At 44.3% G+C, this 288358-nt stretch overlaps 3 protein-coding genes, 2 long non-coding RNA genes, 1 other non-coding gene and 1 pseudogene across 24 annotated transcripts in view; 3 read left to right on the top strand and 4 right to left on the bottom strand.

The window, feature by feature from the left end:
- The first annotated feature begins 33843 nt into the window (after positions 1–33843).
- Positions 33844–43482, top strand: LOC147995508 (uncharacterized). Its single transcript, XR_015684382.1, has 3 exons — positions 33844–34308; positions 36697–36904; positions 41095–43482. It is a non-coding gene; the product is annotated as an uncharacterized LOC147995508 (long non-coding RNA).
- On the top strand, positions 37460–39415 carry LOC134486107 (large ribosomal subunit protein eL8-like; annotated as a pseudogene). The gene has a single exon (XR_015684381.1). The product of XR_015684381.1 is annotated as a large ribosomal subunit protein eL8-like (transcript).
- On the bottom strand, positions 39712–50349 carry Cdca7 (cell division cycle associated 7). Its single transcript, NM_001025693.1, is given in 9 exon segments — positions 39712–40855; positions 41150–41286; positions 41617–41766; positions 42313–42450; positions 42786–42989; positions 43791–43874; positions 44390–44635; positions 47463–47585; positions 50244–50349. Coding segments are annotated over 9 exon segments (1134 nt in total). The 5' UTR covers positions 50265–50349; the 3' UTR covers positions 39712–40824.
- Positions 50350–61994: 11645 nt separating this feature from the next.
- On the bottom strand, positions 61995–62075 carry Trnat-agu (transfer RNA threonine (anticodon AGU)). Its single transcript has one exon. It is a non-coding gene; the product is annotated as a tRNA-Thr (tRNA).
- A 21046-nt stretch (positions 62076–83121) lies between these two features.
- Positions 83122–242486, bottom strand: Map3k20 (mitogen-activated protein kinase kinase kinase 20). 4 transcript variants are annotated; one of them, NM_001398993.1, is given in 20 exon segments: positions 83122–84497; positions 87273–87423; positions 90397–90471; positions 92756–92872; positions 112689–112781; positions 114116–114178; positions 119243–119382; positions 119476–119506; positions 121163–121207; positions 132744–132879; positions 141747–141853; positions 146945–147019; positions 152584–152670; positions 159183–159320; positions 159436–159464; positions 163474–163539; positions 167164–167265; positions 175388–175475; positions 230179–230371; positions 242362–242486. In NM_001398993.1, coding segments are annotated over 19 exon segments (2409 nt in total). In that variant the 5' UTR covers positions 230338–230371; positions 242362–242486; the 3' UTR covers positions 83122–83790.
- On the top strand, positions 154506–155083 carry LOC134486106 (uncharacterized). The gene is made up of 2 exons (XR_015684380.1): positions 154506–154595; positions 154765–155083. It is a non-coding gene; the product is annotated as an uncharacterized LOC134486106 (long non-coding RNA).
- A 28009-nt stretch (positions 242487–270495) lies between the features above and the next one.
- Positions 270496–288358, bottom strand: part of Rapgef4 (Rap guanine nucleotide exchange factor 4) — a 292481-nt gene continuing 274618 nt past the window's right edge. For 14 of the 15 annotated variants that reach the window (XM_087649242.1, XM_087649247.1, XM_087649219.1 and 11 more), the window contains 5 exons: positions 287278–287328; positions 286426–286513; positions 285947–286011; positions 274889–274943; positions 270496–271709 (listed from right to left, as the gene is read on the bottom strand). In XM_087649242.1, the coding sequence (XP_087505368.1) occupies positions 271582–271709; positions 274889–274943; positions 285947–286011; positions 286426–286513; positions 287278–287328 (387 nt within the window). In that variant the 3' untranslated portion in view covers positions 270496–271581. 15 annotated transcript variants of the gene reach the window in all.

Genomic DNA, 288358 nt, shown 5'->3' with positions numbered 1-288358 from the left:
GCGTCAGGGTGCACAACCACAGAGCTTGGACAGCTTAACTAGAGATGCAGGATGGAGCTGTTGCTGCTATTTTGTTTCTAGGATCTTGTGCCTAACAAATACCCCTCAGTGGGCAAGGCCTGCAGTTGGATCGAGAGAGGAAGAGGTCCTGGATTACATCCCCGGCATGTTAGGTGGGGGGGGGGAGAAGGAAGGAAGGAAGGAAGGAAGGTAGGAAGGAAGGAAGGAAGGGGAAGGGAGAGAGGAAGAAAGGGAGGGAGGGAGAGAGAGAGGAGAGAAGAAGTGAGAGAAAGAAGAAGGAAGGAGGGAGGAAGGGAGGGAAGAAGGGAAGGGAGGGAGGAAGGGGAGAGAGGGAGGAGGAAAGAAAAGGAAAGAAAAAGGAAAGAGGGAGGGAGAAAAGGAGGGAGGGAAGGAGGGAGGGAGGGAAGGGGAGAGAAAGAGAGAGAGAGAGGCCCCCCTATAGCTGTAGAGGAAAATTATTGCATTAATATGTAAAAAAAAGTGCCCCCCCCCAAAATCTGTTCTGGAAGAGAACACACATGGCATCCAAAGATCCAAAGAGGAAAGTCTCTTGAAGAAGTTAGTGCTGATTGAAGGCCACATTAATATCTTAGGCTAGGGTTTCACAATGTCTCTTCCCGCCTTAGGCCTCTGAAGCATCAGAACAAGTTTAGGGGCAAAGACCTAGATCCTGGCTATGAAACCAAACAACAACCTCATCGGGGAAAAAAAGAGTTTTAAGATCATGAAAGCAAGCAAAGGAAATTAACCGTTGGGAAGCATCTGCATTTTACACGCTTAACCCAGGTTCCGACCCTGTCGAGACACACTGCCAGTTGAGCATTTCCTCTCCCAAGTTCCTTTAATGTGCTTGGCATATATAGCCACTCCCGGATATAACTCAGTGAACTTGGTTTTTTTTTTTTAATGAAAAATAGTAATAGAATAAAGTAAAACATCTGAAGAGAGAGGGGGCAAAGGAAGGCCTGGGTAGCACACTGAGGCTAAAGCACGAGAAGTATACAGAAAAGAATGGGTTGATAATTGAATGCAGACATGGGCTGTGTGCCTATAATGGGAGACTAAGGCAGGAAGGTGGCAAGTTCGAGGCCAGCTTGGAAAACTTAGGAGGGGAGGGGAAGAGAAACAGTGCTCGGGAACATCCACTTTCTACTGTAGGTCCTGGGACACAATGCAAGACAAGGTCTGAGACTTAGACACATGCTCCTCAACATAAGTCGGTCAATCCTGCTAAACCTCCAGGAAACTGAAAATATCTTAAGACAAAATACAATAACGCACCCAATTTGCTGGCCATCTCAGCTTGGCAAAGGAGGCCTCTACAGAGCAGCAATGTTTCCCCGCCTGAATGCCTGGCTGACTGAGAACACTGGCTTACTGTTACTACCCAGTATCATGGGAGATTATTACACTATTTACCGTTTATTACCAGCCTGAGGCGGAATTGTTTCCATCGAGCGCATATGGTTTTGTTCCCATCGTGGAGTCTAAAAAATCTGTATGAAATCATAGTAAGTACGTAATAGGTTTGAAAATTTGTAGATGGGTGCTGTCCCCAGGGTGTGTTAAACAGGTTATTTGTTGGCTTCTTATAGCTTCTTATAGTTCTTATAACTATACGTTGGTGGAGCCCAAACCAGATGCTGTAGAATTTGGATCTAGGGCAGTAGTATGCTTTCCCTGCGGGCATGGTCCTGGGCAGTGGGAAGTGCTTCTGGTACAAACAGTATTGTCTTTAAGAGTCCCCTAGCAGTGGGTTCAGATCACAGCTCTGCTGGATTTGAATTGTACAAGCTTGAGTCTTGCTGTCTCGTCTGGGAAACAGAGATGTCAATTCCTCCTTTAAAAGATAATTGTAGAGCCAGGCGTTTGGTGGCACCTGCCTTTAATTTCAGCACTTAGAAGGCAGGGGGAGGCAGATCTCAGAGTTCAAGATCTCTGGTCTGCAGAGTGAGTTCCAGGACAGCCAGGGTTACTGTGTCTCAGGATAATTGTAACCATTAGAAGAAAAAAAAATACATGGAAAACGTTCATAATCATAGATATTAAGTCTAGTTTCCTTCCCTTTATTCCTTAATTTTTTGTACTCTGAAACAAATCTAATTTTACTAAACTGTTTTAGAAAAGTTACCCAAATCACCAATGTCTTTTCACTCCACCCTAAAGAACTGGAATGTGGCTTAGCAGCTGTCTGGTAGCATTGCTCACGCACAAGCCAAGTGTGAACACAGCCTTAGACAGCAGTGAGTCCTCACCAGTACCACTGCAGCATGTCACCCCACAGGAGGAGTGGAAAGTCCTGCCGGTTGTCTGTGTCTGATCAAACTCTACTCTTGAAGCAGCCTACAGCATAACTCACTAAAGAGATGGGCTGTGGATCCTTGACCAGCATACATAAAGCCCTGGGTCTCACCCCCAGCGCTCCAACACCCGGGTGTGGTGACTCTCATCTGTAACCACAGCACTTGGGAGGTGGAGGCAGGAAAATTAGAAGTTCCAGGTCACCCTCAGACACCTGACAAATTCAAGGCCAGTCTGAGATACATGAGACCTTTTCTCAAACAAGTAAGTCCAGAGTTGAACATTTTCCTCTTTCAGGACCCCACAGACATGGTATGTAACAGGAGCCTGACAAAGCCATTTTCCTTAAAATAAGCTTCACAAAGTGGTCTTGAGACCACAGCAGATCGACCTTAATAATAAGCCCTAGGAATTTCTCAGGAGGCATAGAGGACGTGTTGAAGCACAGGCTGCTGGTACACACTGTAGGCATGCATAGCAGCAGGTGAACTCCTCATAGCTTAAGCCAGCAAAGTGTGAGAAGTTAAGCAATACTGAACCTTCTCCACAGGGCTCTTCTCCCATCTCCCCCACAGGTCTTGAACCAAAAGACTTCCTGACCCACTTAGTAGTCCAAGAAGGATCCAAAATTTTGTTGACTTCTAGCTGTATTGTAGAAAGAGAAGAAAAACTATTTGTATTTTATCATATCTAAGCAGATACATTCCTTAGTGTTCATTACTTTGCCACAAATATATATATGTATATTTATATGTGTGTATGTACATATTTATGTCAAACTAATAAACATTTGAGTATGTGTGTGTATATGTGTGAGTGTGTGTGAATGTGTGAAAGTATGTGTGAATGTGTGTATGTGTATGTGAGTGTGTGAAAGTGTGTGTGAATGTGTGTATGTGCGTGTGAGTGTGTGAGGTGTGTATGTGTGAGTGTGTGAGTGTGTGTGAGTGTGTATGAGTGTGAGTGTGTGAGGTGTGTGGGTATGTGTATGTGTGAGTGTGTGTGTGAGTATGTGTGTGTATGTGTGTTAGTATGTGAGTGTGTGAATGTGTGTGTATGTGAGAAAGTGTGTGTGTGTGTGTGTGAGAGTGTGTGAGTGTGTGTGTGAGTGAGTGTGTGAGAAAGTGTGTATGTGTGTGAGTGTGTGTGTGTCCTGGAGTCCAAGCCAAAAGAAGCATGGGCTAGGAATTTAGGTCCGTGGTAAATTGCTCACCTAGAATGCAGAAGGCCCCAAGTTTGATCCCAAGCACCATGAGTAGAAAATGACCTTCAACACAAATCGTCACGGCAACCACACCAAAAGGACACTGGATTCTACCTCAAAGAAACACACAACTCTTGTTCCATCTGGGGTACACTGGAGGACTGAAATCTGGCTTCTCACCATAATATGTGTCTAGATCAAACAATATTAAATAATCATTAAATTTTGCCTTTTTCTTCGTGAAGAACAGCTCCCAGCCCCATGTTGAGCTGTGTGTGTTGATGGTGATATGAATGGCAACTATCTTGTGGGGGAGACAGTTTACTGAAGTATTATCCCGAACACATGCTATCTGATTTACTAACTTATTATCCATTAACAACTCCCTGGGTAAATAAATGTGTGACTAAAAGAATTGTTACTCTGCATAATCAGATGAATAGATGCGAACAGGGAAGATTGCTGTCATTATGCTGGAGATGGTGCTCAACAGATGCCCAGTGCGCTATATCAAACTGCTGCTTCCTTCTGCCTGGGCTTTGCTTTTTATCAATGCGATGTTTTGTATTTCGGATAAATCATTGTTCTTTCTGTGTCTTCTCTTTCTACCCTTCTGCCTACCAAAAGAACAAGAAATAGCTGGGGGAAAAAAATCTATGAAGGTTGATAAATGAGAGGGTCCGGTTTTTTTTTTTTAAGTTTTATTTATTATATATGAATACACTGCATCTGTCTTCAGACACACCAGAAGAGGGCATCAGATCTCATTACAGATGGTTGTGATCACACCATGTGGTTGCTGGGATTTGAACTCAGGACCTCTGGGAGAGCAGTCAGTGCTCTTAACCACTGAGCCATCTCTCCAGCCCCCGGTTTTTTAACCTAAGGAGCACATCAGAAACAACTTGAATCATGGTGACTGAGGAGTTTGCTAGCTGTGTGTCACATAACTGTCCCAACCTCCTATTGGCAGAGTGTGGCTTGGGATTCTCTAATGACAATGGTGCCAACCAGTCCACATTCACCCTGCACCAAGCACATATTTTTGTCCAGTTAATAAGGTTTCTAAGAGCAGGCAGTGGACACGAACATAGACAATAACTGACCAGTCCAACACTATCCACCCATTCACCCCATGCTACACCAGAAATAGATCCAGATATTCCTGGAAAGGCCTCTACGTGGTTTAGAGTCCGAGGATCAGACACTTGCCAGTAGCAGCAGCTATCATGTAGAGTAGTAGGCTAGGCTCGGGTGTCAGGGTGGAACACAGAAGAGAGACTAATGGTTAGCATCATGGAGTTGGGGGGGGGGGAAGGGATCATTGAATAGAAAGCCAGAGGGTATGAGAATGAATTCAGGGAGATTTGTTTAGAAACTGGCCCAGAAGCAAAGGCATTTAACAAGACAAACAAGAAAGACGGAGCTTCTGCTATGGCCGAAGCCCCAACTGTCCCTATGCTCCCCAACTGTACTGCACTTGCTCCTATAAAATTTGGGTTTCCTTAAAACAGCTTTGTTGAGATACAATTCACTGTGTATAACTGTACAACTCAACAACTTGTAATATGTCCACAGAGTTCTTAGTTGACTTTAAGACCTTTCCATCACTCCCCAAAGTCTACACTGCTTCCTTTTCACCCCAACCCCGATAGCTACCTTTAGCCCTGTGCAGCCACTCATATTTTCTCTGATATTTGCCTGTCCCAGGCATTTCATATGAATGAGATTATGTCACACAACCAGATGACTAGATGACTTTATTTAGCGTAGGACATTAGAGTCAGTGGAAGTTTCTTGAGAGAGGCAGTCCTAGGTCCTACCCTTAGCCATAACTGGCCAACAGGATCAGTTTGCTCTTAGCCAAAGGATTGTCTATCTAGATGCTGGTCAGCAACCAGTGTTGTGGTCTGGCCAGAAAGATGGGCCTGGCAACCAGATTCTCTACCATCTGAACTGTGAAAATGCTATAAGAATGGGGCAGCCTCACATGAAATCAGAGGGCAAGACAAGTTAGGTTGTACAGAAGCAGTAATAGTGAACAGGACAAGGGGGAATAAGCTGAGCTGGGAGCATCAAGGCTGGATGCCATGGACGGCCTGACTCAGCTGTCCTCTTAGATCTGTTCCCCCATGCATTAGCTGGACATGCTAATCCACCTTTGAGGATGTAAATCTTTTCCTTACTTCATGACTCCTGTTTATTGTTGGCAATAGTTCCTCTTCTTGCCTTTCTCTTTGTCTCTTCTTCTTCTTCTTCTTCTTCTTCTTCTTCTTCTTCTTCTTCTTCTTCTTCTTCTTCTTCTTCCTCCTCCTCCTCCTCCTCCTCCTCCTCCTCCTCCTCCTCTCCACTTCCTCCTCCTCTTTATTTAGATATGAGATATATATACACATATATATGATATATATATATATATCCTTGAAAGGAGTCCAACCTAGCTATCCCCTACTGCCAACCTTCCAAGAGGACCCACTCTTCCAGACCCATGTTTTCCCCTCTCTTGAGGCTTCTTCTGTCTAGTTTTATGTCAGTTTGACACAATCTAAAGCTATTAAAGTGGAGGGAAACTGAGAAAATGCTTCCATAAGACCAGGCTGTAAGAGGATTGATGGGGGAGCCGTTGTGAGTAGAGCCATTCCTGGGCCTATGGTTCTGGGTTCTATAAAATGCAGGGTGAGCAATCCTGTACTCCTCCATGGCCTCTGTATCAACTCCAGCCTCCATTTTCCTGCCTTGTTTGAGCTTCTGTCCTGACCTTCTTCAATGATGAACAGTGATGTGGAAGCATAAGTCAAATAAACCGTTTCCTCCCAACTTGCTTTGGTCATGATGTTTCAGAGCCACAATAGTAACGGCAATGAAAAACAAGGCTTGATTTGCTTGGGTTTTTTTTTTTCCAGCTCTAACTAGGTTAGACAAATAAGAGCATCATTACTTACTTCAAAAAAGAAAGAAAGAAAGAAAGAAAGAAGAAAAGGAAAGAAAAGAAAAGAAAAGGGACTGGAGAGATGGCTCAGAGGTTAAGAGCTCTGATTGCTCTTCCAGAGGTCCTGAGTTCAATTCCCAGCAACCACATGGTGGTTCACAACCTAATGAGATCTGGTGCCCTCTTCTAGCCTGCAGGCATACATGTAGGCAGAATGCTGTATACATAATAAAGAAATAATCTTTTTTAAAAAAAATCAGAAAAAAAATAAACTCAGTAGGATGAGAGGATAATGAATTCAGTCCAAGACAAGCTAGGTTTAAGATACAGGGACATAGAGAGACCTCCAGAGGCAAAGTCTGGTGAGCAGAGAAAGAGGCACCTACAGAGGAAAGAAAGAAGAAACGGCTAAAGCTGTGGTCAAATCCCAGGAGACATTGATCGGGAACCAAAGCTTCAACCTCTCCGTGCCAGTGGTAGCCTTGGCCACAGGGCTGCCTGGGGATTCATCATGTCCCCTTAACCACTTGGAGCAGGCAGATTGCTTCCCACTCAGCTCTGCTTTGCAGAAGTCGGTGAGAACTTGCTGAGGGCCAACCTATTCAAAGCAGGAGAAACTGCTGTCTGGGGAGGGCAGTGCTGGGTTCCCAGGCTCACAGGAGCACTTGCCACATTAGCTGGTGCCAAGTGACACTTAAGGGGCCTGTTGATTCTCTCAGCAGCCTGTACAGAGCAGGATGACGGTGGATATGGTGCAGACCAGACAGGGTTTCCAGCGGACCAGCATCAGGCAGTGGTGGGGAACTCTTCTTCTGCAAACTGCACGGGAGAACCAGAGAGTGCTACGGACTTCAGCTACCATGGTTACTGTGATGCTATAAGAGATGACAGCAACCTCATATACAGGGAGGGCCGTGCTACCAAGACCATGGTCACCAGCTTGCAAGAGGGAGACCTACCTCTAATCCCAGAGTTCTAGACTACTGCTCTGCTCCACAAAACTGGCCTATAAATCCTTATCCTTAAGAACCACACTTCAAGTCGAAGCAAAGAGAAAAAATCAGAGGAAGCCAGTGAGTTCCAGCCCCTGCCACATCTTCCACACTTGATATAAGTCCTGGATCCTTGCCTCTCAAATGTCTCCCCTTCCTGGGTGGTTTAGTACACACACCCTTGATGTCTTGTGAATGATTTGGAGATGAAAATGATGCAAGAGGTTACAGTTGGAGAGCGTGGGGAGAGAGCAGAGATTTAACCGTGTGTAGCAGACGTGGATATTCCTTTTCTTTTCCTGGATACACATGCTGGTGGCTGAGATCCCCAGGATGAGATTCCAGGATAAATGGAGGTCAAGCATCCAGAGGTGGGAGGAGGATGCCCACAGGAGAGCCATGAAAGTAGCCGAGACGAAGTCCACCACCGCTGCTTATTTTCCCATGGACTCCTCTTAAGGTCCCAGACACCACAACCCACAGATCTTCCCTGGGCCACCTGGGCTGCTGGTGCCGTCTGTGGCTGCAGCAATGGACCGGAGCCCTCATAATTATCCAAAGTGGTAAGACAGAAAGCTGGGGGAAAGACCACATCAGTGGAAGCCGAGATGAATTCAGACCACCCGGAAAGGGCACTTAATTCTGTCAAGTTCGGCTAATCTTCAGACGCAACATTATCAATAACCAAATAGATGTAAACCCCAAATCAGAGCCTCTAATTCTGAGGCAGTTAGGAAACAACCGAAATCAAGACTGGAGGCTTCTGAGAGAGCTGAAAGACGCATTCGGCACAGCACTAGTCACTCGAAAGCAGGATTATCTCAAAGTGCAGAGATCTGAGTCTGAAGGAGCCCCCAGACCCTGCAGTCCTTTGCTCTTATTGGGTGATTTTATTTATAGAAGCGAGAGTACAGGGGTGCAGCCCTTGCTCTCCTAAAGCCTGCATCCTAGCTATGCATTCAAAGGAACCCCAGCCACCAGGCAATGTATAAGGAGTGCTAATGTGTGTAACCCCAGCTAGAACAATGTGGAATCTGGCAGATCGTCAGCCACGGTTAGAAACAAAGGGGAAAAGCTCTTTAGGATCGCAGAACTTGAGCAAGAGTTTGAGACAATGGCTTCCCATTGGATAGGAGTGAGTGACTGGCACACAGATGTGTGGTCTAGTACTTACTGGACAAACATTAACAAGGATCTTCAGTGGACGTGAGCACTGTAGATGGGCAGCATCATACAGCAAACCCACCCTCCCACCCCCCCACCCCCAACCCCCCTACCCCCCGCCCCCCCCACCCCCCCCACCCCACCCCGTCTTCCTTCTGCCGCAGCTTAATCAACATCCCCAGGGAAAGGGATCTCCTCACGATGACACTCACTCATTGCCTAAGTGAAAACAGAAACCCGTGTGGCCTTGCATAGGAAAGGCCAAGAACCATACACCGTTCCGTACAGAAAAAAGAGTAAGGTTCAAAACTTGCCTCGGGACTTGTGTGCCCTGTGGTTTATAAGCTGAACACAAAGAAAGCATCTTGTCCCGTGATTTTGTCTCTGTGTGTGTCAAAGCCCACAATCTACCTTGAGCATGAGTGTGAGACCAGTCAGTGTCTGTCCATTCACAAGCCCGTTGTAGGAATCCTGAGTGTGTTCTGAGTACTACCAGGTCCTTCCTCCAGGAACCAGCAGGGTACCCAGAATGAAGGAAGACACTGCACAGAGGAGAAACCCGAAGCCCAGAGAGGCTGCTCTGCCGAAATTTCTCGAAGTGGGCTGCACAGAACGCCCACACCTTGAATATAAGTACTCTGTGGAAAACAGGGTCTGGTCAGATCACATACATTTCAGAAATTTTGGATTAGACAAAATCCAGTTGGGGGTCTTCATTAGTTTATTTAAACTACCGCGGTTCTAGCTGCAGCTAGCTTTCTTTCCACAAAAACTGGGGACAATGGGATCTATGGGTGGTGTGTTAAGCTTCCTTTCCCTTACCAGAGATTACAGAAGTTGCTGAGGGCTCCTGCAGACAGCAATGCTACACACAGTGCAGCTTTGAACTCTGCCCTGAGCGTGCTGCCTCTTAGGCACATGATGGGCTGAACGGTTTTGTTTTGTTTTGTTTTGTTTTTTTTACAGGACTTTCCGAACGTTTTGTTAGGCTTACTACAATTCCCTGCTTATCCCCCAGAGTGGATATCAGAAGACAGGACAAATGGAGTGAGTCCCTTAACCCCTTGTAGTTACAATATGAGGGTGTAGTTGTTTGTCGTTCTAGAACCCAAAGAGAGAGCAGCAGGAACCCAGTACTGGACGGAAGCCCGGTCCATTCACCCAGCTCCCACACTCCGGAAGTTTTTACTGCCTGGGATTGGCTCCCTGCTCAGCACCCCGGTACAGAGGAAACATCAGAACACATTCCCTGTGGAGAGCAGAGGTGTGTGGGGGAGGGGGTAACAAGAGGGGGAAGCGTATCCTTTATCTCCTCGGGGTTTTTTTCCCCCTTTGCTGCTGATCACCTGGTTCTGAAATGTCTGCTCTGCTGTGTTTCTATAAAGGTATTAACCACTTTTCTCATCCAAGGACGCGCAGACCGAGACCTCTGATTCTGGTTCAGCGACACCATCTACAGACCTTGTAACCAACCTCGGTGACCAGGAATGCTGAACTGAGAAGGGGCTAGACCGAGATAACTAGCGGTCAGAGACTAATGTCGGGTTCCCAGAGTTAGGGCTCCCCCTGCTGGAATCCAGAGCCAAGCCCGAGTGTTATTTTTCTTCCCCAGAAATCCTGATTGAGCCTGCCTTCAACCAGCTGCTTCACATTCAGTCAAGGCTTCTCCCACAGACTTGACTGGCATCCCTAACCAGCCATCTGCGAGTCTCCCTTCTCTTCGCCTGTGTTCTCCTTTCTAAAGGATGATCCAGCTCTCTGTGCCCAAGTCAAACAGGACTTCCTGATGCTGGGATTTAAGACTGGGGCATTTCCCAACTTTCCCCAAAAGCAGAGCTTTTTGTTAGGACACGTTCTCCCCAACAAGAATTACATTTTTCAAATATTTGAATATTGGACCCTTTGTATTGTACATCTGGGGTGGATGGACGATGAGAAATGCCTCCCGGGCGCTCCCTCTTCCGAGTAAGGTCGGCAGCACAAACCTGGAAAGTAACCTAGTTTTACTCTGCTCTGGTCGCTAAGCCCCTTCTTGCCATAAAACCTTGTCTCTGTGGAGTAGGAGAATAAACACCGTGCTATAAAAATCTTGCCGGTGCCTAGCTTCCTCTAGCTTCTGCGACCAGAGTCTCAGAATTCCTGAAGGCTGAGAAATTGCACGACCCTCCATTTAGTGAATCCTCCCTTCCCCCCTCCCTCTCCCTCCCTCCCACCCCCTCCCCCACCCCGCCCCTAAGGATGCCACCATTTGTAATTGAGAAGTCTGTGTCTCTTTTCATTTGTCAAAGAGGAGGGGAAAGGAGGAAGGCTGAGCCACCTTGAAATGGAAATCCGGCTTCATCATGCAGAGAGCAGCAAGGTTTCCGCCTGGCTCTCTGTTAGGTGGTGACCCATTAGGACGCACTGGCATGAGGGCTGGGGCTCCTTAAGACCCGGGTAGTCTGGGCCCCTTAGTAGTGGAATACGTACCCGCTTGGGGCTCGCTGAAAATAAGACACTGTGGGCTAGGAGTGCTAGGCGCGACATCTCAGTTGGTAGATTCAGCCCCGGATTTGATCTTTATGCGCGCTTCATAAACCAGGTGCTCTGGAGGCTCAGGCCTGTGGCTGCAGCACTTGGGTGGTGGAGGGAGGGAGGGAGGAGGAAAAGTTCAAGGTCATCCTCTGCGAGCAGGCCCGTAGAGGCTACCTGGGATACAGGAGACCTTTTCAGAAGAAGAAATGTAAAGACAGCATTTCAAAAATGTAAAAACCCTAAATGAAGGCGAACCTCTTTCAACCCCAGGAATAATTATTCACATTTACAGAGGTGAATGCTAAAAGGAGCCGAGCTTCATTTTACCGCAGGCTGCACTATGGGATCCCTTTACAAACCAAGTTCACCTGATGCATAAAACATATGATTAGATTTACGAAAACTTGATTTACACGTTTTTTTTTAAACATCTTTACAGGAAGATTAGGCGTGATTAGATGCAATAGGAGCCCTTCTGTAGAAGAGTTACTAGCCAAACTCTCTTCAGCTGGTGTCAGTTCCCTTCCTTCTTGAGTGAGGCCGAAGGACTGCTTACCCGGTGCTGCTATTGGAACAAGGGACGCTTCAACCTTCAGGGGCGTGTCAATGAAGCAGAGGGCCAAAGAGGGAAAGATGGTCTGCTCTGTTTCCTAGAGGACAAGGGGATCCAGAAAGACACAACTTCTATAGGTACTAGTCTGAGGCCATGAGGAAAAAGAAACAGGGGAAGCCCTAGGTGGCAAGAGAGCATTTGTCTGAAACTAAAGGAAGGAAGAGATCACACAGAATTAAGTACATCGCAAGGGACTCAAGGAGACTCTCGGAGTCTGCACTATGGTGCAGGTTGTTGAACTGGGCTTCTGGTTGCAATTCCGCTCTTTTTGGACTTTGCAGCTCTGCCGTGTACACAGCAAGCAACCATGTAGACAATGTATGTGGTGACTGAGGGTGCTCTCCTCGAATGGTCAAAATCAACTTTACTTTAAATTACAGTCGCAAGATAATTAGCCATCATAAACTTGAAAGAAGAGGAGGAGGAGGAGGAGGAGGAGGAAGAAAACAGTGTGTGTATATATATATATCATAATACATATAATACATCATATACATACACATACACATACACATACACATACACATACACATACACATACACATACACATATACATACACATACTCTTCTGATAAAGAAGTCCTACCCTGCACCATTACCAGGTATCTGGGAACGTCTGTCATCCTGTGCTCTACTTCCTGGTTTGCCTTGAGCCTTCTGAAGTGCAGGAGGGAAGAAGCTTCGAGAATCCACATCCTGGTTCCTTTCTCACACTTTATCCTTGACCCCTGCCCAACACACACCCTCAAAGCAGCATTTTGAAAGGTTGGAGAAGGAAGTGTCCAATTCCCTTTCCTCTCCCACAGCTCACAGATTCAAAGGTGCAACAACCTCTGAGAGGCCGCTCACCGCTGTCCAGCGCTCCCTGGAGCGTCCTTACTTGGCCTGTTTGTTTATGATCTTACACCCGTTCTGGTAATACAGCACACTCACAGCTCACGAAGAGCTGATACCACACAAATGGTTTGTCATTCTATCCCCTAAAAAAGACAATTCAGTTAAAAGGAAGCCATTTGAAAGAGATCTCATTATTGCGTACCATTGTTTTATTTTATTTTATTGTAACACTTTGATGATTGTATAGACAATACCCGACTTTCTGCCTCTGTCTTTTAATTCCTTTTCTTTTTTTGTCTAAAAAATTAAATCCTGCCTTTCACTTGCAAACCACGGTGCTCATTTTCATTTAAATAAGAAAAAGTATTTTCCCAACTTATTGAATTGTTTAATAACGGAACAAATAGAATAATAATATTTCCCCAGGAGAGTATACCTCAAAAATTAGAGAGAACATGTGCTCCTAAGAGGACATTTTTAATTCATGATTTAGCCAGGAGACTCTTCTGAGACAGCACCAGCCCTTTCAAATGTTTGTCAGTGGAGGACCTGGGCTCACATTTATGTAGCAGGTTCTGTGGTTCTGCGTGAAGATGTTGCGAACGTTGGATATTTTAAACGCAAAATGGAATAATTTCTTTGCATATTTGAGCAAGTACCAGCAGTGAGTGACGATTTAAAAAAAAATAACTAGAGTTTTGTCAGGACTGACCTAGGTGCACCGCTGAAAGATGGCCCCCCAAAGCCCACCCCTGTGTGCCTCCCATCCCGGAGACCATAAATTAAGGACACAATTTACAGTCTGCGATTTTGAGCAGCCTGAGAGCTCATCACCAAACAGTGGGACATCAGCCGTAGAGAGGGGACAAGACACCCTGAGGTGCTCAAAGGGAGAGGGGTCATTATATACAGAGGAAGAAAATTGTTCCTAAAAGTGGCAAGTGTGTATGTGCTCTTGGACAGTGACCAATTCATCTAACACCGTTATTTTTTTGTTTTGGTTTCTTAATTTTCTCTTCCTTTTAGTTTAACCAAGGCAAAGCAAGAAGGGGTTTTATGGTGTTTAAACAAAAAAGTTACTCAATAAAGTAAGTCGAGTTACTTAAACCACTCTGCAATTGTAGGGTCTTCACCCCTTATTTTCAGTCATTCCGAATGCTTTACCAGGCAAGGTGACTAGATACAGAGATGACTGGTTAAGCTGGACAATCAGATCTTGGGATGTCACCGTTCAATCTAAAAATCTCCTTAATACTTTCATTTCATTTTGCTCCCTATAATTTTTTGTTCTCCTTTCCAAGACCTAAGATAATATTTCTCATGCTCAGAATTTGCTGACTCGCGTGCTATTGTCGAATTGTTTTCTTAATTCGAAAGCTTCTTCGGGTGTATGATTTAGATTAGCCATGTTCAGACATAACTAGGGGAAACAGACTCCTGCACTTGACTTTACCGTGGAAAACACCAAAAAGTCCTTGGCTGTTGCTTACACATAATGATCCTATTGCCCGATTCCCCTTAGAAACTGGCAAAAAAATGTCTGGTGTGTATCTGCTATTAATCCTATAATAGTACATAGTTCCCTGTGGTTCTTGTTATGCTTTCAAGAATATGGAGCAAGGACGGTGCTGCTCAAATTACCCTGTCTCTTCGATAATCTATTTTAAGTAAACAGGTACTGTACTTTGCTGAAGCCATTTTATCCCCATGATTAAGTTTCTGTAGTGATTGAGGAACATCTGATTAATCATGTATAATGCCCCTACCATTACAGCGTGTATTTTAATATTAGTTGCCCATCATAAACAGATGATTCCTGGCAGCAACTAATTCAAAGGTATACTTTGTTTTTAAAGATTAGACACAAAGCTGGAGCTGTGGAGTTGGGTAAAATGAAGGACTATGTCTGTAGTCTCTGGTGTGTTTCTGTTTGGCTTGCGAGCAGGGCTGGTTGCTGGGTTGGTCCACTAGTGTTTCTTGCTTGAGAGCGTAGCGTTCTTAACTGAAGAATAAAGAAGTCAGAAAGCATGGTGTGGGTCAACTGTGACTCTGTCCTAAGATTGACTCAGAAAATGAAGCTTGGATGTGGGGGATTAAATGACTTAAGATGGTTTCATGAGTCACCTGGTTGGTGTCACCTTCAGATCACCCGCAAATGTGTCTTAGATGAGGCAGGACTGGGTTCTTGGCAGGACCTGTGTTCAGGATTTAAGTCCCTCTGACTTCTCACTGGATGCTGTCTTTCTTCTCTCCGACCTCCTCGCCTCAGGCCATACACAGTCGCTCCTTCTGACATTCCATGACGCTCATTCCTCCGCTTAGTTTGCCTCCCTTCTCCCTTCTTCTCCCTTCTTCTCCCTTCTTCTCCCTTCTCCCTTCTCCCTTCTCCCTTCTCCCTTCTCCCTTCTTCTCCCTTCTTCTCCCTTCTTCTCCCTTCTTCTCCCTTCTCCCTTCTCCCTTCTCCCTTCTCCCTTCTCCCTTCTTCTCCCTTCTCCCTTCTCCCTTCTTCTCCCTTCTCCCTTCTTCTCCCTTCTCCCTTCTTCTCCCTTCTTCTCCCTTCTCCCTTCTCCCTTCTCCCTTCTCCCTTCTCCCTTCTCCCTTCTCCCTTCTCCCTTCTCCCTTCTCCCTTCTCTGACTTTAGCTCTTTTTGCTGCTCCTCTCAACTATTTGTTTCTAAGGCTTTTTACACCCAAGCCTCCTTTAAAATTGAGTTTGGTCAGGCATAGTAGTGCACTCCTTTAGTTCCAGAGCTCTGGAGTCTGAAGCAAAAGGGTTGCTATGTGTTTGAGGACAACCTGGTCTACAGTGAGTCCTAGGCCAGCCAAGGCTACTAGTGAGACCCTGTCTCAAAAACATAAACAAGGGCTGGAGAGATGGCTCAGTGGTTAAGAGCACTGACTGCTCTTCCAAAGGTCCTGAGTTCAAATCCCAGCAACCAACATCTCATCTGTAATGAGATCTGATGCCCTCTTCTGGTGTGTCTGAAGACAGCTACAGTGTACTCATATATAATAAATAAATAAATCTTTTAAAAAAACATAAACAAACAAGCAAATGAACAAGCAAACGAACAGGCAAACATATTTGAGTCTGCCTCTACCTTCCTAAAATGAGGGCTCCAAGATCTGCAATGGGATCTTTCTTCTCCTCCTGTTCCTCCCCCTCCTCTTCCCCCTCCTCTTCCTCCCCTTCCTCCTCCTCCTCCTCTTCTCCCTCCTCTTCCTCTTCCTCCTCTTCCTCTTCCTCCTCTTCCTCTTCCTCCTCTTCCTCTTCCTCCCCCTCCTCCTCTTCCTCCTCCTCTTCCTCCTCCTCTTCCTCCTCCTCTTTCTTCTTCTTTTCCTCCTCCTTTCTTCCTCCTACTTCCTTTTTTCCCTTCTTTGTCTTCTTTTTTTCTGACCCTAGGGATGGAGCCAAGGTTTTGTGCATGCTGGGCAAGTTCTCGACCACCGCCACCATCCCAGCTCTCAGGCTTGTCTTATTTAAAGAACGTGGTTGCTCGTGCACATAAAAAAGGAAAAGGATCAAGAGAAGACTTTTGTCAGTGATCTTGGGTCCCTAGGAACTCAGGGCTAAGATGCCATCAAACGATAAACATTGGCCCCAAAGAGAACGTCAATTTCTCTTGTAGCATGCACCTAAATGAATGTGGCCTCCTCCCTGGACCAGGTAGGACTTCATGGTCTTTGAAGGACCCTATCTGCTTTAGTGGCTAGCGTCATTTGATTATCTCACTCCCATTGGCCAGAAAGGCTTGCCTTATTGTTCAGCGTGGTGATCCATCACCCATATAAATGACAGGGAAAGTCACTGCATTTTCCCAGCCAGCTCTCCTGATGTGAACTGCTTCCAAATAAAATGCAAAGCGCCATGAAGTTAAACCACACAAAGATTCAAACTGTTTTACTTATGTCCCAGTAGAAAGTAAAGCATTTCCAAACAATGCTGAAGTTGCCCATCCAAAGGATGTCACAGAAGAGCCGGTATCCACAGAGCAGGAAGGACCACTCAGGTGCTTTGTCGACCACATTTTCTACCAACAGTAGAAAGTGCAGACAGAACGTAAGATTCCCCACCTGCTTGCTGTTTTCAAAAACTTGATTAATTCTTATCCACTTCTGCTAGAAGCTGGTTTTCTCTGATGCGTAAGAATCTGTCTTCGTTCTTGTAGGTGGGAGGGCTCTTAGGGACTGAGCCAAGGTGGTCCTGGAGCTCAACAAATCTTGTCAGAGTGTTAGGGGTGAATTGACCCTTCTGGAAATTCTCAGAGTAGAGCCAAGCATTTGCTTTCAACAAATATATGTTCAACTTGGGCAATCCAGAAGACCTGAATAAAGGCTAGTTTCAACACCAACTTCTGGGGAGGGGGGGGGGGGCGCATGCCTTTAATCCTAGTACTCAGGAGGCAGATGCAGGCAGATCTCTGTGAGTTCAAGGCCAACCTGATCTACAGAACAAGTTCCAGAGAAACCCTGTCTTTGGGGGTTGGGGAGGAGACTAGCTCCTGTATATGTGTTGGAAAATTCATGGATGGTGGTTAATCTTAATTGTCAGCTTGATTTTGTTGAGAGAGGTGCCTGGAAGATTAGTAAAATGAACTTGTGGATGGATGACTTATGAAAGTTGTTTCCAGATAGGGTTAGCTAAGGGGAAGATTAAGATTAGGCCTGGTTGTGATGAGTGGAAACATCTGATAGGTACCTAGGTGGGACACAAAAAGAAGAAGGACGCCTACTCTCTCTGTCTCTGTGTCTCTCTCTGTGTCTCTCTGTCTGCCCCTCTCTCTCTCTCTCTCTCTCTCTCTCTCTCTCTCTCCCTGTCTGTCTCCACCTCTCTTTGTCTCCTGCCCCAACTTCTTGTTCTCTATGAAGCAAGTAACCTCTAACACACACACACACACACACACACACACACACACACACACACACACATTCTCATTACCATGACAGTGCCTCAGCATGGTGCCCCAAAATAGTAAACCTTCACCCCCAAGTCTTCAGAGTGAAACCTTTGGACCCTTGGAGTCAAAATAATCCCTCACCCCAAGTCATTTTTCTCAGGTATTTCTCACAGCAGTGCTATACCTGCTATACTTAAATGCATCCAAAGACATACTGGTACTCTCCAAGCCAGTCAGCCTAGGCCAGTGAGGGGAAATGGCTAAGATCCCTGCCTGGGCATGGAGAAAAGAGGCAGACTCTGTCCGAATCCTGTTCTGGAGATCATGGTTAAAGGAAAGCTGCCTCTGAAAGTTCAACACAGCTTGAACCAGTAAAGGGCGGTTAGCATTCAAACTGGGGGCCAATTCTAAGTCAAACCACAAAAATTCCTGAGACAGCATACCTGAAGACCTGGTGCTAGAGAGCCTTGAGGCCCGGCACAATTTCATTTTAGGTTGCAGGAGCTCCTCACCAGGCCAGACTCCTCAGTAGCTTCTAGGGGCCTAGGAATGATGCTGGTAAGGAGAGAAGGGGAGGCTCCCTCAGGATGTTCATGAACTTTAGTCATCTGTGACAGTCTAGGAAGCAGGTCTGCCAAGATGACCTGAGATCACTTGAAATTGCTGCCTTCTCTGCGATTACTGAGGGATGACAGTGGCTGCAGTCGTGAACAAAGCCTCTCTGGGGGACAGTTTACTATTTGGATACATTCAAGTTCATTCTGTTTCCTTCCAAATCTTACTTAACACCCTCAGTGACTATCACACACAAACTCTTACCGCACTCTGGATTGTGTGTAAAAGGAAAGAGATTTGCCTCCTGCTCATTTGCTCCTGGCTGGACTGTGTCTCTTGTTCAAACTGTCATGTCAAAGCAACGAGGCAGGACCAGGGGGGGGCAAATCCAGTATTTCAGATGTATCTTGAGAGCGTTAGCAGGCTCGCTTAAAAAGAAATACCTTGTCATTCCAGGATATCTGCAGGCACCGGTGTTGTTCAAACCAGCTCACCTTTCTAAAATAAACAGGCTTCATCAATAGTGCTGCCCGAGGTTTTCTTTGCATTCCACGATTCAGCTACCTTATGTGTTTTTACCAGCAACCCCACCCCCACCCCTACCCCACCGTTTATCAAGTCATCTTATCACAGTCTCTTTGGGAGACGCAAATAGCACACTAATGTTTCCTTTTGTTAGGGTGAGTTGTCAATCTCCTCGGAGTGGGAACAACTACAGACAGCTCTTTCTTCTGATAATCTTCCTGACACTTGCGGGAGACTGGTTTATCCATCACAGGAACCCCTCTCCCAGGAGAGGAAACAAGCCCGACAGTCAATCAGTGTGGATGTCCCTTTGTGTCCATCAAGAAAATATGTAATGTGAACTATCATGTATTTTGTTCTAGTAAAATAGCCTTCCTTTCTTCCTAAGCCTTGTCTGTGTTCCGAGGACTGGTGTACAAACGCTACACGCAGGACCGTGCCCTTTCAACTCGAAATTCTGAAAGCCGTCCTTTGTGCAGTCTTTGATGTGTTTGTGATGTGCTCCGTTGTTTTCCATGATAAAGGGGTGGGGGTTGGGGGCACAAACATGGAGGCTCAAAATGCTGCAAATTCAGATTCCCTGTTGGAATGAGGAATGCTGGGTTTGGGGTGAAACTGTTTCTCAGTCTCATCAGCCAGAACCTTCTAGCTGTCCGGGGGTCTTCCCATTGCCAATAGCCCTCACATTTCAGTTGTGAACGATCCAAAGAACCTGTAGAAAAGAACTAGAAATACAGAGCCAGAAAAATACGAGAAAGCCATTTAGGCTGACTTGGCTGACTTACTGAAGTCAGCCTAGCCCAGGTTTGGAAACCCCTCTCAGAAATATTCTGAACCTCAAAGGGAAGTAAACCATCATAGAGGAGGTTCATTTTGGAGGTGGGGGTAGGGTATGAGAAAGTGAAGAAGAGATTTTACTCAGTTTCTTTCTTTTTTAATTTTTATTTTATTTTATTTTATTTTATTTTTGAGACAATGTCATGGCTCTCCCAGAGCTTGCCGCGTAGCCCCAGCAGGCTTCAAACTCCTTCCTCATACTCCCACGGCTGGAATTTAGAGAGAAAATGATAATATGTATATTTGTACATTAGGTGGGCAGGCCAGTCTCCAGCTCTAACTGGCCCTATCCCTCCCTCTCTGGAAACAGTGATGGGGCCAGTAGCCACCCAACACCCATCGTGGCTATTCTGCAGGCTAAGGCTTGTGTAAGGACTAGAGATCCATGACACACTTACATCCTGTAACTGGGCTTTGAAAGAGGAAGATTTTGAGAAAGTCCAGTTACCCTGTGGTAGAAAGAATTGATAAATGACAGGGACTAGGACTATGGTACTGCCCGTGGCTACTCGAAAACAAGATAGATCTTTGCTTAGGAGAAGTGTCCACCACATGGAGATGACCAGTTTGCTGGGCTGTGACACATTTCACAACCCATCTTGTATGTCTAAAGGCTCAGAGGAACGCCAGCCGTTCACGACGGACTCTTAGGTGGTGGTATTCCGAGAGATGTGCTTGGGTTTTCAATTTCCTTCAAGTGTTCATTTGACATTTTAAAGACAAACAGGTATTTGCTGGCTACCTTTTAAAAAAGACAATAAAAGCCATCTACTTACTTTCACTCACACATGAGTTCCTGGTGAAAAAAAGATTTTCATATGCCTTCAATGCTTTAGGGAAAGAGGGCTATGGATATTGGGGGTGTGGGGGTGCAAGTTTCTATTTGGGGAGAGGGAGTGTTAAGATGGAGGAAGGGAAACTACCTTCCAAAAGTTACCAGGCCAACTTGGCTCCCTTTGGGCGTGAAAATGAAGATCTTGGTGTGCCCAGCCAATGCAAGAGAATTAAATTGAATTTTTTTTTTTTTAAACTGGAAGAGAAAATGGTGCCTCCACACCACCCACACAGGTCTAGGGATTCCAAGACAAAGCAATAGTAATCCCTCATGGCTTCCAGACTAAAAGAATTCCTTCAGGGTTGGGGATTTAGCTCAGTGGTAGAGCGCTTGCCTAGCAAGCACAAGGCCCTGGGTTCAGTCCCCAGCTCCAGGAAAAAAAAAAAAAAAAAAAAAGAATTCCTTCAGGTAAACAAGCATAGGTAAAACCCATCTACATGCATCTCTGAGACTTACTTTTTACTGGCCTTTTTGACTGCTATATTTTTAAAACCCTCTTTAAAAAAAAAAATAAATTAAATAACTGACCAGGAAAATAGGCCCTGAATGAAAATTCAGCAAACGTGCCAGCCGCAGCAGCGAGTGCTGGAGGAGAATCTCACTTCTAATAAGAAACATGGAGTGTTGCACAAAAAGCCTGGGGTTGGCCCAGTGAAACAAGGGCAGTGATATTCATGGATTAGAGCAGGAAGAAATGCAGCCCAAGTGGTCATGGAGAGCTTCCCAGTCAAGTGGAAGAGACCACATTACAGAAACTTCAATCAGCCACAGCCCTAGAGCCAGTCACATTTGCTTTTGGGTTTTTTTGTTTTGTTTTGTTTTTGTTTTGTTGTTGTTGTTGTTGTTTTTGTTGTTGGTGGGGGGGGGTTCCTCCTCCTTCTTCTTTCTGTCACTTCTGTGGCTTGCAAGAATTGAATAATCTATGAAGAAATTCTCCAGCAACTAGAAATAAAACCTGGTGAAATTTTTTGAATGATTTTTGAAATCATATGACATATGTATCTCCTTAAGCAGATCCACAGTATTTGAACTCAAATATGCCTTGTGTCGCCTCCTCCAGGTTTGGGCTAGACTGATACTACTATGAACACACACACACACACACACACACACACACACACACACACACACAGGCATGCATACAGTATCTTAGCATGCATTACAATATGGTCGCATGCTGAAAAGAAAAAGAAGAAAAATTCACAGTATAAAAATACAGTACTTAAGAATACTTATAATTGGAGATTGGGGGCTTAGCTGAATTGTTTGTAGACCATTTACCTAGTAGGCATGAGGCCACATGCTTAAACTCCAGTAAACACGAGCATGTACACACACACACACACACACACACATGCGCACACATGTACACGCACACCATGAATATTTATAATTAGCTTGCAGGGGATATATAATATAATATGTATATATATTATATTATATATCTATAATCTGAGCTGCTCAGAAAGCTGTCCCCTGAAGCAAAGAGTTCAAAGCCACCCACCAATTTGTAAGACTCCATTTCAGTTTAAAAAAAAAAAAAAGGCAGAAATAAAAAACCAGCCCCAAACCTCCTCCTAATTAGTAATAGTAAGATTAAGATATGGCTAAGAGATCTTGGAATGTATATCCTAAGGGCAATTTCTGAACACAATTATGAAAGAACAATGCTAAATGCCCATCATAGTCGCTTTCAAATTATGCTACACCCAACAGTGGGATACAGACAGCCATGACAAGTGATAGTTTGGGGATGAAGCTCAGAGGCGAAATACTTGCCTAGCACAGACACGCGCACACACAAACACACACACACACACACACACACACATACACCACACACTTACACACATACACATACACACACCACACACTAATTTAGTTTTACTCATAAAAAGGTGTTATATAAATCAATAATTATATACTTATAGTAATATAAAGGGATTTAGTGATATATAGATCTTACATAATTAAAACATTTATGGTTATAATAATTAAAATGTATATAAAATGTGCGATCAGACTACAATAGCATATGATAATGTGACCCATTATAAAAAAAGTGTGACATACATACGACAAAGTACAATTGATAAATCTTATATATGAGCTATTCTGGAGTTTCTGTATATCATCATAAGGTATAGTGGGTGTGAGATCAGAAAGTGTCGCCACTTGAAGAGGGACCTCTGCTAAGAGAGTAACAGAAAGAAGGCAGTTTGTTAGGGCTCCAGGGGCATTTGCTCTAGATAGTAATGCTATGGTTTGTATGATTTGCAAAGCTATTTTAAATGTTGAAATATTTCCTTGTGATTTATATAGATTTCTGTGAACATATTTCATTTTTTTAAAAAAGTGACTAAAATTTTTTGAGAAATATGGCTATTTTTAAATTTTTTATATTTTAAAATATATGATATATATGAGATTTTATATATATATAATCTTTTATAATCTGCAAAAGGCAATTATTTAGAAAAAAATCAAGTCACAAAGATCAGAACCATAATGATTTTCAAAATGGAGATAAAATCTTGCCTCTGGGATTCTATTCTGAATTCGTAGAAGATATTCAACACCCATGTGTGTTTTCTACACTTTCTAAAAATATCCCCCATTCCCAAATGAAATGAAGTTTTCCCTCCGTGGTTAAAGGTGTAAGGAACATGGAGACCTAATCCTCCTGCCTCATTAGGAAAATTCCCAGCCCAAAGAGGTCACACAACAGAGCACTGTCCGGCCCTGGAGGGAAGTGAATGGGACAAGGGATGAAGGAAAGTCTGTCTCAGACTCCTGCCGCTCTGGCCTAGAAGTTGAAGGGCTCCGTTGAGGTATGTTGCTGTGTACTTACCAGGCTCTGTTTATTTCATGTTCTGAATGATTCTTTTTTAACCTACCAAGTATTTATAGCCCATAGAAACTCAGAGATGAAAGTTTTCCCAACGTGCAAAAGCCACAAATGACAAAATCTTGTTAGAGTGGACGAAGCCAGGAGGGCTATCAAGCCCGCGTGTGTGTCCATCCGTCTGAAGCCCCGTTCATTACGACGGGGCTTTTCTGGGCTGGTCCTCAGAGGAGAATGGGTGACCCTAGGAAACCACAGCCACCACTGTGTTGTGAGCTGAAGGAGAGCCATTGAACACAAACAAAAAGGATGCTTCAAGGACGCATTGCAACACAATCAGAACCATGCCACGGGCTCTGATGGCTAGAGGGGACAGCAGGAGTGATACAATTAGGGACAGGAGTGGTTCAATTTAGGGGGAAAAAAAACTAACAGAAGTGTGCGGCCCGCCGGACAAAGAGGCCGAGTTCTAAAGCACCCCCGTAAGCAGCCTCCACAAAGCGCTGACCATGTGCACGGAGCAGGCACCGCAGATGGCTCTTTAAGCCCCACTCAGAGCTGGCACTCTAAAAAGAGTTTGGGGGCAGCAGGCTTGCAGGCAAGGGAGAGTGGAGCTGCGTGAGAATGTGCGTGTGCCCTCATGTACCACAGACAGTGTAGGCCAAACAAAGCCTCACCTGGCGGGACTGGTGAGCCTCCAGCCTGCTTCTGCTCTCTTCTTCCTCTTCCTGTTCTGGCCTGCCCAGCACTCCCTGGTTTATGCATTTTGAAGTGATAAGCCAGTTTAGAATTCCCACATCTCATTTGTTCAGCCATTCTGGTAACAAAGCTTACTCAGCCCATGTTTCTCCTGTCAGTGAAAGTTTTCAGAAAACAGGGGGTGTGGCCTGGAAGAACAGGTTGGGAAAGGCTGTGCCATACCTACCAGGACCCTGTAGCATACACTGTACCCCCGATGCGGACGACTAATATTAGGAATAACTAGAGAAAGAAGCTAGGGAACTGACTCAGTCCATAAAGTGCCCGGGTTTGATCACTGTGATATGTTTAAAGCTGCTGGGTATAGTGGCTCACATGTGTAATCCCTGGACTGTGCTGACACACATGAGGATCCCAGAGGTTGATTCATCAGCCAGCGTAGTCCAGTCAATGAGCTCCAGGGTGAGCTCCACTCCAATGAGAGATGGAGAGTGAGTGAAGAAGAGATTTGACATCAATGTGTAACACACACACACACATACACGCATACACTTACATATACACACACACTCACACACATACACACTTATACACATACACACATATACACATACACTCACATATATATACACACACTCACACACACACACTCACACACTCACACACACACACAATCAGGAAGCTATATTGATGGAAAATGGAGTGAGCATATGATTTAACCCAGTCATTCCCCTGAATGCCAGGCCCAGATCTATCATCCCTTCTCCAGATGTTCACCATGCCTTTCATTCCAGCGCTCAGGAGGCAGAAGCAGTTAGATCTCTCGGAGTTCAAAGCCAGCCTGGCCTGTAGAGTAAGTTCCTGGACAACCAAGGCTACACAGAGAATCCTGTCTCAAAAACATAAAAACAAAAACAGTAAGATGCTCACAGCAGACGAACCTGAACCAGCCTTCCATGATCTAGTCAGAATGAGAGAACTGGGGACTGGGAGCCTCACTTTATGCTATTGCAGAGTTTGGAGCGACAGAGCCCTGCTCGGCACACAGCCAAGTCTTCAGCAGCTAAGTACTAATGTTTAACTTCTCTTGCAGTTCATGGGGCACATCTTCAAATAGAAGTGCACTTGGCACTAGCATGGCTGAGTGGAATGTACTTGCATCTTCCCGAAAAGATAAACACTGAGAATTCTGCCCATTTAAGGAAGCGGACTTTCTGGAATCTTAAGGAAAGATTTCTGTCTTGGAAAAATAAAAATGTAGACTTTAAATGTAGCGCTTAAAACAATCAGCCATGCCTAAACAAGAGTGTTGCATTGGACGTGGGGTCTCTGTGCAGTTTATGTCCTGACAACGTCTGGGGGAAATTCTCAAGTAGGCTTCAGTGGGTAGGGAGAAGGCGGGTTGACTTCAGTGAAGTGTGAGGGCGCGTTCCCGGGGGCTGCCAGGGCATATGAAGGTGTGGAAGTCTGCCTGACTCCATGTCCTTCTGCCCACAACCACATGGTAACTCATGTGACACAGCTCATACATGCTGTGCCCCAAAACCTCTCTATTGCCTAACGAGGAAGTGAGGGACCTTGCATGGCCATGTAACAAGAAGCTTACCAGCCTACCCTCAATAATAAGTTTCCCATGTTTTAAATTTCTATTATAAATCAGGCTCTGACCAATAGTATTATCTAATCTCTTACCATTCACTAGGTAAACTGACCTAGTGACAAACTCAGCTGGGACGGAGCCCAAGGATCACCACTTCTGGCCAGGCCCTCTGACCTGCATTTGGTCCCCAGGAACTCTGATCTTTGGCTGTTTTGTTGCTCCATCTAAACTGGTTCGTGTTGGGGGTGTGGGGGTGTGAGTGTCTGTGTGTGGTGTGAGTGTGTCTGTGTGTCTGTTTTGTGTACCGTCTCAGGTGTCATTAATCAAACGCCACTCATTTTTCTTTCTTTTTTCTCCTGAGTTTTAGAGACAGGGTTTCTTTGTTTAATTCCGATTGCCTCAAACTCACAGAGATCTGTCTGTTTCTGCCTCTGCCTATCTTTCTTTTCTTTTTTTATTTATTTATTTATTTATTTATTTATTTATTTATTTCTCCCTTTCCTTATTTTTTTTTTCTTAAGACAGAACCTCTTGCTAGCCTGGAACTCACCACATAGGTTTGGTTAGTTGGACGTGAGCACCCAGAATCTCTTCCTGCCCAGTGCTGGGATCGTACACACCAGCACCGCTGTCTTTCTCATAGCATGTGCTCTAGAGCTCAGACTTAGGTCCTCAGGCTTGCAAGACAAGCATTTTTCATGACTGAGCTGTCTTCCCAGCCTGGCACCTCCTCCTTTGAGTTCACGGCTTTTTAACATTTCTTCCCACATGAGGCTAGACCTCCCTTGCTCTGTTCCTCTTCTTGCTATGGCTCTGTGCCTTGTGTTAGGCATGTGCTAGTTCAGCATCCACACGAAAGAACCGTGAGGCTTACAAAGGCAGAGCTGTGGCTGTCTCATGGACCTCTCGTTACCTACTGCCTAGCATGGAGTTGAGCTTACATGTGACCCATTGAATGATGGATCTAATGAATGAATGAACTAATGATGAGGGCCGGAACAAGGTAACTATGGCTTGCATTGTGGTGTTATGAAATTGCTTCTTACCTTGAACGAACCCTTAGGAGTCCAAGTACAAAGCAAACTCACAGTCGTCATTTGTGCCCTCTTCAGAATGGTGGTCTGTGTGTCTGTTAGGGTTCCGATGCATCGGTCACCCCCTCTGAGGAGCCTCCAGCCTCCTTTCAGCATTGCCCACCCTGGGGGGGTAGGAGTGGGGGATCACTCAGAGTGAGTCACCTCTTCCTCTTCTGCAAAGAGATCCACTTCCTTTACTGAGGGGTGGGATTTGGGCCTCTCATCCCTACAAGGTAGACATCTTGCCAAGATCCTCTGAGTAGAGCTCAGGGTTGTTCACTGCTTTTCATGTTCCTGTGACTCGGTCCCACCACTAAGTACAATATTACTCATTAGTTTCATGTACAATGATCATATTATAGTGATATAATACCCCGTGACAATCTTGATACTTTCGTCTGACAAGCCAACAAACCTGACAATCTCATTTTAAGGCATCTGCAATTTAAAGGAAAAAAAATGTACACTCTAATGTCATTGCGCCCTCCCCAAAAGAGGAGGGGTTGGGCCCACTTGGAGTACGGCATGCTGAAATGCTGTCAGAATTCTTAAAATTAAACAAAAACCCTCCTGGTGTTACAAGTGGGAAAGACAATAGCAGCCATTGCCTGAATAGATAGCTGTCACTCCAGAAGACAGCCTGACGGCAACTCAGAGAACTTGCTTTTGAGGGATGCTAAAGCGGGAGCTAAAGAAGGTGTTTTCCCTGGGTACCACAGTCCCCGTGGGAGAGCATCACCTGGCCTGTGTGCTGGGTAGGTGGGTGGGGGCTGGGGGACTACTCATCTCATGCCACCATTCTGTCTCTGGAAAACAAAGGCCGCAGGGAATGAACTGATAGAGGCAGGTCATGTGGTAAGGGCGCATTAATCCAGAAAACTGCACATCAAAGCTGTGTACACTCACTCCTCCCCAAGATTTCACGGTTCCATTGAATTCGCCTGCCCTCGGGTTTTTCAGTGGTCTTTGCCCTTGCCCCGTTTTTTTTTTTTTTTAAACAAACATGTAGACTCTCAATCAAAATCGTTTACTTGCATTCTTAAGAAACTTAGCTCTTGCTGTAAACGAAAGAGAAAAATTCTAGCCAGTATTGATCCTCCAGAAGAGGAAAAGCCCCAAGGAGCTTAATGGGGGAAAAAGGAGGAGAAAAAAAAATCCTCCACTGCGCTTGCGTTTGTGCCGGCGGCGCCATGCTCCACCGCTAGCTTTTGAAAGAGCAGAGCAGAACTCAGATCTCAGCGGTCCGAGTCAAGGCCTTACACTTGTGGGGCTGCGTGTGTCTGGAATCGTGTCCCAGGCTTAATCAGAAGCTCCGTCCTTCCAAGGCAGCAGATGAGTGCCCCTCTGTGACCCCAGCACACGCGGCAACGCGGGGATGCTGCGGGGATGCTCACCTTTGCGCAAAAGAAGGCTCTAATCTTGATCCTGTTCCCACCGCTGCAAGAATGGCCCTGGTTGTGTGGCCCCAGTCTTTTTTCTTGCCTGGCTACTCTGATCCTTTCTTGCCCCGGTGAAAGAACGAGTGGCGAGGCCGCGGGGCTCCCTCCCTCCATCCTCATCTGGTAGCAGGCTTTTTCAACCCCCAGTCCTTCCTCACAGGTAGGAAGCACATCACAACTCATTAGTAATTTACTGCTACAGTAATTTTTATAATTACTGCCAGGAGGCCTCATTAAATTTGATCTAATGAATAAATATTGTATTTTTCAACGTGATTACCAGAACAGCTTAAGCTGAGTGCCATAAACAATTATTTTCCTCAGTACTCAGGGTGCTGGTGACTATTGATTTTTATTTCATAAAGAATTTACTGTAGTAATATACCAATATAAATGATTTCAGAAATAGGCACCATCAATTCACGAGCAACTCCGAGCCCCGAAAGCAGTGATGCGAAGGGGCTGCCAGGTAGAGGCAAGAAAAATGCAGCGAGAAGAGAGCTCAGTGTCTGTGGGCCAGGTCAGGGTGTGTATGGGCAGCCTGGTGCCACCAATATCAGTCCCAGCTGATGATGGGTTCTTGTCCCTCGAGGAGTGCTGAGCGCTTGAGCTGAACATCGAGAGAAGCTGATTCTTCACATTTAAAAAAATTGAGTCAATAAATTCCGCTCGCTTGAAAATTTCCAAAGTAAAAACCTAACCTCAGAGTACAATGGGAGGCTCACGTCAAACCTGCAGGATTTATACGATTTTTTTCTTCCAGTGACTATGTTGGGTCTTTTGTTTGTTTGGTTTCCCCGTGTAGCCCTGGCTGTTCCGGATCTCCATTTGTAGACCAGGCTGGCCTTAAACTCAGAGGTCCGCCTGCCTCTGCCTCCAGTGTGCTGGGATTAACTGCTCCACCACACCTGGCTGTTTTGTGCTTTCTGCTCTTCTATTTCTCTCTTAATTCCTTTCTTTCTTTCCCTTTTTTAACCTTATCTTAGAAATCTTCCACGTTTTAATACCAGAATCCCCATTTTCCTACTTCTTTTAATGTCTATTCCCCTGAACACCATCCTTCTGGGAATTCTCTGGGTTTTCAGTCTCATCTCTAACCAAGACAGAGTTGCTGCCTGCAACTGCTGACCATCGCTCTCTGGCCTTTAAGGCACAATTAAGGTAAAATGAGGTCATATGGGTAGACTCCAGTCAATGGGACTGATGCTCGTAGAGGAAATGTGGACACAATACGGAGAAAAGTCACCTGAGAACAGCAGAGACATCTATTAACAAGCCAAGGACAGGTCCCCGGAGTAACCAACCCTATTCACCTCAGTCTAGAACTTCCAGCCTTCAGCATGGTGATAAAAAAATAATAATCTGTTTAAGCCGTCAGAATGTTTTGCATCCATTTGCATATTTTTAACTGATATATAATTGTACATTGATACATGTGTGTTTTATATGGAGTGGTGAAATCAGGCTCTTCACAGATATCCCAGGAAACTTGTACAACAGTCACAGACTGGCCAGACGAGCCCGACAGCTAAGAGCCGAGAGTCAGGGAGAAGACAACAGCTGTATAATCAGATCATCTCAGAACATAACAGCACCAGGCAACTCTTCTCTCATTCAGGGATGCTGCAGGCCAGGGGCTGGGTCAGGGACTAGATAATCATCTTTATTCTACAATACCTGAGACCTCATCGAGAAGCAGGAAGGCTGGAGGGCCGGGGTGGGGTGTGTGTGCAGCCGCTAAGGTCCAGTATCGTCAGAAGGCCTGTCCTCTCCCATTCGTAGCTGTGTGGCACCATGCCTGGCTGGCTGGGGGATTGATTATCTGGACGGTCTTAACTGATGTGACAAGACCCATCATGAAAGCCAGCAATGCCACTGCCTGCTTTGGGGGCCTGAGGTTGTAGGAGAAAAAGCTAGCTGTGTGCTAATGTGCATGCGTTCATCTTCCCTGCTAACTTATGGGACTAGGTCCCACGGTGTTCAGATCTTCCCACCCTAACTTTCCTGCTAAAATGGACTGTAGCCAGAACCGGGAGCTAACACACACCCTTCCTCCCTAAGATGTTTTTTGTTATGATATGGCATTATAGCAACGGAAATGGAAGTAGAACAGGGGGAGCACAAGTTGGGGTGAATCAAAACTGAATGAATGGCAAAGGGGAATGAATGACACTGGGAAAAGTAGGTGGACCCAGGAATATGATGTTAGGGTAATTTCTTGGAAAAACACCATTTGCCTCTCTTAGACAAAATTTCAATCCTGTTTCCTTGTTCTTAAAATGGAATATGCAAACAACCTTTTTGGTTGTCGAAAGGGTTAAAGAAACAGTTCCAGAGCAGGTGCCTTGTACCCAGCAAGGACTCTGGAACCCCGTTACTCTTATTTGGGACCAAGCTCTTTATTCCAGATCTGCTTAGCAGGATGAGCAAAGTGTGAGGCTGATCCCACCTACCTAGAACCAGGACCATTCCCCTCATCCTTGTCCCTCTCCATTCACAGGCAGTGAGCCTCCTTGCTCAAAACCCAGCCTCCTCCATCAACCAAACTGTCTTCACAGCAGTCATTCAGGAATAGATTTGGGACCCTACAGTGGCCATTAATTAATTCAGTTCTCTCCTGTTTGGGCCTTTTCAGGGGCACTTGCTTATGCATAAGAGAAAACTGATCGTGTCTGAGAAAAAATTGATCATGATTAGGCAAAAGCCTAATTTGAAAAGGTGCATTGCAAAACAGTATCCTTGTTATCTTGTTAAGCAAATAGACAGACAGACAGACAGACAGACAGACAGAATGCATATATACCTAGATACAGAGAGTTTTAAATGTTGAATCTTTAGAGTGTTTACCTCAGGGTGATGAGATCAGAATTCTCCTTTGTGCTTTAGCACCCAACATTCCTTGCAATAAACACAGATTAACTTTGTAGTCAGAACACCAACAAAAGCCCACATTGATGTAAGTATTTGATTTTGTAAGGAAGGATGCTCATTTCCGCAGAGTGATAGACAGCAGGACTGATGCTGTGATGTGGTGCGGAGAGACCTTGGAGGTCACCGGTTCTCCTCTTCGAGCGACTCCCTAAAGCTCACTGACATCTGATCACATTACTTCGCCGGTGTTTGAAAAATAAAAAATGCTTTAAAGAGCCCTCTCTTTCAACATGGGTGACCACTTATACTCATTCTCATGCTGGAGCACGGCGTGTCCTGTGCATATATTTGTGGCTGCATCACTAGCAGGGCACACTGCTGGAGAACTGAATTTTAAGCAGATTAGGGAAAGGGAATCATTCTGACGATGACTCTGTTGGGACCCAGCAAGACAGGGCAAAGCCAGTGTGATGTGGGAGAATGCCCCCTACCTGTGTGTACAACTCGACTCGGCCTGGACGTCTCCCACAGACACTTGGAGAGGCTGTTTGGTTCTCCTCCCTCACCGCTGGGGAACAGAAATCAACTGTCCATGGAGAACTAAATGAATTCACATGTGTTCTGGGACCACCTGGTAAAGCTAGAACTGCGAGGCTGGGCCTCTTAAAGACAGGCTTGGTTCCCAGCCTTTAGCTGAGGTCAAGTCTGCCCCACAACAAGCCAGGTGAGCTCACCAGGGTCAGCCTTCTGGTGGCCCCATTCCCAAAGACACGCTGACTCTGAGGAACCAGCAACCGCAGAGAGAAAACTTGTAGCTCACAACAGAATAAGAATGAGCTGAATTGAAGGAACCGAAGTAAGGAAATTTAAAAAGATTCTATAAAAAATGAATAAGTAAGGACAGGACAAAAATGGACTCTTGAAAGTTAAAAATGTGGCTAACCACGGTGTTAACTGAATTATATGAAACTACTGACATTTAACCATGTTGTACGTAAATAGCAATTCTTCATGATTGAACCTAGGTTAAGGATTTGCAGTGTTGCTAGATGTAGACAGACATAGACTTCATGAAAGAAAAGGATGAAAACACAGGATCCATGTAGAAGATCTGGGACATAGGAAGGAATTCAAGAATAACCCTACCACCACCACCACCACACACACACACACACACACTCTCTCTCTCTCACACACATACTCGAGCACACACACAAGTAACAAAATCGAGGGAAGTGTGTTATATTTAATAATAGAAACTTTTCCATAGAGAAATAGAATTTTGTTTTGGTTTTGATTTCGGTGTTTCAAGACAGGGTTTCTCTGTGCAGCACTGGCTGTCCTGGAATTCACTCCTCAAACTCACAGAGAGATCCACCTGCCTCTGCCTTCCCAGTGCTGGGATTAAAGGGTAGGCACCACTGTGCCTCACTGGAGCAGGGTAATTTTAATTCAAGAGTGTTGGTCCAGAATAAAGGGGAGGTGGGGGGGGGCACGGAGACAAGCAAAAGCCACCAAGAGGCATCATTGAAAAGTTTCAGTACCCAGAAAAAAAAAAATCAAACCTCAAAAGCTTCAAGAGAAAAACATAGGCTCCCATCAGAAACATCCTGGCCAGTGTTCGAAATCAGCTCCCTCACAGACATGCCCCGAGGCTGAACCTCTCCTCGGTGACTCTAGATCTTATCGGGTCAACAACAAAGACTAACCTTTGAGTCACAACTGTGCAGCACAAAACAGGTATGTCTCTGTTTTCTAGTGAATAGCATGTGAGGGGGAATGACCTAGAAGAGATAAACAGACGAGAGAACTGGACTGAACAGCATGGAGGGGTAATGTGTGAGTAGGGAGAGGTGACCTGAAAACCTGGGGGAAGAGCTGAAGTTTCTAAGACAGGAGAAACTTAAATTCACAAGTTACCGGTGTAGCTCAGTGAGCAAACACCTGCTTAGCTTGTGTGAACAGAGGGTTCGTTCCCAACTACCACACACATAAAATGTGATACAACCCCCCGAAAAAAATCCCTGAAGTGTACAAATGGAAAACGGAACCAGTGAGATGACTCAGTGGGTAAAGGCACTTGTCACAAAACCAGACAACCTGAGGACCCATGTGCAGGAAAGAACCAAGTCCCACAACCGTCCTCTGGTCTCTCTACCCATTGCTGTATACGTACATCTGTAGGGAGCAGGACTTTAAAAGGTAAAGCAGAAACAATATATTTACAGTTACACTTTAATGCATACATGCAAAACACTCAAGAATAGAGTCATATGAATAAGTCATTTTTTATTTTAAATAGAGATGGTGACACTCTCCTTCGAGGCTAAATGCTGTGATGACTAGCTGAAGGGAAGTCAATGTAATTATGTCACTTATAATAAACCTTATCTTCAGCCCAAGAAACCAAACTCTAACGGTAGCAATGGGTGAGTGGTAGGCTTATGGGTGATTTCATTTATGAAGTTCCATTTTCCATAATAAGGAATTAAAAGACATTCATAGCCTTCAAAATAAATGGAACAAAAATAAAAATTTTTTTTAAAAAATGTAACTTGCATATGAAGAGAGGCTTACAGCCCAGTTAGGTTTCTGCTGTGAACATACAGTGGACTTACATACATGTAGGCAGACACTCAAACATAAAATTTAAAAAGAAAAATCTTTGAAAAATTTTTTCTTCGTTTTTTTGTTTTGTTTTGTCTCTTGTCTTTTGAGACAGGGTTTCTCTGTGTAGCCCTGGCTGTCCTGGAACTTGCTCTGTAGACCAAACTGGACTCCAACTCAGAGATCTGCCTGCCTCCGGTTCAGAGTGCTGGGATTAAAGGCGTGCATCACACCAGGCCAAGACCATCATTTAAGCAGAAGTAGGAAATGTAAGACATTCTACAACACGGGTAAAGCTTGAGAAACAGGACACTAGGTGACAGAAACAAACACAACCCTCTTGAGCTAGACGCCTGGGTAGCAGGGACTTAACTGTGGAACTGCTTCTACCCCAGCACGGCTGGAGGGAATTTTCTAATTGGCTGGCGAGCATGTCCGCAGGGCATTTTTTCTGGTTAATGACCGATGTGGGAGGGCCCAACCCTCTGGAGGCAGTGACTACCCCCACAGCAGGTATTCCTGGATTGAAAGTGAGTTGAACAAGCCCCTGGGGCAAACCAGTAAGCACGTCTCTCCTCCATGGCTCCTGGCTTTACTTCCTTTAATGCCTGACTGTAATGGGGCAGGACATGTAAGCCAAATGAACCCTTTCCGCCCCAAGTTCCTTGTTAATAGTGATGCTTACCCCAGCAACAGAAACCCAAGTGGAACGCTACATATCGTGCGTTTCAGACATCCAAAGTAGGCAGCTCTAGAGAAAGAAAGCGGAGCTTGGAGAGGGAGGAAGGAGGTGGGCGTGGACCAAGGGAGGCGGCTTGGGTGTTAGTCTTTAGAGTGAGAGACTTGTGGGAGAGACTTGTGAATGGCCTGCAGTTACAGCCAGGGCGGTTACATACATGTACAGCACCCTGAACACACTGGAAGTCAACAAATTCTACATTTTGAAATGGTAAGTTTTATTTCAATTTTTTTTAAACTTAAAAAAGAGTAGCAAAAATGCTAAACATTAACCAGAGACCCAGTAACCTTGATGCTAGCTAGATTACTTCCGAAGCCTGGTTCTGTGGTTTAAGGGAACAAACAAACCATAAACTGCCACAGAAGCCCTGCTCTCCAGGGGTAGCTCTCCAACTGGTTCACCCCCTCGTTGCGCCTGCTGAAATCAATGAATAGAGTTCTTGGTGTCTGCCCCAATCATCACGCAAGCAAAGAAAATTTAGTTAATAACTTTTTCTCCCTCCCCAACACTGAAAAATAAGATAAATAGATCTATCTCTCTAATTTCACTTAGTCATTTCGTTCAGTAGCATCTGTTTATCGTGATTTACAAGAATTTGGCTGGGAATGAGATTTGCTGAAAGCATTTGCATAAAGGAATTCTATTTACATATTTTCCTCCTTAAGCACTCAAAATGGTCCTGTCCTGGGAGCCCAGAGAAGATCCAGAGACGGTCGGTTATTACTTCTTGAAAGCCATACTTTCATTAAGAAAAAAAAATTACAGCTACTCAATTTAAAAGATGAACTTGAGGCCTATTAAAATATGGGCAACCAAACAAAAACAAGAAAGCAGAAATACGAATTCCTGTCATTATAAGTTGTCTACAAAGCAAGCAAGGAAAGGGGGACTTGGTTTGTTTATCATAAACTCACACAAAAGTCTTCTAGGTGAGCAAGGGAAGCATTCGCCATATTGTATTTCTCTGGAACTTTCTAATCAATTACATGGTCATACACTGAAGGCACTACAGGGGTCTTTCTATAGTATTCTTTTCAATTAATTTTTTGTGGTGTGTGTGTGTGTGTGTGTGTGTGTGTGTGTGTGAGAGAGAGAGAGAGAGAGAGAGAGAGAGAGAGAGAGAGAGAGGAGAGAGAGAGAGAGAGAGAGAGAGAGTGAGAGAGACTGTATGCCATAGCACATGTATGGACAACTTGGAGGAGTCTTTCTACTATGTGGGTTCCAGGGCTCAAAGTCAGGTTGTGAGCTTTGTGGTAAGCACTCTTACCATCTGAGCCATCTTTCCAGGTTCCTATAATATTGAGAAATAGAACAGTCAGTGCTCTTAACCACTGAGCCCTCTCTCCAGTTCCAATAAATAAATAAATCTTTTTAAAAAAGAAATTACACGTATCTCACCCATATAGTTAAAGGAGGAAGGCACAATGAGAGAAAGATAGGGTGAGTACCACATGCTATTCTGTATCTGGTAGGCAAGAGGCTACAGAAACACACACAGATCTGAGCAGGCAGGGCAGTGAACAACTGTTACCCCAGGGAGGAGGAGAAGGATCAGGCGTTTAGGACCAACCTGGTTTTGAAAAGCAAAGCAAAGCAAAGCAAACAAACCAAATGCAGTAGCTGACTTACTACTTCTAGGGAACAACAGTTATTTTCTGTCACAATATTATTTAATAATCAGTATTCTGAAATATGTAGCAATATCAGTTATTATTAATATGTCTAAGTGCTGGTATAGACACATATGCATGAATGCTTACATATATGCATTGTCCTTATTACTTGCTATAATAAAATATCCTGACAAAGACCACTTAGAGGAGAAAGGGTTTATTTTAGCGCACAGTCCTAGGTTACAGTCCACTACTGAGGTGGCAGGTCCTTTAGAAGAACAACATGTGCTCTTAGCTGCTGAGCCCTCTCGCCAGCTCCTATGTCCTATAAAATAAAAAATTCTTTTTTTTTTTTTTTAAAGTTTCTTCAAGACAACGTTTTTCTGTGTAGCTCTGGCTGTCCTGGAACTCACTCTGTAGACCAGGCTGGCCTCAAACTTAGGGATTCACCTGTCTGCCTCCCAGAGTACTGGGATTAAAGGCATATGCCACCATGGCCTAGCAAAATTAAAATTTCTTACCTAAATGTATCTTTGAAAACAGACAATTAGCCACGTCCAGCAATGTGAATACTGTTTATCCTAAGGTCGAAGGACTCCTGGAGTGAGACTGGGAAGGTGGACACTGGAAACTCATGGACGGACAGCTCTCTGGGGAGTTCCAGCTTACCACCTCAACTCAAGGCAGTTTCTGCTGGAGGTTTCAAAGTCCTCAATTTGACACCCCAGCGCTGCAAAACCCAAACTTTCCAAGGAGACTGAATAAGAGTGTGACTTTTGCGGCCTTTGTTCCTTGTTCGTTCCTTCCAATGTCTTTCTGCGCCTTGGGAAAAAAAAAAAAAAAAAAAAAAAAAAAACCCTACCCCTAGAACCTGCCAATCCCTCTGTCCCTTATCCTTGACCCCCATCCCTGTCTGACCCAGGCAGTCCCTACTAGGTGCCTTTGTCTTCCTCTCCCTATTTCTTTTCTGGTCTTCTGTTTACAGGATTTCCACCCATGCAGCTAAGCTTCCAGTTTCCGACATTGATGCTGCCGCTCCAACACCCTGGGTTTCCATCACCCGGCGCCCTCATTCTCCTGAGCCTTTACATCCAATAAAGCCCCTGATCCTAATGAACCTCCCCTCTTCCCAGCATCCAGTCTTCTGTTCCAGACAGGATCTAATCACGCTCCTAGGTTTTCTTGTTCCTAAGGTGAGCTCATCAGCTTAAATAAAATTTAAAGCCCTCGCTCGGGAGGGGAAGCCCTTGGTCCTGTGAATGCCCCAGCATAGCGGAACTCTAGGGCAGGGGGAGCACCCTCACAGAAGCAGGTGGGAGGGGATGGGAGGTTTGTGGAGGGAAAACCAGCAAGAGGGGTAACATCTGAAGTGTAAATAGAATAACCAATAAAAAAATTTAAAAAAGAAAAATTGGTCCCAAGCCAAGGAATGCAAGCAGCTTCAAGGAGATGGAAAAACCAACGAAATGAATTCTTGAAACCTCCAAGAACCCTGCCCCCAACACCTTGATTTTAGATTGCTAACCTCCATAGTCATAAGAAATATGGTGATCTAAAAAAAAAAAAAAAAAAAATTAAAGCCCTCTTCCAGGGTTTAGGACCAACCTGGACAACACATCAAGTCCTTATCTCAAAAAGCAGGAGGGGAGCATCTATGACTGAAATTGTCTGGAAATACAATTTGTAGGTGGTTTTCAACAGTTCCTCTGCTAGACCACAGGGCTCCTTTAAGAATAAGGTATCACACTCTCTCCTCCAGCCGAGCAAGATGCCCAAAGGAAAGAAGGCCAAGGGGAAGAAGGTGGCCCCGGCCCCCGCCGTGGTCAAGAAACAAGAGGCCAAAAAGGTGGTCAATCCTTTGTTTGAGAAAAGGCCTAAGAACTTCGGCATTGGGCAGGACATCCAGCCCAAAAGAGATCTCACGCGCTTCGTCAAATGGCCCCGCTACATCAGGCTGCAGCGGCAAAGAGCCATCCTCTATAAGTGGCTCAAAGTATCTCCTGCCATCAACCAGTTCACCCAGGCCCTGGACAGGCAAACAGTGACTCAGCCGCTTAAGCTCGCCCACAAGTACAGGTCAGAGACAAAGCAGGAGAAGAAGCAGAGGCTGCTGGCCCGCGCTGAGAAGAAAGCTGCTGGCAAAGGGGACGTTCCAACAAAGAGACCACCTGTCCTCCGAGCAGGGGTCAATACAGTCACCACTTTGGTGGAGAACAAGAAGGCTCAGCTGGTGGTGATTGCCCATGATGTAGACCCCATTGAGCTGGTGGTTTTCCTGCCTGCCCTGTGTCGAAAGATGGGGGTGCCCTACTGCATCATCAAGGGAAAGGCCAGGCTGGGGCGCCTGGTCCACAGGAAGACGTGCACCACTGTTGCCTTCACACAGGTGAACTCGGAAGACAAGGGTGCTCTGGCTAAGCTGGTGGAAGCTATTAGGACCAATTATAATGACAAATATGACGAGATCCGCCACCACTGGGGAGGCAACGTCCTGGGTCCTAAGTCTGTGGCTCGCATTGCCAAGCTGGAAAAGGCAAAGGCTAAAGAACTCGCCACTAAGCTGGGTTAAATGTACACTTAAGTTTTCTGTACATAAATATAATTACAAAGTTATCTTCCAAAAAAAAAGAATAAGGTATCACAACGAACAGCTGCAGTTAATTATTTTAAAGGAAAACCGTATCACTTATATTGATGTCAAAAATTATGCAGATCACTTGGGGGTATAACTCAGAAGAGCATGTGGAAGACCCTGGGTTCAACCTGCCACACATTTCAAACAAACCAATTGATATGAACTCTAGCATTTAAGCTCAACTTAACAATACACAACTAGGTTGAGTTAGTTTGGTTTCAAGATCCTAAGACTTGATTTCTAACAACTTGACTTCTTTTGAGTCCATGTTACCAGGTAAACCTTTCAGCTTGGTCCTGTCTAGGTGTGAGCAGAGAATCATGGCTTCCCATCAAAGTCTGGTAGATAAAGGACACTGGCTTTTTCCCTATAAAGTGCCAGGCCAGACACAGCTTGGGCTTGTGGCTTATCGAGCCATGCTGCTCCACACTGGAGTGTTTATTGAGGTAAGCGCATGCCTGGTGCCCAGGGTCAGGAGCACCGTGGTATGTGGCTATGGATGGCTGTGAACCACCACACGGGTGATGAGGGCTCCAGAGTGCAGTGAGTTCTCTCAATCACTGAGCCGCCTCCCTGGCCTGTCACATGCTTTGAAATGGAAAACAAAACAAAGCAAAACTCCTTTACAAATGTAAAAAGGTATATGCAGTTGGATGTGACATTCAGACTCTAGTTAGCCAGTGCTGGTCAGAAATTTAGTTTTAAGAACTTTGTACAGGGGGCTGTATGGCTCAGCAGTTAGGAATGCTTGCTGACCTCCTAGGACTGGGTTCAGTTCCCAGCACCCACATCTGGTGGTTCACAACGGCTGTAACTTAACCTCTACAAGACCCAACACCCTCCTCTGGCCTCCTGAGGGCACCTGCACATACATGTGCATGAACACACCCATGCAAACATATACATGAAAATATTATCTTTAAAAAAAAAAAACAGCTTGTTTGAGGATTGCCTCAAGGTTGCAATCCTCCTGCTTCAGTGTGGTGGCTCTGTGATTCCATGTTACCACTACATCTGGCTCTAAAAAGTTTTTGCGTTTTGTGTCTTCTAGTTCTTAGTCTTGAAACCTCAAGGCATGACACACACTTAGTTAAATATTTGAAAAGTGGATAAAAGCTGCAAATGATAAAGGAAAAATAATGTGAAACTTCCCCAGGCCCATGTTATGAACCAGCCAACATAGCCATCTTGTCCACTTTCTGATTCCAGCTAAGACATCAGCAAATGAGACCCTGGATAAAAGAGCTGGCTGTGGGCCTCAGAAACTTAATCCAAAGAAAGTTTACCAGGAGGCAGAAATGCCTTTTCAAAGCACAAGGGGAAAAGTAACATTGAAACTTTTTAAAACAAAAATAAACACACAAGTTAGAACAAAATGTTTTATTATTAAAATAAAAACCTTTGTATAAAAGCATTACAGAGCAAAAGGCTGTATTTACACTGAAGGATTCAAGATACAATTGAGCATCACAGACAGAATTCAGAGAGGGCACAGCAACAGGCTACACAGGTGAGGGAATCAGCCACTTAGTCACCAGTCCGGAATGACCGCACTACAGGCAGAGGAGGGAGGATGACTCAAGGCACCTGCCCATAAACTAGACTGGCAGAGGTAACTCGTTAACAAAGTTCAAAGCTACCCATCTCTAAAAGGTCACTTGTTACCGTTCCAAAAGTATTTAAAACCTAAACAGAAACACTGGACACAACCCCCAGGGTTACCTCTTCAGGAAACTGCCAGGAACTAAAGTGACTAAAGTTAGGTTTCTGAAGCGGAACACCAAGATTTCACATCAGCCCTTGCAGAGCCATCATCTTAATTTCCCAGAATGCCTTTTCTACAGCAATTTAAGTAATTATTATACCACGTTACCACAAACCTTTGGGTGACTGTGTAAGCCAGATGGCACCAGCAACTGTGTCAACCGTGACAAAGTGTACACTGAGCACAGCACCCAGGAACTGTATTTCTCCGGAAAGCTGTTCAGCGTGGCCACAGTCCACTTTACAACTACCTGATTTTTCCACATGGTTTCCAGACCATTGTGCCTTGGCCTTTCCTTTTAAAACATCAGGCACTAAACCATGTGCATCGATTCTGGGTAAGCAAGTTAAAGGGCTGCTCTCGGCAAGTCATCACAACCGTTGCGTCACAATACTACTGTACCCCAAAGTGCTTGGGTATGTCCTGATCAAACAAATTCTCAAACTGCCTCTTAAAGATAGCTCAGAATCTAAGCGGTGGCCAAAGACCAGGGGGGCTACAAGGCGGGGCCAGGGCAAGCTCTGAGACACTACACATGGAAGAAATGCAATGAGCAGTGTGCCCTCCCTGATGCTTCAGAAACAAGTGTGAGCTACAAGGTCAACCCAACTGAGTTCTAAGAAAGACTGACAGCCAAGATTCTTACTCAGGCTTCCATCAACGACAATGTCGACAACAGGAGAACCTCCAGAGGCCGAGAGAGTCTTCAGGCTCTAGGCTTGCATTTCGAATTCCTGCTTCAGACTGTGAAAGACAAAGGGGAAGACAGTGAGATGGTTTTCCGCCATCAATTCTCTTTGGAAAGTCAAATTCTTTTTTTTTTTTTTAAATGTCTCTATGGAGCCCTAACACATATTGTCAATGCACATCTTAGACATACACACTGAATTTTAAATATATTCCCCACCCCGATAAAGATGCATTTCCACTGACATTTCCCTGCCCCAGGCCAGCCACTCACACTTCTGTTATCTTTTACCAAGGCACATAAATGAATGGAAGACTCAGATGTGACAGAGAAAGAAAAATGGCCCTTACCTTTTCAAGTAAGCATGAACGTTCCCGAAGCCATGATACTTTGCTAAATACACAAGGACTCCAGTGGCGCACCGTCCATCTCGCTGGCGGCAGAAGCTGCAGTTGCAAATTCCTCGACAAGGTGGGCAGTGCCAGTTCTGGAGAATTGTGGGAAAGCATCCTGAGGCTAGGCCTCATTCTCCCGCCACCCATTTGTTTAGATTTTTTTTAGTCTTTAAAGAACTTAATATCAATCCATTTAACCCATGACCTTTCTAAAAACTAACTAAATCATAAAATAGGAGCTTTTGGTCTAGCGAGAGAGCATTTGCCTAGCCCCATAAAGTGTGGTTCAAGAAGGTTATACAACCATCACCAAGGAAGAAGGAATCAACTTGTGTAGGCAGCAGCCCCAAGCTCTCTGGACAGTTATATTCACGACATCAAGAGCTCAAGCCCCTCCCTCCCCAAATATCCCAGGCACCTACCGGATCCAGCAGAGCATCCTTGACCTCTTCCCCATAACGGTTTCGAAGGCAGGGACCACAGAACTGGCCCCGGATGCCCCAGCAGTCTGGGTTTCGGCAGTTGGTTTTGGTGTCAGTGGTTTTCTGGCGACACTGATGACAGGTAGAGCCCTAAAAGGAGGACCAGATGAGAAAAACAGAGAACAGCCACACTGGTGTCGCCTTTGAAGGTCATTTGACACCTACTAGGAAAAGTATCTCAAGCAAGGCTTCCCATCCCATTGGTGGTGCAACAGTATCAACAAAACTATTTGGGGGTCAGAAGAACTCAGTGCTCAGTGCCAGAGTACGTGCTCAACCCATATGAGACCCTGAGTTTGATCTCCCCCCAAACTCACCGTTTCCCCCTCTTCCAAATCTATTTTCATCTTTGGCTCTCTGCTGCATTCTCAGGAGCTATCAATGCGTTCACTCTAACATTACCCAGTAAATCCCAGTTGAATGAATCAACTTCCAAATTAAAAAAAAATGTATATAGCCCTATTGTAGACCTATACATTTAATTCAATCCCACACATTCTGTAAAACTCTTTCTCTTGCATGAAAAGAAAATGTGCAGTTAAGAGTCCCACAATAACTCCACACGGCACCCTCAGGGCAGATGCTGTCTGTCCTCCGCAGGGCGTTTCTGCTCCGAGATGTCACCCAGGCACTCACCAGGGATCTGTTGTAAATCTTCTCTCGAGAGTTGCTGCAGATGTTCCTAATCTCTTCCTCTGTTACGTCTTCTACTGGTCGAATTATATGTGGAAGGGTCATGGATCCAGGGCGCCGACTTCTGGACACATCGTCATCCTGAATAAGAATCATGAACTGAGTTCCTTTCCCGCTCTTCATCCCTAAATCTCAAGATGCTTCGTTTGAAACGCTTCACAGAACATTCAATCTGGGAAATCTTTGTTGCGTATGGAGAAAGGGGGCAGGCCCTAAGTTTACTATAAGAATAACTAGCCAAAAGTATAAAAATAATTCCTACAATATTGAGAAGCTGAAAAATCTGAATCTCGTCTGCTAACAAAACTAAGTACGATTGTCTAGCATTAGTGACTTGGACTGGTCTGAGACTGTATTCATGATGCCAAGCTTCCTAGGGATGGACAACACAAGAAGACCTATCAGTGAGGACTCACATTCATATAGCCGTCCACAGACTTCCTCCTTCTCACTAGCATGTACTTATCCTCCTCTTCTTCTTCGTCCTCCTCCTCCTCTGTGGGCAGGGCACCTAAGGATCCCAGGATCCGGGACCTTGACCTGGTAAGAGGTCGAGCTCTCCGTTCTGGGTTCCTTCTGGAAGCCACACCTGGGAACGTGCGTCTTCTAGGGGACTTTGACTGGCGGATGAAACACACAAGATAGATCAGAACTCCGTAACAGAGAGAACCAGCACTCTGAGGAACCTGCAACTTCCCCTAGTAGTTTTAGTACAAGAGGCCTGTTTTTGTGTTTTCTTTGCCCTTTTCATTATGCATGGAAAACAAATTCCAACACCATCATATCCCCACTGCAACTAATTCTTCTATTTAATTCTTCTCCCATTTACTCTTCTACTCGCTATTGAATGTGTAACACCCATGCTCCTAGCCCAAAACTTTCCTGTAACATTTCTACACTCCTGGAACACATATGATGTCTTCATATAAGCAAAGACTGCCTGGTTTCTCCTCCCCATCCCTTGCTGGCTTCTAGCCTGCCTCCCTAGGGGGAAGTAGGGAAACGCAGGCTTTTCTTTTCTGCCATAGCCAACACAACAAATAACCCATCCTCAGTCACACACCACCTTAGTCCCTTGGGATACAACCAGGTATCATTAAGATATGGCTTGACAAAAAGTGTGTGTGCCTTCTTTTCCCTCAATCCGTTCTTAAAAATATCCACTTTGTATCTAGCATGCAGGGGTGGGTGTGGGGGAGGGATGTGTCACTTGTGGGGACAGAAATAAGTCATCTATCTTGTCTGCTGCTAATGGGAAGGAGAGAGATGATCAGAAGGAGCATGGTCGTAGGAGAGCAGTGCCAAAGTGTCCAAGACGCAAAGAGCATCAAGAGCTTCAAGGACCCATTTCTATCCTCCAGCATCTAAACTCCCAGCTCGGCCCTGGCCTTGTCCACAGCAGTACAGGATGAAGTACTTACATCTTTGGTTCTGTGGCCTGGGAGGGAATGTCTTCCAGAGAATATGCCGGGGAAGCTCTCCAGTTCTGACATGAGTTTTGCAAGCTAAGAGGGAAGAGAGTAAACAGAAATTAGAACTGGTGACAACGGGCAATTTGTAGAAACGACACTAGCCTATCCCCCAACTTTCTGTTCATTAGGTTGACAGAGTCCAGTCTCTCCTTCCCTGCTATGCTTATTCTAACTCCTAACAGAATTTAGAAACTATCTGGAGGGGCTGGAGAGCTGGCTCAGCAGTTAAAAGGCACTTGTTGCCCTCGCAGAGGACCCGGGTTCAGTTCCCAGCATCAACAAGGGATCTCACAACCATCCCGAACTCCAACTCCAGTTCCAGGGGATATAAAATGGCCTCTAATGGCCTCCAAGAGCAACTGCACACACTCTATCTCTCTTCCCCACATAAGTAAATGTAAAGCTTTGAAACAAACACATCATCAAATCTCACAACTTATAAACAGTTCTTAGGAGAGAGAGAGAGAGAGAGAGAGAGAGAGAGAGAGAGAAGAAAGGAGTTGCTTAGAGAAAAGTGGGGAAGGCTCTGGAAACATTCAGACACCCACCATTGCCTTGTTCTGCTTTATATTCAAGGCCCTCTTCTCCAGGAAGTTCATGCCATCTTCTTCTTCCTCAGAATCAGACTCAGAATGGGAGTCGTTTGCAGAGCTCTCAGAGGGCTTTGGGGGCGCTGCTTTTGTGTTGGCTGCCCTCCGGGTATTTCGTGCTGGGAACTTCATTGCTACCCTGAGAGGCCCGGAGGGACGGCACTGACTTCGGGTCCTGCAGCCTTCCCTGTTGAACTGCAGTCTCTAGTTAACCAGAGAAAGGGAGTTATTAAAACTTGCTCAGTGGCAGACGGGCGGCACCAGGGCCTACCTCAAAATCCTTTTGGGATAAAGGACTCGAGCAAAATCAGCCTCCACTAGTCAGCCAGGATCATGGGTAACAAAAGCAAATCTTGCAAATGACTACTTTGCTAATTGGAGTAAGACAATGTCTGGGTCACCCTCACCGGTGCTGCTAAGTAATTTTTTTTTTTTTTTGGTTCTTTTTTTCGGAGCTGGGGACCGAACCCAGGGCCTTGCGCTTCCTAGGTAAGCGCTCTACCACTGAGCTAAATCCCCAGCCCCCTGCTAAGTAATTTTTAAAACATAAACTCCTGCCCCCTTCTCATTGCCTTAAAGATAATTCTTATTTTCAGAAAATTCTCTAGGAATAACTAAGTCTGCCTGTAAGCGTGGTTTCAATGCCCACGATGGCATTAAATAATAACCTAATTTATCAACTTCCATTCAGTTTTAACTGTGATTAAAAATACACATAAAATCGCCAATGTCCCCCGCCCCAGTCCCTGGCAAACACCCTCTTCCTGTTTTGAAGCTCACTAGTGTAGGTACCACTCATATGGATGTTTTGGAAGCCAAGACCTAGTGAAAAATCACTTTATATCAACTAGTACAGCTAAACCTGTAAGCTTGTTCAAAAGCTGAACAGTCTCTATGTACCCCAGACACCTGCTCTTAGGTATAGACCCAAGAATCTATGTCCACATAAAAGCTTTGGACATGTATGCTCAGGACATATGCACATGTGTGAGTGTGCACATGGAGGCATGAGTTTAAGATCAGGAATCATCCTTAACATTAATTGAGATAAGGTCTCTCAATCAAACCCAGAGCTCACTGATGTATCTAATCTTGCTAGCCAGCCTGCTCTAGGGACCCTAGCTCTGCCTTCTGAGAAGCTGGAATTACAGATGACCACTCCCACTAGGCATTTATGTAGGTTTCTGGAGACCTAACTGGAGTCCTTGTACTTACAGGGCAAGCTGAGCACCTCCCTGGCACCTCCAAAAAACTGAATGGGCTGAAGACTTGGTTCAGTAGAAGAGTCTATGTTTAGCCCATCTAAGACCCTGGGTTTGATCCCCAGCGCCAACAAGTAAGGATCTTATGGATAGCTTTTGGTATTTCATAGGTGGAGATCTAAGTCAAAACTTATACAGATTCCTAGCTCTTTTAATCAAATGGCATTTTATTCAGCACAAGTAATACCTAAAGAACTAAGAGACCGCCTTGAATGGTCAAGCCACAAACAATGGGTCACACCCAGACCTGCAGACTGGCCCCAGCTAACGAATGCCAATCAACACCGATTTAAACCAAAGTCTTTTATTAGGGAGAAGTGCATAGGTGTAGATGGTGAAACATAGTTCTAGAGCCAAGTACTGTCACAGTAGTGTCATTTGAGCGGTGGCCTGTAGGGAATGTCGTCAGGCACGACAACGTAAAAAACACGTGGGTGGTTTGTGACGAGTGCACCACTTCTCTAGGAGAGAGTCTAAGCCTGCTATGCTCAGGAGGTAGGGCACAGGCGCAGCAGGAAACAGAGCTGAGGGGAGGGAAGCAGACACAGGAAAAGCAGACCAGAGAGGAAGCAGACACAGGACGTGAAGGGCCCTGCCAGTTCTGATCTACGTCCTAAGAGGTTCTTAAGATGCAGGTACAACCAGAACCACGGAACCCAGCTTCGGCTTCGTCAGCTCCACTCTAGCACTGGGCTGGGCACCTGCACGTGTAAATGCCAAGGTAGCTAATCTTTAGGACATGGGCTTCCTGGGATCAGGCCGGCTCTGTAGCTAATGGCAATCTGGAGGCTAGCCAACTTTACTTAACAACTTTCCAAAACCTAAAAAAAAGTGCAAGAGCTATAAGTAGGACATTAGTAAAAATGGCTTTGAGACATGAAGAAAATATTTTTAATCAGGTCAACAAAATCTTCTAGATGGATGGAGAGTTATCATTACGAGAGGAGAAGGTTCAAAAAGCCAGTGTCTCCTGCCTCTCAGCGTACCTCCCTGCTTGATGCTGATAAAATTCTCTCTCTCTCTCTCTCTCACACACACACACACACACACACACACACACACACACCCACCATCCCATCTTGTATCTCACTCTTTGAAAAACCGCAAAATGATTCATCATCAGAGTTGGCATGAAAAAATGCTGGCCGATTCGTTAGTGGCATCTGGCCTTGGTTTCTGTAAAAACCCACAATGGCTTAATACATCGTGCACCTCAGCCTCTGAAAGGCTGCGGGGAGATTCATTATCAGAGTCCTCATTAAAAAACATTAGCCGGGTCTTCACTGACATCTGACCTGAACTTAGGCTTCTGTAAAATAAATAAATAAAAATAAATAAATAATAAATGTGCGTGCGGATTTTTTTCTCTTTTTCAAGAACCAATTTTCCATAAACTGTGCAGAGAGCAAGTCACATTGACAAGTGCACTCACTACAAGAGAATGGCTTTTGTTACAAAGAAAAATGGTTCAGAGGTTTACAAATGATTTCCGAGTTGCTCTAGCAAGTCATCAGTCCCCTTAGGTTAGGCAACATTTTGAAAGGATACAACAAACAGCTAATCTGCCTCCAACAAGGACTACCTAGAACCACAGCAGAGAGCAAAGGACAGAGAGCAAAGGAGCAGAGAGGACAGAGCACGCCGCCTTTCCCTGACGGCTATACAGAAATGCAGGCAAAAGGCGAGCGGTGTTTTAATCCCGCACAAAGCGTTTTGGGGCCCTTGGAGCACTGCAGACGCAATCCTGTTTATTCTCAGGCAGCACTTACGGTGTTTGCAAAATTATCAGAAGCAAAGCTGTCACAACTGTCATCGGAGGATGACGATGTTTCCACGGAAATCAACTTCATATATCTGACATTCTTTAAGTTCTTTACTTTGAGAGCCTTTTGCTGCGAAGAGAAATGGCAACAACTGTTAAGTAGGGTGCTTCCTGCCGTACAGGACTACTGAAGACATCAGCTCCTCAGTTTGGTAGGTTTAAAGAGCAGAGTGGATAGACTGACACATTCTTTTTCAGACCTTACGGAGAAAAATGATTGGCAATTGCCACCAAAAAAATATCAAAAAAAAAAAAAAAAACTCAGGTCAAATTCTAAGAAGGGATCGCTTTTAGAGAATATTTCAATGGTACTTATCAATTTTTCCAAACATCTGCAGTTACTTCTCTTCCCACCTTAAAGTCCTAAGCATTTAGCATTATAGTTCTCCACAGAACTGAATGCCAGCTCCGAAAATCCAACCTCATTTTTTCTCATTGAACTGTACTTCTAAAAGGAGATTTCAAAAGTACAAAATGGCAGAGCAATTTTTCTCCCTCAGCCAAAAATCAAGCTAATGAGGTCTTTTTATGTAAGCCTTGGGCTCTGCACTGTGATGCTAATTTCCCAAACTACAAAAATTGGGCAGGTCCTGTGTTTTAAGATGGCAGTCATCCAAACAGGCACCGCTCCAAGGAGAGGGGTACAGAGGTTTTGCACAGTCTTTACAAATCGAGTGTTATCAGCCCGGAAAATACATAGTACAAGAAGCCAAGTCAGAGGTCAACTAACATTCCTAGTCCAGGCTGAATAGCGGATTCCATAGGAACTCTCTAGCCTTGGTCTCCATACAGCTCTCTCATGACCCCTGAAGACTTGAGAATTTTAAGACTGGGGGTAGAAGTCAGCAGTAAGCATTTCTAGCAAATAAAGGTCAAGTTTCTTGGAGATTTGAGAAAGCTCCATTCGTTTTCACTTATAGCCCTGTACTGTCCACTAGACAATGTAACCGAACAGCCTGTTTTGCCATTTCTTAGGACATAATGGGATTTCTGAAGGATTGTATCGGTTCTTATGTTCTTAAATGGAGTCAAGGAACTCCAAAGCAGTAAGTCTTTGCACTGAAAACCTAAAAGGGCAAGTTGTGCCTGCCCCACCAGAGTGCTCAGAGGTGTTAGGGGACAAGAGGATGCCTAGATGCAGGGAAAGACTTCCTTCCGAACCTAACACTTTACATTTCAGTCTCTCAGATATGATAAAATTATTTTCAAGATGATGGTGGCCCAGACTCTCCATCGTGTTCCTAAGTAGACACCAACCAAGTATCTTGGGATGTTTCTGATATCCTAAAGGTAGCAATGTGTGGTAATATGAAGGCTGCATTTACAATAAATGTTCAAGCCAGTGGGTGGAGAATGTTGTTAGGAGTTAAAAGGAATCTCAAAAGTTTGCCCAGGTTTCTAGTTGGGGAAATCCAAGATATCAAGGTGCAACACAATGCAAAGACCTAAGAGATTCCCGAAAACAGCACACAGCTCCTTAAATGACTTGAATTCTCTACACTTTGCTAATCAATTTAATTCCACATCAGCCTCAAGGGAGGCATTCTATCGAAAGCCATCAGGAAAAGAGACTAATCTTTAACAAGGACAGGCCAACAGTCATTCACCAAGCAAATATATCTTCGATGGGAAAGACACAAAAAAAGGAGAGCAAAAGGTCATGCCTAGGGCGAACTTTCTTGGCAGCCCGAACTCTTAATTCCACTTATGGCGAGTATTTCTAGGCGGCAGATTTGTTAGTGATGTCTGCTTAATTCTCTGCAGCACATTACTATCACTTAAATAAGAAAACCGAAGCTCGGAGAGGTGAAGTTGATTTCCTCCAGTCAGGTGCCCAAGTTTGCACTAAGGCAAGTCAAACTCCAAGCCCAAATCCCCACGCGCGAAGATCGGCTACGAAACCACGACCCCGCCTATCCACCCAGACCTCCCCACAAGGGCCCCGAACCCGACATTTATTTGAAGCACGTCACTGTTTTCCTTTCCGCCCATCCCCCCATTCTTCAACCCTCTCCAAGTCAGGACACAAGTTCTGGCTTCCGTTGGAGCAAAGAGTAACGTTCCAGCTCGCAGCTGCAAGTCGGGTAGAGAAAGGGTGGGTGAGGCGGGGAGTCGGGGGGGACTCAGGGAAGCTCACTAAACGGCCGTGGCACATGGCTTGCATCGCTGTACCCCTAAATTGCGCCTGACCACAGCCTGGGACTAAAACAATACCTCCCCCCACGTGCACAACCCAAGTTCTCAAGAAATGCTCACAAGGCCTTCTAAGCTAAACCCGCATATCCAGAGTGGTTAGAAGGGGCCGCAGATCAAAAGAGGACCCCAGGGACCCCAAGTGCACGCGTAGGTGACGACGCACCCGCCGCAAGCGAGTCGTAATGGGCGAGGTCCCAGGAGGTGGAAAAGGCTGGGACACGACCGCCGGACACCATGGCCAGCGGCCAGTCCCAGGCCTCCGGCGCGCACGTGGAGCACGAGCGCCGGTACCGCAGGTTTCCGGAGCGCTGGCAACTCCGTGTGCACCGGCAGGCGCATCACCTTGGCCCTGAGTTATCCTGGGTGCAAAGATTATAAGAAAATCTATCTGTGATTCCCTGCAACCTGGCGATGATCTGGAGCGCGTGGGACAAGTGAGCGGAGCTAACCCGCGGAGTCGGAGGGAAGTGGCTCCGACCCGCCCCGTCTAGCACCCACCAACCCCGCCCCGGTGCACCCGGCCGGGCCTCACCCGCGCGCGGCGAGCCTCCATGCTGGCGGCGGGTACCCAGGCACTCGGAACCGGACAGCTCGTCGGAGTACACCAGCACTCACAGCCGGAGCAACCGGAGCTCCGGGACAGAGGCGGGGCGCACACTCCGCCGTCGGAGGGGCGGGGCCACCGGCTTTCCCGCGCCGGGACGCAGGTCCTGCCAGCTAAGAAAACCTCTCTAGCAGTACCTGAAAAGTCCCAGCTCTGGAAAAAATAGAATCGGATCTCATGGTTATAGTAAATTTGAATGTCCTCGGAAACTGATGAATTTTCTATGATACAGTGGCTCTGTGGGAGCTTGGTGCCACTGGCTTTTTATGAAGCTGCGCGGTCCTGGAAAGTGGCGCGAAAGTAGCTGCCTTGGTCCGGGGACTGGCCGTCTGATTTGCATACAAAACGAGGGCTAGTGGGGCTGGTAGAGACTACTTGCAGAGCCTCCCCCTGCGTTCTCACTTTCACTGGTTTAATCTCTTAAAAATGGATAAAAGTTAAAGAACACAGCAGCGATACCACCCACAAATAGCTGAGAGCTAGCACCTCTTATCTGACAACCATACCACTACCTATCTGAAATCATTAAACCAGTTAAGTCCTGATGCTTCCTGAAAGACTGGGAAGTGTCTTGGGTTTTAAAATAGCCCTTCAGATGAGTAAAATTTACCTGAAGGGTAAAAGTCTTTAGAGATTTATCTTTCGGAGATAAAAATCTGCAGACGATTACACTGTGGATTTTCCATTTTCTGCAGGCAAAATTGGGATCTACCAGAATTAGTTAGCAGACCTGGTTTTCTGTATCCCTTCTCATCAAGATCACCACAGGGATGAAACAAGGCTCCCCCCGTTTTTAAAGAGTAAAAACACAGAAGAAAAACAACAACAACCGCAAAACCTGGGATACTTTTAAAAAAAAAAACTTTAATTATAATCATAGATTTAAAAAAATTTTTTTTGAAGTGCAAGCGTTCCCTCTCGTTTCCAAACTTTTCTCTTGGTATTAACGTTGCCACAGTCCTTGTCTGTTAGGAGAGCATACACAACACACACACACACACACACACACACACACACACACACACACACCCCTCTCTGGATATTGACCATAAAGACATAAATAACCCACAAAGACAATGGATTTATGGAAGGAGCTGCTCAGGGGTCACCCTCCCTCTGTGCCAGAGACCAAAAACTCCAGTCCCCAAAGTAGGCATCAAGAGGAGCAGCTATCGATTTGTTTGACAAAGTTCCTGGTAGCAGCCAGGAGTTCAATCAGCACTTGATGAGTGAATAAATAAGCAGGTGGCGACCTAAAATTGTCCTTGGCACAATGTTTTTGTGTTTTGTGCAAGTAAAACTGAACATGTGAGGTCACAGAACAAAGGGGACATCCGGGCCACTTTGGTCCTGTAAAGTTCTACGTTGAGCATTTTTAGTCTTCTTGGAACATGAGAAAATAATTTGGTTTGCATGGTTTTCTTTTTCAAGGATAAGATCTCTGGCCTTTTTTGTTTCTAAGACTGCTAATCTTTTTAGTGATCAGGAAAATACACATTAGACACAGACATAATCGGATTTTGCTACAAGAGGCAAAAACTTGCCAAGTCTGCAGAGAATGAGTACTAGGTGATAAGAATAGGACCAGTTCCTATAAAACGTAGCAGTGTAGAGATGTGTGTTAGAGAGCAACTCAAGAACAGAACTACTTCAGGACAGATGCACTAAGGCAGGAGTTTCTACAGCAGGTTCAAGCCTGTAGCTAGATTATGAAATCAATTCACTGGGCTTCGACTAACATGTTTCTTTCTGGTTTTTGTTGTTGTTGTTGTTGTTTTGTTGTTGTTGTTTGTTTTGGTTTTTTTGCCTCCCTCTCCCTCCCGCTCCCCTCCCCTCCCCCTTCCCCCCCCACCTCTCTGTTACTTTCCCAACATATAGTTGAGTATCTTAGCATGAAAGCAAAGAACTTGAGTCAAAGCTAAAGCCAAATCCTGGCAGCACACACTAATTCCTCCTTACAGTTATTGAACGAACGGCACATTTTTAATACCACACAGGAGCCATAGAGTAAACAAATCCAAAACCATTGAGGATCTTCTTAGTTTCTTAGCACACAGAAGATTTACAGAAACTTGGTGGCAACTGACCACCAAGTGCCACCTTCCTTCTGTCTCAGTGTGTGCACGAGCTAGTGGGTCCATTAACTCAGTAGTCAGACTACGATTGGAAAGACTAATAGAAGGCCCTACTAAGAATTTTGAAAGTATACTGTTAACTAAGGTAAGGTGTTGAACCACAATCTCTTAGAGTCTCTTCAACTTGTTTTCCTGGATGTTCACGGGGATTAGTGAGTCTTCATTTACTCCTCCCCTCAACCCCCACTCCCCACCAACTCCAGCAACTGCCTCATAGGTGGAATCGTGCCATGCTTGTCTCTCTGTGTCCCTGCATTTCTTTTTCAATGAAATCCAATGTGAGGCCAGGAAGTGTGTGTGTTGTTTCCTTAAAGTTTTCACATCTGTGCTTCTGTGTGTGCTGTAGACAATGTATATCCCTCTGGGCTTCACCATCAGGGGGTTTCAAGGTCCTGCCCCTAATTGTGTGCAAGGGCTGTAAGCAGGTGCTAGTCTGAGTACTGAGGAGATAAGGTCCAGAGAGTTTACATTCTGATGGAGGAACAGAAATACAAAAGAGAATTTCAGGTACGATATCTTTGTAAGAAGAAAAAATGTGCAGTGAAAAGCTGAAGGCTGGGGGTGGGGGGAAGGGTGCACACTTCTATGAAAGTTATACAAGCAGGTGATATATAGCCAGGAATCTGAGTGGTCAGGGAGGAAGCTACAGAAAGTACTGGTTTCAGGCAGACTGGCATCTGCTTCCAGAACAGTACCCAGCCAAGAGTCCCCATCTCTACTACTGAAAGTCACCAAAGAGGAAGAGAAAGTAGACATTCAGAGCTTCCTAGCTATGAGAAATCTCTGTGATTATTCCAGGCATATCAGAATGACACGGGAGGGTGCTATTAACAGGCTGCAGTGCCCCACTCTGTTCCCATGGGGAGAGCAGCCAGGAGAGGGTGGAAACTGGGGATGCTTACGATACTGATAGTCATTGCAGAGCATGGAGAAATGCTCAGATGTGAGACTTTATTTTGAAGTTGGAGCCAACTGGGCTAGAGGAGTGGTTGGCTCGTTCCTATTAGTATAGCCTATCAGGGCAAAGTCTTGCAAACCATCGAAGTGACACTTGTGCTTCTGCTCCATCACTGGCACAAAAGTCTGACACAAACATCGAGGTAAGGGAAAGGAAAGGGAGATTTATTTGGTTGAGGATTTCAGACAGTCTAGTCTGTCATGACAAGAAGGCGTAGGGAAGGCCAGACAGAAAGCAGTGTGCCTGTGCTACTGTGCCCTCCTCTTCCTTCTGTTAAAGCCCCTAGCATGTGGAGTGATGCTCTCCACGCTTGGAATGAATTCGTCCCCCCCTTAATTAATTTATTTATTCACTTTACAGACACTGGTCTCGCCTCCTCCCAGTCCCCCCTCCCCCCTGTTAATCCTCTCTGGAAACACCCTGAAGCCCTCACTCAGAGGCACACTGCAGTAATCCCCCAGGTTCTGTTCTCAGTGTCACCAAGTCGACAAGATTAGCCATCACCACGCCCTCCAAAAAACCGGATGTGACTGGTACAGGCATGTAAGAGGATTTAAACAACTGTTCAGAGCGGCTCTCTTGCATCAATGTAGCTGGCTACTCACACAAGGTTGAGTGAAAAAGCAAACTGCAAACGCTTCTGAGCGGGCTAACCCTTAACAAAATCGAAAAGCACAGAGCAGAACTGTGAAAGAACAAAAATGGGAACGAGTGGAATAAGAGAGATGTCAACCCTAAAGAGAGAAAGGGAGGAAGGAGTGGAGGAGGCGGGAAAGACTGGGACTTTGGGGTCACCAGTGCTTTCTATGAAGAAGGGGAAGGAGGAGGAGTTGGAGAAGGGGGAGGGGGAGGGAGAGGGAGAGGGGGAGGAGGCATGTTATCAGGCAGGGTAGGTAGCACTTGCTTGCTATCCCAGCAGTTGGGAAGGAGAGGCCAGAGGATCCACAGTTCAAGGTGAGCCGAGTTCTTGACTGTAAGGGAAGTGAACCAAATATGGCAGATTAGTCCATAAAGTGTAAAGGCATTTGAGTAGCTTTCTATGCTTAGTTTCTGTGCCTATTGAAAGGACAACATAAACCTTATTTGTCTCCATTTAAGGACCAGGCCTGATTTCAAAAAAGGCTGAAAGACACCAGTTTCAGGACTAGACCTAGTCTCAGAAACTAAGTCATAAGACACCAGCTCTAGGAACAGGCCATAAAATCCAGGACCCCTCCCAAAGAACAGCCTGGAGATAACCACAAAAATGGAGAAATACCGTATCTCAGGATGGGCCATCTGCTCTGAGCAGCCCTATTTCACCCTATGATTAAACATTCTTGACATAGAAATGCAAACTGCTGACCACCTTTGGGCCCCTAACACCCACCAATGAAATTTTAGATTACCTGATCCTAATCGAGAGCCCCCCCACCCCCTATAAGAAGGCCTATGTTCCTTTGTCTGGGGTCACCATTTCAGGAAGTGGTTGACCCCCACATGCTGGTTGTTTCTATAGAATAAATGTTCCTTGTTTTTATATAGCATCTAAGTCTAGGGTCTTCCTTCAACAATTTTCGGACCCTTACACTTTTTTTTTCTTTTTTTTTTTTTCTTTTTTCTTTTTTTCAGAGCTGGGGACCGAACCCAGGGCCTTGCGCTTGCTAAACAAGTGCTCTACTGCTGAGCTAAATCCCCAACCCCGGACCCTTACACTTTTAAAAAAATATTTTATAATATCTTATAATTTAATACATTAAATTATATATAATATAAAAGCATCTCATAATATTAAATTTTCAAGTTTTGAAAAACCCATGTACTATATGTCCACATAGATATGGACAGACTTATATTCATTTCCCGTATAGGATCTGATACGTCGGAACCCATTGCTAAGTCGCTGAGCTAATCATACAGTGGCATGTTTTCGCTTCTAATGGAAGACACGAAAGAACAAGTGTGGGAATACATCATGGAGAGAGAGATGAGGACTGGCTTCCACAGCAGTAGAGAGGAATGCCATCTCCTAGACCTGGTGAGGGTTGACCTTAGCAGAGGGTTCGAAAACAGCAGTCAGTTAATACTTATTGTTAGCATTCTAAGCTCCACCCCCACAGTTACCTGGCAACAGCCAGGCATGCCTAACACTATAAAAGGGGCTACTTGCTCCCTCCTCACTCTCTTGCTCTTACCCTCTTCCCCCTTTGTCCCTTCTCTCCCCACCCCCCTCTCCCCTTCTCATGGCCGACCAATACTCCTCTACTCTTCTATTTCTCTACTTCTCTCTTTCTGTCTATCCTCAACTCCCATCCCCATGCCCTGAACCAACTCTGTCCCTCAGAGCATGGACCCACTGAGGCACCCCCTTTCCCCAGACCTCCATGGAACATAATCCCCTCTCTCTATCTTTTATAAATACAACATTTGTGCCAAAACTCGGGACATACCCTCTTTCTTTTTAAAAAACATATCACTTATTTCAACCAAAAAACAATTAGAAGTAGACTTTTAAATCTGTGAAGCCTTCCAAACAAACGGCCAGCCTCCGGGACAGGGCTTTGAATTCCTTGGGTTATTATGATCTTTAGGGACTGCTGGGTGTGTCCTGTGGCTTGTAGTCACCTTGCACAAAGAATTCCCTTGACTCTTGATTGAAACTTGATACTGGGGTTCCAAGCATTCAGTTACTTTTATAATGAGGTGAACCGAAGTCAGACCTCAGCTTACAGTGGTTGGATTTTGAACAAAGACTACAACAAGGAGTAATATATATCATTTTCAGATGAGATTTCAAATAGTGCTGAAGTCTGAATGGAGACTGGGCCTCAGACAGGTAACACAAGCCCTTTGCTTCCAGCAGAGCAGACACACCTGGAGACAAAGGGCCCCACAGGCTTTATTGTGTTGGTGAGTACCGTAGGTCACAAATCTCTATTTTCAATAACCTTTTAATTATATATTGACCTCCCCCATGTCTGCTTCCAGGATGCATAAAGGGAAAATCCCCTAATAGACCTTCTGGCTACGGAAGGATAACTCAGGGCCCAGCCCCTTGCCACCCAGGAGCTCACACCACCACAAGTTGTCCGCTCCAACCTTACTGCAGCACTTGCTAGCCGTTCTTTGTCAATATTATCTTAGTAGGTCAGTTTGCTGACACTGGATACCTGGCTACAGACAATTGAGGAGATCAATGAAAAGACATGGATGTGCATGTGTGAACATTTTTACCAAGAAGGTAATATATCTTCTCGGGTGAGCATTTTCCACTGTGATCTGGAGGTGTTAAGAGAACCACACTTTTAAATAAAATTTTCCTTGTTTGTGTGTCTTTAAGTACTTTGAATCAAGCTAAGCTAATCTAAACAACTCCACCAAGTCACTTTCAACATTGTGGAACCCCAATTACATCTCAAACCCAATATCAGAGGAAGAGAATTTAAAAAATCCGTTTTGTCTTTTAAGACAGAATTTCATTGTGTAACCCTACCTACTATGTAGACCAGGCTGGCCTCAAACTCACAAAGGTCTTCTGCCTCCCAAGTTCTGGGACCAAAGATGTATGCTCCACATTCTAACCCACCTCTATTACTTTTTTTTTCCTTCCTTCCTCCTCCCTTCCTCCTTCCTTCCTTCCTTCCTCCCTTCCTTCCTTCTTTCCTTCCACTTAGCCATTTTTGTTGTGTTGTTGCTGTTTTGTTTTTCCTTCATGGACCACTCTTTCAGTGTTAGCAATGGCTTGCAACAACAGAACTTCAATCAATAAACTTGAGTGGAATGCTTCCTAAAACCAGCCTCAGAGAGAACAGTGGTTTGTTTGCTCCCAAACTGCCCCGCAGCTAACCTGCGGGCTTGATAGGGAGTGATAACGCCTTCCTGCTCCTCCTCTGTAGACCAGACAAACAACCTCCTTTCTGGGGTTTGGCACTGTTCTAACTCTACACAGTAGCTCAGTTCCTAAGCAAAGGCTTAGGCATCCTCTTTCTTCTTCCAGCACCAGTGATGCTGCTCAAGGTGAATTCCTAGTCTCTGCTCCAGGGGCCTTTTCTTTCAAGAGAAAAAGGCAAAGACTGCTTACCCTCCCAATCCATCAGGACCACAGGCAACCTAATGATAGCTTTGTCTGAAAAAAGGAACTTCTGCCTGTTTTTGGGTTGGGGTGTGTGTGTGTGTGTGTGTTTTGAGACGGGTTTCTCTGTGTAGCCCTTGCTGTCCTGGAACTCACTCTGTAGACCAGGCTGACCTCAAACTCAGAGATCCACCCGTCCTGCGTCCTGAGGGCTGAGGTTAAAGGCCGTCCTGAGGGCTGAGGTTAAAGGCGTACTCCATTCACTATTATCCTGCATCTTCACCAGCTTTTTGACACGCAAGAAAAACTCTTCAATTAACTACACATATATCTCAACCTGGATATATGTTGTATAACAATTTCTTCCCAGATTGAAACATTTCCTCCTGCCCTGAGCCTGTTAAGACAAAAAGTAAACAACTCAAAAATAGCTTCAGGAAGTCCCTGAAACTGAGCAGATTCTCTGGGGTCCCTCTCTCCCAAAAGTAAACAGTAAAAAGCTGCTGAGAGTCACCCTCAACTGTCAGGATACAAAGAAGCTTGAGACCAGACTAGCTGCCTTCAAGATGCAGAAGTTCACCTCGCTGTCTGGAAGAGGTGAATGCCGATTGAGCCACCTGGAACGCACACTATCCAACCTGTTGTGCTGCCCACAGGCTGTACAGCATGCTCCAGACTCCTTTCATGAGCTGTCACTATGCTGAGGTGGGCTTTGGTGATGCAGCTCTCCTCGTCATTTCTGTTCCTGTAAGTAATCCCTCACCCATAGTCCTGTAAGTACTCCCAGTAAAACTCAATGGTTCCCTAAGTTGGACTTTAGTGGTATTTTGTTCTGTCATGGGCTCCCATCTGGTTGAGTAAACTGGTGTGTGTGTGTGTGTGTGTGTGTGTGTGTGTGTGTGTGTGTGTGTGTTATGTGTAATGTGTCATGTCTCCCTGAGAAAAGTCTGTCTCACAACAATATATTAAAATTATGGCAAGTAAAACAGCCAGCTACAGCTATTTGTGGTAGAATACACCTAAAACCAAAGCCTAGGTGGGATGGACGGAGGAGGACATTGTGCCTAAGTCCAGCCTTAGCTCAGGAAGGAAGCCATCTTAAAAAAAATCAACCCCAACAGCTATATAGTCTATGATTCTGCATGTAACATTCTTGCAATAACAAAATAATGGAAACAAAAGAGAAGAGAGAGATCAATAGTTGCCAAATGTGGGGGCTGGAGAGATGGCTCAGCGGTTAAGAGCACCCGACTGCTCTTCCAGAGGTCATGAGTTCAATTCCCAGCAACCACATGGTGGCTCACAACCATCTGTAAAGAGATCTGATGCCCTCTTCTGGTGTATCTGAAGACAGCTACAGTGTACTTATATATAATAAATAAATAAAAAATCTTTAAAAAAAAATAGTTGCCAAATGTATTAGTCAGGGGTCTCTAGAGTCACAGAACTTAAGCAATGTCTCCTTATAGTAAGGGAATTTATTGTAATGACTTACAATCTGTAGTACAACTAACCCAACCATGGGCAGCTGTGAATGGGAAATCAGTCTAGTAGTCGCTCAGTCCCACGAGGCTAGTTGTTTCAGCTGCTCTTCCGTAGAAGCTGGAATCCTGAAAAAGTAGATTCCAACAGACGTGCTGGCAAGTAAGTGCAAGCAGGCAAAGAAGAGCGCATCTTCCTTCTTCCAGTGTCCTTATGTAGCTCTGCAAAAGAAGATGTGACTCCGATTAAAGGTGTGTGCCACCATACCTGGATCTGGAACTTGCTTTGTCCCAGCCTGACCTTGAACTCAGAGATCTGCTTGCCTCAGTCTCTTGGGATTAAAGGCATATATTACTTTGCCGGGGACTAAGCTTACAATAGCCACTATGCCTCAAGATCTCCACAACAAGATCTGGGTCAGAAGCCTGCATCTTCCAGCCTCAGGATCTGGAACAGAGGTGTACCCTCCATTTCTGGATTGTAGTTCATTCCAGATGTAGTCAAGTTGACACCGGGAATAGCCAGCACACCAAGGTTTAAGAAGCTGGTTCAGGCAGAAGGAAAGTAGATGCAAGTATAAAAACGAAGTTGAGGGACACTGTCAAGGCCAACATCATGCAGTGATATTGTACTATACTTTGGAATGTATTAAGATTGTAGGAAACTAGTACATAGAAGTGGGAACTCTATTGTTTCTTCGAACTGCATAGAGCAACTACAGCTATCTCAAAATGAAAACGTTTAATTTTTTTAAAATGAAGCAAGTTGGGAGATATATAGTTTGGTGGTAAAGTGTTTGCCTGCTACATCCATTCCCCGGCTATCTATCTAGTTAAATTATGCATATGTGTACATGTCTATGCATTGTGTGTGCATGTGAGTGAAGGAGTCAGAGACAAGAAGACGTCAGATCCCCTGGAGTTGGAGTTGTAGGCTGTTATAAACCACCAACATTGGTGCTGGGACCTGAACTCGGGTTCCCTACAAGACCAATGTGTGCTCTTAACTACTGGGGGTTACTTCTTCAGCCCCATTACTGTCTGTCTGTCTCTTTGTTTTTAATTAAGCTAATATACAATTCAAGGCTAAAGGAAAAGCCATCCCAGTGTCTGCCCAGATCTCTAGCTGATAATATAAACTACAACAGATCAGAGCAGTGCAGAATAAGCAGAGACTCCAGCTGTTACCAACAGCAGGGATGTTTGAGCCAGGCCAAGTTAACTTCCTGTTAAAGCAAACAGCTGAGACTTTTTAGAACAGAATACAATCCAGAGTCTCCGAAGTGTCTTAAGTGAAACCTCGAAATTCCTATAGAAAATTTAACTTAAAGCAGTCAATGCAAACTGACTTGAAGTCTCTCTAGATGTTGAAAGTAAGAACAAAGGACTTTTAAAAAGCCATTAAAACCATGCTTAAGAGAAAAAAGGAAAAGACCTTATAGTAAAAATGCAGACATGAGACATCAGCACAGAAACCAAAAGTTTAAAAAAGAAACACGTGGAAATTCTGTAACTAAAAACATAAAATAAGTAAAGGAAGAAAGAACATTTAGCAGAAAAGCTCATCGGACTCCCGGAGAGGTTGTAAAAGTAAAGGATTCGGAAAGCGAATGGTTAGGAGGACAGAAGGCAAGAATTTAGGATTACAGGAAAGAAAGCAGAACGTCACAGTGGCTTTGTGTCCCCTTCCACCATAGAAGCATAGGAGTAATTAGTGCCTCAAGAAGATAGGAAGGTGAATGGGACAAGGGACATATTTGAGGATACAGTAACACTTTCCCAAAGATACAGAAGGATGAGCCTTATTGAACCCCAAGCAGGATAAATATAGAGAAACCTGGTCAGTTGAGTTTCAGGGAAATTGATGGAAACCAAAGTTGAAGACTTAAAAGCAAATTCCATGAACAAATGCATTACATCACCAGAGGCTACAATACAAATGGCTACTAACTTCTCAAAATTTCTTGTCACTTAACTATTCTGAAGTCCATGTTCTAGCTATTACTCAACTTTAGCTGGCCGCCAGCCACAAGAGGCAGTTGTGTGCGTGTATGCATGATGGCAGGCCCTTAGCAGCGCTTTTCTTTTCCTCCACCATCCCATCCTCCGAAATAGATCAAAGAACCCGTTGCTCCATGGAGACTAACAAAAACCTAGTTGCTTAAGAAAATAAAGGTGTGCCTTTGTTGAATAAATATTAGCGGTAGGTTGTCATGTCAACCCTTGGAAAGTCAGGGTAGGGAAGACAGGTAATGGAGAGATCAGAAAAAAAAAATACAGCTGATTAAATTGGATTATCATCCTGAGAGCTCCTTCTTCAAATCTCCAGTCAATGCTGTCTCTCTAGGGGTTTATTTTCTTTATATTCTTCGGCTAACAGAAGTGTTCATTTTTCAGGAGATATTGACCTGATCCAGGACTAGAGTCAAATAGCTTAAAAGAAAATTTTACAACTCTTTCAGGCTCAAGATCAATGTAGGGGGAAAAAAAAAAGGAAAGGTAACAATGGATACTTCTAAAATTGAAGAAGTTTTCATCAGAGACATTCATACAAATGAACTTAGAGAGGTATTTGAAAGTTTTCCTCACAATGGTCAGAAATACAAAGCAAGAATCAAATAGAAAAACATAAATCAGAAGTGGAATTGAGCATTTTATACTGATTCTTACAAAAATGTAACAACCTGTAAGGATAAAAAATATCTCAGGGGACCAAAGATAGACCCTCTTAGAATGGCTACATTCTCAACAACCTTTACATTAAAGCAATAAGAACTGATTCTAACAATGATGCTGGACTGAAGGTCTTAAGCCTTTGAATTCTCAAGTCCACATTTCTTGTCCTGACTTCTCTTCCGATCTCTAGATTGCCATTCACCACTGTTGGCTGGGTCAGGGAAGAGTGGTATTGAACGTTGTTTTTATAGCTTTGCTCATTCACTCGTGCCTAGCTGCAACCATGAGACCTTAGACTATAGGCAGTTGACCTATAGTTTTACATATATAAATTCTTGAGGTTGGAACTAAAATTTTTTTTTCTTTTTTTTTTTTTTTTTCCGGAGCTGGGGACCGAACCCAGGGCCTTGCGCTTACTAGGCAAGCGCTCTACCACTGAGCTAAATCCCCAGCCCCGGAACTAAAATTTTAAAATGTGTCAAAGCCTCCAGTCGGTGTGGGCATCGGCAAAAATGTATCTAATTTTCCAGTAAATAAAATGGTAGATAAATGAATAAAATATGATTATGGGTTAATTAGATAGTGCTGTCTTCTAAAGTCCTGTTTTTGAAGCACAAAAAGTATCCAGTGATAAATAACATTAACATCAGATTGAGACTTAAAAAAAAAATACTTAGTTTCTCTGTAGAAGAGAAACTAAGGTGACTAGTTTTATGTCAACTTGACCCTAAATTGAAGCCACTTGATAGGAAGGAACCTCAATTGAGAAAATGTCTCTGATAGATTAGGCCACACGGCATTATTTTAAATTGGTGATTGACAGGGGAAGAGTACAGCCCACTGTGTTGGTGCCACCCCTAGGCTGGTAGTCTTGGGCTCTATAAGAAAGCAGGCTGAACAAGTCAGAAAGCAGCACCCCTCCATGGGCTCTGCATCGGCTCTTGCCTCCTGGATCCTGCCCTGCTTGAGGTCCTGTCCTGACTTCTTTGATGATGAACTGTGATGTGGAAGTGTGAGCCAAATAACACCCCTCGCCCCCCAACTTGCTTTTTTGTCATAGTGTTTCATCATAGCAAAAGAAACCCTAAGACAGAAATAGTACTTTAAAAGCAATATTTAAAAAAATGAGAAAATCCCAGATTTGTATACCTATATTTTTGGTTGTGAGCCTAGCTGAGCCATCTCTCCAGCCCAGATTTGTGTGCCTAAACACCAGCCAAATGTACCATTAAAGAAAATGGAAATATGCAAGATCTAGTAGTAGAAGGCAAGCCTGTCTCATGAATCACAATATCTTGACCTCTTGTTGCCTTTGAGGATGCTCTGGACAGAAAGTATATATTTTGCTATTGGCAATGGGAAGGAAGTCGCTATTGTTGAGACAGTGATGATATTAAATTAGGGAGAGAACAATCAAAAAGATTCCTATGTAGAAGATACTCTCTTGGGTAATTTTCATTTTGTAAATTTGGCCTATCAAATCTACCAAATCTAATGTTCATCTTACTTGAGCAAAGACTAGTTTAATGGTTCCTTTTACATCTGAGCAGGGCTCAGGACCCCGAGACTACCTTCTCAGCAAAAAGGGGATTTATTTGTCCTAGAGGGACAGAGGGCAGAGATTAAGATAGGAGGTAGAGGATGAGGGAGAAGAGCATAAGGGAGAGAGAGGAGGGGTCTTTGACCCAGAGGACAAAGGACTGCCATGAACAGAGGAAAGGAGGCAGACATAGCCCATAGGCAAATGGTGGTTTACTAAGGTAAAAGGTGAAACCCCATGTTAGGATAAGGTGTTTAACTTTAATTGGCCATGTTAATTAGGTGAGCCCAAAGGGTTTTAATTGCTGGACTTCAATACTTTGATGGCTGGACCTTGGCAGTGTGAAATAAAGGAATGGACCTAGCTTTAGAAATGCAATGTACTGGTTTTTAACAAGGCAGAGGGAATATCTTTAATCCGGGCTATACCTTCTGTTGTAGACCTACATAAGGACATTGGAAGAAGAAAAGAAGGCTCTTCTTTGCCTCCTTGAATTTACTTGCCAGCACATCTGTTGGAATCTACTTCTACAGAGGCCCAGCTGAAACAACTAGCCTTGTGGGACTGAGCAACTACTAGATTTTTGGACTTCCCATTCACAGCTGCCCGTTGTTGTAGAGTTGAACAACAGACTGTATGTCATCATAACAAATTCCCTTAATATATAAAGATATTCTTTAAGTTCTGTGACTCTAAAGAAATCCTGACTAAATAGAAGTTGGTACCAGGAGTGGGGTTGTAATGCTGCAGCTGTCTACTTCTGGGTGGTGCCTGCATAATGTGCAGGGCTATCAGTCTTCTCTTCTTCCGTCAGCCCATCACAGGGAACACTCCATGAGGCTATAGGTGCTTGCTTGGCAGCAGGTGGCATTGTAACAGGAGTAGAAAACATAGGCATTTGAGCAACCTCTTCATGTAACTTGCTTGTGCCTTCAGGATCTGCTCAGGCCTGATCACATATATACCACTTCCATTTGATAACAGACTGCTGCTGTGCACGTACGTCCTACTTTATGACTTGGAGAGTCTGATAACACCCAGATCATGATGGTTAGTTCAGGTTGCATGGTAACTTGGTGTCCTATTGTCAAACGTTCAGTTTCCACTAAGGTCCAAGCAGGCCAAGAGCTGTTTTCAAAGGAAGACTAGTTGTCTGCAGATGATGGTAGAACTTAGCTCCAAAATCACAAAGGTCTCTCCTGTGATTCACTTGCAGGGGCCTCCAGAGGCTCCAACCAGCATCTCTATCTGCCACCAACACCTCAAGTACCATCGGGTCGGCTGGATCACATGGTCCATGGGTAGAGCAGCCTGCACAGCAGCCTGGACCTGATGAAGAGCCTTCTCCTGTTCCAGGCCCCACACAAAGCTTGCCCCTTTCCGAGTCACTTGGTAAATGGGCCTGAGTAACACACCCAAGTGAGGAATGTGCTGTCTCCAGAATCCAAATAGACCAAATAAACACTGTGCTTCTTTCTTGGTGGTGGGAGGGGCCAGGTGTAATAGCTTATCTTTCACCTTAGAAGGATTATCTCTGCATGCCCCACACCCCTGGACTCCTAAGGATTTCACGGAGGTAGATGGTCCTTGAATTTTGGTTGGATTTATCTCCCATCCTCTGATACCTCTGTACCATGTGTTACAAATGAGTCCAAAGTGGTTGCTAGTTCCTGCTCAATTGGGCCAATGAGCATAATGTCATCAACATGGTGCACCAATGTGATATTTTGTGGAAGAGTCAAACGGTCAAGATCCCTTCTAACTAGGTTATGACATGGGGCAGGAGAGTTAATATATCCTTGAGGCAAAACTGTAAAGGTATACTGCTGGCCTTGCCAACTGAAAGCAAATTGTTTCTGGTGGTCCTTAGGAACACGTACTGAGAAGAAGGCATTTACTAGATCAATAGGTACCAGATGTGTTAATTTGGTCAAGTAATGAAGCTACATCTGGCACAGCAGCTGCAATTGGAGCTACTACCTGATTTAGTTTTCAGTAGTCAGTTGTCATTCTCCTAGATCCATCTGTCTTCTGCACTGGCCAGACAGGAGAGTTAAAGGGAGATGTGGTGGGAACCACCACCCCTGCATCTTTCAGGTCCTTGATAGTGGCAGTAATTTCTGCAATTCCTCCAGGAATATGATACTGTTTGACTCACTATTTTCTTTGGCAGAGGCAACTCTAAAGGCTTCCATTTAGCCTTTCCAACCATAAGAGCCCTCACTCCACAGGTCAGAGAACCAACGTGAGAATTCTGCCAATTTTTTAAGTATATCTATCTCAGTTATCCATTCTGGAACTGGGGAAATGACCAAAAGATGTGTTTAGGGACCTACTGAACCTACTGTGAGTTGGACATCAATCAAAACTCCATTAATCACTGGTCCTCCATAAGCCCCTACTTTAACTGGAGAGCTACAATGTTTCTTGGGATCTCCTGAGATCTGCATCAATTCAGAACCAGTATCAAATAGATCCTGGAAAGTCTGATAATTTCCTTTACCCTAGTGTACAGCTACCCTTGTAAACAGCCATGGGTCCCTCAGGGGAAGAACTGGAGAAAGGCTAACAGCAAAACTTTTAGGTGTCTTATCAAGATCCTTTCTCAAGGGAACCTGGACACCCCTTCATTCAAGGGGCTCTGGGTCTGCAAACTGGCTTGAGTCTAGAAATTGATTCGCTAGCCGAGATTACCTTTTGCCATGATCCAATGTAGCCTTTCTTTCATTTGTTTTGGGAATTTTTCTGCTTATACAGAACAAAAGATATGCAGTAGGCTTCCTATCTACTTTGTGCCTGGAAACACCATGACTGATTAGCCAGTACTGAAGGCCTGAACAAGTCATACCATTGTAAATTTCATCTCTTCTGTGCTGACTGTTATGGGCTAGGTCAGTATAAATGTTCTCTTGTCTGCGCCAACCATTATAATAACTATAATCACCTTGTCTCTGACAATTCAACACTGCCACCAGGCCCTTGTTACCTTGTGGCCCAATCAAAGCCATTGCATTTAATTCATCTAATTGAGCAGCAGCATCTCCAACCCTAAGGTCTGGCAGAAGGTAAACGGCAAGAACAAAACTCTTCAAATGCTGCTGCCCCTCTCACCAGTTTCTGTTTATAGGATTCGTGAAGGGCATAGCTTCTGGGCCTTGCCATGGTGGAGGAATAGGTTTTACACAACGTATCCACTCTAGCATTGCAATTTCCCTGAGCCTTAAAATCCCTTCACCAACACTAAGCCAAGGAACATCAGGCATCTCCAGGTCCTTTTCAGTAAGGCATCTTTTGGTAATTGGTTCAGCCAACCATTCAAACAAACTTCAACATCTGTTTTAACTGTGCGAGCTTCCATATTAAACCTGGAATCTCCACTCAGAGGGCCCATGTCAATCAACTCAGCCTGATCTAGTTTTATGTTCCTTCCACCCTTATCCCACACCTTAAATCCATCCCCACACACATTCCCCAGACTTCTGCTTGAATGAATTAGCAAACTCATTAAGCTCCTTAGTAATGTAGCACATCTCCTCATGGACTACACTTTCTACCTTCCCTCTAGGGGCCTGTTTTGCTTTGAGTCTGGTTCTAGGTCTAGAAGAAACTATTGGTGGGCCTTGAGGAACGCCAGTATTGCCTTGCCCAGAATTTGCTTCCGAGAAAGTCACTGTTGGGTTATCAGACTCTGAGGGATTCATTTCCCCTTGTGAAAGAGGCAGTATTTCAAGGGGTGGGGCTGAGGACGCTACTTCCTCAGGTGAGGTAAATCCTTGAGAATCTGAAGATTGAAAGTTCTCAGCTTCTTCAACAGGTCCTCCCTCACATCCCCATCCCAAGTTGTAGGATCGCATTCTTTGCCAATGAATGCCCTTAACTTTAACTGCTGACACCCTCTGATGCTGAGACTTGAATTTTCTCTGTAATTCAGCCAACCTTCTAACGAGGGCTTCAGTTTGATTTTCTGCAACAAGCTCTATGGCTGTTGGAAAGAAGATCCTATTCAAGGGCACATTTAGAAACCTTTAGAGTGTTTATTTGAATCTGGAGCCATTCGATTTTATCATACAGCTCATTCTTTTCCTTCACTAATTTTTCCAGAGATACTAAGAACACGCCAGCAAAATCATTTTCCAATTTCCCCCCCAAATTGTAGAAAATTTGGCTCACCTGGCCACCTAATTCATTATCAGTAATCATTGATGGATTAAGATAATCGAAGGCATTAGCTTCTTTAAGTTTGAGATATAGTTTCCACCACGGGCCTTCAATATTCTCCAAGTTCCCAGTAGAGAGAGAGAGAGAGCCTGGAGAAGTTTCAGTAGTTGAAGGTAAGGTGCTGGTGAATTATTAAACGGACTCCCAGAAGCTTAAAAGACTCATCTGTATACTTTGGGTTCTCTAGAACTACTCCTGGTACCAACTTTTGTATTAGTCAGGGTTCTCTAGAGTCACAGACATTATAGAATATCTCTATAAAGGGAATTTATTATGATCACTTACAGCCTGTACTCCAACTCCCCAACAATGGTCAGCTGTGAGTGGGAAGTCCAAAAATCTAGTAGTCACTCAGTCCCACAGGGCTAGTTGTTTCAGCTGCTCTTCTGTCGAAGTAGGTTCCAACAGAGGTGCTGGCAAGTAAGGGCAAGCAGGCGAAGAAGAGCCTTCTTTCCTTCTTCCAATGTCTAGGTCTCCAGCGGAAGGATTAAAGGTGTGTGCCACCACACCTGGATCTGGGACTTGCTTTGTTCCAGGCTGACCTTGAACTCAGAGATTTCCTAGCCTTAGTCTCCTGAGATTAAAGGTCTGTACTACCTTGCCTGGGCCTAAACTTTTCATAGCCACTATGCCTCAAGATCTCTATGTCAAGATCCAGGTCAGAAATTTGTGTCTCGCAGCCTCAAGATCTGGATCACAGGTGAGCCCTCCAATTCTGGACTGTAGTTCATTCCAGATATAGTCAGGTTGATAACCAGGGATAGCCATTACAACACTGGAAAAAAAATTTCAAAGCTAGGTATGGTGGTGCACACCTTTAATCTGAGTGCTTGGGAGGCAGAGGCAGGCAGAGTTCAGTGAGTTTGAAGCCAGCCTGGTCTACATATCCAGTTCTAGGCTAGCTAGGGCTATACAGTGAGACTCAATCTAGGAAAAATATATTTTTAAAGAATATGGGGGCTAGAGAGATGGCATTTCAAGATGTCCTGAGTTCTATTCCCAGCAACTACATGGTGGCTCACAACCTCACAACCATCTATAATGAGATCTGATGCCTTCTTCTGACATGCAGGTGTATATGCAGACAAAGCAAATATGTGTGTGTGTGTGTGTGTGTGTGTGTGTGTGTATGTATATATATACATATACATATACTTAATTTAAGAAAAGGAAAATATGAAATTGTATGTAAAGTCTGTTTAAAGTATTAACTGGGGGCTGGAGAGATGGCACAGTGGTTAGAGCCTCTCAGAGAGGCCAGGGGCTTTCTAGCACTCATATCAGGTGACTCACAACTCCCTCTTCAGCCTTCCTCCCACCCTGAGACACCCTGCATGCAATTGGTTCATAGATGTATGTACTCACACAGTTAAACAAAAGAATAGTTTAAAATGCCGATTTTAAGCCTGGTGGTCTTGAGGGACTCCTAACAGTAGGCACAGGGGCTGTCCCTGATTCTTTTGCCTACTGTGGGAACTTTTTCCTCCTACTGGGTTGCCTCATCCCACTTTGATATGATGGTGTGTTTCTGGTTTTATTGTAGTTTATTATGCCATGCTTGATTGATGTCCCTGAGAGGCCTGCTTTTTTTGGAGGGAAGGGAGAAGGTGGGTAGATCTGGGGGCAAGGGGAGGTCTGGAAAAGACTGACTGGAGGAGAGAAGGGAAAACTGGTCAGGGTGTAATATATGAGAGAAGAGCAAACAAATAAGCAGGAGGCAGGAGGCAGGAGGCAGGAGACAGAAGGCAGAGGCAGAGGCAGAGGCAGAGGCAGAGGCAGAGGCAGAGGCAGAGGCAGAGGCAGATGGACTCTGTGAGTTCAAAGCCAGCCTCGTCTACAGAGTTCCAGGGCAGCTAGGGCTATGCCAGAGAAACCCAGTAAAAAACAAACAAGATACTGGTTTCCATACTGAGTCGTGATAGTTTATTGCAGACATGAGAAAGGAGAGGCGCCTGGATCTAGTAGAGCCTCTTTTCAGCAGAGAAGCCGACAGAGTTCTGGCATGCTTAACTGCTTAAGGTCTTTCATCCTAGCCACAAGCCTGCAGTTTTCTAGGAACAGTTTTTGGGCTGGTGGAAAACAGATGAGCTTTAAGAAGCCATATTTTTTCAATAGTCATATATACTGGCACATGTGGACATCCTTGTTTGAGGTTGATTGTGCACAGGAAGGAGAGGAGCAAGAATAAAGTCTAGAAAAGTTTGCACAAGTCTCTAGTTAAGAGAGTAACTTTGCTGGAGAGATGGCTCAGCGGTTAAGAGCATTGGTTGTTCTTCCAGAGTTCCTATGTTTAATCCCAGCAACCGCACGGTGGCTCACAACCATCTGTAATGGGATCTGATACCTTCCTCTGTCATGTAGATAAATAGGAAGACAGACCACTCATATACATAAGTAAAGAAATTAAATTAAAAAGAGAGAGTAACTTTGCCATGTCTCTTTCCGGAGCTCAGGTTTCAACAAGTTGAGTTGTCAGGGTTTTTTGTTTAACAACGTCTGTATATGTGGGGGCATCTCCTGGGACAGGCTGGAATGAAGGCAGAAAAACCCTGGGTTGAAAAATAATGGAGCCTGCATTCCTGCACCTGATGGGACTTTCTGGCCTCAGAACTCAGGTGCTAGCACTCTAGTTTATTGGGAACCCATTCTTTTGTCCACAGGGAGGCCAACCTCCTGATAACCTGGTCAGCAACATCACCTGGTCAGCAGAACTTGCTTCAGAGTCGAAGACCAGTTCCTTTCTCTAAGACAATCTTGTGTGTATTTTACTGATTTTCTGACAGTGGTTTTCACGAAACAGGGTCATGCATGGAGGCAGTGAACAATTCTGATGGACAGAAAGGCTTGTGGATGCTGGAGTGGATCTCTCTTTTATAATATTGATCATATATCATAACAGCTACTTGTATGCAGGACTCTCACTGTTCTAAGCAATTTGGCTTATGACGTGAGGTAGGTACTATATCTTACTATGCTCTGGTGGAAGCTGAAACACAGTCCAGGTAAGTAATTGATCACCTTTCGAAAGTGGTGGGAAGGAACCTCAGCTCAGGCAATCTGGTTTGCCCTCTGACCTGTGACACCCCCTTCCCTCACACCCTCCCAACTTTCATCTTGAGAGTTTTCTTTCTTTGTGGTGATGGGGATCAAACTCAGAGCCCTTTGCATACAAAGCACACACTACCACTGAGCTACACTGCCAGCCCAAGAGTTTATCTTTCTGTATGTGTGTGCAGGACTCATACAGCACCTGCTGTCCACCTTGTTTGGTGCAGCCTTTCTCTTTGATGTTGATTGGTGCTGTATACTGTATCCTGGCTAGTTAGCCTGAATTTTTGGAGAGTGCTGTCTCAGCCCCACATCTTACTCTAGGAACACTGGGATTGCAGATGTGCTCCATCAGCCCTGCCTGGCTTAATATGGGTTCTGGGGATTCAAACTCAAGTCTTCACATTGCAAGGCAAGCAGTTGTCACCCCAGCCCTCCGGAACCTTAAACAGAGCCTTTAAATAAGAAACCAACCTAGAAACCATCTAAGGTCTTAAGGACTCTCAGTGAGTGATGCCCAGGGAGTCTTGTCGTTTTGTTTTAGGGGGCTGGAAATTGAGTTTAGGGTGGTGGTTCTTAATTTTCCTAATGCTGTGACCCTTTAATGCTGTCCCTCATTTTGTGAGGACCCCCAACCATAAAATTATTTTGTTGCTACTTTATAACTGTAATTTTCTACTGTTATCAATTGTAATATAAATATCTGATGCACAGGATATTTGTTTAGGCCCCCAGAGGTTATGGCCCATAGGTTAAGAGCCACTGATTTAGCTTTACGCATATGCTTGGTGAGAGTTCTCCCCAGGGAGCTACATTCTCAATCCCATATTTGCTTGTTTTTTAATTTTATTTATTCTCTTCCCTCCCTGCCCCCTCCCCTTTCCTCTTCCTTTCTTCTCCCCCTCCCCCCTCTCTGTGTATGGTGGCTTGCTTCCTGCCATGATGATAATGGACTGAACCTCTGAAAATGTAAGCTAGCCCCAATTAAATGTTGTCCTTTATAAGACTTGTCTTGGTCATGGTGTCTCTTCACCGCAGTGGGAACCCTAAGACACCAAGAAAAAATGAGAAAAATCATTTAGGCACATAAAACAAAAACAAACGGAAACAGTAAGTAGGTGCTCCTGTATTTAGCTGGGCGACACTGGTTTTCCATCTCAACCTCAGCTATTTCCATTTGAATCTTAGGACAGAATAGTAACAGCCATGGCGCTAACAGCTACGTTTTATTGTGCTCATGTGGAGCCCAAGTATGAACTGAGTTTTCACATATACGCCTTTGATCTTTTTTTAAATTGGTTGGGGGGGAGGGTCTAACTCAGGGCCCACATGTGTTAGGCAAGAGTTCCACTACTCAGCTAGACCATCAGCCCAGATGTTTCTCTTTTGAAGATGCCTATCTCCTCACTGTTCATCTGGGACCTCATCGTGGGGGGATATGGGCTGAGGACTCTGCTTTCCAGAGATCTTTAATTTGCCTGTTCTCAGCCTCTGCAAACCAGCCTAAAGGTCTTTAGAAAACCTGCTGACTATCACTGGCACTGACAGTTCTAAGTCAGACGTCAAAGGCCAAATCCTACAAGTTCAGAAAGTCTTTATGTGTCTTCCTCACTTCCCTTCCCAGGTAGTGGCAGTGTTCTGGCTTCCAAAGGCTGCAGTCAGGAAACTGTTATATAAGATAACAACAAAGAAATCTTTGAGACAAAAGGATGTCTTTATTGAGCAGTGACAGATGCCAACCAAAAGGGAAAAGAGGTGGGTTCTGGGATTAATTTACAGGGACTCCGGGACAGTAGGGAAATGTCCACCTGATTAAGAAGCCAGGGTATTTTATAAGGAGACTTTGGGGAGAAAGTATAAATTGCTTACATTGAACCTGCCCTGTCTATGGAGAAGCGGAGGGAGGGAGGGAACAGCAACTGGGTGAAGTCCTGGGACAAGGGGACAGTCCCTAGGAAGAAGTGCTCCTTCTTCTCAGGCTGGCTGCATCTGCAAGCAGAACACAGTTGCCCTTGTGGCTAATCTCTAGTGTTTCAGGAAGGAACTGGGGTACAGTTCCCCTTTCCTTCTCTGTTCCTTTAGTCCAAAGCTTTTGTAGCAATTAAACAAACTCATTTTATCTTTTCCTTTCTTTCGTCTTCTGGCTAACCTAACTTCACTTTGGGAGGACAGTCTCTGCGTTCTTATTAAAGCTTAGCATGAGAAAGCATGTGTCCTAGTGACTTTTCCAGTGGTTTTATGTTCTTAATCACCCGTTGGCGTGTGTGTGTGTGTGTGTGTGTGTGTGTGTGTGTGTGTGTGTGTGTAGCCATGAGCCTTCTCTTTTTAGCACTAGGAGTCAGCCACCATCTGACAAACTCCTTCCGGGTTGTATTTCCAAACCTAAGGCTGGACTCAGCCTTCCTTGTCTTGCAGCGACTGTGCAATGAACGAGAACACAGTGATTGAACAAAAGCCCGAAGTTAGGTCCCTCTGCACTCTAATGTGGATGGCTTTCTTGGTTTCTCTAATACCTGCAGGGAGTTCTTTTCACATCTGTAAAGCGTAGGTAAGGTGTTAACGCAGGCAGCTACTGGGAACCCCGGCAACTGTGGCTTACTTGTACAGTACAGTCTGGTGAAGGCCAGACAGCATTCCATCGGACAGTTTTCCCATTTATCCGAGAAACCTGTTTGTGTAAAAGTGAAGGATGAAGGCACAGGGGGCAGGATGTTTTCTTTTAGAGAACCCGGGTGAGGAAATTGTCCCTCAACGCCGAACACTGTAGAATACAGTCAGTGGTTTCACGAGCATGCAAACTAGCCTTTACTGAGAATCAAATCACCACAGTCATATATTGAGGAAGATGAACTGTCTCTCCTTAAGGACAACAAGCGCTCAAGATAATAACCATGACAAGTATCATTAATCCGTGATTCCTGTGAGAGGTACAATGGTCTGGTAAGGGGCCACCCCGCAGGGGCACTCGGCAGCTATTGAGTGCGAAAAGCTGCCCCGCTAGGGAAACTTCAGCCAGACAAAGACTCAGAAAAACAAAGTGGTCAACAACACAGAACTGAAAATAATGCAGGATTCGTGAGGTCAGATGACACACTTATAAAGCACTTGACACAGGGTGACCAGCTCTGAGTATTGCTGCTTCTGAGCTGGAAGAGATTAAAAGCAGAAACATCGGAAAGCGACTTTCAGCCAGGTGGTCACAGGTAGGCAAAGAGAAATAGTTCCTGAGGCCAGGTCTCTAAAACAATACAGGTCTAAACAACTTCACCTTGGTCTGTCACCTCACCATCTTCCTGTGACACTCAGTTCACAGGGACCCAAGTGCCCAGCAGGTAGGTAAACCCAATAGTTTGGGTCTTACATAACTCATCGATTCCTTTACATCTCAGGGTCCTGTCCCCATCTGAAAATTAGTAGGATTGAGCTAAATCACTATTTTCTAAAGTCAGGCAGCTTACGATGGTCTCATAAAAGGAAGGGTCTGGGCTGGCAAGATGGCTCAGCTGGTAAAGATGTTTGCAGCCAGATCCAATGACCTGAGTTCAATCCCTAGGATTGAATTTGCTGGAAGGAGAGATTTGCCATGGTATGGACAACCTGCCCCTACCTTCATATAAACAAATTAATAAATGTAATAAAAAGTTAAAGAGTATTTAGAGGGAAGGGACTATTACATCCTCCAAGTACTCTGATTATAATGCTACTTACATACTACCACAGGTAACACAATCAATCCATTATCCTTATGGTTTAGACAAGGTCTTACCCATACGTAGCCCAGGCTGTTCTTCAGCTCATCGTGTAGCCTGAGCTGACTTTGAACTTGAGATCCTTCTGTCTTAGTGTCAGTGCTGAGAGCACAGTCATGTGCCACTACACCTGGTAACTTAATATCTTAAAGGTGGCATGACCTTCGTATGTATCTGATTCCAATAGGAGGGTGATGACCTGATGATCCTTGATTCCTTCAGGCTGTGTTTTCAGAAAGTCTCTTTGATGGAACCTTACACAGTAGGTGTTGAAAAGATTTCAATGAATTATGCCCTGGTTTATACAATTTTGCAACCTATTACTTGTTTTTTTAAGAATTAAAAAAATTATATCTATCTGTCTGTCTGTCTGTCTGTCTACCTATCTTTTTTACACACATTCTCATGAAGCAATGGCTATCCTGGAATTTATTATGTAGGTCTGGCTGACTCTTCTCTCTCTCTCTCTCTCTCTGCGCATGTGTGTGTGTGTGTGTGTGTGTGTGCGAGCGTGTGTGCACATGCGTGCACATGCGTGCACATGCTTAAGGATTAAGTAAAAATCACTTTATTGCAATGAACTCACAAATAAAAACATCACACAGAGATTTTTATCTACACCACTTTTCTAGTCAGGTTCTTCTAAATTTTGTATAGAAATACAGTTATTAAACCATAACTTGGTTTAAATCTTCCCTTGTAACAAACTAAACAGCAGAGAATAATAATTTTCTAATTAATTCATTAATTAAATAATTAACTAATATCTCTCACAACCCCCTTGTCCTTTCTCTACTGGCCACAACTGACAACTTAATCACATTAAAAGAGGGACACCAAGGCAAGGGCCTGCAACCCAGCCACCTCAAATTCTGAGGCATCCTCTAGCACCAACCAGTCTTTGTGGGTTCTATTTCCTTTCTATTATTTTGGGCAAATGACCAACCACCTTGTGAAACATGGAGACAACAGTCGCATCTACCACACAGGGCTGGGTGGTGCTTAAACAAGGAAGGAATTTAGAACCGGGCCTGGCACGTACACACTGAATAAATGCTAACCAAAATCTGCTTCTGTGAGTTTGAACAGGCCAGAACGGTACCCGGTCTCTTTCACTGCCAACGATGTGGCTCAGGGCTGGGCTCATGGGAGGCAAATATTTTACTATTGAGTCACTCCAGTGTCAAAGGGGTTTTTAGGGTAAAACTTTGGACCCTAGGAGCACCAGTGAGCTAGGCTGGGACATCTGATACAAACCAATTAAAGAGACAAATATGGTGAGAAGAAGAAAAAAGTTTGTTCAGTGTGGCTGCATTTGAATGAGCAACAAATAAAGACCCCCCCCCCCCAGTCCATTTTTGGAGTGTGGTCTTGAAGTTTGGGTTTAAAAAGAGCACAAAGGCTGTTGAAATGGCTGAGGGGTAAATGTCCTCACTGCCAACCTTGACGAGCTGGGGACGAGCTATGTGAATACACATAGGGGAAGGAGGGAACCTGCTTCCCCACGTTGTTCTCTGACCTCCATGTGCATACTGTTGGGCACCGGTACACACTTAGAAAATAAAATAAGCAACTGTAAAAACAAATAAACAAACAGAGGGTAAGAGGTATACAGAGCTAAGCACTTCCAGTCAGAATGTGGTCCTGCTTGTCACCAGTGTCTTAGCTCTGGCCTGTTCCTTGAGGTGGTCTGACAAGAAATGGTATTGTGTAAGATCCTCTTCTTACAAGGATCTTTCTTCAGCTGGTTCAGGAGATCCATTTCTTTTCTTCTGGAGCGTGAGGTTCCTGGGGAGATTTTATTCTTTGTAGCCTATTGTCTCAATAATCTGGTAAGCAAAGGGCGGGGAGGCATAAGCCCCTTGTGGCCTTTCCTTTGATGCTTCTTACGGTGAAGACTCAGGCAGGATGGGGGTGGGCTGGGGGTATCGGTGGGGTGGGGGTGGGGGGCCATTTCTTTTGAATTGTCAAAAGATTGAGTGGCTATAAAGAAACATCCATTTTGTTAATCCCAGAGATGGGAGGAGAAAGGCCACTGACCCAAATCATCATGGCCAAATTAATTGAGGAAAACAGTTAATCAAAGCAAGCTTTTTTATTTGTGTTCATGGCTGCCTCCCCCTAAGGTGAGGTTTGAGGGGGTCAGTACTGGATGTGAAGACAAGGTTTTTCTAGCTCAGCAGTAAAAGGTTTCCAAATGGGGGATTTGGCAGGCAAAATAGGCAGGGTTATGGGAGCAGACCATAAGCATAGCAAGTTAGTCATAATGACCTCCAGAAACAAAGCCATGATAGGTGCAAGGTGGATGTAACCACAGGTGGTCCTTCCAACCATTCAAAACAAAGGTAGAGTTGCAAGGTGGTGATTAACTTTTTGGAAACAAAGACAGGATTGCTATTCCTGAACAGTCTGTACAGAACCACCATTGGTAGTTAAGGTTACAGCCCAATTCTTGAGAAATGGAGGTTTCATCACAAACAGGAATGAGCCTCATTTGTCTTTACTATAAGATGGCTTTCAAGCCTAAAATGGAGGCAGGCTGGTTCTTCAGTCTCTCACAGTTCTGGAGGCTGTGATGTCGAAGCTCAGGGTGCCAGCTCTTCCTGCTCTATGTTCAGCTAAACTAAGCTCACATCCAAACTCTAGACTGTAGGAGATCGTAAAACAAGCAGAAGAGGCAAAACCCAGAAAAGATTCTAAATTACAGAGGGGAGCAGAGAGACAGTGTGTGTCCATGGTGGCCATCTTGCAGGACGACCCTCCGAAGAGTTGCAAGGCCTGGCGCTTTCTTCTTTTCAGACTGAACAGGGTGGACCAGTGCAAGCCCTGAGGTGTTCCAGGAAAGACTGGGCAAGAGTTCTGAAGCCAAGCCAAAGGAGTGTGGCTTTCCTTATTCTCTTGGATAAGTCTGAGGAACCCAGCTACCCTGTCACAAGGGTTTTAGAACGTGTGGAAAGACACACATAGGGAGAAACTGGGGCATTTTGCTGACAATCAGTACCATGAGGTGGGGAATCTTGAAAGTGGGTCCTCCTACCTTCTAGAAAGCAGCCCATCCAACCCTCTGATTGGCACTTCATGAAAAACTCAGACCAGCCTGGCATCATGAGGCCCACACGGAAGGTCAGCACTCCAGAGGCAGAGGCAGTGGGGGTCACAAGTTCAAGGAAGCCCTGAACTTGTGTACGTTCCAGGAGTGTGAGGAACAACAAGATCCTGTCTGAAAAAATGGAGCCAGTCGTAAAGGCCACTCCTGAATTCTGACCCATAGATACCATCTGGAATCATAGATGGCTACTCTTTATTTTAAGCTGTTCTTTAATTCTTGGGGGCAATTTGTTAACAGCAAACCATAGCTATTTCGAGGTCTGTAACGAAGATGCAATTGTCCCTGAAGAACATTTATATAACACAGGGGAGTCTTAACCTTTCTTCTTTAATATATTCCCTCACCAGAGCATTATTGAGACGCTATTGTGTGCTAGCTGGAATAAGTGCAAGAAGTTCAGAAGCAAATAGAGTTGGCTATTTTCAAGAAGCTCAGGCTCTGGGGATCTGGGGTGGGGTGCTGCGGGGTGGCAAGCTGTAAGTGCCTGTCGCAGATGTCAGTTACACCCCCACTTTCATGTCACATTGCCATCTGTGTTGATGTTCTGAGAACATCAACTTTGGCTGGGCCCGCAGTGGCTGGAGAGCTTGCTCAGTCGCCCGGCTGTACAGTTGCTTGGTTTTAATAAGAGTGATCAATACCATCAGTTTCCCCTTTAAATGCTAATGATGGCTTTAGCGCAGCAGATGCAGACATACAGTGTAGTGCAGATTAAAATTAGGCTCAAAATTAAATTGCTTACACATAGCAAAGGAGCCAGTTTGGACATCTTGATAAACAACCACACCAGCTGACGAGTCTTGAATTGTCTTGCGCCCAGCCTCAGCCAGAATGGACATTGAGAGGCCATTAGTGAGAGGGCTTAGGACCTGGCAGACAGGGGACAGGGGTTGGGGGAGATGACTGCCAGGGCAGATTTTGCTTATAGCTCTGTGTACATAATATACACTGTATCTCTTCTTTGTTACTCTGTAACTGCAAGTTACTCCTGTAATGGAAAGTCTGCATTCAGAGTCCAGTGCTAAGTGCACAAACTCAAAATGGAAACTGAATCCAATTTCCTACAAGTCGAGGAGAAGCATCTTGGGAAAGTCAGACTGGCCAATCCCTAAAGGGTCTCAGGATACCCAGAATTGGTTTCAGAGCAAAATGGTGTCTTACTTTGGAGTTGTACTCAGGGACCGACTCACATTGCAAGCTCACAAGAGAGACAGAAAATCTCAGAAAGGTAACAGTTTTAACACTAGATCTATGTTTTGGTTTGGAGGCACCTGTTAATGACAGTGAGTGTGCAGTTAGAAGAAGATTTGGAAGGTTGGTAGCCTGATTAATTGACTGCTTCATTCACTTAATAAATAGACTGAGTACCATTTAAAAGCTATGATATTATATGATATAATATAATAAATATATATAATATGATATAATATATAACATATATAATATAATATATAACATAATGACCAAGTGTAATTCTTGCTCCATGCAGCCTAGCCATGCAAGCAAATGCAGACAAACTTGGGGATAATTTCAATAGAGTGGTTGATAAGCACGACTGAGTAGCCTGTAGTGTTTCTGTGTGGATGCACGGGGCAGGACAGTGGCAGCTGGAGATTGTGGAACATTCCTTACAGGGAACAGCATTTTAGCTATAGGCTGAAGGTTAACTGTGGAAGCAGGTTGGGGGTGTATAAAGTTTCGACGTTAACAGACAAAAAGACGACTAATTTGTAGGGCTGAACGGCCCGAGGAAGAGTGATACAGAAGAGGTTTGTGAACTTGGTCACGTGATCATCACCACCGCAGCTGTGTACTTTGTGGATACCTGTGTCCCTTTGGGAGGGCCCTGCTGGTTAATCCTGCCCTGCTTATGTGAGCTTGGGCAGAGGGTAGCCTGTGGGGAGGTTTTGCTCAATTTTTTTTCTCTTGTCCAGACTCCAAGGACAGCTGATGGTAGGGAAGGGACTTTTCTGGTAGAGTTAAGTAAGAGAAACACCAGTTATTAGCACCGAGTCTCCATTTTAACTGTGAATGAACTGTAAGTCAGGGAAGTCATGTTTTAACTGTGTTGTCTTGGACAGGCATGGCCACTGCTTAGGCCATGAGAGTGAGAGAGAAGCCACTGGTGTGAGTAACTAATGTTTGGAAACTCTCCACCATGGACTCTTCATCACTGCAATCACATTATAAGGCAGAAAAGGCAGGTGGATGGGAGGAGCTGGCCCCTTCCGGAGGACCCAGGCTTGGGGTTACGCTCTCATCTCCTCAGATCAGCCAGGCTTCAAATTCAACTCGGCAAGCGATTGTTCAAAGGCTCCTAAAATGTAGTCTCTGTAATCTCAGAATGAAGGAATGCTGAATCCTGGACAAGTTCACAAAACCAAACCATGGTGGCTCTGGACAACAGTTTCTGTAGCAACTTGTCAAGGAGGAAGGATACGTTATAGAGATGGGTCCTAGAAAGTTATAAGCTATCCCTGGACTCTGCATTGGAAGAGGCACAGTGAAATCAGAATGCCTTGAGCCATTCTAGGATGTGTTGACCTTGATATGACCTTGACTAATGGATATTTTGACCACTCTGTTCTGACCCCAGGATATTTTGATTCTGTATTTATAGTTAATTAACTATTGATAAATGTTTTTTGTCAATACAAATACAGAGTAAATTTTCTTTTAGCTATTTAAGTTTCTATGTAGCATAATAGTTACTGTTTTTATATTAATCGTGTATGTGTGTGTGTGTGTGTGTGTGTGTGTGTGTGTGTGTGTGTGTGTGGTATATGTGGTATATGCTGTGTGTCTATCTGTTTATGTGTATTTGAGTTGGGGGCAAAACACCCCTATGCATAAAATAAATAAATCTTAAAAAATTCACCAAGGCTCAGTGTGGTGGTGTGTACATGGCCTAGCAAGTGGCACTATCAGGAGGTGTGGCCTTGTTGGAAGAAGTGTGTCACTGTGGGGGTGGGGTTTGAGACCCTCCCCTTAGCTACCTGAGGGCTAGTCTTTTGTTTGACTTCAGAAGGAGGTGTAGAACTCTCAGCTCCTCCAATGCTATGCCTTCCTGGATGCTGCCATGCTTCCTGCCTTGATGCTGGACTGACTCTGAACTGTAAGCCAGCCCCAATTAAATGTTATCCTTTCTAAGACTTGCCTTGGTCATGGTTCACAGCAATGCAAACATTCAGGCGTTAGCCCTCACCTTCTACTTTATTCTGAAGCAGAGTCTCTCTTGTCTCTCCGCTTCCCTTCTGGGCTCGCCAGCTCTCCAGCGTCTGCACCACCCTCTGCTTTCCACCTCACCTAGGAACACCATGTTGATAGTGCTGTCACCTCTGGCTTTTGGTCTGGGTTCTAGGGATCTAAACGCTGCTTCTTGGGCTTGAGCAGAAAGTGCCTTATCCACTGAGCCTTTTCTGAGGCTCTTTTCTATTAAATTCTCCCAAAGTGGTTTCTCCTATGGGCTTAACATATCGTTTAACGTTTCTAAGGAATATCTTCTGTATCATAGAATTTTTTTTTTCTTTTTTTTGGAGCTGGGGACCGAACCCAGGGCTTTGCGCTTGCTAGGCAAGCACTCTACCACTGAGCTAAATCCCCAACCCCAGAATTTCTTTTAATTCATAGTTTGGCTTCTATTTTGCCCGACTACAACTTGTTACCTCTGTGAGGCTGCTTGAGGGAAGTTCCTTAACCTAGCTTCCCTGAGAAGCATCACACATCCGTGCTGCTTGCTGAGGTAGCATCGACTGCAGAGAAGGGTCTCAGGAAGCTTACGCACTGCTTTGGTACCACGGTGCTGGAGAAGGCCCACCGAAGACAGAGTTCCCAGGCGAATCCTATTGACCTCAGCTTCACTGTCAGTCATTTTAAGTGCGTTGTAGTTTAATTTTTCTATAAAGCCGTACTCGTGGTAAGTCAGATGAAAGCAATTGTTAACAATTCTGCTCACTTGTGGGTGCATTCGTGTACGCACATCCTGTGCCCCCCTAATGAGCCCCACCCTTAAGCTCTTACCTAAACATTTTCCTCTTTGTCTATTTTAATCTCAGCCTCTTTCAACTAAGATACTTCCTGACCCTTGGAGAATGACTGACTTTGTTTTCTGGTGTTGAGAATTGAAACCAAAGCTTTAAGAATGCTAAGCACATAACTAAGCCCGAGGCCGAGGCCGCTGTGTTTTTCTGTTTCAGTAATTGACTGCTTTGATGGAGCATGTCTTGTAAATTCTTGCTCTGCTCTAGATCTACATGCATCTTCTTCTAACCTTACAAATGTCTGATGACTAAGTATTGTTGAGAGAGAGAGAGAGAGAGAGAGAGAGAGAGAGAGAGAGAGAGAGAGAGAGAGAGAGAGAAGAAACAAGCCAGAAAAACACGGCCAACTCTTATTACTTCTTTACAACCCAAAACCAGACAGCAGCTGTTCTTGTTTTGACTTTGACTGGAAGCATCAATGCTGACAAGTACTTTTCCACTAGACTTTACAAAGTGGTCAGTTTGGTGGGCTGTGGCAGCAACTTTTTTTTTGTGACCAACCACTATACAAAAGAAGGCTGAGAACACACAGTCAGTCACGTGAATGCCAGTTTGGATTATCTAACTCAGGATCCACAAAAGCAAGACAGTGGCAAGGACCATGACACCTTCATTTGCATAGTACCTTTCTAACAGAGCGGTGTATTTGTTGTTCTAGTTCACACCGTACTTTGTATTCCCTTCAGAGTGACTGATTCAAGATTGTTACTTATCCAAATGTTCTCAAAGAAAGTACTGCCTATTTGGAAACAGCATAGTAAGACAGCAAACTTTACACAAGCCTTTCTGTTTGTTTGCTATTGTTTCAACACAAATAAAAGCCAGAGGGGAGAGGGAAGACCTGGGAACAGACTGTGTTTGACACAAAGGATTCCAGTGGAGAAGACAGACCTTGGAGCTATACAAGTCGGTCAGCCATGATGGAAATGGGTACCTCATACTCACGAACTACTCATCTTGATTTGCACTCCCATTGCCTTGCTTGTTAGTAAGTACAGATGGTAAATAAAATTAAGTTTTTGAGCCAACGTTTTAGGCCATGACAAGTCTTCCTTGTAACTGAAAGTCATTTCCTACCCTCTTGACTTTAAGGCTACAAAAATCCTTGATGATCCCAGCAGACCCCAGGTATTGCATTGGAGCATACAAACATATGCTGTAGCCTGTTTTATATAATATAAAAAGAGAAGTCAACCCCATGCAACACCCATGAATCATGTGAGTTCCTACAAGGCACCGAGAATCCTAGATAGATCCAAAGGCACACAGTATTTAGTTGTAGTGAGTGCTGAACAGAATCCCAGCGTAGTGAGAGTAACGTTTACCTATCTGGTGTATAACAGGCTTGTTGCCACCTGACTTTCTGACTTGCAAAATAGGAAGTGTTCCACAACGCTTCACATCCCATCTTCACATCCTTGTGTCAGGAGCTTCCTGCTCTAGACTACAGGCAGTCTCCTCTTATCCCCCAGCTGCTGCACACCGGCGAGCTGCAAAGCTGGTATTTACTGCCTTGCTCTAACAAGGCTAATGGTAATTTAATCTCTCCAGCTTTTAGCTTGAGATGGTGTTATCCTGCTCTATCTGTTTTCTTTTAGATTCGAGAGTTCTGACATCTCGAGGATGCTGAATGGACTGTCTTACCACACAACCTCTTTGCTCTTTCTATGGTGAAGGTGGACAGCATCACCCAACTAGAATCCTGGGAGCTCAGAAAAGGAACTGGCCACAAACCTCCAGGCTGTTTGAATCTTTTGTCTGATGAACCTTAATGAATGAGATAGCCGGCATACAATAAACATTAACTTCAATAATCTTCTTTTATTACCTAAAAATGACAAGCCAAATCAGTTCAACCCTGACCATGACAGAAACACAAATATCTCACTAAAATAAATACTAACTCGGTGGAGATGAGTGAGGCACTTGCCTTGGGCACAACATTTAGGGAGGCATTTAAAAAAAAAAATCCTTCGACAATCAAGATAAATGAAATTTTATCGCAGTAGATAAAAAATAAGATGCAAAAATTCACGATGAACAAAATACCTACATTTTAAAATAAAGGATTGTTCACAGTGCTTTGCTGAGCTATCTTGGATCCTTAGATGAAAGGGAAAATCAGACGAATCCTGCTTCATCTAGAAATTTGATTTTTCTGTGGTTCTCACTAGCTTTATCCCAGCCCCAAGATGTTCCCAGCATGGAATGAATGGCACAGCCTTTCCCGCTTCAATATTAATTCGGGGGATGAAACAAGGGCAGTTATTGTCAAGTTTAATCGCCACCTCTAGTCGACTAACAGCCATAATTATGGCCATGCTTTGGTTGTCTTTTCAGTAAAAAGGTATTTCCCAACCCCCAAACTAGTCTTTTTTGGTCCCTGGAATCTCAAGACATTTTACTACCAAAAATCCATTGCACAAACCACTATATAACCCGCTTGGAAAAGCGCATCTGACTGAATCTCTCAAAAGTTCCTCCGCCCACGGTAGTTGCCGCGGGTTCTGTCCTTGCTAGTCTTGGCCGAAAGTTGCCTATGCGTCTTCTTCCGATACTCCACTTTAGTCCAGCCCCCTTCACTCACTCTGCTCTCCTCTTCCCCTGCTTTGGGAGCAGTCTCGGGGTGCAGAGGCATCCCGGGGATGGTCTTGGGCGCACGACGGTCATGATCATTCGGGCTCCTCTTGAAGTCAGGGGACTGATGAGTGTTCAGCGCTGACTGGGGCAGCCTGTAGAACTTTCCAGGATACCTTTCTCTTGAAGGTGTGGAATGCTGACTTTTTCCACCGTATCTTCCTTTCGGAGAAGAGTTGAGGGATACACTACCGCGGTAGTACTTGTTTCTGCTTCGGTCTGAGTAGCGGCCCCTCTCGGAGGAGCTGTCATTGAGGCTGGAGAAGCCGCTGTCCCTGGAGTTGAGGTGCAGGGAGGAGAAGTTTTTGGTCAGCCCATACTGTGTTGGGGAGGAGCTCCGGGAAGGGTTGATGCTTGGTGTAATCTGCTGGTACTTCACGGGAGTCTGAGTCCGCCTCACTGCAGCGGCGTAGGAATCCTGGTTAACAAAATACTGGAAGAAAGGGGAACCCAGGATGGGGTTGCTTTGGGAACGCTGTAGAGAAGAGTGGGATGCAATCTGCCGCATGCGCAGAGTGTCTAACCATTGGCAGTCCGCACCTGCAGGGGAAAATGGAAATGAGCATCTTCCACGCCACAAGCTGCATGCCTAATTCATAAGCCCGGCTCAGGCAATCAATCTCAAGGCTGCTTGGGGGTGTGCCAAGCGTTACCATTCGTGGACGTTCCAGGCTATGTAGGTACATGGACCTTTTTCTTTATTACCACGAACCCTTAGCGGGAAAGGTCATTAAAGAACATTTTTTTTTCTTACTTTGCAGCCACAATCCGACTGCATTAGGACCTTCACATATATGGAACAGTGTAGTGTCCCAGCATCTTCTTCCTAAACTGCCAATTCTATATGGTTTACACGTCTACCAAGAGGCCTGAGTTTGAGGTTGCCTCTGCAGCCATGCGTGCCACGGGGAACATCCTGTGCTGGCCCATGACAGATAGACTGACGACAGCAAAGGACATATTTCTCTCCTGCCCAAAGCAGAATTGGTGTGGGGTAGATAGTCTGCTGGATTTCCCGGAGGTTTTTTTCCCTAAATGTGAGAAAAGGTTAAGACTGGCGCCTGGAGATTTCAGGGCATCACTGTGTTTACAGGGTAAGCCGGACACCACAGCAAATCCGTGGGCAGGGTGAGTATGGCAGCGAGGCCAAGAGGAGGTCATCCCTTAAGATACCATAGTCAAGAGTATGTGTCGTACTGCATCCACAGCCTACGTCACCTTTAGACCTTCAATGACGGAAGACAATACATTTTCTTAAAATGCTGACTGCTGGAGATGGGTCAGAGACTGTGCATCTCTGACAAGGCCACAGGGGACCCTGCAGAACCAAACTTTGAGATCCACTGAGGTGAGCCGGGTGGAATTGGGTTTTCTGCTACTGGCAGGTGAAAAGGGGTGTGCCTGATGTAACGGGCGAGTCTGAGTCTTCAGATCACATTGGAACAGTGAATAAAATGAAGTGGGGGAGGACAGAAGTGAGGTGCACAAGCTTGAAACCAGAGGAAGACCGGAGCTCTCCAGGGAGAAACTGTCTGGAGGAATTCCAGCAGGCGGTGGAATAATTTACTGCTTCCTAAGAGATGACTTGGGGTCTGGGCAGTGTCCTGGAGAAGGGAGCACCACGGTCAAATGTAGATGACCATAGGACCTACTTCCAAACCCACCTTGTTTTCTGCCATCCACCACCATCCATCACACCCTGATGATACAGTCCACTGACTATGGGAGAATGCATGGAGAAACCAGCCCCATGCATAAGTGTTACCAGAGGGAATCTGGAACTCAGCCTGATTTAATTAAAAACATGTTTATTTGGTGTCTCTCAACATGGTAGGATTTGAACTAGGTAAGGTGAAGGCATGATGTCAAACTAAAACTTAGAAGCCATTGGTAGTTGTTTTGTGTACTATCAATCTGGAAATGGGAACACTAGCTTCTCAGAAGAGAAAATACAGCAGAATCATAGAAAGAAGAATCCCACAGGCTTCATGGGGCGGGGGCTCCAGGGTCAAACAGGGTCATAGCTATGAAAGTCCTATAGAAGTAAAACATGCCCTGTAAAACACCAGGTATTAGAAAGAAGTCTTTTGCTGTTGTCTCTGAAACTCCTATGTAGCTTACATGGCCTTGAACTTGAATAGTTAGGTCAGCTGTGAGCTAGCCTACCCCTTACGGGATATGGCAGACATACTAGGCCAGGCACGCAGGCTTAACCAACATGAAGGAGCTTAGACATTGCCACAGGATAGGGGAGCATGTCTAGATCCAGACCTACCGTGTGGAATCACCTTGCAGGCCCTAAAAAGTGTCTGACAGTGTGCTTGTAGCTCGTCTTGGCAAAACCCTAAGCCCAGTCATGGTGGGCACGGTGTCCCCTGATGGTTATTTGCAAAAGAATATAAAGCAAACCAACTGTTGACCAAGGTGAAGGCATGATTTGCTGCTGGCTTTTGACTATTCTTCAGGATTCTGGCCACCCTGGCTGGTGGCCATTTAAAAATGTTTGTTCTGCTTGGCATGTCAGACCTTATAGTGGTCAATGTAGGGGCCAGGCTTTCATAACTCAGTGACAGTTGCCCTTGGGGGCAGTAAGATAGAGTCCTGCCTTTGTCTCCATGCCTGACAGAGACCTAACACATAAAAGCTTTTCTTGTGGGGAAAAAGAAGTGCTGTTGAGAAAGCCTGCATCCTGTGTGCCTGAGGGTGTGTCTCACGGTTAGGAGGGAACTGCCTGTGGCTTTGTTCACACCCACCTTAGCATATCTGTGAGCGAGCCTCAGTCCTACAGTCCTAGGGTTTCTCAGCCCACAAGTAGGGAATCAGGGTTTTGGCTTGAGTTCACCAGGTAAGGGCCAGTTTCATGGCCTGTCGGCTGGCCTTACATGCTTTTCTACAGTTTTAAAATTACTACCACATTATCTAGCACATGCATTAAGGTTTTCCTCTTTACGAGCTCTCTTAAATATGTGTGTATACAGGTGGTGCATGCGTGAGTGTGTGTGTGTGTGTGTGTGTGTGTGTGTGTGTGTGTGTGTATGTGTAAAACAGCTCATTCCACGAGGCTTGTGTGGTTAGAGGACAACGCTGAACCTCTCCATCCCGTCCCTCGTACTCCATTCTCATTTTGTTCATCCTTCCCCTCCCTTCCCCCACCCTTCCTCCCTCAGTGCCAGGCATCATCACCAGTTCTCAGGACTTAAGAAACACTTTGTTAGACACTCGAGACCCCGATATCTGGAACTCAGCCTGTAATGGGAATCTCCTAACCGACATTCTGGCCTCAGGCACACGTGCTGTGCTCGGACACTGACTTACTTGAGTCAGACCTGCTGCCAGGGTTGCCCTCTGAGCTGGAGAACAGAGTCTGAATGGCAAGCTGGACCGCCTTCACCTCATCCTGAGGCTTCGCTCTGTCCCACTGTATTGAGTGCACGTGCTTAGTGAATTTCGGTGTTCTGACATCACTCTGTTTAAAAATGAAAGAAAGAGAAACCTCATGATCATGCCTATATACATTTATAAAGTGAGAAGGGGAAATGCATGTTATTATGTCATTTGCCCAAATTAGTGAATTTGAATAAGAGGAACACTTTAATCTCCTTTCCCATAATGGACTCTAGTATCTCTTCTTCTCCCTTCTCCCTCTCTTTTCTCATTCTATGCCCTTTCCTACTTTGTAAATTATAATACTTAAAAATAGGGTTGTTGGGCTGGAGAGATGGCTCAGCAGTTAAGAGTGCTGGCTGCTCTTCCACAGGCCATGAGTTCAATTCCCAGTAACCACATGGTGGCTCACAACCATCTGTAATGGGATCTGATGCCCTCTTCTGGTGTGTCAGCAACAGTGTACTCACATACATAAAATCAATAAAGAAAGCTTTTAAAAAAAGATAGGGTTGTCTTCTCCCAGAATTTATAACATTCGATAGAGCTCAATTTACTTATATGATAAGAGATGTCTTTCATATTTGAAAAAAAAGATATCTTATTGAATAAACAGACATTGACCACTGTTTTCCTTAAGAGTACCTCTGGTCCAAAGTTCTAGGATGTACATAGGGAAGAGAACAAAATAAGGCTGTCACCGAGTGAGTGAAGGTGAGCGGGTGCACTGTGGGATGGGATGAGAGTGAAGAAAACCAGTATCGGGAGAGGATATCGGATCAAGATAACACGTCCTGAAACAGTCCTCATCACCAGATGCATCTATAGATTACAGTCTCTTTAGAGCGGTGGGTGTAGCTCAGTGAGACATTGGCTGGTCCCTTAAGCGGCCTTGGGTACACACAAAAAGGAATCTCTAGGATTCATACAGGGTGTGGTGGTACACGCCTTTTACCTCAGCGATCAGGAGGCTTGGGTAGGTGGGTCACTGCGAGTTCAAGGCCAGCTCTGGTCTCGTAGCAGGTTGGAGACCAGCCAGGGCTACATAGAAATATCTTGTCTCAAAAAAGACGAGAAAAGGAGGGAAGGAAGGAAGGAAGGAAGGAAGGAAGGAAGGAAGGAAGATAAAAAGGAAGGAAGGAAGAAAAAGAAAAAAAGATATCTTTAGAAGCTGGAAAGTGAACAATAGAGGAGTGGCATACCATCATGGAGTCGGAGGAAGAGGAGGAGGAAGGGAAGAAGAAAATGAGAGGGAGGAAAGGGGTTGAAGATAGGAGAGGGGAAGGGGAGGGAGGAAAGAGAGGACAGTAAGAAGAAGCAGTAAGAAGCAGGCATGGTGTGTTTGCAGAGTTGTCTGCAGGAATCAGTAAAAAGGTGGCTTCTCCTGGGTGGGTGGATGCAGGGAGAGGCCAGTTAACAGGATCGCTGACACACTTATTGCCTTGCAGGCTGTGGAGTGAGGTGGTCGAGGTTTGGGTCTCTGATTCTATAAAAGTAGACTGCGACAGCTCAGGAAATCTCAGTGGAGAAGCATGCAAAGCCCAGTCTGAGGGAGACTTCCTGCAGCTTGCTAGAGCCACTGTGAGGCTCACAGGTCGGGGCGAGGGCAGGAAAGAGTCACTATTCCCAGAGAGAAACACTGGCTGTGAGCACGTTAGCTCTGTCAGAGTACCCAGAGCCTCGGGGGTCCTTTCTTCTCTTCTGCCAAATAGAGAAAGCCATTACCCACCTCTCAGTATTTACCTGAGGTTTGTGGGACTGGGCAGGAGCACTTGCCTAACAGTTCTTGGCTCACGGTGAATCCTTACTAAAACTGTCATGAACGGATGAAGGGTGTGTGTGCCTACCAACGGAAGATACATACCGGTGTCTTCACGAGTCCCCAGGCTCTGTGCTATGACGACACCCCTCCAGCCTGGGCCACATGAGGTTCCTGCCTTTCTAGGGTCAAGTGCTCCAACAGCCAGGAAGACCTTGTTGACTTTTTACGATGTTATTAGCACTAGATACATTTTTTTTAATATAGAATTGAAGTATACTTTCAGAGAGATATTTTTATAACAGTAACTATGAGTTTTGTAAAAGACATGAAACTTTAAATTCCCCCTTTAAGCAAAGTTTTAAGTGTAAGGTATCCGTAACTTATGTATTGTATATTGTGAATTTTCACAACAGAATTGGCGCGTCTCTAAAGCTTAAAATGCTTCCACAGACCTCCTGCCATGCTTACAGTGGGTCCTTAGTGGGGTCCCCAGATCTGACTTCGCCCATCTGTCTGGCTTCATCAGTGTGCTCTAGGGACTTGCACTTGATGTTCACACAGCTGTTCTCTGATCTGACAACACAAGCTACCACCTCCAGCTGTTGTTTGTTTCTACCTGTTGCTGTCTGACAAGATAGTGACTGGTTACTCGTATCTGGGTTATTCTCGACCCAGTCAGCAGGTAGTAATGTATACTTTTGTGGAGATAGGTTTTCTCTGTGTAACAGAGCCCTGGTTGTCCTGGACTTTCTTTGTGGACCAGGCTGGCCTCAAACTCACAGAGAGCTGTCTGCCTCTGCCCGCTGTGGGCTGGGACTAAAGGCATGCACCACTATACCCGGTTAAGCACGTATGTTTTAATAGCATTGTTTTTTCAATATATATTTTTTGAAGTAGAAATGTATGGAGTCTTTTAATTTGGCTATAACAACAAACTCCTGAGGTGGCTGTAGGGTATGTGCTGGTATTTTGAACACTCATTGATCTCCTGTCCTAAACTCTTACTTCCAAGTGACTTCTACTCATTTTTTTTTTTTTACATCATTCGGTAGGGTATACACAGTATTCAATCGATATCTAACAACAGTATAGACTAGGAGTTACCCTCAATTCTACTCTCTTTCCTTCCTCGCACTTTGCTAGAGAAATTGTGTTCATCTTTGCATATGCAGGCTGGTATGTAATTTCTCTTCCCATAAGAGCACATACTAACCTGTAAGTATCCATAGAGATCTGACAAATGCCTGCTCACCAACAGGGGCTGAAACTCCCAACCTGTTTCCGGGAGCTTACCTCATAGGTGACGGTGCACTCCACTGTCTGATCCTTCACTATCCCTACGATCCACTTCTCCATTACAAACGGTGGCTGGAACACAAGCGTTAGGACAGCTTAGTATCAGAACGCAGTCCTGCGCCGCCGTGTGTAGTCGAGGACACTTGTGCCATACGTAATTTGCAAATAGGAACGATATCAGAATATCATAAAATCTTGTTGGCTTGTAATATATAACTGGGTTTTATGTATAAATATGTATTTGCAAATGTTATCTTTGGATGGCTGAATGAATTGTGTGCAAGTCCTATTGATGGGAGATTATAATCCGGTCTTCCACAGTCTCTGTGATTTTTTTTTTTTTTTTTGAGATAGAGTCTGGCTGTGTAGTCCTGGCTTAGAACTGGCCAATGATTCTCCTGCCTCAACCTCCCAAGTACTGGTATCATAGACGTACCACAATGTAGGTTCTTAACCTGTCTGGGCTGATCAATGGCCTGTCATTTGATCCCATCTGTGAGTTATTAATTCCTGCTGTTTGAAGCAGTAGCCCAAACTGTTCTCAATATGAAGATTCATGTCTTCCTTGAGGGTAAGCAGTGAGTACTGTAGAGACTTTGATAATCACTCGGATTTCAGACTATTGTTGCCAAGAGGCTTGTACCAATAAAGACATTGTGGTGCTGTTTTCCCAGGGTCTCAAGACAAAGGATCAATGAAGCCTATATATCTTGGATCTTATGCTAATTCTGATAAATTATTTTTTCATTTTCTTCTCATTGTCCTATCCTCCCAGGTTAGGGCTGCAAAAACAATGGCTGTGTACAGCATTGTTGGCGGGTTGGGTGTAGAATCTAAGAGACATTTAACTGGGCTGGTTTTGTATAAATTAAGATTGCTATTGCCCCTGTGGCTCTTTAAAAATAACTTCCTGTCCATTTTGAATGGCCTTCCCAATCCTATTTTTCCTGTAAGTCCCGTTAAGGTTGGTGTGTGGTTTTGCACTGGCGCATGACAGCAGAGACATCCATTTTCAGTTCTACAACTGCACTGCATTACTTTTGCAGTGAACAACTTCCTTATGGTAAACAGTGGCCACACTTCTTCAGGACAGAGAAGCAAAGGGACAACTGTGGCAACAGGAGAGGACAGAACAGCGACCCAGAGGAGAACACCTCTCCTTTCTAGTCCCTCAGACACCAAAACATAGTATGTCCCCACAAGGTAAGGAAACACCAAACCATAGCCTTACAGGTAAGTAATGCCAGGGAAGTGAATTCCAGTTATGTAGAGGGATTCAACCCTGAATACCAAACCAGCCTTTTGACAAATCTACTGTAAGTTACAAGGATTTGGTCATTCAGTCATCGTAGGTCTATGTGGAGAACACACAAGTCAAATGCCATGACTTTGTAGACTCTGGCTCTTTGCAAAAGGCTCCATTTGCTTCACTGAGACGCAATATACAGTTAAGTTAGTCATGTACCAGCGTTGATAGTTACTTGAGGTCGGGATGACCAGCCCTACTGATATGTGCTTTGTCTGAAGCAGTAGGCCTTCTTCTTCTTTTTTTTTTGGTTCTTTTTTTCGGAGCTGGGGACCGAACCCAGGGCCTTGCGCTTCCTAGGCAAGCGCTCTACCACTGAGCTAAATCCCCAGCCCTAGCAGTAGGCCTTCTATCACAGAATCTGATACATTTTTTTTTTCTAGTATGGTTGGGGAAAATGAATTATTTTCCATTCTGAGGCGCAAGTTAAACATTTCTATCAGATTTTCTTCAGGGTTCCCAGTGACTCTGTTTTAGTAATGGGCTCTCCAATCACTGTAGAGATTTCCAGTGTGAGCACACAGAGGTTACAAAGCAGGAACCTGAGTCTCCCAAGTGTCCTTGTCTCAATCCTTCTAGACACTGAATAGTTCAGGCTGGGGATGCAGCTTAGGGACAGAGCATTGTCCAGAAGGTACGAGGTCCTGTGCTCATCAGTAGCAGTGAAGGGCAAAAATGAAGTATTCATCACAAGTTTATTCAAAGTTTAAATCAATCCGGTTCCAAGTAAATATTTTCATTGATAACATCTTTTTTTTTTACTTTAATAAATGATAGAGTTGAGTCTGAAGAAACGTAGGATTAAAAAGAAACTTAAATGATACTTTTTTTTTTGTTTGCAGTGCTTTTTAGTTCCCACGGCATAAGTGGAATTTTAACAAAAAAATTATCCTCTCAATCTGCTAAATAAAATGTGCCTTTCAAGAGGCAGCTTGAGACCGAGCTGATGTGCATCCAGGAGCACAAAAGCCCACTGCTGCGGTATTCTAATGTCTTTGTTTGATATCTGAGAATTCGGAGAAGGCTTTTGAGCTGTAAATAGAACCTTACCTTTGTCATCTTTAAAATCTCTGCATCAGGGAGGCTCGTGTTAAAAGTCACGTCTTTTATGTATGCTATAGCCACTTCGTCTCCATCCATCTCCATATACATCTTCCATTTGCAATCCTGGAATTAAGAGCAGAGCCACAGAAGCGAATGAGTGAGCCGATTTCCCCCCCCCCCCACTTCAGTGTTTTATAACACACAACATATTCTAAATGAAGTCGTGTGGGAGCGCTTTATCTTGCCTTCTCCGAAAGAAGACATGAAATTAGATCCCTTTTGTGTATCTAATAACCCCCACTCAGTGCAGCCTCGAGGTGTAACTTTTTGCAACAGATCCATTCAGTGTAGGTATTAAACAGCATAGGGATGTCTCATCATTGGTACAAAAAGAATCACGTTCCTCCCTTTCCTATTCCTTTACCAGTCAGTTCTCTTGACCTACCTACCGCCTAGAACTGGTAGCGATGTGGGCTAAAGATGCAGCCCACTGTCTTCTCAAGAAGAGGAGAACGTCACTCGGATGTGATGACACGTAACTGACAGCTGAGCAGCTATGGGAGGCGGAGGCATCGCTGCTTTAGTTGCCCTTAAAGTGTAGTCGCTGCCAGCCTGTTCCTGTGTGTGAATGCGCGTCCAGTTCTGCTAGGGCCTTCAATGTTTCACGGAAGCTAGAAATTTAGATTCTTATGGAAAACCACTTAAGTTTTAATAATGGTATATTAAATTTACAGTTCTGTAGATCATTGACCACTGGGGGTCAATGCTAACTCAAACCACAGGGAGCTATTATACACCAGCAGAGTGCCTGAGGCTGATACCATCAAATGTTGGTTAGGGTTTGAAGCTACTGGAACTCCCATGCTCTGTTGCAGAAATACAAGTGGTATAATTACTTCAGAAAACCTTTAGCAATTTATTACAGAACTAAACATATGACCATGACTAAGAAATTCTACATGTATAGGCATTTAGATAGAAGAGATTGGGAAAAAAAAAAGATTTGTCTGGGTACGTTCTTAGAAGCTTTAACTTACTAGGTAATAAAGTGATCAATACTAATAAAAAAAGAGAATAGAACTTCTATATGTTCCTAGAGCAGACAATCCAAAAATTACTGATACATTCAGAAACATGTGTGCATCTGAAAATCAGTGAGAGAGAAGTATGCAGAAGAATGCATTAATGAACGCATTTTTCTGACACTCAATAACCATCTTTTGGAACAAACTTTCAGAAGATTGATTGCCTCTTCAGATGGAAAGACTATGAGAGAACTTTCTGGGAGTGGTAGGGCTCTATTGACAGAGCTTAGGGTAACATAAGGGGGTGTACGCACTTATCAAAACCAGCGACTGTGCACACAAGATCTGTCCGTTTCTTATTGAACCCTAATTGTACTGGCACGATTAGGAAGCAGGAGTGTGGTGTCTCTAAGCTACTTTGAAATGTGTTATGAAATAAGTATTGCTCAGGTGGCTGGAGAGATAGACAAACGATAAAGGGAATGACCAGAGTAAAATGTTAACGGTTAGTTCAAGGTGCGTATATGGGGTTTGAATACAAAATCATTGCTGTAGAAAGAATTTCGTAATCAAACATTACACATGTACGCAATTCGGACTTGATCTCTAGACTGTAAATTGATATTGTCTCTTACATTTTTCTGAAGAACCAAGGGTTGAAGGATCAAGCATATCACAGCAAGCACACACAGGTTGAAACGAGAAGGCACTTTCCCGACAGTGACTTAAACCCTTCTCTGGAGCAAGTTTAGATGCAGTTCTAGGCAGGAGGAGCAGCAAGGAGGCTTCTGAAACCCTACTGGCTTCCGTGAGGAGCCAGGACTGGGGCTTGGGAGAGCCACTGGAGGACCTGCAAAGCCAAGCTAGGCTGGTGCCTGCGGGAGGGCCTCCCTGCCCAGCTACATTCACCAGGTTGCCAATTAGAGGAAGCGAAGGTTCCTGCAGTGAAATGAACCTGCTTTCTCACATCGGTCACAGTCACCACTGAGGACTGGCATGTCTCTCGTCTCTCAGGACTTCTTTGTTTTGGAGCCACTGCTATAGGGGCACAGGGGCCATGGGCTAACTGGGGAGGATGATGACTGTTGTCATGACTGCCCTTCTCAGAAACAGAACCTCCCCAAGGCAGTTCGTGAATGCAACACTTTAAAAAGACAGAACTGTTTTTAGTTCTGTTTCTTTGGCCTGTCAAGTTTGGGAATTGGGCTAGTCAGAGGCATTGTCAGAAGACATTGCAATGACTGGCCTCCCTCTGCTTCACTCGTCTCATAACCTGTGTTGCCTTCCCTCTTCACATGGTGTCCCCTTGACACTTTGTGCTCTGTTCTGGTTAGTACAAGCCTCTGGACATGCCTGTGAGAAACTATTTAGATACACTGATTGAGATGGAAAAACCCTCTTTAACTATGGGCTTCACCGGTTCACGGGCTGGAGTCCTGGACTGAGTACAAACCAGAAAGAGAACTTAAGCACCAGCATTCGCCTCTCTCTGCTTCTTGACTGCAGATGTGGCCAGGTGTCTCAGGCTCCTGCCACCATGAATTCTCCATCATGATGGGCTGTATTCTTGAACTGTGAGCCCAAATAAACTCACTCTTAATTTTTTTGTTGTTGTTGTTGTTGGATATTTTTGCCACAACAACACAACAGGCAAATAACACGAGCTCCAACCTCCGTCTCCTCACCCTGGGGGAGCTGCTTGCTGTTCTTACTGTGCTGGGCACGCTGCTGGCTGCTTAGAGCATGTGATTTTATTTGTAATAACTCAAAATAATCCTGCAAATCAGGTTTACTTTCCCTTTAAATGAATGAGGAAAACGAGGCTCAGGCAGGTGAAGGAGCTTTCCTGGTATGTCTTGACCAATGGTGGTAAAGACGAGATTCTAACCAGGAAAGGAGCCAGGAACACCAGTGGGGAAGGCAGTAAAAATAAGATGGTCCCGGCTGGTGGCTGGTTCTGCTGAATTCCAAATACTGAGAGGGAACAACCCAAAAGCCAGAGGCCAGAGCTCGTCCCTGCAGCTACTGCCCACTGTTCTCCAAAGCTCAACTCTGAGGGGCCCTGATACAAATAAGACGGCTCTGCCTTTCATTTTGCAAATTGTATTTGTCTTTTGTTTGAAAGACCTTTAACTGAATCATAAAAGAAGACAGCTTCAGAGGCCATAAAATTCTTGTCAGGGAAGCACTAAGAAAGGAGAACATACGCCAGTTACAAAGCTGGGAGAGAGACCAGGTGGAGCTCAAGGGAGGCACTGATCTTAATTTGCTAATCCCCTGACAAAACTCCTAGAGCTTATGGGTAGCTGTGACATCATTGTCATATAGTTAAGAAAAGTAACCCACAAAAAGGCACACGAGGAATTCTCTAAGTCCTGCTCATTTTCAAATTGACCTAAAGTGTCCTTGAGGCTACTCTGAGTTCCACAGGACACAAACACAGAGGCTGAGATGACAAGCAGCAGTGCTCATCAGTGGACTGCTGGCATTTTTCTTACTGACTGCTAAGCTATATAGGCCAGTGTGATGGTGTGTGGGACAATGACAGGTAGCCTGGTTCCCCGTTGAGATAAGGCTTGAAACCCTGGAAACTCTGAAGGGATGGTAGGCGCTTTGCCTGTTCCTGAGTACCAGGCCCCTGTCACTAGCACAGCCCCCCCATAGATTTGTGGCCATCAGTCATCTATGGGCAAAGCCCCTCCACACATAACCATTTTAATGAGGTACCTAAATGCTTGGAGGCTTAGCCAATAAGCTTTCCTTCCCAGACACTCTTCCCTGCAAAAGGTATTTAACTTCAGGCCCATACTGAGAAGGGGAGTATGGTTCCACCATGAAAATAAATGCCTCTGTCTCTTTTCATCGGGATCCACCATGGGGAGCCATGGAGAAGGCCTTTGCCTACAGAACCATCATCTAATTTCCTGTTGAAGGCCTCCCTGCACTTCCAGTCACAGCCACCACCAAACCCAAGCTCAAGCCAAGGACTATCCCTGCCAGACCAGCTGGAGCTCTCCCTCCTCAACCCAGGGCTAGATCCAGCTTGTCCCTGGAGCAGTGTCCCGAGACCTCCCTAGGCGCAAGGAGTAACTTCCCAGCATCCTGCCTCCCCAAGTGGCTGTGCCCTGTGGTGGAGCAGACACAGGACCCATAACCCTATAATGGTGCACATCGGTGATCCTCACACTCAGGAGGGAGAAGCTGGGAGATCAGGAGCTTGAGGCCATCCCAAGCTACCAGAGGCCTAATATTAAAGAAACAAAACAAAACCAAAGTCCCACATATTCCCAAGCCTCCTGCAGGGTCTTATATATCACTGCTAGCTATTCATATCTTGGTCCTCACAGGGACCAGGTTCTGATTTAAAAACCATTCACCTCATCAGGGCGATTGATTGACTGGCTTGAGCTAATACAACCTCAAGTTAGCAGAAACCTGAGTACAGACGCTCAGTGAGAGCCGGTCAAGAGTGACTGTGGTCATCTGAACAACCCTTGATCTTGACAGGCCTAAATCAAACGCTAGCAGCTATAGTGAGACTCCTTTTCTAAAACCATCTCAGCCTGGCTACGTGAACTATACCTGTTGATGACTATTGTGGGGACACATGGGGGAAGGTTACAAACTAAGTCATTGCTATGGAGAAATGGAAGAAGGGGAGATGTAGAAGAGTGTGAGCTTAAAGCTCCACCTCCTAACCCTGACTTCTAATTTTTATTTTCCCCCCACCTAATCAAAGCCATCTGATGTAATTTTTCTGAATCTCACTACTCTTTTTATTTGGTTCTGGGTTTAGAAAGGTCTCACCCTTTACCCCTAGTTGGCACCACACTCACTTTGTAGAACAGGCTCTGTAGAACATTTTGTTGAACTTGTGGCAATTCTTGTCCCTGCATCCAGAGTGCTGGCATTATAGGTGTATACCCCCATGTTTAGCCCAACAAACATTATCCTTTTTCAAGAAAAAGATTTATGTGTCCCATAAAAATATCACTATTTTCAGATGAAATGATAGTATACTTAAGTGATCCCCAAAATTCCACCAGAGAACTCCTAAACCTGATAAACAACTTCAGCAAAGTGGCTGGATATTAAATTAACTCAAATAAATCAGTATCCTTCCTCTATTCAAAGGATAAATGGGCTGAGAAAGAAATTAGGGAAACAACACCCTTCACAATAGTCCCAAATAATATAAAATATCTTGGTGTGACTTTAACCAAGCAAGTGAAAGATCTGTATGACAAGAACTTCAAGAAAGAAATCGAAGAAGATCTTGGAAAATGGAAAGATCTTCCATGCTCATGGATAGGCAGGATTAATATAGTAAAAATGGCCATCTTCCTGAAAGCAATCTACAGATTCAATGCAATCCCCAACAAAATTCCAACTCAGTTATTCACAGAGTTAGAAAAAGCAATCCTCAAATTCATTTGGAATAACAAAAAACCCAGGATAGCGAAAACTATCCTCAACAATAAAAGGACTTCAGGGGGAATCACTATCCCTGAACTCAAGCAGTATTACAGAGCAATAGTGATAAAAACTGCATGGTATTGGTACAGAGACAGGCAGGTAAATCAATGCAATAGAATTGAAGACCCAGAAATGAACCCACACGCCTATGGTCACTTGATCTTGACAAAGAAGCTAAAACAAACCATCCAGTGGAAAAATGATAGCATTTTCAACAAATGGTGCTGGTTCAATTGGTGGTCAGCATGTAGAAGAATGCAGATCGATCCATTCTTATTACTCTGTACAAAGCTCAGGTCCAAGTAGATCAATGACCTCCACATAAAACCAGACACACTGAATCTAGTAGAAGAGAAAGTGGAGAAAAGCCTTGAAAACATGGGCACTGGGGAAAATTTCCTGAACAGAACACCAATGGCTTATGCTCTAAGATCAAGAATAGACAAATGAGATCTCATAAAATTGCAAAGCCTCTGTTAGGCAAAGGACACTGTCAATAGAAAAAAATGCAGCCAACAGATTGGGAAAAGACCTTTATCAATTTTACATCCAACAGAGGACTAATATCCAATATACATAAAGAACACAAGAAGTTAGACTTCAGAGCACCAAATAACCCTATTGAAAATGGGGTACAGAGCTAAACAGAGAATTCTCAACTGAGGAAACTTGAATGGCCGAGAAGCACCTAAAGAAATGTTCAACATCCTTAGTCATCAGGGAAATGCAAATCAAAACAACCCTGAGATTTCACCTCACACCAGTGAGAATGACTAAGATCAAAAACTCAGCTGACAGCAGATGCTGGCGAGGATGTGGAGAAAGAGGAACACTCCTCCATTGTTGGTGGGATTGCAAGCTGATACAACCACTTTGGAAATCAGTCTAGCAGTTCCTCAGAAAATTGGACATGGTACTACCTGAGGACCCAGCTCTACCACTCCTGGGCAAACACCCAAAAGATGCTCCAACATGTAACAAAGACACATGCTCCACTATGTTCATAGCAGCCTTATTTATAATAGCCAGAAACTGGAAACAACCCAGATGTCCTTCAACAGAGGAATGGATACAGAAAATATGGTACATCTACACAATGAGTACTACTCATCTATTAAAAACAATGACTTCATGAAATTCTTAGCCAAATGGATGGGACTAGAAAATATCCTGAGTGAGGTAACTCAGTCATAAAAGAACACACATGGCATGTGCTCACTGATAAGTGGATATTAGGCAAAGAGCTTGGAATACCCATGATACAACTCATGGACCACATGAAGCTCAAGATGAAGGAAGACCAAAGAGTGGATGTTTCAGTCCTACCTAGAAAGGGGAACAAAATACTCAAGGAGAGTAGAGGATGGGAAGGACTTGAGAGGAAAAGAGGATAGAAGAGGAAAAAGAGGGGCGGAGTCAGGCATGGGAGGAGATGGGGGAGATGTACAGAGGAGAGGGTCAGGAAATTGAGCAGAGCTGTGTAGCAATGGGGGTTGGGGAACTTGGTAGGCACCAGAAAGTCCCAGATGCCAAGAAAGCAAGAGACTCCCAGGAATCCAGGGGATGACATTATCTGAAATACCCCACAAAGGGGAGGGAGAACCTGTAGAGACCATATCCAGAGGTTAGGCATGGGCCCCCAGGTTGAGGGATGGGGCCACCCACTCATCTCCAAAATTTTAACCCAGAATTGCTCCTGTCTAAAGGAAATATGGGGACGAAGTGTAGAGCAGAGACTGAAGGAAAGGCCATCCAGAGATTGCTTCACCTGGGGATTCGTCCCCCACACAGACAACAAACCCAGACGCTATTGCTGATGCCAAGAAGTGCATGCTGACAGGAGCCTGATACAGCTGTCTCCTGAGAGGCTCTGCCAGATCCTGACCGATACAGATGCAGATGCTAGAAGTCAACCATTGGACTGAGCACAGGGACCCCAGTGAGGAGTTAGGGGAAGGACTGAAGGAGCTGAAGGAGCCTTATCTGTCATCAATGGGAGGGGAGGCCCTTGGTCCTGTGAAGGCTTGATGCCCCAGCATAGAAGAATGCTAGGGTAGTGAGGTGGGAGTGGGTGAGTGGGTGGGGGAGCACCCTCACAGAAGCAGGGTAAGGGGGAACAGTATAGGGGGTTTGCAGAAAGGGGATAACATTGGAAATGTAAATAAATAAAATATCTAATCGAAGAAGAAGAAGAAGAAGAAGAAGAAGAAAAGAGATTCATGTATCCCAGGCTGGCCTCAAACCTAGTGCTGGCAACCATCACGATGACTGGTTTTGTTAAACAGAAGGAACACATTTTTATCTTCTTTCACAAACGGAACGTATAAAACTAATTTGGTCCTCCTCTGCTCCGACAGGCCTCAATACTGACTTGCTAATAAGAGCCCGGTGCCTGGAAGTGCAATGGCTATTAAATGTGACTGACAGCCACAGCACCTTATTTTGGTCAAGGTAATTGACACAGGCAGATGAGGCGATTTGACGGAGATCACACAGGTAGCCATCGGTGAGCTGGGTTCCCATTTGAATCAGGGCAGTTTCTTACGATGCTCTGAAAAGCAGGTTTCCTGTGTTTGTTTCCCATCAGCACAGTAAATATCCAGTATAATCAACTTATAAAGAGAAAAGGTTTATTTTGGCCCTCAGAAGTAGAGTTTCGCATTAGTAATCGTTTGGCCATTACCTTGGGGCCAGAAGTAGGATGGTGGGAGCTGTGGCATAGTGGGACCCAAGGGTCCTCTTTGAGGGCGTGCCTCTGACGACTTGAAATCCTCACACTACACCAGCTCTATAAAGGTTCCACCTCCTCCCAATAGGTCTAAGACGAGAATTGATCCCTTCAGACGCAATGTGGGTTCATTCCAGATTTAAACTGCAGAGTTTCCTCTGAGTCTTGAGCTTTTCCTTGTTACAGGTTAACCCAGGACAAACAGTACCCGGAAGTTGCCTTTTACAAAGTGCAGCGGGAAGGCAAAACCTGCCAATCGTCCAGATTCTCCCGTTGAATCCATATATAAGGATCCAAGATAATGAATAAGACCTCATCTCCATGAGGTTCGACATACTGCACTTTTTTCTCCCATTACTGCAGCAGGTCCTTGTTGGAGGTACACGGAGTCCCGCTGGATCACCACTAGATCCAGCCCAGCTGGCACTGTATCACCCATACCAGAAACAACAGCTCAGGCCTTGTTGCAGATACAAAGTCAGGGCAAGTCCCAATCACCCTGGATTTTGGCCACAAAAGCTTGGCTCCCACCCAGGATGACGTGCACACGGCTGGAAGAATTTTTATCCTGCCGTAGTTCTGCAGAGAGCATCACCTACACCTGCTGACCCACAGGGAAGAGACTGAGCTTAGCATAAGGGCTGAGGCCAGGGACTGTTTCTGCTGTGACTTGGGGCAGCAAACACAGTGCTTTGCGATTGTCCCTTAACTAGCAGATGCAGCCTCTCTGCAGTCTGCCGGAGACACATGACATTTTGATGGGGGGGAGAGAACAAGGTTTGCATTTGGAATAGGAAAAACAGAAGGATTCTACTGGCTGATCAGCTGCTGAGATGACAACCTGGACAATTCTAGGAGCAAGGGCGGGAGGAAGAGAGAAGAGCATCTCAACTGACTTCTCCAGGATCGCCAGTTATGTGGAAGCATTTTATGAATTAAGATTGCGGGCCAACTAAAACAGGGATCCTTTGCCTATGGAGATAAAATCCTCAACAACACCCAGTTAATGCTAAGTTAAGTATCTCTTTGTGAGCGCTCACTATTAAACGCGTTGTGAGCTGCTTACAATTCCTCGGAGCTCCAAACTGGCTGAAATGATGGCAAACATAGACATCCCTTCTCTCCACATAAAAAGGGGGAGGGAAGAAGACACGGGAGAGAAGAGAATTAGGAGAATAGTTGAGAAGGTGGTAGATTTGCCAGACAGGAAGAAAGTAACTCAGATATTAAAAAGCACAATATATATCAAACTGTAAAGTTCTGGGAGCACAGAGATAATACGCCTCTTCCTCCTCTTCTTTTTCCCTACCAAATTAACTGGAGCCATCAACATCGTAGATTAATCTTCAAAATAGGAATCTAAGTCCAGTATCCTTCAGAAGGAAAGTGACCCTCACATGAGCTATTTTAGACTAGTTTTCCTGAAGAACATGGACATTTAAAAACAACACACTGAGGAACAGTTTGCACGTCATAAAAGCACAGACCTTCAACTGCACAGGTCATCGAGTTTGACTGGCGTTGAAACCTGTGTAGCCAACCAAGCAGGCAAGACATCTGAGGTCCTCCAGAAGCCCCTTTCCCTGGCAAGCCCTCTTCACAGCCATCAGCGGCCGGCCCTGTTCTCTTTTACGTCACACAGACTGAACTTCATGATGCCACGCGCATACGTCCAGCCTCAGGGTTTTAAGGTCTATTTATGCTATCTAACCCCTATAGTCTTACTGTGTTCTAGAGAACTCTGTCCCCATTTTAGGAGTAAAGAAACCGAGGCTTAGAAACCATACAGCAAGCCTTGTGGAACTGGAATCCAGGCCCTAGATACATCGAGTTTAATCTTAGAGGCACCAGCCCCTCCACCCCCCCACCATCCCCCACCTGCTCCTCTCTCCCCATAAATGGAGAAATATAAAAACCACCAACTGTGGATGTACTTTAAAATATAAACCAGAGCGGTCAGAATAAACTTTCTGAAAAAGCAGAGCCGGGAGAGAAAGATGCAGCCGTAGCAGCTGACTGTCTTTTGCGAAGCAATCCCGGATTAAAAACAAAACCCACAAAAATAATATCGGTCACAGCTGTATAAAAAAGTAGGGAGATGCTGCTGACGGAGGCCTCTGAAGGCTCCTTTACACGTGTCACATCTTCTAGCTCAGCTGCCGAAACCTGCTGTGCTAAAGGCAGGAGAGTGGCATGTCCTGTGCTAGCACCTGGGTTATTTACCATTAAGCCTAACCTCGCCACACTATATTTTATTATGCCGTCTTTAGAAGGAAGATAATACAAGTACGGTTAATTTGCTTCTCTTCTTTATCTATACAGTGTCATGACCCATCACGGCTTTGTCCCACGAAATTGTTTTTTTTTTTTTTTCCCCAGCCCAAAAGAAACCCACAAGAAAGTCTCCCTAAAAAAAAAAAAAAAAATTCCATTAATAACCTCTTTCAGCGCGTATAGGTTGCAGGGTCTGGAACTAAGAATGTTTTAATCTCTTCAGCAAAACAATGTCTCATAATGATGTACAGGGCTATTGCGGTACTGATGAAGAATCATACATAATTCAGCACCTTTCGCTTTGGCACTACTGTGATAGCCTCATTAGCTGTTGCCTCACAGTGTCTGTCAGATGGTGTCCATGCGAACGCAGGCATTATATTGTCTTTGAGATGTGCAGCTGCTTCCGTGACACTGCCAGTATATAAAAACATGACGCCAGTTTGTTTTATTTAGTGCTAAACCTTCCAGTTTGTAAAAACAAGGCTGACACAGAGCCTGACATGAGGCAGAGAAAATAATTAGCTCTCATTTTCTCAGCCTCCGATTTCCTTCTCCCTGCTGTGTTCTCTTTCCACTAAACCACCACATGTCAGTCGGAATGGGAGGCAATTAGTGGGCTCATTTCAGTCCCCACAACTGTGCTGAAAAGAAAGTATTTATGATGACACAATGAACAGCTGAAAGATTAAATAACATTTGCCTTTTGAAAAGAAAATGACTTCTAGCTAAATGGGCAATTTTTGATTATTCTCAAACAAGCTTAGAGTAGTTGGTTTTTAAAATACAAGAAAGGAAAATGAGTCATTTTTAGGTGAAAGAATCAAATAAAACTTGACACAGTAATGCAAATAACTGATGTTTTATTGCAAAATATGTAAATGTGTTATACCCTTAACAATGGCTTGTGTCTAAGGTCAGGGCAGACTGGTGCCAAGTAGACACCAGTGGAGATAAGGTTGTTATATCGACTTTTGGGGGGTTGTTATTGGAGTTACGTATGAAAAGGGGCCTTAGGGATGACGGGAAGTGAAGCACATGGAGAGAGACACACTTTCTTTCACAGGGCGCACTAGGCTCGAGTATCTAAGGTGGTTCGGATGTTAGTTAATGGCTTAGAAAGGGCTTTTAGAATTTTGCATTTGGAATTTGAAGGTAGTTATCTTTTTTTAAAAAAGAATAATCAGTTTTGCTATTGATTTGCCATTAGTTAAGAACATTCTGTGTCGGACCGGGTTCCTAAATGAATATAGACGGTGGCCTGGCTTCCCTGAACGCTCATCCGATTCTTTTACTCCTGAGACATTTGCTGCCTTTAAATTTTTACTCAAGATTCTCAGAATATAAAAACAGCTACTTATAAAGTTGTTCTCCTATCCCGTGACTCTTGGGGTGGGGACAAGCAGTAGATTTACGAAAAAGCCCTGACTTGTGGGGAATACGCACTGTTCACCATGTGAGCCATTTTCAGTCCAAATGCAGGACTGGGAGAGCTGTCGTGTGTCCTGAGTGCTTCTAATCTTAATGTAACTAATGTGTCTGTTTTGGAATCCGTTATTCTCAGGGCCTGTAAGTGACCCTCTCAGTACAAAACTTACAATGGTACCCAGAAGCTTCTAAAAGCAAAGATCTCTGTCCGTATCCAACTACCACCTAGGACTCGTCAACTATAGTGACCACAGAGGGTTTCAGAAGACAGGCACAAATTTAGATTTCGTTTGTTTCCCCGTCTCCAGGCATCTAGTTTCACTTTTCACAAATCTAAGTCCTGCCTTTTGATTCATATAGCACGGTCAGTGTGAGACAATGTAAGTCAGCGTTGATTCAGAAGTCAGGCGGCCATGGCTTCGTTAAAAGGCGAGAGCTGTTTCTGAGCTCTAGCATTCTGAGAACCAGCACTAACATGTCTGTGTGTTTGCTCACATGTACTATATCATGTTTGCTGCTTTTAAAGGGACCCACAATCCCAACGAAGACTAAGAACGGTCCAATCGCACACCAGAGGCAGCTCTCCCAAGCTGATTTTCTTCTTTTTTAATTTTTTTTTGTTTTTAAGGTAATTTATTTATTTTTATTCTATGTGCATTGGTGTTTTGCCTGAATGTGTCTTTGTGTGGGTTACAGACACTGCCATGGGGATGGCTGGAATTGAACCCTGGAAGAACCTCTGGAAGAGCAGCCAGTGCTCTTAACTGCTGAGCCATCTCTCCATACGCCCCCCTTCCTGCCACTCCCAGATAAATCTTTTCCCAACAAAGTTCAGTGACGTCAGGCTGACAACTTGAAATCAGTCATGGCAGAAATATTTATACCACCAAAATCTGGAAATGCTCCATAGGGTGGCTGTCTCCTGTGGTTGTTAGTCCCTGGCACTTGGGCCTGTGGCTGTCAATCCACCAGCAGGCCTCTCCCAGCTCAGCTCTGGTGATATAGGTGACTACCCAGACTACTGCATGGAGCGCTGCTCCAATCCGTAATTAGAAGTCAGCCGTGAGTTACACAGCTGTAAACTGCATTTGCTTCTGTCACGTCGACTAAAACTCGTGTTCTTCCTCTGTTTAAAAGACTCCTTTAGGGATTTACGATTGACGTGTAAAAACCGGACATACTTACCTAGGAAGCGCAAGGCCCTGGGTTCGGTCCCCAGCTCCAAAAAAAAAGAACCAAAAAAAAGAACCAAAAAAAAAAAAAAAAAAAAAAAAAAAACCGGACATACTTGAAGCGAATAGCTGCCTCAAACTGAAAGCTGTCGCCACAGTTCACAGCTACCTGGCTACCACCTTCCGAATCCCTTCCCGCTTTCCTCTTGTTAATTCTGTGATGCTAACATTTAACTTAGATTTCCCTTGCTAGTGAAATTTTAAGTCCCCAGTCCAGAAGTGTTAACTGTAGACACTGTGCTATGCTGTGGCTTGCTAGCATTTAGTCCCTTTGCAGATCAGGCCTTGTAGGGTTTGGCTAATCCTTCTCTGTCTTCTAGACCTCTGCCACTGCAGGCTTCAGCACTTAGCTACATGTACCAAGACGTGCAGGTGCGCGCAGTCCCTCCCCCACAGCTGATCATGGGGCACGGAAGTCCCCTATACTGAATTTATAATAAATCCAATACCCATCGGAGTGGAGAAAAGCTCTGCTCTCAGCTCTTCTGAAATTGGCAGAAGGTATTGGCTGTATGTGCGTACACAGAATTCTTTTCTTGGGGCCCTGTTATTTTAGCCTTTTTGTGTATCCATTTACAAAATTTACACAATAAGTTAAAAAAAATCCTCATTTGATAATTTCTGTTATTTATAGTACTCTGAGGAAGAGCCTGGTGACTCAATTCCGTTTATTAAATGCAACGTTTTAGTTTGATAAAGGCCTTAGGACAACAGAAGTGAGAGGCAGAGGGAAAGGTGGTTTTGACCAATTGCTAACAGCCAGAGCAGGGAGAGATTGACCCGCCTCTGTGGGGGCAAGGAAGCAGCCAGGTGCTCACAGGACAAGGTGTAGGGAAGAAGAGGAATAAATCATCCACGGAGAATCCTCCTGAGACAACCAACCTCCTGAGGGACATTGCCAACCTTTTCCAAAGTCCTCCTCATTTTCTCCTGCCTCCTGTGAAAAACCCCTCAAAAGGAAGTCCAAAGCGATGGCCATTTGAAAAGGGATCCTAGACCTGGACCCAGTTCCCTGTTGGGAACTGCTGGGAGAGGGAGGGGATGTTTCTGCTACAGCAGGTAATGAGTTCAGGCCTGTAGGAGCACAGCCTCTGTCACATTTCTTCTGTCTTACTGGGGACAGGGATAGCTAAGGTCTCTGGGGTGAGATCTGACGGTTTGCACCAAGCAATGGATGTCAGCCTAGTAGTTCCTGCTCCACTCTGCTTTTGAATTTTTATGACACAAGAGTCTCAGAAGAGCTCGGTGAGAAAAGTACTGGGTGATTTGATAGTTTATCCCTGGGCAAATTGAGCATCAATATTCCTGACTGGTGAGCTGATAAGAGAAATAATAATAAACTCTAGGCAGCCGAATATTTCAATAAAAAGCATGGCTGCTGCCCTGGGGAGTGCAGGCACCGCCCGAGCTTCATGAGGCTGCTTCCCTTTGCACCAAGCCAAAGGCTTCGCAGCACAGAACACAAAGCAGTTGTCACACAAAACAAGAATTGCTGGGGTATAGCATTAACTGATCAAAACCCAGCTGATCACCAGTGCACACACTCGGAGGGGATGACGTTACTTTCCAGAAGGAGGCAATGACTGGAGCTGCCCCTAACCAAGTGGGGGTTCTGGACGAGACACTTCATCTCTCTCCTTGGTTTCCTCCTGGGGAGGCTAATTCAGGGCTGCTATTCCCTATCACGCTGAGTTGAAAAGATAGCCTTGAAATGTTTGCGAAGTGTCTGATGATGACGTAATGCTTACCGGAGGCATTAGTGACATCTCCTGCCCCTCCATGGGGATCAAGCTTAGGAAGACCCAGTTTCTCCCAATTTGATGGTCATAACCTCCATATATATATATATACATGTATGCATGTGTGTGTGTGTGTGTGTGTGTGTGTGGGTGGGTGGTGTGTGTGTGTGTGTGTGTGTGTGTGTGTTATTTAAATAAAAAATTAACTTTGCTCCTTGGAAATGGTCAAATACGGTAAGGCCCATTCTTTTTTTTTTTTTTTAAAGATTTATTTATTTATTATATATAAATACACTGTAGCTGTGTTCAGACACGCCAGAAGAGGGCATCAGATCCCATTACAGATGGTTGTGAGCCCCCATGTGGTTGCTGGGAATTGAACTCAGGATCTCTGGAAGAGCAGTCAGTGCTCTTAACCACTGAGCCATCTCTCCAGCCCAGTAAGGCCCATTCTTATTTATTAAATTGCCAGAATCTCCATTGGCATAAACATACTTTTTTTTTTCTCCCCTGCTAGGTTGTTTCAGGGTAGGACATGTACACGGACCCTTTGCTTGTGGGAGAAGGCCTGGGGCTTGCATAGTGCTGGGGACTGATGGATCCTGGGTGTCCAGAGGGTGTAGCCTTGAAGACAGAGATCCTGGACTAGGTGTCATGCAGCCATTTTGGCTGTTGGAGAAGAGACACGCATGCAGACGTGGATGGTTGCTGAAGGTTCTTTGAATCAGCCTCACGCCATAAACCACGTGGTTGGAAAATGAAGCGAAGTAAAGTAATTTAATCTGAATTTCTAGGGCGAAGGTTGACTACTCACAGTGAAAGGGTTTCTCCTCGGTAGCTGTTCGTATATAAATCACACTTTCAACTCTGTTCTTGGTAGGTTTCAAGTTTTCAAGATGGTGGAGCATTCGGAATGATCTCCACAGACTTATAGTTTGAACGTTTTATCCTTAGTTGGTGGTGGTTTTTTTGTTTGTTTGTTTGTTTGTTTGTTTTTGAAAGCTACAGAGTGTTTAGAATGTGGGTTCTCAGTGGTGGAAGGCGGTCACCAGAGGTAGGTAGCCTTTGAAGGTTCTATTTGGTCTCTTGTTGCTATCATGCTCCTTGCTGCTTGGTTTACCATGACCTGAGTAGCCTCTACCACAAGCTCCATGCTCGGAACTGAACTGCTGCACAAGTCCTTCATCGTGGACTAAAATCCCCCAAAACCACAGTTCCTTGCGTCATCTGTCAGGTGTTTCGTTAGAGCATTGCAAAGGTAACCAATACCACTTTTAGGCTATACTTGCCCAATTGTCCTTCTCAAAGGTAAAGAGAAAAAGTTGCTGTATTTTCGAGAAAGGAATCCCTGGCCTAGATTATTCCCATGGGTTCCTGTTGGAACATCCTTCTCATTTTATTTGTGAAATAAAAGCTGACATCAAACAAAAGGTTTGGAGGGGTGGGGATGGGGTATGGATTTCAAAACATCAACATTTCTTGTGAGTTTTTTCTGGTCATAGAGGGGTTGCAAAGGTAGGTTTATGAGAATTCAGTTAACAGGGATTTTGAGTCTATTTCTTTTTAAAAATAGGTCCTACCTTTAAGGGTCAAGGTAACAAGACTCATATGAACTGTAATTTGCATTCAAAGCATGCTGATTTTGTAGGGTGGTGTAACTCAGCTTTTTAGAACTGGACAGGAACCCATTCTGTGGCTGTTTTGTTTGAGTCTAGGGACAGCTTACATGAGTTAGCACATTTGAAACAAAAACAAAAACAGACAAGAAACAAACAAACAAAAACCAAGCCATAATAACACAAACAAGCCCTGGTTGTTGTCACCTCATCTAAGTCTTGTTATCTGTTTCTTAATCAATGATGACAATATCATGTCTTCTGAATCTGACATAAATTCCAGGGACTTATGGTAAGATGGCATTCACAAGATGCCCAAGATTTCCAGAAAGTAAAGGATGGGTTTTATTCATTATATTCAGGTAATTATTTTGCTGTGGCCCATCATCCATTTCAAGCTTCCATTCAAAACGTATCCCTTCCAAAAAACACTTTCTGTTAACCCAGACCGGTTACTTCCTTATACTTTTACACCTTGGCATTGCACCCACACCTAAGGCTTCCTTTTGATCTGTTGCTTTTACCACACCATCTATCCAGCTGCTCAGTTAGAAACCTTTGTCCCATTCTTAGCTCTCCTCTCTCCCAGCTTGTCTCCAGGGAATGCGAAGTCACATCAATTCTATCTCGGTGTATCCTGGCCTGTCCTCATCACTCATAACTTGCTTCTCTACTTGACTCACACTTCTCTCCACACTGGCCTGGCCCTTCCCCAGTCACCCTCCTCTGCTTCTGAGCAAGGTTTTAAATGTGTAAACCAGATCTTACCTACTATGTGTGGAACGCAGGTGGTTCCTTTTGTGCTCACCAGCCCCTCTCTGGCCTCAGCTCTCCCAGCACTTCCATGTTCTTTGTTAAGTCTTCCCAGAGGGGGAAACGCTTGAGTCAGGTCCATGGAAATGAGCCCAAGAGGAGCTTCCTGTGTTTGCCGGGCTTCATATACGCTGGCCCCTCTGCCTCCCATGCCCTCTTTCTACTAAACAAATTGAATGGTTGGTTCTGAAATGTGAATTTTAGCATCATTCCACCAGGGAGACTTTAAGACCATCCCCCACTTCTTTCTCATAGACAAGTCAACATCTGTCCTGTGTGTGTGCATGGACTGATGTTTGTGACATTGGAAAGTTTCATCATTCTGAACCGCAACCACTCACTGATCCTGTCTATTTCTCCCAAGATGCTATGGGTTCCTTGCAAACCACAACTGTGCTTTCTGACTTTGTATCCTGAGCATCTAGCATAAATCCAGGCATACCATAGACCCTCAATAAATGTCGGTTGAGTGGATGGGTGAGAGAATTCTGGGTAGGTGGCCCAGGGACAGCAGACTATCACAAGTTGTGGGAACTTGTGTGTAACTCAGAATTTAAGAGGTTCACATCATTATGGTAAGATATAGGTCACTATATTTATTCTCAAATATCTCCATAGCTTCTAAGTTTTACTAAAAATGTTTTTCAGATTTCCACATTAACAAGTACATATTTTTACTTGTCAGTAATTGAAATCATAAAATAATCGAGTACTACAAATTGAAAAATATTTTCTTATTTGAAATATCTCTTGACAAGTCTCTCTCAAGGAAATTCTCTCTCTTTATCTACTTACAAATCATAAAAAGTTACTGTAAAGAAAGCTTATAAACTGTCCCAGAATCGAGGATATTAAAGAAGGCAGACTGTAGCATACACCTTGTTTGCTACTGGGCAGACTTGAGTGTGTGGCGGGGTTAGAAGGTCCTTCACTGTTGCCAGGGAGAGAGGAACTTCATCTTCTGTCCTCATTCTTCCTGTTTCTTACAAGAATGAGTGGATAGTGACCAGAAGTGACATATTATGGCCAAAATAGAGGTCATAACACACCCCCTTCCCCAGGCACAGTGCATCAATACGCCTGCAGTGCTGTAGGCAGAAGATTTCCCAAAGTCCCGGGTAAAATCCAACCCTCATGACTTACACACATCCCCAGTTCCCAAGCACTAGAACCTGGGACTGGCTTGAGAGGAGTAGGGTTTTATTAAGCAATGGCCTAGAGACCAGCCAGGCCTGTCTAACCCTTCCCCAGCCACAAGCTATAGGTTCAAGAAGTTAAAATATAAGTCTTTTAGCAAAGCAAAAGTACAGGTTATGTAGTAGTTAAAAGCAGGGGCTGGGGCTGGAGAAACGGTGCAGAGGTTAAAAGTATTTGCTGTTTTTCCAAGGACCTGAGTTCAATTCCCAGCGTTCACATCAGGTGGTTCATATCCTTCTGTAACTTCAGCTCCAGGGTTCTAATACCTTCTTGTAGACTCTTGCATTCACGTAGACAGACAGACAGACAGACAGACAGACAGACAGACAGACAGACACACACACACACACACACACACACACACACACACACAAAACAAAACCCCAAACCAATTCTCAATTCAGCCACTTTCAGGCTATGTAACTCTTGGAGGGCAGGTATTTACCCCTCAGAGGTTCACTATTCACATTTGCAACCTGGGGAAAAGCCACTTTCATATGCCAGCCCCGCCATGATCCATCGTCATTGGCAACGTGACTAGATCTGGAATTTCCTTAGGAGACTTCAGTCTGAGCCTCTGGGTATGTCCATGAAGGCATTTCCAGAGAGATTTAAGGGAGGAGGGAAGACTGGAGGTGGGTTGCACTGTAAGGGGAAGGGCTCCCACACTGAATTAAAAAGTCCCAGTGTCAGCATACTCTCTCGCTGTCTTTCTGCTTTGAGCGCAGTTGCAGTGTGGCCAGCCCGCTGAGTCATGGTACCCTTCTTCCCACCTCGTCGGTCAGACCGTGTCCCTTCCTAAACTACGAGCCTAAATAATCCCTCTTCCTTAGACTGCTTCTGTCAGGATTTTCTCGTAGCAATGAGGAAAGGTAATTCATACAAACACTCTTTGTGTGACACACAGTAGAGCACAGACACAGAAGAGAAGCTATTAACTATTTACAGGGATCTGAGGTAACGAAAGTCATTCAAGAGTTCTGCTCACAGGCTACCTAGGCAGTGCCCCACCCCCACCCCTCCAGGCTGAAAATGGCAATGAAGGTCTCATTGAATGAGTTAAATGGCTGCTGCCCTATTCGGAGCTGATAATCCAGATCTCTGTTTCCATTCTCAATTTGGCTTTATTCTCCTTTTCCTCAAGAGCCAGAAAGCAGAGGAAGCAATGGCCAAAAACTCATGCTGCCTGTGCTTTGCTCTGTGCTCTTGAGAGCGTGGGCGGCCTCCCCAGTACCCCTTTTCTGATGGAGATTATACATTTCCTAGGTTGGATTCTAGAGGTAGCCTGCCAGCCTAGTTCAGCTTTATGAGGTTTGCACTTGTATTCACAACCAGGTTACCAGGTGGTTGGAGCTGGTGTATAAAACATGGAGTTACAGATGGAAAACGCCCAAAGGACTCAAAACGTTACCTGTGGGCCAGTGCCTGGCTTCAGGTGAAATCCAAAAACAAGTTCAAGGTTCACTATTTTTTCCTCATTTTCTTCAGGTTCCTCTCCTGAATCCTGAAATAGAAAAGCAGATATCATTATTAGAGTCGCTTTTTTTTTTTTTAACTCTGACTTTTCATGTAAAGCAGGTAATTTGTCTCCCCCTCACCCCCGCAATGGCACAGGAAAGGGTCCACCAGGCCTCACCTGCTCAGCCCACACTTCCTGGTTAGTTCAGCTCCAGGTTCTGACTGTTCATGGGTCCCTGGTCCTCAAACCCCTGGCCACATTTCTGCAGTTCTCCCCTAGTTTCTGGTGCTAACGGGATTTTCCCAGTCCAATCTATTATTGAACTTCTATTAGACTAAGACACAGGTTGTAATTCAGACAGGGCTTTGTAAACTCTGCTGAATGGTTTATCTTATGCTTCTTCTGAGCAGCGTCACTGACGTGGATTTCGGGAAGCGTCTGGCAGTGTTCACTTCTTTCTGGAGTGCATTTTGTACAAGATATGTGGTGAGATTTCAGGCTGAGAGCTTCGAAATATTCAAAATATTTGTATACTCTTTCTAGACGGGAACTCTGCAGCATCTCCACTGTACGTGGACTGAGAGACCCAAGGGCCGAGAGGTGGGAAGCCGAGGCTGTTGGTGAATTAGCACAGCTCTGGGTACTGACTACAGTAGTTGTTGATTTTATAATGAAGTGTGTCGTGTACCCTGAGGCTACACTCACAACTGCGGGTGAGCACAGCGCTCTCTCCTTACTTATTGCTGTGTCTCCCACAGTGATCTGTAGTCAAGTCTGGTCCAAAACCATGATATAAAAGTTGTAGATAGAAACGATTCACAAGTTTAAAAATAACTTTTAATAAGTAAACTGCTATTTTATTACTTGTTACTGTTAATCTCTCACTGTGCCCGGTTTATATATATTAAACTCTATCACCTGCAAGAAAAAGCAGTGTATATGGGGATTGGTGCTAATCTCAGCTGCAGGCATCTGCAGGGGTGCTGGGCTGTATTCCTAAGGATTAGGAGGGGACTCTATTTAACCTAAGAATCCTCACTCCACCTCCAGGGCAAGTGGTGACCCTAGAGATCTGCTCGGTGACTTCCTTTAGTAACTTAAGGGGCAGAGAAAGGCCTCCAGAACCAGTCACGAGGCCAGAGGCCTTCCCCTATGTTATCGAGGAGTGCTATTCTTATCTGGAATGTGTTGTTAATATTTCAAAGTGTCATTTACACACATGGCAGTCTTCAAAGGGTCTTTGTTGGACAGATGTCATTAAATTTCACTTCAAACAACAGTTCCAGACATTAGCAAATTTGGGTGCGGACGGACGTGGCAGGTGCCTATGGCAATAAAAGCGGCCGAGAGGGAGGCTTCAGTGAGGAAACCTCTCTTACCTTTATTAGTGGCGGGAAGTGAAACAGGTTCAGGTAATCGTGGGTTAGCTTCTCAATTGCTGACTGGAAGGAGAAAAATCATGTGACTTTATTAATGATTTGATGAGAGCAAAGAGGATTAAGATTGTTGCACATACAAGAAAGGATTCTTTATGCAGTTTAAGGCTCTCTCGGGGATGTTAACGTTGACCACTGGTTGAGCGTATGTATGTCCGATTGTCAAAGTCACAATAGCAGTTTGTCATCATTTAGAGGAACAGGAGTGACTACTTTAGAGCTACTAAGCCACAGCCCACCCAGCTCCCCCACAGGTAAGACTGGCCAGGTCCCTATGGCTGGGGCTCCACTTCCTAGTCACCTAGCTCCTGGTTCCAACTATTAAGGAACCCTTGGCCCTGAAGCCCCTGCCCACACTTTCCCCGTTGCCCTGACTCCAGTGCTAGCAGGTAAGCAGTCTCCTGACCAGCAGACCTGAGTCTATACTCCTACTTAAGCAAGCAATTCCAAATGTGCAAATCTGTGCAAACAAAACAAAACAAAAGAAACAAACAAACAAAAAACACAGTGAAAATTCAGAGCAGCGTGTCTCCTCCCCACGTTACTTATCCCGTAGTAAGAGACTCGAGGGGAATGACCCCAAAGAACTCCCAAAGAATTCAAGAATATGATTAACACTATGTTCAGACAACTCAAGATAAAAGCCAAGAGTTGAATGAAGTAACAAAGTCACCATAAGATATGAAAATAGAATTCAATTTAAAAAAAAATGAGAAAAAGCCAAGCTGAAATGACGCTGGCAAAGAACCAACCAATAAGCCAGGCAGGGATGTTAACCTCAGGGTCTGCAATAAATAGAGCTGTCCTTCAAACCTGAGCTGGGTAGGGCCAGTTAACGCTCCAGCGTTTAGCCTATGGCTGTCCCGGAGAACACAGAAGTGAGGACCAGCAAAGCCATCAGCAAGGCTGTAGCCTCAGCATGCACCAATTTACCGCTAGGGGGCACCGAGAATCACAGAGAGGACAGGTTAGATCAGCAGTTCTCAACCCAGGGGTCGTGACCCCTCTGCAGAGGTGATGAAATCTAGACTCGTGCCTGGACAGAACACACCAAGCCAACATGGTTCCACGTGGAGAGGTTTAATGAGGAGAGGAAAGGCAGGCCATGAGCACGTGGAGGGAAGAGGGGGATGGGGAGAGAAGGGACAGGAACAGAGGGGAAGAGCAGAGAAGAACAAAGAGAACAAGAGCAAGTGTGGGTTGGGGATTTAGCTCAGTGGTAGAGCGCTTGCCTAGGAAGCGAAAGGCCCTGGGTTCGGTCCCCAGCTCTGAAAAAAAAAGAACAAAAAAAAAAAAAAAAAAAAAAGCAAGAGAGAATGAGGAGGGGGCAAGCAGCCCCCTTTATAGCCAGGCACAGCTGGCTGTTGCCAGGCAACTGTGGGGAGGAGCATACCTGGCTGTTCCCAGGTAGCTGTAAGGGTGGGGCTTAGACAGAATACCAATAGGGTGTACTTGTCAAACAACTATTTCAGAAGGAATGCATATCAGATACCCTTAATTTCAGATATTTGCATGACGATCTGTAATCCGTAGCAAAATTACAGTTATGAAGTAGCAGTGAAATAATTTTATGGTTGGGGTGTCACCACAGCATTGAGGAACTGTATTAAAGGGTCTCAGAGTCAGGAAGGTCGACCCAGGAAAAGTAGATGTCTGTTTGGTTTTTTTGTTTGTTTGTTTGTTTGTTTTGTTTTTTTCCTAAAGCAAAACAAAACTTCCAATGATGTCATGAACACTATGGGATGCTTAGCTTTTGTCTGGGTACCCTGTTTCTTCACGGGAAGCTTGGGGAGAAGGGAGCAGACAGGTTCAGAGGGCGGGACCCTGGACAAAAAAGCTGGGCGGGTGGATATCCGGCTCCAGCTTGCAGGGTTTTATCCCCTCCTCTTAGGTTGAGAGTCTCAGTCACGTGATGACCGTACCTTCCAGTGGTGGAACAGGGAGTGGGGATAGCTTCTCACCGGCAGTGTGTGGACCCATGCGTGCAGCAGACACCTGCCAGGGACCAGATGGTGCGCCTCTGCTCTGTCTAGAATGCTCGCGGGGCTCTCATTCCAAAGCCCATTCACACCAGAACCATTCACACAAAGACCCAGTCAGAAAACCCTTCTTCTCTCCCTCTCACAGAAATTAGTTTGCTTGAGTCAGAGTCTCTCCCTGCCTGGTGCTCACCCAGTAGGCTAGGCTGGTTGGCTCTGGAGCGTCAGGCACCTGCCAGTCTCTGCTTCTCTAGCTCTAGATTACACTCGCCTAGCACCACGCCTGGATTTTTTGAAGATTTTTCCTCAGGTTCTAGGAATTGAACCCAGGTCCTTATGCTTGTATGGCAAGCACGTTACCCTCTGAGCTGTTTCTTCTGCCCTGTATTATTTTTTTAGTGAGGTAAAATTTACCTACCATAAAAGTAACCTTTCCAAGTGTTTCCTCCAGCTGCCTCGACTGCCGAGACAGGGTCAGGCAGCCCTTTCTTCTCCAGTGTATTCCAAACGTCACATGACACTCAAGCAACTGCTACCCCTTCCCTTCCTGTCCCACCCACTGGCGACCACCACCTCTAAGATAGGCTATTCTGGATACGCAGCATACACACAGAATAGCAGCGTGGCCCTCTGTGTCTGTCTTTTTCAGAGAGCACCCACACAGCCTCACATGCTCCAATCTTACTGTGCTCTCCTTCAACCAATGCTTCGCCCACCTCCTCTTTTCTCTATTCCCATTTCTGCTAAGGAGCCAGGCAGGCCTCATTTCTTGCCTGTTTCAACCGCCTACCTGGAGTTTTAAACCCAGCTTCTCCTCCCTAGTCCACTGTAAAACGCCAAGCCAGAAGCCAAGTTTAAACATGTCAGCTCTCAATGCTCTCCAGCTCTGGCCACATTCCACACATCCGGTTCGAAGCTGGAAGTGGTTCAGGTGCTGGGCCACCCTCAGTCTACTTCAGCCAATCCCAGGTCTGCTCCAGCCTCACACTTCCACCAGACCAGCAAGCTACCCATGGCTCTGAACACAGGCAACCCACTTCTTGAATTCTGTGTTCTACCACTCCCCTTCTGATGAGTCCTTGTCCCTAGATCCAGCTTCAAGTACCCCTCACCCCCTATTTTGAGGCCTCTCCATCTCTTCCCACTGGTCAGGTAACGGACTGCCCCTTTTCTTTCAACTGCCTGTAAGGAGTCGTATGCATGTTTTGTCTCTTCTCTGGGAGGTAAATTCCATAAGGGCAGGGTGAGTCTTTGAACTTCCATAGGCCCAGCCCTGTAAGCAGACAGGCACTGAATTTGATGAGTCATGTGTAGTAAGCTGGGATATTACTTATCCAATAACACCAACCAGCATAGATGGGGCATGTCTGCTATCCTGGCTGTGCCAGGAATATTTAAATCACTCTGGTTTGGTAAAGTATCATAGCTTACAACTCCTTTTCCTTCTGGCTGGTTCTTGAGGCAAGTTGGTAAAGGCAGAAGAGGGTAAGGGCAGATAGGAACATCTTAGTATCTGTTCCGCAGGTCAAGATTTACAAAATTTTGTCATTTGGAGCTCAGACACCTCTGTGCCGGGAGAACTTTTTGTTTAGCTTTTTTTTCTCCCCAATAGATGTTTGTACAGGTGTCTTCTTGTTCCCTTTGTAGGGGAGGACATCACGGTACTGCTTTGTTTTAAAGATAGTAGGTTAGTGTCCAGCCATTGTCCCAAGGTTGCCAAGAGACATTTCTTACATGGGTCTGGGCTCTTTGGAACAACATGAATGAATGATTCTCTCTGGGCTTTAATGGGACAGCCATAGAGAGAGGTACTCAGAGTAAAGGGGGATTTGTTGACGTGGCTTTGGGGAGGTGTGGATTTGGAAGAACTGTGTTCTTTTTACCCTTTGTCCCATCTAATCTATATACATCCACCCGTCCATCCATCCATCCTAGGATTGGGATTTGGGGAGCAATTTGATCTTGCAGTAGAGATAGGGAACAGTCTTACTATATAGTTCAGGCTGGCCTTGAACTGCCAAGACTGTAGGCATAAGGTCTCTTTTGAAACAGATCTCTAGTAACATTATCCCATACACGTCTGCACTTGTTACTATATTAGAGTAGCTTTCTGGAAAGCCAATCAAAGGGCTCTGGTTCCTGGGTAGCTGCTTAATTAACTGATTAAATTTATTAAGTATTAGGTACAGAACTTGTGTACACTATTTCAGTGCAGTCCTACTAGGCTCTAGCCCCAGTCCTGCTCTGGGCTAAATTGTAGAAAAAAAACAAAACAAAACAAACAAACAAACAAAAAAAAAACCAGCAGTGAAAACAGGGTCAGTCTGGAACCTTCCAGACTGATGTTTGGAGGGATGGTAGTATTTTTTGGAGTTTCTTCAGGTTTCAGAAGTATGCACTTTGTCTGTTGTGTGAACAAGATTACACACGTGACATATACTCCTGTGACTTGGGTGCTGGCAGTGGCTTTGAGTTCATCTGGGCTGTACACAAGTTCCAGGCTCCTTGTGGATTCCTCGTGAATGTCTGGCCTCTCCAGCTCTAAGTGGGCTAAGTGGCCTCCTGCTCGTCCTGGGTATGGTGGTTGCTCTAGATCTCACTCTACCTTAGTTCCAGTCCTCTGGCCCACTAAGCTCCTTCCTTGCCCTGGTCTTTCCCCCGGCAGAGAGGAGTTCTGCCCTACACACCTCCAGTGCTAATCCTTTGCCTGACTAATATTACTTGTCCTGAGCATTCAACCCCTTCATGACTTCCTTCCAGAAGTCTGCCCACATCCTGGGTACCTCTCCTTTGTGGCATTTCTCAAGAGGTGTCACTGCACAGAACGGTCCACTTCACTTTCCCCTAGACTAGAGGTTTCCTGGCGCTACAGCAGTGTTACGCCATTTTACCCAGGTAACGGCTGCTATGCCAGGTTAACCTGTTTGCCTTGGGCTTTTGAGGTGGGAACAGGAGCAGCCCGGGTGTGGTAGCTACTTAGGGCCCAGCCTGGAGGCACCTCAGCACCTAACGTCATCACTCTACATGCTGACACGTGGCCCACCCCACGCCACACCCTCAGTTGACTTATTGACGTTCTCCTACCACGTACCTTAAAATGAATGATGTGTCCCTTGGAGACAATGCCCATGTCTTTCAGATCTTCCTCTTCCAGAAGCAGCAACCGCTTGCCTGTGATGTTGTTCTCCTTAAACAAGCTTGCGTATCCACTCATCTCGACTGAGGACTCGCCTGGGGGAGAAGGGCAGAGGGCAGGGAATGAGGCTCAAGCACGGCCTCCACAAAGTGAGCTCCACAGATACAAGGGTGACTGATTCTACTTGCCTTTCCCGACGAGCTGCTGAACCCAAAAATACTGTGAAGAGAGGACACACACATGGTTTGGGAGGTCCACATACAGGCAGTAGTCATTCTTAACAGTTAAAGTCTCCCCTAGATTCAGATGTCTCTCACTGAGCCACAAGGGAAAGATAGACGAGTTCTCTCGGTAGTTCTAAAGCCTCAAGCTTTCTGATTGGAGATATCCTCCCGTAGGGGGCATTGGGCAGTTGAGACACTTCTGAGGGAGAGTTTACATCTCTCCTAGAGGGTGCTTCCATAATGACTTTTCCACTCACACGGGCAGGTGGTGATTGCTATGGCACGTTTTTCAGGAACTGCGTGAGTAACAAGGACCACACAGCAGTGGGCAGAGGGATGGGACGCCTGCTGGGCCTGTCAGGCCATAGCAGTCACGGGTGAGGGACAGGTAAAACAAGGTACTTTCTGTGTCTACTGAGGTGGTTACAACCAAGGGTCCCTTGTCCTTGAACATTACTCGACCCCTGTTTACTGGTGGCTTAACATCACCTTGGGGAAGACACGTAGAGGAGAGGCCAGACTCAGTCATTCTGATACCCTGGGTCCCTTGACAATGGACTTCTACCTCAACCTGGCAGCAAACACTGAGAATCGCTTCTAGAACTCAGATCTTTCAAATCCATCTCTATTCAAAGGAAATGATCCATTCCTGTTGTTAGGGAGGGAGCAATTATGTACAGGGCTGGCAAGAGGCATGGCTTCTAGGGTTCTGGGAATGAGGAGAAACAGGAAGCTGGCACCCGGCCTCTTTACTTTGTGGAGCCTGTGCTGCTGCCTAACACTAAAGGAAGCTAACTTCATAAAAATACAAAGGGCAGAGGGGCATGCCCCAGCCCCGCACCAGGCTGAGCTGGAGAACAGCTCTCCTGGAATTCCTACCCATGAGTCTTGAGATGCCTTGGGGTGGCTGTCTCCCTAGGGCGGAGCTAATTCTTGCCAGAGCTACTTAGCACACCATCTTTACCTTCCTCTTCATTAAATGATGCCTTTGCGCTTGTAAATTGATCCGGGACAGGCACGGACCCTGAGGTATCTTTCTCTCTCATCAGCAGATCTCAAAACCATTTCCCATTAAGGAAGCAGATATGGGGACAGAATTGGCTACACGGTTCTTCAATTTGTCTCCCCAGAGCTGCACGCAGCCCTTCCTGTGGACTTAAGCATCCCATGTTGTAAGATTATGGGGAACACTCCGTCCATTCCTCTTGGGGAAGGCCTGAGCAAGGGAGGCAGTTAAGCATTTTGTCATTTAATGAGCAGGCCTGAGGTGGGAAAGGGACCCTGGCAGAAGACTCCAGGCTGTCATTGTCTGTCTCCCCTACGCGCAAGTCCTCCTTTGGTGTTCTAGGCAAGTTTAAGTATCTTTTGAGGCATGTGTATGGACACTGAGGCTTTTGTCTTGCTGTTGGCATTCTGCACTCTGGAGTATTTTCACAACCAGTAGAGGAGGGTGAGGTTTGAAGAGCTAGTCGCTTTTACCATGGGGTCCTTATTTCCAATCTCTGTCAGATTATTTGTTTATGCAAAGAAAAGAGGAGTTTGTTAGTTTCTGCTAGTTAGACCCAGATCTCTCAACTGCATTTCTAAACTTGTGGGCAAATCTGCTGGCTTCCTACCCAGATCTAAAGAGGCATTAACAGAAGCAGCTTACCACATCTTCTTCGGTCCACGCACCAATCTCAAAGGAAGGCAGCAGCTGCGTGGGAGATATGAAGGAAATGAAAAAGGGAAGCAAGATTATCCTTGTCCTTTGATTTCTCACCTCAGCTCCCCTGCCGCTCTGGCCTGCTTCCTGCTTCCGCTTGCCAGTTAGGCCGAGTGGAAAACAGTTCCCTCACCCCCTCAGAGGGGGTCCTTGGATGCTGAGCCCAGCAGGAACAACCCACTCTACCTTATGAGCTGTTTTAGGGGGACTTGGTACAAGTTGGTGTGGTCTTCTTTGGCATGGGGCTCGGCAGGAATGGATTTACAGCCCACAACATCACTAGCTACCAGAGCAGCCTTAGAATGCTCAGCTAACAGTAGGATTATAGGGTAATTTGCCATCGGAAATTCCAAGCAGCCATAAGTAGACAGGTGACTTATTTTTCCTGTCCTAACAGTGGGCTTCCAGGGCTTAAACACCTGACTTGCATGGAGGAAACAGGATATGTGAAGTTGGAACTGTCCTGGGGCATCTGGTTACTGGAACACAGACTAGAACAGCTCCCTGTCAGGGGTACATGTGGATGGGGACTTGCAGAGCACTTCAGCCTGTGCCAGAGAAATGTTCACATCAGTACATCCCACAGTTATGGGCTAAATAGCAAATGCTCCCATAACTTGAAAAGGCCTGTGTCCTATGGGCCAGTGTGTGGTATAGTCATTAGCTTCAACTAGCTTGAGTCTTCAAAATGTTTAAATGGTTCATGAAAGACGAAGCAAAAATACCACCCAGCCTCTGTTACAAACAGTACATACAGAGTAGGCAAATTGGAGAAAAGACTGGGAGGGGGTGGGTATGATCTAAACATGTTGTATACCTGTGTGAACTTTTGCAAGAACAATAAAAAAGAGAAGTTGATTGTTGTTGCCTTTACTGTTAGTGTGACGATCTGATTGGTGGCTAAGTTAATCTTCCTAACTTAGAAGTGCTTACTGTATACTTAGCTCAAAGTGCTAGGAAAGCAGAGTCCCTGTAAGGAATTTTACTAGAAATGAATGAAGTATGTGTGGATTATGTTTGGGAGAGGCCACTTTTATCATGTTTTGTTTTTCTTTAAGTTCCTAATTCATAATACTTGGTACGTGTGTGTGTGTGTGTGTGTGTGTGTGTGTGTGTGTGTGTGTGTATGTGTGTGTACATGCATGTATGCATATGAAGACCAAAGGACAAGCTTGGGTGTTATTTCTCAGATCCTACTCACTGGGTTGGAACTCACAGATTAGGCTGGGCTGGCTCTGGGCTTCAGAGACCTACATGCCTGTCTGCCCCCAGCATAGGGAGTGCATGCCACAACAGTGGGCTTTTTATGTATACTTTGGGTTGGAGTCAGGCCCTCTTACAGGCAAAGCAAGTATTTTAGCAACCACGGTCTCTATCTAGCCCCGCCTGCTTAACTGTTATGGTACTACCGTCTACAATGAATAGATCGAGGGATGCATGTATTCCGTTGCCAAATTTCTTGGTAGTCGTCTCAGTGTTGACAGGCATACAAAGGCCCATGCTCCATAGCATATGACAGGGGGATGGAAGGCAAGTGGGCTGAGCTGGGGATTGCGGACCCAGGAGTGGGGTGGGGTTGAGGTGGAAGAGAAGGCAAGGAAGAGTGAGTGGGTGAGGCGCTGACCATGGGGGGTCGGGTAGGTGTGACAAGTTCACTTAATTGGAGCAGAGGATGAAGTGAGCTTGCGTTGGAGGAAAAGGGGAAAGAAGCTGATTCTGGGTGGGGCAGAGCACAGTCTATTGTTGCAGACCCTCCTGTCAGAAACCCCACACGGATGTGCAGAGCTTGAGTGCTCCACACACTCTGCTCCTCGTGCGCTTCCTCTCTCTGAAACACAAAAGCTGCGAAGGAGTCACCGAGCACACTCACCTGCTTTAATAACGTGGATGAGTGACGGAAGTTGCTCTCCATCAAAGAAAGTACATGGTAAGCTTTACTTCTTCAAAGGGCAGCTGGACAGAGCTGCAGAGACATGCCGTCCCCTCTGCCCAATATGGACACAAATGTGGAGTAAGAGACAGCAAGTACTGTTAGAGCTGGTCTTTACAGGACGCCAGCGCATGCATGAATGTGATGTGTGTACGTGTGTGTGTGTGTGTGTGTGTGTGTGTGTGTGTGTGTGTGCGTGCATTCATGCATCTGTGTTGTTTTGACTTCTACATAATTGCCGAATAAGTGTGATGTGTGTGTATATGTGTGTATGTATGGTCTGATTTCTATATAATTTCCAAATGTGGTGCTATACAGAACTGAGAAATAAGTATTTCTTGAGTAAAGATTGCAAAGGAAATAACCAACATCTTCAGCTTTAATGTGCAGAGGAGAGCAGAGTTCTTGCTGCCAGGCTGGCTCATCTACATTATGCCCCAGGGAAGAGCCTGAACTCTGCCTCATGCTCCCTCCAGCAGGAGTCTGCAGATGCTTGCAAAGATCAGTGAGAGGGGGGCTGGAACCAGGCGCTGCAGCAAGACGGTTTGAATTTGGCAAGACAGGGGATAAGAGTTAATGATCTGCAGCCACACAGAGGCTCACCATCTCCTTCATGTTTTCTGTACCTGGTTAACATATCAGTGCGTCTGCTGTAGACGAGTTCTAAGCCTTTCTGTTTTCTTTAGGGATTAAAAAAAAAAAAAAAAAAGAAAGAAAGAAAGAAACCAAACCAATCCCTCATGACTGCCCCATCACTTTAGTAATTCATTATTTATACTCCATCAGACTCGAGGAGAGAAAAGCACTTGTGTGCATGTGTGTGACACTGATTTCTTCAAAGGATGTTGGGAATCCAGTCTAACAAAGATCTTATGTACACAGCGACACATAACAAAGGGATTTACTGTCAAAACGTTTATTGCAAAATGGAGTCTTAGAACAAAAGAAAGCGGAGAAAAGTTCACATCAGAATGAAACGTGCGACGCCAACTTGGATTTCTGAATACATCGTGGACTCGGTGCTGGAATATCAGCTTCCAACTACGAAGTCGGCAACTAAACGGCCTTACCACACCAGAGCACAGTTTAATCTTCCATACAGACATTGTACATGGCATTTGGCATAAGACTTGCTCAGAATAACATTGCAACGGAGTGGAGGCAAGAAGATTGTTATGCAAACACAGTGATGAGGCCTCCTACTGAAAGCTCACACTCCAAGGATAGAAACTTTTCCGATAGCAGGTTTTCAGGGTGCAGAAGCAATGTGTCGTGTCGGAACTAAGGGTGTTCTGCACACGCTACAAAACAGTTGCATGGGTGCCTGAACTCTAGTTGGCAATAATTATCCACATGCCAGAAAGTTCCTCACACAAGCAACAGAGTGCCCACAAAGTTGGGGTCTGAGAAAACATGGCCTGTCCAGGATTCCCTGATAGACACTCATTTTTCAACCACAGAATGCTGTGCTGACAGCAGCCAGGCTGCGTCACGTCCAGCAGGGTTGAGCCTCTGCTGCAGTGTTAGTCTACACAGGAAAACGGGTCTTACTCGAAAGCAGCAGGAGGTGCCTGATTATAGAATTACGCCTTACTGTGTGCTGTGGTACAGTGAGGCTCGACTGGCTTCACAAGGCTCTCCAAGTCTAGTGTGACAGAAAAATGTTCTTAAAGTATCAATATTTAACTCAGGCTAGGTTTTTAAGACCATCTTTCATGAAGTTCTTGGCATGCTAATGGAAACTAAAGTCATATACATGCATGGTAACTGGATGGGAAATGGGTCTGAGTCTCTCCTAGATGCCACCCCTTCCCTTAGTCCCTTTGATTTCAATGGGGATCAAGCGTGAATACCTCAGCTGGTGTTCAGAGTCTAACAAACTCACTGCATATTAATAAAAAAGAGGCACTGGTTAAAAAACACAAACAGTATTTTCAGAGCATCAAAAGCAGTGTGCCAGGTGTCTGCCACCACATCCCATTGGCTAATTGTGAACCATTAAAATGTGATTTTGCTTAAAAAAAAAAGTTAGGAAAAATGCCCTTTACATGACTTCAGCATGACAGCAAGTCCACCAGGGTTGTACTACTGTGGAGTCACCATGCTGGGGCAGCGCCCCTCCCCCAGCAGATACAATAATGTCGTAGTGTTTCTGCTACCAACCTTAAGTGGGGGAAGGAAAATAATCGTTTCCACCATCAGTGATTTGAGAAAAAGCTGCAGCCTCCGGACATGCAGAAGGCGTCCTTATTGTTCTAAGAAGGCGTGGGTGATTTTGTTTGGGGGAAAAAAAAAAACTAGAGTTGGAATCGCAGATGTGTCAGGTTTAACGAGCAGCACAGTGGGGACAGGACAACTGTACGGAGATTGTGCATGGAAACCTTTGCAAGAGGGGGCTGCCCCTGGCAAGCAGGATGCCACCAGTCTACAGTAAATGCTGGCTGGCCAAGGTCACATTACTTCTCAGCTGAGAACCACTATGGATGCCCCCAAATTCTATACATTAGCTTTACGAGTAAAGAAATGTCAGAGGCAGTGTTTTAAGGTGTCTGACTGACACTTAGTACCACAATCAATAGTTCTAATTCTCATTCTGAACCTTCACTTCTTTTCAGGATTTCTTTAACTTTTGAATTGTGTTCCTTTGTAAGTCAGGTCACTGGAATAAAATCTAACACTGATAAATTAATTGGTCATTTCAAAAACTGATCTAAGAAGTGAGTTAAACCTTCGACATTGGCTTCGTGAGAAATTCTTCATGTAGCTAATAGACATTTCTTACAAAATTAACTGACTCTAAAGCTCTATAGGAATTTTTACAGGAGGTGTGAGAACTCTATGGGGTCCTGTTTATTTGAGTCGGGTTTCTGGTATATTTGTACATTTTAAAGCCACAAGATGAACACTAATTGGAGCAGAAGTAAAATGGCCAATGGCATATTCTCTGGTTCTAGATGGAGCAGTTGGAAGCTTTTCCCCAAGGCTCCTGCTCTATCCTAAGTCCTGTGGTTTCTTCATAACTGAGGACTGAGCTGAGCACAGCTGCAATGTTGGTAGAGAAAGCGGCAGCAGTTAGGAGATGGGGACAATTTTTAATGCACTAAAAATTTTATATAGAATATGAATTAGGTATTAATTTAGGAAATACATTATTTCCATGCCATCTATCTGTTCTAAACCAACTCTTGCTTAGTGGGTGGTGAGGTTTATGTTCTTACATATAGGGCAGAACTGGCCTCTCAGAGGTCCCTTCACCTTCTTGGGCTCTGTGTAAACATCACATCACCATGTAACAGCGGGCCTTTCCTGAGCACACTTTGAGACTTCTCCCTCTAGCTCCCATCTTCCTTGCTTGCTTCAATTTCCAGCACGCACTTAGCGAATCTTACCGTTCTGTGATGCTCACTAGCATGCACGCTCCACGAGTGCAAAGGCTGTCTATCATCTAGCTGTCCTCTAGAACTCGGTAGACAGTGGGTCCCAGCGAAGGCTTGTTGAACACGAGGCTTTATTTTTGCCTGGGCAGGAGTGCAAGAGGCTCCCTCACCTCCCACTGTCTCCTTCAGGTGCCCACAGCATGCTGGGAAATCAGGAGTTGCTAGGCATCCTTTCTGCTCCATCTAAGACTTTCTGTTTGAGCAGCCTGACTACATGTGCTGAGTACGCATGCGCCGAGGATTCCAACTTTCAGCGGGATGGGGGTTGCGGGGTGGGCTGTCTTCTTCCGCAGCCTTTTCCTGTCTGTAAACACCCAGCGCATGTGGATCCGGCATGGCACGTAGGTTCCAAGGCAACTGAATTAAACTGTTTGTGTAGTTTACATTCTAAGAATTTCTCTCTTTATTTTTCCTGAAAGCCATCTACTTTTAACTTCATACTTCCGAGCAAGTGTCATTTGCAATAGATAGTTTAGTGGTCCAGGTTACAGAACACACTTCTCAGTGTCTCCTTAACTTGGCGGTTAACCATAGCTGGTGCTACCTGGGCCCTGCCATGGCCCGGTGCTATGCTACATGGTTACATACTTCTGAACCTTTATCTTTGAAGTACATTAGCATCCCTGTCAGGGTAGCGAAGGGCTGGCAGGTTCAGAGATTCCATAGTCTACCTGGGACTGCACAGCAGACATACCCAGAACATTCCACTGTTCTTTCTCCCCAGATAAAGCTGTAGCACACTTTCCACTTTGGATTCTACTTTTCGGTCCTCATCAAGGGTTAGAGGCCCGTCGTACCTCACGTATCTAGTCCTTTCTTGGGACAGAGTCTTGCAACGTTGCTCATACATAGTCTTGCAACATAGCTAATACTAAACCCACTACTGTCCTGCCTCAGCCTCCGAGAGCCAGGATTATGACATGAGCTACCGTACCCACCTGAGGTTATAGCTTCTGTATAGAAAAGCCCACCAAGAGTATTTAACTTCCATTGTCAAATGAATGACACCAATTTCTGAGTTAGATTGATAAGGACTTTTGTCTTAACTTTATCTAGTTGTAATTTTTATATGCCGTTTATAGTTTAAATAAGTTTTAGCCGCTATATTAGTCTTCTTCGAGTGTCTCTGGGTGGCCTGGCCTTCATAGTAAGTGGTACCTGAATCTATTTCCCTAGCCAGTGTAATAGAGAACAATACAAAGGAAAGGAAGTGGGTGTGCTGGGGGAGGCTACATGTAACAGAAAGACCCCTTCAGAGAGTACTTGTGTCTAAGAAGGATAATTAATTTATCGTTCCTATTTCCTATGTGTGGTTTTTCCTACACACAGATTAGAATCTAGTAGTATTATTATGCACCCCTGGAAAACAAAGAAATAGAGTGCCTTTATCGTATGGAAAGAGCAGGCTCCTGCTCATCCTGTTCATGGCTAGACACGTCCCTTTGGGACCATGTGCTTCTGTGTAAAGGACACGCTAAGCCTAGGGTGACACTGCGCTCTTGTTAGGATGCTTCCAGCCAGCATGGGGATGCAAGCTCGTCTGCTGCTCGCTTCAAAGCAGAGCATTTCTCCTTCGAATGTTACTACTGAGAACACCACTCGGGTTTTACTTTGAGGAGCCGTGTGCTGTTTGGCATTGAAAATTCTTGGCATTAAGGTATTTCTGAAGGGGCGTTTGTTATAACCTTCTTTCACCTCACCTCAGGTTTTTTTGTTTTGGTTTTCTGGATTTTACAGTTGCCAATCACCTCTGCCATTAGAATGTGCTGTACAAGGAAGAAACCTTGGAACGCTGGGGAGAGTCGAGTGTCAGAGCGGAGTGGGGAGCAAAGTGCGTGTTCAAAATGGACATTTTCTTAACCAACTGAGCCAAAGGTTTAAATACAGTCAAATACAAACTACAAAGCATGCGCTTTAAGAAGAAAAAGCCCAAATGTCATTAGCTCGAGAACATGAGAACATGATATGTATGTAATCACATATTTCTATAACCAGGCACCACACTCACTGATAAATATGCCTTTAGCTTAATTCCCCGCCCTTTGCTGAACGCAGAAGCAAAGTCACGCTGATGAGGAAACCACCCTAAATGAACTCGGCCTAAGGCGCCGTGCTGGGGGCTCTGCCTCCCTATGCTGCTTTTTGCACAGACTGAGATAATACATTTTTTCTGTTTTTCTAAACAAAACAAAACAAAACATTTTCGATCTTATTCCTTTCTGCCGTCAATCACTATTATCCACGTCCTTCTCCTCCTCACCATCATCGTCATCATCGTCACCTTCTGACAAGTCAAAGTCACTGAACCCCAAGGCCATGTTGACTTTCTTCCCTCTCCTCTTACATGTGGTTTTGGATGAATTCTGCTTGGCTTGCATGTTTATCTGCATCCCAGAATGCAGCACAGCTCCTGCTTTGTTCATTGAGAAGACATCCCCAAAGCCCATGAGCATCATGGCCTGCAGACTTGGGTTCATGCCATGGCCCTCCCCGTTACTCGCTGCAGTGATCTGGCAAGACATCTCTGCACTGTTTGATTCCTCTGTTTTAGATTCAAAGTAAGACTCCTCAGACATTCTTGCAGAGAGAGGCAAGAGAAGCTATCAAAGGGGAAGAAAGGACAGAAGTGAAAAGAGAAATTAGTACCAATTTAAGTCAGGGACAGATACCACACAATTAGATGGTACCCCGCAGCAGGTGGACGATGAGGACTTTTGAATGGCGGACCTGACACCAGCGTATTGGCCGTAATTTTATGAGTGGCAGGGTGAATCGTAACAGAAAGCTCGCAAAGCACCATACTGAGCCGGATTGCAAACAGACAGGGAGGTACCAGTGATAAGCCCCTGCTTTGCTTAAAATAAAATAGTTTTCAGGATGTCTCTTAATTTTCCCCAATTTCATTTCCACACAGAAACATTTGATTAACCATATATTAATTAAAAAAAGAAGAAATGAGGCAGAGATTAAATCTCAAGTAAAAAAAAAAAAATCAGAAAGCCAGATCCAAGGAAGAGCGCAGAGGAAGGATAAAAGCACTTTGGCTGCAGTGCGTGCGTGCGTGCGTGCGTGCGTGCGTGCGTGCGTGCGTGGGTGACGTGGGGATGTGGTTGATTCGACCTCTTTCCCTGGGACCGTGCTTTGAGCGCACTCTGAAGGTGACCTTACTTCCGTTTTTTACTGACTTGGGCTTAATTTCTTCATGTTATTATATAATTGGCTTGGGAGGAAATTCGAGATCCTGTCTTTAAGTCGGCTATAGCGAACCTGTGGAAACTGGGAGGACCTGTTGAGGATTCACTTAGCCTGTCTCCTTGCTGTAGCCACCGATACCCAAGTCTCCTTCCAGTAGGACTTGTCTATGAGGCCTTTCTCATAGTCACAGTGGTGGTAATTTACTTTCTTCCCTATCAGTTCCCTTCGACAGCCTACCTAAGCCAAAGCCTTTGCTCCTATTTCTTTCGTGGCAAAACTGTCAGGGTGTAAAAACAATGGTTCTATGTTGTCTGAGGACAAAGCAAAGAAAGGTCCTTGCTTTTCACCAGTAATGCACAAATACGGGAACTCTTGGATGAACTTTGCATTCTGGGTGTGAGGGTACAGAATAGTTACTTCTCTTATTTTAAGATTAAAAACCATTGTATCATTGTCGCAGGCACATGCATGCCGCAGGCGCATGTGTAGAGGTCAGAGACAACTTTTGGGAGTCCGTTCTCTACCCCTTTAGGTTCTCAGGGCTCGGCTTCTCAGGCTTGGTTGGCAAGTGCTTTTAGTGACAGAGCCATCTTGAAAGCCCAGTTTTCCAGTGTAAGTAACTGTTGGAGATACGTTTTCAAAAGCCAGCCCATTCTATTAGAGGAGAATTTGGGCAGTTTGGGCTCAGTACCAAGGTCCTGCGTGCGGTCCATCCGGCCAGCCTCCGGCCCTTACTGCTGGAGCAGGGCCTCACTCCCTAAGGCCTCATTCCCTCCCTTCTCACATTCCAAAATCGGGTTTTCAATTGACAGAAACCCTTTGCAGCTTACTTATTTATTACTGCAGTGGTCTCTTCTCACAGTATGATAGAGTCTAAAGAGCTCCTTAAATATTTGTTAAATAGTTTATCTCTAAAAATGTTTTTATATCAAGCTGCAGCAATAATTAAAAATAAGCTTCATCCCTATTTACACACAGAGAACTCATCCTTCCAAGGATCTTTAATGTTTCAGTTTTAGGAAGGAAACTAGTACCCCTGAAATCAATTTGACAGTATTTTTATACACTTGTGTAAATGTTAGACTATCATATTTAAGATGAAGCTACTTATAAGAAGAAAAAAGCCTCATTTTTGCCCTTGTAAAAAGATTTCTTTTTCTCAGCAGTCTAGTTAAAAACTGACTAGAGGGTGAAGTGAGGATGAAAGAAAACAGCTACTTATAAAATACCTGAGCACAAACTCCTCTCCCTTAGAAACACCAGCTCAAGGCAGAGGAGACATTAAAAGCAAGTGTTATATACAAGAAACCTTAGGCCCCGTAAGTAAAAAGCGAGGGGACCTCACAGGGACTGCACCATGCTGTCCGCTGTTTGATGGTGGTCTGCAAAGCACTTTCTTTAAACGAGCTTTCTGGGGTTAAAACACAAGTGAGCAACCTACCAAGCACCTGTAGCATGTTACACCTTATCACACAACCATGTTACCAGCAGCAATAACGTGCGAGGCAGCCATCATTTCTTAGCAAGACTGATGCCGGTAAACCAAGGCGAGGCTCTGAGGCACACACTAGTAAGCGGCTGAAAGTTTTCTTGACAATAAGACATTTAGAAAGGGTAGAGCCATGCAGGGCTTGACAGTTAAGGTTTCAATGAGCTTAAAAAGCGGAAAGGAAACAGCTTCCTAGCCTTCGGCAGATGGGATGTAGGGACAAGGCTGTGCTCTCCTGCTTCCCCTGCCTTCAAGAAGCTGGGCTCTGTCACAGAGCTCTGAGTCCTACACCCAGCTGGCACCAACTCAGCCTAAACCGGAAACAGCACCCTTTACCCTTCCTATCGGAGTCTGGTTAAGTTCCCAGGACTTGCTAACAAACGTGAGGTACCCTTCTAATATCTCATGCCAGACTTAGGTATAGCAATTCAGTTCTGACCTTGGCATTCCCAGGATTACCAAAGTCATTTTTGAAAAGGGTAAATGTGTAACATTTAAATGCATTCTCCTATTTTGGGGGGTGAGAGGGTGCCAGATTGCGTCTCCATAGGAATTGGAAATAAAGACGGACTCTCTTGCTCTTTAGATATTGGAAGACATTTTGCAACCTGTTACTGCTGCTCAATGGAGGTTAAGACTTGTCTAGATAGGCCTTTGAGGAAGACACAATGAGGGGCATTTAACTTTTTTTCTTGGTGTATTAACAATAACTTTATTTTGAATTTCCCACTCCGTGTGATTTTTAAGTGGACAGATACGGTCCACTGAAAATCCTAGAAAAACCAATCCTAAGATTTCACTTGATTCCTAAAGGTAACTCTTGTTTAAAATCTAAAGGATGATGGAACAGGATGTACAATTTAACACACAGCTTAGGCTCAAGGTTAAAGCATGAGTGGTCAGCGCTCCTCTGGACTTGGGAAAGAACCAGGGTCTTCCCAGAGGTAGAGCAAGTGGGTTGCCTGCCCTAGGAGAAGCCTTCTCCCCATTTGGTGCTGAGCACACTCGTGGCTCTAAACCATAAGAAATATTAATGCTTGTCGCCTCTAGGTCAGCAGACCAGCTCAACCTTAGAGAGAAAATGTGCTTAAGTTCTTACACACCCACGGCATTCCTGGCTGCCTTGGAATTATTCATTCCTGATGGCGAAGCTGAAGGACAGCCTTCCTTCAGTGTTCTGAGGGCCCAACGATGAAATAGATTTGACTTTGCTCTCGTAATTCTAACATACAAATGCAATTCTTAAGGAAATTCAGTTCTGAAGGAAAAGATCCAGAAGGAGAAAATTTTCTTTTAAATCTCTGGCGTTTTAGAGTTTCACATTTCTAACTATCAAGGAAGGCCTTTGGTTCTCAGGAGCAGGGTGGGGAGGTTGGGGCAGGGAGAAGTCTGGCCATGCAGTCATGCTCAGCATGCTTGCTGAAGCATCCTAAAGGCTGAGGAGTGCTTTAGGAAGCCACGAGGCGGGGGACTCACCGGGGTGTTGGACTGCTCGGTCAGTTTCTGCTCCCACATCTTCAAGCGTCTCTCCCTTTCTTTGAGCTCCTGCTCTTTAAAGCTGAGATCGCGCTCTAGCTTCTTCAGCCGCTCAAGGGTAGCCTCAATTTCACACCTGAGAGAAAGAACTCAGTAAGTCTCCACTAATGCCTGTGGGTGCTCAGTGGGTCCATTGATGGGCTAACAGAGAAAAAGCTAGGGTGTGGGCTTTGAGATTGGCCAGGAACCAGCCAGAGTAGCCAGACTCTCTCTTATCCTTCAAAACCAACGATTAGTTTCTAGTTGGGAAAAACAAATTCGGAGCATTTTGACAAAGCATCGAAGAGGTCGCACTGGTTGGGAGTGGCCATTTAAGACGCTTTACAGCTCACAAAGCATGGTCACAGGGTCTCTCATCTTAGTTCTAAAACTAAGGGAGGGTCTGTGTTGTGGATGGGAAAATGACACCAGGTTGTACACTGCAGAGCTGGCTACCGAGCTGGCACTCTTGCTCACAGAGTGGCTGGGTGAGGATCAGTAACCTGGGAGTTCCTCTGCTGACTCTGCGTGTGCTTTTTCCTGAGAATTCCTGGTCTGTTTGCTGAGAACAATAAAACACAGGTGCTCAAGACTACCACAGAGAAAGCACAAGACTGGGCTGGCGAGGCCTGGCCGTTCCACTATTTACATAAACACAGGCATTTTTTTCTCCATTTTTTTTTCTACTGAAAATAGACATTTCTCAATATATTCTGATTATGGTTTTTCCTCTCCCTAACTCCTCAGAGAGTCCCCCACCTCAACCAAATTCACATCCTTTCTGTGTCTCCTCAGAAAATAAGCAGGCATCTGAAGAGTGATTGTAAAATAAAATAAGATGAAATGAAAACGAGCAAACTGGTATATGACAAAACAAACAGAAGGAAAAAAAACAAAGAAAAAGTACAAGAAACACATAAAGGTGTGCATGAGTGTGCAAGTGCACATACACACACACTTACACACACAGGAATCCCATACAAATAATTTTTATAATCTAGCAAGCATGGGATACTTGTCTAGAGAAGTTCTGAGTCTCTTTTAGACTCTATAATTTAAAAGGAAGTTCTTTCCCTCCTGTCTAGGCCACTCAGGACACTCTGCCCAGTAACAGAAACTGTTCCTTACACAAACTGAAACTGGCAAGGTGTTTGGTACAAACTTTTCCTCCTCCAGGGCTGTCACAATGTTAATGTCTAAATTTATGCTCTGAGAACTGGAAGTTCTCCGCCTTGAGTTTCTGAAGAGCTTGCACATGAGCCATGAGCCAAGTAATGAGAGAGGAAAGGGCATGTGTGTGTGTGTGTGTGTGATGCACAGACATGCAAAGGAACACAGGAAGGTTAACGGTGTCCTGCAAGGACTTTCTGGTTGTCTGCTGAGACAAGCCTGTGCTGCACACTACATCTTCACGGTGAGACTTCGATGTGGAAGGATGCATGGGCCCCAGAGTTCAGCTGCTGGCGATACCCTGTCCTTGTGTTTCCAGGCAAGGACAGAATAAGTGGCTGTCTCCGTCCACTCCTATGATTTGTGTAACTTGAGGGGCAGCTTGGGGGTGGGGCTCCACCCACAGGTTCTCCTCTCTGCCTGTAGGAAGAACCCCTCGGCGTGGGAAGGCTTCAGTGCAGCTTCTGTGTACCCTGGTCCCTTTTACTGGGGCCATGTGAGAAAACATGAAGGGACAATAAGTCACAGTGCAGCCCCAAGAAAAGTCAGGAAAGCAGAAATCTCTTAGAATTATGACTTTATCATAAAATCCAAGTTTAATCCTTAATATTTCTGACAAAAATATGATGCCAATTCATGAACGACTGTGTTTTAACTTTTCAGATGGAGAACTGAAGAGAAAAACTCAGCATGGAACTCCTTGGAGTAAACTTTCATTACAAAAGAGAAAGAGCCACTATGGGCCATTGAGAGGGTCACTGGGTGGAAGCAGGGCACAGAGCAAGGCATTCTTGGTGGTGGAGTGGCCAGGGCCGCTATCTGTGAGACACTTGGTAAGTTTGTCCTAACTCTCCTGCCAATGAGACTGATCCCACTGGAGCTTCTCCTTTCCGTCAGGATGAATGGCTAGCGCAGTCTGTTTTGCTTGTAACTAAATCCAAGGCCTCATCTCAAAATCTGGCTCAGGGAGCCCACTATGATTTTGAGCCCTTGTGGAAAACAGATCAACAGTTAAATAAGCTGAAGGCTGTGGCAGAAATGCAAACCCACTGGGAAGTTGAGCTTCCTTAACCTGTCCTGTATGCCCCGAGTCCCAGCATTGCTCCTACCTGCACGCTGCGGGAGAGTGACCTGAACCTGAGGACATGAAAAGGCACCCCCACCCCTTGTTGCTGACTTTGTTTTATGCATCTATTGATGCATTTAGAAAACCTTCCCATTCTAAAACTCCAGTTGTTGGAAACTGGTTCTCTCCAACCGAATCCAGCCAAGGATGGTTTCAACTAATATCAGTTTTCCATTTTCAGGCACTGAACTGGAACTATCCTTTCATTAGACAGATTCACTATGGAGTCACAGGTCGGGCTGAGGAAACAGCCACATGGCTCCTATATTACATGGAAAGTAGGAGCGTATAAAAGTTGTGGCATGAACACGTGATGGGTCCTCCTACCCAAATTGCAAAGAATCCATTCTTGATCTCTGCCTTTTGTTCTTGAAGGCATGTCATAGTGACTGTACTTTGGCCACGATGGAAAAAACAACCGGCAGTGTTTTGTAGATAGGCAGAACCTGAACACTCCATTTCGGCCCCTTGGCTCATTCATGTACACCATTGCAGGTTTGTGCAGTCACACGTGATAACAGCGGGAAGCAGAAGTGTGGGGCCCCAGGTTCCGCTCCGACTGCTCGAGCAGCTGAGGGTTCGATGAGCAGAGTCCCATGTTAGCTCTCTTTCCTTATACTGTTTAAGTGGCCTTCAGTAAGCTACTTTTACAGAGGACTTTCAGGATCATTTAACTTTCTAAATTAGATGTCTTGTCTGCCTGTGTGGAGAGAAGGCTTGGGCAGGTGGCCATCACTTGCAAGTGTCTCTGCGTGCCTGGATGCACACTTCATGGTGACTCCCATTTGAGCCCTGATAAAAGTTGGGGCAAAGGAAGTCATAGCAGAATGTCCTGTCCTTTGAACTATGGGGCGATCTGAAGACCCATGACAGTCTCTCTGTAATGTGGTACACTGAATGACAGTTTTCCACTTGATTGGTAACCTAAAGAGATCACACCCTGCAGTTTGCTTCTGAGCAAGAAAGGAATCTGGTAAAAAGAATGCTGCATATTAATGGAGAGCCGCCATGACCGATGACTGGGGACTATCGTCCATGTGGGCCTCATTATGGCTCCACTGCAGTACAATGTGAGCCCAGGTAAGTTACCCAAGCCACTGAGGCCTCAGGTTAGCTCCTGGGACACGACTGGGACTGCTATGGGGATTGAGAGAGATAACCCAAAGGAAGCGCGGCATCTGGAGGAAATTTATGAACAATCACCAATTACTAGTATTTTTTTTTTCTTTTTTTTCGGAGCTGGGGACCGAACCCAGGGCCTTGCGCTTGCTAGGCAATCGCTCTATCACTGAGCTAAATCCCCAACCCTAATTACTAGTATTTTAAGCATCATCCCTTGTGGCTTTAACCAGTTGTCAAGTTCAGTTACCATAGCTCTGCTGCCTCAAACTACTCTGAGGTGAGAGTCCGGTGAGACACACACGCTGTATCAGAGCAGCGCTAACAGCTCCCGAGAGGCCTGAGAATGCCCCTGGGAAATGGTGCTCCCTTACTATCAGGGTACCTCCCCATTCTTTAGTATCAGCTCTCGTCATTTTCCATCCTCAAGGTGTGGGGTTTGTCTGTCTATGTTGAGATGGAGTTCTGCTATGTTGCCCAGGCTGGGTTAGAACTTGCCGTCCTTTGGCCTCAGCCTTTTGAGTAGGTGGGTCTATAGGCATGTGCTACTCTCCCCGGCTTTCACTTTGAAGTATTTTAAACATTACATTTATCACTCAGTTAATCCAGACTTAATGAGAAAGTTCTTAAAAATGGCAAATAGGAAAATGTCCTCCCTCCGCGACCCTCTGGCTCTCTGCGGCATTTCCCAGTGCGCATGGGTATGCGCATTGCTGTGCACTGGTTCTTTACTGCCGCCATTTTGAATAAAGGGGCCTGTAGCTTCCATTTTAAGCTCATTTCTTAGAGCCACTGATCAGAAGTCATGGGTAGGATGCACCCTGCTAGGCGTGGGGACACCTTTTTTGAAAGCAGTTCTTTTATTACACAACTTCTGTCTCGAGCTTTGGCATTCTAAACAGGGTTGTCTGAACAAGTCCCCACACATTCTGTTAAAAGCCTCCCCATTGGTTTGCCCTATAATAAAGCCATAGTAGCAGGACTTCTGGGGCAAAGCATTTGTACATTTTTTTAGGGCATTTAAAATCATATAGTGTGAAATTCTGAAAAATATCATGAGTTATTCACCCTTTTGCTTGTTTGCTAAGTAAAGCTGAAGATTTTCCATGTGCTTATTAGCCACTTGACCTCCATTAAATTAAGTTAATTAATTAATTAAATTTAAATTAATTTGTCAAGTTAGCATGTAAAAGAGTGCATTCCCTCCTCGTATTTTCATGAGTCACTGTACTGTGTGCTCACCTGTTCTTTGCTTCCTCAGCCCTCTGTCCTCCACACTAACCTCCTGCCAGTCCTTGCCTGTGATGTTTGAACCACACATTCTGTTGCCTTCTCTATTTCCCACCTCACTCAAAGTTCTTCCTTTCAGCCATGAATCTTTTTTCAGCTCTGCAACCCATACAGAGGTACTATAAACTACACAGGTAGTTTTATTTTGTGTGTGTACGGTGCTGTGGTTTATTCTTGTGGGTATGCACTGGTAGGTGTGCGTATGCAAGTGTGTGCATGTGTGTAAACAGTAGATTGGTGTCAGGTATTTTCCTCAATCCCTCTCTACTTTATTTTTGAGGTAGGGTCTCTTGTTGAACTTGAAACCCACAGATTTGACTAGGCTGACTGGCCATTGAGCATCTGCCTGTCTCTGCCTCCCCAGCGGATTACATATACATCCCACCAAGCCAGTTTTTCATACAGACATACACGCACATGCACACATGCACACACACACACAAACTTGGGTTCTGCATATAACAGAAAACACACGATGTCTGTCAGTCATATTTAACTTAGCATAATGATTTCCAGTTCTACTCATTTTCCTGAAAAGGCCACGATTTCATTTTTATTTACAACTGCATGAAATAAGGCATAACTGCATAAGGGTATGCCACATTTTCTTTATCTTACTGATGGTCACCGAGGTGGGTTCCATTACCTGGCTATTGTGTAGAGTGCAGTGAGCCACATGTATGTGCAAGTGTCTTAGTGATCTGTTAACATTGTCCTTTGGGTGTTCTGGTGGTTGATTAAGAATGGCCCCCTTAGGCTCATACATTTGAGTGCTTAATCATCAGGAAGTGGCACTATTTGAGAAGGGTTAAGAGGTGTGGCCTTGTTGAAGGAAGTATATCACTGGGAGTGGGTATTGAGGCTTCAAAAGCCCAAGGCAAGTGGAGTGGCTCTATCTTCCTGCTGCCTGAGGATCAGAATGTAGGACCCTCAGCTACTTCTCTGACATCCTATCTGCCTGTGTGCTGCCTTGATCCAGGCTAAGATGAGAATGTACTAAACCTTCAAACTGTAAGGCAGCCCCAGCTAAATGCTTTCTTTTATAAGAGTTGCCATGGTCACCATGTCTCTTCATAGCAATGGAACACTGAGGAGTATGGCTGAGTCATGGAAGTTCAGTTTTTGTTTCTTTGAGGAATCTCCACCCTGATTTCCACAGAGGTGGCACAAGTTTACTATCCACCAGCAGTGAAGGATCTCTCTTTTCCCACATCCTCACCAACATCATCGTTCGCTTGATGATAGTTCTTTTTGTAAAATGTGCTTTCATTAGAATGCTGTTTTAATTAAAATGCTTCTTGGAAGGTAGGGATTGCAGCATGTTTGGGGATCCAGGAGAGCTGCTCAGAGAATTCTTGAGACCTAGCTGGTTTTCAAGATCGTACACCATGACAGATGGCAGCATGACAGAGCTGGCTTTTCTACCCTCATGTTCTCAGAAGAACATAGTTTTCCTGATGTTTTATATGGCATATGGGCCATGGATGAAGGCAGAGGCAGACTTTATTATCATTTTAAGAAGATTTGTTTTTATGTGTATCTATGTGTGTGTCTATTTGCTTGTGCATGCATGTGGGTGGGATCCCAGAGAGACCAAAAGAGGGCAATGGACAGCCTGGAGCTGGGGAGCCAGGGTGCCCTGAGCCTCCTGATGTGGGTGCTGGGAAGTAATTGCAGTCATCGGAATTAGGAGCAAGCACTCTTAGCCGCTGAGCCATCTTTTCACCAGTGTGCATTTACTATTTTTTCTTTTTATGTGAATGAATAAATATATTTTAACTTTTTCTCAGTTCTATTTTTAATGTAATAAATATTACTCATTTGAACAAAAATTTCTTGGGGTCCCCCAATAATTTTTAAGAGTGAAATAGAGATGTTAGAGAGATGGTTCTCTGGGTAGGGGTGTGTGCTGTACAAGCATGAGGCCTGGGTGGGGTCCTGGCATGCACACAGCTAGGCATGACAGTGCTTGTGTATAGTCGCAGCACTGTCTGTACCAGGCAGACAGAGACAGGAGGGCCACTGGGACTTGTCTGCCATAGCCTCTCTCCTGGTTCAAGGAACAAGGAAAGAGTGAGATACAGGAGGTCCTCACTATTTCTGCACACACATGTGTGCACCTGCATATACATGTGCATACAACGCCTCCCATGCACACACACATGAATATAAACCCAGGCCCTCCCTCTGTTTCTGCACACACATGTGTGCACATACATATACATGTGTATAAAATACCTCCACGCACACACACATGAACATAAACTCACCATGCACATAAGCACATAAAAAATGAATTGGAGTCCTAGACGCAAAATTTCTGAGAGGCTCTAGTCTACCACTCTAGGGAAGAAAGTTGTAAGTGAATGATGTTTCTCTTGTAAACTTATTTAAGATGGGTCTCGGTTTTGGCTATGGGAAATTTCAATAGTTGCAGAAAATTTAGTCACTTTGCTCGGTTTTCGTTGTTGGAACACTTAGAGAACCCTATCTCAAACACACTTGATACTCGCAGTTTTAAAATCCCTCAAATCCCTTGGACAACAGATCAAACAGCATTTCCTTAGGGAAAGCCTGTATTATATATTCAGGTCGGATCAGATTTCATTGTTAACGCTCTGTTAGCCATTCCTTCTCTGTCACGTGGCTTGCCAGGCAGAATGCGGGTGGTTGTATCCTCATATTTAGCAAGTGCTTTGGGGGCTGCTGCTCAGTGTATGTCTGGCAACACTGTATTAATCAGTGTAGCCCAGCACCTACGGGAGCATCCAGGAGACGTTTAAAGACTCTGACTAGAAGCACAATGCCAAATGAATTAGGTACATATTTATCTTCTAGGGTAAGAGCAGTGTTGTTTACATCACTACAGTCATGCTCTGACTGCCTGCTGCAGCCTCCTTCCTTCTCTCCCTCCCTCCTGCTCTTCATATGTTTACTGAGCAGTTGCTATTGGACGAGATGGAGAGGAGACACACAAAACAGTTGCTTGCATTTCCAGCACTCCAGCCATGAGACACATCAATGCAATGACCCCAGAGCTCTGTGGAACTGACCTGGCCAGAGAGTGGGGGTTGCTCCCTTGCAGAAATGCAAGGTCACCAGCTTCCTGATGGCTAATGGGAGCTGGGGGAGGTGGGGCAGGAGGAATGTGCAACTCGAACAGGGTGTCTATAAAAAGGAGACTGCACTGAGAGCTCTGGTCAGGGAGACCTGTGCCTCTGTGGAGGAACTGAAAGCTCAGGGCATGCTCAAGGTGGGGCTGGATGGTGGGTCTTCTGAACCATGAGAATTTCTGTCTTTGTCTGAAGAGCAATGAAACACACATGTGGAGATTGAGGGGCCATGGTCTGATTACATGTTAGTGTAGGAAACAGTGTCACACTAAAGTTCTGTTAAGTTATGTTAGGCCAGAAAAAAAAATCCCTCAGATTTGGATGGGAGCTTACTGCTTTAATTTTATATTGCTAAGAAAAAAATCATGAAAGTCAATGGCCCTAGATAGCTGCTTCAAAGGCATGAAAATAGATAAATAAGGCCACCGTAAAATACCAGTCAAATAGAAGGCCCCCAGTCATGTGTACTGACAGGCGGCAAGAGCCAGTGCATGCAGTACTCACTTAGCACCAGCAGATGGCGTAGGGCATCGTTACTGCCATGGATATCAGGAGCAGGGATGAAGTTTCTTCAAATCTCCGCTGAGTCGGGAGGGACAGTGTCCAGCCCCCACACGTGCTATTTATATTCCCTGCGTCATTCGACCTGGCCCAACTGTTTCATCTTAGGCTTGTTTTCCCCTCACACAGTCCGATTCTCTCTCTACTTATTTGTTTTACTAGGGTTTATCATATCTATCGTGTTTTTATAGGTTCCCCAGTCCCTGCGCTAGCAGATACAGTGCACATGGCAAGTCTAACACTATGCGTGTGTGTGTGTGTGTGTGTGTGTGTGTGTGTGTGTGTATCTGGAAGGAGGCCAAAGCGTCTTACCACAGATTGTGTACAGAGAAAGATCTGGAAATGGCTTTTGTTTCTCAAGGTATGACTTCAGCCCTCTTCCCAGACACTTAGATGCATGCATGCTAAGACAACAAGCATAGAAAAACTCTCACAAATGAATGCAGGGTTACAGCTCTGGGGCTTGCTGCCCCATGCCCCTTGCCCCGCTCCCCATTCCCCTAAGCTGTGCTTAAACATCAGGACTGTCCATCAGTGTCTGGTTCTCCTCAGCCTTGGGCTGGGACTCACACTGGAGCTACCTACCTCCATTCTGCCTTGTTATGTAAAAATGAGTTACACTGGTCAGGAAGATTCGTGTCATTTGACATGGACTCTAGGATTGAAATGATTTGCTTGAACGATGGCCGTTTCTGAAAGAAGAGAAGAAGGAACCACCATGAGATTCAAGGAATGAAACAGGAGAAAGTCCAGCCTCAACATGTCAGGGTTCTGACTGTGTGTGTAAAACCAGCAGGCCACTGGGGGCAGGGAGCCATGGTCTTCACCCGCAGTTAGTTATCCTCAAGGATACACACACGTGTTGATTTTTACCACACTGACTCTGGTTGGGATAACAAGTACTCGTTTGTATGTATGGAGAGAGGCGCTAAGTCTTACTTTGAGGCGTGGCCAAGAGCTCCGATTTTAGAGATGAACCTGTGCAGTGGACTTGGTTAAAGCTTAACTACACTGTGCATTCTGGGCTCTTCAGTTCACAATGGTTCCCTTTGTCTTGTTTTTATAGACTGTGTGTGGGCAGGCAGTATCTGCTTACCAACCCACTGGAACTAAAAAGACGTCCCAAATCAGTCTGAAAAAATTTTTAAGCCAGGGTAACATCATTGTCCTCAAGGTTTATCCCATGGCTCTGACAGCAGCTCCTGAAAAAGCTTGCCCAGTCTGTCTCTAGCAGGTCCCGTCTCTGCTCACCTCCTTCCTCTCCAGCCAAGGCGCAGACAAAAGGTTAAAACAAAAATGGAGAGGCATAATAAAAGGATGATGCATGCTCTCTCCTCATCGTGCCTCATAATTACACCATTTCAGAACAAATTACAGCTACAGCAATTAAAACACGCATTTTAATTTGGGAGCACAAAAACAGGAAGGAACAATGTTGAGGTGGCTTGCTCTTAGGACCTGGTGCTTCTGACATCATTAAGGAAAGCACTTTCCCCATGTTTCAGAAATGTAAAACTAGGGTATTTATTGACTTCTGTCTTCGTTTATTTCGAGGGCGCCCACACGTGCGTGCACACACAGATGGTGTGTGTGTGTGTGTGTGTGTGTGTGTGTGTGTGTGTGTAATAAAGCATAGTTAAATGTTACTGGTGAACAAAGGAAAATGCTTTAAATAGGGTGCATGAAAACAAGTCTATGGTTTTAAACTTCATTCCGATCTTCCTGTCTCCTACCATGTGTCAGGTTTTAAATGAAAAACAAGCAAAACAGAAAACCCCCAAGCTGTGTAACTTTGAACAAAAACTGACAATAAAATAAATACCAGAAGTGCAGCAGGAAAAGCAACAACAGGGCTAATGATTTTTTTTTTAAAGACCTGGCTCATGGACCCCAGGCTAGCCCTTTAACTCCGTGTAGCTGAGGATGACCCTGAATTTCTGATCTTCCTTCTACCTCCCAAGTGCTGGGCTATATAACACACCTAATTTATGCAGCGCGGGGAAATGAACCCAGGATCTTGTACATGTTAGCCAAACATTCTACTAACTGAGCTACATTCCCAGCCCAATGAACTATTAGAGACTTATTTTCTCCTACATTGAATTATTCTTGAAATAAAATTAAACTCCTTTGTATTCACGTGGCAAGCATCCCCTAATAAAATATCTTAAACCCAATTCTCATACATTATCAGAATGAGCATTTAAAACGCAGGCATGGCTGGCTGCAGTGGTCATTTCAGCAGTCCTAGCTGTTGAAGGGGGGGTTGGTGCTAAGACACGAGGATTACTGAGCACAGTACTTCAAAACCAGCCCAGGCAAAATAGACCCTGGCCTCCAACAACAATGTAGAATTCTGTGGTCATGGTCTCAGTGTGCTGTTTGGAGAACGGGTATGCTGTGTAGCATCTGGCGATGCTCCTCTAAGGACTTAGTTGCCTTGACAGTGTGATGAACAGATTACTTATCTAGGAAAGAAGTGACAGCCAGGACCTCTCACTAAGCATCTTTAAATCTCTGTTTGCTATGTCCATCTTATACACAGGACAACAGGCTTAGAAAGGTGGACATTATCCAGCTTTGTACAGAAAGCTGGTCACAGAACCTGGGTTATGCTTTTAAATGTCAAATCTTTCATCTCATAGGGAATGATACCAATTGCTACATAATTCTCAGCTTTAGAGATGCCATTTTAAAACAAACCAATACTCATCTTTTATTTCTTTTTTTATTTTTATTCATGTGCATATATATGGGATATGTATATATATTTATATGTGTATGTATGTATATAATTTTATTTTTGACACAGGGTTTTGAATATCCCAAGCTGATCTTGGACTTACTGTGTATTATTTATAATTCTCTTCCTCTATTTCACACCGGCTAAGCTACATTTCCAACTCCAATGGAATATTTGAGCACATGAATCTAGGCCACCAGGACATACTATCACTTATACAATACCAGGTTTTCCCTATAGGTCTCCCTTCACTGTAAAAGAACACTAGCCTTAGAGAGAAACTGAATATTGTAATTAAGTATTAATACTCTAAAGTCTAAAGTCTGAAAAAGGAAATAACCGACTGCTGCTCTCCAATTAGAAGGACTGGTCCCGACTCTGAGCCACGGGATGAAAATGTCAGGAAATTTACTGTGGTCTGGTTTCTGCATCTACTTTCTATGGCTGAGAATTAGGTAGGAATTGGTATCATACTCTATGAGATAAAAGATTTGATGTATAAAAGTGTACACACACATGTGTGTGGTATGTGTGTGTGTGTGTGCGCGTGTGTGCGTGTGTGTGTGTGTGTATTCCCTCGTAGACCGTGCAATCCATTTAGTATGAAAATCTATCACCATACAAGCTCGATAATAACCCAGACTGACCGTGGTCTGGGCAGGTTCACAGGTCCTGGGAAGGCAGGCTTAGTGGAGTGCTGCCGGAGAAAGAGCATGCTCAGGGGAGGAAGCCTGTGCTGACAGATTAGCCATGGGTACTGAGGGGCGAGCTGCAGCCGCTCTCTGATCAAATTAAACACAGTGGCCTGGAGTACTTTGTCAGAATAAATGTCACGAGTGTAGAAAACAAAAATCTGTTTCAAAGTTACTTTATACTTCATGTGGCTGGAGCACAAGATGCTTCGGTTCCCAGAGGGTTCAGCTTCCTACATGTTAAAGGCATTGCTGGTTTCATGGCTACTGTTCCGGGCTTAAATTCCTTGCTTTTCAATGTAGTTATATTATCATTTAAGTGCACACTCTTAGGATGTTAACTAATGTAGCACCATGTTTTCAACCAAGGAATTAAATCATACTGAAATATAATTACGACTCTAGGGATCTGAGTACATTATTCTAGTTCAATGCAAATAATTTCAAGAGAAATCTCTAAGCCGGAAAGAGAAAACACTGCTAAGAATCACTGTCTGCTGCCACGGGCATGAAAGTAGAGGGACGGTGATAACGTTCAAACAGTCCGTCTTCGAAAAGAAGTACACGAGCATCTGCTTACAGTTTAACTTAATTAGCGGTAAAGTGGACATTTTTTTATGCTTAATTATTAAAACCCCTCATTCTGGAGAAAAGAAAAAAATCACACACTGAAAGTAAGAGGCCCTAAAGCAGAGGGGCAGGTTGGAGCACTCAACCTCGAGCGCCACTGCCATGTACTAACGAAGACGGTAGAGATGGAAAGTCAGGTGCTTTAGGAAAAATAACACTAAGTTCTATGGAGCTCCACTTGCCAAGAGGCTGACGGAAGTCTGCCGGACGCCAGGGCCAAGGGAGCCCCGTAAGGAGTCTTCCTGGCCACAGAAGCAAGGCACACGGCTGGGAGGCTTCCCAACACGGGCGCTTGCTGGTGTGTCACTGTATTTTATCTTCAGCGTAAGGTGACATGCCGGAGATGTTATGTACGAATCAACAGGAATTCTGTCCACAGGCTCACATCGTCTCTAAGCCATTTCCACCAAAGAACAGACCCGTCATCAGTGTTCATTCGTGGGGCTCTCACTGGACATGGGTATAAAGTATGGAAGAAGTCCACATTATTATGTTTCTTCATTAATTTTAAGGCCTCTGTTTTTGAATTAGTAGTAAGACCTCAATTTCCATAATGTTTTTTTACAAATTTGAATTGTGAATTTTGTTTCTTGAGTTTTGATTGCTCAATTGTTTTAATGTCTAATCTATGAGACTCACTTTAAAATTAGAACCTTTACTATGAAAATTTAAGCAAGCACAAAACAGTATAATGTGCCTCTATATTCTATGACTGAGCTTCAAAACTTATCACTGCCAACCGTGTTTAGTTTGTACGGCTGTCGGATGCCCTTCACTTTGAAGCAAATCCAAGGCTAGCTATCATTTTATCTATAACTATTTCCATACGTTTCCAAGAAGTTTTTTTTTAATTAATTAATTAATTTATTTATTTTTCTGAGACGGGGTTTCTCTGTATAACAACCCTGGCTGTCCTGGAACTCTCTCTGCAGATCATGCTGCCTCAAACTCACAGAGATCCACCTGCCTCCATCTCCTGAGTGCACCACAACCACTCACCTAAGGATATTTTCTTAGGGCTAAACTTTGTGGGAAAAAGGAGCTGGGATATCCATGCTTACATGTGATAGATGCACAAAAGCCTAGGATTGGAATTTCTTCAGTTTTATTGTGACAATTCAAAAGCATCCCCAGACTTGTCCAGGGAGGACACGCTGTGATTCTACTGACATAAACTTCTCCCTGCTCCCCTGTTAGAGAGAAAGGCAGCAGAGAAGAGGCTAAGGGCAGGGAGTCATGGCAGACTCTCTGGGTTCACATCCACTGGCCGTGTGGCCTTGGCCCATCATTTAACCTGTGCTGCCTTGGCTCCTTCTGTGAGCCAAGGTTGAGATCGATCAGATTCTATATCCAAGAGTTAATAGAAAGTGCTTGAAACGCAACCTCACATATAGTGTGAACTGTGTTGGCTGTTTTTGTTTTTGGTTATGTGTGGTGTTTTTTTTTTTGTTTGTTTGTTTTGTTTTGTTTTTAAAAACAAGGTACAATGGTCATGATTAAAAGCAGAAGAACAAAATTGTTTTTTCGACCAGAATGCCAACAAATGCTGTTAAAAAAACAAAGGCAATATAAGTCACTTGATCAAGATATGGAGGTGTCCACCTGGGGCTTCATCATCCTGCCGTTCACAGGCTTGGCAATTCAGTTGCTACCCCAGGTTTTAAAACCTCAGAAATGAACAGGTGAGGTTTCAGAAATGTGAACCATAACAAACATACCTTGGCATCAGCCTCCCAACACTGGTGTAGCAGTTCAGCAAAGCTTCTGGGGCAACTGCTTGGAATGGTTAATCTCTACAACAAAGGAGGAAAACAGAAAAAAAAAAGCCACAGGTTTACTCTTCACGACAAGAAAATGACCTTTGACGGACTGTCAAACAGTTCATTTAGAAGCTTAAACAGGACACAGAATTTAAAGCTTCCACAGATTAATATTAATATATGACAGGAGAATTCATGTTCCGATCTGCCCAGCTCCGGCTTTCCCAGGTGGAAATCCTGGTGGATGGAAAAGTCGGGTTCATCGTGACAAATGCAGCAGAACAATCCCAGCTACAGTGGGAGAGGGGCAAGCTGGGGCCTAACGCTGTGTTTAAAACTGTGGTTTTAAATTTATCACTGCGTTTTTATAGCGACATAAGATTTATGCCAGCCAGGTAGCTAGGAAACAAATTGAGTTTTGGCAGTAGGTGTGAGGCTCTGAAACCGTCCTTGGCTCAGAAGATCACTCTGCATTTTCTCACTGGTGATTCTGGATGTGCCATTCAGAATGCATAGCTCACTTGGCTTCACCTCTGGCCACGCCTGTGCACTGAACCAGACTGGATACAAAAAGCTTGGCTTGTGAGCATGGATCCTGCTCACACACCCTACAGTCCTGGTTCTCATAGAACACCGCAGGCCCCTATCTCAGGGGGGAACTTTTGTTTTAAAAGGCTTAACGGTCTGGCCGATAACTCATCGGCAACAACAGAACGGCCTGGCATGTATGAGCCCTGAGCTTGATCTTCAACACTGTAAAGATCAATGTTCCCCTTCACAGACCGCAAAGTGCCATATAATCCAGAACTCTCTTGCAAGTCACCAAATCTCAAGTGTCCCGTGTGTATTTATGTAAGTAAATAAAGTTTATAATTTTCTAGACTTAGCATCTAACTAAATGACAAAAAAACATAAAAAACTTTTTAACAGTTTACAAATATACCAGACTTCTCAAAAGCACAATATCCACACACAAGAAATCAGAGGAGACTGGTTTTTACATTATTCACAAGCTAACTATGTTTTTAAAGTACTGTTACTAGCAACAGTGCTGGTCTTGGAACCAAGTCATTAACACAGCTTATCTCTACCTGGCTGTATCTGCATTCACCCGCAAGACTAAGCACCTTAAATGGCCTCATCATCTTCCTAGTAAGGTTATGCCTAGCCTGTGCTTTCTGTAGTATTTTCATTTACTCTTCACATTACATGGCTACACTGACTTGAAGCATGTTGCGTTCGGGCACGTTGAGGTTTTCTGGTTTTCTTTTTGGCGGAGCCGGGGCTGTCGAAGCAGTTGTCACAGGGAGAACACTGGGGTTGGAGACACAGCCATGGCGGACCAGCGGCGCTCACGAAGCACTGGGCTGCATCCCCGATGCTGAGGGTGTGCGTGGGTGGGTGGTTGTCGTGGAGAACTGAGAAGCTAAGCACTAAGGTCTAAGTGTCTAGAACTGTCTGCCAGGGAAATTTTACAAATAGAAAATTTAAAACTGAATTTGGCTGGAATTGGGTGACGCTATGCAGAGACCTGAAAAAAAAAATAGGTGTCGGGGCAGGAGAACTGATAGTCTACATTTAGAATTACGGATGATATCACAATAAAGTTAATAAACAAGCAAGCTCGCCACATCAAGGCTAGGCCAAGTCTTGGAAACTGCCAGTCCTTTGACATCACAGTGAGCAGAACCATGTTTTCTACTGTTACTTAGGTGTATTGTAAACTGTACACTTTTCATGGAGATCTAAAGGAAAATGAGTTGCTCACCTAAAAGACAGAAGATGGTTGGGAGTGAGAGTGAATAAAGCTCACTACAATTGCATGCGTGCAGCCGTGTGTACTCCACACAAATGAACGGAAGGTTTCAGAGGGACGCCCTGCAGCACAGCCTTGACGGGGTTTACCAATGAAGCAATGTCAGCAGGCTGAATGTCCTGATGCCCTCTTTTCTCACTAGAAATCTTTTTATATACAACATTTCAAACATCACACAAAGGAAAAGGTAATTTAAATATCTAATATCATCAAGGATTAGTTAACCACAGACTCAGATACTTTTACGTAAGGGATTTCTTTAGTGTATTAAAAAGTTCTTTAAAGTAGGATCTGAAGTATTTATGTCCTGATTACAGAACTTGAATGCGTTCCTAACGCATCCAAACACACCAAAATGGCCACATCTTTGTACTACGTGGAAACACTACTTAAAGCTTAAATATTTTAGAACAAAGATTTCTCATTTAAAAGTAGAGTGTCTCCCAATAACTAAACTAGGTAGGGTATTTTTTTAAAAAAATATGTTTGCACCATTTTATATGTAAGATGCAAAAAAAACTGTTGGTTTTCTCTTTCTAAAGTTAAAGAGTAGTAGATTAAATTTAAGTTTAAAACTTTTGTGCTTTTATTTAGTGTGTGTGTGTGTGTGTGTGTGTGTGTGTGTGTGTGTGTGTGTACAGGGATGTGTGCACCTGTGCCATGGCGTATATGTGAAAGTGAGAAGACAATTTAAGAAAGTTAGTTCTCGGGGCTGGGGATTTAGCTCAGTGGTAGAGTGCTTACCTAGGAAGCGCAAGGCCCTGGGTTCAGTCCCCAGCTCCGAAAAAAAAGAACCAAAAAAAAAAAAAAAAAAAAGAAAGAAAGTTAGTTCTCCTCCTACCATGTGTATCCTGGGAATTAAACTCAGGTCATCAGGCTTGGTGCAAGTGCCTTTACCTGCTGAGCCATCTCACTGTCCCAATAAAAAATAGAAGTTTGATAAAGATTTTTGTATTAATTAATTTGCTATTTACAATGAAACACATTTATATAAGAAGCCAAGTATTTATAAACGTAGAAATTATACTCTAGGACATTCTGAAGGCTCACTGATATTTCATGGACATAGAAAAAAAAGCAAATACATGTATTTAAAAAGTTCTTACTAATGCCTTAAGTCACTGACTTCTGTGCAGGTTTGCTGCCCCCTTGGGAAGGTGTAACAGGGTTTATGAATCTATTTTTAATAGAGGCTAATGTCAGAATTGTCAAGTCAAAAGCCTTGCTCCATAAGAGTTGAGAACCAAAGGTCCTTAGATATAATATTAGAAAGCATGACCTCTCTATAGGTTCAGACATGGTGCTCCGTGTGGAGCTACAGCCTATAGAAGGGCTCGCACCGAGCTTAGGAGTGCTGCCCCAATCCTAACTGGCCGGCTTGGATGCCGCTGCAGCTGTATAAGGAATTAGCAGTGGAAGCTGGGTAAATACTTTTACAGACTCCTAGGAGTCCATATTTATTTCAAAATAGGAAGCAGTTTTGAAATGCAACCCTACTAATTGGATATAGAGATTACAGAATGACTAAATGGGTCACCTTAACAATCTCTCCTTGGTAGTTTAAACACATCGTTCTTAGTTAAATGAAGACTGCCAGAAATATGGAAACCTTTCTCCAACCCCAAAACCGAAGGTAGTCAACAGTAAAGACAAAGGAAATATTGGAAGTTGAAGAGGTTTTATAGGTTAGGCTTCTCGAGGTGAACTCGGTCTCTGGAAATTGCTTTGACACTACGTGAGCAGAACTTGTTTGGGAACCAGCGTCTCTAACATGGCAAAAGGAAGACGCCTTCGTGAGTGGGAACACTTCGAATCCCAGCGAGCCTTAGCTTCAACACTTTCTTTTCCACAAGTGAGTACTGTGCAGAATGCAAAGAGTAGATAATTATCCTTAAATCAAGCAGTTGCACTCTGATTCATTGGCAAGCTGAACCTATGTCACCATGTGGGTTCTCTCAACTTCCCGATTCTTGTGATGAACGGCTCAGGAAGTCTTGAGCTGCTCATCACAGCACACCACATCATGTCCCATTGGCTCTAGGGCCAGGAGATGGCTTCCTTGTGCGTGATATTAAGTTCTGAGGGGTGTGGGTGGGAGCGTCCCAGCCCTCAGGCAGGATGGAAGCCCATCCCCCTCTTCACTTTAAATATCCAATGCTTTAAAAATGCATTGGACTACAACCTACTCTGTCTCTCTCCAGATAAAAATACGAATCATTCTGTCAACTCTGGGGGATCTGGGTGGCTTTCTAAAGCCCTTTCCTGGTCCATCCTGTGTGGTGTAGAGATTGCAGAGTGCCTGCTTCTGGGTCAGATGAAGGTCAGTGCTGTCTTCACTTAGAATTGTGAAGCCTGAACTAAACACCTAACCATCTCACTGGCCAAAGGTATAGAACAGAAGCAAGTGGGTCCTCGTGTTCAAAAATGATCAGTTACCTCATGTGAGGTGAGGTCTTACTGAACAGTGCATGGAAAATTACTATCATCTAATTAAAACCTAACAGCTCTCGTGGAGCAACAAGCGAGGCCTGGTCTTGCACAGAAGTCCTTTTCATCTCTTACGCTGGGCAGCCCTCTCCCATCAAATCCAGCCACTACTACGTGCCTCCCATCCTCAATGAGTGGAGAGGACAAATTAGTCCGATAGTTCTGGGTTAATGGGATCCGGGAGACGGAATTTTGGTTTCTTCCGGTCAACAGCAGCTCTCTGATTAACCAGGCTTGCTCTAGACTCACATGGGGGGTGGCGTGGGTCAATCCAGTTCTGTTAAAGCGCTGAAGGGAGCAATCTTTACATAGCATCCGTGCAGAGGTTATCTCACTTTAAGGTTGCACTCAGCCTTTGTACACGGAAAGGAAAATGAGGAAGCCCTGGGAAATAAGTGGTTTTGCCTTGCAAAGGCAAGCGTGCATGTCCGCGACGCCATCTAAGTTCTCCTAATGCTGTGGTACTGGACGCTTCATCCTTATGCTGAGAGGCTTCCATGGCTGTGCCTTTCAGTGACAATTTGAAACCTTTCAAAATGTAGTTGCTCCCTTTGATATGGATGTGTCACGGTCTCTGATGTAGGCTCATAGGTCCAACTAGCTGAGAGTCTCAATTTGTGGGAAGAAGAAAAGCGAGGCTGGGGACACAGCACAAACGGTGTTTACGCCACTGAAGTTCCTTTGAAATGGAACGACTCTGCATGAAGAAGCCAGCGCTCTCGCCACCGCCTCGCCGATTCCAGTGAGGAGCTCATCTTCAATGTAGTGCTCAACGTAGGTGGCAAAACTGTAATTTTTCCCCTTTTTTGAAACTATTTTTTCTTCTTTTATTTTTGAAATTCTCATCTAAGCGACAGTTTCTTGTACTATAGTGACTCCTGCTGGGAGAGGTAAGTTGAAGTAGCTGAGGTCTCTTACAGATATATCAACTCCCGGCCAGTAAAAAAGATGTCCTGAACGCAGGAGATGCAGTTAAACTGTTCCCTACCTTGGGCGCAATGGCTTCTTTCATCACTAAGAACAAACCCCCAGGTTTTACAATTGAGACTGAGAAAGTAGTACAGTACTTGTCCAATTTTTGATCTACAGCATCACGACGTGAAGCTGCAACAATTAGATGTAAAGGGTCCATTCATGAGGAATAACATCACTTTGACCCTTTGTGTTAGCTCCTACTGCTAATCTTTCCATAAGCGTGAACTTACTTTCAATTTGAAGAAGATGAAAAAGTCTTTTGCAAACCCCCAATTCTGTTTTCTGATCTATGCACCTGAATGGAGAAACGGAGTCTTACCTCGTTTTTTTCCACTACAAGCCAAGCGACTTGTAATCCTTCCAAACCTTTAAAGGGGACCTCCCTTGTTAGCATCTCCCAGAGAACCTATAACAAAAAGAAAATGGAATTTTTATTCTGGTACTTTATATCGGTATATTACTGAAAAATGTAGCTAGCACTTAATTGTATCCAATTACTACACGTAGCCAACATCTGTAGAAACTTCCACAATATATGTATATATTCAAACATAGGACTTCTACCATACATTATATACTTTTATTTTCTTTGTATATAAAGAAAAAAAACTTGTTTTAGGTATTGGAGTGTCTACGCTTAAATTTTTATATTAGCGATTAAACTTGATCTTACTACTTCTGGTATTTTCACATATTCCCACAAACTAGGTTTTGTATTTTGTTAGAGAACAGTCTTTCTGCCTTGAATCTCAGATACATTTTTCATTAGATAGTAACCAGGCATTCAACACTTTTTAAAGGTTCAATAATGCCACAATTAAAAAAAAAACCAACCCAAAAACCCACAATGTTCCCAGTTCAAATCGTTAGCAAACTCATCTGTCCCATACTCAGAGATATCTGTGAAATTTTAACATTTAGATACTGTGATTTGGACAAATTTCAGAATGAGTCATTCTAAGGAATCCATTCCTACATACATACACTATGTCATATTCTGAGTAGTGCACATTTAATAAGCATATGAGCCGACTGTGTGCACGAGTGAATCTTTGCATCCAACATTGTGTAAAACTCAAGCTAAGTGGGGGAGCGAACATCAACTGAAATGCTGCAGAAGGAAAGTGGTTCTAGAACAGTGGGTTTGATTTCTCTTTAAATCCTGAGTAATGGCGATTTGAATGCCCAGTTGCTTTCTCTTTTTATTCAAATAGGCATCCCAAAAATTGGTTTTGAGACAAGAGACTGGCTATGTAGCTTAGGCTAGCCTTGAACTTAAGATCCTCTTGTCTCAGCCTCCCAAGTGCTAGAATTACAGGCATGTGTCACCACGCCAGCCCGATATCACAAGGTGTCGTCTACCGGCACTTTGCAAAGCACAAAAGCAATTCTAATTTTGTTAATAATCAGTTTGACAAGCACTATAATTTATTGAGGGCCTAATGTGCTCCAAATCCAAATCCCCATTACATGCGCTGCCTTGATCACTACCAGGTCCTCTGATATCATCCTCAGTTTATGGGTGACAATGACGGTGTTTGGGGAGCTCACATGAACTTGCCTACACCTATCTACCAAGTAGGTCAGTGGGATACAAACTGCTTCCTTACTTGGAGGCCGTGCTCTCATCCCCATCTAAGCATGGGGAAGCTTCACTGTTGGAAAATACACAACAGGCTCTGCTGAAGGTACAGAGCCGGGCAGACTTGGGGCGACGACTCTGCACGGTAGGTAGGTTTTGCTCTCCCTTGCTGCAAACTCAAAAGCCTATTTCTAAACACAAGATGGAAGGCATGGCTCTATCGAGTAAGCCTTAAACTGTAAAGTCATTATATCCTCAGACAGCCTGCTGTCTTGTTCAAGCCATGGCATGTTAAATGAATGCTGGCGAGCACAAAGATAATTAGCAAGAAAATCAGGGAAATTGGCAGATGCTCCTCAAGCAGGAGAGGAGAAAAAAAAAAATCCCTGAAGCCTCTTTGGGCTTTTAATCAAGTGTGTAAGGTACTTCTTCAGAAGAGCTACTGAATAATTCTATTTGAGTCACACAAGTGATTAGGCAAGGTATGGGGCACCCAGAAGGGGAAGGTGCTAGTGCTGGAGGTTAGTGAGGGAGGGCAGGAGTCAGCACAGGAATGTAGTCACCCAGCCACCCTGCCTGCCTGTGCAGGGGAGAGGCAGCACTGGGCTGAGCAGGAAATGAGGTCCCTCAATTTCCTGTGATCATCACTGTCTGTTAGTGACAGAAGGGGACGGAGCTGAAGGGTGGGGAAATGGAGACAAGAAGGCAGCTTCAGAAATGTCAAACGCTTCAGCCTCGCAGACGCTCAGGTAAACAGTTCATGCCTCCCCTTTCCTAAGTCTGCGGGCAAGCGCGACAGGCACACAAGTGTGTGCCCACGTGTAATATCTGCTTGGATTCTACAGAGTAAAATGCAGCCCCTGAGACTCTGGGGCAAGGACATCGCATCAAAAAGGCATTTATTCTTCACTTTTTTAGATTGAAATATTTGGCTGGAAAATATCAAAAGTCTAATCAATGAAGAGGCGTGACCCTGGAACAACCGGACTGTGTCACCCCATCTGCGCCTCTGCAGAGCCATGGCGGCCGAGGGGGTGCCTACGGGATTCAAAACTGTGGGGCAGAGGCGCGCACCGCCAGAAGCCTTGGCTTGTGGAACCCAAACAAGGTCTTCCACTCAGCACCTCCCATACTTTTCCCTTTAAGTATCCAGATTTGGGAATGTACCCAAACGAAAGATAGGGTGGCTTTTTTTTTTTTTTTTTAAATACATTCAATAAAAACGACATTTGGCACAAGAAGTAAGTTTGTTCAGGAAGTCACTTGGAGGTCTAAAAATACATTAAGCTGATGCCTTAAAATTCCAGTTCCGAGGATGCAGGCCAAACACTGCTGTGATCTTTTGCCTTAAAAATATTTTCCAACTCATTGTATATCAAGACGTCCTCGCAGTTACTGCACTCACAAGGAAACTTTCTATTTTCAGTTTACAGAAGAGAAACCTGGACTATGGGGCTGTGTTTCTGCCTTTTCTCTCACAAACAATAGGAAGCCGTCACCTGAGCCAGCACTCTAGACAAGGTGCAGAGGGTGCCTCTTAAGCTCCCTCAGTTGAAGCTAGCTTTGGCTGGAAGCTCCTAGGAAGGCAACCCTTCCACAATGCCACTGGGAAAGCTTTGTGGAGGGTGACAAGCCGTGTGCTCTCGCAAGGCTGCCTGTTCAGTGATCTATGCCCTTCTTAGCAGATCATGTACTAAGGATGTACAAACATCTTTCTTGTAAAAGTTCTCCTTGGAGAGAGGACGACTGGCTTCCTAACACTGTTGCTCCGCATAGCAACAAGAAGGGTCTTGGAAGGCAGCACGAGGCTAGATAGTTTTGCCACACGTTCAGATAAAACTCGTTTCTCAAGTCAAGAAAGACTAAAGACAAAACTATGCCTCGTTTTTTGGATGAGTTTCAAAAATCAACCTTTTGATGGCCATATTCTCTGAGTGTGAGCTATGCACGTTTATGTCAGAGTGACCACTCTTCCTTTGGAAGGGTCGCCGCCATTTTGCATAAGTATATTGTTTTCTTAGGTGCTTCTTTTGAAGTTTGAGGATCACAGATGTCTACGTCCTAACATGGCCTCAACTGGAACAACTATGCACTCTCTTTCTCTGATGCCCAACTTACAGGGAACTCATAACCATCTTTTGGTTTTTGTTTGTATAAATGGTTGTTTTAAGACAAAAGGTTCTGGTGAGCAAGGCTTGTTTCTCCCTTTTACTGATGATGCTTATTTAGAATGGACAGAATGAGAAGGGACAGTGTCAAATGCCATCCTGAATTCTTATCTTGAAATCGGCATGAACATAATTCTCTGAGGTTCTGCTGACAGAGTTCTCTGTGTGAGCAAGCCAGCATTCCTGAACTTCATTCAAAGTGAAACTAGTAGTGGAAGATGATTTTATAATCATTTATTTTATGCATTACATGCATGTGGTAGTCAGACGACAACTTGGGAGAAGCTGTTTTCTCCATCCACGTTCTTCCTTCTAGGGATTAAATTTAGCTCAATGGGGTAACCCACACTGAGTCATTTGGTCAGACCCAGATGATGGCTTTGTTCTGACGTTTCCTTGAATGTAAGTCTGGGTCTGACACAAGTGTAGTGCATGCAGAGGCCAGAAGAGGGCGTCAGATCCCAGGGACTGGAGTTACAGAGAGTTAGGAGCCCCTGCGTGGGTGCTGGGAATGGAACTGAGGTCCTCCAGAGGAGCAGCCATTTCTTCAACCCTCTAAACTGATTTTAAGGAGACAACGAAACATTTCTATTTCTGCTACTCAAGGGCAGGCAGGCAGGCAGGTTCTTGCATGAATTCTACATTGAGACTGATATAGTCAGGGAACTGGACAGTTGGGCTCTGGGCCACACCTGGGGTGTGGTGTCAGGCAGTCCTGGCAGTGTGCATTTCTTTTAGGAAACGGCTTGTTCAGTGTCTGGCACATCCTTTCCCCAGGCAGCAGGATGGCCCATGTCTTTAATACCAGAGGCTAGGTGAGAGGCAGATCTCTGAGTGAGTTCCAGGCAGCCCTGACCTACATAGAAAATTCCAGGTCAGCCGGGCCACATAGTGAGTCCTTGACTTAAAAACAAAGCAAAACCATTCTCCCCGCAAGGAAGCCACACAAGTTTGAGCAAAGGTGGGGGTGGTACACGTGTGACTGAAGGCCTTGTGTGCACACGCATCTCTCGAAAGTGGCACACAGCCCCTGGAGTAAAAGGGTTTTATAAACAAATGGAGAACCTACAGCTCTGGGAAAAAAGATCTAGGCAGCACTTAAGGAAGTGCTCGGTGAGAACTGCCAGACAGATTTTAAGACACAGGAGGGATCCTTAGACTTAGGAGTCACAGTCAGTAGCTATGGTTTCCAGGGGAAAAGGCATTAACTCTCAGTTACAGGGACCACGAGGGCACTGTCTAAGGAAAGGCAGACTGGTGCCTTTTCACACAGAGTCCCAGGCATCTGGAAGAAAGTGGTGTGGAGTTTATTTTCACAAATGCAATAATACTGAAACTAAAAGTTCTTTTTATACACAACTCAGAGCTGTGACTTCAGGTCAGAAATCTCTAATAGGGAAATTCCAAGACTTGTCAAAGTATAAATTATACATGGGCTGCTAGAGTAGGAACCAAGCTGGAGAGAGCCCGCCAAGTGAGAACATGGGTGCCTGGGTGCATGTCTCTATTCTTATATACTCCTGTACATGCAGGGAGAGCCGGACAAAAGACCTACATGTTCAGCACATTGCTGCCTTCCAGGAGGGCCGGCAGAATAGGGCACATCGGCTTCTGTTGAAGGCAATGAAATGAGGTTCTGGTACCATCAAACATGCTATGCAAAATTTAAATCAACCCACATTTGTGTCCAGCCCAGAGACTAACTCAGTAGGTAAACATTTTCACTAAAGGACCATAAATTAGCAAAAAGAAGACAATTTCCTTGTGTAGTGCTGGGTATTGAACTGGCCTCGCATGTGCCAGGCAGGTGGTCCACGGTGCAGCCATGCCTGAGCAAAAACACTGTAACAAAATCCATTTTCAGAATTTTTGGTGAGTGTATGACTAATACACTGAGAGGACATAGAACACAGCCTGGGCAGGCAGTCTCCTCTGGGACTACTATTTTGTTTTGCCCCTTTCTATCAGTGGGAAATGTTTCCTTGTTCTCTGTAATAGTGAAGTTTTCATTCTCACAAACATTCAGAATTAAGGGGAATTGAATTATTTAAAGCTGACACTACAGTTACCATCCATCTAACCCCTTTAAAACCCTAGACTTTAGCCAAAAACATACAGTCCATTCTTGAAACTGTTTTCAGTAGCCATCGAAATTCACCCGTCCCTAAGAAATGTAGCAATTTAGGAAGCACTGGCGCACTGGAAAAGCCCCCACATAAGGAAGTCAGCTCAAGAGGGGAAGGGCAGTGCCTGACACATGGTCCTCTCCACCACCTCCTCCTACCTCAGGAAAAGGGTGTGTGGAGGGAGTGACCTGTTTCTTACAGTGATAGCGTCTCTTTTGTGAGGGTCAAATAGGTAATTCGGAGGTGGCAAATGTGGCACAGAGGCAATGAGACCCAGAGACTCAGAGTTACCCATGATGCTCTGGGTCTTTTAAAGGATATACAACACTTTAGGGGAAAAAACATCTTCAAACAAGCCACAAAGGATTCTTTCCTGCAGCAGGAAATGCCCTACCAGATTCTTCCTCCCAAATGATCCTTCCTTGGCTGGCTCCTCCCTCGATTCTACTCTTTTTTTTTTTTTTTTTTTTGGTTCTTTTTTTCCGGAGCTGGGGACTGAACCCAGGGCCTTGCCCTTCCTAGGTAAGCGCTCTACCACTGAGCTAAATCCCGATTCTACTCTTACTCCCATCCGCTGTCCTCCCATCCCTCCAACACCTTAGCTTCACCATTTGCTCTCATAGCTTTTGCAGCAGACCTGGGCAAGGTTATCTGGTCTAACTACATCTTCTTCTGTAGTTTCAGAAATGCACAAGTTTAGCTCACTTGGCAGCTCCTGGCCATCACACACCATGTGGCCATCTATTCTAAGACATTCGCAGTATCCGTGAACTACACAGATGCTCTACAGTCATATTTCCACTCAGCACAACAGCACTCCCGGCAGGCCTCACACTCGCCAGGCTCTGTATTATTTGCTTCTTGGAAGTAGTGATGGTTCTTCTTGTTGCAGGGCCGATTAGCTCGGAGTCATAAGTGATCAAGCACACACTGTGACAGCTGGAAAGCCCCTCCCTAAGGCCTCCACTGTGGCTATTTTCTTCTCTAAGCTGTTGGCCCTTCCTATGTCCTTTGGTAAACGAGAAACGAGAAACGTACTCACCACACCGTAGGAATATGTGTCACAGGTTTCAGACACAGGGAGACTCTGGATAACTTCTGGAGCCATCCATGGGAAAGTGCCAACCAAGGACATGTGTGTTGTATGGTTATGGAACCGCGATGCACCGAAGTCACAAATCTGAGGACATAGGAACCAACATCAACTTTCTACCCAGCACTGACAGCAGACTGTTAGTCACAGAACCATCATCAGAAATGGACAACTCTCTTCAAATAAAAAGAAACAGTCCTACCTTCAGCACTCCGTCAGCAGCAATGACAACTGAAAGAAAATGAAGAGAGATTATGATAATCACTTCTGTTTGAATCGTCTTAGCATCGAAGAAAACACAACTTCATGTTTCTAACTTTGAAACCACTCCATTTCTAACTTCACAGTATAAGCTAGGCATGGTGGTGTGCATCCGCAATCCCGGGCTGAGGCAGGGGGGCTACCGTGAGCTGAGGCAAGCCTAGGCTACACAGCAGGAACTAAACCTGTCAGGGATACATAAGAAGACCCAGTTCCAAACGCACACATTTGTATAAAGCAGGTATCAAAAAGCCATTTTGAGCAGCACCTCATGGAATTAAGCGTTTTAAAAATGCTATCTGCCTTATAGGAAGGAACTCTCCAATTCAGTAACTATTTTCCTTTTATGTTTTATGATCTAAAATTCTGTCTCACTGTGTGTGTGTGTGTGTGTGTGTGTGTGTGTGTGTGTGTATGAGTGTGTCTGTGTGTGAGTATTCTTCCCAATTGAAGATTAATTTTCTGAAAGGTGGAGACAACACCCGTTCACTCACTCATACACTGTGTCTTGACCACAATGTTGCTGAGCACCTACTGGGGTCAAAGGTCACCGCTGCCTCTCCTCTCCTCTCATGAAGTCTGCAGTTCATCAGAGAGGCCATTAAACATCCACAATGAAGTGGGGGGCGGTGAATTATATGAGGAGGGAAAGAGAGTTAGTAAAGAACCAACCAAGAGGAACATCTAAGCCTGGGGAGGTTGCATGAGGTTTCTGGTAGGAATGGATGCTTGAACTAAGACTTGATGACAGAATAGCCTAGGAGAGAGAGGAGTTTCACCTATGAAACACTCAGGTGCAGGCGTAAAGGCATAGCCATTCTGGAAGACAGAAGCCAATCCAAGAAGAGGTCTTGTGAGAAATGAAAGGACACAGAGAATGTGATGTGGAAGAATGACAGGAGGCAGACAGGAGACTGATGGCCTGCATCACAGCACACAGCAAGAGGCAAGGAGCGGGCTGTGATGAGAGTGGCTGTGGTCCGGGAGAAACATGGTGCTGTCAGTCCTCAGACTGTGGGAAAGGATGGGAGCCTAGTGGGTTGAACTGAGAAATATCTAGGTCTGGATGGGGTCGGGGGGGGGGGGAGCTTGAGGAGTAGCATTGGGTGGACGAGGGCTCAAAGATGAAATCCAGAAACCTCTGGCTTCAGCAGCTGGCACTGCACTCACCAAGGAAGAAAAAGATAGGCGTGGCTTTTTAAGGCAGGAGGGAGAAGGTGAAAAGGTCAGGTTGGACAGAAGACATGTAAGGCCATGTAAAACATCTGTACAGCATGCCTAAGAAACAGTTCCAAAGCTGACATCAGCCTAGAGTGTTGCTATGGAAGGAGGACTTCTATGGGAGCGGGAAGGTCAAAGAGAAGGCCAAGGACAGATGCCCTAGGAGGGTTTCTGGGGTTTGTTTAGTAAGCCACCCAGTGCCTTGAGCAAGGTAGACAGCAGCTGTTACTAGTGACTTTGGTAACTGGGAAATAACCAGTGTGGTGTAACTAGTCTGAACGGAAATGTGCAGCGGCAAGAAGGGAGCTACAGACTTTTGCAAATAAAATGCAAATAAATATTACTGTGGTATTCAGTTGTTCTTAAAATATCTCCATGATCCTGACATAATATTAGCAAGTGCTCGTTTAAAAAAAATAACAACAAAAAACAATATGGGGCTGGAGGATGGGTCGGTGGGTGTAGAAGCGCTTGTCATGAGAGTCTTGTGAACCGAGATGGATCCAGCGATCCATATAAAGATGGAGAAGATAACTGACTCCACAGCGTTGTTCTCTGACTTCCAAGGGCACATCTTAGCACACACACGCGCACACACACATACACACACACATACACACACACACACACACACGCACGCACGCACGCACACACACACGCACGCACACACACGCACGCACACACACACAATATGGGTTTATTTTTACTACATTTACTTATTCATTTTCTGTGTGTGTACATGTGTTGGTGCATGCAAGCCATGGTACACACATGAAGGTCAGAGAACAACTTGCGGGAGTTCTCTCCTTCTGTCATGTGGTCTTGGGGGATTAAACTCAAGTTGTCAGGCTTGGTGGCAAGTGCCTTTTACCCACTGAGCCATCTTGCCAGCCCAGAACTAAGTTTTCAAAAATATTACAGAAAACAAAATCTCACTCCTTCTCCCAGCAAAAACAATTTGCCAAGGTTAGGCTGATACTCTTTTGATGTTAATGTACACTCTTTCCTTTTAACTATATAACTTGTAATTTAAAAACAAGGAATTCTCCATTGTTATAGTTTTCATGCTAACTATATGGGTTTTAAAACACCAGATAACTTGTTTATATTGGAATTAATAGCACAAATTGAAATTGTGGTCATACAACTTTGTCACTTAGTATCAATAAGAATTTTTTTTCTAATGACTTCCTGTTAGCCTGCTCTATATCACAAGTTTAGAGTTCCCGGAAGTGTCTGTCTCAGAAGAGTCAAAACAGAGTAGGACAGGGTGGGACAGTTGCCCAGCCAATTGACCAGGTTAAGGAGGGCCAGGCTGGATTCTCAGGGTAGCAGCTGCCTACAACTTCTTGTCCTTCCTGCTCTCCACCTGTCAGACCCAGGCCTGGAGGTCATGGTGTGAGTAGAGTACCTGAGGCCTCCATTTGTCAAGACTCAGGCCTGGAGGTCCTGGGCATGAACAGAGCACCTGGGGCCTCCACCTGTCACACCCAGGCCTGGAGGTCCTGGCTGTGAGCAGAGCACCTGGGGCCTCCACCTGTCAGACTCAGGCCTGGGGGTCCTGGATATGAACAGAGCACCTGGAGCCTCCACCTGTCAGACTCAGGCCTGGGGGTCCTGGGTATGAACAGAGCACCTGGGGCCTCCACCTGTCAGACTCAGGCCTGGGGGTCCTGGATATGAACAGAGCACCTGGAGCCTCCACCTGTCAGACTCAGGCCTGGGGGTCCTGGGTATGAACAGAGCACCTGGAGCCTCCACCTATCATACCCAGGCCTGGAGGTCCTGGTGTGAGCAGAGCACCTGGGGCCTCCACCTGTCAGACTCAGGCCTGGGAGTCCTGGGTGTGGGCAGATCACCTGGGGCTCCATCAAGGCTCTTCTTGCCCACCTGCCATCACCACCCATTCTAAGGATCATACTGTTGATAGATTAAAGTTTTTAGCTGCTGTGGTCTAAGAGTTCTAAAAATAAACGTTTTCCTTCTCCCTGCTGAGAGCCGCTGAAAGTGTAGAAATATCCAATACCAAGGGTTGCTTCTCCCCTCTACCCCCCAAGTGGCAAACTCTGGTGTTTACTTAGCTAGCTCTGATAAAACTAGTCCTGCTGCCTTTCTGACAACTCTGATGTGACATAATGGAAGAAGGTAGTGTGGAATCCAGCAAGCTATTTTAAAACTTTCATTTTCCAGATGATAAATATAGGCTCATAAAGTATAGGAATGTACAAAGGAGGAAAAAGAAAAAAAAAAAAAAAGAACGAATGCCTTTAAGTCTGAACTCTCAAGCATGCTGGTCATCTTCTGGCACTACTCCAGGTAATAGAGACACGAGTGACCAAAAGACATATACCATGTAATTCACAAATAATATTCACAATGCTGGCAGAAGGCAGCGTCTAAAAATAGGAGACTTAAAATACATGACCACACACTTTGACCTCACGATGCCAATTTTAGAAAAGATCGCTAAGGAAATAATTAGGGATGTGTTGAAAGACTTGGCCAGAAGGCATTGAACTAAACATTTCTTATTTTAGAAAAAAAATTAACCAGTCCAGTTGTCTCCATCCCATGTTAGACTCACACAGCAGAGCACTACACAGCTTCCTCAAATAACATACGGATTTATAGACGATGTTCTCATGGGGATGCGTGAAACAATGAGTCACACACACGGTGGAAAGCACTGAGCCTAGGTCATCTGCAGGCAGGTGCAGACTAAGGTAAAACAGTAAGACTGAAAGGTGTGCTAACTCACCGTTTCTTGACTTGAGGTCTCTGTGGATCACCTTGACCGGAGCCTCCATGTGTAGGTAGTGCATCCCTTTCGTGAGGAGGAAGAGGGTTAGTGGATCGTGGTAATGCATCAATAGGACCACTCAGAATTGTGCAAAGAAATCCACAGTGGAAAATCAATCTATACGTTCTACTCTTCCATGCTTGATAAAAGAGAAATCACATATGTCTACCTTGGCGACAATCTCTTAGCTAAGCTGATATAGGACTTTACTGTGGGAGACCTCATTTCCTACAGCACCTAATAAGGACACCGTGATTTTCTCAAACTCGTGCAAAGAGCAGAGCAGAATGACCAGAGTGGCCCCTTAGTATCCACTACCAAGTGCATGTGTGCAATGCCCGGCCTTAGGCCCCACGGTGCTCACGTGGACTCTGTGACCACTGAGCTGCAGCAGAGTCACTTTTCTGCAGGACCTGGGAGAGGACAGAACTGTGGTGTGCAGCTGGCCCACTGATGAGCAAAGGCACTGTGATCCCCTAATAGAGGTGCAATACTTACAAAATAAAGTGCCAAATTCCCTCTGATAAATATATATAATATGAGGTGCTCTATCTACTGGGTGCATCAAATGTAAATAATTTTATTAATTTGAATGAGAAATTATACTTTAAGATATATTTCATGGTTACCCCTTAAAAGTATTCGGTCTTTTCTGTTTCAAGCGAAGATGGACTATAGGGAAAACATGTTTTCTACACAGTACTTCCCCTCATCTCCATGTCCTCTTTCTCAAACAGTGGAAGGAACAATCCTTCCTCACCCCAAATCCAACAGGACCCCCAACTCTTTTGTTGAGATGCCCACCAAAGTAATTTATTAAGTATCCTTGGTTTTTTAAGTACACAGAACATTGCAATTTTATTACAGAGAATTTATTAATAGAGATTCTTCCTCTACTACACTGGTTATTATATACTGAAGAATCATAAGAACAAAGAAAATAACCAAGAGGTTTAACTTACTACATAGGGATATCACTGGAAAGAGTCAAGTTAACACAAGTGTTAATGACTTCAATGACCTGAAGTGACGTAACTGGGACAAAGGGCCTCATTTAATAGCAAGTTCTATATCTTCAAGCTGAGAAGCTCAATGGCTGCTACTTATGTGGTACTTATAATCTCCATGACTGAATTTCATAGTTAAGTCTTCTTTGCTTAAAACTCAAATTTCCAAATGATTTTCAGGTATAGTCTACTTGATTATTCTAGAAGCAAGACTAGATTATTTTTATACTTGCTGACAAAGACTTCAAAAGGGAAGATTTGACGATAAAAACCTTAAAATATAGGCATTTCTTGACTCTGGGTCAGGTTATCAGAAGGAAAGCTCCCATAAATTATTGGTGCACAATGTATAGTATCTAGCTTTGAAAACTTGGCGCCCAACTGTGTGTTACAATCACAAAATTCCATCCAACTTGTTTCTATTTCTTGTTCCAAATCATCTGCTTTGTTTTTTTTTCAAACCACTGAAAAGGACTGAAAAATGATCTCTGCTGGTTTAACTATTTATGAATTATCAATAAGATCTGACCACGGTGGAGGTTTTGGAGAGCTTTGGACTGAGGCTGGATTCAAGTTACCCTACTCTAATTATCTGCCATATATAATTGCAGAAGCACTCGCTCACCCACTCCCATTCCTCATAAGGAAGAGAATCCTTGCAGCTTTAAGGGCAGCTCCCAGCAGCCAAGACGTTGAGCAACACCTATTTCCAAATGCATGAATCAAATCTCAGAATGAATTATTCATTCTCTAATGTCTAAACATACTATTGCTTCAGCGGCTTCAATCACCGTCAACCCGAAAGGTGCACAGGCTGAATTTGAAAGAGAATCAACAGAGTCAAGTTTTCTTATTTAAAGTTTATACTTCACTGTAGGGGAGAGGGTTGAAGTCAATCTTAAAGTCTTGATTCCTTTTTCCTTTTTCCGACCATCTGAAGTAATTCCCACATATTACATATCACTTAGGATTATGAGCAAAAGGGCCCATTTTCTGAGGCCAAATCCATGAGTATTTGGCTTAGAGAATTAATTCTCTAATCGGGTAAGAGGATCTTCTTAGCCTGTTCTTCCAACCTTCCTTCTCCAGAGTCTCTGCCTCCATTTTGCTCCTGTTTCTTCTCCTCCCCACTCTTCTAAAGCAGAGAAGCAGCTCTCTTGAGAGAGCAACGGTGCTATTCTGGAGCCAAGAGAGTTGGCTCTCAGGACCATGTGACAGACAACAGAGTGGGTGCTGCAGCTAGAACAGGAGCTCTAAGGGAGAGAGAGCACAGCTGGAAGCTGCCACTTGATTTGTTTGCTGTCTATCTACCCTAAGTACCATTAAGTAATAACAGGAGTGCAATTAGCTGAGCACCCAACACAGAACGTCGTAGAGTGCTCTAAGGACTGTGTTTCCGTCTGTGTAGGTGCAGTCCCACAGGGCTGCAGGCAACTGCCAGTACCAGCACATCGCTTTGCCTACTCGCAGGTGCTCCGTGTGTGCCATGGGCACCCACAGGTGCTCCGTGTGTGCCTTGGTCATGCAGAGACGTGACAGTGATACTACATGAAAGCTTCTCAAGGACATGGGGTGTTAAGACAAGTTTATGATGTCTGATGAATGAGTTCATAGCTAAGTTCATTGTCATAGCTCACGAACTAAGTATCCCGTCCAAATACCTCACAGGTAGCAACCGGCAGCATTAGTTTAAAATTTAATTTGCTTTCTTTTACTTTTCTTGTTTTAGGAATTTGGTGGGTGCTGGCTAATCCTTACCTGTGCCATGAAAGCAAAAATATAAACCTATTGAACGGTAAGCAACTCGGTAGGGAGAGTGTGTTCCAACGCGCAGGTGCGAACGACCCAGGTAAAGTGCCAAGCACGGCTGCCCAGAGAATCCCAGAATACAACCATGACACCCTCGGTCCCTTCTTAGAGAAGGACGCTTCTAAGGCAATTCTAACAGTCCTGACGATAACCTCAAACTGTTCAGGTAGGAAAGTGCAAAAGAGGAGAAAAATTAATAGATTTTGAATTGCTTTAGAAAGCATTAATCTATGCAGGAATCTCTGGGGAGGAGGAAAAATCAGGAACCTGGCTTGGGATTTATTTAAGTTTCAAGGGAGAATATCCAAGTTCTGCTACATATAGAATAAAGTGCGAGCCACTGCCTTGCATGTAAGCCTGGGGCTGCTATTTTAGTACATTATTATGCATTTAAATAAGTCCAATCCTGCCATAAGTCATCTTTTAGACACCTATGGAGAGACTTTCAGGACAACAGAACCACAAGTTTTCCACTTAATATGACAAGTGAGTCTGTTCATTATAGCATCACAAAACAGAAAAAAAATCTCTGCCCTGAAACTTACTGACTTTGTAAAACCTGATTGTTTTTGGTTTTGGTGGTAGGGGTGGTGGTGGTGGTGAAGGAAACAGAGAAAGACAAAGGGAATTTAGTAATGGAAAGGCACTAACCTAAAATATTATCTGTCCAGTGAGTTGAAAGTGTTTACCAAATTTGATCTGCAGAAAGAACGTCTGTACTCAGAATAGAAAACTTCCGACAGAGAATCCCCGGTCGGAGTGGGAAGACACTGCCCCCTCTGTGGGGCAGAGCAAGCAGCCCCCTCTGTGGGTGCAGAGCAAGCAGTGTTACCTTTGGCTACGTCGGTGGCCCAGGTCATGATGTGCTCCATGTCCATTTCCTCGCTCCTGTTGCTGTTAATGTAATCATACAGGGATCCCAGGGACGCATATTCTGTTTTAGAAGGAAGGAGTCCACAGTTAGCTGTGCTTCAGAAACTAGACCCTACATTGTCATTGAGGAAACACGTTAAGAGCGTGAGAAAAGACGTAAAGATTACATAAGAACTGCCTTGGTCACAGTGTCTCTTCACAGGAACAGAACGGTGACTAAAGCAGGTTTACTCCTTCTTATCTCTTTTTCTTGCCCGAGTGGACTGTCAGGAGCCTTTGCATGGATGGTGCTGGGTAAATATGGTCAGCACAGAGCGCATCTTGTGCCCAGCCTTGGGGAAATAGAGCTTTTCAGTTGTTAAGTATGACGTTAGCTCCAGATGTTTGTAGATGCTGTTCACTGAGAAAACTCCTTTCTACTTTGAGTCTGCAGAGATTCGTCCTTATCAGTGGGTGTCATAGTCTCTCAAGCGCTTTTTCTAAGGATGGGGATGTAGCTCAGAGACAGGGCACTCTCTGGTATGGCGGAGGACTTATGCTCAGTCCTACTACACAGAACACAACAACCAAAGGCTTCTTCTGTATCTTGTGAAATGTCATATTCCACATTTTGTTTCTTGTTTTTTAACCTGTTATTGTGCCTCATATTAACTGATTTCAGATGTTAAGTCAACACCTTGCATTTCTGGAAAATATCCCATTGGTCACGGAGTACAATCTTTTATTAATTGTTTTTTAATTTAATTAAAATAAAATGGCACGATTTCCTCTCACCTCCCTCTACCCTTCTCGTGTCTGACCTTTCTCCCAAACTCACAGCTCTCTCTCCTCTAACCCTTGTTCTCTACACATCTAAGTGAATAAACTTAGAAATGCAATCTGCTAAGCCGTCAGTGTTGCCTACGTGTGTGGCAGTGCTGGTCGCTCTGACTAGCTAACCAATAAATGGACTCGTCCCTGGGGAAGACCAAGTTTCCCTCCCTCAGCAGTCTTAATCTTAAAACTCTTCATCCAAGGGTGCAGGCAGTGAGATTTCCCTCATCTCCCTTGCAGTGTCTCTTGTTGTTGGAGTTTCAGATCTTGCTTAAGTAGCCCCGTCATGGAATACACTATATTAATATGTGACTGGATCCTTCATGCTGCTATGGTTACAGAGTTTATATTGCATGTATGAAGGAAACTGACTTGTAGTTCCCCAGTCATGGCTTCGTGTAGTTTTGGGGTACAAATAATATTGGCCTTATTACAGCCTTTTAACCTCTGTCTTCAGAAAGAACATGGAAAAGAAGGGTTGATATTATTTCTTCTATAGACAAATCACAGAATTCACCAGGTAAAACAATTGTCTTTTCCCTGTGGAAATATTTTAAACTAAAACTAAAAACTTAAGTTTTTCTTATACATACAATCAGACTTTTCTTGAAGTGAGTTTTGCTGTCGTTGTTTAAGTGCCGACGTCATTACAAAAGCCCAGCTCGAGTCAGTTTAGATCCCTGTATCATTTTAGGAGAAGGCCGACTGCATACATACAGTCTACCTTACTAGCGCAGAGGCATATACCACCCACTACCATCTTCTGAAGGTCCCGTAGGAATCAAAGCGCTTGCTTCTCCATCCGTGGCTCGGCCAATGCCTTTCTTCTCCTCTCTCAGTCGATCTGGCTGAAGATTCATGAGTCTCAGTGACTGTGGAAAAGCCAAGCCTTCCACTGATCTTTCCTGGTGTTTCCATCTGTTTTCCTGCACTCTCTGACCTCTCACCTTTTCTTTCCCATGGCTCACTTTGGTCTTTCTGCTTCCGGAGACTACACACTCCTTGCTCAGTGCTACACTCCACATTTCTGCCATGTTTACATTTTATTTTCTTCTAGTTCTAACGTTTAAGGGTCTGTTGTGATTTCTTCTGGGCTCTAGTAGGTACTTGGAAGCATGTCATTAATTTTCAGATACTTAGTGCTGCCTTTCACCATGTTCTTTGGTCACGCATTTCTAATATATTGCACGGTTGGAGAACACACATTAAGTAGTATCAATTAGTTTTGATGACACAATTGGGTTGACATCGGACATCTTTTCTTTGTCTCCTGCCCTCAGTCAGATGCTCCTTACTTACTGTATCCTAATATGTTATGTCACTTCCTTGATTCCTTTAGAGATTTATTTTCTAAGTTGTGTTTGTGTGTGTATGTTTGTGTGGACAGGTATGCTTGAGAGGCCCGAGGTGTTAGGTACAGTCCTGGAGCTGGAGTTACAGGCAGTTATGAGCCGTCTGGCATGGGTGCTAGGAGCTGAACTCATCTTTTGAAGAGTGGTATGCACGTCCTTTTCATACAGTCTCTCACTATGTGTCCTTGACTGGCCTCAAGCTCACAGGCTGGCCTCACATTCACAGAGATCCACCTGCCCAGCCTCTTGAGTGCTGGGATTAAAGAGCCACAGCAGGCTGTCTCTACAGCACGATCAAGCTTTTCTTTAAACAGGGTCTCCTACACATTCAAGCTGGTCTCAGATTCACAATGGTGTGCTTCAGCTTCCTGTGCTCTGGTATTATAGAGTCCTATCACCTTTTGATTAATGTGTTTTTAATTTCTTGAGTGACTTTTTCGTGGTGACCTGAGGAATGATAAAACACATTTTATAGCCCAGGAACTTCCCATTACTAATCTGAAATTTAAAATCTTTTATACGCTTTTCTCCACTACCACTGTTTCTCCCTGATCTCTTATACTATGATTGTAATATCTCAGTGAAGCATTTACTGCTCTGTAAAATTGTGTTTAAACATGTTATGAAAGAGAAATGAAAATATATATGAAGAATATTTGTGTCACATTTTTACCATTTCTCTCCTTAAATTTTTATTCCCAAGTATCTTCTGTCAGCACAAAGGACTTTCTTTAATATTGCTTTCAACTGTTGTTTGTGTTCTTAGTAAGGCTCATACTGAAGGCCTTTTTGCCAGTTCTAAGCATTAATTTTGTTATTTCTTATAAAGCAATTCTATCTGCTATAAGTGCACTCTTTCTCTGACCAAGAAGATCTTTATAGTTATTTCACCATTAAAAGACCTTTTCTTTGGCTTGATACAGTCTTTTCTTTAGGCACGTTATATCCTTTCATTGCCACCTGGCTTCCATTATGGAACATGAATGAGAGTGAACATTGGTCATATTGCCCCTCATATGGATGTGAGCCATTTCCCCTTACTGCATCCATGACTTTCATTTTGGCTTATCCATGGTCTGACCATGGTGTGGGTGTGAGCTCTTTTATAGTTCACGTCCAATAGCTTTAAATCTGTGGGTAGCAAAGCTAGTCTTAACCTCTCTGCCAAGGGGGTGACCTCTTCCGCCTTCTTGAGTGTCTCATTGGGAACTGAAGACTTACCATATGGCTCTGTGCCTGTCAATCACTTAACATTTCCTTAGCAGGTAGCTTACTGAACTTCAGGGTAAAGCATTTGTTTTAGTTCTTTTGTGTGCAAGAGAGTGTAAAGCTCGTGATTTTATTGTCTTCATAACAAAATCAGCTTAGACAAGGATCACGTGACCCCTTCTCTCTTTTTATAGACTCCTAGCTCAAAATACTCACACTTCTCAGTAGCCAGCCTTCTCTCTGCTTAACACACTCAAGTCTCAGCACAGCCGTTTTCGTAATTTTAGCCGTTTTGCAGAAAGTAGGCTTAGTCTGACCTCTGTAGCCACTGTTCCCTGCCCTAGCAGTTTTCCTTGGGCATACAATATCCTTGCCCTTCTGATACTGTGTCACTCTGCAGGGTTCCTGTTTGCCATAGTGTCCAGCGGGCTTTAGAAATGTCCACCATGTTCACAGGAGTGACACTGGCGCAGAAAGCATTTTAATTCTTTTTTAAAAGTCATTAACACATTAAGCAAATATGTCCTTTGATTTCTAAGTTTCTTTTTTTTCTTTTTGAGTTTTATGGTGATGATAGCAGGCTCTGAAAATGCAAATATATACAGTCATCCCTTAGAATCCTTAGGGGTCTGAGGACTGAGTTCCCCGTCCAGGCCTTAAATCTGTGGATGCTCAGGTTTCTTCTAGAAAATAACAGTGTTTACACACACACACTCACTCTCTCTCTCTCTCTCTCTCTCTCTCTCTCTCTCTCTCATTAGAAAATACACTGAGTTATGGTCCCTTCTTGCTGGTCATGTGCAACGTGGCCGTTTCCGTACTATCTTGCCATACCAAACAACAGCAACCCCAGTAAACTATGCCCTTCGTTCAGTCACAGGGGTCACAAAGGGAACCCCTCATATTCTACAGTGCACTGTGTTGCTCAGCTATGATGGTTAATAGGTTAGGGGCACTAACTGCACATTTGTCCTGGATATTGACAATTTATGGTGAGTCTACTGAGACGTGAGCCCATTGTAGGTCGAGGAGCATTTGTACTTAGAATCAGCCCTAGACACTCGCACTAGCAAATACAACTGTAGGTACTATGTCAATAGAGGTTACATTGTATTGCTTTCCATCACCCCTTCCTTCCCTTCCTTCTCTTTCTTTCTCTCCTTAGTTGGTAAATACATGAATGAAAAATGTTTGCCAGTGGAAGGTCAGTGTACTGTTGTTGAAACAAATATAATTATCAGGACATTTCTTTATAATAAAATACCATCATTTTAGCAGAACAAATGAATTTGGGTAAATGTCTGCAACCTGTTATAAAATGTGACATTTGTCTTTACCTGGCTAATAAGAAGGACCAGCGGATATCAAATATGCAAATTGGATGGTCTGTGATTGAAGTAAATCAGGATCAAGTGAAAGGAGATGCATTTGGATAATTAATGTGTTCTGTGGTTGAACAGAGTGAGACTTGGGCCCGTTGACGGTCCATGTAGGACGGGTATAATCTCTTGCTGCCATAGGATAAGGGATATGGACACATAATAAACAAGACGTGCAATCAGCCACTGAGCCCAAAGATGCAATTCTCTATACTTCTGGGATTCTAAGTCACGTTTCCTCTGGAGCACTGGGACCAAGTCTGACACCTTCCATCACTCTTAGATTAGCAGGCTCTTCAGTGGGCTGCTCCTCTGATGTGACTTGCCATGAATGAGTCATGTGGCCTAACGCCTAATCACTCTGCTTCCCTGTCCCAGGGGTTTACATGTTAGAGTATTAATGGGTTTCCAAGGGGCCTGGAGAGAGATGGCTCAGTGGTTAAGAGCACTGGCTGCTCTGCCAGAGGACCCAAGTTCAGTTCCCAGCAACCACATGGTGGCTCACAACCATCGGTGACTCTAGATTTAGGGAAACACAAAGAGGTTTCCAAGGACCAAAACTGCAAAACAAAAACGAACAAACAAAACAACAACAACAAAAAATCCCATTATCGTATCTTTTCTCTTGACCCTGGAATCTAAGCTTCTAGCTACTCCACCCATTACCGTATCTTTCTCTTGACCTTGGAATCTAAGCTTCTAGCTACTCCACCCATTACCGTATCTTTTCTCTTGACCTTGGAATCTAAGCTTCTAGCTATCCCATTACTTTACAGATTTCCAGGGAAATGTTAAAGGGAAAAAATGACAGTTAACCTTAGATAATTTCCTCAGAAGCAGTCCTGAAAATCTATGATGAAAATATACCACAGATATACCACATGCAGGGGTGTGCACATATACTTACTCCCAGAGCGCATCCCTCGGATTCCTTCATTCATACCAGGTGATGATGCTCAGAAGGAATCTCAGTGATTACCCAACCCTGCTTCAGAAGAGTTGGAACAAGATCTCCTACCTTCCAATTTGCGTTGCCTACCTGTCTTCTCTATCCCCCTGGTAAATCATTCTTTCAAGTATAAGAGACAGCAGTTGCCTGCTCTAACAACCTTCACAATTAACAAAAAAAACTCAAGCTGAACAAACTTAAGCCATCCAAACTTCTTCCCTTGGAGTCTCCAACATCTGACACACCATGAGGTTCACACGGTTGATGAGTTAGCCCCTAACAAGGCATGGCGGGTACATGTACTGTACCCACACAGAGTAGGTTTCATCCTAATGCTGTGGAAGACTGGCTTAAATGGCTCGAATGAACAAATGTTTAGCTGAAACTAAATCTCTACGCATAAAGATTATTAAGGTGATATGCTTTCAAACAACAAAATTGGCTAAGTAGTCTCTTAAGTAATCAACCTCACGGGTTCAGTAAGAAAGCTAATGATTTTCCATTATGTCATGATTCTGAAACTTATTTTAAAGAAGTATTTGATGTTAATGGTTGCTTACTTACTGTCTTTCAGACATAAACACATAAGGGAACAGATCTCTAACCAAAGAATTTGAGTAGGTTATACGATTATAAGGAGAAACACCTGCAGAAGGGAGACACGGACAATCAGATAAGCACGCAAATCAAATCAAACCACCTCAGGACTGATGGCTCTATCTGAAGCAGAGACTCAAAGACTGCTGTGCTAGCTTACCACACTTCTTGGAAAGGAATTCACATCTCTTCTCTATCCCTACCTCAGGAAACTGAAAAAACTCCCCCAAGGAACCTTGTGCTAGTTAGGGTGTTTGTTTTTTGTTTTCTTATAACCTAGAATTATCTAGGAATCTCAGTTGAGGAAACGTCCCAATCAGCCCAAATGTAGGCAAGTCTGTAGGGTGTTTCCTTGAAGATGGATGTGGGCAGGCTCAGCCCATAGCTGGGGCAGTGCCACTCCTAGGCAGGTTGTCATAGGGTGCATAAGAAAGCAAACTGAGAAAGCAATGAGAAGGAAATCAAATGGCACCCTTCCATGGCCTCTGCTTCAGTTCCTGCTGCCATCTTCCTTCCCTGACTTCTCTGCATGCTGGACTCTAATCTTCAAGGAAAGCAAACCCTTTCCTCTCCATGCTGAATTAGAAACAGGACAGCAAAGGCATGGCATGGTTCACCCATAACAGCAGAGCCTGTGCTGGGGTCTGCACAGTATACAGCTCACACGTTCAAGATAAACATTGCTAAGCACCCGTTTCCGCACTGAGCAAAGACTGCAGGCTGGGGACACAAATCCCTCCACCTAATAAGGACATAAAAAATGCCACATGAGAGCAGAGTACATCAAACTACTAAAGGGTGGACATCAAAGCAACCTGATCCTGTGAAGAACCAGCGACCCTTCCAAACCTGGCTCGCAGGCATGAGGAGCTTCTGGAGAAAAGCCACGTGAGGGGTCTAAGCCACTCCGGGTCTGCTGCCTGTGGGGTGACCACGCAGCAAAGGTAGACTTGACTTAGAGTTTCAGTTTCTGTCTTACGAAATAAAATTATTTTGTTTACTTTGCAGGTTTTTATTTTAATATAAGAAATTTATGAGCACCCAGCACGGTTCTTTCTATTATGCGTGTTTTTTTGTTTTGTTTTGTTTTGTTTTTTTCTCTAAACACAATCCCAGACCCTGACAATACAGTGCAGGAAAGGAGGGCAAATCCCTGAAGGTTTTCTTACTTGGTTTTCTTTGGAGTCAAAGAGTTGCCACAATAAAGGACCTGACCAGAGTTGTTTCCTGTAAAATCCAGCGTTACAGAGAGGCCATGGGCCTAATATTCCCCACTAGGATGCACAAACCTAAGTGTAAAGTGTTTTAAAATCTGTGTCTTTTTAGTTTCTTGTGGCAGAAACTTCCCCATGTTCATTTTCATTTTCAGAAAGGGTATTTCCGTCAGCTAAAAATCCCTGCTCAAAATTACGTGATAATTTAGCTCAAGGTCGTTACTAGTGCAGATGACCAGATCTGAAAAATATGGCCGTCACATCAGAGACCTGAATAAAGGGCTCTAAGGGGAGGAGAACGGATTGTAAGAATTACAACATGAACATCTCAAGAAATCTTAATTTACGAAAGGTCACAGAGTTACAAAAAACATCTCTCACTTCAACTAATTAAATGGAATTTTAGTTAAACGGCACCTTACGTACTGGTAATGCAGCTGCAGGTGCATTTGAACAGCATCCACACAGGTATAATTAGCCACAATTAAACATGGGTAGAGGTGGAACACCATTCTTAATTATATTGATATAATCAGTTTTATTAATGCTTTATGGCAACAAAAGTGACGTCTGACAGCAGCACAGAACCCACAAGAGAACCGAATAGTAAGCATTTTTGCTTCGGAAGGAAGCCGGGCAACTGGGGAGGAAGAGGACAGTGAGCGCCTACCTGTGACAATGCCATAGTTGGGAGGTTCCAGAATCACTCCGTAAAACTGGATGACGTTCCTGTGACTGAGAACACTCAGGATTTCTGCCTGCACAAAAATCAAATGCACATGTGTGAAATGGTGAGTCTTCCTGGGTAGGCTTCAGAGTCCCTTTCCCTCCTCTAATGTTTACAGAGACATATAGGCACTCAACAAGCAAGAGGTGTGGACAAGACGTCTGCAGAACCAAAGTCTAAAACTTCCCAGGAAGGCAACGGCAACAAGAGTACAGAAGCCAGCAAGCCCACGTGATGATGGAAGATGGCGGCAGACAAAGATGCAGACAGTATGTTTATTTTCAGTGAAAGCCCTTTTTCTAGTAGCTAAATATAATTTTTCCTGTATAATATCTCTTCGTGGTCAGGGGTGCAGAAGGCCTGGGCTTTTATCAGTTGAGAGTGGAAATTAAGCTAGAGCTATTCAAGCACTAAGAAAGTGGTTCTCAACCTTCCTAAGGCTGCGACGGTTCTTCATGTAGTGGAGTTATTTTGAATTATTTTGTTGCTACTTCATAACTGTAATATTGCTACTGTTATGAATCATAATATAGATAACTGATATGCAGGATATCTGATGTGTAACCTCCAAAGGGGTCATGACCCACAGGTTGAGAACTGCTGCCCTGATGGAATAGATTTGCTTATTTATTTATGTCATCCCCTTTTATAGTGATTTTTCCAATAAGTAATTAGAAATACATTATTGCTGCCTTTCTGTGGGAACATAGATTCCTGATGTATTGCTACAGTTTGAAATAGATTAATATTAGAAAGCTTTCTAAGAATAAAAAAGTTATATATATATTTATTAAATTTAACTTTTAAGATTAAAAAATGCCATGATGAATATTTGTTAATAGTTAAAAAAGAATATTGTGTGTGCTGGATAGTTTTATGTCAACTTGGGACAAGCTACAGTTATCTGGAAGGAAGGAACTTCAACTGAAAAAAAGTTGCTTCCATGAGGTCCAGCTGTAGGACATCTTCTTAATTAGCGATTGATGGGGAAGGCCCCACCCATTGTGGGCTGGTGGTCTTGGGTTCTATAAGCAAGCAGGCTGAGCAAACATAGAAAGCAGGCCAGCATGCAGCACCCCTCCACGGCTTCTGCATCGGCCCCTGCTTCCGGGTTTGTGCCCTGGGTGAGTTCCTGCCTTGACTTCTCTCAGAGATGGACTATGGTCTGGAAGTGTAAGCCAAAATAAACCCTTTCCTCGTCAAGCTGTTTTGGTCATGGTGCTTCATCACCGCAATAGTGGCGCTAAATACGACATAAATTGGTACCAGGATTGTGGGTTACCCCCGTGACAGACCTGACCATTGTTTTTGCGTTGTTGCTGTTGTTGTTGTTGCTGTTGTTGGCATGTGTACGTGGAGGGACTTTGCAGCTTTGTGCAGGAGAGCCATTGAGTGCTCAATGCTTTGTGAGCTGTTGTGTGGGAGTTTGAAAGATGGGCGTGTTGAGGGCAATGTGAAGGATGGGGGCCTGGACTGTGAAGTCTCAAAGGAAAGTTTAAAGGCTTTTATTGGGGGCATTTGTTATTTTGAATTGGGATTCTGTGGTTCTGGTAGCTGGGACTGAAGAGCTAGCTCTAGTTAACATCCCAGAACTAACTATGACATTGTCATAGAAATCACACATATTAAAGTCTTACTACTTTATGGAGACACTATGGTTAACCAAGAAATTTAAAATGTAAGGAGGAATAAGTTAATATAGAAAGGTTTAATATTTCAAGTTTACAACATACTACTGGAAACCAGAAAATGCATTTTTATTTTACCAGCCCAGAAAGGGGATACAAAAAAAAAGTCAGAAAAGGCCCTGGTGGAATCTGCGCATTGTGAATTAGTGTGGGTTTTGTGACACACTTGTTCTCACACAGTAGGAGTTGCTATTTCACTAAAAACACATTCCGCGACTAGTAACTAGGGGGGGCAGAGAGGTTTGGGAGTTGGTACAGAGTTAATACAGGCAAGAATAAAATAAAATACAAGACAGTTTGGACTTGCTTGAGTAGCCAATCTCTGCTCTTTTCTGGGCTCCCTCAAAGGGTAACTTGGGCTAGATTTCAAAAGAATGACTGCCTAACCACTCAGGGGTCAGGCTTGAAATTTGTTCTATACTCACTGTTGTCTTAAACTCTTGAGAGAGAGGATTTGATGGCAGTGTTTCAAGTCCATCACTGTCCAAGACAAACCAAAGTCTTTGGTTTTGTTGGAGTCTTGGCTCACTTGTTATTCTTTGCCTTGTGTCTTGCAGTGAACCTTTCAGGTTCTTCTATCGGAAACCTAGCTACTCAGTGCTAGTGATGCCATGGTAGTGATGTCATAGCAGTGACTTCATGGTTGGAGCATCTTTAAACACCAGTGTTTTTTTTTTTAATTGTAATTTTGCCACTTTTATAAAACATATTATAAGTATCTGATATACAAGATTGTATCTGATATACAATATGACTTTAAATGGGCCATAACCCACAGGTTAAGAACCAACTGCACTATCTCCCTGTTTTCTTGCACTTCTATAAATTATAGCTTGGCTATAAAGGGAAGCTTTGTAACAGACAGAGACTGCTATAGAAAAGCACAACCAATTCAAATGCAGAGTTGTGGAGCCCAGTCCCAATGGATACATCTTCAAAACACTTCAAATCTAAGGCTCAAGGAACATTGCAAGAGATGGGGAAGAAAGACTAAGAACCAGAGGTTCAAGGAGTTTGCTAAAAGATTCTGCCTTCTAGTAACGTCAGAAGCTACACCCATCAAGTCTCACCGACATGACTGTCTGAACATGAGCTAAACAAGGACAACAGACATGCCAAAGTGGGTAGAGAAATGACCACAAGGCCCAACCCTACACAAAGAACTGTAGGCAACCGAGGAAGCAGGAGAGATGGCCAGGGAAGGGCACATCAATTGGTCATCCAGTGTCAAATGGTCAGCCCCTAAAACATACATACAGGTAACATTATATGGGCTGAACAGGCTACACTTAGGAATAGATATGTATCTACATATATGCATGTAATAACCAGTAATAGGAAAAGGCCATGATTTTGAAGGAGAGCTGAGAGAGGCATGCAGGAAAGACTAGAGGAAAGGAAAGGGGGAAATGAAATTACATTGTGTTTTCAAAAATTAAGAAAAAGTCATAAAAAGACGCTTACTCAGCGTTAAGCCTTCCACCCTCGTTCTCTGTCCTCTACACTGTCCCTATGTCCAGAAACCCTTCTACAGGTGAGCCACATGCTGTTTTTCATTGGCTGCAGCTGCTGCTCCTCTCCCATGCACAAGGATGGTGCCCCAGTGGGGCCTCTTCACTCGGGCTGCCCTCCTACACTTGGTCAGCACTGTATGTGTGCACCACGACGCACCGGGCCCTCCACCAGAGAGAAGCTTGTACAGAAGCCCTGAACTCTCAGTACAGAGTTCCACTCACCTCATGACCATATAACCCACAGCTGCTGCCCTTGGTGGGAGACTGGGGAAGCAAGAACATCAGACTTTAAAGTTACTGCTACAGCAGCGTGGAGAGAGCTGTGAGGCCAGGCTGCCTACTTCCTGCAGGCCCGGTGTAGGCAGATCTTCCCTTCCAATCCCTTCCCTGACTATTGCAGTCTAACCACCAAGGCAAATGAAGTGAATCTCTTCATCTCCATTATTGTGTGAGCCAAGTTCCCAGGGGCCTGAATGGACCCAGACCAGAAGCATGACTGTATTCATAGTTGGAGTGTTTCCCCAAAATCAAACCTTTGTTTAAAAAAAAAAAAAGTGATTCATACATGACAGTAAAACGGAAATCTAGCCCCTTGACTTTGAGAAGCCTGTGTTACAAGGACTACTTACGAAACAGGAAGAGGGATTTGATCACCCGAGTGTCAGGCATAGGTCACACTTCTGAGTCACTTTGGGCTTAATGAGAACCATTCACAGTCACATGACAAGCAGCGAGAGCTACAATTCTATAGATTCTCTTTCCACTGAGGCTCCCCAGGTATTCAGGGAAATAAGGATGACTAAATGAACCAGATTCAGGCTCCATGACAGGAATCCTATATCCCTAAAGAGATTTAACATCATAAAGACTCCTTTTTCTCTTTTCTTTCTTTAGGAAAGGAGTCACAGATGCTAAGGAAAGCTAAACAAGTCATTCTCCTCATGTTTCTGAAAAGCTGACACGAAGTCACACGAGGCTCTCATCAGCCGCGTCAGCAGAATTGGGAAGTCTCTCTCCTTGCTCAATGGTTTTCCTGGGTGGGGCCCTACAGCTGACTCATTATCTGGAGATGGGCCTGGGCCCTCTGTTAGTACATGCTTGACTCAGACTGAGGCCAGACTAACCTGGCTGAACAGGAGGGTGGCAAGAACTTAATGAAACAAACAGTGTGAAGGCCTGAGACTAAAGAAATGTCTCAAGCCACAAGTGTGCTAAGAGATTCACATTCCTTGTGCCTGCAACTGGGTGTCACTGGTTAACATGAAAAGATAAAATATTAAAACAACCTGTGTTCAAATTTGGATGGTCAAAGGTACATGTAAAAAGCTGGCTTTTGATCACAAGTTACTTAACTTGATCAAAGAGTTGGCCACATTGTGCTAAATTATTGAAAAAAAAGTTTATTCCCAAAGAAAGCCTTGGGTCTTGCTTTCTTCCTAGAAAATGACTTGGGAGGATGCACCTCCTGGTTCCTTTAGTTATAATGTCTGTTAATTTCTGATGATAATGAACGGATTACTAATAACATTTTCTCATGGAGGAGGTTCTCAAGAACTACACAATGCACTAAACATGGTGTATTAGGACCGCCTCCTCTGTAGTGGGAGTCTGGCTCTGACAAAGCTCTACATGGTAAATAAAGGCTTAGTGTCTAGTACTCAGTCAGTTCATGCTTCCAGGCCAATTAATTCATCTCTACCAGCAGTAGGATCCCTGACATGAGTTACCTGATTTAGTTTCATTTATTTGTTTTTCCACGTTTACTTAAGATTTTACCTAAACACATTTCCAAAACATTTATATTTTCTCATTAGGAAGGTTCTTTACTGTATTTAAGACACTGGGTCTTAGACAGGCTTATTAGTTCACTTGTTAGTGATAAGATTTGACCCCAGGTCTCCCACTTCTAGTGCATATTTCTAGTCCTTGATCTCTTTAAGGAATGTCTAGTAAGACTGTCTATTTTAGCTTGGTGTTGCACGTCTGTGATCCTGAGCTATACAGGCAGTTCAAGGTCAGCCTAGACTACGAGACCCTGTCTCAAAACAAACCACAAACCTAAATGAATAAAATATTTACACATTTATTAATATAAAATATTTATTAAGAACTGCCTTGCTCAAACGGGTATGAATTTCCAGAGTCCCCCATATCAAAGGCTAACATTTTTCGATTGGGTGACTATTATGAAGTAGACTAGGTTTCTCATTTTTTCACAACAAACCAAGGACTAATCTTAATTATCACGATTTCTACAGGGGAAGAAACCTAAGCAAGGAGACAATTTAAAACTCATCAAGGGCACAGTGAATGGTGAAACCAGGCTTTTAACACAAGTCATGTGATCTCAGAGCCACACTTACAATCAGCAAATCATTGTGCTCTACCTACAAACCCGATTTGAGAACAGAAAGGAATATGAGTTTATACAACACCCAGACATTACAAGGAAAATTCCAGAGCCCTCCTAGCTACAAAAAATGTAAGGAAGCTCTCAGAGGCTGGGTCATTGTCTCCACTGCAACATACTCACACCTTCTTGACATTTGACTGTGTAATATCAGGTCAGAAAGCAAGATCTAATTCTCCCTAGGCGCTGGGGCATAAGGCCAGCCAGCAACAACTAAATTTATGGCTAATAAAACCCGTTAATTGCACAGCATGAGGCAGCCTCTCTCTATGCAAAAATTACATGGTAGGCATTTTGAGCAACTTCACAATCTGATTAGCTGAGTGCTTTATAATATTACTCCACAGTGCAACAGCGTTTGATTATTTACATCCTGTAAGAGAAATGTTTGCCACATTTATTATGGAAATCCGCAAAATCACTTAGAAGAGTTTAGGCAAATTTAATTTTAAAATAGTCTGAGAAGTCCCTTAACATCTTTTACACTCCAATTAGACAGTATCCTGAATACCTGGATATTTCAGCTGAATTAATAGCGATTTTACTCTTTGGATGTTCTAATATCATACTCAGAATCTGAAGGTGAAAGCATGTTTGATTGGAAAACAACAGCACCAAATCCTACACATATAATCTGTTATTACAGGGTTTAAAGAGCCATATAGAACAGCACAGGACAAACAGACAGACGTGCACACCAATAGAGGACCCAGAAATACACGCATCCAAGGACAGTCACCTCGCTTCCTATCAAGGCGACAAAGACATACATTGGAGGAGAGACAACCTCATCAACAACGCTGGGGAAACTGGGTTTCCACAAACAGAAGAATGACATCAGACACCCCACCCCCCATCTCTCACCATCAACATATATACAAAAAAAAAAAAATGGACCAAAGCCTGAAACTTTACAACTTGTAGAAGAAAACATTTCAAGACATAGGTACAAGCAAAGCCTTTCAGGAAGGGACTTCAATGGCTCAGGGAATAATGGCAAGGACTGGCAGAAAGGAATCTGTGAGATACAGAGGCTTCTAAATAGCACAGAGAGCAGTTAATGCAGTGAAGAGGCAATCAACAGAGTAGGAGGAAACTTCTGCCAACTGTCCAACAGCAGATTAATATCTAGAATATTGTAAGAACTCAAAAACTTAAACATCAAGGAAATTTCCTAAATCATCCAATCATTCAATCCATCAGTGGGCAAATGGACCGAACCGTTCTCAAAAGAGGAAACTCGGGAGCTGGGGAGACGGCTCCGGGGTAAAGTGCCGTTGAGGCAAAGCTGAGTACTTGAGTTTGGATCTTCACGACCTAGATGACAGAGCCAGCATAGAGAGGTGCGGGAAAACAGAGACAGAAGAACCTCTGGGGCTCGCCTGCAGTTTAGACCAGAGGGCGAGCTCCGGGTTTAGTGAGCCATCCTAACCCAAAAATTAAATTCAAGCAGTGATTGAGGAAGACGCTCAGTGCCAACTTCTGGCTTCCACATCCATGTACATTTATACAGATTCAAAAGACGACAAAGGACAAGTAAATGTATGGGGAACGCTCAACATCCTTAGCAGGCAGAGAAATGACTATCAGACGTATATTGAGACTCCATCTCACGTCAGTCAGAACATCTATCATTAAGGAAACCAATCACCAAGAAATGCTTGAGAAGTTACAGGAGAAGAAACTCTTACACACTGCTGTGGGGGGATATAAACTAGTTCAGGTGCTATGGAAGTCAGCCTGGAGGATAGAATTAGAACAGTTGGATTACTCAGGATATGCCGTGTATCTCCAGAGAAGGAATCCAAGGGAATCCAAGCCAACACACCAGAGATACTTGCATGTCCATGTTCACTGTGGCACTGCTCACAAGGGCTAAGACATGTAATGTGGAAGCCTATCATGAGGGCAAGGGGTGGGGGAGAGATGGCTCAGCAGTTAAGAGTGCTTGCTGGGTTCCAGTCCCACTATTCACATGGCGACTCACGACCACCTGTAACTCTAGTTCCTGGGCACGTGAGATCCTTCTCTGGCCTCTGAGCACCAGGTCTGTAGCATGCATACATACTGCAGGCAAACACACATACACATAAAAACAAACATTTTTTAGAAGAGGTGAATGGATACTGGATGGGGAAAGAGCTTACTCAAGTGTTTACAGCAGCAGAACTTGAGTTTGGTCTCTGGAAGCCATGAAAAGAGCTGGGTGTGGTGGTGTGCTTATCAAGCAGGCACTCAGGAGGCAGAAAGGCGGATTCCTTAGGCTCGCTGGCTAGCCTGGCTAGCCTCGTTGGTGACCAAACAGTCCCTAGTGAGAGATCCTGTCTCAAAACAAACGAAATAAAAAAGCCAACAAGGTGGATAGCTCCCGAGGAAAAATGCCCCCTCTGGACTCAGCTTGCAGCATATGTGCTCACAGTTTTATATGCGGAATCTAGATTTTTAAAAGTATATAATATGAAATAGAAAAGTGTGTGTGTGTGTGTGTGTGTGTGTGTGTGTGTGTGTGTGTGTATGAAGGAAAGTATGGAGAACAGAAGAAGAGAGGGACAAAAGAGGGTAATGGGGAAGAAAGACAAATGTGTTATGTTTTCTCACACACAGAGTATAGACGTATATGACATATAGACTATATAACATATAGATGTACAGAGAGCACATATCTGAGAAAGCAGAAGGTGATTATTTAGGGAGAAAGGAACTAAGAAAGGGAGAAAGAAAGGATGGATGTGAGCATACTGCAATAAGTCACGTATGGAGGGGTCATGATAAAACCTATTATTTTATATGCTAGCTTTAGACATTAAGTGAAATAAAAAGAACCTTAAGGATAAAGGAGATTAGGTAGCTTTGAACCTTTTCCTTCCTAGACCTCACCTACAGCTCCCTTAGGTCAACTCCACTACCAGGGAAGCTTGATTCATACAGTGGGCATTCTTTAATTGGATCATAGGTAAAGTTATAACTTTAGCCTAATGATCCAAGGAGAAAGAGTATTTTCTTGAATAATTTGTTTGTTTTTAATCTCATTGTTTCAGTGGCTATTTTAACAAACATTGTGCCAGATATTTCAAGTTGGTTGCTGGGAAGGTTAAACAGAAGCTCGTTGCTACCGTCTACAAAGCATACTGAGCCTCCTGGGTGTGTTTTTATCATGCATCCATGGATCAAGATCATCTGTATTTCTGCTTCTTGACTGCATCTGGCTCCCAAGACACAGGGACGGCTGTGGGAATATAACCTGAGAACTACTGATGCAACATTCTAACCTTCCCAAGACATTTAGGAAGATATACAGAAGTGGCTGCACTGAGCTAGGTTTTAAAGGTACAACATGATCCCAGGAAGATGGTCGGCTGGGATGCAGGAGAATATAGATTCTGCTAAGAGCCTACAGAAAGAGATGCTATGGCGTTTGTCTCACATGAACCCAGTTACAGTTTCATTACTAAAATCCTTCTGCAATCCACAAATGTGGTTAACTACTGAGTTTCGGAAGTTGTAAGCTGAGTGTATTCTTATCCATACGTTACAGTAGCTATCATGTGTGGAACATTTCCTACGTATGAGCATGATCAAGCCATTCTGCTTGCATTAACTTGTTTGATCCATGACTTAAGTATCATTATCTTCAATTTATCACAAAGAAAATAAGGAACAAAGAGATAAAACAACCTGCACAAGGAGACTGACAGTCAACCAGACGTCTGGCCTCAGAGCTATAAAACACGAGTACAGACTCTGAGAATCACATAGATGCTGGGCCCATACATTTCTACATCAAAGCGAGTAAACAAACTCCCCTGTGGTTCCACACATACCAAGGTCTTGGCTCATACTAAATCTCTAGCTCATTTGCTGAGTCTGGGGATGAAAAGCACTGCAGAGCGAGAATCGAGAGGCATACGTTCTCATTATGGCTCTGGTGCTTAGGGGAGAAGGACAGAGTGAATGGCCTAAGGTCTTTTCACACTAGTATTCTGACTTTAGTCTGATATATTTGGTAATGGTCGGAGCATCTTGGAGGCTCGCCAGGTGAGTCTGCTATGCAGCCAGGACTTGGTGCCACTGGACTGCAGCCTAGTAGGCTCTGGAGTTGGAAAGGTTTTGAGCTAAACTTCCACTCCATCAATAATACTCTGTCTTTGTCATCTTGCTATCTTTAAAATCACAACTTCAGTCTTTCCGTGGGAGATAAGAAAAGCCACTGTCAACTTGAAACAACGCCAAACTCTCATGTGAACTTCACATAGGTACGCCTTCTCCTTAATGTCAGCTGCTGGCAACAGTGAGCAGAGAAACCTTCCAAAAATGTACAGACCTGAACTCAGACATACAGAACATCAGCTAGAGCTACAAATTGATGGAAAAACAAGGTCACAGACCCATGAGGCAGGAGACCAGGGAGCCAATGACGAAGATCAACCTCGAAGAGCCTCCTGCACACTGGAGATGCCAAGACCAGGGGTGACCACCAAGGGCAGTGTAGAGTGGGGCTTTCCAGTGGAACCTAGGAGGCAAGTCGTGCTTGCTGCAGATGGCAGACCCAAAGAGATGGAGCTGTCCAAGCGCTTTGGAGCCCAGAGGATTGTGAGGGAGTCCCAGATGCAAGACACTGAGGATTTACACCACTGGGATTGATTTTTGCCTCTCTCTGACTGTAACTGTGCTCTGGTTCTCCATTTTCTTTGAAATAAGAAGTATGTGACTTGTTCTTGGTTCTACATGAGCCCAGTTAAGACACTTCAGATTTTTGGACAGACTTTTGGTTATTAAAAAGATAAGAACTAAACTTTTAAAGTATTTAAAATGTAAAGACATACGTTAAAAGTTAGGTTGTGTTTTATAGTGGGATGTCAATATCACGTCATGGAGACAAATGAGAAAGGAATGTGTCTGTGTGTCAAGTTGGCTGATATTTTGTGAACTTGATACAAGCTATGGTCATCTGAGAAGTGGTAACCTCTAATAAGAATATGTCCCCATTGAACTGGCCTAGTGTCATCTCCGGCAGGTAGTCCTGGAGTGTATTTGAGAAAGCAAATTTAGCAAGTGAGGAGGACAAGTCAATAAGCAGTGTTGGTCTATACATTAGCACCTGCCTCAGGGTTTCCACCCCGACTCAGTGGACTGTAATATGAAATAAACCCTTCCTTTCTCAAACGGTTTTTAGTCACAGTGTTTTATTACAGTAATAGAAACTTAACCAAGGCACGCACTGTCTTCTCTATGCGCTCCTGAGTGAGGTTTCTGTTGCAACGGTTTGACCAAATGGGTCCCTAAATTAAGTCCTATATTATGCATTCAAAGTCGACAAGAAATATATCTTTGAGTTATTTTTCCAGTTGTGAATATGAGTCATGAGATCTTATTCATCATGAAATGATGAATGTTTAAGGATATGGAAACACTAAGCATAACAATTAAAGCATAAGATAAGCCAGGGACAGTGAGACCTTGAGGGGTGGGGGCAGAAGGATCAAGAGTTCATGGTTCTCCTCATCTACATAGTGGATTTGTTCAGGGCCAGCCTAGGCTACATGAGACCCAGCCTCAAACTAAATTATCTCTTTGTGTCCCTGTGTATGTGTGCAGAAGCACATGTGGAGTGAAAACCAGATGGTAATAACCTTAGGCGTTATTTCCCAGGCAACATCTACATCTTTTGAGACAGGGTCTCTCATGAGCTCACCAAGTAGACTAGGATAGGCTGGCCAGCCAGCAAGACTGCAAGATTCACCAGTTTTTATCTCTTCAGTGCTGAGATTACAAGTGCCACCAGAGCTGGGAGTCTCCTATTTGTGGGGTCTGAGAATCAGACCCAGGTGGTCACAGGCACTTTACTGATTGAGTCATTTTTTTCAGCTCAGAGAAAATATCATTAACCCCCAGAAGCCATAGGGACATGCAGTGAAATGCCACATAAGATGCATGTGTCTAATTAAGGTAGAATCAATGGTCATGGAAGATTGGCCACCTCTAGGACAGGCCAAACACCAACTGAGACTGTCAGCCTTTCTAAACACTGTGGATTCGAATCCACAGAATGATGATACCAAAATTTGTTTTTCTTAGACCATATTTTTAAATAGTCTTTCTATTTTGTAGAAATTTTAGTCCTCTCATCCCTACCACTCAATTCCCACACCGCTACATCTTCTGCCACTACATTACTACATCTTGAAGTTTAGGCTTTATTTAGACTCTCTGCCAGTTCTGGGGATCAAACTCAGGGCCTTGCTAGGCCTGCATGCTAAGGCAAGGGCTTTATTACAGAGCCACCACTCTGGCCCCTTTATTGCGACTTTTAACAATGCTTCCTTACTGTCTTCTTTGTGTTCCAGGACCCTTGTAGCAGTCATATGTTCCTTATGTCCCCCACCCTCATAATTGGAAGTTCTAATATGTTTAAAAGGATGTGATACTTTTTAAAGTATGATGTACCCCAAGAACACAACTCTGAGTAAGTCCATGCCTGCAAAGTGCCAGGAAACTCTGATATATGATGATCACATTCAATCTGATAAACAAGAACAAATATACATATTTATTCCTATATTGTGCCTATGTCTATGTGTAGGCTTAGATTTTTCAAAACCTTCAAAGCCTTTCCAGCCTCTCATCTAGCCCACTGTCTAAAGGTAGGGAAAAAAGGTGGTAAATAGGACAAGGGATGTGGACCTGTTTAGAAGTAGTTCTTTGGTCTTTGGGATGATCCCAATCTCTGTTTTTTATTTTATTTTATTACCTCAATGCCCTGGCATTTCCCTACACTGAGATGAGCCTTCACAGGACCAAGAGCTTCTCCTCCTATTGACGCCAGAGAGTGCCATCCTCTTGCTACATATTTGGCTGAAGCCAAGGGTCCCTCTATGTGTACTCACTGGTTGGTGGCTTAGTCTCTGGGATCTCTAGGGGTTCTGGTTGGTTGATATTGTTGTTCTTCCTATGGGGTTGCAAACCCCTTCAGCTCCTTCACTCCTTTCTCTAACTCATCCATTGGGGTCCCTGTGCTCAGTTCAATGGTTAGCTGCAAGCATCCTCATCTATATCAGTAAGGCTCTGGTGGAGCCTCTCAGGAGACATCCATATCAGGCTCCTGTCAGCAAGACCTTCTTGGTCATCAGCAATAGTGACTGGGTTTGGTGGCTGAATGTGGGATGGATCCCCAGGTGGGGCAGTCTCTGGATAACCTTTTCTTCAGTCCCGCTTTGTTGTTAGGATACCAGCAGTCCAGTTCAGTAGTGTCAGGATACCAAACACAAATCAGCAGTGTGCACACTCCAGCAGAAACTGCCAGGCTTCCACTGAATCTGCATAAGTCAGCGGGAGCAACCAGGACCAGAAGAATGCCTTGAGAAGTTCTCTGGTGGCCTCTCACAACAAAGTGAAGATCAACAAAGATGCAAGACCACTGAAGCATTGCAAATCTACCTATGCAAGTGCCCTGCCCTGTCTGTTGAGTTCTACTTATGCTCTCTCCAAACATCCCATGCCCTTTCATGGGTCTTGCTTTAGGAAAACATCACATGAGTCTGAATCACATGACAACCAGAAATTTCAACTTCTTATCCCTCTTTGTGTTTAAAAGTTGTCTTTCCCCCTAAGATTAACAATCTACATACAATAAAAATCATAAGAACCATAAAACCAGAATGTTCTATCATTTTAAATAAACAGCGTATATACAATAGTCTAACAAAACAACCCTAAGTATCTATTAATATACAATAATTCAAACAAAACAACCTTAAATTCTTATCAATATACAATAAAAACAAAAAACCCTTAAATTCCTAATGGTATACAATAATTAAGCAAAACAACCACCCCCCAAAATGATAATAACCATATACATCAAACAACCAATAGCATCTGCCCCAATTTAAGGGATCAGGATGATGCTCTCCTTATAATTACTTTCTACTGAATTGGGGCAAAGAATTCTTGTTCCGGGTCCAAGGGGAAAAATGGTTATCCTGAAAAAAAGCTATCCGTAGCATTTGCTATCTAGTCTCTGTGTTGTCTATACAGTCTTTTTGTGTGATCAACCATTTGGGATAGCCCTTTTGAAGTTGGTGTGCATGCATATTTTTGGAGAAATCAGCTAAGAAAAAAAAATTCCATTCCATAATACTATCTTGTCTTTGCATAATAAGCCCAGTAGGAGAATGAGTTGAAGACAAAATGACCAAAATACAATCAAGTTTAGAATCAATGCCATCCACATATGCATTTTGCAGTCTTCGTTCTACAAAAGTGAACTTTTTCTGCTTCAGTTGTTTGACATCTTGGATTGTTTGAATTTGAATCTTCTTGTGATGTTTGAAACAAATTACTTAACTCATATGTAATTATTCCTATTGTAGGTCCCAGCCGGTTAATATTTCCTATTAATATTTGAAAATTATTAAGTATTTTCAATTGGTCCCTATGGATCTATACCTTTTGTGGTCGACTTTTTTGTTGGTTGATTTTATAACCCAAATAACTAAGCGAATCTCCTCTTTGTATTTTTTTTTTCTGAAGCAATCTGTAGCCCCCACCATGGCAGAATCCTTTGTGTTACCTTAAATGTGTTCTCTAAAACATCTTTGTCAGAATCGGCCAACAGAACACTATCCATATAATGATAAATGGAAGATTGAGGGGACTGCTTATGAATTATTTCCAGTGGTTGATGGACAAAATTCTGATATAGTGTCCCAGTGTTACCCAGTCACAGGCACTAAGCACTCAGGCAAACGACGATGCATGAGATACAAGTGGTGATAGCCCATGGAGATCAACAGACCTGATGCATTTCTTATCAAACCATGTGCACACTGCATCCAAGACCCACCAGCAGGACAGAAAAGATGGCTTGAGGTGAGAGGGAAGTCTTACTCGTCTTCATTTCTCAGCACAGACCTTAAAGGGCTACCCACATTGTACACCTGAGCACTGGAGAGAAGAAAGCTCAACGCTTCATTCCTTTGGAACAGTAAAATTCAGAGAAGGCTCTGTACCCATGCCTGTACCAAAGCCACTCGGCACCCTGCCTCTTGTAGCCTAACATTTTAACAGAAAGTTCTCAGAAGTCTTTATGACCCAGCAGGTAGGGAGGACACTAAATCACTTCTGAGTAGAGCAGCCAACATGTTCACTTAAGGGTAAGCTTGTCAAGCCCACTAGGTATTGCACAATGTTAGCAGGAGACACAGGTTAGCAAATGGGCATCAAGGGGTTAAATGGAACATATGAAACAATAAACTACAATTTTTAAATTATAAAAATATCATTTTCTTTTAATTTTCAGCATTATCTTTGGGAAAATAATGGACTAAATAAAAATGACAAAAAACTATTTTCTGTGTGAGAGCCAAAGCTAGGCTTTGTATGACCAAGACGGCGCTCTGCAATGAGTGACATCCCCAGACTCAAAGGAAAAACAATTTTTTTAAAACTTTTGTGAGGCTGATTATGAATACCACTTCAAAAGAATTTTTGTTATATTTATTTATTGTATGTGTGTCGGGGAGTACATATGTGGGGGTCAGAGGACAACTTGGGAATTTGGTTCTCCCCTTCCATTTTGCGGCTCTGGTGACAGAACTCAGGGTGAATGGCTTGGCAGCAGGTACCTTTAGATGACTTCACAGTCATCTCACCAGCCCTGGATGCTTCTTGACCGAGTTTATATTTTTAGAGGTTAAGATAAAATCATATTAACAAAATACTTCATAGACCCTTTTGCATTAATGATAGGAGATGTCTATGTGTCAGATTCATGTTTCAGAAAGGCTACGACATGATGTCTAGCTGTACACACTGCGTTGCTCATTATGTTGTGTTTGGGGTAGGAACAGCATCAAACAAAAACTTCATATTCCAGGCTGAAGAGATGCCTCAGTGGTTTAGAGCAGGGTACTGCTCTCCTAGAGGACACAGGTTCAATTCCCGGCCCCCACGTGGTTGTTCACAACTCTCTGTAACTCTGGTTCCAGTATTTTAATGTCTTCTTCTGGCCTCCGTGGGCACTGCACACATGGGGTTCACAGATATATATGCCAACAAAATGCCTATACACATAAAATAAAAGTAAATAAATCTGTTTTAAAAAGTCCACATCTCAGACATCTTTTGAAGCATGCATATATATATATATATATATATATATATATATATATATATATATATCCTTCCTCAGATAAACCTAAGAAATAACATATAGATCACAAGCATAAAAGTATGAGCTAAAACTAACAAAACTTTCTGAAGAAAATTTAAGACTAACTCTTGATAACCCGAGCTAGGCAAGGGCTTCTTAGATAACACACGGAGTATAAGGAAAAGGAAAAGATAAATTGGACTTTCACAAACTTTAAAGTGCTGGGCTTGAGAAGACACCAACTAGAAAGGAAAAGGCTGACCCACAGAACCGTTTACAGGCTTCTCTAGATGTTTTTCTACACAGGCACAATGAGTTGGTCTGCAAATACAACTTTACTCTGGCCTCTCTAGTCTTTATGCCTTTGATGTCTTTGATCTCGGTGCACTAAAACCTCCTCTACCACCCTGAACAGAGATGGTGAGGACATATGGTCTTGATCTTAGAGAGAAAAACATTTGGAATTCCACTGCCAGGAGAAAACGTTGACTATAGGTTTTGTGGTTGATGCCATGCAGAAGACGGGGAGTTATTGAGAAGTATTAGTCCATCGTAGGGTCTATCCGAAGACTATTCCATGGCGCCTGATAAGAACGTGTATTTTATTGGTGTTGAGGATCATGTTCCAAGTTGCTCAAAGGGAGACACTTAAAATATACAAATATAAACCAGGCCTGGTGGATATCTGCATGGTTCCAGTTACTTAGGAGTCTGAGGAGAGGGAGGGGTGACAGCTGACTCTTGGAGCTAGAGACTAATCTGGATGGCATAGTGAGGCCTATCCAAATTAATAACAGTAAGTAAATACAGCAGAATGCAGTTCACAAACACAACTGTGGGCTTGTTTGCTTCTGGCTGAATTCCATTACACGTGTTTGCTTAGTTTAGAAGTTCTGAGATCAGACATTAATGACTACTATACTTAATAAGTAATTCACTTACGTCATTCATGCTATCTTTGACAAAACTCTTGGCTCTTGGTGGTTGAGATTCTGTGTGTGACCCTTCATGATGCTTTCTGTCTGCATACTTTCTAGCAGCCTGTGTCTTATACCTAACTTCTATAGACAACACATAGCTGGATCCAGACCACAGTCCCTGCACTGTGATCTAAAGCACTGAACACGGTTCTGTGTGTTGTTGGGTTTAAGTCCATGATTCTGTCTTTTCATTTGATTTACCTGGGCTTCCTTGTTGGTTGTTTTGTTTTGTTCTTTAACATTTCATTTTTACTGGCTTGTTCTGTCTCTGCTTTTGACTTGTTATAGGGGGTTGTTCAGTAGCTGCTCTAAGACTCCAACATTATTGAAGTCTACTTTGTGGCTTCCTGTTATATATTCTGATGGACGTGCACTATAAAACCCTACTATAACACTACAAATCAAATTTTGAGCAGTTAGTGTTCTTTTGAAGCAATTAATGAGATAAAAAATACATTTATATTTACCCTCAAACATACCACACTTCATCATCTCTTGTAGTGAAGACCTGCTGGCGGTAAATGATCTCAGATTTTGTCTAAAAAGTCACTGTCCCACATCTCACCCTCATTTTCCAGGATATCCTGGCTGGATATAGAATTCTGATTGGCAGCCCCTGGCTTCCCTTTAGCAGTCAGCTGCTCCTTGGCTGCTTCTGGCCTCCACTGGTTCTGATGAGCAGTTACCATGACCTGCATGGTCTTCCTTGATGCAATGCGTTATTTCCCCCCCAGCAGGTTGTTATGTCTTCTCTTTAAATTTCATTTTCTCTTTATGTTTAATTTCTCTTTAAATATGTTTCTTATAAATTTGACTTGGCAGTAACTGGGCATGGCATAACGGCAGTAACTGGGTACGACACTTATTTTTCCTTTACACTTACCCTGCCTGGGGTTTGCTGAGCTTGTTTGCACCAGCTGCGTGCTTTCCACCAAAGTGAGGGAATCTAAAGTCATCGTTTCCTTTTCAATATTTTTCCTGCCCATCTTCTCTTTCTCTCTTGCCCCTCCCTTCTTGTTTCTTCCTCCTATATCTCCAATCATATATCAGTTAGATTGATATATTCAATATATAACTTAATGCTCTTTTTTTGTCTGCTTGTTTTATTTTGTTGAAATGGGTCTTACTATGTGACTCAGACTGGCCTCCAGCCTATGATCCTTCCAGAAGTCTCAGCCTTTACAGGAAGGATTACAGGGGTGTGCTAAAATTGAGTGCTGGACCCCCTCCCCCATCTTTGATGACGAATTCCTCAGATTTGACTGTTTCTGTTATTGTCCTTATGTATACTTAGCATTCCTCTCACTGTCCCCAATCAGCTAGTAAGGCCAATTCAGTAGACGTTACATTTCCGATGCGGAAGCTGCATAGTTCTGTTGAATTCCACACTGGCCTCTTATTTTAACTGCATTTCTCTTTACGGTCTTGAACATCGATAGAAGCTTCTCTGAAGACTATGATAAATGCAATTTCATGTGTCTACTATTTATTATGTAATGGACAGGAATACGACTTTGTAAAATAAGGCAAGCAGATAGTACATAAGTAAAAATTTGAAGGTTATTTTAAAAAAATGGAATGAGGTAGTTCTACATACAGCTACATGGAAAGATGCTTTCTGAAACTCAAGCTATACAGATACAGGTCTGTGCATATAAAATATCACGACCTCATAGCTTTGTTTGTTTTAAGATGACTGTGGGTTACTATACTCAGAAACCACGCAAAGAAGCTCTGTATTTCCAGTTGGATGATAAGGTCCGATGACCCTGGGAGGGTTCCTCTCGTTCCCTTGCACTGGTGTGTGCCTTGCACCCTTTGTTCCCTGTGTGTATTTGGTGGCCGCCACCACAGTCAAGATCCAAACCAGATCACACAGTTACCTGGTAGCACTCTTTTCAAAGCTTCCATTGTTATGGTAAAAGGTAACAGTATAATTGAAAACAGTGAAAGAAAAACAAAGCAATTCTGCGATGCTACAAGCTGGTGAGTTAGATTTACACAGACTTTTGCCGCAATGTCGTCACCTCTTAACATAAGAACCTGGAAGGTACACGTGACATGGACAGATGAGGTGACATGGATGAGGTGACAGATAGGGTTGTAACCATCACAGTCACCATGAACAAGTAATAAAAAGAGACCCTATACACTAATGTCTGACACAAAATATGTTTCTTAGAAATCTACTTTTCTGCTACTGTTATACCCACATTAATTTCCTGTACTAAGAAACTGTCGCTTTTAGTTTCTGAGAGTGATTCTAAAAAGTAACAAAAAGACGGGAAAAAATTGCAGAAAAACTAAAAAGCTAAAGTAAATGTGGTTCTTTCACTTATAAATAAGAATCAGGGGACAAATGGGCACACAGCATGTGTACTTTTTTAAGTGTTTCCATGGAGTCTAATTTTAATGTTGGGGTTTTTTTTTTTAAATCACAGTATTACAATAATTCTTCTCTCCTTGACCCAAAAAGCATGTTCAGAAGCTCAGAATAGCAGAGCTATTAACATTAGAGTTTCCCAAAGATGAAATGGGCGTCGTCCCAGGAGGCCGCTGAGCTCCCATCATTAGCCGCCAGGATTCCAACAGACTCGAAATGCCCCTGTGGGACAGGGGTGCTCGAGAGTACACCCAAGCTTGAGAAACACAGTCAAGAAAGGGCTTCTCCAGCACGGAGAGCCTACCATAGAGCGCTGGGCTGTGGGCAGAGAACTTCAGATCAAGTTCTGGTTTTCCCATTGTGATGTTGGGCATGACAGAGCCTACGCCATCATTTAGTAGAGGGGAGATTGCTGCCACCGAGTTTTATAAGTGACAGAACACCATCTGAGTAATGTCACTCAGCACTGGGAATGGCTCCAGGCATGCTAGGTTAATACCTTAACAGAAGTTACATAAGCCAACTGCTAAGGAGGACTGCTGGATGGTAAGGATCATGGAACTCACTTTGTAGAGAGCCTGTGGAATCTAAGCAACAAACTCTGTTCTCACCATCTGGGGTGACTCAGATAGAACCTTGGTTGAGAACCAAAAGCCGAATTGTGATTTATGAGGCACTAAGTTCCTAATGGCTCAAAATACCAGAAAGAAAGCAGGTGGGTTTTGCCCAGGAATGTTTAAGCATTATTAAATGCCTTCTACTCAGTAATATTCAACCTTCTCTCTTGCAGCAAGTCTGGGCAGGTAGATGAAGGAGTCTTCCTGAATGCTGGATTGGGATGCAGTCTATCACGGTCAACTTTCTATATGTCTTTAAAATAAGCTGCATACCTGCAGCCCGGGAGGATTATGAAAGCAGACAGGAACTGCTTGATAACCCTGTGCATGCTACCTAGCTGGAGAACATTTTTGATTCCTCTTAAATTATATCTTGTTGCCCAAGAGCCAAGCCTGTTAGGAAATGCTGTACAGGTTCACAGTTCCAGCTAGGGCTTTCAATTCTGAACAAACAAAGTACAAGTTTCTCCTTTTGCTCAGGGTTGCTCCTTTCCTCTCTCTTAGAACACACAGTCTTTCAGCCAAGTAATTTATAAAACACAGTAACAGCCACACACTGACTGGCTGACAGAAAACACTTTTCGCTATTAAATATGATTAGTAGATGATCTCCTTCATATATAAACTTGCTTATATAGAAAAAAAAACTCAGCCTGACAGGTGAATGAAAAGAGATGCTTCTTTTTATTCTTGGCCCACAAGATAAATGCCCGCCTTCCCAAACGGAGCAGGAATCCTCTCCTCACATCCATATCATCACGTCTATACCTCAACACTAAGAACACTCTCCCAGTGCCAGAAGTTAACTCTGTTATCATTCGAGTTAAGGGTTCTAGCAGATTGCTAACCTAGATTCTGAGAGCAAACAACGAATTCTGCACACAAATCGCACAGTAAATTATTCTTACATGTAAACCGTATGAAAGATAGACTAAAGAACGTAATAAAGAAGCCAAGCCCCCTGACACGCTACATCAGCAAACATCATACATTTTCAGGCAAAGCTTGTGCATGGAACCCCCCTTTCAGGTTAGGGGGGAATAAAACCAAACGTCAACTCCACAATCCTCTGCATATTTTTGTAGTTTCCATCCCTAAAGACTGGTGCTTCTTGCAAGAAAAAGATGGGACAAAGATCCTAGTGTCGCAGGTCTGAAAGCCAGCCACATCAAAACCAGGTAGAGTGGTCCGAAACCTAGGCAGCTAGCAAACTGCTGGAGAGATGTGGGCATGCTTCTGCCTAATAAAATCTGAATCAAACACTTTGCATCTGATTCTCCATGTGAGCTTTTATGCAAACTTCTAAAGTGCAAGGAATCCTGGGGAGGAAGAGCTATTCTGAGAGATCTCACATAGTTCACGTAATTAGGGAAAGCACTTCCTTTGATTGTAAGTGTTCAAAACAGCCCAATCCCCCTATCAAAGGCACTCTGTGATTTGGGTCACCTCTTTCACTTCTCTTTCATGTTTCTCAGGATGAGAGGTGAAGCTGGAGAGCACATTATTTAGGGGAAAAAAGAGCTGGCTTTTTGTTTTAGGGATTGAACGGCACTATTCAAAAGCCCGTCATTAGAATCCCCCTCTCCGCCTCACCTTCCGCCTCTGCCCTTCGCTACAAGGCTCTTCAGGTGCCGCAGAGCTCGCCATCCCAAGATACCAATTTAAGGCTGGTGGAAACCGTCGTAGCGTGTGTGAACGGCTTCAAATGTCCATGTTTGGTTTCAAAACATGGTTAGAAAAACGGTCATCTGCAGGACATTGATCTTTATATTATGAATTTTTGCTACTGTAATACTGAATAAGGAGAAATTAGAGGTACACAGATATATAGTCAGGCAGACAGATACACAGACAGACAGACAGAGTCACATGCTACTGCCACTTTGTTCTTCTCCTTACTCCTAGGGTGTGCTTTCTCTCTATGTGTGGAACACAGCCTCACTCAGTGCAGGTCTTACCCTGCTCCTGTTACAGCCAGTTTTGCAGTTATGTTTCTAATGTACCCAGTACAGCCATCTAAAGCTCCGTGGTCAGTTATCACAATTAGCTCTGTCAGAAAACTCACTGTTGACCATGTACTCTGGTGGTGACACTCATACAGAACGCAAAGCTAATTTAACAGAGATCTACCTGCTGCAATCCTTTTTTAATTAAAGTTTCAGTTCATTGCAATTCAGTGTGCACAAAAGCTGGTGAGTAAATGAGATGAAGTTGGCTGAAGTAACAAGACTGCCACCATGCTTACCTCCCTTCACTGTAAACTCAAGGGTTTTACTGGCCTGGAATTATACCTGTTAAATGGGTTCACGTAAGCAAGCTACCAAACATCCCAGCTAACAAGCACAAAGGGAAAGCGGATATAGACCTGGAGCAGAGAGGAGGGGCACAGCTGTCCCGGCTCTGTTCCAATGTCCACCACAGCTCGGAAACCACAGTAACTTCTCTGGCAAACAGCTCACATTTTAACATGTTATTGTAAACCGCCCCACACAGCCATGCCTTCCTCACACTCTACTCACACTCACTTTCCCAGAATACACATGAGCTGTTTGTCTTTCTTGCTTTTTGTTGTTCTTGATTTTCCCTGTTTCCACCTCCTGAGCTCTTGCTCAACTGCGTTGACATCTTTTGGGGCTCATACAGAATCTGTTAACGCCGTGACTGGTCCTCTTATCATAGCAGCAGAGAGAAGCTAATACGAACTAACTTATGAGTGGAGGCGCTCAACAGGACACTGAGCAAAATTATTTAATTGTACAAAAAGTAAGTGTTCTTTACGCACTAGAAAATTTAGAAAATTTATGCGCAAATCAGTTAATTTGTTTATTTCTGTTTTGGAACTTTAGGACCAGGTAAATTTTGTCTTTCAAATAGTAACGCAAACTCTTTGCTCCCATCATGACCATACACCTCAGCATCTAAAAAAAAATGATAAATAATTGAATGCTTACTATGAACCAAACATTGTCCTGAGATGTATCTTCAAAATAAGGAATCCAAGACCCAAAATTTTAGAACCTTGCCTGTTTTAAGAACACTTATGAATTTATCTCGACAAGTTCAACTGTATGGTCCCTGAGAATCTCCCAACTTCAGCACAGGTCTAGAATGTATTCATCACTTAGTGGTTGCCTTCTGAATTAACCTGGAGTTAGCACTCTGCAGCCTAAATAATAAAATAAAGTTAAAAGGGAGCACCAGGGCTGCCTTCAGAGACAGTATTTAATGGCTGCCAGCGGGAGGAGGTAGCCGGTCTAATTTATGTAGTGCAACAGACTGACGAACCAGTAGACAGAACTAAGGTGAGGCAAATACTACATATGAACCAAATAGGACAATTTAAAGAGAACAATTCAAAAGAAGAAAGAATGTCTTAACAGGAAGCTCCCACAACCAGAAGTAATTCAAGTGTCCAGATAACCAAATGACCTAGCAAGCAATCACTGTCACACCTAGAGTCTCTCTCGATTTGATAGCTCTCAGATGCCTGTCCTTTCCCCTGCTGCATGAAGCGTATCTGCTCATAGCGGGTGTGTGTGTAGGGGGGGGTGAGGGGGATGAACACACACACACACACACATACACACACAGACATACACACACACAATACACACATAGACACACACACAGACACACAATACACACACACAGACACACACACAGGCACACAATACACACACACAGACACACAATACACACACACAGACACACACACAGACACACACACAGACACACACACACAGACACACACACAGACACATACACACAGAGACCCACACAGACACACAAACACAGACACACACAGACACACACACACTCACAGACACACACACAGACACACACACACGGACACAGACACACACACTCACAGACACAGACACACAGACACACACACACTCACAGACACACACACACAGACACACACACAGACACACACACACAGACACACACACACACAGACACAGACACACACACTCACAGACACACACACACAGACACAGACACACACACTCACAGACACACACACACACACACACACACACACACACACACACACACACACAGGTTCTACTCTGGACTGAGTTTATCAGGATCCTTGTAGAATATTTTCATAAGCCCACCAGTCATTTTGCTATGTAGTTAATTAGGAAGACTGATCTTCTGAGGCCCTTTTAGGCTTTAAGACTCCACGGCTGCTCTCAGCTGTCTCTTAATTTTATGATATTTAAATTCTCACCCTAGCCTGAAGGACTCTCCCTCTGGGCTAAACCCTGGCCTCGCATTTTACTGCGCCTTCAGTCAGTTTGGAAACGGAGGTCCCCATTGCTCATCCCCTCTCTCTGTCACTTCATCAGCTTTCAGACCACACACGTGCCCTCCACAAGAGCCCTGGATACCCATCAGCTTCTAGCAGTAAAAGAGCCTAAAAGTGAACAGTGCGTCGTTACTGTATTTATTGTCTTATAAATTTATACAATGAAATAAAAAAAGATCAATTCTTCATTTTAAAATACGGGGGAGGGAGTTAGACAAAGTATTTAAAAAGACTGCTCCCTGTGATGGTTCTTGTGGCAGAGGCAGGAGAAGTAAGGGCTGAGAGCCATCCTGGGCTATACAAGAGAGACGGTCTCCAAAACACAACATCCCTAAACTGCGTTTGTCTCCTTTACCAACTTAGGAGAGAAACACTTATTTAGGGTTGAAAATGATAAATAAATAAATAAAATTTAAAATCAATAAATATCTTTATTACTATCTGTAAAGTATAATACTGCAGGGAGTTTGGAAGTACGAAAAGGCAAGGAAAAGGGGGGTTGCAGAGTGATAAAGGGCTAGCCTTGCACACAGATCCCCAGATTCCTTTATTTAACATTCCTATGTGCCAGGCACTATGTTAAGCTCCTCTTGGGTGCTAGCTTAGTTTTCTTAATAAGCCTATTCAATGCTACCAACATACCCATTTTGTAGAACGTGAGATTTAATGGCTAAGTAACCGGCCCTGGGTCACAAGGTTGATGAAATAGTACAGGTGAGGCGGATTCAAGCCAAGAACAACCACCTGGGATCCTGGCCTCGTAACACTACCGTGGGCATCTAACTGGAAGGGTCGGGTTGGGTCAGAGGCATACAAAAGCCCCCAAGACAAGGGCTGTGCGGAGGGATGAACACTATGGAAACACGCAGGGAAAATGTCGCTCTGCTGCAGGGAAGAGAGGGCAGGGCAGCTGTTGTTCCAGCTTGTTCTCTAATGCTCTCACAAATACCGTGATCAAAAGCAAGTTGTGGCAGAAAGGATTTAGAGGCTACAACCATCATTGGGGGAGGCCAAAAGGCAGGAGCTCCAGGCAACCCCTGTGGGAGGGACTTAAGCAGAGCCCACAGAAGAACTCACTTGCTAGCTTGTTCTCCATTGCCTGTTCGATCTGCTTTCTTAAACCAAGACTGTGTGCCCAGGGACGGCACCCTCCACAGTGGGCTGGGCCCTTCCCACATCAATCATTAATCAAGAACATGGCCCACAGATTTGTCTATGAGCTGATCTTGAAGGGATGGGGGGCGGGACTGAAGTTTTCTTTTCTCAGATGACCATCTCTGCTGTCAAGAGGATAAAACAGTGAGCAACACGGCTGTGAAGAAGGGGTGTTGCAAGGACAGCTTCCTACAGCCAGGGAGCAGGTAGAACTCACTCCACCTCTCTGGGGAGTGCTCTGTCCTCGCCTGAACTGGTTGAGGCGAGGTTGAGCCTCACTCTGATGAGCAGAGAAAGAAGCATTTTGACAGGGGTTGACCTTTTAAAGGAATAAATGCCTTGACTGGGGATTTTTGTCTGAGATATTAAGAGTCATCAAAGGTCTGGTCCAGAACAGGCATGACTGGATCTGGTTTTCTTCTCTCGTAAATTTGGTGTCCACGTGGCAGATGGATCCGCACTAATTTTTAAATTGTCTCTATTATTGACAAAGCATACATGGTTAGGAATATAGCTAGGTAAACTCTCCTTCCTTCAGGAGCCCCAAAATAGAGTTCTTCTAGTTTCTAGAGACTATCTTTGGGAGTTGAAGGTTCGTTCTATCTAACAGGAGAGAGGACTGTGCATATATCCTTGACCAAGAAACAGTCTTCTTCTATTAGGAAAGACCATCCTCTTCAGCCAAGCATACAGCTGAAGAGGGATGCATGGAGGAATGAGGGCAGGAGATACTGCCTAGCCAATCCAATTCTCCAAATGACCCCTGATGATCAAAGGGGTGAATGATCACTTTCGCTTCCCGCAGCCTTTGATACAGAATCCATTGGATTTCTACTGGGGTGCGCTGGGGGTGAGATAAGGGGTATTTCATAGCATTAGACATCTAATACTGGCTGCAAACTACCCAGAGAACCAGGAAAATATAAACTAACATCAAAGCAGTTAGCTGACATCGTGGTGCCTATGTGCATGCATGTGTGTGTGTGTGTGTGTGTGTGTGTGTGTGTGTCTGTGTGTCTGTGTGTGTGTCTGTATCTGTGTGTGTCTGTGTGTGTCTGTGTCTGTGTGTGTGTGTGTGTCTGTATCTGTGTGTGTCTGTGTGTGTGTCTGTGTGTGTCTCTGTGTGTGTCTGTGTGTGTGTCTGTATCTGTGTGTGTCTGTGTGTGTCTGTGTCTGTGTCTGTGTGTGTGTGTGTGTGTGTCTGTATCTGTGTGTGTCTGTGTGTGTCTCTGTGTGTGTCTGTGTGTGTGTGTGTGTGTCTGTGTGTGTGTCTGTGTGTGTGTCTGTGTCTGTGTGTGTGTCTGTGTGTGTCTGTGTCTGTGTATGTCTGTGTGTGTGTCTGTATCTGTGTGTGTCTGTGTCTGTGTCTGTGTGTGTCACTGGCACCTGTCTTCCCCAATCATTCTCCAGCTTATTTTAGAGACAGGGTCTCGTACTGAACCCCAAACTCAGCATTTCAGCTTAGCTGACTGACCACAAGCCATGCGGATCACCCTGTCTCCGTCTCCCAGTTCAAGATTACAGCTTCCTACTGCTGCGCTCACCTTCCACAAGGGTTCTGGGGATGCAAACCCAGGTCCTCCTGCTTGCCCGGCAAGCACGTTGCTGGCTGCTGTCTTCCTAGCCCCAGCTCCCCCCTTGTGTTCTGCCTGTGTAACATGACAGTTGTCTTACACCAGCTCCGTCCCAGGGTTTGCTTTGTCATCCATCGATTCAGAGGCCTAAGGGACCCATGCTGCCTGATGGACTGCCATCCTTCCGTGTTTCACACCATTTGCTGGATTTTACTCATCTTTGATCAAAATATTGCTTCCCAAATGTATCTAATATGTCACATAGTTTTCTAGCTAAGTTAAAACTGCCCCACCCTTTGGCTTATAAAACAAACAATATAAGGAAATGCCACAAATGAATATTCATTTTGAAACAGTTACGTTTTAACTATTTTGAAAACCGCATGCACATAGGAATGGTTTAATGGCTCCTACCTCAGGGTAGTTTATTTTTCGCATCACCTCAAAATGAAATTGCTGAATTTCTAAGCAACTCTTTCCCCATCTCCATCACACTGGGTATCCATGGCAACAAGTCCTGAAGAACTGGTACACTGTGGCATTTCATTGTTTAATGGAGCACCTAATGTCAATTACTATACATATAACTTTATGTGTGTGTATGTTACTTAATCTCCTTTATATTCTCTAAGGCACACAGGCAGTCTCTGACTCCCTGGAGACAAAGCATTATCCCCTCTAGTGGAGAAAAGCCAGAGCAGGAAAACAAAATGAGAGCATGCACCAGGATGATTTAAGATCTGGGGCTGCGCTGTTTCTGCTGTTTCACCGAGTCAGAAGACAGGCGAGGTTTTTATCTGCACAAAACACAAATGCTACTACTCCGTGAAATAATTATATTCTCTTGAAAGCTGTGCCCATAAACACGTCAAAATCTGTTTTTAGAAGCTTTGTACTTGTGTCATTAAAACTATTTGTTTCTGTAGAATTTGGTAGATTTGAAAGCCTGGACATATTCTGAATCCTGCAGTTATTAAAGTTCCGGCTTTATAATGACACAGTGATACTCTCGTGTGGCAGTAAACCACCAGCAGCCAGAACAAAAACAGAACAGGACAGAAACACAATCTGTCCTTGAAAGAACACTTTCCCAGGGAGGTCGCTAGCACTTGTCCTAGTCTGATAACACCCTGACACTCCCACACCTGCACTCACGGCACTCACAGGATGGGCAGTATCCTGTCATTCTATTCTGCACATTTGTAAACCTGCATTTACACTTGGAGCCAGAAAGATTTTAATCATATTTGTCTCGTTTTACAGATGAATGAGCCAGCCCGGAGAGGCGACTTATTTCAGAGTCTAGGATGAAATGTGAAGGGTCCTGTTCCTTGACAGCTTGAAATTCACTGCCTTGCTCACCTGCTCGGTGTCCTTGCTGAGAACCGAAGCGGATTCCATCTCAAACCAGCCCTTTTCTAAAGCAACGTCCTCCGTCTATAAGCTGTTTTATAAAAGTATGTAACCAGCATCAGTCCATGCCAGTAGACATTGCTCTAAACCACCATTTTCCTCGTCGATGGAGGATACTAGAATTTATTTACTCAATCCTGAACAGACATTTAGGTTGTGTTGAATATTCCTTACAAAAAATAATTACACGAACATTGCGCTTCATTTCCCACGTGAACTTGTTTGCCCGTGATTATGATATATAATTAACTGTGAAATGTTCAGGTCAAAAAGTATGAACATTCCAGTAGATAATTCATGTACTTCAGAAACGTCAATCTGTGATTATACACAATGGAGAGAGTGTTTCCCCGGCTTGGCCAATATTAGCTGTATTTGTTCTCTCTTCATATTAACAGCGAACGCTCTATTCTTTTGTAAAATGTTCCTTCACATCCGATTTCCATTTTTATAATAGTGCATTTATCCCGTGTTCTCCACTTTAGTTAAGTGGCTCTTGATTATAACTTCGGATTCTAGAAAAGGCAACGTATACATGCTTTCAATATTTCAAATATAAATAACCTATCTGATGAAGCTTCACTTCTACACTTCTCTGCGTCACTCTAACTAAAGGGATTTTTGTCTCTGGAAGCACAAGTCTGACTGCAGTGAACCTCTGGTTGTAGCCAGAGACCCAGGCTTAGAGGCTGGCTCTTGTTGCTGAGTTACTGGTGCCTTCAGCCCTGGGTTCTTCGGGTGTAGAACCATCGTAGTTTCACTGTATGGCAGATTCTATGATGCATGTTTCTTCTGGTGTCGCTGAAATTATTCTGTACAGTGACTGAGGCTCCTACCATTTGCACTGGCGATGTTTGAGATTCTTAGTGGTATATACAGTGACAGTCACTTCAATCCAAAGCCACCTGAGATCCCATAGAGCAGGGCAGTGCACCCTCATAGGACTGTACTAAAAGGAAATGAACTCGGTGCCTGCCCACACATCCTTATTCGTGTAGCCCTATCAAGCTCTGCAATTTGATTTCAACGTTTAAAGATTTGCAAAATCTAGTTCCTAGATTTTACCTAACATACTTGAATTTTCTTCATTTTCAAATTACCACAGATCCGGCAGGATATTATTTAAAGCAATAGGAAGGGAATTCTGTTTGAGCAGGAAGTGATCTATTATTCTGCACTCCCAGGAAAGAATCCTCTCTCCACAGCATCCCACTGCCAGGATCTGAAGCACAGCCTCCCAGTAGTGAGGGAGAAATAATACAAAGACCAGCATGGGAACTTTTGATTAAGGTCGACTCGACCGCAGTGTTTCCCATGCGCTGCTCGGTCACACGGCCTTCTGCAGCTGCATAACTCAACAGCATTTCTTGGGAGACAAAATAGAAAAACCACCCCTGAAAAATAACAGAGATAGCATCTGGGCAGGAACGGGAGTTGAAAGTTAAATGAGGGAGAATTACATTTACTTCATCATCTTCCTGACGCTTCTGCCTTAACATAAAGTCATTATATTTATCTTGCTACTCACAAAGAAATATGCTAACAGGGCGTGGGAGGCACCAGACATGTATGTTTCAGTGGAGAGAGAAAATGGAGAGAATATGCATACAAGAGGCCAAGCAAACGCCATTGGAGATCTAGGTTGACCATGTGTGGACCACAGGACGTTGGGTCACAAGTTGGCTGCCCTGCATTTTGTCATCTGTGCCTTGGCACTAACCCCCAAACTCACGGAGGGTCAATCGTATTAACACTCATTTGTATATGCACACTGTAGGGTACTGTTACTCTTTTTGCTCTCATTTAGAATAAATCTTACCAGTGAGTTTCCAACCAACACACAAACTCTGAATTAGCACTTTCCTTTCCAGCTCCACTCCCGTACCATTTAGGAATTAGGCGATTTGAATATTAAAAAAGAAAATCCCCCCGACCTGGTCTGGTTTACTGGGAGTGTAGTACACTTCGGCTTTCTCTCATCTCCCGAGGCAGCTGCTTCTCCTCATCCTCCTTCCCCACCGAAAGCTCTTCAAAATGAAACCAGATTTGTTTTTAGCTGAGAGGTCCTAAATTGGAAATATCTTCTTTTTAACCCAATCCTCAGAAAAACAAAATCGTTGCTTCTAAAGCCTCAGAGACGGGACATGAAAGCTCTTTCCGTCCCGTCTTCAGCCTGGCAAATCTTAGAAGGCCCAAGAAAGCAGTAAATTGTTTATTAAATATTTAAATTAATAACTAAGCCGATTTCTTAAGTGAAGTAAGTCACAGAGGGGGTGAGCAGTGCTCCAGCTTCTAGCGGGTTCTCCGCCAGTACCCATCCATCTGGCTCTGCCTTCCTAGACTTCCTGTGGTAACCGGAGGGGCAGATGGCCACTGGATGGTCCTCTCCAGTAGAAGGTTGCTCTCTGGTGACTGTTTTATTCTCTTTGTAATCACAGTCCTCATGTTTACAGAGTGGTCATAATGCTAGGCCCTACTTCCTGTTGTGTGTTAGAAGAAAACCACAAAACCGAACCAAACAGGATTGTGGTTTTGTTAAGGAAATTAGTGTCCATTCTACAACCACATGACGGTCACGGTGAGAACAGGCCTTGAGCTCTCTGCTCAGACAGCTGAGATCCAGAGAACTCAAATGGCCTGGAGTGTGGCTGCTGTCCTCTTCAGCCTGAGCTGGGTAGGTGCTGTCCATCTAAAGAGCTCTCCTGTTCTTTTACGTCTACCCAGACAGCCTGTAGGATGGTTCTGTAACCCAAACAGTCTCTCTCTCTCTCTCTCTCTCTCTCTCTCTCTCTCTCTCTCTCTCTCTCTCTCTCTGCCTGAAACTGGCCATAAAACAGGACTGCGTATTCTCACAAAGCCCCATTCTTTGTGAGCTCAGACAGCTCCTTCCCCGTGTCACAGCCGGATGACCATGGTGTTGTTACCTTATGCTTAGCATTCCTTTTCCTGACCCAGCTTATCTAGCATGAAACTCTCGAATTCCTGCACCCACTCATATTTATATAAACCCTACTAAGTGCTGCTGGCAAAAATCATCACACTAAGTGCTTTTTAAATATATATATATATATATATATATATATATATATATATATAGAGAGAGAGAGAGAGAGAGAGAGAGAGAGAAACAATGCTTCTTTCTTTGCATTAAGTATAAAGAAATGTAATTATATTGCTCCAAAGAATTCACCCTTAATCATTCTAGTGGTATAATTTCCTGCTCTTTTAATGGGCAGAGCACTGAGACGAAGGATGGGGACGTATACGCCCTTCAATTTAATAAATGAAAAGGAGACAAAGACAGGACTTTCTGAGAAACCCTTCTGGAATGAGATGCAGCTCCCTTCCTCTCCCTGGCATACTGATTGTTTTTAATGCTTGACAGTGTATTCCATAGCGTGAGGTTTTATTTCCAAAGAGCAGGCATGACATTTAAGTGCAAGATAAAGAGGGCTAAGCAGAAGACACAAGCACTCAAGGCTGCTGGAGGGGCTCGGCTCCTTGCTTTGCTGTGGTGACAAGAGGGACTCTCCACAGTAGGGGCTCTGAGACTGCTCAGTCTCAGGATTTGTAGCCCTATTAATGGAGACAGAAATACCAGATGAGAATGTCTCCAGAGTGGATTGAACACATCTATCTTCCATAGAACATATAGGACACTGCACAGCAATTTTTCAATATATTCATTTCTTCTCCTACTTTACAGAATGTGCCAGTAATTAATTATGCCCTTCAGTTATGAATCTACACCTTGTGCTCCTGTGTGGTACCTAAGCTAGACCCTGTGAACATTTGTTCCTGTCACTGGTGTGAGTCTAGGCTTTGTTACCGCAGCATGGGAGGTTATCACAGAGATTCTCTGGTCCCTGCTGCCCCTTCTCTTTCAGCACTGTGGCCAACCGTGTGAAGGGGAGCTAGTCTAGCACGTCTTTCTGACTCCTTGGCTGCTGGATTCTTGGATACCAGCTATATCACAGGCTGATGGGTACTGTTCTATCTGAAGCTTAGACCACTGTACTCAAGTTAGGTGGCTTTGTGTTCTAGCTGAGGCCATACACCAGATATCACCAGCACCCTAGCCAGTAGTTTGTGAACCATCCCAGCCCAGGTGACCCTAAAAACTCCTTTGCCATCCATTCATAGTTACAGACTCCTATTTAAGAGTCTCAGTCACAGCCTGGGCCCAGACCCTTTCTAACATCTGGTCATCGCTGGATATTCTTCATGGATGCTAGAGTTTACAGCTGTTCTTTCTATCTGTTACCCCTGTCCTCCTCAGTCTCTTTTGTCCCGTTTGGTAGTTAGTAACCTTTACTAGTTGGTAATTCTCTACAGACTAACGATTCTGACTGAATCTGAGCAATGCTGGTTGGTCTTTAGATGATTCCAGAGAGCCTGAAAAAGAGAACTTGGGGATTAGTTTGGCTATCAGCTTTGACTAGAATGGAGAACCAGTTCCCTGCCAATGGGACATGAAATGCTTCAGACTAGAATCAAATCCATCAAGTTATCAGCTGTGATGAACTGCAATCAAGTGCTAGAGTCAGAAAAGCTTATGCCCTTGACAATTATGACAGGAAACATGGTTGGTATGAATGCTTTTGAATGCAAAAATGTATTTACCTAAAGGAAACAACTGTGGGGCTGTGGGGATGGCTCAGCAGTTAGAGCACTTATCACTCTTACAGAGGGTTTGCATTTGGTCTCCAGTGCTCATGTTGGGCTGCTCACTATGGCCTGTAACTCAACATGCTCCAAGGGGCACACAGTATCACCCAGAAGGAAATAACTCATACACAAAAACAAACAAACATCAACCCCCAAGCAGACAAACAAATAAAACCCTCCAAACCCCCAAACCCTGGAAGTGTGTTTAGGAAATATCAGTGGTGTTAAAAAGAAACCAGTGGGAATAAACAGTAGATGAAGCTGCTTTCATGGCTAAAGAATGCATATAAGATTCCAGAGTTAATGTAAAATGTGTTAGCTCCAAAATCTAAAAGTGTCTCTAACAGTTTAGATGGTTAGTTGACTGAAACTTGAATTCAGTGTAGACAACATGTCATGATATTGAGATGCTAGACTTCCCCTGGCATAATATTGAGGAGAAAATCCAAAGGCTCAGGGATATATGTCTGTTGAAGTGATTAATCATGTATGAACTACATATGCATCTTCCAGTTATGGTTAGTTTTATTAACTTGACATAATCTAGAATCCTATGGGAAGAGAGTCTCAATGAGGGATTGCCTACATCAGGTTGGTCTATGGACATGTCTGCAAGGGATTGCCTTGATTAAATTAATCAAGGCAGGAAGATCCACCCACTGTGGGTATCACCATTCCCTAAGCATGGCTGTGAGTTGCGTAAGAGTGGAAAAGGAAACAGAGTGCAGGCATTCATGCATTCATTGCTCTGTGCCTGATTATGGAGATGATATGACCAATTCCATCACACTCCTGACACTGTGACATTTCAGTTATGATGGACCATAACCTAGAATTTTGAGCTAGAAGGTTTCCCCAGGCTGATTGTGTCAGGGTATGTCATGGCAGCAACAAGAAGTTAACAAAGTTACCAAAGTTACCACCTCAACTACTATCTCAATTACGCTCCTGAGAAGGATCAGAGACACTCTCAACATGAAGACCCCAAGAAGCTCATTCGTCAGGGGACCCTGCATCTCTCAAAATTTCCTGTTATTCTATTTTGTAGACCAGATTGACCAAAGGATATGCCAACAAACACTCTAGTGACTTCGTTATTTCTTTAGGCATGACTGAATATTTCAGATCAGTGAAGGTACCAAAGACATGGTTGGTACATTTACCATCAAAGGCAGCAAGGTTATACTAACCAAATGCTTTATAGCCCATAGCAATCTCTGTTGTTGTGAGTTAATTTATCCTGATTCTCCAGGAATAAAGTCAGTGTGGAAGCTTTAGAAGGTTGTATTAGCTACATAATAGAAAACAAAATATTTCAGATATATCTGTCGGCCATTAGATCACCTCTGTGGAGAATTGGTATAATGCTCGGTTTCTAGGCATAGGCCAATTATAAGGCCTCGAACCCTTTGATGGAAAGGAATGCCAGGCTTCCTTGAGGAGGAGTTCATGATGTCATCCAGGGCACACCACAAATCCTTTAAACATCCCTCAAATGCTGCCATTTATTAGACAGGGGGTGCAAGGTGGGGAACTATTCAGAATCTCAAGGATCACTGACCGCTAGCCTTGAATTGCTTCCCCATTCCCTACCTCCCTTTAATAGATGGAGGGAGATTAAAACATGAGCTCAAATTATAAGTGACTCTGTGTGATATGTTACTACCAAGTGGATGAGAATGTTTAAGTGTTCTACCCTCCCATTAGGGATGACCCCAAAGCATTTCAGGAAAATGCTCCCAGAGGGCAGAACTTCGGATAATTTATTTGGTGACTCGCTTGGTCTAGAATGTGAAATGACCCAAACTATGAATGTATCCTAACAGCTGATGAGTTGCCCTTTCGCTGGATGATTGGCCATTCTTATACATAAGCCCCAGAGACCAGGGACGAAGAACCTAGTGCAGATGTGTGTAGACAGACCTTCCACCCTGGGCAGACTATGCCCCCATGGGAGGCTCAGTAATGGGCTTCCCAGGCAGGGGAGTGTTTAGGCATCTGGGAAACAAAACCGTTTGCCCTGTAAATACCACTCAACCTCTTTTCTAGCTGTCCCAGGGTATGAGTCTGAGAACAAAGTAGCTATGATCATAAGGCTGTGGACCATATGTAGGGCTAATAAACACAACTTCCCCATAACAAGACTGAACTGTCTGCTGGTTCTGGTTAACTATATCAGATTCACTAATAAGAGACTCTGAGCCCAAGTGTCACCATTCCAAAGAGGACAGATTGAGGGCACTGGACATGGGGGAGGAATTCATCTTCCCTGGATGAGAACTTGCCATCCCCAGCTGCAATGCTGCTGACAGCCTCGTCATGTCATCCTCACACAAGGTCTTATGCACCATGTCAGTATTCCACTGTCAGCTGCTGCTGAAGGAAACCACTCACAACCCAGGAAGTGAAGCAATCGTCTCATAGCGATGGGATTAACTAAGCTAAGCTCGCCACACAGCCCTCCCCTCAAGCAGGAACTGACAAGCAGAAAAGTAGAGCAGTCTACTGGAGACTCAGTTACAGGACCAGCTGAGGAACAACTGCGAACATTTCTGGTTCATTTACAGGATGAATTACATATGCTCTGCCTCAACCACTGTGTCCTCTGCACATGGATCTGGACTGAAGGCGAGGGTGGCCCTTGTCCTATGATGCCTAAGAACCCACTCACAGATTTTGTTTCCTATCTCAGTAACAGTGACCTCTGATGGTTTGGAGATTTTAGGGCCCAAGTACAGAATGTAGAAATGATCCTACTGAATTAAAATATGAGAATGCCACTGGCTATTTTAAAGTTGTCTACTATTAAGTTTACAAGCAGGGAAAGAAAAGTTTCCTGACTGGAAACTGAGTTACGGAGGGAGAACTGGGCATTGCAAGGAAGTTGCACGATCAGCTTTGTCTCTGGGACACAATTCCCAAGAGAATCCACCTAAAAGAAAGCTTTGCTTTGGCCCTTGGTTTTACAGTTTCGATGCATGGGTAGTTGGCTCTCTTGTTCTGGGAACATCATATCAGAAACACATGATAACACAAAACCGCTCTCCTCATGGGTGCCAGGAAACAAGAAGGGGAAGAAAAGAAGGGGTAGAGTTCCTAAATCCCCTTCAAAGACATAACACCCGAGACCTAACTAACTTCCTCCTGCTAGGTCCACTCTGAAAGTTCTCACCTGCTCCAGGCAGCAGCACGAGGTAGTGGCCAAGCCTTAGCTTGTGCGTTTGGAGGACAAGCAAGACACAAACCAGAAAAGACTCCTATGTCTGACACCCAGGGAATTCTGGTTCAGGAGTGCTCTAGGATATCCATACCCGATAACAAATGTTAGTAAAACATACAAGAGTCCAAGACAAACAGGAGTAATAGGGACTGAGAACCTTCAAGAATAACAGTTCAAGTCCCCTTACTGGGTAAAGTCCTTCAAGCCCACTGAAGTTTAGGCGGAGGGAAAACAGAAATATGGAGAGACTATTGAAAAAGTCACTTGAAAGAGGTAAATTAGAGAAACAGGAAAGTAGTAGCATCCAGATTTTACTTTGCTTGTTTTTTGTATGTCATGGACGGTTTGTGTATAGTATTTATTGCCTTCTCGTTTCTCCTTCCCCTTATGACGCCATACATAAGTTGTTGGGGTGGGCTTTAGGACTCAGGCGTTAGGTAATAACAGTCAGTATACCACAGTAGAATCTGAGCTGAAGTCGACGGAGCTGGCAATGGATGAAGTGACTCTAAGGACTGTGCATCTCATTTCAGGGACTGATGGGACAGACCTTCACTTGTGCAGAGGACAGCTGATCTCCACAGGTGAAAGCACAGAGTTGTTTCCTTATTATGTGGAAGTTCTAATGTATGTGCTGGGCGTGTGCCGAGGCTGAGTAGTGGAAGACACAGAATTATGTTCACCGCCTCTTGCCCTGCTCTGTAATAGCTTTATGGGTAGTTTTTTCCCTTGCCAGATGGCATCATGTTAGCCTGTCGATAAATGGTGCTGAAGACATCGCAAGGCACAGGCAAAGAAAGAAGTGTCTCTGGAGCGGTGGCGTTCCCTCCAGGGGCCAGTACCAGTGTCCCAGCAGCTAACACCGCACATGCCAACAGCGGCTGAGAACTTCAGTGTGAAACTGCAACAAAGCTTCCTGACACCCAGTGGTCACACCCCACCAGATAAAATCCAGATTTCGGGGAATGGGGGGACATGGGATAACACACACTCCTCCTCCACCTCCCCACCCCACTCCATACCACCCTCTGTTTTTGCTAGTCCCATAATCTCCACAGTCTATTGGGGGTTGGGCTTGTGTACTATATATCCAGATGCTGTTTTTGTTCCCAGATATCTGGTTACAGAGGAAGGCATGGCCAAGCAACTCTGGTCTCAATGTTATATAGAAAACTGTTTTCCATCATCTCTGATTGGTTAATAAAGAGCTGATCAGCCTATGACTGAGCAGGAAAGGACAGTAGAGGAGGGGCATCAGATCCAAGAGGAGATAGGTGTGCAGAGACCACGTGGAGAGACCAAGGTTCGTCATGAGGTCTCACGAAGAGAGAGCAACCATAAGGACATGCATGGAGCAGGGAAAGCCAAAGCAAGACTCAGATGGACGTAACGGGGCAATTTCCTGGGTACTAAGAACCTAGAGGTTGGAATAGCTCAGAACCTGCCCAGCATAGTGCCAACAGCCTGTTGATAAACCTCCAGGTCTCTGTGCCTTTTATTTGGGAGTTCTATGAGCTAAAGTGGGCGTAGAAACGATCTGCAGATAAAGGGGGTGGGGGAGGGGGGCGTAGCCACCCCCCAAGCACCTCTACAGCAGTCCTTTGGCAGTGAACTGTTTTGCTGTTTCCTAACAGGACTTGGGTATCATCTTCTACTTCTGGACTGAAGGCTCTATTGTTCTGACAGAATATACAAGTGAGACAGTAGATGCCCAAAACATAATTACAGCTACCTCTAGGAGTATTGGCTTTAAACTATTCTAAGTTAAGAACAGAAGAGGATAGAACTCCTTAACTGAAGGTGAGAGGAATCTAGTTCGATGTGTGGTGACGACGTAAACACAAAAATGAAAGTGAAGTGTCTATCAAACACTAACCGCCAAGCTGAGCTCTGTCGTCAAGGAACCCCTGTCAATCACGCTCTGCAGCCAGGCTTTGCCTGACACTGTGAAGTCACTGTGCTCAGAACTTGCCCGTCTGTGCATGTGACCGTGGTTCCCTGGGGTTCGAGTCTTCTGCAGTCAACACATAAAATAATTGCGTTTTTTATTTGATATGCTCTTTATTTACATTTCAAATGTTGTCCCCTTTCGTGGTTTCCCCCACAAAAGGAGGTTTCTCCTCCCCCTTCCCCCTGCTTCTATGAGGGTGCTCCTCCACCCACTCACCCTCCCCTTCCCTTCGCACTCCTCGATCTGGCCTTTGACATTGATTTTTTTCTAAGTTCATCCACTATGACAAAGTTGGAACAGAAAGACAAAATTCGAAGAGGTATCTCAAGACATTAACCTGGCCCATGAGTGAATGCCTGTGCCTCGTTCTCACTCCCACGACTAAATTCACTGTCACAGAATTCAGAGCTCGTTCTAGAAGCATGTGATGTTTATTTCCTTAAAAACCAGCGGCAGAGAGCCAGATCGTGGGGCACACCTTTAATCCTAGCACTTGGGAGGAGGAGGCAGGCAGATCTCCTAGTCCAAGGCTAGCCTGGTCTCTGGTCTCCAAGACAGCCAGGTCTGAGAAGAAAAACTTTGTGGGTGGGGGGGCTAGCAAGGGGAAGAAACAAACAAAAACAAGCAAACAGCATCGGAGGCAAGGAGTTCAAAGTCATCCTTGGCCTACACGGTGAACTGACCACTGCGTGAGAAGCTGTCATCAAACTATGATGAAGCAAAATTAATCTTAAGGCCGAACTTAATATTCGAGTTCTGTGTGCAATGCCAGAAGCGGCAGTTGGCCACAATCAACATGCATTTGGGCTCAGAATTTTCTGATTACCATTACACAAAGACCTGAAAACCTTCTGGGGTAGATCTTCCACCAGAAAGAAGGTTCAGATGCAAGAATCTGGTTGTGTCTTTCCATTTAGCACACCTGCAGGCATCCACCGCCCTAGTCTCCCTCCGGTGTGTAGAGAGAATGACAGGCACATCACCCGGAGACAGGGAAGGCCTTTGTATAACTTAGATGTCTTCATAACCTAGGCAAGAAGTGGCAGACATGAGTCACAAACACGGTTTGTATATGTCTCATTCAGACACACTGGCTGGGGAGCTCCCTGCTAGAGCACTCCACTGTTTTGTTGCGTCTTGGAAGTTATCAGCCAATTCTCTTCATGCAATTAAGAGTAAACTTCATTATACTTTATTAAGAAAAACATAAATGAGGAAGTTTACAAGTTTATAAGAAAGGAACTCCTGACCTATCTTGTTTGTTTTTTTGTTTTAACTGTGCTGTAAATGGAACATGGGACCTTGTATATACTGTCTTTGGCTTTTTTTTTTTAAGAGTTTGTTTGTTTTTGTGTGTTTTTTTTATTTATTTATTGAGACAGGATTTCTCTGTGTAGCCCTGGTTGTCCTGGAACTCGCTCTGCAGACCAGGCTGGCTTTAAATCAAAAAGATCCAACTGCTTCTGCCTCCTGAGTGTTGGGATTAAAAGTGCATGCCACCACACTAGACTAGGTTTAATTTTTTTAAGTTACAATCATTTATTTGTGTGGGAGTGGATGAATGGGTGTGTATTGGGTGGGTGTGCATGGGTCAGGGCACATTTGTGGAGTCAAAGGACACTTTCAGGAATTGTCCTCTCCTTTCAGTGTGGGAGCTCTGAGGATTGAACTGAGGTGCCCAAGCTTGGTGGCAAGCACCTTTACCCGGTGAGCCATCTCACCAGCTTCATTCTTAAGAAACTTAACTGAAGGGGTTGGGGATTTAGCTTAGTGGCAGAGCACTTGCCTAGCAAGTGCAAGGTCCTGGGTTCGGTCCCCAGCTCTGAAAAAAAGAAAGGAAAAAAAAAAAAAAAAGAAAAGAAACTTAACTGAAACACTTCTCAATCTTTCAGATGTATTTTATAGATACATTTTAAAGGAACTCTTTCTTGACCTCACTGTCTACACTGTTAAGTTCTAATGAAAATACTCCCTATTAAATGACCAGTAATTAGAAATGGGAGACACTCTTTCTGACCCACTATCTCCAGACACTTCTTGCTGCCGTCAATGACCTTCTCAGTAGAGCCACTCAAGGAAAGGAACCTGACCTGCTTCTGCTTCAGGCCGACCAGCAACCTGGAATTCTCTGCAGAGTCATCTAATTTTTGAAGATCCAGGATGCACTTTTAGAACAGCACACACACAGAGCACAGTGCAGATGTGCCTGCAGCGGCCATTTCCACCCTCAAACCACCGGCCAGCAGATAGCTGTACACAGTGGTGGTGCCCTCTGCCCTTTCCCACAATTCCTGTCACACCTTGTTGTGCAATGCTTGGCTGGCCTTACTCTGGAGTAAGGAGACTCTATAGCCCATACCCCTGATAAAGACTGAAATTCCAAGTCTTGAACTTCTCAATGCTGCAATATTTGTCAGATGGTGAGTTTAATTTTTGACAAAGCTGAAAGTCACTGAAACCGAATCTGTGAATGTGTTAAGTCTTATTTTGCTTTGGGAAAAAAGAGAACTCAGAGCTGGGAGATGTGCACCAAGTTACTGTGTTTGCCTTTAGGGCACAGAGGGTGAAGGAGACAAGTATCTGTAAGCACTGAAGCAAGTGCACGACAGGAAACATCCAGGTGTGGGGGTAACAACCTAAAAGGGAGGAGGATCCTCACACACTCCCCTGAAAAGCCAGCCCTGTCAGCCTACCTCAGTGGACTTCCTAACCTACCATGATAAGATAAACATCTGCTGGATCAAGTGGGGACCCAAACTGGAAGGTAGCTTTTTTTTTTTTTTTCTTTTTTTTTTTCCGGAGCTGGGGACAGAACCCAGGGCCTTGTGCTTGCTAGGCAAGCGCTCTACCACTGAGCTAAATCCCCAACCCCTGGAAGGTAGCTTTTAATTAAAAAAAAAAAAAAAAAAAGTCCTAAAGCCTGATTCCCAGAAAGTACAGTATAGGTAGGCCTTGACTGCCACACCTCAGCTCCGGAACTGAAGGAACTGCACAGTGGCTCTGCATGACAGAGGAGACCTAAGGGAGGGAAGGCGGTGTCCTCAGGTAAAACCCTCCCTCAGCCTCTGCACTCTTACCCAGAAGTCAGGTTCCCAGCTTCTGTTTCTGTCCTAAACTCTGAGCCTAGGCGTTTATGGAGACCCGGCCTCTGTAGGCCATGCTTGACTAAACAGGTGTCTGTAGGCCATGCTTAACTAAACAGGTGTGAGTGCTTGTCTCTTGACTGAATTCTTCAAAAGGAAAACTTCATCCTGCTCATCCTGACAAGTGGCTGTGGGTAAACATTCCAAGCTTTTTATTGGTTTGCTAAAACAAACATGGGGTGTGGGAGAGTGGGGGCCATATTAAAGGGGAAAAGGCTAAGGGAAGTGTTATCCAAGCACTGGCTACACAGTCTCTGCCTTACTGACGGAGCAAATGCAGACTCGGGTCTGAAACAATCTACACAAAGACAAACTCCAGAGCCTTGATTGCTAGTAAGCAAAAAAGCACAAGCTGTCCTAGCTGCACTCCTAAAGGAAAGGAGAAAAGAAGCACCCAGTGCTCAGATAAATGCTATTGGTACACCTAGAATCTCCAGTGTTTCCTCGGCAACCAGCTAAGACCCAGAAACGCACACAGATCGTGATGCCTTTCTGCTACACATACACAGGCCTTCACGATGGCAAAGATACTGGAGAGCATGGGAAGAGGGAGATCAGAACTCAGGGCATCACTGACATTCTAGGAGAGCTGAAGGAGAAAACACCCAATGCACAGAAGTCTGTGTTCAAGGCATTCTGTGTGGGCTAAAACTAAACAGGAGAATGAATGCCATTTGTACAGAACAGCGACAGACTTATGATTTTCTTTTGTAGTTGTTATCCTAAGACGGCAATGTATTTGGTTTCCTTCTTTCCTTTTCTTTCTTATGACTGTAAAAGACCATGCAGGGCTAGGGACAGGGACTACTGGTAGATAGACTGCTCTGCAAGCATGAGGTCCTTCCTGAGTTTGGGCCCACAACACCCATATGAAAAGTCTGTAATCCCAGTGAGGACACAAAGATGGGGGCTCCAGGGACCCACTGGTCAGACAGGTTAGCCAGTCAGTGAACTCCAGCTTCAGTGAGAAACCCTGCCTCAAAAAATTAAAGAGGAGAGTGACGGAGAAAGACACTGGGCATCTGCCTCTGGCCCACATCCCTCCTCTCACCCTCCACATACAGGCAGACAAGGAACACATCCACACAAAAGGATATCCACACTGATTCCAACTTGCATCCATCAACCATTCTTACCACACGTGTACATTAGTTTCCCAGTTTCCCCCTAACAACAAGTTCCCTACAGGGGAACGTGGTAGGTCACGCAGCACTTCTTTTCGCCTTGTCTGTCAGTCTCTCAAGCTTCCAGAAGGTCATGTCATTTGAGATCCAGCATGAACATGTGCTGTTATCCTCCGCAGCTCTGAGAATCATTGTCCATTTACATTTCTGCCCAGCTCACATGTTCTGGAACACAGGAACGTCCTACATGACTGACTCTCAAGCCTAAGGAGACTCAATCTCCAGGGGACAGGGGACATGTATAGTTAAAGTGCTTAAAAACACCACGGTTTGTAATATAAAATGCAGTAAGTCGATGACAAAATATTGTTTGCTGGTAAAACAAAAAAAAAAAAGAAAGAAAAAAAGAAAAACAACAACAACAACAACAAAAAGACTTAATAGGATCAAAAAAATCATCGTTGAGACTATGGAGTCTTCCAGTTTCGGAATGCCACACTGCAGGACGATGAAAATAGCTTGTTATTTACAAGCCCTGGAAAGGAAAGATCCACAGTGATGTGTGCTAACAAGTCACAGAGGAACACTGGGTGTGTTCAGACGTCAGGCTGCTGAAATAACAACAGTTAACAGTTGTCCGTTCCTGTGAGCTGACTAGATGCCAGGAGCTGTGTGCGTGCACTCACACAGATCACCTTAACCGGCCCTCACAGCATCCTTATGAAGCCAACCCCATTATTATCTGCATTTTATAGCAGAGAAAACTAAGGCTTGCTTAGCCTGTCTACATGCCAAACAAGCCGGGAAGCTGGGATTTGAATCTCCACTGACTGAATGGAATCAGGCCCTAAGCTCTTATACACCATGCTACACAGCGTCCCAGGACTCCAGGGTCTCTGTTTTCAACAGAAGGTAGAAGATACGATTTTAAAAATATGTTTTATTTCAAAATGTGCAAGTGGAATTTAATTTGCGATTTTCATAAGTAAGTGTCTGCTCTCTGTGCCAATGGAGCAAATTCTCATTGTGAACCTATAGACAAGATCTCTTTGGGTTCACATTTTCCGATTTCTCAATAATTACCTTGTTCTTAGTTATTGTTGAGTGTCGCTGAAAACCCAGATCACACAAATCCTGGACATTTGTGGCAGGTTTCTCATGTCCAGTTCTTGGGTCCAGAGAACCCTGACACTACCATGCCCTAAGCTGACCGCACACCATCCACCTGTTACTCAGGGCCCACCTCGCTGTTCCTGTTTCTCCCTGCTTCCATAATCACCACAATGGCCAGGCCCTGGCCCTCTGCCTGTTAGTCCTTCTGTGGCCACGTTTTCTAGCTGGTCCTGATCACCTGCCCTCCATTTTCCTTCCACTGCTCACACTCTGTCCTCAGCTACACACCCCTAGCCTGAACACAGTTCCTCCTCTTCTCAGAGAGAAGCTGGTCCCGAAGACAGGCCTCTCAGCAGCTGCTGCTCTGACTCCTGGTGTGTGCGTGACCCCAGTTGAGGATCAGATCAGCACTTCAGCTGTGGTCCTCACCGCTCTAAGTGTGAGGACACTAAGTTAGAGGACAGCTAAGTCCTCTACCGTCAATCGGAGCCGGCCGCTGGCCTCCACTATTTCTTCGTGACTTTACCCCTCACCTACCTCCGCATTCTCTCATTACGACTTTTGATGGCATCGTGCTACAAGCCTGTAGTCACAGCACCCAGGAGGCTGTGACAGGAGGATGTTGAGTTCAAGGTCAATCTGAAATACATAGAGACTGCTCTTTAAAGAGCAAAAAGATTTGTCCAGCAGCAGATGTTAATAAAATGCTGTATCATACTTGAAAATACATATCCAGTGATTAAGAGGAGTATGTATTTCTTAAAGTAAACTCTACATTCCAATAACAAGCAATTCGGTTCCCACCAAAGGACGTACTGCCCTGCATGCTTTAAAAATGTACTTGAGTTACGGCCAGCGAGATGACTCAGTGGGTAACAGCACTTGGCTGCCAAGCCTGACCACCTGAATCCGATTCCCAGAACCTAATTGTAGAAGGAAAGAAGCAAACCCCCACAGTTGTCCTCTGACCTCTTGACTGTACACACACACACACACACACACACACACCCCAGATAAATAAGTAACAAAACTTTATGGCAGAGATTTAAACAGGTTTTGTGTATCACTTGCTGAATACAATCCCTCTAGCAGGGCACAGCAGTTTTACGGTCTCCTTGCTCTTTGACAGAGACAGTGAGATGCTCACCACAGATGTCCACTCCTCAGGGTGACTTCTCTAAAGCAGCTAATTTTGTCAAGCACTGTTTTCCTGAATGACCAAAGAAATTACATTTTTTTTCAAGTCATTAAAATCCTGCCAGGCTCATGCCATCGGGACACTATTATTTTCCCCAGAGAACGAATCACTGAACATCTGATGTTTGTGAGGCTAAGAAAGACCATGTCAGATTCTTTTTGCAAATACAGCCCACCAAACCCAAACCTAAACAAAGAAAGAACCATGGCAGTGAAAAAGCATTCCTCCTGGCTATAGAATAGCTTTTCAAAGACAAAGTAGTTTATTTAGAGCAGGAAGGAAGGAAGAAAGGAAGGAAGGAAGGAAGGGAGGGAGGGAGGGAGGGAGGGAGGGAGGAAGGAAGGAAGGAAGGAAGGAAGGAAGGGAGGAAGGAAAATGAAAGAAATCAACCACATGTGGAAAGGGTACAAGTAGACCGAGTGACAAGCTGGATCCTTGGCTACAGGTTAAGAACCAGCACAACCTTCCTATAAATTTCACAAGACAAGGCTGAGCTGAGATCCTGTGTGCATCAGTACACTCACTCAGCCGCACCGACTGACTGTCCTGTGGTGGGAAAGTCACTCCATGCAGTCTAGAGATGATGATGAAGAAGACACAACTCCTACCCTCAGGAGGCTGACATCTTAAAGAAGCCTATGTAGTCCCAAAGGCAGGGACCAGTGCCAATCCCGTAAGTTCCACCATGAGGAATCTTCAGGGAACTGAAATACTCTAAAATTGTGCAGCGCACAACAAATACAACACTGATGGCCATGTTCAAAAAGCAACTGGACGTCCTCTTGAGAGGTGAGAGTCAGGCATCAATAGAAAACACTTGGTAATGTGGCCTTGATGGCTGCCACAGTGATAATGACTTCTTGTTTACACAAAAGAGCAAGAAGTCACAAGTACCTTTAACAGAATTCTGTTTTTGAAGATTAAAACCAACCAAATCTCTTTTAAATTCTGTCTCCTATTTATTTATTTATTGATTGATTGATTGATTGATTGATTGATTGAGAGAGCACATGCACAAGCATTTGCACCGCGATGTGCATGTGGAGGTCAGAGGACAACTTGGGGCATCTGTTCTCTCCTCCTACGTGTGGGCCAGGGATAGGACTCAAGTGGTCTGAAGTGCCTTGACCCTCTGAGCCACCTCACTGGCTGATCACTCACAGGCAGCGTCCCGAAACTTTTGGAAATCCTCACAGGTACTTCTCTCTTCCACTTTTTCTGTTGTCTAACTGTACTCTATTTGACTTTCTCGGACACTGGAGTCATGGTGTGTGTTATTTTTCTTCTGTAGCAAGAGCCAGACTTTATGTAAAATCAGTTACTCTGGACATACCATTTTTACTGGGATACATTAAATGGTTCGATTTCCCCACAATATTTAGAGCATGGCTGAAGAGTAAACATTAACTAACTGAAATGTTTATTGCTTAATATACCAAGATCAATAAGACCTTAATGAGAAACTGCTATAACAGTTGCCATCACACTCCTTCTGTGACACACGAGAGTAGTCTCCCCGTACAGTAAATATGGAATCCTGACAGAGTGATGGAAGGAGTTTTAAACTTTCAAAAGAATAAGTAGCAAAATAAAGACGGGGGCTTTTGCTAGCAAATAAAGTATCTCTATGGTCCTCTCAGTCATCTCAAAAGAAACACATCACGGTATGTGTCTCCATGCATTTTGCAGACTGTGGTGGGTACTTTGTAAGTTGTCTTGGCCCCGGGGAGGCCATTCTGTGGCATTTCCTTACTGATTGCTCCCGTAAGGCTCAAGTTATCTTCAGATGTATTTACAGTACACAGTCACTCATTTAATCTGTATATTTGTTCAACGTGTGGCCAATTTTCCCTATCTCTTTTATTGCAGTTCACCCCGGAGTGTCTTTATTCTAGGATCCTGGTAACAAGACTGTCTCACAGAGGAAAGCTGACCGAGATGCTGTTCGGTCAGTGTTTCTGAAAGGTGCCATCGATCATCAATAAAAGGATTAATTGGTTTCAGCTGTTTAATTTTTGGTTCAGAGCAATGATTATTTTTTTAACATGTAGAGTGTATCAAAGTAAAACATGAAGTATTTGAAAGTTCTTAGACAGGAATGGTTTGTCAGCCTAAAAGGCATAATCAAGAGCCCTTACAAATTCAAACATAAACCATAAGCGGTCATGACCAAGAGGCCAGTCACTGTGTAGCTGAACACAAGTCTGTTGCTGTATTCACAGTGATGAGTACAGACAGGTGTGTTCCACTGTGGTCACAGCTACTGTGGTCACAGCTACTGTGGTCACAGCTACTGTAGTCACAGCTGAGAGCAGAGCAAATGAAGAACACATGGGTACATCAGTATACGATCCCTCTCTAAGATGGGCAGCAGTGAGAGGCAAGTCCTCTGCAGCGTGATGCCAAACATCAGGACAAACGTTTCAACTTACTGTGAGCAATGCACTGGGGCCCAGCTCCACACAAAGGAGGCTATGTGTGTTGGCTAGGTGGCTTGGCCAGCTTGTTTAGCCTCACATAATCTGATGTGTCAAATAGAGAGTATTATCCTGCAGGGTGACTGTGAAGAAGCAGAGAGCAGTAACTATGGCAACTGCGTTGGGCACACCGGTGATGATCAAGAGGGTGACGGTATCAGCTGAAGAGACAGCCTCAGCCTTCAGAGACGCTGCAGCTAGGATGCAGAGCTCACTATCTTAGCTCTTGTTCTATGGCTGCAACGAAACACTCTTGACAAGCAATTCAAGGGAGAAAGGGCTTATTCAAGTTATGGTTCATCACGGCACAAGTAACACTATGTACACAATCAGATGAGAACTATAAATGTGTGTACTGTGGTGATGAGTTCCAAGTCTACTCTCTACAGTCCAAGATGCACTGTCTAGGGAATGATGCCATCCACAGTGGGCAGGTCTTCTCACCTCAGTTGATGTAATCAAGATAACCCCCCACAGATATGTCTAGCAGCTCACCTCCCAGGTGACTCTCACTCCTGCCATGTTGAAGTTAACATTAACCACCACACAACCCACATGCTTGCCCACACACGATTAACTGGGCCTTGGCAAGGCTCTCTTTCTTGTTGGATGCAAATGGAGCACTTGCTCCTTGCTCAGTGAAGATCCTAGGTAAGAATTCATTGGAATCTTTCTAAGAGGTGATACCTCCCTACTATTACTTTGGAGTTTAGCTGAAGATAAACTGATGGTGACAGGTACCTGGGTCTTCCCTTGGATCCAGTGCTCTTCCACATAGTTGACATGTATTAACTCATTTAATCCTTTCAAACAGCCCCATGACTCAGGTACTATAATTAGCTCCACTTTTCAGCTGGGAAGCCACAGCGTGCGCACATGGAAAGTTAGGTGACCATTCCTTACAGGAATGTTAGTATCACAGGGCAGTTTTAATCCTGTGTCAAATTAGAGGCTTGGATGTTAAATGGTATAAATTCAGAAACAAAGAATTATTATGGGGCTGAGAATGTTCATGAAAAAAGAAGAAATTAAACCTGAAAACTGTGTAGGACCTGCCCAGGTCGAGGAAACAATGGTATTACAGGTAATGGAAAGAACATGGGTAGACATGAGGAAGTAGCAGGACAGAAGGACTGACAAGGTGAAGAGCTCAGGGCAGAAGACAAAAAGCAAAGCAGGCTCACACCAGAGGGGAGGAGCTGGGCAAGGCATGGTTCTGAGGGCTTTGTTTCATCTGTGTTCCTAAGTCAGCCCTTGGTCCTATTGCCCAGCATGGCAATGATTATAATCGACAAGTTCTTAACACAAGATGCCACAGAAACCGTGCCAGAATCCAGCAGCACTGCCGGGAATCTGCAGCATTCGAGCTTCAGTTCTGTTGGACGTATCAACATATTTGAACATTGAAAGAACTTACAAAGACAGCGAGTGTCACGCTCTTATTCTTTGTTATGTTCAGGGACAGAGAAAGCATTAAAACCACAATCCTACAATTAAAAACAGAGAATCCACTAATAAAAATGCTACAGAATCTGCCAGAGCATGAAAATAGAGAGGCGGATGCTCGCAGCCAACCATTGAACTGAGAATGGGGTCCCCATTGGAGGAGTTAGAGAAAGGATTGAAGGAGCTAAAGGACTTTGCGACCCCATAAGAGCAACAATATCAACCAACCAGAGCTTCCAGGGACTAAACCACTACCCAAAGAGTATACAAGGACAGACCCAGGGCTCCAGATAGCCTTGTTGGGCACCAATGGGAGGACAAGCCCTAGGTCCTGCCAAGGATAGACCCCCCCCAGTGTAGAGGAATGTCAGGGTGGGGAGGCAGGAAGGGGTGGGAGGGTGGGTGGGGGAACACCCTCATGCAAGGGAGAGAAGAAGGGGATAGGGGGTTTATGGGGGAAACCGGAAAAGGGGATAACATTTGAAATGTAAATAAAAAATATCCAAAAAAAAAATGCTACAGAATTGCACAGTCAGGAAGCAAGGCCCCTAGGACTAATAAGCAATAATATTCAACTAGCTCTTCCCCAGTGTAAATACATCTCGCCATTGTACTAGGCATAACAAAGCTTTCATTTTTATCTGAGTTCTATGTCAGTTCCAATATTCTACTTTCTAACCAATGCAGATATCCTTTCTCTACCTACAAATTACTAACAGTCCCCACTGCTATGACCAGTTGACATCCAGATGTCCTCCGCTCATAAATGTGTACAGTGCAGCTCCGTTCTTAAATCTAAACTTATCTGGCTTTCAACATTTCCAAAACATGGGAGAATTCGTTTCTTTCCTTATACATGGGGAGAGGCATAAACCAAGGCTAGCCAAGAAAAGACCTTCTATTTTCCTTCTCGATGACTCTGCCCTCTTTCAGCTCAGGGGGTGGTGGAATAAGAAGTGATGCTTCCTTCACTCCTATTATTTAACTGCAGAGAATGAACACTGTTGAGTATCAGCAGGTTCCAAGGTAACATGAAGTGATGGGTGATGCCATCTTGGTTAGCTTCAGGCATGCCCAGGGGATTGGTAAAGAACAAAGCTGTGAGGGCATTTCCAGAGGTTAATGCGGGAGGAAGAAGTATCCTGAATGTGGGCGGCACCATCCTATAGGCTGGGAAAAATGGGAAAGAGGAAGGCCAACTAGCATGGCCATACTCTCTATAAGTATTTCATTCTCCTTCTGCCCTCCCCCCTCCCCTCCCCTCCCCTCCCCTCCCCTCCCCCTCCTCTCTCCTTTCTGCAATTCCTTCATTCCTTCCCCGTGAGTTGCCCTGTTCTGGGCCTTGGAAAGTATGGACTAAAACCATAAACGAAGTGAGTCCTTCCTCCCCTAAGCTGTGCGCCCAGGTATTTGGGCATAGCAGCAACAGCAAACAGCAAACACGAAGGCTGACAGGTTGCCGTCTCCACCAGACAGAGGGACGAGCCACGTGTAGACAGACACCTGTGTCAACATGTCATCAAATCCTGCCATGTTTAATCCTTTTTAAAGGATCACATTGTGGGACTGGAGAACTCTTGTTTGTGTGAGGATGGCTCTCTGGGCCAGTGGTTGTGAAGAAGACCCTGGGGTCACAATGGCTTTCTCTGTCGCTTCCACTCCTTGCTAAGCTTCTGCCTGAGCAGGTCAGTCTCACCCAAGTGAATCGTCAAGTGCCGAGAGGACACGCTCATGGCGTCTTCCTGTACTTCTAGCAAACGTTCTTAAATGAAAATATATTTTCAAACAGAAAGAAATGGCGCACCGTAAGTACATCTGTGAAAACGTAAGCAGCCGAGTCCTGGGGCCTGTGGACACGGCCGTGGGACAGCAACATGACAAGGAATGTCCCACATTTCAGAGATGTGCAGAGAACCTGCAGAACTAGCATGGAATGATCCACTCACAGTCTGTGAAGCTTAGTTCACCTGAAATTGCCGAGGCAGTGCTACAGGGGGGCAAAACTGTACCTTTTAAATTGTGTTTTTCTGATTAGAAATGTAAATATATGTCACAGTCAAGCCACTCTAAAAACTTAGCGACATGTATTTCACCACGGGAAAAAAATAAACCTAAGTCCAACTGGGCTCAAACAGTACTGCATATTTAAGGGATGGGTGCTGATGCTGGCTGTTGGGATGAAATGCGTCAGACAGGCCGATGGGTGAGTAAGAGGGCAGAGAGCTAGCCGTCCAGGTGATAACATATTCTTGCTAACTATACTTGTTCCGTATGTTGTGCATATGGATGTTCACTGCAAAATTTACTTTATTTTTGCCATTTTTTCACAATAAAATATTGAAAGAAAACATGAAATCATAGAAAACCACAGACGTTCAAGGAAAAAATAAAAGCAGCACTTAGACACCAAGCATATACGTTATATAACTCGTCTTCCTCACTTCACTTCCGGTTATCTCTGAACATTTTGTGAATGGCATGTGATGTCACTCCCACAGTACTGTCTCCGAGTATCTCCATCGCCCACTCTCTGACTCCCTATCTGACATCTCAACAGCTGACTTAGAAAGTCTCAGAAGCACAACTTCTGACACACAGAAAGTAAGCATTTGGAGACCAGCTTCTCTGGCTACATTCTTCTAAACTCTTCTCCAGAAAGGAAAACCTGTCTACCCAGAGGCTTGAGTTTAAATTCTAAACACTCTCATAATTAAAATAATAAAATAAAATAAAATAAAATAAAAGTGTCCCTTTTGTTTCTACCAAAAAACAAAGGTTCTTTTTAAAAAAAGTCTAAAATAGGTACCCCAAATACTCTCGTTTTGGCTCTGAAATAGCAACTCCAACTCAGGGAGCTGACTCAGGACCTCCTGAAGAAATGGCTGGCCCAGCAGTGGGACGGGGATTAAGTGAGTTGGGTAACTTTCTGTGTCTGGAAGTAAGGAGATCATCACAGAAAACAGTGCATGCCAAAAGACACAGAAGCCAGCCTGAAGGAGTTCTCCTTACCAAGCTGGACATAATTTAAACACGAAAGTGTATGACTTAGTGGATTGCATTTACTTTGAATTGTAAAGGGATTTAAGATCTATAAACAAACAAATAGGCCAGTATAAATACAGGGAGAGAGAAGGTGACATGGGGAACAGCTCAGGGGGGAACCTCTGGCCTTGGCACAGTGGACTATCATAATGTCACATCTAAGACAACAAGGGATGCTTAAGCTCAGAAGACATATTTACACAGCCTCAAAGTAGCTCCCAACACCTAATTACCAAAGAGAAATAGGCATTTTCACTAAAGAGGAATTTGGTGGGCTCGTAACCAGGGAGTGGCTCAAAAGTAACATTATCAAAACTAAGGCAGACAAGGGATACCCATCACGCCACACCAAGAGCCACCAAGGACACACAACCACTACAACATCCCCACCACAACCACATGAACCACATGAGGGGAAATCCGCAGGTCCAAAACAAGGGGCACTCTGCAAAGCACAAGTTCTCGGCTCAAGACTGGGGAAGTCTTAAAAGGCAAAGAAAGGCAGGGTAACTGTTCCAGACTAAAACAGACTAAACAGACACACAGACATTTGTCATCCTGGAGTGTACTCTGTGTGGGGAAGTTCCCATAAAAGTCTCTTGAGACAAGTGGAAAAATCTGAAGGTGGACTATCCCAAGAAGTAGTACAACCGCTCAATATCCTGAGCTCAGCACACATAGCATCTGTAGTTATTCTCAGAGCCATTAAAAGTAATTATAACTGCACATAAATCAATAAGGAAGGGCAGATGTCACAAAATGTCCCTATCTGGTAGACTTAAGTGGTATTGTAGAGGTTGTGATAGTCTTATAATTTTTCTTGGTGTTTGCTTTAAGTAGTTTTTTTTTTTAAAGAACATTTTAAGTAAGTACCAGTTTTTGTTCCTTTCAGTATAATGGTAATACATACTTTCTAAAATAGAGGGATACACCATGTCCTAAGCAAAGAGTCACATGAGCTGTGACAATACATTTGGCACATATATTCTCCACATTTGACTAAGTTAACAAAACAGAGTCCTGGGAAGTGAGTTACAGGCACTTTATTAAGGGGTCTGTCTCTTCTAAAACTCATTGGGAAAATACTATTCAAGAAGCACAGGGTGGAGTGTACAAACAGGGGAAAGACTCTAGAGTTCCTTACCTTTATCTTAGCACTTGAAAAGTGCCTAGCCAGTAGCCAACACATATCTTTTTTTTTTTTTTTTTTTTTTGGTTCTTTTTTTCGGAGCTGGGAACGAACTCAGGGCCTTGCGCTTCCTAGGTAAGTGCTCTACCACTGAGCTAAATCCCCAGCCCCAGCCAACACATATCTTATAAATACAACTCTGAAGGGGTGACACTTCCCTTCCGAATACCCCCACTGCCTCATCGGACATTCACACTAAACGCCTGTGGAACTGGCAGTGTGGGGTGCCGTTGCAGGGATGGATAAAGACTGTCTCTGACAGCAGCCAGCCACTGAGGGAAGTGCGGCTTCTGCTTTTGCCTACTTACAGTTTATGAGTTATGCTCTTGCAATAGAGAAGCGGGATGTGGCAGCTTCTAGCTCTTTGCATTCACCCCACGCTCTCGAATGTCATTTTCCTGACCTGTCAAACCACGGAAAAGGCACGTCCTATGCACATACGCTGGGGAGGTAGGAAGTGAGTGGGTAAAAAGTAACGCTTCCCCTCAATATCAGATTCCAGTCTCATCCAGTAACCATGTAAGAAGCTAATTGTATCCAAGTGCCATGACCTACCTTTAACATTCTTATATAAGTGGATGGAATTGGCCTGCTTTCTACTCTTACCTGGTCAACTAGTCTCCTGGTAAAATACTGAAGAACAGGAAGCCCAGCCTCCTGGATTCTATCTGCTCCTACTGGAGTGGCTAATACATCTCTCAGTGCTCTGTTTCCTGGTCTATAAAATGGGTGCAGTGATGCAAACTTACCAGATAAGAGTTTGGTGTCAGAAATGGTTCTAATGTAAGGGTTGGTCTTTACTAGTACCCTTCTGCTTCGTGAAAAACACATAGACAGCCCACAGTAGAGACACCTCAGTGCCAGTGTCATGGTTTCAACACTGGGTGAGCTGGCTGATGAGCTCCAGCCAGAGCTGAGAGGGCGCTTGCAAGGCTAGCACTAAGCTCTCATCTCTCCTCAGCCAGGGTAGTTGCTGGTGGCAGTTAACAGTAAGATCACTTGGGGAGCAAGATGAGCATGAGAGGGAAGGTGTTAAAAGCCAGCAGCAGGACCACTACAGATAGTGGTAATATACTGTACATTTCAAAAGGCCAAAGACATTTGAATGTTTACGTTGTAAAAGAAATGTAAACAGGATAATGGATATAATGACTTAAGCACACAATGCAGTCATGTATTGAAACATTAACATGGCTCATAGATGGCTCATAAATTTTCAGAAGTAAAGAGTTACAAAGGCTTAACTCTCGTGGGTCAGCTTTACAAATCATTTAACTCTTGAGGCACCACACTGAATACAGTGGTGGCAGCGGTGTGTGTGTGCACGTGCGTGTGTGTGTGTCACATTCCTATAAAAGATGAAGAATCTAAGTTCAGGGCTCATCTACTTCAACACAAGTGCCAGACTCTCAAAGCCAAGACCTTATTCTGATTTCACAAGGTAAGACGACACTATCTGGAGCCTAATTCTTTATTGCACAAAACGCACCCCTGTGAGCCTGTGGAGGTGAAACCCAAGAAGCTAGCATCACTTAGATCAGTTGAGAAATAATACTCTTATTTTTTCAAAAGCACCAAGAGGGACCACCCCCAATGCAAGGGGTTGAAACTGGTAAGCAATGAAATTATTACCTCTTACTCTTTACTGCCCCCTCCTGGTTCCCCTGAAGAAGTGAAAAAACTCAAACCCGCCTGTTTCTGTAGGCCAGCCAGCTCAGAAAACACGGGCTTACCATGGAAAGAAATCTTCTAGCTTCAGATGACCCTTAGTAGAGCTCGACCCTAAAGCACACAGTGCAATATTTTCTATTTATGGGGTTCCCAGAATGGAAATTGGGAAGGCGCCTCATGGACTAGCCCCAAAGGACCTGCTAGATCCTTCCCAGCTCTGTGACCCTCTAACTCTAGGCTGAAAGGATTATATAAGAGCTGTTGTGAGAGACTCTGGCAGCAGAAGATCTTACCTCTTTCTCTATTTTGAGTAACTTCTTCACAGCCACCTCCTTGTCCTGGGATATCCATTTGGCTCGATAAACACTCCCGAAACTTCCTCCACCGCAGTTTTCAAAAAACTGCAAGTCGTCAAATTTAATTTGCACAAAGGAGGCACCGAGAGACGACATCTCATAATGACCAAGTAGTAAACGTCCACAAAACCTGGAGAGAGAAAGGAGAAGAAAATGCTGAATCACAAATAAATCCGAGTCGTGCACTAGATATTTATAACAAGTCCTGCGAAACTTCCAGAGAGACCCGAGGGCTTCAGAAAGAGATGCAAGGCAAACAAGTCGAAATGAAAGCACTCACCCTGGCAGTCAGCGCAAAACTCAACAGCAGCTTATCCAGGCTTAGAAATGACTCAGATTTCCCCCCAAAAACCTATTACAGTGCTTCCTACACATCCTCAGGAGCTCTGCCTAAAGGCTACTGTGTCACCAGGTCTCCTACCAGAAAGGCCTGACACACAGAAACCATGCTTTCAACAGCAAGCTTGCATAGCTCTTCTGGCATGCGCAGCGCGCCGGCTCTCCGTGCTGCCCTTGCCTCACGGGAAACACACACAGCCTAAGTCCCTGAGCACCCTGGCACCACTGCAGCCCGAACGCTGCAAAGTAAACGCACATGCAGTGTTTAGACTCTAAACAAGCCTTCACTTGGGGTGAAAGGAAACCTGGCCAAGGGCTTCCAAACTTGTCTCACCAGACTACACGCCATAGCAGAACCGATTGTCTAAGAGACGTTGTCCCTGATTACAGTATATTAAGTCATCCAAGGAATACTGCCAAAGATGTTTAAAAAAATATTATGCTTGTTTCCTGAGGAACAGATGACCCCTCCCAAGATTACCACAGGGTGATTGTCTATGATCGACTCGTCCTTACTCTTCCCCAGGTAAGTGTTCATTCTTAATCCACTATTCCAAACCATAAATTATCAGGAAGAACAAAACCTGAAACACACAACCGGTGGAGCAAGCTTTTGAGCAAGCGTAAGAAGCTACAGGCAGCATAAAAGAATCTGCATGTGCACCCTTCCTGCCTCTGTGAACCACAATGTTATAATCATGGAGCAAACAACAACGCGCCTGGTTCATGCTCCTGACGGTCACCACCGTGAAACACTTAACAAACAACAAGATCTCTGTAAGAACTTAAAGGCATCTGGGATGAAACACAACATACAATCACATTCTGCATTTACCCTCTATAAATATTTAGATATATGGAAATATGGCGCCTGCAACCTACTTGATGATTTTGACACCACGAGAAGCACACGAGAAGGGGACTCAAGTGTGTGAGCGGGAGAAAGCACCATGACAGAGTTGAGAGCCACAAATCAGAAAGGAGCCTGAGCTTTTTACTATCCTGGCCATTTTCTACGAAGCCTCCATTTTTTTTTCTCTTCCCAAATAAAAGGTAGAAGGGAGCAGTGTGGACCACTATGAGTTCAGTTTCTCCATCGACAACTTGGAGCTCTTTAGGGAGACACACACACAGGGGGCTCCGAGAGCTCTGTGCACAGCTGCCTCAGCCGTTCCATTTTCGGAACATCGGCTCACTGAAGAATGTTGATTTCTTATTGCGAAGTCCAAGTCTGCTCCACTTTGGGGAGAAGGCAAGAAACAAAAACGAAGGATTTGTTTATCCTCTACTGTTTAGAGCTTGTAATGTTTAGAGGGCTGGCTGCGTTGACAAGAAAACAGAGGGAGGAGAATGGCTGTGAGGAACACAGACGCAGCCTGTGGCTGCGTTTAATTCGGTGATTTTCCAGACAGACTCACTACAATCCAGCTAACTGTAGAAAGGAAGGTTTATAGAAAATATAAGAGAATGTGCCAGACAAACACAGACAGCATGTGCAGAAAAGCTCGCACAACAAACGTCAACCACTCTATGCTAGCTCTCCACAGCAGAGGATGGGTAAGTCTATGCTTCTGTAATTAATTTTACCCAAGTGTAAGAACTGAAATGCAACCATGAAGCTTATACATTGGAGATCCACTGCCTGCCTCTTCCCCCTCTCAACTCTGATGGCTGCGAGAGCAAACTCATAGCAGCTCCTTCGAGAAGCTCCTCCTCTTGCTCACATTTCTAAGTCATGTGTTTGAACACTGTTGCTTCTTGCTTTTCCCACTTTAGATCTTGTTATTAACCATTCCCTGGGAAAGGGAGATTCGGTTCTTACACACCATCCTTCACCTCCGTTCATTCCACACTGGTCTAACCTCTGTTTACACCTTGAGCAGTTGGCTAAATCAACAGTCACGGTTTATAGTAGCCTTGCAAAGTCAATATTATTCCCAGCACTGCCGCGCAGCAATGACTGCATTTTACTTGGATAACTTTTTGCTGTTCCTGGAGTTATTCGTTGCCCTGCTCTTGTCTTCTGTTGCTGGTTTAGCGTTTTATACTTCTGATGAACTTAACCAACTCATCTAATCCCCCCAGGAATTACAAAGTGCTCAACAAAGTTAAAAAACACCAGCTTCTTCCTTCCTCACCCTCTGATCCCCGGAGGAAGGAGGACATTGGTTTTCATGGAGACATTCTTTCTAAACACTTCCTCTTGATTCAGTCTGGCTGGAATGGCTGCTCCCCAGGCCTGACTGTAACTGGAATTTCATCTGCTATTCAAAGACCTTCCTTCTCTTTCAGCCTCTGAGGAAAACCCTGCCCCTGTATCTTCAGCTTCTCCTTCTTGGTTTACTTCTGCACCTTGACAACACACATCGCCAACTGGCTCCCTGAGCAGAGGCCACCATGTGGATGTGAGAACTGAACTTGCGTCCTCTGCAAAAGAAGCAAGTGCCCTTACCTGCTGAGCCATCTCTCCGGCCCCCTCATCTCATTTCTTTCTTTCTTTTTCTCAATGATTCTTTTTTTAATGTGCATGAGTGTTTTGCCTGTGTGTATGACTGTGCCCCATGTACATGCCCAGTGCCTGCAGCATTCAGAAGAAGGCGTCAGGTCCTCTGGGATTAGTTATTGACAGTTGTTAGTAACCACGTGGGTGCAGGGAATGAACCCATGTCCTCTGAAAGATAACAAATACCGTAATCGCTGAGCCATGTCTTTAGTCCCTCTCCTCACTTCTAACGTCACTACGTTATGATGCTACCCTGATGCCTAAACCTCTTTATATTTTTTTTCTGAAAACTTTTAGAGTCATTTCTCTGTAGAACTTTGCCTTTTATTAGAGGGGTCTTACAGATGAATTCTTTCCTTCACTGGCAAGACGCTCAGTTCCCACCTTTATCTTACATCTTTGAATGGCAGTTGTCTGGTGGTGTTCCTTTAAGACTGCACCATGCTCATTTCAAGGCTTTTTCTCAAATGAGCATGAAGCGCTGCCATCTAAGGTCCCCTTCTGTGCTGACCTTACCTGCATCTCCATGCTTGGTGCAGGGGATAGACCTGCTTCAAATCCCTATCTCCACCCAGGAAACCCACCCCTAATACCCCTCTCCACCCAGCCATCCCACCCCTAATACTCCTCTCCCCCCCGCAGCAAACCTCCCTAACCATGATTTTGAAGCCCATATGAGAAACTACACTCTCCCTTTATCTATTCTCATCAAATTCCGGCCAGAACACAAACTCTCTAAACACAAAACTCCTTTCTCTCTAGGAACTCGGCACCTCCCTTATAACCAAGCACACGGTACACACCTTCTCCACTCCAAACTATTTGTTCCGTTGATAGGTTTTAGTTAATTTTTCCATTCTAGCTCCTACCTGCCACTCTTTACAAGTCCCTAAAGAGGATTCTAAACCCAATTCCATTTTGAGAAGCTTCCCCAAGCTTCTTGGGAACCTTGGCACCTCCAGTACTGGGTGCTTCTCGCTTTGGATTGAATTAGAGGAGGGGTGGAGAAACCCTTTCCAAAACAGAGCAGGATGATGAGATCAATAAGAATTAACCTGAAACGACTGGCCAGTACCCTTGGCTGTGGCCACCACACCAGACCACAGGCAGGGCACATCCTTCCAGAACAGTTAGTTACTCGTGTTGCAACACACCCTGCCATTTGGGAACTGGCTCTACATGAATGAACTATGCAATTATTTGGACATTTTACTGACAGTGTAAAAAATAAATTCATTCTTTCTGAAGAGATCAACAATGTAGAGTGTCTCAGCACAGGTTTAAATTCCAGTGAGCTCAGACAGGCTCATACACTTCAGTTGGAAAATTGAGCTTCCTACCCCCCATACACACGCACACACACGCATTTATGTGTGCACATGCATGTTTTGCTCATGCATATGCATGATGTGTATGTATGTATATATGTATGTCAGACTATATATATGTAAATTGCTTTCCCTTTCACTTTAAGTCACTATTTAAAGAAGATCACAACATCTGAGGAGAAGGAGGAAGCCTGAGTTGTTTTAGAGCATCTGGGGTGAGATGCTGATCAATTATAGCATCAGGACCTGATCAAATTATGCTCCAGCTTTTCAGACATATCTCTACTGTCTAGACCAGGGGAGCTGTCCGTCTACACCCATCTGCTTACGAAGATCGAGTACAACATGTTCAACCCACTGCGTTTGAAGACGGGCAATCACACAACACTGCAGGTGGACCCAGAACAGGACTCTCACAGAAAACAGGACAGAAGGGGTCACAAATTAGAGTACAGTAGCAAGTTGGCTAAACTTGCTTATTTGGGCAGTAGCCAAAACTCAGTGATTTTTAAAATGTCCCTAAATTAAAAATACAAGAATAAGTTTAACTATGAACTAAACTGATAAAAGCATATACAATATTATTAGTTAATTATACAAGCCATATACAGGCAGAAAGACCTTAAATGGATTTTTTTTAACTTTTAAAAGTTTCCCGTGTTTTCAAAAAAGGGGCTAGGATCAGGACTTAACTTATGAGTCTTAACTTATGGTCTTTATTTGTCTCTTTGCTTTTTCAAATTGGCATTGATCTTAAGCCAGTTGCCCATTTCTATTCCCCCTACTCAATTTTTGTCACAAATTTAAAATAAAAACAGCAGCAACAACAACAACACAGCAACAGGACTACTCAGACTTCTAACATCTGATCAGCAAAGCTGTTAAATTAGACAAGACTGAGTTAAACTCTGCTTCCTGCTCTCTCGAAATAGTCACCTTTCCTCATAAAGAAGAATTTTAAAGTCACTTCCATTTCACAGGCCCAAAGTGATCATGAGTGCAGGGTTTGACCCAAGTCACTGGAAAGTGTTACTTCTAAGTAGCAAGAGAGTAGCAGATCCAAAGTGCCAGCTGTCTGAGCCCAGACGGAGGACTATGTTCTAGGCAATTCACACTTCCCACAGTCCTCCCCAAGGCCTGCTCTGCCCAGAGAAGCAGAGGAGTTATAGAAAGACCTCACCCAGAGTCCAGCGAAGAATTTGCACATAACAGGTGGAAATTATGGCTTTCTAGCTGCTGCTATGACTTTGAGGCCTTGCTTAGCCAAATATTTCAGCCCTTACAATCAGGTTTGTTTTCCCATTTTCAACATTGCTTTCTTTTATATTTCAATCACTTTTGCTACACAGACATTAACAAATTAATGACACCTCGATTCCTAAATCCTTTTCATCTGTGTTTACGTGTCTTAATTTCTTCTCAGGCTTTTGTTTGCTCTCTATTTTGGGAGTTGGGTCACTTTGCAAGATCTATCTTACTAATGAGGAATACCTATTTATTTCTGAGACAAGGTCTTGCTATGTTGTCCAGGCTAGCCTTAAACTTGTGATCCCCCGCTTCTGCTTCCCAAGTGCCAAGTTGAAGATATATACCAACATGTCTAGTTCTAGCTATAATTATAACTTTTTCCTTTCAAACTGTTTTTCATAGAGATGGATCCTATTTAAGTTACTAAAACACATTTTTCCTTTGCACTTTTTAGATATTAGTATTTCTAGATGTTTTTACTCAGTCATAGCACTTGCTTTGGTGGTGTCCCAAAGAGTCCGCCTTCCACAGGGCCATTGTCTTCTTCCTTATGTTATCTGTTCATTGCACAAAGCCACCTAGCTCAAGAAAACTCTAGCCTGTTTTATTAAATGCCTCCACAGCATAATGAAAATATTTTTAATTAACTTTATAAATAAAGTTTTTGGAATTTCTCTGGGTTTCTCTCTTTTGGATATTTCTGACTTTTATATTTCCTTTTTCTATCCATAATTTATACTTTCCTTTTGTCTTCACAGTATGTTTCTTTCTGGCACAGCATAAGAAGAAAAATGAATTTGTGTCATTATGATCAAGATAAACTTTTAAAGAGATTTCTCAGGCTGAAGAGATGGTTCAGTGGGTAAGATTACTTGCTGTGCAAACAAGAGAAGCTGAGTTCAAATACCTGGCATGTATATAAAAGTCATACATAGCAATGTATACCTGTAATCCCAATACTAGAGGTGTGGGAACCTGGAGGGTAAAGACCTGGGGGATTCTGGGAGCTCTCTGGCCAGTCAGTCTTCAGATTCAGTAAAAGAACTTGTCTCAAAAAAAAGAGACAAGCTTTTTTTAAAAAGAGCTAGACACCAAATATCTTCCTCTGGCCTCTGCATGCACTTGCCTATATATCTACATATATCTATATCTATATCTATGTGTATATATATATATATCTCACATACACATATATCACACACGTATACACATATATGTATACCATACATACACATATACCATACACACACATACAAGTATACCACATACATACACACACATACACATATACTACATACACATACACATACACATATACCACACATACACACACACCACACATACACACACACCACACATACACACACATACATACATATCACACATACACCACACATACACAGATACCACACATACACACACATATACCACATATACACATACACCACACATACATACACATACATATACACCACACATACACATATACCACACATACATATATACCACACATTACATACATACACATATACCACATATACCATACATATACACATATACCACACATACACAAGGAAGGTAGCAGAAAAGAAGAAAGGATTTGGGGGCCAGAAAGATGGCTCAGCAGGTAAAAGCCTTGCCACCAAGTCTGAGACTGGCCCAGGAACGCACGCACAGGGTAGAAGAGAGCTGACTCCCAGGAGTTGTCCTCTGACCTCTATGCACTGTGCATGTTCAAACATGTACACATAATAAATAAAATTTAAAAAGTTAAAGATGATTTCTCAAAAGTACCCTCATCCTCTAACAAACCTTGCTCTGACGTGTATTTTATTTCTTCATACAGCTCAGTAAATAAAAGAATCAAAACATCTCATCCTCATGTACTTCACTGTTTGGAATTAGAATATATATATATATATATATATATATATGTTAAGAATTCTGGGTTTTGCTTTGTTTGTTAAAGAATGGAAAAAGCTTTGGTTTGATGTATTTCTTCATAATGTCAGGACCAGAGATTTAAAGGGTCAATTCCTGACAGACTGCTCTGTGTCCTTCTTTTTAAAAAGAAAATCATTAATAACAAAAGGTTCAAGACTAAGTTTGTGAACAAAACTAACTAGAACCGTGCCTATGCTGCTATTGCCTTCAAAATTGCTTTCAGAAAAGCAGACCATGGCATAAAATAGCTTGGACCCAGGAAATAGGACTTCTTCCAGCATGGCATCTGAGAAAAATCCAACTTTAAATAGGAGTCTAAACGAGAACAGACAATTCCCCTCTCTATCTGCGCCTTACCATATAAGTAATATGATTCTCTAGTTGGAGCAAAGGTTAAAATAAAAACAAGCTGGTTAAACGAAGTGTTCTTATTCATCCACTAATATTCCAATAAATGAAAAATCAACCCCCCCTTGGCAGGTTTCCTTGCCAGGAATGCTGTTAGCAGACATAAAAGAAGTTAAGAACCAGGGAAGTGGTTGGTGGGTGATACTGTGTGGAATGCGCCTTGTGTCTCCTCCAACTAGGAGACAAGACCCAGGGCTTCCATGTCCTGGACCATAGGTGGAGGTGTGTATGGTGGGGGGAGGGTGGAAAAGAGAGAAGAGGTGAGACTGCTATCCATTAAAGAGGGGAAACAGGAAGACGAAGATTCTGGGGCTGCCTAGAAGAATGCACAGGCTGCTGGGGTGCTGCACTTCTGGGGAGGAGGCCTACTTCCTAAACCAGCTTCCCACTCATCCTGGGGATTTGCTGCACAGTTCTCTACCACAGAACTGTCCCTGTCAAATAGGAAATACCCAACCAGCCCAGCTTCTGACAAACCAGGTACAGTCCGAGACTGATTACCTACAAGGAATGCTTCCTAACGAGGGCCGACAGGCAGGTCAGAACCTGGTCGTCTGAAGGAAGATGAAGGATAAGACAGACACGGGGATATTAAAATGAGCCAAGAGCAAGACCTGTATGATGCTGGGCTGAGTAAGAGGCAGAATTATCCGAGGTACAAATTAAAGAAGGGCTAGTAGCCCACAAGAAGATATTCTTCCCTCTCAGTAGGGAGTGACACATCCCTGTGTGTTCAACGGAAGGTGTGTGTGTGGTGTGGGGGAGGAGTGGAGACTTGCATCACTGAGGAAAGAAAGGATGCGTCTGGAAGGTTCGCTTCAGCCTTACTAGCATGATGACTAACCAGACTAGCATGAAGTGCTGGCTGCCGGTCTTCCTTTACTGGAGATGCAGTCATGCACCTACAGTAAACATGAGGGGATCTACATCTCCGAAATAAAAAAGAAATAATAAGAGTCCTTGGGCCACCATCTTGAAATTCTTCTCACATGGTTGGAGAGGTCCACATTCCAGTGCCTGTCTCGTACACTTCTCTCCTATTCCCCAAAGCAAAGAGCCCTTGACCATAAGGATATGCAGATTACACCTACTCCTGGGACGATGCTCTAATTCAAGACTTTCCCTAGCAAAACAGAATCGCATTACCTCTTCCATCAGACTGGAGGCTAACAGGGCCCATCCCTTCTTCCTGTGCGCTTACTCCCAGGTATGCAGTAGACAGCAGCACAGAGAAAGTCAGTGAGTCCTACAGCATACATCTGACTTTAAGATTTGGAGGAATAAATGAGTCTGTTTATATTGGTTTGCTCAGTTTGATTAAGACAAGGGTGAGAAGAAGAGACTGAAAAGTCCACGTGGGTTTTCAAGATTAAATGAAAGATTTTTTTTAAAGCAAATGTTTGCCTACAGTAGAAGTGCTTATGGGTCTATCTGCAGACCTTTAAGGGGACATACTCCTCTGTCACAGTAGGATATTTTGTAAGAAAAGGTTAATAAGTAATATCTACTCCAGGACCAAGAGATTAATGTGTTCCTTCCCTTTTAAGGTTTCCTATGTAAAGTCCAGAGAGGAGTGATAGATCCTGAACACAAGATGTGCTTACAAATGGTTCCCAGGGACCTTAGCCCAGGCTTCTGGTCATAGCCTGTCTATCTGTATTCTCCTAACTTCAAAATTCGTCATCTATACACTTACGTGTGTTCATTTTCAGATTCTTCCCCGACACATAGTTTTACAAAGCCACATACAGAGTAGCTTTGGAAACCTTTACACGCAAGAGAGGAGTGGTTAGGAAGGACCCCCATCTAATCTCGGCATGCCCACTTAGTGTGAGAGCAACAAGGCAAACTACAGTAGGCAAGCCTTGACTGTGTGAGGCAAGCAATCAGCTTAGGAAATGCGGGGAAGCCCTCTCTGCACTCAGTCATGACAGGTGGAGCTTCAGGAACAAGCCCAAGCATTTCCACATGCTGTCTCACAGACCTCTCCCTGGGGAAGCAGGTATTACTGCCCCCCAAGGTTATAAAAGTGAGCCAAGCCCAACTTACAAATGACACAACCGGAATTCAACTTGGGTCACCTCCTTTTCGTCCATGGCCTTTTTTTCTCCATCATTGACTGCCTCCTAATCCACCACCCCCCCTTTTTTTCTTTTCTCTAAACAGACCCATTTCTTGTTACCATAATGAGTGGATTACTTACTGTCCACACATTAGAGGCTTTAATTTTCTATTGGCAATGGTGCCAACGGGGTTAAGTATCAAGTGTATGGCTCCCTGTTCTCAGTCCTTTACTGTGCTGGGATTATTCAACTCCTGCCACTCAATGTTTCAGCTGTCTCTCAGAGGGTCTGACACAAAAACCCTGTATTATCAGCCCAGACATTAGGCTCTGGCACTGATGGCTCTCCTGCCTGCACAGGTAAGAATGTTTTGCTTAGCGCTGGAACTCTGTTGATTTCTGTGCTCAACAGCCACAAAGGAAGTAGCCTAAACTTCCCCACAGTAAGACGGAAGGTGTCTCAGCTCTTGCTCTTGTGTTTAGATAGAACAGTCCCCCATCTTGTCCCATCTGTGCAGGGTAGAATAAAATAGGATCCAAACTTCTATTCCCAACACCCGAGGGCACAGAGGCTTGCTTGTTCCAACAGTACTGTGTTACCACAAATTCCTTTTACCAGCCTAACAGAACTCACGGACTCTTCCCTGACCATGTCAAGTTCTAAGACCCACCGTGAATTCTGCTTCTGCTGGGCACACCGAGAGTTTTATCTGACCTACTTTACAAAACGTCCCTGTCACTTCTCCAGTGTCTCCTCTGATGATCCAATGATTCACTCCACACCCTTCGTAAGTCCTGCCTGTCATTCCAGAGGCCTCTAAGACTCAGTTTCACTGCACAGCTCACATGATAGGCAGTGGTCCAATGTATTGCCAATAGCACTCACTCTGCCCTAACTTAAAATACACAGCCCAGCCTGCCAAGTTTCCTTATTTGGCAAGAAGGTCCCTCAGTTCCCAAGATCTTTGACCATCCATTTTTAGATCTAAATCTGTGTGCTTAATATTCGGTCGGTTATTATTTCCCTTAATGTGTTCTTCTGTATCCCCCTCTTCCCCTCAAGAAAAACTTTTAAAACATCAGTTGCTTGCTTTCTTAGACAACAAAACGTTTCCCACTTAAACTTTTGACTTGCATAGTTTAAAAAAAAAAGCAATCCCCAAAAGTTTTTGTCGAAATTATATTGTAAAAGACTAAATAAACAGTGCTCGAAAAGACCCATTTTTCTCTCTTAATTCCCTCATTCCAAACAAGCTAAATTCATGTTCATTTGCAATCTCCCAAATCTCTGGCTATTGTAGCAGAAATCTAAAACAAAGACTCTATGAACGACCAAAACCATAATTAAAATGCAGCCGTCACTTTTTAAAAAAAAATCAAAAAGGAATGAAATTTTCACAGTAGAGACAGGCCTATGACAAAGAGGTCTGGTCTTGAATCATTTGTTTATTTTTATCGTTAAATGTTTTGGAAGGTTTGGATCCACTGAACATTGGCAGTTGGTTTCATCTACGGTCAAGAAGACCAGAAGATTCGCTACAACCACTTCAAGGGTAAAACAGGAACCCACTTTAATAGCAATCGGAACTCAGATGTCCTCAATCCATTCTGGAAGAGGGATCTCACACGCATTATTAATGAAGGCTGCTTATTGTGAAATCGCTGGAACGGGCCACCAAATGGTGTACTTTCGTTATTAACGAAACTAACAAAAATAGTAATTATGTTCTCCATAAACAGTGCTTATGCAGGATCTCCAGGCGCATGAGAAACATACATTTTCAGCAACCCAACAATAACGTGCCATTGTTTTTTTTTTTTTAGGCAGTTCCATGTCATCTGGGCAGTTTAGAATTAAAAGTTTTTTCCGAGAGCTGTCACACACGGGGCGAGGCGTGGCTGCGGCCCGGGTCACTCAGAGCCCAGCCGGGTATGGATCCCCGCGCCTGCGACACCCGCGTGTGCTCCCACGGAAGGCGAGGGTGCTCGGGAAGGGCAGCCAACGCAGGTTCCCGGCGGTCGCCGCGAGCTGTGCCAGGCCGAACTCTTCCGGGCACCGAGTGACCCGCGAGACCGGCCCGGACATGCCCAAGCCGTCCTTGGCGCAGCGGCAGGGGGCTGAGGGCTAGGGGGCCGCAGGGCTCCAGGGCACCGGGGGGCGAGCCGAGGACAGCCTCCCGCCGAGCCTCGGCCTCCCACAGCCGCGCTGCCCCGGCCCCGCAGGCCTCGGTGCCGCCGGTCCTCCAGCGGAGTTCCCTCCCGCCTCCCGGGTCCCCCGCGGCCCTTACCTTGCTCCCGGGCCGGGCGCGAGCAGAGGCCGGGGTCGGGGACAGCGGCCCGCGCGGCTCCCACGCTTCCGCCGGAGTCAGGAGTTGAACATTCCGCCTCTCCGCGCGGCGCCAATGAGGAAGACGTCGCGGCAACAGCACCACCTACCTCCGAGCGCGGAACCGCCGGCCCGCCAGCCTCCCGGCACGCCCGGCCCTGTGCCCAGTGGGGAGGCCGGGGCTCGAAGTCTCAGAGCCCGGCTGCTGCAAGGCCCCCAACCCACAGCGGGACTGGAAGCACTTGGCTAGGAGCGGGACAGCAAGGAAGGCGATGTCAGGGTTGTGGGGAGCCTCGGTGGGACTATCAACAGGTACTTTGGAGATTTTGAGGAGGAGTCAAGGCCTGCTGCTCTGGTTGGTGACTTTTAAGATGAAGTGCCCGCGAGAAGACAGAGTCCATTGCAAGAGTGGACAAAACATGGCATCTGGCTTCAGGAAGAAGAGAAATTGATTGGGCAAAATGGAGCTGGAGAGGAAAGAGAGGAGTGGTTGCAAAAGTAAGGGAGACGTTTTCTGAATTAGAATTTAGTTGTTCACACACATGGAGAATTAAGGAAAGTTGAAATCGTGCAAAATGGCAATTTGTGTTTTAGTGCATGGCTTTACTTTGGAGCAGAAGGCTTACCAGCCTTAAGATGTTGGGCCACATTCTCTTTCCTCCCCATCCATTTTAGTAGTGATTTAGAGAGTTGCCTAGGGATGGTAACAAGATAAATGGTAGATATTGTCACTACCTGGTTACAGATGGATTTGTGAAGGCCAGAGTTAGAGGGTACAACATGGGATCTTTAAAAAAAAAAAAAAAAAGGAAATTGGAATTGAGAGACACGTTTCAGAAAGAGGCCACAGAAATTTGTGACCCATTCGGTTGGGAAAGAAGAAAGCGGTGATGCCAAGATTTGAGACCTGTGTGACTGGAAGAATGATGGTGTCATTGACAGAAATAGAGATCTGCGGAGAGGAAACTGGCTTCCTGCTGAGTTTTGAAGTCAGGAGAGGAAAAAACAGGCAGAGATGAAACAAGAAACGGAAATCAGAAAAGAGGCCAAAAGAGAAATAGAAATTTTGAACACTGTTCATATATACTTAATATGTGAATGTGAAAGGGTGGGTAGATATAAATGAATGAGAAAAGAAACCACTTTCTCGTCTGCGATTATAAGGACTGAGGTTCTGAGGTTAACAAGTTACATTTCGGTAATGGAGAAGACTGATGGAAACTGTTCCGCTTAAAAAAAAAATTCTGTTGTAGGTGATCAAACAATTGTTAAAAAAAAATAAAAATAAAAAGAGCTGTCTCAAAAACTTACTCAAAAGATGGGCAATGGGCTCTTGAGCAGGATGAGAGCCGGAAGAGACTGCGGTCACCTAAGCTTTAAAGAAATCTGATTGTGACCTGACTCTGGCTGAGGAGAGGGAGAAGCTGGCTTTGCTGTTGCTCTTCTCAGTGATCACCTGGGACACTCACAGGCTGACCTCAGTTTCCCGCTCACCACAATCGGTGGTAGCTTCTGGCTGGAGCTGTCAGCCACCAGCCATCCATACGTTGCTTTGTACTGGAAGCATGGAACTTCTGGTATTTTTAGCTGCACTATCTCTCCCCCTTATTGCCTTCATTCTGTTTTCCTCCTGTAATTAGGCTCAGAGAGTAGCCAACAGTAACAATAAACACTACAGAGTAGTTTCAAAAACATCCTTGAAGAAGCACCTCACAGCCTCCTGCCTTCCCATTATGTTGCAAGGTCCTCATGGTCATACCTTATATTCTATGTGGGGGACCATGACTGTAATACGTGCACAATGATTCTGTGCTACACTGAGGCTTGCCTCAACTTCTTTTTAAGATTTATTTTTAATTTGTGTGTGAGGGTTTCCCCTGCATGTATGTATGTGCAGCCTATGCATGTCTGGTGCCCAAAGAGGTCAGAAGAGGGTGTGAGAGTCATTGGAACTAGACTATGTTTGGGCACCATGTGGGTGCTGGTATTGAACCAGGATTCATTGGAGGAGCAGCAAGTGCTCTTAACCACTGAGCTACCTCTCTAGTCTCACTGCTTTAACTTTTGATTCCTTAAAAAACAAGGGCTGGAGAGATGGCTCAGTGATTAAGAGCACTGACTGCTCTTCCTAGAGGTCCTGAGTTCAAATCCCAGCAACCACATGGTGGTTCACAGTCATCTGTAATGGGATCCGAAGCCCTCTTCTGGTGTTTCTGAAGAGAGCTAAAGTGTACTTACATAGAATAAATAAATACATCTTTTAAAAACAAACTGCAAGTCTACTTGTGACTATATTGATGTCTTTAGACACCAGAGCTGATATTGACTGTATTGTGTTTACTCCTAACACTCAGCTTTTTCAAATGTAGGGGTGGGGGACTTTTTGCAAGTTTGTTCTTCCTTGGGCAGAATATAGATTTACGAGTGTAAACAGTAATAACAAAAGAGTCCTTGTTGAAACTACCAAACCTTTACTTCAAAGGCTTCCACACTAAAAATAGATGTACTCTCAGCAGTGGGGTGGCTTAGAAGTCCTCAGCACCCTCTTATAGCCAAAAACACCCTCCAAAGTAAGCATGCATTCTGAGTTTTAAAAAAACCTTTTCAAAGTGCTGTTTAAATACAACTTAACAACAATGTAACCAACCCCTTGATATTCCATGGGATTGTTTCCCTTAAAGGTCTCTTTAATGGAAATCCTGGAAACTAGCAGGTAACTTGAAAGGAAGAAAGTAGTCCTTGTCCCCTCCTTCCCTAAAGTGATAATATCTGCCCCACAGGCTGGTACCCTGGGGCATTCTCTCCAGCCATCAGATTGGGAATCTTCTGATGTCTGAACCACAGCATCACAGCTAAGAATTACCCAACTTGTCTACAGAGGCCAGATCTGTATGGGTGTGAGTTCCTAGGAAGTGAAGGTGACCAACCAAACATCCTCTGTGGTAAGACTGAAGCCTACTGTCAGAAGACAGCTCACTGGAGATAATCTGCCTTTCCACCACAGGGTTGGTAGCAAACACTTTTTTCTACGGCACCGTCTTTCAGTCCTATATAATAGATTGGGATAAAACCCAGACGGGTGTAGTGGTTCACAGACAGCGTTTGTGAAGTTCAGCCAGCCCAGGCTACAGAGCGAGAGACCTTATCTCAAACACCAAAAGTATATTGGAAAAAACAAAACCTTGTCTAAACCTCTTCAAAAATCAGAAAGGCACCTCTCTCTCTCTCTCTCTCTCTCTCTCTCTCTCTCTCTCTCTCTCTCTCTCCCTCTCTCTCTCTCTCTCTCTCTCAAATCATCTGCGTGACTGGCTTAAGTAAGAAGACATGGACGCTTAATCTGCCTCTGTGCTTAAATATATCACAACATCACACACATATACTCTCTGGAAAATTCTACAGTCATGCAACTACACATAAAAGTAGTTGAAAGAGTTGTGATCACTACTCTAGAGTCTAAGGGTGCTCCCTAAGCTGGAGGGAGTTTAGTAGCTGACACTGTCTCAGGACAGTGCCACAGCCGCATTGAGCAGGTGAAGAAAGTCCTTTGCTAGACATTAGAGCACATGGAATGTCCTCCCATCTTTATCCTTAAGGAGCTGCTCACTTTGGGGGACCATCCTACCTAGTGGTCACGTGGGATTATCGAGGCCCACCTACCAGAATCTTTCTACTCAGGCTCACTCATCGCTGAGGCTTGCTATGCCAGCCTTTCGAATCCACGACCTAAAACTGAGTTTGTCACAGCCCTCCAGCATCACGCCTCGCCATGCCTGGGCTCCGCTTGCCTTCCTTCAAGGTAGAAGTAAGAAACTGATAATGTCACAAAAAGATTAGCTGTGGTTTCCCGAAGGAGTCCCAGATTTATTGCTAAATGGTGTCCCCTGCGCGTTCATGCCAGGGCACACTCGCTGAAACCAGAAAGTGCTTAAATGGTTTCTCTCTGGAATCAGGAAGGGGGTGTGGCTCTATTTCACCCAGGCCTTGGAGTTCTCAGCGTGATTTTATAAATCAGAGATTTTAGCCGGTGATGACGCAGCATAATGAGTCACTCTAGGAGCAGGAAGTCAATCCACGGTGTTGAAACAACAATGCTGACGGGGTTTCCCAAGGTATACTGCTGGATTCTCCTCATGTATCTGCCCGTTCAGCATTGTAGCATCTGGTATAGAGACCCGGGTAGCACGAACATTAAGTGATGGAGAAACCTGAGAGTAGAAGAAATGGCCAACATATTTGATAGAAGAATCCTCTCAGGAGCTAGCAAGGTTGTCCAGTGGTTAGCCACATGTACTGCTCTTCCAGAAGATCTAGGTTCAATTCCCAACATCCACACCAGGCAGCTCTCAGCCATCTGTAACTTCAGCTCCCGGGCATCTGACACCCCTGTCTTCTCTGGACATCTGCAATCACGTGCACAGACACACATAGATATAATTGAAAATAATAAAAATAATTTTAAAAAGTAATCGCTTCAAACCCCCAAAGCTGCTGGGCATGGGGGTACATGTCTGTATCCCCGGCATTTTGGGATCATAAGTTTGACCCCAGCTAGAGCTTCACGATGACATCTCATCTCAAAAACAAACAAGCACCTCAAAAAACTTTGAAAAAAATTTGGACACCTCAGTTCCTCGTAACACATTCAAAACCTTCAATCCTCTGACCCAAATTTTCCTGCCCCCAAATTGTCTGCCATCTTGATGAGCTTCTCACCTGCATCACACTGAACTGTGTGCCTCTGCTCTCTGTTCTGCTTCCCAGCACCTGTCTTTAAGGACCGGCTAAAGCCTTTGCTTCCCCAAGGCCCCTTCCACTCTTCTGTGGGTCAGTAATCCTCCCCTGCCCGTGGGCTCTCATGATTCTTTACACTTGAGTTTTACTCCACAATATAATCATTTAATAACTTGCAAGCCTGTCATTTCCTGTTTGTCATGAACCTTAAAGGCAAGATCCATGGACATCACTCTTGTGTCTATGCCTGGTTCCTACCCTAACTGGCTCAAGGTAGTATTTGAAAGCACTCATATTTTTAATGAGGAAAACAAAATGAGTTACAATTGGGTTTATGATTCAATTAGCTCCATCTTTAGCGATTAGAGACCAGAAAGAATAATACGCCTTCATTAATTCAGTTAGGCAAATCACCGGGCGCTTCACAAATACACGAATTGTTGAATGAATTTAATCCATGAGAGAGGAAGTGCAGGCTTGAGTGATACTACACAATTTGCTCGCTATCACAGCTCATGAATCAGGATGGGTTCTGAGTAAACCCCAACCAGCTAAATCATGTAGCCCATTCCCTTCCTAATCACCATACATTAGAGGAAATGTACTTCTAGAAATGCCCAGGAAAGGAATGAGTTTCCTCATTCCTCAACCTGTGAGTCACCACCCCTTTGGGCTGTTGAACAACCCTTTCACCGGGGGTACCTAACACCATCAGAAAACACAGATATTTACATGACAAATCATAACAGTAGCAAAATTAGAGTTATGAAGTAGTGACAAAAATAATTTTATAATTGGGGGTCACCACAGCATGAAGAACTGTATCAAAAGGTCACAGCAGTAGGAAGGCTGAGAACCAGTGATCTAGCAGGTAGATCTGTCATCTGACAACTCTTTCCCAGAGGGCAAGATTGCAACAGATAGAGTGGCAAATTATGTGTGCACCCAAAGGCTTTGTAGTAAAAGCAGGAAAAGAAATCCATGTGTTCCCTGCCTGCGGAGTTTTTCTAAAAACCTTTAAGTTTTTTTTGGTGTCAGTAATTAAAATGAAGTTCACTGACTAAGCAGCATAGAGGAAAGAGACTGGATCCACTGAGGCAGTGCGTTTCACAGTGTGACAACAACAATTTCTCACTGTAATGGTTCAGGGACAGACTCACAGACTTCTGTAAAGAATATGTTTCTATATGTGAACCCACAACACTATTTAAGTACTCAAGAAAGTAAACACTCTTCATACCCATGTGGGGGCCTATCTGCTCATGCCCTTCTCATGTTCGCTCATGCCCTTCTCATGCCCTTCTCATGTCTGTTCATGCCCTTCTCATGTCTGCCCATGCCCTTCTCATGTCTGCCCATGCCCTTCTCATGTCTGCTCATGCCCTTCTCATGTCTGCCTATGCCCTTCTCATGTCTGCCCATGCCCTTCTCATGTCTGCTCATGCCCTTCTCATGTCTGCTCATGCCCTTCTCATGCTTACTCATGCCCTTCTCATGTCTGCCCATGCCCTTCTCATATCTGCCCATGCCCTTCTCATGTCTGCTCACGCCCTTCTCATGTCTGCCCATGCCCTTCTCATGTCTGCTCACGCCCTTCTCATGTCTATTCATGCCCTTCTCATGCTTACTCATGCCCTTCTCATGCTTACTCATGCCCTTCTCATGTCTGCTCATGCCCTTCTCATGTCTATTCATGCCTGTCTCGTGTCTCCTCGTTGTCTTCCACTCCTCCACCTCTGTCTCCTTCCCAGCATCTTCATCTACTGAGGATCTTTCTGTGTCAATTCTCATCCTTGCGCCTGGCAACCATACTCTGCCCACATCACAGGTGTGGGTAGGAAACTCTATTTACAAAGAGTATTACTGAAATCTAAAGGGCAGCTGGCAGAATATAATTACCCCAATCCAAAATATAGTGAAGGTTTCAACCCCAGATGCCTGCATTTTAGCCTTAGGTGAGCTGGTAAGACACTGGTAAGGAACAGAACATAAATGTAAATTAGTTATAAATAAGTTGGTAAGACATAGACCTATTATCATTTTTTATAGTCTTTATGTCTTCCAGGAAAGAAACCCCCTTGCTATCATGGATAAAACAAATTCTCGGATTCAAATTTCTAGATATTAAGAAGTCAAATGATGTAATCCCATATAACATTGGGTTTTATTACTGGTTTATTGAATGTGGGGTCGTTTTCCACAGGGGAGAAAACACTTCTGTTGATAGCAGAAAAATCAGTAATTCTATTCCATAAAGAAATAGTTCCACTTAATAATATATGCATAAATCAAGTGATATCAATAACCTCCTACAAAATTTTCAGGTATTTATACATTGTTCCTGCCTTTCTTTCTTTTTGAGACAGTCTTGTTCTTTAGGTCAAGTTAGCCTGAAAGTTACTATGTAACATGGGCTGGCCTGACTACATACTGCTCTTCCATTAGATTCTCAAATGCTGGCATTACAGATGTGAGCCAACCATGTCCAACCTCATGGCTGTTTTTTGTCATTATATACTTCATTAAGTGATACTAACATATAATAAATGTTAGTTCCAAAGATTCGAGGAGAAAGACCACTTCCAAATCATGGTCAAATTAATTAAAGCAAGCTTTTTCAATTGTGAACATGGCTGCCTCCCCCCAAGAAAGGGTTTAAGAGATCAGCATTAGATGTGAGGAATACAAGGTTTTTACAGCTCAGAGGTAGGGGGCTTCCAAATAGGCAGTTTCTATGGCCAAATGGACAGGGATACAAGAACAGAACATAAACGTAAATTAGTTATGAGGACCTCCCGAAACAAAGGTATGATTGCAGGTGGCCGTGACAGCCTTTTGAAACAAAGGTAGGGTTGCAAGACGGTTATAATAAGCTTTTGAGATGAACACATGGCTGCTGCTTCCTAGAACAGGCAGTACAGGATCATGTGTAGTTAAGATTGCAGTGGGGCACAGCCCAATCCTTGAGAAACAGGTTTAATCATATACAAGAATAAATTTAGTTTGTCTTTACTCTACGATGGCTTTTAAACCTAAGGGGGAAACTGATTGGTTCGTCATTTCTTTTTACCAATATCATGTCTTTTCTCTTTCATCTGCATTCATGTCTTAGCGGTTAGACTGACCTCTGTGTGGGTTTTTTCTCATTTCATTTGCTCCCCAAAAAGTAAGCCACATAGACCCTCTGAAATGTTTCCATATGCAAGATGTAAGGAGATAGTGCTCCTCTCAGGCCCGGACCCTGCCGATGTAGATATACCAAATCAGCTGACACAATTAGAACATCCTGGTCAAATATTAAACTCTTTTCTCTCTACTTCTTTTCTATTATTCTTCCTCGTGTTGAAATTTACCAACTAATATCTTTGTTATGTTCCAATTGCCCTTTTGTGGGGGAGCACCCTTGGCTCTTCTCTAACTTTAGAAGGTCCATTTGTATTAAGACCCCGTGCACGCTGTTGTTTGGAACGCCTTCTAATTTAGTAGCATCTGCAAATTTTATTAACATGCTATTTGCTCCCTCTTCCAGATCATTAAAAGAAATGCAATTTCTTATGTATTAAATTTTGCGGTCGAATAGATTTAATTTGCTGCTGTAATTTCAACGCATGTTTTCTAAAGACACAATGCAGTTAAGAATGGCCTTAACATAGGCTTAAATCCACACTCAGCTTATAGTTAGTTTACTATTATGCAATCCATTTGTGTTCTTTAATCAGCACCGTTGTGAGCTCCATTGAAGCCATAATCTATTGATTTTTCTCGTCCCTCCTTTTCAATACAGTCATCATCTTGGCTTTAAATGCACAGCAACAGCAGAGTTAGTCATTGTTGTTCCCTAATCCGCAGCTATTTATAAAAGGAAATTAAGTCTTTTTTTCTTCGGTGAATGATCTTCCATTGATTTAAGAGATGTTCTACATCAAGATCTTTACTTCATAATCATAATATTTGTTTTTCCTATGCAGCGTTTCAGTGTTCTAACATGAAGTAGATTGGAGATATGTTTTTGTAAGCAAGGAAATAGTGCATAAGGTATAAATACTTTATATGTTTAATAAAATTCATTTAACAGTTCGTACACTTATATAAATAGAGGTGTGTGTGTATATATATTTATGCATATTTTAAGTATGTCCGCCTGCTCTCAGAGAGTCTGAGGTGACTCTGTTTTCTCCAGCAAACCATTTTTCAAGTCAGTACGTGAGATTTATGAGGCCGTCCCTGTTTGTCACCTTCTTTATTATGTTCTACAGAGCTAGCTAGTTTGCCTTTTCAGTGAGAAGAGACTTCTGGTCACATGTGGCGATTTCAAATCATACATCCAATTAGTCTTTGCGGTCTCTGAATTATTTTCAGGAAACATCTTCCTTCTCTTTCCCAATCTCTTGATTCCTTCCCTTTCCTTCTGTGGTGTCCTCACAATATGATCCCATAGTGGCTGTTTATCTTGCATCTTGGACATTTTTCTGACTTCTAAAACGTGGTTCCCTCATGTGAGTCATTCTCTTAATAGCTGTGTTGGCCATCTCATTTCATGAAACTGTAAGATTTATTTTTTAAGCGTGTGTGTGTGTGTGTCTGTGTGTGTGTATGTGTGTGTGTGTGCGTGTGTATGTGTGTGTGCGTGTGTGCGTGTGTGTGTGTGTCTGTGTGTGTCTGTGTGTGTGTGTGCGTGCGTGTGTGTGTCTGTGTATGTCTGTGTGTGTGCGTGCGTGTGTGTGTGTATGTCTGTGCGTGTATGTGTATGTCTGTGTGTGTATGTGTGTGTGTGCGTGCGTGTGTGTGTGTGTGTATGTCTGTGTGTGTGTCTGTGTGTGTGTGTGTGTGCGTGTGTATGTCTGTGCGTGTATGTGTATGTCTGTGTGTGTGTGAGTGTGTGTGTGTGTATACGAGGGCTGGGTAGCCTGGAGCTGGAGAACAGTCAACTGTGAACCACCGGATGTTGGTGTGGGGAACTGAACTCTGGTCTTCTGCAACAGCAGTATGTGTTCTTAACTGCTGAGCCTTCCCTCTGAAAACGTAGTTTATAAGTTTTATAAAAGCTAATAAAACATACTTGTTTACTGTAATAAAGACACTTATGTATATTTTTTGACGGAGAGTTAAAGGCTGTATTTCCAGAAGATTTGTTTCAGAGCATGTGCAGAGCAAATGCCCATTTTCTCAGTAAATGTCAAAATCGTTTCATCTCTGGCTTTGGATACAGTCGAATACTGAGGCTATGATTTGGAGAGAACATTTTAAAGTTGCCCTGTGTTAACATAATTTTATTCATCAGATTTAAAAATTATTTCATAAAAGACATGGAGAAATAAAAGATAATAAACAATTAAAAGCCTGGTGTGCTGACGTGTCCTTTAATCTCAGTCCCTGAGAAGCACAGGTAGAGGGATCTGCGTGAGTGAGAGGCCATGTGGGGCTACGTAGTAAGACTGAAAAAAGCGAGCAAGGAAAAAGAAAAAAGTAAATTTGTTTCCTCTTTTTTTTTTTTTGATTAGTTTTGAAACCTTAAAGAGTTGAACTTTTCTTGAAAACACTGATTTTCTGGAAACCGTTATTAGCTTTATTTTCCATTAGAACACGTAGTCTCATATTATTCTCTGTGCAGAGTCCCATCCACAGTTTCAACCTCTCTATAAAGCTTCTTCTGCTGGCCTGAAATGTGTGGTCCTTCAGCCTCAGCCTCCTGAGAGCTGGACGGAAAACAGTGGGCTGCCACCTGAGATGAGAGTTGATTCCTGAGGACCCTTGGCTGGCCCCTACTCTTAGTACCCCCTTCCAGACATGCTCTGCTCTATTTCCTGTCGTACTTGGTGATAATTCTTCGTGTAATAACCCCCATTTTCAGCCCTTTCTTTGAAATTGTCTTAGGTAGTGATAAGTTGCTATTTCCTGGTGGGGGGAGAAAAATCAAACACATGTGTTACATGCTAGGGAAAAACAAGGAGACAGGATGTGTTTTGTCTTAGGAGCCTGGACTGATAACAATGCACTACAGCCAAGCGGGGGAGGGGTGGGTTGGGGGAGGGGTGGGTCAAGGGATGGGAGAGGATAATTCCTTCAGAGTGAACAAACGATCTTCCACGGTCCTGCAAGCGAAGATACTTTCTTCCCAAGATACTCATGTATACAAATACATCTTTGCCCCCTCCTCCCAGCCTTGTTTCTTAAACATTTCACTCAAGATTGTCCTGTGGCCGGATGTCAGGAGAAAATGTAAATCAGTTGAAATACCTTCGTAGTTGTCTTAGTTTCTCATTTCATTCGTATAGAGCAAGTCTTATTAAATCCTTGTGGCAAAGTAATTGTAATCCTCATTCCAAAGTAATTGTAAGTCAGATGGGCAAAAAATCCCAGGGAATCACTTCAGTTGAGCCACCAAATCTCAGCCTCACTTAGCCGGTCTACGGTTGTCTAGATAACCCGTTTGTCTAGGTCATTTTGCTATGAAAATCATCACACAAACCTTCCACAAGTTTCAGTGTGCCAGATTGGCTCAACAACGCAGGCAGCGTTCTCATCTCTAGAGGAAGTCGCTTTAGACGTATCCCATGATGCTGGAGATCATGCCTTTTCCTGATGGATCTGGATATGGTCAGGGCTGACGTTCTGTTACCGAACAGCACTCTAGACTTCGTCACTCCTGGGCCTCACTTCAGTCTGATCATACGATTACCCTAAACAGACATGGACCCGGTAACCAAGTTCAAGCTCTTCCTCTTCCCCAGGTTGGGTGAGTCATGATGGACTCGGCCGATATCAGAGAACCTGAGGTTTTGATGGGTCCCTAAGGACGGATGTTAAGGGCGACATGGAAGTGCTCTAAAGGCACTAAAAATCTGGGGGCTGGGGAGATGGCTATAGTGGCAAAGTACTTGCTGAGTGAATTGTGTTTTGTCTCCAGAACCTGCGTGGGAAAGCCAAGCATGGTAGCACGGACTGGTAAGCTCATCTCTGGATCAACAGAGATGTGTGGATTCCTGGGGCTTGGGGCCTCCACAGCAGCAAGCCACTGTGAGACAAGAGCAAAACAGAGGTGGACCGGACCTGAGGAACAGCACATCTGACTTCCACCTTTGGCCTTCACACACACACACACACACACACACACACACACACACACACACCAAAAAATTAATAGTTGAAAACATTATGGAATAGGGACTGAAAAAAAAAAGTCTGTGGTGCTGGATAAGCCCAGAGTGATAACCGCCATCTTCTTTTGAGCCCCAGGGACTTGGGTATTTTATTTAGTCTCTATGGAACTCATTTCTTCCTCTACAATTTGAGGGCAACAATTAGGTTTTTGTTTCGGTTAATAAATCAATGCCTGTACAACATTGAAAACAGGACCCGGTCCAGAGTCCGCATTCAGGAAAGCAAGTTATTGCTATGATTGGCTGTGGTTCCCATGCTAAGCGTTTATTATTATTGTGACTTTTCCGTTCCTTGGATGACTTGTTTCCCCTGGGGCCGAGTATTCTGTATTCTTTTTATTTAGATTTTACAATTCTATGTTCTCAGATACCGCTAGGGATTCCTAGTTGTCATTTATATATAAGACAAAATTACTATTATGGCTATTTTAAGGAGCTGGCATGCATTTTCTTCTGCACTATGATGTAGATTTCTCCTATAGGCACTTTCTGAACACATCTAGTCTGCAGTAGGGTATGTTGATTTGTAGGCTTTCTTTACAAAAACAGTTGGCTCTGAGGCCCCCATAGGCCCATGTGTTGAAGGTTGAAGTCTTGACATCAGGGCTCAGCAGAAGGGTTTCTAGTTTAATCATTAGTGTTATCTCTGAAGGATCCTGTGGGACCCGGTCTTCTCCTTTCTTGCACTTTCCTGTCCAGGCCATTGAGTGAGGAGTTTTTCTCTGCTGTGTGCTTCTTCTACAGTATGCTGCCTCACCACAGACCCAGAGCAATGACCCAACCAACCATGCTCGCACCTTCAAAATGGGCTAAGCCAGGTGGAAAGCACCCTCCTTTAGTCCCACAACTCAGAAAACTTGAGTTCAACATCAAGGATATAGAAAGTCAAGAAAGAAAAAGAAAGGAAAGAAAAGGAAGGGAGAGGAGGGGAGGGAAAGGAAGGGAAAGGAAAGAGGAAAGTGAAGGGAAAAGGAAAAGGGAAGGGGAAGGGAAAGGGAAGGAAGGGGAAAGGAAAGAAAAGGAAAGAAAAAGGAAAAGGTAAGGAAAGGGGAAGAGAAAGGAGGGGAAAGGAAAAGAAAGGAAGGGAAAGGGAAAATGGAAGGGAAAAGGGAAAAGAAGAGAAGGGAAAGGGAAAAGGGAAAAGAAGGGAAGGGGAAGGGAAGGGAAGGGAAGGGAAGGGAAGGGAAAAGGAACAACAAAAAATGTATGACCTTTTCTCTGCATAAGGTGATTGTTTCAGGTATTTTCTTACAATAAAAAAGCTGACCAATTCAATAACAATGTATTTTTTTTCTTGGTTGGCTTTGTCTGTATGATTGAGTCATTGTTGTTGTGCCCTGAACTGTAGATCATTTGGCAAAGTTATGGTCCACATGGCCAATGAAACCATGTCAAGACGGTTGGAGAGGAGACAGGAAACAGTATAGGGAAGACTGTACATGGAAGTGAAGACTTTTCTGGGAGCTAAGAGCCCTCTACTGAAATGACTGATTTTAAAGAAAATAATCATTTATTGATGTGCACGGGTGCGTGTGTGTGTGTGTGTGTGTGTTTAGGTCAGAGAGGTGTCTGACCCCTTGGGGTTGGAGTTACAGTCAGTTGTGAGCTGCCTGAAGAGTTCAGAGATGCAAACTTAGGTTCTCTGCAGGAACAATAGGCGCACTTCACCACTGAACAATCTCCTGGCTTCAGAGTGAGCATTTATTAGGAAGGTAAAGATCAGGGGAGATTAGGAGTTGAACCTGATAAAAGGCACAAAACCATCCCTCTTGCCTCTGAGCAGCTACCAGAAATAGCAAAGGGGAATCAACCTACCCCTTAATGAGCTCATTATGACTTGGTGGCTTTAAAGAGAAAGGAGGAGTGACCTCAGTGTGTATTCTGGGAGTTTTTCTCCTAGTGGAGTGGCAGTGACTTGGAGAGGCTCCTATTTCTGTAAGCATGTCCCCATGCTGAGAATGTGCTTGGGCACAACCTGGCTTCTCAAGGCTTTGACTATTCACTCTTCATTCCCAACCTAATCTGAGTAAAGCCACACAGGAATGATATTTACTGCTCCTGATAGGAACACATGCACGCGCCACACACAGTACATATGCCACACACACACACACAGCACACATGCCACATACACAGCACACATGCCACATACACACACACAGCACACATACCACATACACACACACAGCACACATGCTACATATACATACACAGCACACATGCCACATACACACACACAGCACACATACCACATACACACACACAGCACACATGCTACATATACATACACAGCACACATGCCACATACACACACACAGCACACATGCTACATACATACACAGCACACATGCCACATACACACACACAGCACACATGCCACATACACACACACAGCACACATACCACATACACACACACACAGCACACATACCACATACACACACACAGCACACATGCTACATATACATACACAGCACACATGCCACATACACACACACAGCACATATGCCACACACACTCCAAATACACACACTCATGCACACACACATGCCATACACATACGCACACAGCACACACGCCACATACACACATCATTCACACAATACACACACCCCCAAATACACATATACATACGATACACACACACAGCATCCACACTACACTATACAAGGCAGGAAGAGCTAGAGGCAGTAGGTTTTAAGTAACTGTACTTTCCTGAGTACATGTCAGATCACAACTGTTGTGTTTGTCTTGAGCTGAGCTTATTACCCAGGCTACCGCTACCTCCTGGACTCAAGTTATCAGTCTGTTGTTTGGTTTTCCCCTTGTTTTTCTGAAGCCTGCTATGTCACCTTGCCTGTCCTGGAATTCACTATGCAGACCAGGCTTCCCTTGAACTCATAAAAATCCTTATGTCTCTGCTTCCACCTCTTAAATGTCCTGATTATATACAGTGTTCCTTGGCAATTAGACCCAGTCCTTCCTGTGATCATTGGCTCAGCTTTACAGATGTCTGAGACCGTTGCGGTAAAAAATAAAAAAGGGCAGAACGGTTCCCGCACGTACCCTCGGGGCAGTGCCCTCACTAGTTCCAGCTCCAGCAGGCCATTGGAACTAGAGCTAATTTGTCTCGGTGGCTCCACGCTGTCCCCAAGTACTCCCTGACCCAGACAGGTCGCTGCTGCGCCAGTTTCACAGAGACAGCCTATCTTGTGGCTCTCTTACTGGACTCTGTTCACATTTTCACATCTAGCCCCCGGTCTCAGCAGCGGCTAAGCTCTCGTAATTCTCTGCTGCTGCTCTGTTTACAGTCCCAACATCCGCCCCCTAATAGTTATGGTATAAACTCCCAACAACCCGTTAAAACCAAGACTCAACCAACTGTAACCCAACAATCGGGTTTATATGTTAAATTCTCAATCCACGATACATCTACACGATAAACTTACAACCAGTTGATAAGGATATAAACTGCCCACCCAGATAAGACAAATTTGCCTTCAGAAATCCATCCCAGCTACCTTGGCAATTCAAGACCACCTGGATCTGGGTCATCTTTCCCCATCTCGATCTTGATTCTCCTTCCTTCTCCTCCCTTGCCTTACAAAAACTTTGTCCACTCTTTATTTCTTTTACTGTCCAGTCATGACTTTGACCTAACTGGTGCCAACCCTCACCTGCATATTGACATCAACCTACATGAAACAACAACCACATGCCACCATGACCAGCCTCATAGTTATTTATTTATTTATTATAAATTTATAATACCCATTTTAAGCAAATGAACCTTATAACAGAAGCGTCTCCTGAAAGTTTCAAGTCAGCATGATTTAAGGTTCTCAACAACGGCATGTCAGTCAGCCTGTAAGGTGGGATGGAGACAACGAAAAGGAGAAAGAAGAAACCAGATGACTGGCAGCCAAGAGGGCCAAACAAGATTGTGTCCGATGAGGATGTTTAAGCATAAGCTATCCCAGAGCTCTGTAATGAAACCTCTTCTCTATATCGTCAACAAAAGTCAGTGTGTTTGCATAGCTCAATCACACATTGGCTTCAGCGGTATCAATTCAATAACTAAAGCATGGAGAGTAGCAGGAAATACAAGGGGACTGATCACACTGTCTCAGAGAAAGGACTGCAAATGCAATGGAGTCCTCTCATTTAAGGGGAATATGGAGCACTATCAGATCTTGGGAAAATAGTCTTTCTGTAGCTGACCTATGACACACAGGGAAAATTTGTTTAAGGACTCTCTCTCTCTCTCTCTCTCTCTCTCTCTCTCACACACACACACACACACACACACACACACACACATACACACACTCACATACACACACACACCAACAAACTTCTATTTAAAGATAAAAATCCAGGGGGAACAATACAGATTACTCAACCTCATGGTTATTCGGTGTTCTCTTCCCAACCAATCAGCCCTAAACACACATACAAGTAACATTATATAAACTGAGCCGGTTGTATTTAGGAATATATACGTGTGCGTGCGTGCGTGTGTGTGTGTGTGTGTGTGTGTGTGTGTGTGTGTGTGTGTATAACAACAATTAAAGAAAATATAGGTCATGAATTTGAAAGGGCAAGAAGGGGTAGGCAGATGGGAGGGTTTGGAGGGAGGAAGGGGAATGAGGAAATAATGTAATTATATTATAATCTCGCAAAATAAAAGGAGTAATAAAAAAGGAAGCTGATAAATTACTTCTTAAGGTAGTTAAAGAAGTTAATTATTTTATTTTCTGGAAAAACAAACAAAGCAAAAACCATGAAACACCTTGCTGAGCTGAGCTGAGCTAGCTTGCCTATGGTCCCAGCTACTGAGGAGGACGAGGCAGGAAGAGCATCACGGAGCTGCACAGCTTGAAGCCAGACTCCATCCGGAAATAACCAGGTGCATACGCACATGTCTGCATATGTACATAAAACCTTAACTCACGCCCGAGCTTCTGACTATATCCCATTGCCTTTACTGCGCAGCCTCACAGGTAAACAGATCCAGTCTTCTAGGGGAGAAAGATGGGCACACAGGACACCCTCAGCATGAGTATGTTGGAATCAGGCCTACTGACTGCGACCCACACTCTGCCATCATCTATGAGCACAAACTTGGCCAAGCTATTTCATTTCTGTGTGTTTCCTCATCAGGAGACAGTGACCCTATTCATCTCCTGGGGATTTAGAATAAAATCCCACTCATATGTACCTGGTACAGAGTACATACGTGTTCAATAAATGGTGGAATGAATGGGCAGGAAGCACTGCTGACTGAATCAGCATAGCCCAGCAGATTCCCTTCCAAAGTCAACATTCAGAAAACTTATTTAAAGCTCTGAACTCCTTAGTGGCCTTCCTTGTCCTCTAACTAGGAAAAAAAATAAGAATTTCCTCCCCCAACCTCCATCCAGGTATCTCTTGGAGTCCTGAAAAGCTCTATATTCATGTCCCAGACCTTCTGGTAGCTGAAGATGTGCCTTTTAAATGTACACGTGAACTCTGCCCACGTGTAATATGGCTGCCTATCTCAGCCACCCCCCACGACTGTTTCAATGTTGACTTAATGTTATTCATTTGCTTTTATTGTTTTTGAGAAGGAATTCTTAATTAAAATGGCCCAGCAGCACCCAGCTCACACAGAGTGCTGCAAGCGATAATCCCTAATTTAATGTATACTTTGCTTCATACTTACAGTTTAATTTCTGAAGCCAGAAATACAAATGGATTTTATAATGGCTTATGTGTATTAGATAAGAAAAGATTAGGACCGTTGATGAAGAGCTAGCCTTTTTAGGAGAAATCTCATAACCATGAGAAATTGATTCTAGACTCTGTGAACTGAACTTCTCAATGAACACCCAGGCCACATGAAAACCTAATTTCTAGTATGATTTGTGTGGGTATAACTTGTGCTTTAATTTAATTTTTTTTCTATTTGGTTCTTTCATTTTTGATCATTTGATCTGTAGGTAGGAAGCAGGAGTCGTAGGGATGAAGAGATAGCTCGGGGGAAGAGAATTTATTGCTCTTACAGAGGACGAGGGCTCAGTTCCCAGCACCCACATCATCTGTCTCACAACTGCCACCCACCAGGGATCTAACACCTTCTTCTGGCCTTCTTAGGAACCTTCATGCACACGGTACACATTAACTTTTGTAGGCTCACACATGTGTGCACACACACACGTATGCATAATTTTTAAAAATCATTTTTAAAAGGAAGCATGAGTCTTTTTATCTTATTTTCACTTCTCATCCTTCTCATACAGTAATTTAAAGAATGCCATCTGTTAACTGCAAAGAATTTTTAAGCCATACCTGCACACAGGCATCCACAGCTATACAGGTATTCTGGTTCAGCAACACTTGTCTAACTATTCTAACACAAGTTTGGGGTACAAAAGGTGTGGTGGTTTGAATATGCTTGGTCCATGGGAGTAGCACTATGAGGAGGTGTGGTCTTGTTGGAGTAGGTGTGGCCTTGTTGGAGTAGGTGTGGCCTTGTTGGAGGAGGTGTGTCACTGTGGGGGATGAGCTTTGAGGGCTCTTATGTTGAGGTTCTGCCCAATGTGGAAAAGAGAGTCTTCTGGCTGCCTTTGGATCAAGAGGGAGAACTCTCAGCTCCTTCTTCAGTGCCCTGCCTTCCTGCATGCTGCCAAGCTTCCTGCCATGATGGTAGTAGACTGAGCCTCAGAAACTGTAAGCCAACCCCAATGAAATGTTATCCTTTTTAAGAGTTGTCTTAGTCATGGTGTCTCTTCAACAGCCATGGAAACCCTGACTAAGACAAAGGGCAAGTTTTTAATATCATTCCCCAAATGTCCCCCATTCCCAAGTCATTTTCAAGACTCAAAGCTCTCCCCTCCTCCCTCTCCATCTTTCTGGAACATATCAGTCAAAGTTTGCAGCCCAGGCGTGTCCTCCAAAGCCTTTGGTACAGACCATAGCACACGCAGGGAAGTCTGGTTGAGGGGTTCTCCAGTGAGATGGTAGTAGCTAGAAAGAGCCCCCCCCAAACCATGCAAATGTGAGTGTTCCTAAGTCAACCGCAGATCAAGCAATGCTCAAGCTTGACTTCTTTCTTTTGTCCTATGTTGCCTCTCCCAGGATTGCTAAAGTCACCAAGACAAATACTTTAAACAAGTGGCTTCACCAGGTCTGGAACAACTCCCAACACAGAGAGGCAGATTCTCCAGCCATCCCTCCTGTGTGTCACCCTCACTCTAGCAGATGACAGCAAGATCACAATGACTTTCTCTTCCCTGCTTCTACCATTTCAGCAGTGTGGCTTTGAAGTTCTGCATGGGTGCAGGAGGCGGAGAAAAGTGCTTTCTAAAACTCACTGATTGAAGTGGTTTGCGATACTCCGTGATGTTTGATTTATGTGCCAACTCAATGGGTATTTGGGGAATAAGACTGATCTTTAAATTGAAGTATTTTAGGTAAAGCAGACTGATTTTAGGACAGAGGCACTCTGATGCAGCTGGAATCAGTGGAAGGCACCTAAATAGAAGAAAGTGACCAGCTTCCCCTAAGAAGAACGTCACCTTCCAGCAGACTGCCTCTAGACCTCATCAGTATTACCAGGTCTCCTTACAAAGCATCAATTCCTCCCTTCGACCCAGAGGAAACTAAGTGCACAGGGAAAACCTGGCATCTCTGTGTCATGCTTTGCTCTGTGTGTGTGTGTGTGTGTGTGTGTGTGTGTGTGTGTGTGTGTGTGTGTGTGTGTGTGTGTGATAGTCACCATGACTAAAATCGACTTGGGGAAGAAATGGTTTGTTCAGCTTATAGACCCAGGTTGCAAATCATCACGGAGGGAAGTCAGGGCAGGAGCTCAAGGCAGGAACCTGGAGGCAAGAACTGGAGCAGAGACGGTAGAAAGATGCTGCCTACTGGTTTGTCCTCGTGGCTACCCAGCTTGCTTTCTCATAGAACCCAGGACCACCTTTCCAGGGTGGCACTGCCCATAGTGGGCTGGGATTTCTCACATCACCAAGACCGTGTCTTATAGACTTGCCTACAGCCTAAATGATAAGGCACTCCCTCAATTAAGATTGTCTCTTCTCAGATGACTCTAGCGTGCATCGAGCTTGAAAAGAAGGGAAAGAAAACAAAAAGGAAGGAAGTAAGGGAGGAAGGAAGGAAGGAAGGAAGGAAGGAAGGAAGGAAGGATGGAAGGAAGGAAGGAAGGAAGGAAGGAAGGAAGGAAGGAAGGAAGGAAGGAAGGCAGGCAGGCAAGCTAGTAGCATACTCTGCCTTCTGGCCCTTGGTTTGTGGTAGACTTTGCATAGGCTTACCAATCATGCACGGAATACCTTCCAGTTACCCTAAGCCCATCACCATCCAAGGTTGAAGGTACAGAGATTAGTCATTGTCCTAAACCCTGCAAGTCACCTTGGATTCCAGGAAAAACAAAGCCTCCCAGGACAGAACCCCTCACGTCAGCCCAGATTAGGACAATTATCTATGATAGTGATGTTCCACCCTGGACCAGATCATCTTGTCAAAACTAGATTACTCCTTCACATGACTACAGCAACAACAATAACTTCATATCAGACCACTTTGCAGGACCCAAGCTGTGACCATGACTGACAGGCCCACACCTTGACTGGGACAGTTTCATTTATATACCTCTTGCTGCTTGCACTTGTCCATCCTTTATTTTAACCTAAAAGTCCTGTTACTGCCTGGAAGACAGACACCTTTAGCTAGTCTTCGTGCTGTGCATAAAGCAAATCTCCTTTCTGTGCTTCTAACCATTACGGGTTCCTTTAATTGGCGCATTAAGCCTGAACTTAGCCGGTTAGACTGCAGGAATGGGGGCTTTCATCCTCAAGTGCTGGTTCTAGCCTGGCTCTTTACCTACAGAGCTGCAGCCTGGAATACGCTGGGCCTGCTTTGGACCTCCTGAGTCCCAAGCCTACCATCTCGTACTGCAGACTGTGTTCCTCAGCCTCTGTAATTACATGAGCTAATTTCTTATAATGCCTCCCCTTTGAAGAAAATGTATCATGAAGAACAGGCTTGTTCCACAGTTCTGTCTCTCAGGAGAATGTTGACTAATACACAGAGCGACTGAAGGACTCACGGGCAAAGTTTGTCTTTCCACTGATCCACATCTTTCTTTCTTTATCCTTCTAAAGGCATCTTGGGACCTGCAGAATCCATCTCCAACCCCATGCCAAGGTGTTGTGCCTTCTTACCCAGATAACTTCTTTCTGCTGCAAAGACAGATCTGTCATCACATGTCCACCTGCCCTGAAACATCCCAGCCCGGGCTGGGAACCATCAGTTATGCTGTGTTTCTGCCAAGTCCCAGGTGTCACCACTCTACTGGTGACCGCTGCCCCAGCTAAGGGAACAGCAGGAGGGATGCTGGGAATCACCTATTTGCCCTGTAGACACAGATGCTGCTGAAACCTGATCCAGAGAATGCTGTGCTCTCTGTATTTTCTTGGGCTGGGCCTCCTCTATTCCTGATTCTTCCTTGGTTAGGAAGAGAGACCTGCAAGATAGGACTAGGGTGGCCCCAGGAAGCTTCCCTATGGTGTTCTATGCACCTCTCTTTTCCAGGACCAGGAAAGGAATATCAGGACCTATGAGCTTTGCAGTGCCTTGGGCTTCATGGCAAAGCTTCAACTGATGGAAATTGCCAGAAAGAGCAAGGTTCTGGATTTCTGGGACATCGTGTTCCTGATGTTCCCTAACTGCTTGGTAAACACATGCCTAAGCAAGGAAGGCACCCTCACACTTGCACATCTTTATTCTGTCAGGGTTAGTAACATCAGCCGTTCATTTCTTTCCCCTCTTCTGGTGTCAGATTAACACACCGAGCAACAGGATTACAGACGGATCAAGGTCCTGGGGCCATGATCACCACATAGGCAATCATGTGTCAAAGCTTGGAAACCTGCTCTACTAATCCACTCTCATCACATCTCATGCACACCTTGGTAGTTTAGAGGATTACTAAGGCTGGGCAGTGTATGAAGAAAGGAGGTTTGTTTAGCTTACAGGTTTGGAGGCTACAAGTCCAAGATCAGAACCTCATCTACCCAGCCTCTAATGAGAGCCTCATGGTGAATGGCATCGTGGTAAGAGCAAGTGTGTGAGGAGGGAAAGTCCATGGTGAGGAAGAAGGCCAAGAGAAAAGGAGCCCAGGCTTTCTCTTCAGATCACAAGAATGAAGCAAGGTCCCACTATATGCTCCTGTGATCTAGTTACATTATAATGGTTTCTATCATTTCCCAATACTGCCACACTGTTGACCAAGCTTCCATTATGTAACCCCTCAGGGGACACACCCAAGTCATTCCTACACTACTGCACCCAAATACCAAGTCCCCAGTCCCCTAGACACCACCTCCCCATGGGGGACATTGACAGCTTCATCCTAAAGGAGATCACACAGGCAATTGTGGGTCATGTCAACATGTGGGTCACGCCCATAAGATGGTACAGCCACTGTGGGAGAAAGTGTGGCAAGCCCTTCAAAACTTAGTGAGCTGGGATCACCAGCGCTGAATGCAGGGGCACACACCTGCAATCCGTGTGTTTCTCTGGCAAGATAGGAGGGGAGGCATGAGATCCCAGGAAGCCTGTGGGCCAGCCAGTAAGATAAGAGACGCTGTCTCTAACAAGATGAGAGATGGGGGCTGACACTTGATTTTCTCTGACTTCCATGCATGTGCTGTGTCACACAAATGCAAACTCCTATGCCCATGTGCGCTTACACATAAAGATTTAATATATGTAAATAGCGTAGTGGTTAATGCAGACAGTCATTTGGTCAATGTATCATGTATTAGTAACTCTGAGCACTCAACTGTGAATGAATCGTCTATACTAACCTGTTCCCTTCAAGGCTCTGGAAACAGTGTGGAAGAGTAAGCAGAAAGAACTAACCAATGAGGAGAAAAGTTGTGAAATGCTAATTTCTGGATATGACATTGCTATTGCACACATCCATTCACAGCACCTGTGGTTATCTTCTCAAGATACTGCACAAATCTAGCTGGTCAAAATTACATCAGGAATGGAGGAGGACCCCCAAGACTTCATCCTTGGTGGAGAAGCTATTAGCAGTGATGGAGAAAGAGTCACTCTACTTTGTGGAAGTGAATGCTGATAGGTTGTCCACGCTCTAGGAGATGACCTCACACCCATGTGCGGATAGACAGTGTTGACTGGATTCAGGGGTTATTAATAACAACAAAAGGAGGACATTAACTTGGGAGGGTGACAGGGTGGGGGCAATAGGGGAGCTGGAAGGAGGTAACTGGGTGGATAGGATACCTTGGCAGAGTGATGGTGAGTATAGATAAACTGTATCAAAATATGAACATTTCAAAGAATAAACTGTCAAAGATATTGTTTGACAATTAAACATAGAATTGCGATATGATTTAGCAATTTCACCCCTAGAGTTAAAAAAGCTGGAGCTTGAGCAGGTATTCTTATGCCTACACTCATAAATTAGTGTTATCCACAATAGCCAAAGGTTAGAAATAAGCCACATGTCTGTCAATAGATGGATAAATTAACAAAATATATTATGTACATGAACGGACTGTTGATAAGTTAGCCTTGGACTGGGGCTGTAGCTCAGCTGGTAGAATGCTTACTTAGCATTCCTGAGGCCCTGGATTCAATACTGAGCAATTCATAAACCAGGTAAAGTAACTTATGGCTATCATCCCAGTACTGTAGGAAGATTAGAAGTTCAAGGCCATCGTCAGCTATGTACTGAGTTCAAGGCTAACTTGAGCTACATGAGACCTGTGTCACAAGGGAAAAATAAAATCAGCCTTAGAGGGGAAGAAGATTCCCGTTTGACACATGATACAACACGGATGAAGCTCAAATACATTAAACTACACCAAAAACCTCAGACACAGAAGGACAAAAGGGCAAGTACTGAATGACTGCCCCTACATGCAGCACATGACGGGCACATACAGAGACAGGTAGAATGGCTGTTAGTACATCTGTAGGAGAAGTGGGGTGTACTGCCTGAGGGGTGTGGGGCTCCACTCTGGGTGCTGGAAGGGTATCGGACAGATCGTGATAGCTGTCCAATGATATAAATGTTTCTGATCCAGAATAACTTGGCTTCAGTGTGTGAGGACCAGCTCAGAGTTACCATGGACCCAAAGAAAGAGAAAAGATCTAGGTTACACAGAATACAATTTATTGGGAGGATTTCCTGAGAAAAGTCTGGTCATAGGCAGCAGCAAGTTGGTACAGAGCCCTTTAGCTTAGGTCAAGGGAAGAGCATATGCATTGTTCAGGTCAAAAATGACTTAGCCCAAGCCAGACATATAATGCCTGGTTTATCTTAAGCTCGTCTCAGAGTCAAGTACATTCCTGGCTCCAGGGGCCAGGTGTAAAGTCCCATATACCACTCCAATTACTCTGGCTATTTCTGGCCAGCTGGGAAACAAAGCAGAAAACTGACTGGGGTTACTCTGATGCAGTCATGGCTCAAGATAGCTAGAGTTAGTATGGGGACGGATCTGTGTGGTGGAGTGGCATTGAATTGCTTACTTACAAAAGAGTTTTAGAGGGCAAGTTTGAGTTTCTTGTATTCTATCCCAATGAAGTTGAAATGTGTCCTACAAAAGATTTAGGTGAAGGGAAGGTGGGCGACTGTAGGTTTTGTTTGTTTGTTTCAGCTCCTTCCTAACTTGCACAATGACGTGACTAAGGTATGGTGGGTAGTGCTCTCCATAAATCAGGTGCGGTGACAGATCAGAACAATGGATCTCCCCTCCAGGGCCTCACCATCTGAAGTTCAACTCTATTCTTCCATATCTGCACACTACTCAAGTAAAAGTAAGAACCAAAAAAGTAAGTCTTCCTTAGCTCACCAGCACATCATGGAGTATTACCCATGATCCCTGTAGGCACCTGAGCATCCTAGCCCTGGCTACGAGTATCATTTCCATCATATAACAAACCCTCTTCCTCCTCTCCTCCAGAGCTCAGATCAACTGACAATTCCACTGGCCACATTTTCCTCACCTCAGGAATTTAAATCCTCATTGTGCACACTAACATCATAACTTCCCTTGAATGGGTTTTTATATGTGTCTGTCTGGTCATGTTTCTTCTTCTGTTTCGCCCCACTCTATGGTAAGCTCCGAGAAGAGGAACTCCCTGTGGCTTGTTGCAGCACTGAATCCTGAGTCTGTAGAGACCTCCCAAAATACTTGAGATTTGAGGAAGAAAATTATATTTTTGGCTCAAGGTCATTGGCTCCAATCCAAAGTCCTTTGACCACATTGCCCCATGGCCTGTTGGGGCACATGGTAGAGGAAGTTCCTTGCATCAGGATTGCCAGGAAGAAGAGGCTTGAATCCTAGCAACCCTTGCTCCCAGTGACCTGACTTCCTTCTGAGGCCCCACCCATTAAAGGCTCCCCTATGACCTCAATTCTTTCCATAGGTTCCACTTATTAAAGGTGCCACTATCTCCCAATATCACCATGCGTTGGGGACATAAAAACACTTTAGGGATGCTCAAGATGCAAACTATAGTGCAGGCCAATTATTACCCACTAATGGATCAATGGACCCAGTGAGCAAATAGAAATAATGACCGGCGATAACTGAGTTAAAGGTTGTCTCCAATTTGTAAGTAGAGGCTGCTGTGGCCTGCTCGTGCAACACTACACTGTGCTATGTAGGACAGATTCAAATTACTCAGAAGCAAGACGTGTAATGCATTTTAGATCGACAACAAAGGAAAAGCTATTCAAGGCAGGGACTCATTTTACCACACGGCTTCCCTATGCTGAATTTTTATTATTATCAGAAGCACAATTTGAAACCAGAGTGACACTTCTTTTAATTTTCTCACACTGGTAGTCATTGATCAGCATTCATAGCTTGAGAGGAAATGCCACATTGAATTCGGGAGGGAAATGTATTTAACCTGCATGGCGTTCAAACGCTGCTGGGAAAACTCAGCTACTGGACTCTATGCCAGTGACCTCGCTGAGCAGTTATGTTAAACACATAAATGTATAATTTTCTACTGGAGCTTTTGGGAAAAACATTCTCTTTCCCCCCCCCCCCCACGTCTTTCAGCAAACCTCATTATCCTTCTTATGACCCTGTAGGCATCTCATTTTCTTTTGGCTTGTTTGCAAGTTTTAAAATATTAACTGCTTCTCCTGATTCAGGAAGGGTTTCCTGGCTACTACTGTATGTATACTTTTCAGAGTCCTAATTTTTTGACCTCATCCTTTCTTCCTCGAACAAAGGAATTTAATGTGTTTATATAAGAGCCAGTTGTAATTAAAACCTCTTACCATTATTTCACGTAGTAATTGTTATTCCCATTTGGGAGACCAGGGTAATACATGTGGGAGAATATGCATTAATTTTTAATGATGTTGAAAGTAAATTCAGATGAGGTTAGAGTGTCTGTCACCGTGGAATTGGGGAATGGTGCTGGTGAGCACGGGACAGCAGCTTATGAGGACTGCAGGAATAAAGAAGAGTAAGATGAAAGCAAGGAAGAATGGACACTCACCCTGTTAATGATCTTTATAGACCATCTAGAAAGCCATAACAGTGAAACCTTTGCAGCTAATTAAGGCCTATGATATAGTGAAACATTGAACAATCGCGACTATAGGGAAATTTATTTTGTGATTTAAAGAACATCCCTGGCATTGTATGTGTGTACTTATAGGCAGACGTCAATATTGCGTGCAATAATTATTCTTTAGGGCACCGAAATATTATCTAAGGAAACATAGAAAGCCATTTACCTGGTTTAGCATTTGGCAAGGTAGGTTTTAACTGTGGGATGTTAAGCCAAATTTAATTGGACTTCTCAGAGTCGTTAATATATTAATGAGAACCAGGACGCATTTGTAAGAACCAGACCTGCTATGCAGTGGCCTCCGAACGTGTTTGAAGACAGTGTCTTCGTTCTCTTGTCTTTGTAGTTGTATTTCTGCTGGTGGGGAAATAATGTGAACTTGTGAGACTGATACTGTCTGGAACACACTCACACTGTGGAAAAAAATAGACTTACTAAACAAACAGATAGATCCGCAATATAAAGACTTTTAGGTGTCTCCTTCTTAAAGCTTCCCACTCGGTATGAGGCCCCATACATGCAGTTCCGCACCCACTGCCTTCTTATAACAACAGCGTTTCTGGTGGCTCAAAGGTGATAAGAAGGGTGAAGAAAATATGGCCCCCTCATCTAACACACAGGGGTCAGCCACATAGTGGAATGGACTGTGATACAAGAGGGAACACAAAAGAACCTCGAAGACTGGGTTAAATGAAGGGAGCCGGACACCGAAGGCTTGTATCACATGATTCCAACGTAGGAGGTGCAGAGCAAGCTCCCAGCAACAAAGAGTAGATTAGGGTTGCCTTGGGGTGAAGGAGAGTGAGAGATAACGACTCATGATCAGCCCCTCCCCACAGCCACAGTCTGATGTCAGTGACAATGGTTTTACACTATCACGCATGAACATGCTAAAGCTCACTAGATCACCTTGAGAGGGTGAGCTTGATTATGAGTATATGAGCTTATTTCAACAAAAACAAAGCAAACACATTCAGTCTGGGTTGGAGCTCTTGGTTGAGTGTGTGCTTAGCATGCATATGACCCTGAGTTCAGTCTCCAGTGCACACATAAAGTTGGGTGTGTGCTTAGCAAGCATGTGGCCATAGGTTCAGTCTCCAGCACATACACACACACACACACACATACACACACACATACACACACACATACACACACACATACACACACATACACATACACACACATACACATACACACACATACACACATACACACATACACACATACACACACATACACATACACACACATACACACACATACATACACACACATACACATACACACACACACTTATACACACATACACACACATACACACATACACACATACACACACATACACACACTTATACACACACACATACACACACTTACACACACTTACACACACACTTATACACACACATACACATGCACACACTTACACACACTTATACACTCGCATACACACACACACACACACACATACACATACACACATACACACACTAAATAAATGAAAACATTCCAGTATCCACAATATTGAAAGGAGACACTTTCTGTGTCAAAGACCCTGACAATAAAAAATATTTCTTGTCAAGTATATTTAATGAAGATACTGGCTGTTATTTACAGAAGAGATATGTACATACAATTCCTATACATTAAATGTAGTCTAATTAAGAAAACAGAAAAAATGTACTCCAAAATTTCATACTGAATAAAATAAATAAAAAGGAATTATTTGGCACAATGTCTATTATGTAGCAAATAAATAATTCTATACCATTGACTGCATAACCTATTTACAATCTATCTGAAAGTGCAAAACAATTGCTGAAAATTAAGATTTTTGTAATAACATTTAAGTCCAGAAAATATGCTTTTTTTTTCATCAGTAACAATAAATTTGTAGTGGAAAGGTTTTTTAATGCCCAGGAAAATATTTCAATTTGAAAAAATGTTTTGTGTATATTGTGCTCTTCTGAAATGTTACTTTCTATCTTAACGCTGGCGATATTAAGAACCTTGGTGTTTCTTAGTGGAATTCTCATGTGTGTAATCCTGATTTGTAAGTTTTTAAAAGTTACAATGTAAACATATTATTCTATAGATCATTCCGAAATTACAGACTGAACAGTCATAATGTTTCATAGTGTTGTGATGAGGTTCCATTCCTTCAGAGGTAAGATTATGACGATGGAGGAACATGATGGATAATTTGGACTTTTATGGTCAACACCCTCCCCAGAACCCAGACCCCAAATAAGGTGCTAAGTAAACAAATCATTCAATTATATCATCGCAGGCGATTCCAAGTCAAACCTATCCACGGCACAGTCTCATGCTGCAACAGCCTGGGAAGGGATGTCAGGGGCCTGGTGTAGCCCTCGCCGAGGTTATGCCTTCACGTGAGCCTGGCGGTGGTGTGCCAACCGTGAAGGAGATGACTACAGCTGATGGTTCCTAAGCTACGGCATGTCCGCGTTAGACAAGACAGATCGCTTCTCCTGTGTGGTCGGAAAGCAGGATGTGGCCCCGAGGGGCTCTCAGGAGGTGTCTCTTGCTCATTCTGGGGAATTCTCTAGTAGCAACACAGTCAGTAGTAGCATACACAGCATCTTTTGAAAGATTGTGGACTGGAGACGGAGCATCACTCTGGGCACTGCAGATGTCTATGGCCTGCGAGGCTCTAATCTGTGTGACATCTGTGATAAAGTTCTCTGGTTGTCAATCACATTTAATTGCCGTACATAACTCCGGACATCCTGATGGTTCTTATTAGCTTGAGCAGCATCCGGATCTGTTAAAAGAATAGCAGGAGAGTTGGCATTGCGTAATATCTGCATGTGAGATGCGGCTTTCTTCCCCCCACTGACTTATTACATTTATCATCGATTCCCTGGGTTCTGTCAAGACCTTTCCACACACCATTCCACTGGAATATTTCTACTTGGTTGGTCCATCTACTTCCACCTACCCTCCAATTTTCTTTTCTCCCTGGAATCATCTCTTTTGATCATTTTCCTTTGTATTGCGCACACATACACATATACACACAAAGGCACCAAATAAAAAGGGAAGCATCCGTCTGATGGCCCTGGTGACAGATGAAAATTGTTTTCCCTTCCCAGCTCACCTCTGTGTCTCATACTCTGTCTCCACCCCCTTTGATCCAGATGAGGACTAACGTCAAAGATGGAGCTTCATTAGCAACTCGGAAAAGCACTTAACACCACGTCTGATCTGAAGCCAGCCAGTGGGCCTCGGGCCTCGTAGGCCCCCTCTGCCTGCATACACATACAGTACCACTCCAGCTGTATGTCCCTAGGCACAGCTCGAATTGGAGTAAGGATACCTTCTGGCTAATTGGTGACTTCTAGTAAACTTTTCTTCTCTGACATGACTTGCTCTGAAAGTCCACTGACTGTTTTATTTTTATCTATGGATGTGAATACTTGGGCTATCAAAAAGGTAGGTGGATTTTATTCAAACCAGGACTCCAAGAAAATCTAACTTGTATAGTTCCTACACACCATATAATATAAGAAGGAGGAAGGCCAGATTCAATAGCAGAGCTGGAAATTGGAAGCACAGTATCTCAGGAAGTGGTTACCAGGCTCCTGACCACCATCATCGTGTAGGGATCTGTCCAGAATGGCCGGCCGGACTTCGCTTTGCTTCTGGTTGTTCCTTCCTACCTCCCCCCCCCCCCCCCACCTTCTCTTTCTTTTTGAAACAGGGAATCTAAATGTCTCCCCTGTAAATTTCTCCAAATTTTAAATTGAGGCTTTCCATACAAAGAAGGAAATGTTGTTTATACATAGTCCAGCCCTCTGCTGAACTCTAGGGGTCACTCTCCTGGGGTCACTCCCTTCCCTAGTAGTATGCAGGAGTGGCGGAGCTGGAATCTGGACTCTGGACCAGAGCTCTTCCCTCCCACCCCTACGCTGCTTTCTAAAGTCCGGTTGTTCCTGTCAGCTCCACTCCCTACTCCGCATAACAATTAGAGCGCCATCTGCATAAAGGGCTGGAGGGGAGTGAAGCAGGTCTGAGAGCACAGAAAGCAGGGACAAGCCACAAAGGCCCCTGCTCGCTGTAAGAAGAAACTCATCAGGGTAATTATCACATATCAATAATACCACAGTGAAGCACAGAACACATTGTGCTTAATTTCCTCCGCTTGCCACTGGCAGTGTACTCTGCGTGTACAATATACTGTAATTACATTGTACATAGCCCCACGATGTTTATGAATCTATTCCTATAGCTTTATCTATAGATTGTTGACTTCAGAGCCCAGCAGCTGTTGTTTACCAGCACTTGCTGATAAGTTCAACAAATGCAGTGGAAAATTAAAAAAAAAAAATCTCCTCACTTTCCTTAAAGATGTGGAAGAATGTAGAATTTACTGCCAAAGAGGCTGGTGAAACAAAGCTACCACTGCTTCTGTTTGGTTCTGGAACCTCCCTGAGAACCCTCCTCGAGGCTCTGAGCCCTCTTCAGCACATAGGAGTCTTTGCATGTAATTTCGAGAATGTCTTGGAATCCCCTGAAGGGCCATGGATTCTGGCTTATAAGCTTGTTGTAACTGGTACTGCTTCTCCTCCTTTTCAGTTGATTTATGGCTATGTCTTTTACACACAAAGCACATTACTATAGGAAAAGATATGAGATACTTGAATTCTGGCAGAATCCATGTAGAAAGAAAGGGGTGGTGGCATGTAAGACCCTTCTCATTTTTTAGAAGCCGGAGGGTGTGGTTGTTTGAATTAACTTTTAAAGCTTTTCTCACTCTCTAAGCCAAAACTACTTTCTCTGGTTTTCTTTTTCTTTCTTTCTCTTGAACATTGAAAAGGAGGAAGAGGAGGAGGAGGAAGAGGAAGAAGAGGAAGAGGAAGAGGAGGAGGAAGAGGAGGAGGAGGAAGAGGAGGAGGAGGAAGAGGAGGAGGAAGAAGAGGAAGAGGAGGAGGAGGAAGAGGAGGAGGAAGAAGAGGAAGAGGAGGAGGAGGAAGAGGAGGAGGAAGAAGAGGAAGAGGAGGAGGAGGAGGAGAAAGAGGAGGAGGAGGAGGAGGAAGAGGAAGAGGAAGAAGAGAAAGAGGAGGAGGAAGAGAAAGAGGAGGAGGAGGAAGAGGAGGAAGAGGAGTCCTGGCATTCTGGGTTAGCAAGCTCTGGCTTTGGGCCAGAGCTACACTACAAAGAGCACACCACTGTGATTATTAAAACGAGAACCTGTCAGTCTCTTCTGGAGAGGATGGTGCTGTCACATCTGTGTCATCTTATACCGATGTCAGTTCTCCAAAATGACTCCCATAATGACATTAGCACAAAACTTCCAAGGGTTCACCTGCTTTCTCCCAAACCAGACCGGAACTGCAAAGCTCTGGTCCTTATCCCAAGTTCTAGGCCCGGGGAGACGGCAGCACCCAACAGGCTAAAATGGCCATTTGTCAATAGTAATATTTCATAGATGTGAAAACATAGCACGGTGTTCACGGCATACACCCGGGAACACTGAAAATGTTATATAGAGCCCTGCCATAGGCTTTTTAGCAAAAGCACTGTAAACATTCATGCATACTCAGGAGACGATAAATATTACCTTTCCCAGTTTATAAACAATAGTACTGACTCACAGAGGGCTGCCGGGCTTCTCAGCATCGAGCGTGAGTCACGCTGGGGACAGCTTGGAAGCAGGCTTATGTGGGCCTTTGCAACCTACCTGTTCTGGCTACCCTGACATGAACAAATGCATTTCCTTCAAGCTCACTTACTAAAATAAAATCCTGACACTATTTTCTGGAGTTATAATGCAAATACAGTTTAGCCTTACGACAGCAAAGCAAAGTTCTTAAACCCAAGGCACACATGGGTCTCATGGTCCAAGCTGTGTCAAATGCTGTCCAGACTCCTGGAGTGTCTTGAAAGTCTCATTAAAAAGGATTTAATCACACCATGTCCATGACGGCATGCAGAACTTACTGAATGGCTGGCTCCTGTAGTAGCGCACCGTTCTGGCAGTATTTGCAATCATGCGCTGTAAGGAATCACAAAAAGAAAAGGGAAATGCTCAGTCGGTTTAGTGTATAATCCCAAAAGGGGGGAACATTATTTATTCCAGCAAGACTTGGTATCACAGGAAGCAGCATGTTCTGGGATGTCGAAGGCAGCAGGTTGATGTACATTTGCAGGTAACGAATATTCATGACTCGGCGACACAGGTCTTTGCCTCACTGTGTGCTTGCTCCTTGTGAAAGCGTGTCTCTGACCCTGTGCTTTGGCGCTGGGAAACCTTTCCACCATCCCTTGAAACTGTCCTGGCTCTGAGGAGGGTGAGCATCCAGGTTTCTCCTACTCCACAGGACTCCTACTCCACAGGTAGATCCCACTGACTCAATGGGAAGTCAGAACATTCTCCTTGAACCGTTGCTGCCCTACTGTGCTTCCCTGGCCATTTTTGGTGTCAGCAAGAGTATGCATTTCAATTCAAATTCTGCTTTCCTTTCTTCTGTCCTTTTACTTCCTAATTTATAATACTGACAAAGTAACAGAATAGGAAATCAAAATGGTAAGGATGGAATAAAACTATGTAGATAGTAACTCAAGGAGTGAACTCATTACTATTTTGGTACATTGTCTTCTGAATGTGTGTGTGTGTGTGTGTGTGTGTGTGTGTGTGTGTGTGTGTGTGTGTGATAACAATACAAAATAAAATAATTATATATAATTATTATTGATAATATATATTATATATAATTATTTTATTTTGTATTGTATTACATATATATATATTTGTTTGTTTGACTTTGATTTTTCAAGACAGGGTTTCTCTGTGTAGCCTTGGCTGTCCAGGAACTCACTCTATAGACCAGGCTGGCCTTGAACTCAAAGATCTGTCCGCCTCTGCCTCCCGAGTGCTGGGATTAAAGACGTGCGCCATCCCTGTTGGGCTAGCCTTCCGATATCTTAAAAATAAATCTGGGCTTTGTTTTTCACGTTCACGTTACCCTGTGGTTTTTTCCATGCCACTTGTATTTTAAACAGTCTTTAAACGGACCATAACTCAGTTGGCCTATGTTACTTTCGTCACTAGGCAATCCTAGTTTCTTAAGTATTTGGTTGCAATAAAAATTTTAAAGGGTGTGCGTGTGTGTGCGTGAGCTCATGTCTGTGTGTGTGTGTGTGTGTGTGTGTGTGTGTGTGTGTGTGTTTTGAATACTAACACAAAAGAAGCAGGAACGGGCTGGGGAGTGTGGCTTAGTGGGAAAGCACTATCTGATCATATGAGAGGCCCTCGACTCAGTGTCTAGTACTGAAAGGGCAAGTCAAGGATACCCCACCCTGAAGGCTAGGAACCAAGACCCCTGACTCCCAGGAACGACGCTGTCGAGGCCTGAGCACTATTTTAGCCAGGAGTTTCAGTTTCTTCAGCAGTAGCTTGATTTTGAGGACCCTACCTATATCTCTGGACTTCGTTTCCCAGCTTCTGAAAGGAATCCTGCACAGATACCGGATGAATAGTCCAACCAACAGAAACATTGAAAAGGCTCTACCCAGGAACAGGTACTCCCTGATTTCTCCTGGGCGATGTAAACTCGGTACTTGCTTTTCTCTCTCAGACGACCGTGGTTTACTGAAGGAAAATGACTTGGAGAAAAGCTTGCCATATAAAAACAAAATGACAGGAAAGCCGGGGCCTTACATGTGTGTGTGCACACCCATCGAGCCTTATACATGTGTGCACAAGCACCGGGGTCTTACACATGTGTGTATACGGCGACACGGTGTGAGCCTATTGCCTCCGCTCAGAAGGTTCCGGCAAGTGTGCAGGAGATGCTTTCTCACACACAAAGAGGCAATTGGAAAAGTTGTTCAAACTTCACTTTCACAAAGGGTCCCCCAAACCAGCAGGACTGCTGATCGGCATGAGAAATAAGTGGCAAACACCTTCAAGATAATGTAGTGTACAATGTATAATTAGCCTCTGATATAGTGAGGCCCAGAATAAACAGTAACTATGATAATCTCCCTAATTTACTTTATGCTGGTTTTTCTCCTTTAAAGGCTTTGCATCGGAAGGGCACAAGTATGTTCCATGTAGAATTATTATAATTCTTCCGATATTGAATGGAGTGTAATTACTGAAAACCCCACAGAACGCTGCCAGTATGTCCCTCTGAAGAATAATCAAACAATTAGCAGAGGTCAGAAACCTCTTCCTATACCATTTTGTGGAGAGTAATTGTTCTGCTTTTTACTTTTGAAAGATAAAACATTTCATCCCGACTTTAGCTTTAGACGACTCTTTATAGCTATCCTCTGAGGCTTCATAATTTTTAGCTCATTATGTAGTTTAAAATGTGAGAACAATTGTTCAAATCCGTAATTTCTAGCCCTGAAGTTCATTTTACCTTTCTAAATCTTTGATTAATTTTAACAATGGTTTTAATTTTGACGTATCCTTTTAATTGTATTGCCAAGATAACTTCAGCCTAACTTAAATCCAAAAGCGGGCTTTATAAGGAGGTTCGTCCTTTCCCTTTGTGAGGTCCAGACAATAATGTTTAATGGTGTGGACTCAGTGGTAAGTGAAGCTGCCATTGCTGGCCAGCAGCTGCTTGGAGAATGTTTTCAGGAGGCCAAAGCATTTTATCTCTGACCTCTTTAGCTCCTATTGACACGTGCGATATTTAACATGCTAGTGAGTCCTCAGAAATCCCTACCCCCCAACCATATCCAGAATCTATAGCGCCTTCCACAGGCTGCCCATAGGCCATGGCTACCGAGTGCTTGACCGTAGCCAGCCGTGGGAACAGATCGTTTCTAAAGTCAACCTTCTCATTTGTAAACATTGCTGACCTAGAATTGTGTTGCTATTTGGTGTCAGAGTATTTCTCCCTTTGCCTTTTGCCCACTGAGCTCTGGAATATGCGTTAGGTTAGTTCCTCAGACACATAGAAAACCCACCTTAGATCTTCTGACTCATCCTAAATAGCCCCAATTTATTCACAGTTTCTTATAGGACGATTTAGCTTCGCCTAGCCAGTTTCTACCTTGACATCTTAGCGCGCAGAGACATCGCTTTCCCCCTTCCTTGATCTGGCTGAGTTATACATCTAAGTCATAATTTGAATAAAATTATATAACTGACATCTGTCAGCTTCAGAGAATGAAAGCTTACCACCTGGTTCACTGGGCTGCCCTCGGGACACAGCTCTCAGCTCTGCAAATGTGCAGGTGATTTTGGGGACCAAGGTGGGGGATTTTACATTTCACTAAGACACAGCTAGGTAGCCTTACTGTCTCCTGTGTCCACAGATGTTGCCCCACGTGGCATCCTCAGTGGCAGACAAGATTATTCATTGTTGAGCTCTGCTAAGATTGGTTGAAACTAAAGTTAAAGACACACAGTTTCATTGTCCAACTACCATTATGGGGAGGGAACAAAAAAATTATACCCTGGGCTTAGAGGTCTTGCCAGAGCAGGTTGGCCTGCCTGGAGCCAGCCGGGCAACTCTGTAATGTCAGGACATGGGGACTGGGGGAAGAGGATGCCTGATTCCTCCAGAGCAGAATCTCTCACCCCTCCTTTCAACCCTACCTTCTCCCCTGTCCAGCAAAGTTGAGGATTACGACTCCTATTAATAGCCAAAGTGATTGGTAATTTGGGGTGAATGCTAGAACACACCCCCTCAGAAGGGGCTCCAAGTTGGTGGGATGGACAGACTGAAACCCTTCGTCACACCTGAAATGATTCTTTTGAGGACTAGTTCTAAGTGCCGGCCTCTGAAGCTTGTTTGTACACTTAGCACCGTGTTTGTGCAGGGCTGAGGGGTGGAGCCAGCTGAGGCTGAGGGACTCTCCTCAGGATGATCATTTGCAGAAGAGCCCACCGAAAAAGAAAGAAAAGCAAGCAAGCATCAGAGAGACAGAGAGAGAGAGAGAGAGAGAGAGAGAGAGAGAGAGAGAGAGAGAGAGAGAGAGAGAGAACAGTGACCACTCCCAGCCATTTATTTCCCTTTATAACTGAAGGCAGAGACTCAGAAACAGATCTCATTCCTGAGGTCTCAGAGAACACTATGGAGATCCAACTGTGTCTGTGCTTCGCCTCTGAGGTCACAAACGTGACACAAATGTTCCTCAAGCTCTGAGGTAGATCTTTATCTTCAGATCCGGCAAGGTGTGAGGTGCCTTGCTCAAGGCCTCGGCTTTATCCGTTTACCAGCCTGTGGGCTAGCCTTTCAGGAGCAGGTTTACCCAACCAGGCGTTTCCACTCACACTTCCACACCCATGTGCACCTGGCACTATCTGCCAGGACCCTCTGCTTTCTAGCCTTCCTTGTTTGTTCCTACCGACTCTTATCCTTGCACAAGCTCCCGGTGCCTCGTGTTACCGAGGAAGTACTGGCTTATGGGTCTAGCGTCCAAAGTTCAGACTGGCAGGTTTCAGGCAAGTTCAGGCAAGGCCACCTGACACTGTAGGCTCCCTGGTGAGGAGCAGCTCCTGGGACTTGCACCTCTTATAACGAGTGCCTGTTAGAGCAGGTTTGCTTCTCCTTCGGCTGACCGCTAAGATCTTGAGCCTTCTTATTCTTTGGATTTTGATTTTCAAGTAAGATGTTGCTGTAGGACTGGTACAACCATTCTGGAAATCAGTCTGGAGGTTCCTCAGAAAAATGGACATTGAACTGCCTGAGGATCCAGCTATACCTCTCTTGGGCATATACCCAAAAGATGCCCCAACATATAAAAAAGACACGTGCTCCACTATGTTCATCGAAGCCTTATTTATAATAGCCAGAAGCTGGAAAGAACCCAGATGCCCTTCAACAGAGGAATGGATACAGAAAATGTGGTACATCTACACAATGGAATATTACTCAGCTATCAAAAACAACGGCTTTATGAAATTCGTAGGCAAATGGTTGGAACTGGAAAATATCATCCTGAGTGAGCTAACCCAATCACAGAAAGACATACATCGTATGCGCTCACTGTTAAGTGGCTATTAGCCCAAATGCTTGAATTACCCTAGATGCCTAGAACAAATGAAACTCAAGACGGATGATCAAAATGTGAATGCTTCACTCCTTCTCTAAAAGGGGAACAAGAATACCCTTGGCAGGGAATAGAGAGGCAAAGATTAAAACAGAGACTGAAGGAACACCCATTCAGAGCCTGCCCCACATGTGGCCCATACATATACAGCCACCCAATTAGACAAGATGGATGAAGCAAAGAAGTGCAGACCGACAGGAGCCGGATGTAGATCGCTCCTGAGAGACACAGCCAGAATACAGCAAATACAGAGGCGAATGCCAGCAGCAAACCACTGAACTGAGAATAGGACCCCCATTGAAGGAATCAGAGAAAGAACTGGAAGAGCTTGAAGGGGCTCGAGACCCCATAGGTACAACAACGCCAAGCAACCAGAGCTTCCAGGGACTAAGCCACTACCTAAAGACTATACATGGACTGACCCTGGACTCTGACCCCATAGGTAGCAATGCATATCCTAGTAAGAGCACCAGTGGAAGGGGAAGCCCTGGGTCCTGCTAAGACTGAACCCCCAGTGAACTAGACTGTTGGGGGGAGGGTGGCAATGGGGGGAGGGTTGGGAGGGGAACACCCATAAGGAAGGGGAGGGGGGAGGGGGATGTTTGCCCGGAAACCAAAGAATTATTATTAAGTATTAAATAAATTAAAAAAAAATGTTGCTGTAGTCCAGGCTGGCCTTCAACTCATGATTCTTTACTATTGCTCTTCCTTGCCAGGCTCTCCTTCCTCTTCTGCCATTTCTGTTCCTACTGCTTTGGATCTCTGTGTCACTGTTTATCCACTGTAAGCCCTCTATCAACCCTTTTATGCCTAGCATGTATAAAATCCAATTTACAACGGTAATAATTTTTTTCAGACTGCTGTATCTATCTTCAGGACAAGAAACTTTTTCCCCCATAAGAATATATATATGGGGAATTCTTATGGGGAATATATATATTCATTCTTCCTTCTACAAAGATTATGTCCACCATAGCAACCCCTGGTTATGTGCAGTAAGGCTGAACTTCCTGGCACTCAACCGGTCTTCGCTGTAATCATTCCTAAGAAAGCCCGAGCTTTGTCTCCAGCAGTGGATCTTTATGTCCAAAGGATTTGTGACAGACACATGTCTAACACGCACAACATTCACGGTCTACTGTACATAGGAAGGTCATGGGGTGTCACAGTTCAGACACACGTGGAGTGCTGTACGAACCTCTGCACACACTGATGTAGAATAGGACACTGAAGGACAGAGTACCATGAGGTAGAGAAGAGGAAGAGGAATGCCCATTCAGGAACGGAAAGCTAAGTTAAAGGCAAGATGAATCTGTTTTTGCAAAATGCTACAGGACACCCTCATCAATTCAATTTCTAACAAATAGAAAATGCTTCTGGGGATTGGGGATTTAGCTCAGTGGTAGAGCGCTTGCCTAGGAAGCACAAGGCCCTGGGTTCGGTCCCCAGCTCCAAAAAAAAAAAAAGAACAAAAAAAAAAAAAAGAAAGAAAATGCTTCTGGATATCACATGATCCTTTTCAAACGCCCTTCCTCGTCACATCCAGCACTGGAATATCACTGGGTCATCCTTCTATTTAATGACTAATCCTTGCATACTTGGAATATACCAGACACATTCATGAAACATCAGTGGCCAACATAGACAAGACCCCTGGTCTATGGCCCTTGCCTTCTAGTGAGGAGGAGAGATGAGGAAAAGCGAAGATGACCATCTCGGATCATAAGAGCTACTCCCGAGTCTGGACCAAGAGGCAGGATGCTCGCTGTGAGCAAGCAATGCTAGAAGGGGAGTCGAGGGCACTCGCTCAGAGAAGACGGGCAAGCACAAGCCTGAACCATGAAAATGACCCAGGTATAGGGGAAATAACACTCTCAGGCAAAGGACCCAAGGCTGGGATGGAAAGAGAGAGGGTTGCTTTGCCAACTTGGGTTATCTGCAGAGCTGAAGTCTGAGACAAAGCTTGATGGGTCCCTAGGGCAGCATGGCTGGATCTTACAATGTGATTGTATGTAATTGTATGTGATGTGGTTTTCTCTGTTGCTGGTGATGCGGCTGAAGGATCCTCCACCATCAGCTTCCTTGGCGCATGTCTTTACTACTCTCATGGACTGCAATTTAATGACGTCTATTGTCTTTTGTTAATATTTAATATTCCACATGTTTATGTCTTACCTCTACGATACCATATATTTTAAAGGACCAGGGCTACTTTGTGGGTATCTTTTTATTTCCTAGTGACATCCTTTGCCTGGGCACTCTCATCTCTTCTGTTGCCTTGAGGAAAATCTACATTAGCCTTGGTCTGTGAAGTCTATATAAAGTGTGAATTCTCGAGGTATTCCTATAGATTTCCTTTGGATGGCAAAGGTCTTGGGGACCAGGCAGATTTGAACATTTAAATTTTCACCTAAAGATTCTTTTCCCATAGCTCCAGGTAACAAAAGCAATGCTCCACATGAGCCTTTTAGGATACTGCTGGTGTTAGAAGCCACATTGTTGCAAGTTACATAACAGCATGCCTAGAAACGCCAAACTGAAAGGATTCAAAACATCTCTCTTCTTTAATAAGCTTCCGTTCATGTTTCCAGAAGTCTAGAAGTTTCCTCTGTGCTTCTCATTCCAGAGAAAAAATGACCACTTCAAAATCTTATTCTTAAGTAAATATACCTAAATATGGGTATGTCTGAAATAGAACCAGCTTCATGGTACAGCAGCCTCTGTACCTATCAGTGTGCTTTCTGCCGGGATAGTGGCAGCTGGCCAGCGTGTTATCCTCTAATCCATTGCTAGTCTACCTTCTGAGTGTTATAAATATTCATACGTGCCACAGAAAGCTATAAAGGGCTTTATTCAAACATTTTTTGAATACCCTTTATGTTTCCCCCCAAAGAAAGAATGCTCGAAAAAAAAAATTTTTTTTTGCATAAGGATAAGAGCGTGAGTTCTCTTTTGTTCGTACTCAAAAATCCTGAAAACCAAGAAGCAGTAAATTCTCTAATCCTCATTTCATACCTCAAGGGTGAAGACACTAAAAATGCAAACAAACAAACAAACAAAACAGTGTTGGCACATTGGCACGCTGGCTTGCTGTGCCTGTGGGAGGCCAGCCCCACAGAAAGGCATTGGTGTCCCTGGCTGCCCTTGGTGACTTCTGCCACTGCCAGGGGTTCCCACTGGAGACAGAGCCCAGAGCCCAGCAGGTACACACACACACACACACACACACACACACACACACATACACACACAGAGAGAGAGAGAGAGAGAGAGAGAGAGAGAGAGAGAGAGAGAGAGAGAGAGAGAGAGACTGAGACTGCAGGTTCTGCTCACACCTGGTCCTTGCTGATGGATGCCTGACAAGAACCAAGAGAAGGTAACACACTCCAAGACACTTAGAGGTAACTGCAGACCGGAGTGATGGTAGTGGTGCCCAGAAGAAGGGTGGGCTGGCTGGGGAGAGAACATGCTGGATAGCTAGCCAACAGTGATTGATCAATGCTGACTGATAATGCCATATTGATTGGTCAGGTTTACAGAGTCAATCGAATCGATTTTGATTTGAAAGTCTACTTAGTTTTCTATTAAGCTCTAACTCGTGGAAGGGCATCATTTCTGAAATCAACCAGTCTGGTAATACGATTTATCAAATAAAAAGCCTTATCAAATAAAGCTTAGAGAGCTGTTGGCACCGAGGGCTAAGAGTACTTTCCCAAAATCTTCCTCTCCCTCCCTTGCATAGCAACAAAACCCTCGATTCTGAGTGAGACACATTGATACCCCAAAGGCTATGTTTTCTGGCCTTCTTTTTCATGCAGTTAAATTTCTAGCCACTTAAATGTGATGGAGGTGGTGAATCAGCTTCTTCTCTGCCCTTAATGGGCAAAGCATTTCTTTACCCACCCCTTTCTCCTTTGCACAGCTAGGATGTGGATGTGAGGGTGGGCCACATGAAGTCAGAAGAGAGCCAAAGCCAGGAACCTTGGATGTTCCTCAGAGTGGAGCTACCATGCTCACTTGAGACTTCGAAGGGAAAACAAATACATTTTCCGTGTTTCTAAATTATCACAATGATGTTCAACCCATCATTGATTTGGGCTTGTGTATCATAGCCACAAGGCTAGCTTAACCATTAAACAACTATTAAACAAGCATCACCCAAAACAGTTAGGACCTCCTTGCTGGCTGCCGAGCATAGAGGAGTTCACTGCTGTGGCCCTGAGGTACAGACATGAGGAGCCTACTCCTAGGCATCTTGACTTTACCTCTGTAGGCTGTGGAGCAGACATGGCTCTAGAAACTCAGAGATAACCCTCAGCCTCTCCATTAAAGGACCGGCACAGTGAACACTGCCATTCTTGCTTGCTCTAGGCCACACAGTTCACATCAGTAGTCTCAGGTCATAAAGTCAGTCTATTATTCTAGGAATAGTAACTCCCACATCTCTGTGCCCATGTAATTTACAGCTTTAGCTGCCTCTTGGTCTTAGTCTGCTCTGCATAAGTGATTCAGAATTCCTTCCTTCCTTCCTTCCTTCCTTCCTTCCTTCCTTCCTTCCTTTCTTCCTTCCTTCCTCCCTCCCTCCCTCCTTCCCTCCCTCCCCTCCTTCAAAATGCTTGGGAATGTTTAATTGTCTATACTAAAAAGAAAACAAAGAATTTTTTGTTTGTTCATAAAAAAATAGTAATCACCAAACTGATTCCATAGCAGGGATGTTCATGCCCTACTTTTGTGTATGGGGGAGAAACCATGGGGAAACCATTTACCCACGGGTGCGGTGTCTTTGAGGTGTGTGTGCTTAGACATGTCTGTTTCCTCAGTTTCAGACAGTGGAACCAACCAGTCAATCGTAATCATGAGCTCATAGCGAATGTGACTGAGCTGGAGCCCACACGCAGTGGGGTGTTTCAAATTCTCCTGCGGACGTACCCACTAGCTTGATTTCAAGGAACAGTTAGAATTTCAGGTCTCTGACTCACAGGAAGACTCAGTCACTGCGGACCATCCATCTGCCTAGAGATGGAGAGAGCAGGCGAGAGCCCCATGTCTTGTTGAGGAAACACCCACACGCAGAAGATGAGGGACGAAGGGAGGGAACTGGGCACTGACCCTAAATGTCATCTAAGTTCCAAAGCCAGAGACACTCACACTGCAAAACATAGTCTTGGGCAAATGTGTACATCCTGGGAAATGAGGCTCTACCGTTCTACGTCTCTAGGATGCGTGCAGCCCAGGGACTCAGAGACAGCGTGGCATTCCATTGACTGTGTAGCTACAGAAAGGCTTTGGCAGGGCCTGCTTTATTGCTTCACGGGAGATAAGAAGACAAATTTGGAAGTACCTTTGCCAGACTCCCTCTTCTCCGGGTAGGGGCAGGGTAGATAGAGAAAGGGCTGGAAAACACTGAATGTGAACAGGCCAGTCTCACATTCGTCCCCGACATTTCACTGTTGCTCTTGTTGTTGTTATGGTGATGTCCGAGAGTCTCCGAGTCCCCTCTCTGACCTCGAGTGAACTTTATGAGACTAAGTAATGCACACTCAGATTAATACCCCATAATAAAATCGGCTGGCAGTGTTGCCTCTTACCTACATGCACTCCAGCCGGCCCTGGCAGATAAACATTTCAAAGGCATCCTGGGGCAGTCTAGCTAGCTGCGCAAACCCTTACAAAACAACAAGAAACAGCCGAAGTCACTCTGGAACGTTCCTGCGTTTTAACAACAGGCAGTGGAGGGACAGAAACACAGGGCATAAAAGCCAGCTGCCGCTGTGAGTCACAACAGAAATACCATTCAACTCCACAAAAGAGAACTGACAGCAAAAGACGGAGCCAATTTGAACCGAATGTTTCAAAACTCCATTCTGTGCAAACCACCTTTGTAACACGCCAGCACACACGGGAGTTACTTGCCTTATTAGTACAAATGCAAATTTTATTTAAAAAAAACATTGTAGTTAAAGGTTATAATACTGCACGTACCATTTTTTCAAAGTTTACTAGATTGTCAATGAATGTCTTGTTCCCCTCATGAGTAAATGTCATATCTGTAAAGAAATAAAAGTCACACTCTAGTCACTAACGGAAATATGTCACACTAAGAAACTACAATAGCACCATTAGCATATGCGAGTGGATTTGCATAACATTGTAGTTGAAAAAGCTGATAATAGTTTCTTTTATGTTGGGTGTTTAACTTTCCAAATTGCTTTACCTGGGGTTAGTAAAGTCTCTACTGTAAACCCTTTTCACTCACGAAGCTTCGAAGCTTCGAAATCATGGGCTTTTCATACCTCTATGCTCCCGCCTTCCAACCCCTTTAAGAGCTTTGGGCCCAAGAGCAGGAGCCAAAGTCGGTGGAAAGACAGACTCTTCTTGCCAGAGAGCCTTCTGGGAGGGTGTTGCTTATCTTCTCCCCTCAGGTACCCCTCCCGCCTGGCCTGGGGATGTCTTCAGATTACCTTTAATAAGCAAGGGCATGAAAGGGATGAGGGGGGGCTCCAGTTTAGCTGCTGTCAGCCTGTACGCCCTGTGATTTCTGGAAGGATCCTTGGGAGAAACAAAAGTGTTGTTGGTCAGTGATGAGTGATACGTGCCACACCTCCCCCTTTTTAACCTCTTAGCACACAAAGCATCCCACAGCTGTGTCTTTGGGGATGAGATGCTATGGAAGAAAGGCAGATTTAATCAGGTTTGGTTTGTTTTAAAAATGACATCACATTCAGGTGAGAGAGTGCTGTGCTGTTTGTTCCTGTTCTGGTTTGAAGGCACCACAGGAGCCAAGGGGAGGCATTCCTCTGAATACAGGAAAACTGAACCATGTAGAACAAATCCTCAACAGTTCCCCCACTCCATGAGGCCCCACCTCCTTCCCAAAGGTTGGCTTCCTACCCTATCCCCTACCCGGCACATCACCAGTCCCAACTTGCCCTCTGAGCCATTCCTCCCCCCACCCCAGCAAGACCCATTCACCACTTTCCTGTAACACCTCCCAGACAATGAGGAGACATAATTTTGGCAAAGCCAAGACACATGGCTTCAACCTATAGCCACCTGAGCTGCGTTAGGTAGGGACCCTATTACACTGCTTTTCTAACTTACACAAATTGACCTTATGTGGGACATAAGTCCTCTTTAAGTTAGTTCCTGAGGGTGCCATTCATTAGTCAGACATGCTTGTTTTAGCAGCACTAAAAAGGATCATAAACTTCTTAAAGTCATACAAGGACGGATAAAATTTCTGCAGTGAGAACTTGAGCTAATCAGAAATTGGATTAATGCGGACAGTGAACAGAGTAAAAGAAGTCACTTACCATTAAGCTCTCAAACTCCGCATAGAACTTCTTAAACTTGCTCGGCAGTTTCTGTTAATCAAATGGGAACGACACACACATCTGTCAGACTGTGTATCTAGGTATGCATTGTGTGCTACTGTGTCAAGGGGAACACATTTCTTCTGGCTCCTAATCATGCACCCCTGAGCCACGGTGAACTCTCATGCTCCCCGGGCACTTGAGAGGAACGTCTGGAATACAGAGAACTTGCCTCTGAAGAGTCTTAATGCAGCTGAACTCCAAGAAGCTGTGAAAGCTTTTGGCCTTACTGCTTTTTATAATGTATTCGTGACTGGATGATTCATACTCAGGTCTGCCTGCATTCCTGTGACTATAAGCAGCCAGGACCCTCCAAACTCTTGCTTCTATTAACTCTTTGATTCCCCAATTAGACACATAGAATTTAAAAAGGTTTGGAATGATGAAACCTTCTTCCTCCTTTACAGAGAAAGTCATGGGAGAAAGGGCCTTCTTATTTCTTTTCTTTTTAATGTTTTTTTTTTAAGCTGGTATTTCCTCGGTGCCATTTGGCTGAGGTATGGAGGGACTCAGTGTCCTTTGAGTAGTTGAAGCCTGTGCATTAGGGGTGGAAGGTATTAGTCTCACAGCCTGCTGGTCCCTAAGCCACAGCCGGCACTCTGGTTCCTTTGGTCCACACCCCCTGCTTGCTTTTCTGTTACTTCCCTTATACACGCTGAGTGAGTACACACTTATATACACTTCTGCACGGTTTCTCTGCCTAATGGAGAACCCGAGAGTTCCGTCAGGATGCTAGCTTCTCCTGACAGCACCAGTCAGTACACCTGCTGGGAGAGGCCCAGGCATCGGGACCAGATCTCCTTTCAATCCAGTGCTTGCCATTTTGCTGAGAGCTGTGTTTGCAAAGCTAAGCTTTCTACTGACCAAGGCAGATGGGGCAGAGAGACGTGTTTCCCACCATGAGACTGGGAAGCATCAGCAGAACGGAGACCTAGAGATTCCCCACAGTCCTGCTCTGCCCACCAAGGTCCGGCTTCTAAAACTGCTCTACAGACCAGCCCTCTGCAGCCCCCAGAAAAAC

The sequence above is a fragment of the Rattus norvegicus genome, chromosome 3 (genome assembly GCF_021556685.1).
Source record: "Rattus norvegicus strain SHRSP/BbbUtx chromosome 3, alternate assembly SHRSP_T2T, whole genome shotgun sequence".
In the NCBI taxonomy this organism is placed as follows: Eukaryota; Metazoa; Chordata; class Mammalia; order Rodentia; family Muridae; genus Rattus; species Rattus norvegicus.
Note: the sequence above shows the minus strand (reverse complement) of the source record. Positions and strands in the feature narration are given on the sequence as shown.

Bases quoted from the DNA above. Each gene is read 5' to 3' on its own strand.
- Map3k20 (XM_087652488.1), bottom strand. From the start codon at position 230,337: ATGTCGTCTCTCGGTGCCTCCTTTGTGCAAATTAAATTTGACGACTTG. The intron at 147,020-152,583 runs GTAAGACTCCGT...CCTTTGTTGTAG, and splicing joins TTGTAGTGGAAAAAAACGAG to AGATTAACCATTCCAAGCAG. The intron at 92,873-112,688 runs GTAACGTTTTGA...TCTTAATTCCAG, and splicing joins AGCCAGGCACTGGCCCACAG to GATTGCAAATGGAAGATGTA.